Source organism: Larimichthys crocea, chromosome III, assembly GCF_000972845.2.
Source record: "Larimichthys crocea isolate SSNF chromosome III, L_crocea_2.0, whole genome shotgun sequence".
NCBI classification, from domain to species: Eukaryota; Metazoa; Chordata; class Actinopteri; family Sciaenidae; genus Larimichthys; species Larimichthys crocea.
The window spans coordinates 40,461,910-40,750,267 of record NC_040013.1 but is presented as its reverse complement, the minus strand read 5'-3'; the positions used below and the strand labels follow the sequence as shown (position 1 = coordinate 40,750,267).

The 288,358-nt window shown below is 39.6% G+C and overlaps 11 protein-coding genes across 23 annotated transcripts in view; 8 read left to right on the top strand and 3 right to left on the bottom strand.

Moving 5' to 3' along the window:
* The first annotated feature begins 6,973 nt into the window (after positions 1-6,973).
* Positions 6,974-18,292, top strand: styxl1 (serine/threonine/tyrosine interacting-like 1). 3 transcript variants are annotated; one of them, XR_003461671.1, is made up of 11 exons: positions 6,974-7,135; positions 7,256-7,357; positions 9,459-9,537; positions 9,655-9,716; positions 10,536-10,635; positions 11,185-11,318; positions 11,465-11,610; positions 11,708-11,811; positions 12,286-12,398; positions 16,973-17,149; positions 18,245-18,292. XR_003461671.1 is itself a non-coding variant. In XM_027274924.1 (10 exons), the coding sequence occupies exons 1-10, from the start codon at positions 7,121-7,123 to the stop codon at positions 12,927-12,929; spliced, it is 987 nt and encodes a 328-aa protein (XP_027130725.1). In that variant the 5' UTR covers positions 6,982-7,120; the 3' UTR covers positions 12,930-13,085. The 3 variants fall into 3 exon arrangements, 2 of the variants coding, with proteins under 2 accessions (XP_027130725.1, XP_027130729.1); XM_027274924.1 differs by lacking the exons at positions 16,973-17,149; positions 18,245-18,292 and adding an exon at positions 12,798-13,085 and having other exon boundaries at positions 6,982-7,135; XM_027274928.1 differs by lacking the exons at positions 6,974-7,135; positions 7,256-7,357; positions 16,973-17,149; positions 18,245-18,292 and adding an exon at positions 12,798-13,084 and having other exon boundaries at positions 9,262-9,537.
* Positions 18,293-21,980: 3,688 nt separating this feature from the next.
* Positions 21,981-34,824, top strand: LOC104919168 (tubulin-specific chaperone cofactor E-like protein). 5 transcript variants are annotated; one of them, XM_019274810.2, is made up of 9 exons: positions 22,009-22,056; positions 23,164-23,233; positions 26,065-26,210; positions 26,507-26,646; positions 27,408-27,589; positions 28,270-28,526; positions 28,614-28,740; positions 28,852-28,968; positions 33,378-34,824. In XM_019274810.2, exons 3-9 carry the CDS (start codon positions 26,075-26,077, stop codon positions 33,721-33,723), a joined length of 1,305 nt encoding a protein of 434 aa, XP_019130355.1. In that variant the 5' UTR covers positions 22,009-22,056; positions 23,164-23,233; positions 26,065-26,074; the 3' UTR covers positions 33,724-34,824. The 5 variants fall into 5 exon arrangements, with proteins under 5 accessions (XP_019130352.1, XP_019130355.1, XP_027133681.1 ...); XM_027277880.1 differs by having other exon boundaries at positions 22,038-22,056; positions 26,052-26,210; XM_027277879.1 differs by lacking the exon at positions 22,009-22,056 and adding an exon at positions 22,618-22,635 and having other exon boundaries at positions 26,052-26,210.
* A 9,665-nt stretch (positions 34,825-44,489) lies between these two features.
* On the top strand, positions 44,490-65,345 carry tecta (tectorin alpha). The gene is made up of 23 exons (XM_010731141.3): positions 44,490-44,553; positions 44,671-44,810; positions 44,917-45,204; positions 46,210-46,347; positions 46,462-46,627; positions 46,807-47,219; positions 47,528-48,098; positions 48,194-48,804; positions 48,882-49,415; positions 49,648-50,169; positions 50,783-51,437; positions 51,802-52,001; positions 52,790-53,170; positions 55,550-55,836; positions 56,624-56,904; positions 57,802-57,912; positions 58,157-58,359; positions 58,955-59,118; positions 59,229-59,477; positions 60,145-60,307; positions 60,388-60,472; positions 60,707-60,826; positions 63,005-65,345. The coding sequence occupies exons 1-23, from the start codon at positions 44,490-44,492 to the stop codon at positions 63,103-63,105; spliced, it is 6,447 nt and encodes a 2,148-aa protein (XP_010729443.3). The 3' UTR covers positions 63,106-65,345.
* Positions 65,346-71,809: 6,464 nt separating this feature from the next.
* LOC104919169 (ubiquitin carboxyl-terminal hydrolase 2) lies at positions 71,810-81,916 on the top strand. The gene is made up of 12 exons (XM_010731100.3): positions 71,810-72,196; positions 77,228-77,275; positions 77,365-77,488; positions 78,418-78,529; positions 78,629-78,739; positions 78,873-78,937; positions 79,039-79,142; positions 79,370-79,450; positions 79,550-79,628; positions 80,304-80,411; positions 80,546-80,666; positions 80,965-81,916. The coding sequence occupies exons 1-12, from the start codon at positions 71,999-72,001 to the stop codon at positions 81,068-81,070; spliced, it is 1,257 nt and encodes a 418-aa protein (XP_010729402.2). The 5' UTR covers positions 71,810-71,998; the 3' UTR covers positions 81,071-81,916.
* Positions 81,917-88,580: 6,664 nt separating this feature from the next.
* On the bottom strand, positions 88,581-94,143 carry LOC104919170 (A-agglutinin anchorage subunit-like). Of its 3 annotated transcripts, none has more exons than XM_019274796.2 (4): positions 93,944-94,143; positions 91,715-91,839; positions 89,796-90,113; positions 88,581-89,298 (listed from the first exon to the last, which is right to left on the bottom strand). In XM_019274796.2, exons 1-4 carry the CDS (start codon positions 93,976-93,978, stop codon positions 89,255-89,257), a joined length of 522 nt encoding a protein of 173 aa, XP_019130341.2. In that variant the 5' UTR covers positions 93,979-94,143; the 3' UTR covers positions 88,581-89,254. The 3 variants fall into 3 exon arrangements, with proteins under 3 accessions (XP_019130341.2, XP_027133868.1, XP_019130340.2); XM_027278067.1 differs by lacking the exon at positions 93,944-94,143 and adding an exon at positions 92,242-92,274 and having other exon boundaries at positions 91,715-91,843; XM_019274795.2 differs by having other exon boundaries at positions 88,582-89,298; positions 91,715-91,842.
* A 5,952-nt stretch (positions 94,144-100,095) lies between these two features.
* Positions 100,096-127,958, top strand: tlcd3a (TLC domain containing 3A). Its single transcript, XM_010731103.3, has 5 exons — positions 100,096-100,505; positions 108,175-108,261; positions 111,697-111,916; positions 118,304-118,399; positions 119,984-127,958. The coding sequence occupies exons 1-5, from the start codon at positions 100,384-100,386 to the stop codon at positions 120,287-120,289; spliced, it is 831 nt and encodes a 276-aa protein (XP_010729405.1). The 5' UTR covers positions 100,096-100,383; the 3' UTR covers positions 120,290-127,958.
* Positions 127,959-131,219: 3,261 nt separating this feature from the next.
* Positions 131,220-142,092, top strand: LOC104919173 (smoothelin-like protein 2). Its single transcript, XM_010731104.3, has 14 exons — positions 131,220-131,362; positions 131,502-132,391; positions 136,012-136,081; positions 136,156-136,305; positions 136,440-136,598; positions 136,833-137,006; positions 138,105-138,251; positions 138,413-138,544; positions 138,703-138,765; positions 138,932-138,989; positions 139,119-139,244; positions 139,330-139,453; positions 140,013-140,164; positions 141,417-142,092. The coding sequence occupies exons 2-14, from the start codon at positions 131,864-131,866 to the stop codon at positions 141,541-141,543; spliced, it is 2,010 nt and encodes a 669-aa protein (XP_010729406.3). The 5' UTR covers positions 131,220-131,362; positions 131,502-131,863; the 3' UTR covers positions 141,544-142,092.
* A 1,402-nt stretch (positions 142,093-143,494) lies between these two features.
* Positions 143,495-153,109, top strand: LOC104919174 (adapter molecule crk). Its single transcript, XM_010731105.3, has 3 exons — positions 143,495-144,078; positions 146,238-146,839; positions 148,508-153,109. Exons 1-3 carry the CDS (start codon positions 143,859-143,861, stop codon positions 148,640-148,642), a joined length of 957 nt encoding a protein of 318 aa, XP_010729407.1. The 5' UTR covers positions 143,495-143,858; the 3' UTR covers positions 148,643-153,109.
* A 1,428-nt stretch (positions 153,110-154,537) lies between these two features.
* On the top strand, positions 154,538-170,162 carry LOC104919175 (14-3-3 protein epsilon). 2 transcript variants are annotated; one of them, XM_010731108.3, is made up of 7 exons: positions 154,538-154,893; positions 160,750-160,949; positions 162,661-162,767; positions 163,973-164,179; positions 165,003-165,139; positions 165,860-165,914; positions 169,002-170,162. In XM_010731108.3, exons 1-6 carry the CDS (start codon positions 154,830-154,832, stop codon positions 165,865-165,867), a joined length of 723 nt encoding a protein of 240 aa, XP_010729410.1. In that variant the 5' UTR covers positions 154,538-154,829; the 3' UTR covers positions 165,868-165,914; positions 169,002-170,162. The 2 variants fall into 2 exon arrangements, with proteins under 2 accessions (XP_010729410.1, XP_010729409.1); XM_010731107.3 differs by lacking the exon at positions 165,860-165,914 and having other exon boundaries at positions 154,549-154,893.
* Positions 170,163-174,057: 3,895 nt separating this feature from the next.
* On the bottom strand, positions 174,058-277,987 carry gria4b (glutamate receptor, ionotropic, AMPA 4b). 4 transcript variants are annotated; one of them, XM_019274803.2, is made up of 16 exons: positions 277,401-277,984; positions 272,357-272,515; positions 227,456-227,695; positions 217,490-217,674; positions 213,687-213,740; positions 212,490-212,648; positions 208,458-208,625; positions 208,086-208,190; positions 206,159-206,269; positions 197,491-197,697; positions 193,719-194,092; positions 184,594-184,792; positions 183,728-183,975; positions 179,877-179,991; positions 177,650-177,787; positions 174,058-174,697 (listed from the first exon to the last, which is right to left on the bottom strand). In XM_019274803.2, the coding sequence occupies exons 1-16, from the start codon at positions 277,489-277,491 to the stop codon at positions 174,533-174,535; spliced, it is 2,718 nt and encodes a 905-aa protein (XP_019130348.1). In that variant the 5' UTR covers positions 277,492-277,984; the 3' UTR covers positions 174,058-174,532. The 4 variants fall into 4 exon arrangements, 3 of the variants coding, with proteins under 3 accessions (XP_019130348.1, XP_019130346.1, XP_019130347.1); XM_019274801.2 differs by lacking the exon at positions 179,877-179,991 and adding an exon at positions 180,646-180,760 and having other exon boundaries at positions 277,401-277,982; XR_002042899.2 differs by lacking the exon at positions 179,877-179,991 and adding an exon at positions 180,646-180,760 and having other exon boundaries at positions 174,620-174,697; positions 177,368-177,787; positions 277,401-277,987.
* A 6,846-nt stretch (positions 277,988-284,833) lies between these two features.
* The window catches only part of LOC113744349 (basic proline-rich protein-like), a 26,097-nt gene continuing 22,572 nt past the window's right edge, over positions 284,834-288,358 (bottom strand). Inside the window, exon 5 of the mRNA XM_027273557.1 lies at positions 284,834-285,231. Within this exon, the coding sequence (XP_027129358.1) occupies positions 285,198-285,231 (34 nt within the window). The 3' untranslated portion in view covers positions 284,834-285,197. The remainder of the gene's footprint in view (positions 285,232-288,358) is intronic.

The window sequence follows — 288,358 nt, the reverse complement described above, 5'->3', positions numbered from 1 at the left end:
CCGCTCTTCTTCCGCTTTATCCGTTTTTCTCGGGTCGCGGGGGCGGGGCAGGCCAGCAGCTTTAGCAGGGAGGCCCCAGACTTCCCTCTTCCCCAGCCACTTCTGCCCAGCTCTCCCAGCGGGTACCCCAAGGCTGTGTTCCCTCGCCCGCCGAGAGACATAGTCCCTCCCGCGTTGTCTCTGGCGTCTTCCCCCGGGCGCCGCCTCCCGGAGGGACGTGCCCGAAACCTCTCACCAGGCGAGACGTCAGGAGGGCATCCTCACAGATGCCCGAGCCACCTAAGCTGGCTTCCTCTCAATGCGGAGGAGCAGCGGTTCTACTATGAGCACTCCTCGCCGGATGGCCGATCTTCTCACCTTCTCTAAGGGAGAGCCCAGCCACCCTGCGAAGGAAGCTCATTCGGCCGCCTGTCTTCGCGGATCTCCTTCTTTCGCGTCACTACCCAAACGCTCGTGGATCATGGGTTGTTTGAAGCTGCGGGGATTATGATATTTCAGAGGACAGTGACCGTCATTGATGGTCTTGTCGACACTGTTATAGTCACTCTGGCGTTTTGCTGAGGTGTGAACCAGATTGTAGGTTTCTCTTATCCTATTCCACATTGCCTTGAAGAAGTTGCCATCGCCCTTATGAGCCCCTATATCCAGTGATGGCAAAATGCAGCGAATAAGCTGCAAACAGGCTGCCTTCTGTTTGAGCAGTGTGAAAACGGAGTGATGTTTTCCGACCATAACACTTGCCACCGTCTGTAGCAAATCCCCACCATATGTTTGATGTCCAGGCCACAATCACTCCAACGAAAGAAACGATTCGCCCAATCTGATAATATGCCTTGCGCATCAGCCGCTGAGAAGATCAACAAGCCCCAGGGTAATTACCTGACAAAGCTGTTGTGGCTTTCTGTGATCGGTACTTCACACATACGCAGAGGAGTTTGTTTACTGATTGTGCTATCAGTTATTTTCGTCCAGATAGAGGGAATATGGAGCCCTACCAACCCATCTTCCTTTAATCCTCTACTGAAATGTGCGGTGCCAGAAACAGATTGATGACAGTGTACACTTTGTCCTGGCATCTTGAACGCTCTATCTCCTCTTGGAGCAGAGCGTCGCTTCGCACCCGTGGGGATGGGGCGGTGCGACCATAGACATATGTGCGACACCCCCCTTTTACAAATAAGACGATTTCATCCCCCCCACTTTTTCTGAGATTTCAACCATTTACCCACGTCCTCGCGCGTCCCCCAGCATACTCAACGGAGCGCACGCAGTTCTCCAAGGCTACATGAAAACCCATTGTCCCGTTAGATCAATCCAGCCAACACAGCCATTTGACCAAACCCAACCAGGTCCGCAGGCGGCCGGAAAAAAATCTTAAAAAAATTAACAATTTTTTCAAGAGCTCTATCTGCATTTCTTATTACGAAGAAAAGCGAGCAGGCAAAGGTGTGACCCTTTGATGATGATGTGAGCTTTGTAACAGTCATCTGACCAGAGTGTAAGTTAATGAGGAATTTTGTCGGTTAAAAACTACAACAAACTATGTCTTGCTTTTGTTGTGACATTTAAGTCAATATATTAACCAAGCCGGGTGGCAAACAAACATTAGTACGACAGCTCAATCACCGTTTAAAATGCTCGACATTTCCCAACAAAGTGAGGTCGAAGTTTTGGTTTGTTGCTAATATTTGCAGACCATCTACTTCTAAGTTTGATGAATCAGCCAATTGTCTCTCTACCAATAAGAGAAAGGACGAGAGACAGCAGACCACATCGCTCATTTTTCAAGTAAAGTTGTTCAACGTTAAAGTAAGTGGAGTTAGTGACGTGAGAGGAGGGAGAACTCAAACTAACTTTATTTATGTGTGACAACAATCTGCTATATTAACATAGCTAATCATGCCCATATATCGTTTGGAAAGCTAAGGACTTTGTTGTGATATCGTTTTGATGCCGACCCATTTCAAGATAAAATCACAAACAGGCATAATCAACGCCACAACCGAGCAATCACACATTATAAAGGTTAAATCAAACTCACCATTTTAATAAAGCCACCCACAGAAACCGCTTGTCGTTTACTCTGTTTGTTTTACTGTAGTCCGACAAAACCGTTTGCTTTTTTAACCTTGTGGTTGTGTGCTTGGATTCTAATGACAGAAAATTGAAGACCTCGATCCTGCTTCCCAAACTACCATCACCAGTGCTATAGCCGTAAAGTAAGCAAGTAGCGCAATAGTTAAATGCTTCACTTCCACTTTTTGTTGCCCGGCTGGCAACAGGCCTTCAGCTGTTCAGCCATAAACTTTCCCAAAGTTGAGTTGAGTGTCGTCAAGCCAAGCATTTTAATTATTTCTAGTTTTATTCACATATATATGGTTTAATTCCCGATAATCAATGCAGATCACTTCCGCCTCAGGTGCCACCCCTGAACACCCCCACTTTTTATTAAAGCCGCCCTGTGACCCCCTGTGCCCAGAGGATTTGTTTACTGATGTATCAGTAGTTTCGTCCAGAATAGAGGGAATATGGAGGACTCACTCAAACATCTTCCTTAATCCTCTCTGAAATGTGGGTGCCCCAGAGCCAGATGTAGCTGTACACTTTGTCCTGTGCCCTCTTGAACGCTCCCATCTCCTCTTGGCAGCTGAGTATATTGGAGCAGGTCCTGACGGCCATTGATGGACGTGTGGCCAGGCCAGCGTAGGTTGCAGTCCTAAATTCACGGACGTTTTTCTGCCGTCGTCTTGACTGCTGCCTGCTCCTCCACCAGATCCTACCACCGGTACAGCAAAAGATTTCACCCTTGGTACACAGCTGGCGACTTGTGTTTTTTTTTTTTTTTTTTTTTTTGTTGGCGCCATGTTCTTTTACATCATTAAGTTGGGCTCTATTTCTTGTGCCCCTTACAATATTTGCAACGGGCTTTAGGTCATCTCCTGGGCAGTGTGATCCACGCGTTTTTAGGTCAGGCGTCTCGTTTCCCATTCCTTCCTGTAGGCATTTTTTCGATTTTCCCCAACTTCGGCCCATGATGCTAAGAGCTTCAATATTCAGCGCCGCTCCTACTTTTTGTTTGCTTGTTTGTTTTTTAGCACCACTGACTTGTGTGACTTCTTTGTTGTCGCCATGCAACTGACTTCACGTCGGTCACCTTAAATTCAAGCTGCTATCATTGAATACAACTCATGTCATTTATTTATTGATGATTGATAGATGATTGATTTCACATTATTTTAAAAGCCGCCTAATGACACGGGACGCAACGGCAGCCGGACGGTCTTTGCCCGGCGTCCAACTCAATCCGCGACGCGCGATCAGCCGCGGGAACGGCAGCGGAGCGAGCCGGCCGCTACTCACGCGAGGAATCCTTGGACATACCCGAGTGAATCCCGCGCTAAAACAATGTATTAAACAAAATATTTTTATCTTTTACAACAACAAACAGCCTGACTTTGCTTCTCCGACGTGGAGGAGCTTATAAAAAGCATCTGTTGTGTCATTAAATGATTGTGTGTGTTGTTTCCACTTCAACAAATTAGATCTGCTTTGTGACCTCTTTGCTCGATCTTTGATCACCCTGGCTGCCACCGTCATGACGTCGTCACGTTGATGCTGAAGTGCCTAAAAAGCTACATGAACTGAGTAGTCTTGTGTTTTATTTTGAAAGGGGGCGCGAAAGTTTATACGTTGATTCAAGCCCGGTTTTTCCTGTCTGGTGCCGCCCCGCCTTCTGTTGAACTTTACGAGCCCGGGTTTTTTAGCCGCCGGCCTCGCGGTATAAAATAAAAATAGGAATGAAACGGAGGAAAGCCTCGCGCCGTGGCGCGGTGAGACGCTTCTGGACCGCGCCTGGTGAGTGCTATCATTGACTAGACCAAGTGCTTCCCACACCTCTGGGTCGCGACCTCCATAATGGTCGCCAAAGATCCACGGGGGGTCGCCGAAGCCCTCCTGATTTTGCAGCGGGTTTCCTTTTTTAATAACCATAATAAATAATGACAAGCATTTCATTATAATATGTGAAATGAAAAAAGCAACAACATTGAAGCTACAACATTAAACATTTATTCTGTTTAAAGTGCCTAACTAGCTAAGGGGAAAGATGGCTACGCGCAGGTTGGAGAGACTGCGGAGGAATGTGTCAAAAAAAGAAAAGAGAGGCCTACCAAGAAAGTTTTATAGAGTTTGGGTTCGTAGAAGAAGCAATGGATAAAACGTTCGAGCTGAATTGTATGCTTTTTGCCGTGACAAACTGGCGAACGAAAGTTTGAAGCCCTGCAAGCTAAAACGACACCAGACCACCAACACATCCAGAGACGGTGGGTAAAGTATTTTTCTTATTGGTCTGTGTATTTAAAGCAGGCAATGTAATAAAATCAAAAGAAAAATTGTACACACTGATGTTCAATTTATGCTTGAATCTTGCGGGTGTTGGTGGGCGAACAAATAATGATCATAATAATAAACTTTTAATCTAACTTTATTCTGAATCCAATCTGTAAGACGACGGAGACAAATTAGGAGAAATAGGGCCACATTTAAATAAAAAATTAATACAAACTTAATATTTCATACCGTTTGACTACATTACACAACCAATTTATGTTCTGGTTTTGTAGAGAAGAATAACACAGCATGCCACGGGAAAGTAGGAGCATCTTCATGGATGCCCGACCAGGAGGAGTAAAGGAAGGCCGTCCTGCTCCGAAGGCCACCGGGAAGGACAGGATGTCTACTCTCCACCCCGAAACACCTCTGAGAAAAATGTCAACCAGGGGGTGAAAGAAGCCAGCACTGATGGAAAGGAGTCATCAAAAAAAGAAGACGGAATTTGAGGATTTTTGACTTTACCCAGAGGGATGATGAAAGGCTTCCTCCTCACGACAGTGGCAGAGGTGGCAGATCATGTGGAAATGCTATTATTAGTAATGAGCTGATTTATGTAACTTTTTCAAGGGGTTTCAAGGAATGATTTACATGTGAGGGTAACAATATGCACATTAACAGAAATGCATATAGTGGCAGTGTAAATGGGGATGACATATAACATATATCAGTGGCCCTGCTGAACAGATTGGTTTCCGAAAAACGTGACAGAAAGTCCTAACTGTCTATCAATGGGGGGTATTGATCTAAACACACTCAGTTCATCCAAATGACAAAGAAAACATTCTCAAGTGTAATATCTGGTGGCAGATTTTTGGGATTACTCTGTCCATGTTTTGGAATATCTGTTTGACATTTTGTGCATTTACACCAGCAAATAGAAGTGAATGAAATTACATTTTGTGGCTCACAGCAAATGGTGCTAAAGAAAATATAAAGCAAAATTTCTTCCATAAGCACTGGCCGCATAGAATGGTATTTCACCAAACACACAGTGGGCTGTTTCTTTGGTAGTTTATTTTGTTTTTATTTTTTTGACAGATAATTATCCTTTCCTACAAGAACTGATTTCTTTTTGTTGTTTATTTTGTTTTTTTAATAAATGTTGCTGCTATTTCTTTTAATGGTGTGAGCTCTACAAGCCAAACTCCATTCGCCTCCACTAGGGTGGAAGACAGTAGTGTCAAAAGGCAGTATATGTAGACCTAGATGAATAAATAGAAACTATCTGCATGGATAAAAAACCAATAAAGCATAGTTGTATTGTTTTAGTTTGGACAAAGCCAAGCCAATGTTTCCAGCTAAACTATTTTAATTTAAATAAAATGATGATCTGACGTTCCTCTTGTTCTTTTTCATCTGTAGACAGTAGAGGCCTTTCAAGGAGGTGCAGGTAAACTAGTAGAGGGAAGGCCGCAATGACGGAGGAAACCGAAACGGAAAAAGAAAGAGGAGGCGCAGAGATCCTGAGACCATAAGGACAGGAGAGTGAGTGACTAATTTAGGCTTAGTTTTAGGTTATGTAAAGACATAAAAGGGATTAATTGGTATAACATAGAAAGAATTAGAGCTTTGGCAACATGTATTGATGTTCCTTACAACTGTAGTTAAACAAAATCTGTGTCGTATCTTTTTAGATAAATTTGAGGCCAATACGAGCAGTCAAATCACCTTGGTGACGGAGGCTGTGGTCTGTTTTTGTGGCTACCGCAAGCGTAACTTACCGTGAGTGTCACGCACACATTCTCAAAACACACACACACGATCATTCACAGACATCACAATATTGTGAGGAAGTACCAAGTTCTTTTTGTGTCTTGCAGGTTGCCATCAAACACGTACCGAGACAATGTGTTGCACACATGTGGTGAGTGCAGCAACACCAACTGTTGTGGAATCTGTAATTTTGGTTATCTATGAATCTACGAAGCCTTTCATTATTATTTTATTTTTTTTCCAGGACAATAACGGAAAGGAGATTTCAGCGGAAGTCGCTATTATGTTAAAACTCGCAGAAGAAGAACTGGAGTGCGCACAATCCGCACCTGTGTTCCCTTCTGGACTGGTATGATGGGCGAGGAGCTGATCCTGGTGTGGGAGGACCAGTACCCTCCATGACCTTTCGACTACTCCATGGAAAGGAGGCTCCCTTAGACGAGGAAGAGGCCAAGGTTAAGCTGCTGGAGGTCCCCTGTGTTTAAGTATTTACATACAGGGGGAATGTAACGACCTGTAAACCAAAGTAATTGCTGGGAATTGTGAACACTCATTCCTCTCTTTGTGTTTCTGTCTCAGATCATAGTGAAGCAGTTAGTTGATGCAGCTAAAGAACTTGAGGATAAGTGCATCTTTCATCGGGACATCAAGGTGGAAAATATCTTGATTGAGACAGGCTTAAGCCCCCCCGTCTCCGGCTCATTGACTTTGGACTTGGCTGTTTTTTCATGTTTCATGCTCATGTTACCACACTTTCTACGGTAAAATCTCTGGCTTCTACCCCTGTTCCTCACTAACTCCTGTGACCTTAACATTTAAACAAAGCTTTTCCTCATCCTGACGTCTTATTGTATATTGTAGGTACCCCTAATCACATTCCTCCAGAGTGGTTCAGTCGTAACACCTACCACGCTGGCCCCACAACAGTATGGCAGGTTGGAGTGGTTCTGTATGCTCCACAAAACAACACATTTTATGACCCAAAAATTCCTCAGGAACCAGCAGAAAATCAGCCATGAGCTGTCCGAAGGTAAGAAAGACAAACTCACATGTAGATCTGTCAGCAGACACACATCTGCTCATTTTAGTGCACATGCTGATGGATACTTTAGCCATCTGCCTCACCTTTCTCATCCCTATTTCTCTCTAGAGTGCCAGGATTTTCTCAAAGGATGTCTTGCCGAAGTCCCCGAAGAACGTCCCACCCTGCAGGAGCTCCAGCTGCACGCATGGCTCAGTTGGTTCTAATTTGGTAACTATAAATCCCCCCCTCTCCCCAACCTGTGTTTGCGTGGGTTTTCTCTGGGTGCTCCAGTTTCCCCCATAGTCCAAAAAAATACAGGCTATTTGGTAACTCTAATTTAGCTAATTGGTGATTCTAATTTGGCTAATTGGTGTACGGTTTTATTGAACTAACAACCTTAGCTTAATAACTCCTACCATAAAGGGTGATGATGAAACAGTGTCACACTGTGGCTCGGACATCCGCTTACTGTCTAAATCGCTCCTCTCTCCAACCCGTGTTTGCGTGGGTTTTGCTCTGGAGAATACAGGTTTATAGTCTACCAACCCACCAACCTGGATGTTCCAGTCTCCCCCAGAGTCCAAAAAAAAAAAAAAAAAAAGCAGGGTTGATTGGTGACTCCCCCCCGGCTAATAGATAGATTAGTGACATTATGTGCCATTGTGCTAAATAAAAACTCAATAAAATTTAAGCCCAATACTTCATCTTTGCTTCATGACCACAGTTCTTCAAACTCTTTCTTAAATGGTTGTTATATGAAGGTTTTAAATCCAGCTCCAGTCTTTAGTCTCAGTTACAACTAAATACTAATAAGTATTGTGACAGTTTTCAACAATAACATTGCAGTATTTTGCCATATCCAGCTGTAAATGACAATTGTACACATTATATTTAAGTTAGAGTTAAGAGCAAATAAGTCAAATTCTAAATTAAATACATTATATATTACTCATATTCAGACATTTGTATATATGCAAGCACACATACAAACAAGTAACCAAACCCAGCTCAAAATTGTCTGCTCTATAGTATGCACTGTTGCCAACTTAGCAACTTTGTCGCTATATTCAGCAAGTTTTCAGACCTTTCTAGCAACTCTTTTTTCAAAAAAGAAAAGACGTGAAAGCATGTATCGTCTTCTCAGCAAGCAGCAGATGCTGCTGTCGGCCCATTCCCCGTCCAAAGCAGAACCCGTGCAGGAGCAGCAGCTGCAGTCAGAGCGGGAGATCTTTGCTCCTCTTGCAGATGAATTGCATATGTGTTCTTGCAGGCCATGGACCATTGCCTTTCTATGTATTATTGTTATTTTGGGTCCTAAAGCACCTATGCAGACTGTAAAGGTGTGGTTATTTCAATAAATCAAAAAAAGAACAACAACATCAAATGAGTTGTTATGTGTGTGGGCAAAGCCATGTTACTTCTGAGTTTGACCACAAACACTATCCTAATTAATCTGGAGAGTTGTGACTCTGAAAGGTTGAGAATCACTGATTGAAAAGACTAAAAGGCAGCGAGTGTTCAAAATCAACTATAAAACTGACTGGTAATCAATCAAATGATAGACATGACGTGATCGCCAAGCTGCACTTTGTTTTAGCTTAAGGAGTGAGATTGTTTTTTTGCCTTATAGAATATAAGTTCACTGTCAAAGTTCACTGTCAAAGTGAAAACAGATTTTACTTGCTTTAATAATTCCACCTGTTTATACTGGATATTAAGAGATCACTTCTTAACAATCTTGTAATGAGAGTATCTTTCAAAGTTATAATCTTTGGACGATTTGTATATTTATTTTTGTAATCAGCAGATGAAACTGTGGAAATACCTGTTGTTTTGTTGTCAGCCTGCTGTCGTCGTGGAAAATAGACAACACGTGGGGTTTAAATAAGATGAAGCATCACTTGTGTGAACAGCCTTGTCAGCCTTGACTCTCCATCAGCTGCTGATTAAACATGCTGACTCAGCTGAACAATGAATAAAAACAATTGTGAAGTTCAACATAATTCAGACTTTTTATGTTTATCTCTATATTGAGATAAACATAAATATTTATGGTCAAGAAATGTAACACTGTAACTTTAAGGGCATACATGAGCACAAACCACCAATGAGGGAAAACCCAGTGTTGCTTAGCAACAGAAGCCATGTAAACAACAACTGTGGTCTTCAAAAACTACTTAGCTGTTCATTTGTAGATGTTTGTTTTTTCCCTACAGGTCAAGCATAATTATAATGTTACTCTACTCTTGATAATTTCTTTTGATTAATTGTTTTCTTTTGTGTTTTTTGTGTTTTTCTTCCTGCGATGGCTGAAATCCTAATGTGTGAGCCATTTGAACTCTACAATCTGCTCAACCAGTGCGGCTGTGTTTCAAGGCTGGCAGAGATCAACTACCTCTGTTTGATTGGTAAGTTATAGGATTTAGTTCAGCTAGTTAAAACAAGTTAATGCTTGGCTGCTCTGCTTTAATTCAAAGTAACTTTAGCTGTAATTTACTTGTGTAACGTGTGTCTCTTTTTCCTAGATGCTCGTGAAACCGAAGATTACAGAATAAGTCACATCATAACAGCTAAAAGTGCCAAGACGGTATATTATCCTCAGTTTTGCAATTTATGAACCCAAAATAAACCTTTTGCTGTGTTTTATTTGCATAGATTTGTATAGAATCTGAATCCATATTTTGCCAGGTCAGGCCAAAAGACAACAAGCAACTTTAGAAATGCTTGTTTCATAAATGGAGTTTGGATCGATGAGGGTTATATATTAACTTAGTTTAGTAATATATAATATAATAGTTTCACACGTTTGTATTACAATTGAAGGATCTGAGTACTTCCACTGCTGCTAAAGGCTGCTGGTATCTCACTTCTTATTTTAAGAAATGATGTCCCATCTTCATGCAGAGGATATTAGGTACTTTGCCCTTGACTTGTAAATTATCTGTAAATGTAATCAAATTTGGGGGCCCTTTATTGATTATAGCTGAAAGACAATGGACTCAGCTGCAACTAGAGTAATGTAAGTACCAATTTAAACTAAGAACAACGGGAGCTACAATTAATACTAGTTTGTCTTGGTTAAGTGCAAAGAACAGGGTGTGTTACACTACTAATCAAATAACATCATATTGTAAATGAGATATGAGATAACTAATGGAAACCTTCAGGAAACTTTTCAGACAGACATTATTATTACGATTATTACTAGGCTATCATCTCAGAGTCATTTTCATTATTTCCACGTAGAACTAGTTTAATACAGAGCTGAATTCAGGTTTAATGCAACACTACAGCTGTTCAGTCTTTTTGTTGGTGTCGCCTCATTGTGCATCATTAAATGTTAGACATTGAGGGTTAATTTTCCTGTAAGAGTAAAGAGTTAGGATTATTGTTTTTTTTTCTCTAGGATTCAGAGGGCACTTTTCTCCTGCCAGAGGCTGTGGAGGTGGACAGTATGCAGCATGTGATGGTTTATGACAGCAACACAAGATGTTTACAGGAACAAGGTAGTTGGTTAAAGCACATTAGACGACCATTAGACAATTAGATAACATTTCTTTATTTTTATGTCTGTAAAATGGAAGAAATTTGTCATAGTCAATCAATGATCAAACTACGATCAGGACAACTGTGTAGGATTTATTGGCCTCTCTTTATGTTGTTGCTGATTGCAACCCAGTCGCCTCACAATCTTCCTTCCTAGTGTGAAGGAGCAACATAGACGACACAAAACTCATAAAAATTTTAAAAAACAGCCCTGTGTAGAGTCGGTGTTTAGTTTGTCCAATCTAAAGGGGCATGGCGGACTCCGTGGAAGAGGACTCATAGATATAAAAGGCAGTGATTATACTGCAACGAAAACATATTCTGTGAATATAGCCCTCTAAATTGTACAAACTGGTCAAATAATTAACCAGTCCACGAAACAATATAACTGGACAACAATGCAATATGTCACTATGGTCTTTTTTCCACAATTCCTCTGCACAACTCCTGTGTGTTTCAGCTGCAGATACCTGCAAACTGTTATCTGATGTTTCTGAATGTGATTGCAGGCAGAGCAGTTCAGTGTGCGCAGGCCCTCGCCAAAGTTAGCCTTTACCCAGTCCACATAGTGAGAGGAGGCTTTGAGAGGTTCTCAGCTCTGTACCCTTCTTTAAGAACTGAGAAAATCATCTACACCATCACGGTAAGACAAACACATCTGACCTAGGGCCTCATACACTCATAATTAAGTCTGTCCTGGGAGCCCAGTTAGTAAAATAGCCTAAAACGTCAATGAATTCAAATTCTAGGATTATAAATATAATGTAATGTATTTTTTGATTATCTCAGGAGCTGGAAAACCTGAAGACTTATCCAGTGGAGGTCATAGCAGGACTGCTGTATATGGGCAACCAGAAACAAGGCACAGACTACTGTATCCTCAAAACCCTGAAAATCAGTGCTGTCATCAGAATCTCAGAGAGTGACGCTTTGGAGTAAGGCAGGATTTATCATTAGAAAATATCTTTTGAGAAAAGTCTGAATGTCGTGTGGAATATTTATTTGTTCTGAATTTATTTTGAATTCTTTCAGATGTAGATCCGTAAAGGGGAACCAGACCATCCTTAGCATTCCTGTGGCTGACTCAGTGATGTCTGATTTATATTCAAGTTTTGAAAGGATTTGTAGTTTTATTGGTGAGTCAATTGTGCCCATGTTTTACTTAATGAGCAACTCCACTACAGTTTAGATGAAAATATCCTACTTTTTACTTCATTACATTTATTTGACAGCTCCAGGTAACAGTTACCTTTCAGATTTGTTGTTCCACCAAAGAAACATTTCTCCTATAAACTTTGCAGGTCGATTAACTTTTAGGCAAGAAAAGAAGCTAAAATTAGCCAAAATTTTGTCCAAAGAAAATTTTTTCTCCCAATAATCATCAAATTTATCTGGTGACCTTTTGTAACCAAATGTAACATTGTTATATTATATCTTATAGTGTGCCGCCACAATTTGAACATAAAACTGACAGGTCAGAGGTCTTTTTAGGGTTTCATGACCAAAGGTTTTGATAATAGATTTCTTTTATATACAGTATAGATAATATTGTATAGTCCGTCCTTTAGAGGTTTTGTTCATTTCAATAGCCGTCTATCTTCTGTTTGCAGGTTCACACATCAACATGGGCTCTCGAGTCATGATAGTTTCGAGGCAGGGCAGAAGCCGTTGCAGTGCCGTAACCATTGCCTTCCTCATGCACCACCTTAAATACACCCTGGAGGTAAGTGGGGTTTGTTCGGTTTGGTGTCAGTGGGTGCAGAATTGAATTGAAACTCTAAGATGAAATGTTTCCTTCTTGAGTCCCAGACTTTATTTTATTTACAATATGAATGGAAAGTTAATAATGACAATTTGTGGGGAATTGTGAGAATTGTTTCTTGACAAACAAAGGACAAGAGGATGTCCAGCACTTCTTTGCACCATGTTTGGCTTTAGTCTTTACAGAAAAATGGTTCAATTTCATTTTTAGATTTCTGTTCAACAAATAACATGCTAATGATGCTACAACATGCTAATCAGTAAGTTTACTAAATATGAAGTGTAAAAGTGTCAGTAACAGTATCAATACAGTATCGATTTTCTCACAACATCACATACACATTAACTGCACTTTTTTCAGGAGGCCTGGAAGTACATGCTCAAATGTAAACCCACCATGAGGCCAAACACGGGCTTTGTACAGCAGCTGTCTGACTGGGAGCTTCACATTGTGGGGGAAAAAAAGACAGATATCTCTGAACTTCATTTTTAACAAAGGAACCAACAGCTATGACAATGGTGCGGCCAACTCATAATTATTTCATGCAATGAAGACAGCAGGTTTTAGTTATATTGTCTGTACAAAGCAGTGGTACCATCCAAAAATAAAAATAATAAAAACAAAATGAGTAAATTTCATGTTCGGTTAGTGATGATTTTATTTTTTGTCAGCGATTAATGTATAAAAACATTGTTACATCTAGAGTCATTCACTTCTTTGAATTTTTTTGTGTATGGACATACTGTACATACTGTACTGTAGTTACTAAACATAAGGGTGCAAAAAAGAAAGATAAAGTAAGTGAACAGTGACACCTAGTGTTTTTGTTTTTTTAAACCTGTGTTGTTGTGCAACTTTGTATGTGGGATGTAGGTTTTCTTGTTTTGTAGTGATGAACAAGTTATTGTTGAATAAATGTCATTAGCTGTTTAGTTGATACATGGCTCTGCCAGAGGTGCTAACAAAGTTTACAGAGTTTAAAAAGTTACATGACATGAGCTCTAAAAATACAGGCCACATGCCAAGTGGGGACATATTGTGCCCTTAAATTTACCTAGAAGGGGACAGAGTGTCTTATTTGTAGAGAACCAACCAAACAACCCATGTCACTGAAATGACTACGTTTGTGTTATAGATCTTACAATGTCAGGACCTTAGGTTGGCGTTATACGGCCAAATCCTACTAATGAGATGTGGTGTTGCCTGACAGGCATGACTCAGGGCAGCATGGTTTCATGATCAGCAAGCGATTTTTAAAGGTCCTGATGCTGATTGGCTGAAAGGAGAAACTAAACTCTTAAAAATCACCATCGGGAGAGCTGATTAGACCAATCAGTTGCAAATTATCACGTTTGCGTCCAGGGAGGACGACGCAACCTCACCATCCATAACAGTGATCAATCCAGACGCTTTATACAGTAGTAGCAACTTAAAAGTTCCCGTTCAAGCTGAAAGCCAGCTGAATGGCAGCCGTCTTCCAGCTGACTTCCAGGCAACTGCCTGCCGAGACCCCCCTCCTTCTCCTGGGCGTGTCTATTTTTTACTGTAACTCCACCCATTCATGTGATTACAGGGTATGACCAGGAGATGGCGCTTCTTTCACAGAACTTTTTACAGTTGTTCTACCTGGAGATGACGTAGCTTACACACCTCATTAGCATTCTCGTTGCTCAACCCTGTGTTTGCGCTTACAGTAATGAGCTTTTTGGTCTCCCAGTGTCACAGATCACAGAGCGGAAAATGCAGCTGGTTTGACTACTGCATACTATACAGTAGCCGTATGATTTGAGCGTGTTCATGAATTGAAATTAAATTTAAGGTGTTTATATCCAACATGTCAGCAAATCAACAACATCTAGGCTTTCTGTCTTTACTAGTGGTGGGCCGTTATCGGCGTTAACGTGCTGCGTTAACGTGAGACTCTTATCGGGTGATAAAAAAAATATCACCGTTAATCTATTCTCAAAGCTGTTCCAGCCTCTCAGGTCGCTTTTTTACTTTTTGACTTTTTTCTCTTTTGTTCGTTTTTGTTTTGTTCACTGTAACTCCATGGAGTCCTGATCTCTCTAGCAATTTAGAGAGTTTTGTGCTTTTGTCGTGTTTTTCTCGTGGTTTTTCTTGGTGTTGTTTTTCAAATGCCGCTTCCACCTGGACAGCTGCCTTTGTTTACTCCGGGGAACAGCTGATCGTGCTAATGCCGGCCGGCATTGGCGCAATCAGCTGTTCGATTGGCTCGATTAATCTATGGCCACCACTAGTCTTTACATAATTACAGGAGCGTCTCTTCTCTTGTGCTCGCGCACTCTCTCTCGCTTATCTGCATGTAAACAACAAACTAACCCTTAAAAAAGTTACAAAAAACGGTTTGGACGTCACGGGGCTGCCAGACCTGTGTGTCAGACCTGCCGATACAAGCGAGAGGTTTTTTTTTTTAATTAACAGTTTATTTGGAGGGGAGGGCTTGTTGTTGTTGTGCGCGACATAGAGCAGGTATTTACTGTAGTGCACGTTTTAGGCCAGGTAAACCATACAAACACCTCATTAGCATTCTCATTGTTTGCACTTGATGGGCTTTTTGGTCTCCCAGTGTCACAAATCACAGAGCGGAAAATGCAGCTGGCTTGAGCTGGCTTATACTGCAGACTTTATTAAAACCAAAAATACTTGACTTATTTCATACTTGATTCGCCCGTAATTCTTTCCATTTACGCTTTACGCCATTTAGCCTATGGTCACTGTTTAAATCAACAACATCTAGGCTATGTTACGGACGTTACGAGCGGAGTTTATTTTAATAACAAGTTTATGTTGGCATGTTGTTGTTGTGCGTGACATAGAGTTGCAGATACGAGCGGCTGCAGCGCTGCCTCAGTGTTATCTTATCGCAACTTTTTTTTTTCCATCAGCTGATCCGCTTAGCTATCTGTTCAGATGTGTCTTTAGACAGTCTACGGTGAGAGCGGAACATCACTGCTCCTCCCCGTGGACAAATGAGGCATTGCAGCTGGTTTTCACACAGACTGCTTAGGGGCGTTTCCAGTCGGGGCCTCACTGACTACGTCATCGCGGGGGATTACATTACGGTCACGGACCAGAGAAGGACCGAAACAAGGACCAGTGAAGGACCAGTCACGGCCCCGTCACGGAAACACGGGAACTTTTAAGTTGCTACATCTGTATGGCCTTCAAAATAAAAGCACCGAATTGTAATACTTATGTAATTTGGGTAAAACTGCATAACAGTTGATTTAACTCGGTTTTAATAAAAAACAAGGGATAAAATAAAATAGCAAATACACATCTACATAGACATCTACACATACAGTCCTATATACTTATAAACATACACATAACATATACAATACAATTATAAGATTTATAAGAGCAACTTTTAAAAAAAGATACCAATTTTGCAAGTCTGAGCTTTTCTGGCTCTGTCTGCCTTAACAATTACCCACTAGTGACTTATTTTACAAGCTTTTAGTTATGCAAGAAAACTGTATTAAATCTGCCAATTCAGTGCATATATTAACTTGGTACACTTTATGCATCAGGTCAGCCAAATCTGCAAAAATGCAGGCAAGTATATAATTCAACATGTATGAAAGGTAGAGTTTACAGTATGAATGAAGGCTGCATTTTACTGTGGTTAAAATGGAGCAACTTGGAGCAACTAAATACAGTTAACCTAACTAAAACAATATAATATAATCCATGAAATTACTAACAAATACTTATGTTTAGAAAACTATCATCACTACTATATATCATATATCATCATGTCAACTATTATCAGGACATTTTGAAAAAATGGCAGACTTGGCCCAAACTGAAGACACTAAACCAGGGGTCTTCAACCAGGGGTCCGCAGAGGTACTGCAGGGCCAATTTTTGTTATAATAATTGACAATTTTCACCAAAATAATTTGTGAGAATTAAAAAAATATATAACAAAAATGATAATGAGTAAACTGCAAGCATTAATATGCAATAAAAAGCTACTTTTGACAAAAACTATTATATATTATTTAGAAATTATTCCATTATGCACAAATGTTTTATCAATCATAAACACATATAGGCTAATAACCCAGTATAGAAGTTAATAAGGTGAAATAAAAGGTGTAAATATGAGTAATTATAAAAGTTATTATAAGCCAGGCTTAAAATGTGACACATCTCTAGGGTCTCTGTTCTGTTTGTCTCTCGTCCAAGGGGTCCTTGGGCTGAGAAAGGTTGAAGACCCCTGCACTAAACTATTTCAGTCACTGGGGCTTTTATTTTGAAGGGTCTAGCAGGAAGCCGGAAAAAAAGAATAATGTCCCTTATATACACTGTAGATATGCAGGAGGAATATCAGTGGTATAATATAGATTAAGTTAATCTGAGACTCTCCTCTCAGTTCTCAGAGGGTTTCCAATCTTGGATGTGGAGAGGCTTGACCTTCCTCCTTCCTTTCTTGTTCTTTGGTCATGTGAGTAGCTTCCCTCTTAATAGCGTTTACTAAAATAGGAACTTTTTTTTTTTTACTCCAGAGTTACTGTTTTAGACCACCTTTTGACTGACCAATATGACGAGGTTCATGTTGTCAACTGACCAGAAGCTACTGACCATCACATGGGTGTTGATGGTAGATGATGACATCTACAGTTGCACAGTGGAGAATCCTGTGGGCAATATGACGAGCCTGCCAATCAGACTGATTGTCTACAGTAAGTGATGCTGTCTTAGTTATTTGTTGCAGGGTCAGCAAGAGTTAAACGCATTATGCCAGAGTGACAGGAGCTAAGAAGATAAGAGATAAATCTGTTATGTACAAAAGCTAAAAACCTCAAACCTACATAAAGACAAAACCCTGTCAATGATTTAGCCTTAGTTGTCAACTGCCAAATGCAACTTGAAAGGCAAAAATTGGAGTTGACGACATCTATAAGCAGTTTGCTTCACAAGATACATTTTTTAAAAGCCAGTAAAATCATTGTTAGACAATTGCTGGTGGGTTCTGCAATTGCATTTTCACCAATGTCTTCCACCTCTTTTGCCCTCCACATACTGTTTATCTGCATGCAACCAAAGCCCACTGAAGCATGATTGGTCAATACTACTCCGACTACAAACGGGTAACAGAACACCTCAGATACCAAAATCTAACATGTTGCTGCTAAGCAGGAATAATGTTTACCACATTCACAATCTTAATTTAGCGTGTTAGCATGGTAACATTAGCACAAAGAACATCTGAGGCTGGTGTTAATCTTATATATTTTACAGATATTTGGTCATAAACTTTCAATCTGATTACATCTACAACATCAAATTCCTTGGCAATCCACCCTGTAGTTCATTACAACTGTCAACCTCAAGGTGACGCTAAAGAAGAAGTCAGGGGACCAGCAAAATTATTACATCATTGTCTGGGGACCATGAATGTTCAAAATTTTGTACCAATCCAGAAAAAAAAGATGTTGAGATATTGTACATGATAAATGAAGAGTTATAGTCTTGGTGGAGTCTCTGATTGTACATGATAAATGAAGAGTTATAGTCTTGGTGGAGTCTCTGCACGCGATGGCTATCTGTACTAAATTTCACCCAAATTACCCAAATTTGCTGAGATAATTCAGTCTGCACTTTAAAGGTTGTCCACCCACTTGCAGCCAAGCTTCAAGCATGTCTAAGACTAGCGTTATTTTTACTTTAGCTTTCCAAATTCTGTAAATATGTATTTTACAATAATATACTTATATGTTCCTGTGTTGTTCTGTTCTCTGTCGTGTTTTAATTGTAGTTTTGCATATTCTTTTCAGGAAGAAGTTCCCTCTATAATCATCCTTTCCCCAGAGGCATCTTCCTCCTCATCACCTTGTAACAATTGTGCCTGCTGACGCCTTCCAAAAAGTACGAATTTTAAATGTTTTAAACCACAATTGATTGCAATGAGTGGAAGTACAAATATAAATATATATAAACAAGTTGCATTAATACTTGATTTTGTCTTTGTTAGGCCAAAACACCAGCAGAAAGCCTCTCTCCAGGTTTTATGATCACTCTCATCGCTCACCAATGAATCACACTGGTATGGTTTTATACAGAATTAATATCACTGCAATAGTTTAAGCAGTTAAACAGTAAATTGAATTCCAAGAAACTTTATTTATTTGTTTGTTGCCACAGATGACGTGCTTCCAAAGTGACAGACCATAACGAAGTACATGAGTAACTTCACTTTATGTCCTCCAAAGGGTATCTATGTCATTACCACTATTATTTTATTATTTTTCTGGGAAACTCAAAGTATCAAGACTGAAAAGATAAAGCAATACTACTGCCCCTTGGGCTGCTTTAGTTTTAGGAATAGTGATGGGAATTCGGCTTTTTGGAGAGCCGGTTCTTTTGGCTCTGCATACTATAAGGAGCCGGCTCTTTCGGCTTTATTAATCGGTTTTATTAATTAATTATTATTATTATTTTATTATTATTGCTGTTATTATTATTTTATATTTTAAATGTTATATTTATTTTTTTTGGCATTGTAAAGCACTTTGGTCAGTGCATGCGGTGTAAAAATGTGCTTTATAAATAAAACGTACTAACTATTTAATTAATTTATCACCCAAAATAATGCAATAATGTAATAAATAATGTCTCTCGTCTCCCTCCTGTCGTGTTTGTCCTCCGTGACTGACTGTGTGTGTGTGTGTGTGTGTGTGTGTGTGTGTGTGTGTGTGTGTGTGTGTGTGTGTGTGTGTGTCTGTCACCCCTGTCGTGGAGCTGGCTCTGGTCGTTCATTTCAAAGAGCCGGCTCTTAAAACCGGATCGTTCGCGACCGACACATCACTATTAGCGAACACTCTGCACAATGAGTTTAAGTTACTTCACAGAGCTATGGAAAAACTCCAATTTAATGTATATATAAGAGAGTCCTAGGGGCCATTTCCACAATATAAATTTTATTTTACAAAATGAACATTTTACTTTATAATAATAATTGATGGCAGAGAATGACTTTGTCCTAAAGCTATCCTGTTTTATAGGATCCCTCCATTGATGACTCATCCAGCAACAGTATTGGATCTCCCTCTGAATTCGACAACCCACCGTGCTACACCAGTTCCCCCAACTATAGTGGCTCTCTTACCAACTCTAATGGGTCCCCTGTCCACTCCTGCCACAGGTATACCTGAAAGCCCTCAAAACCATTTAAGGTTAATGAATCCCAGCAAGTGGGAGGTCAGACCTTCCTTCTGAATACTGCTCCTGACTCTGCAAGTTCCTGCACATCTTCCTGGAGTGTGGGAATGATCTCAAATCCATTTTGGGGTGGTTTTGCAGTAATGTCATTACAACCTGTTGATCCATTTTTAAACTGTATCTTAAATCTTAAAGTTGCTTTTAGGGTTAGAGGCATAGCCTGCAGAGACATATGAAGGCAGTGTGATGTTCTCAAGTCTGGGTTTGGGTTTACCACTAAACACCATTGTTTTTGGTTATTGGAACTACAAAATCCACAGTTTGAGAAATAGCACAGAGTCTGCATGAAGCTGAGACGCGGTCAGTAAAGCTGCAATGAACTGCAGTGTGATGAAGACATTTCTTTTCTTCACCAAACAAGATGGGGTTTGTTGTTTGTTAATGTTAAATGTTAAAAACATTAAAAAGGTTGTGAAAAAAAAATCACTGAGAAATGCTTTCTGTTACAGTGTTATGTGTGACGGTTCTGTAGTGTTAAATGAAATCCAGTTACTTTGTAATGTTCTGTTATTTTAGTTCTTCTTCTTGATGATTTCAATGAGAAGCCATGTTGGTGGAGGGGCCATGGTATTTAAATTTTATACAAACTTTAATAAAATGTGAAAATCTCAAAACTCAGAAGCAAGTTTCTTGTATTTCTTCTCTACATCTTCAGTCTTTGCTTCCTTTTAAGCTGTGCCTCTTGGCTCATATTCAGATATTTTCCCGCTTTTCTTTATTTTTCAAAAGCTTAAGCCCTAAGTGGGCCTGTTCTGGGCCTAAGTTACAAAAACCTGAAGGTATGGCACCTGAGTACAAGCGTGTACAGCCAACATACAGAATGGGAAGTGGGGTTAGTCAGTAGCAGCAGAATGGTCTTTGTGACCAAATCAGAGCTACCTTCATCATTATTCCTGTTGCAACTCCTGTCTCTTTATTCAGCTCATTCCAAAACAAAATAGGAAATCTCACAAAGCAAAGTGAGAAAAGTACCTCACAAATAAAGTCCACTGCAGTGTTGTAAGGCTGTCTACTGTATATTGGATTCATTTCATGTAATAGGCTAGTCAATACATTAATAAATAAAACATAAATGAACAGTTGATGTCACACTGAGTGCCTTTAATCTTTGCTTGACATCCTCGGCCAATTCTTCTGGCAACAGTGGAATCGGGTAGGAAAGCCTTGGAAACTTTAAGTGCTCCCATGACTTCTCCGACTTCCCTTAAACTATTGTCTGTAACATTTTTTAACTATTATAGTGAACATTACAACTGCATGGTGTGCAGTTAAGTCAGTTACTATTAATTTAAAATTACTTTATCACAGGTCCATATCAGAAATCAGAAAAAAAAATATAGAAAGACATTTTGACTTGTCACAGTACAAATGTCTCTACGTACAAGGTAATCTTTGTACTCTGTATAAGAGGAGGATAAACTGAACACATGCCATTACTGCTATCTGGTGGCAGCATGTGGTAGTCCCTTAACCCAGCCATTGAAGCTATTGTCAAATATTCCTGTTGCATATAATTAAAACAGAAACCTGAACAAATTCATTAAAATGGTTGGGTACAAATACAACAGATTCTGTTTTTGGTCAAACGATGAAAACAATGAAAGGCAATCAACATTTTTAAATGGGTGATTGTTTTGTTTGTCATTGTAACTCTTTAATTAACCTTCATACTTCAGTCAAATTTGACATTTTTATTCATGCAACATTTAGGGGGGCAACTGTAGTTGGCAGATGGACTAAAAGACAGTTCCCGAAGAACACACACATACAAGATACATCATCACAAACATATTCAGAAAAGTACATTATCGAGAAGATACTTTGACACTCGACAAAACAGCAGTACAGTACAGCATTTCCATTTCCATTTCTAAAACATTTATATTTTATTATATATCGACAACTGCAGTTACCTTTTAAATGTATTTCTTTATTTGGAGATTAAGATTATTTACAGTAAAGTTTAGTAAGTGATTTTTGAGTGACTGCACTGAACACCAAATGCAAATAAGCTTTACTTTGGGATTATTATCATATTATAATATTAATATTATTATTATTAGTAGTAGTAGTAGTAGGTCTTTATAGTATTTGATGTACTGTACATCTTCAACTTCAGAAAGTACATTTTAAACCAGAGCCTTTCTCATTTTTACGTTAGTGAATGAGTACATTTTATTTATTTTAATTGTATTTATTGTATTTATCGCATAAATCCGTGTTTGAAAAATGTACAGTAAAAAAAAAATGACGGAAAAAAACAAGACATTTAAACAACGTCACTTCCGGGAAAGGAGGCGTGTCTTAAACTGACAACTAACCGAAGAACAACAAAAACAAACACAGCACCGAGGGGGTTCCGGGGACGGTGAGTGCAATCCGTCTCTAAATACACGGCATCAGTCACAAAATGCAGTATGAGTAGTTACATGAGGTGTCTGGTCCGGAGGCGGTCACGACCCGCCACTTTAAATCTCATCACCTTTCCCGATAAAAGGTAAAGGTGGCAACGGAGGTGCACAACCTTCAAAACATGGTGCACACTTCTTTCGAGGTGTCGTAAACTTGTGTGCAATAAATGTCCCCTCGGGTTACTGTGCAAATGTCTGTGGCTTTTACGTGTTTATTACCTACAGTCGTTACTGCACGACCGACATAAAGCAACCGGGCCTCGGTTGCAAAGCAGTCCCCCAAAACGTGTTGTGGTCTGCAGGCTTCACGTTAATGTTTCGCCGGACCCTGTTTAAAAAACCTGGAAGTTCAATGTTATTTCACTTATTTACAAGTGAGTATAAGAGCTACAGCAACACATTTGACCTCATATGAATCGTTATGGGTTGCTATTTAATTCGGCATAAATATATCAATTAATACTGTTTGGTACTTTGTGTAAAACTGTAAATCTTTAAGGCATTGTTGCCACCAAACTACACCGAGGAGGGCGATGGTGAGTAGTTTTGTTTTTTTTTAAACTCAAACTTAGAAAACTTTTATCATGAAAATGACTCGCTGCTTGTTTTATGTTGCTGAATAGAAGAAAAAGTCATTTTCTATGAAAAATAAGCAGGAAATGTGACATTTCACGGACAGTAAAATGCATGGGTTTCTCTTTTATAATTAAGAATATCACCTCAGTGTGACATCTGTTCATCAGGCCTTTTTTTTTTTGAAAGGTTAGTTTGTTATCAGTATCATTGTGCCCCAGCTACTATATTGTCAGTGCTTTTCTAGGCCCTGCCAGTAACCCAGCTGTCACTCTACCTTCCTTTTGTCAGCCTTATAATGCAGGTTTCTCCCCCTTTCATAAGGCGTAAAGGCTGTCTTCCTGTGCCGTTTCTCCTCCATTCATGTGCCATAACGACATTTTAACGACATTTGCATGCATGTAAATGAGTTTTCTCTGGTTTCCAAACGAATTTCAGCTCCTTTCTTTTAGATGCTCCTCTTCTCGTTACATCAAAGTTTTCTCTTTCAGCATGAGAGGAGGCATGTGATCCGATGTGTCGTTGAAAACAGCCTTTCCTTTGGTCTCCGCTACATCAGAGGTATAAATCAAGAGATCTGTGAAACAAGAAACTGTCTATGACAGAAACATCAGACAGAATCCGGACGTCATTTTGCAAACGCGCAACCTCTGGTGGGCTGAGTTTAAGATGATCAGACCCAGTTTGACTGAAACTGATAGGGCTGATCAGGGTTGAAGTTGGACTGAGAGTCCTGGGCACCAGGGTGCTGTGTGTGGACACACAAGGTCGAGGTTGTATGTTCTTATTTGGAAGATATCGTCACAAAATCATACTTTAAAATCATTTTTGTGTACTTATCGGCCAATCCAACATGCATTTCTTCCACTGTTATTTCTACAGCAGTAAGTTTTGGAAACGGTTGCCAGGCTGGCAACCGGCCATCAGTCGTTAGTTGCCAAAGTTGACAGGGTGGTTTCTCTGTTTAAATTATTTACAACAGGAGTGATAATAACCCTGTGTTTTTTATGCCACATACTTTAATGAAATAGTAACATACAGAAACTATACTCTGCTTTTCTCTGTTTCGTTGTGCAAGACATGCAACTAGGGCGACAACTGTCTATTTGATATCAATTAATCGGTTATAGAATGTCCAAAAATATAGAAAAATGTCAATTCTAACTTCCTAGAGTCCAACGTGATGTCTTTAAATTATTTCATTTATCAAATTAATGCTACAGAGCTATAAATATTCATGTTACAGTGATATAAAATAGAGAAAAGCAGCTAATCCACGCACACTGGAAAAGCTCATTTTTGGGTTGATTAACAATTTTTCTGTTCGATCACTAATCGGTTAGTCAGTTAATTGTTTCATACTTCTCAAAATGACTTGCAGTAACAACAGGTGGTTCAGCGTCACTAAGAAGTGCATTGGTGTCGACAGTGCACCTGCTCTTGTCAATGCTGCTTTGCCTCTCACGTTTCTGATTCTGTGTCTTGGAAGTTATTTTACGATGATGATGGTGTTATTTTTAGGCTTTTTCTTATGCGAGTTGTATGCAGAGAACTACCAAACACAGAAGGAAAAAATGTCTGCAAACCGGTGCAACGTGAAGTACAATGTATGATACAAACATATGCGTGCTATTTGCATTTGAACTGTTTCGTCTGCTCAGATCTTTTTACTCTTAATCTGTATTATGCTGCATTTCTTTGTGCCGTTTTTACATCGATTTCAAAAGTCTAACTTGCAGCATGCTCCAAATTAGCCTCAGCCAGACATCCTGCATATATTTCCCCCTTTCCTGTGTTTGATAATGTTTAACAAGCTTTCTCTGTTAAATACACAAAGAAAAAGCAAATATAGCATGTTACTCCTGCTAAACTATTTGTACTACTTAATTCTTGTATTCTTTATTTGTCCATTTAAAAGGGAAAGTGTAGGGTAATAAACATTTAGCTTAGCCTTATGCAACTTTAACTAAACAGCAGTTAAACAAATAATGCTGCTATTTTTAGGCTTTTGCTACTAGTAGTGCTACTACTACTTATAATTTGTATTAACATATGTAGATCAGTGTTAACTTATTTAGACTTGTTCAGGCAGCACAGTCAAATTGACTATAGTGCCTCTATTACTATAGTCCACATGGTCTGTTACTATAGATATTACTATGGATGTTTCTGAAGACACATGAGCAGATGAACATGTTTTCAAGGTGCATGAAGAATATCTAATAAGAATAAGTGCTGAAGTCACTTTTCTCAGGAACACGAGCAGAACACGCTATCAGAGAGGAGGTGGTGTTAACTTTGAGCAAAAGGGCGTGTGTGTGTGTTTGTGTATACGTGTGTCTGTGTGTGATCCTTTGCGTCACAGAAGACTGACAGACAGAGATAGTCTGAACACGTCCTTAGGACTGGTCCTGAGGGAGAAAACACAGAATATGCTAACAAATAAAAGACATATCTTTTTTTAACAGCATTTTCTGTTTTTCTGGATGTCTCACTGATATGAGCTAGTAAAGAAATATACTTTTACGTCAACACTGTCACATTGTTATATCAAAAAAAAAAAAGGTAGTTCTTGTTGTCAACACTTCATCTGAAAAAAACAAAACCAACAATCAGTCGCTCCTACTACTAACAAGTAGTGTGTGTAGCTAAAGTTTATTGGAGCTCTATTGAGCTCCAATAAAGAGACCATGTGCCTATACGTCAGCTTAATGATAAAAAATGTGACATAAAAGAATGAAAACATTTTTGTAGTTTGTACTTTAGCTGATACTTTAAAGAATTTTAAGTTTAAATGTCTACCCTGTATTCCTGGTATACAAAATAGGCGTGGTCTAGCTTCATTTGTTAAAGGTGATTGCTGCTCATGGCAAACAAAGGCCGAAAACTGGTTGCCTGTTTCTCAAAATGGTTGCCAATGGCAACCTGGCAACTGTTACTGCCATTACTATAATAATAATTGTTATTATAGTAATGGGAGTAACAGTAAATGGCTGCCAATGGCAACCTGGTAACTGTTACTGCCATTACTATACTGTATGAACGCACGTGCCCTAGTTGATTTTGATCCCACATGTCGTTTCTGGTGCCTTAAATACTCACTGGAGCACTAAATCTGCAGCTAAAAATAGCATTTCCTGTTTCTGTGTACTAAAAAACTATAACATCCAGCTGTTACGGAGCCTTAAAAGTGAAACTACACATTTTTTAAAGACATCTTTATTAAGAACATACAGTTTCAGAGCCCCACAGACAGTCTAGGAATTTAAACAGTGAAACACTGAACTGACCCAGGGCCTGTTGTAACCGTTGACTCCACAGTTGGTAAATCGGTAAAATTGTTTTCATACTCTGTTTCTTTGTCTTTCTTTATTTCTTGGCTACCTGCTCAGGGCTGGAACCATGGAGTCATTGTCTTCTGATGAAGAGGAGGTGCGCACCTTCGTCAAAGTCATGAGTGAGAAATACAACCCAGAAAATTTCCCCTACGGCCAAGGTGTAGTGGTTCTGTGCAGCCCCCCAGGATCCCCCAACAAAGGTGAGAGTTCACCTCGACATCCATACATGTTCGTGTCAAAAATAGAGCTGCAGTGATTAGTTGTCACCTATTAAATAAATTGCCAACTATTATTGTTCCTTTCTTTGTCCCTCTATGATATTAAACTGAATATTTTTGGGTTGTTTGAGGACGAGTTTGAGGACGTCAGCTCGGGCCTTGAGAAACGACATTGAAAAATGAAAATAATCGTTAGTTGCAGCCTTAGTCAAAATTACTGAAGATGATCCATAAAAGCGAAGTTAATCCATACTTGACAAACTTTTGTTTGTTCGCAGATCGCCTGTTCTTGCCCAGCATACTGGTCCTCAATCACTGTGGAATCAGTAAAGCCGGTGACAGGACTGACATCGCAGCTTTTTGTGCGCACGTGGTGGAGCTGGACCTGTCACACAATCAACTTAACGACTGGGTCGAGGTGGGTGTCCTTCAAAGACTTCTGACAGCACTCACAGGGCGGAGGTTTACTCACAGTAATATCTCTCAAAAGCAATGAGGAGGAGGGAGGTTTGCAGTGAAGATGTCTTTGATGGGTGTTGACAACAAAGAGAGCTGAGCTTTGCTGTGGCTTTCCTGCAGATAGTAGAGGAAGAAGTAATAGTGCTATGTTTTGTTTTTATGCCCTATACATTAATGCAATAGTTCAACAGAGAAACTGTAGTCTGGTTTTCTCTGTTTCTGCTACAATGGTATCAAAATAGAGAAAAGCAGCAAATCCACACACCATAAAAGATCAGCTTTGGCAGATAGACCGATTATTGTTCACATCTGTTTCACAATTTACATTGTTGATGTAAAAGTAGCAATACTACAGTGTACAAATACCCTGTTACTAGTACAAAAATTTTGCCTCATTTCAGAATTATGTATATTACACAATATTGTTGCTTTAATGTGTTCATCACTTTTATGTTGAAGCTGGTAAAAGTGGAGCTTATCTAACTTCTGGGTAGATCAATATTTAATCATATATAATTCATCATTATTTTATAATATATATAATAATTTTCAATGCAGTGGAATAAAAAGTACAACACAACACAACATGCATCCATAAATGTGTGTTTCAAAGTTACGTACACTATATATACGTAATGTTCTCTTTTTTTGTGTGTGTGTGTGTGTGTGGTTTTTTTTTTTTGTTTGTTTGTTTTTTTATAAATGCTTGTGGGTTGCCAGATCTGCACCATTGTTTCCAATGTCCCCCACCTGGACTTCCTCAATCTGAGCATGAACCCTCTGAGTGGCGTAGAGCTGGAGCCCAGCATGGCTGACGTTTTCTCCAGGGTCCGACAAGTGGTCCTCATTAACACACACGTCAGCTGGAACACCGTGCACACACTCACAAAACATGCACCAGAGTAAGTCGATAAAAATCAGTCATACATAGTAATATGCATTAGCTGGAAGCAACATGTACGTAGTACATCTTGACAATAACAAAATCACTGGAAAAAAACAAAATCTTTGACACTTGAAGCCCCTTTTGTGGCTCACAAAAAGCCTGGAAAGTACATCGACTCAACTGATGGGTAACTTGCAGGATAAAAGTTCATGTTTCTTACTGTCAACATATCCAAAGAACAGATCAAAAACAACATTATTATCTCAGAAATCTTACCCCTGTGCAATTGTTGTCAAAAAAAAAAACTATTAAAAAGACATTCAGTTTGGCTCACCTGGTAGAGCATGCACCCTCCTCCGTCTCTCCCTACCTTCCTGTCACTCTTCAGCTATCTCTATCAAAATAAAGGTTAAAAAAAAAGCTCAAAATATAATCTTAAAAAAAAGACATTGAGACAGTAATCTCAGTAGAAAAATATACACACACTGCATAGGCATTTCATATTGATTACTGCTTTTAGGCAATCTATGCAGAGCATTGCATATCAAACATGTTGTTGCTCCCTAAAGGATTCAAGCTCAAAGAGCTAGGATAAGAAGTAACTTCATCAGATGCAGATTTTCTGTGAATATTTAGCTGTGCCTACTTTTCTACATTCTTTTTCTACATTTCCAAAATGTCCCCCTCATCATCCAGGCTGGAGGAGCTCTTCTTGTGCCTAAATGGCTATGACACTGTGTCAGAATCCCAGACGTCCTGTCCATCACTACGCCTGCTGCAGATTACAGAGAACCACCTCCGGGAATGGGCAGAAGTGAGGAAGTTTGGGATGATGTACCCGAGCCTGAGCACTCTAGTGCTGGCCAATAATAACCTGGACTCTGTGGGTGACACTCAGGAAACACTGCAGTGCCTCTTCCCCAACCTGCGTAGCATCAACCTCAACAACTCAGGTGTGAGATGGATGATGAAGGCTCATTTTCAGCCCGGTGTTTAGTGCATCACTGTGGTGCTAAAACTCTTTAATGTGTGTTATTCAGGGCTTAGTAAGTGGGAGGACATTGAAAGGCTGAGTTTCTTCCCCAAGCTGGAGGAAGTCAAAGTGAAGGGGATTCCTTTATTGGAGCCTTACACCGCCCACGAGAGACATAGTCTCCTTTTAGCACAGTGAGTCAGAACTTATACCTGCATACACATCAAATCCTTATTGTCCTTTAGATGCACAGTAGCATGTTTATTTATTTACTGTCTGATCTTTATACGTACTCCTGCCTACAGGTTGCCATCTGTAGTGGTGTTAAATGGCGGTGCGGTATTTAATGGAGAGAGAGAGGATGCTGAGAGGTTTTTCATCAGGTACTACCAGGACTGTCCTGAACAGGAGCTTCCTCAGAGGTATGTAGACATAAGACACAGTACATTTAGTGATGGATGATCTGTTTTTTCACAAGTTTTACACTTGGATCTGACTTTTTTTTTAGTTTGGACTAGTACTGAAAATAGTTAAAGAAAAACACTTCTCTATTACACTCATTGATTCCTGAAAGTAAATTTTGCTCCACAGTGTTTCCAGTTTCATCATCATTTAGTTACAAATGTTTTGACAAGTTTTACAGTATTAAAGTAAAATTGAAATTATATAAGGTGTTCATAAAAAGTCTTGAAAGTGTGGAATATTTGCTAGGAATATATACTTAAATTTTAATCCTAGAAAAAACGCTTGCTTTTCAACATTTCAACATTTCAACATGGTCTTTCATCCACACAATCACTTATATGAAACAAAAAATCATTTTAAATGAAACAATCCTGCTATCATATTTGCTGGAGTCTTCATACATCTCATACCAGACGTGGCGTGGACCTAGATTGACTGACATGGCCACTGAAATGAAAAGGGAGAATGTTTGCTGTCCTCAGTCGTAGTCAAATCAAAATCAAATCAAATCAATTTTATTTGTAAAGTCACAAAATACATTTGCCTCAGAGGGCTTTACAATCTGTACAGGGAGTGACACCCTCTGTCCTTAGACCCTCGGTTCGAGTGAGGAAAAACTTGCCCACAAAAAACCAGGGAAAAAATGTGGAAGAAACCTCAGGATGAGCCACAGAGGAGGGATCCCTCTCCCAGGACGGACAGACGTGCAATGAATGTCACGTGTACGGGACAAATCAACACAAACATATTGTACAAAATTTATTGTCATAAAATAACACACATTCTACTTGTGCTCTTAACTTTTTGTTTGACCTTTTAGGCAGGAATAAGCACAAAATACCATCTTTAAAGAAAATCTACTTTCATATCAATTAGTAGAGACCTGAACATTAGAACTTCATGAAGACAGGATTTATTGCAGGACTGTTGTATTATATTTTGGCTATCATTATCAGACTAGACACACACATTGTGACCTAGTAACATGGTAACAGTAAGACATCTTTGGCATTTAATATTTAAGGATAAAATGTAATAATTCTGATAATTAAGATAAATTTAACGTGTATTGCACCTTTAAAACAATACAATGCATGTATACAATGTTTTCAAAGAATATACATATAGTATATATAGTATATCTATACAAACAGACACTTAAAATTAAAATGTGGCCAAATATTAAAATACAATAAAACAGGAAAGAATAGAATATACAATGAAAAAAAACTTTAGATTAATGTACGATTTAAATAAAAATATACAGACACGGATACAGTATAGAGATATAGATACAGAGATACAGACGTTTTAAAGACAATATTAGAAGGGTGACTCTTAAAGTCTAATTATTAACAATTTATCTTGGATGTTTTCAGCAGAAATAAAATAGATGATATATATTAATTGAATCTGTGACATGGAGCCAGGTATTTAACACAATGTGATATTAGCAGACTTTAGTTGTTTTCACTACAGGTGCCTGCAGATGTTTCACGTATACTTGTATATGTGAACACCTGTAAAGTTGTAACAAATCACAATATGCTGCTCTTTGTACTTAACATACTGGCTAACAGTGGTCAAATAATTGCTGACTGCATTCCACTTAACCTTAGCAGAATGTTGGAGAGGGATTTGTGAAGGAAGGTGTAGTCCCTGACTGGGGGAAACTAACCTTTGGGAGACAATGCCACCAGTCTCTCCCTGCTCAATGAGTCCTTTGTGCCCGGAATTCTCTGATTGGAAAAGTGATACACAAGGTAGCAGGTCGATTTTTTTTTTTTTTTTTTTTTTTATGTAGACACCTACTTTGTCAACCTCAACCCTTAAGTTGAGAGATTGATTTGTTTTTCTGATGTCACTGGAGTTGGAAGATCACTCCTGTCCTACCGGTTACAGCAAAGATCCAAGACAATTTGGTAATTATGCTGTGCATATTTTTAACAACGCCACATGTTTATCATACCTCACCACAGCCAATCAAAGATCTTCAAACATTTTTACCATTCTCTGGGTTCCCATTTCTTTCCTTCCTGTTTTTAAACCTGGTGTTCGTGGTCTTGGTTTGGAGCCAGGTTCTCAGTGTAGGTCCGAGGTTAGGGATCACCATCGCTGCATGTGGGGTTATGGGGGTAACGGACACGCTCAGTAAGCAGTGCTATTACCACTATCCCCTTTCCTCTCGGAATGGGGCTGTGGCCTTGCTACCCCGAGACATCAGAGCACTGCAGGGTGGGTCACAGCCTCTCCGATGAACACGTCTGACACGGCCTTGCCTGCTTAAATCAGATTGATAGAGACTGATATACCTCAATAATCTCCCAAAAAAGAGATATACAGAGAATTGTAAGTAATCTGGAAAAGGGTTTAGGGGTTGTGGGACTAGGAAACAGAAATATAAAGAGAGAAATGTGTTGGCTGGACAGGAAGGATTAGTTGCAAGGAAAGAGCAAAAGAGAGGACTTTTTTGAAAAAGAAATCTGAGAGTCAGAGTATCCAGTAGAATAAGTAGAGAGGGGCTGAAAGGGGATTGGACCTGGAACAGTGGATATTAAGGGCCAGTTTGGGAGGGAAAGTAGGAAATCAACATTTTAACATTTTAAGCAGATCATCTTTCAACTAGAAGAAATGAGAAAATGGGACCAAAACGCCGCTGTTTGATTGGTTTGGTCTAATTGGGCCTGTATTAGCTCCAAAGACTGTTATTCCCTCCTGCTACTTTACTGTCCATTATCGAAGAATGCTGGAAAACACAAGTGGAATGCTGACTTGTTATCACCTGCAGCATTATTTGCCCCATTATACCATGCTTACCACCTGCCTTAAATGAAGCCTTTTAGCTAAATGGCTTCTTTTAGAATGGCACTTTGTGCACTGTGGCCTTAGAGGAGAATTCCCAGGGTGGACCACAAGTTTTGGCCAGAAACCCCAGGCCAGGGGATTGGCTTTGTGGGGAGTTTTGGGGAGGGAAGGGAAATTGCTTTGATTGGCCCAGCTGTTACAGTAGCTTTGAAAGCACAGGCCTTTTCTCCTGGATTTTATTTAATCGTTCCTGGGTCCTTATCTCGAACACACATTCCCCTGAGAGGGCTGAGAGCTTTCTCACGGCAAGCGGGAGGCAGAGAACCCAGTGTTTCTCTGCCCCTTGAACGCACACTAGCTACGTTTCCATTTACCTGTTTTTATGATTTTTAATTTGCTTGTAAAATAACCTGAGGGGAAACGTAAGCTAGAAATTTCAAGGAAAACTTTTTGGCTGAGGTGGAAAAGTTGGCATATTGAAAAAAAATTAAAATAAAATGCAATAGACAGATGAAAATAAATGTTTATATCAGTCTTATATCAGTTTTTATCCGAAAAAATAAACAGTGTGGGGTTGAGTGGGCCCAGACGAGGGTCCTTGTTGCATCTCAGCCTGCTCTGTATTACCATAGAAGCTGATAAAAAAACACCATGTGGATCATGGACAAATTTATTTATCTAAAACACACACTGCCTTCAGTAAAATCCTGGTGCTAGCTCAGTCTTCATTTTGACATTTCCTTTTAAGAATATTCACACAAAGTTAGTTGTTAGTTGAAACACGTCACAATTTATTTTACCCCAATTTCAGAACACAACATATTAATATTGTTTGAATTCCTCTTTCACTTCAAACTTCTATTTAAAGTTAGTCTGTGTTTTAAGTACAAGCTTAAAGTTGGGAATTCACACTCTTCTCTCCAGTAAAAATATATCAACCTCCTAATGAGGGTTTTTTAAACAGGAACACCAACTGAATTATTTTTTATGCACTGTACTTTTTCTTCTAAACAAAACTAGCCTTATATGCCCCTCCGTAACTGTGACAAGATCAGCAAAGAAAGCAGATCACTGATTACGGTTAGTTATCAGTGATCTGCTTTCTTTGCTGGCCCCAGTTCGTGCCTCTTACACATTGCTGCTGATAGTGTTAGCAAGCCTGAAAGACAATGTTGTACTTCAAGATTTATCCCTCTTCAGTGGCAGTAATCACAGCTCATGGGCCCAGTTAAATGAAACATACTGTATTATATTCTGAGGTTAACAAATGTACATTTTTGGTATGGTCAAAGCTCTACCAGACTCTCCGTCTTTCCAGCATAGAAATGGCGAGCATCAGTAGCTTTTCATGGCTGGTTAGCTCTGACTAGCAGCTTACAAGCTCTCAATGTCCATGCTACACTGAGTGGTGGTCGGTCAGATTCTAAATATGTTATGAAGGCGACAATTTGAGGAGGTAGATTCCCTTTAACATCTTCACAGGAATTTTTCTTACCTGTCTTTACAACAACCAAAAAGCAAAACCCTTCAGTGATTTGACATGAGATCTGCATTCTCCCAGGTATCACGCCCTTGTATCCAAGTATGGTCAACTGGCTCCACTGGCAGAGGTCGACCTGAGCCCCCGCAGCACCATGGTGGACGTTCGCTGGGGCGAGAGGGTGGAGGCCGTCAGCCTCCGTCTGGAGCAGACGGTGGGTGACCTAAGGAAACAGCTTAAGGCTCTGCTGCAGCTGCCTACCAATGGGATCCGGCTTTTCTACATTAACCGGGAGATGTGTTCAGTCGTGGGGCCTGAGGAGCTGAAGTGCGGGAGCCGAGCCCTCCATTCCTATAGCATTCGAGATGGGGATGAGATTCTAGTTGTGCCCAAAGTCAAAAGCCGCTGCAGCTCCTCCGATCTTTGAGTCAGGAGGCTCTCTGCTTTTGAATAAATGGGACAGGAATTTCAGAAAATGAACACTGACTGGATACTAAGCTTTGACTTGAGCCTTATTTAGAGGTTTTTTTTGTTGTTTTTAAAGTGATATTTCAGCCATGAATGTAAAGATGTTTGCTGTCAACCATATTGAACAAACATATACAATAGTATATTTGCACATAGGAGTTCCACATTCACAGAGATCGTGCTTAAGCTAAAACTGCAGTTTACATCTCATTTATAAAAACAAAAAGTATGCAAATCCAGACATGGTATAATTGTCCTCTAAATAGAAAAACAGTTGCCATACCTACCAACTGAATGCACAACTTGCACATTAATTTAAAAAAAAGATTTTATAATTGGAGAATTTGTCTGATTAGATCTGAGATTTTTGTAAAAAACAAACAAAAAAAAAACTTCCCCCCTGCTTGTCTGACATGCCAGTGACACTTATATTTGTATTTATTTAAATAGTAAAACATGTTGACATTAGGTGACAAAATCATAAATGATACACAAGTTCACATGGAAATTAGTTTTTTAAGATACCAGCTGCTGTGCATATGATCCGTAACTTCACTGTTCTTTGCATTTGGCACAATAATCAGCAGCTCTCCTGTTTTTTCTCTGCTGTAATCTGTGAACAGTGCAACTTTTTTTTATGCCGGGGAGTATACGAAGCCAAATGATTGCAGCCAACCTGACTGAAGTCCTCATGTAATGTTTCAGTTCCTTTGTGTTGCTAGGGTTTACAATTCACTACTATGAGGGAAAAACAATGTTTTTAACACGTTCATGGTCATGACAGAGTCAAAGAGGCTTTGTTCTGTCTAACCTGAATTTAAGCAGAGTAGATTTGCTGACGAGAATGTCCTTTTCCTGGAACATGAGTGTCTGTGTGTGTGTGCATAAGTAACACAACTCTGTCCCTGCTTTCTTCCTGTCACTCAGATCATGCTCGTTCCACATGACTCCTGATAGAAGTGAAATATCCTGGGATAACCCCCTGAGCTGAAATCACAAATGCACTGTGTTTGGGATAACATAGAGCACATGGCTGCCGCTCAGTTAGGACGCCCTGGCAGAAAGACGAGACACGTCTGAGGTGAGCCTGGGTCTAGGACAGAGAAAAGAAGGAGTGTTGATGCTCAAGTTACTGCTGGTCTTCTGGCTGTCCAGACCATGAATGGAGCAGCTCTCTCCCCTGCTGCAAAGGCAGCTGAGAAACGCTGAGGCCCGTCTGTATGGTAACCATACACCAGCCGCTGTGTCATGGACACTTCCGCTGCATTTAGGTTGGAGTGGGTTCACGCAATAGGTTCTTGCCCTCGCCCGTTACCTCAATCTCCCCCTTTACATCCGTCTGACAAACCTGACACTTCTAGTGTCTGCTGTTTCACAGGATGTGGGGTTGTGAACCTCTCCACTGGCTCATATCGATGATTGTTTTCAAAATCAAAGAATAGATAGGACAATACATTTTTACTGCAGGCATTTGAAGAACCTTGAGGGGCATAGGTACCAGATTTTTCCTTTGTGTGTTCCACATTTAACAGGACGCTCACTGTGAAGAGCATGTTATACTGAAGTTTCCAGGGAAGTATGTTGTTTGTGGGACAAACAACAGCGGAAAAAGATGGAGGATGAGTCGATGCCCAACAGAGAGATGAAGGACTTACACATTGTGAAAATATCCTGTGGTCCACCTTTTCATCTCTAACTGCAGACTCATGCCTGAACATCTTCGTTTGTCCAACAAGACAAAGTGATAAAAGTGGTACTTTTTCTTCTTCTGCTGCTGCTGTGTTTGTTGTAGCTATCCTTGATCATTTGGTGATACTGTACATCTAATTGACCAACAGTGAGCAGCAACCCTTAAAAGTACCTGCCTTTAGGATCAGCTAAAAAGCAGAGTCAAGGACGTTTCCCATTAACTGACCTGCATGTTTTTTATGGGAGGAAACCAGAGCTTTAGAGGAACCCAATATAGCCAACTTGGAAACTCAACTTACAAATAACTGTGCCAGTCAGTGGATTGCCTATAACCAGTGGAACTTGTCAATAGTTAACCTCTCAGAAAAAGAATCACAAACCAGGTGGGTTGCTAAACCTGTTATCTGTGAGCAGATTGGTGTGATCACCAGACCCTGAATTTTCTGTATGTGTGTTGCATGTATGGATTAAACTGACCCCAAGTGCATTTGTTGATGAAAATAATTTAGTGATTTGCTAAAGTCACAGAGGTGAAATGTTTTTCTTGGAACACATTCGTATCAAGTAAAGTTTATCCTTGTGTTACTGAAAAAGTGTGACAATGCGTTGAGGTGTTGTCGTGTTGCGGCAGCCTTTGTGCTTTCTGGATCGCTCCTCTGACACAAACTTTCGTTGTGTAGTAGATAACTGGAGATCTTTTCTGGATTTTTTTTTTTTTAATCTGTAACTCACTTACATTGTATTACATTATGATTGAGTTTTGGCATGGGAAGTTGTGGGATGATCGTGAAGCGTTGTTGTTTCTGGTGTGGATCGTATTAAGTTAGTGGTTTGCATGTTCTGATATGTTTGATTTAAAATGTGTATGAGCTGTGTCATTTCAGGGAAACAATGTTGTGTATGGGCATTTGTAATTTTTGACACTTTTATCTGTGCTACCCCCACCCTCACCTTTATCCTTCAGTCATACCAAATACAGATATTATTTACAGATTTAAAAATATAAAAGATAGTTGCTAATCTGTGACACAGTTTGCCCTGTGCTGTTTAGTGTATGGTGTTTAATTTATATCACGTTTGCTTAAATGTATCTTGATACTTTCAATGGTAAATTTTTCTTTTTTGAGATCATAATGCAATTTCTCCACCTGTACTGTATAATAGTGCTTTCACTTCACTTAAAGAAATAAATTCTAATTATGTAAGATTATTTGTGTGTATATTATATTTTAATATATAAAATTAAACCTGTTAAAAAGTTTAGGCAGACAACTTGAGTCAACAACACTATGTACTATAGCTGGCTTCTTGAAAGAAATGACTGTTTGCGGCATGTTCTCTGCCGCTGCTGGAGTTGCTGACGATATTCTGTGACTTTGTTCAGTTTGTCTCAAAGGTACACTTCAAGAGAAAAGCCAGAGTTTTCCTCTCTGTGTTCTTTAACTGTTTATGCTTCACTTAGCTGCTGCACTTTGCTGATGTGTATCAGTGTTTTTAGTTGGTGCTTGTGTGATGAAACCGTCAGTATGGCTACAAGCAACAATTTTTGTAATTTTTGTAACTCTAAAAGTGGGCAAGATTTGACCCTCCCTCTCAAGTGCTCTTTTTTCATTCTTCACACATCTACTTCTGTCACTAATATATAATATATAAAGTATATCATAACCAGTGGTATAAACCAGTGCGTAACCATCAATTCCCTCAAGGAAAGATTGTGTGTTGTTGTTGCCTTCAATTTCAGAATGGTTATAAATACACTTTCTTTCTTACGTTACAATGTTTTCATGCTGTTGAATTATGTGGTGGTGAAATATACATTCTCATAAATAATAAAATCTCAGGAGTGTTAGGCTAAGTGCTACCATTGTTGGTGCACACTGCTTGAAAGATGTCAAACTAAAAAAAAAGAAAAACAACAACTTTGAATTTTACTTTTTACAGGTACTGTATGTTTTTGGACCACAGTAAAATTTTGACCAGATGACAGATCAGACTCACTATAAAGACGTTTTGATTAATTATCTGGGGATGACCAGTGTTCACGGCTAGTAGTTGTCAAGGCTTGGTATCTTGCTGTGGATCAAAGTGTGAGCCAGACTAATGAACCAACTAACATCTTTATTCATAATTGTTACCTGAGAACAGACTGTAATGTTTCTAAAACTTTGTGAACATTATCTCTTCTAAACAGAAAGAATACAGACATAGTTCAATAATAAAAAACATTGTCTAAAATAATTGGCTTGCTTAGATTTGAACTACTGTAGAGCATTTAAAACTCCTGACTGAAAGACGAGACAAGTTATAGAGTAGGGAATCACTCATGTTACTGGCAGCAGTATGTACACGTGCTCAGTACCCATAGCTCTGTTTCACGAGCTGAATACTTGGCCATGGAGAAGATGTGATTCTGCAGATCTTCTCTCTTTCTGGCAGCCGTGTTTTAGTCGAGCTGCAAAGAGTCCATTCCATACGTGTCAGGCGGTGTTGTGTTTCTGGGGCATTCCCTCTATTTTCCCCCTCCTCCTCTTCCAACAGCATGGCTCTAATCCTGTGTGGGATATCTATGCCACCCACCCCTCAACACACCGTCACCAGCAGGACCCCCTTCTCAGGCAAGGAGGCAGTAGTCCATTCAGTCACAAAGGTGTTCTTCACATTTTATAGGATTGTATCAAGAAGCAGCCTCTGAACATAGATGTTGATACACAGTTCAGAATTACAGTATAAGCTGCCATACATTGGTGACTTCCCTGTTCTGGAAGACTGAAAATCCTCTTTAAGTTTAGTCTGTGGTTCAGTAGTTTTTAATGATCCAAATTTTATCTCAATATTTGTCAGTGACAAAATGAATGAATCTCTTTGCTTGCTTCCTCCTAACTTTCTTCGGTGAGCCCCTGATTCCCTAGCATCTAGTGCTACCACTGGACTACACTAGACAACTTTTGGATTTTTGTGAAATGTTTTTACAGCTATCAAATTGGCTGATGTGAAATTTGGTAAATATATCCACAATGCCAAAAAGATCAATCCTCATGACTCAAATTATCTACTAGCATTTCATTAGGATTCTCATCTGACATTCATGATCCCTAAATGATGAACCCCAATGACCTGACAATTGAAAGCAAAAAGATATGGTCTGCGCACCAGATAATGCTCCCATGAACATTTATTGGTATACCACCGTGTGATGTTTTGGGCAAAGGCCCTGCCTTCCTTGCTGATTCTCTTTGTGCTTTAATGTGTACATTAGTTCAGCACCCAATATTTAGCAGATTTCCATGTGCATGCTTTTGTAAACCCTGACTTTTTGCATCATAAGGTTTTATCTTCAGTGAAATGTCATATGTCCCAGACAATGGATTTTAAATTCCCTGACCTTTCAGGTAGTGCCTCCAGCAGGTTGGCATTACTGGTTGAGAAAGACTGACAGAATGACAACTATGAAATGGATTGCCATGAAATAAAGTTCTCCACAGAAAGAATGGTGGCAATGATGGCTTTTAGTTTTATTTTGGCTTGTAGCGTTTCAAATTGAAATTTTTAGATATACTGAAGTATATCTTAAATTTCTGGACCATTGAGGCCTAAGAGAGCCTTCCTGTTTCTGTGTAGACCCAATCTAATTTCACAAACGTCATCAAAACATGGCCTTAACCTGTGGTCATTGTCGTTAGAGCTAGTGCAAGGTCAGACTAAGGTCGGGAGATGGATGTGGTTGGATTATATCGATCACACCTTGCACCTTGTTGTGTAAACAGGACCTGGCAGTGCAGTAGGTATTCTGATCTGCCTCTGATCTGCCCCATTGCATTATGAAGTGGGGTTGGGGGCAGAAGGGCTGAACAGGGTCTATTGTGTGGTGAGGTGAAGGAGTCATTGGGGTAAGAAGGTTTGGGTTACTGGAAGGAGGTTCACCATTGTGAATGGAAAGGAAGGAGAGGAGGGCAGGGCAGAGCCAACCGCTGGGCATAAGGGTTGAATTAGAGTGGCCCACTCCACGGATTAGGTGACCGCTGAACAGAGCTCAGCGGGTATCCAGTCCAGGACCTTCTTTGTGAAGGTCAAGCTTGATGGATTCTCCAGAACTTGTGATGCTGGATACTTTGACCCTGTTCCCACACAATACCCTCCTGCTGCATAAAAAACCTTTGATGCAATTTGTGATTCTTGCAAACAATTTTAAAGGTAATGTAAGAAGAAGACATGTATTGCTGGTTGTCGATCAACAACAAAGCTCGATAATTCCTGGCTTCAAAAATGAAGACAGAGCTGCACCACTCACTGGCATGTCAAATCACATTGATACTCTCAGCCACTCCCATTTCTACCAGATTCTACCATAGTGCTGTTAAAAATCAATAACTCTCCCGTTGTCTCCTCTCAGTTGTCTTTTCCATAGGGATGTCCTTGGAATAACCCTAGAAGTTCTGTTCTTGTATAATGCAGCATCATTCACATCCCTCTGCATCTTCATTGACTGTAGGTGATGTTGAACTCTATTGCTAATGCTCTCATCTTTGTTTTCGTCAGTCTTTTAGCATCAAAGGTCTTTTTACAAGCTGTTAGCATTGTCCTTTCCGACAACCAGTCCAATGCTATTGATGAGAGTGGTGAGACGTAACCAGAGTTTGCAGGCTGTTAATCCAAGACAATCAGCTGAAAGACACAACATGTTAATGCAGAGTCAGATAACAATTCTCTGTGGGTTTGTCTTGACGAGAAAACTTCTTTTATGTTACACATAATCATTTTATGCAACATACAAATATTAATTGATGCAGCCTTAAGTTGACCACCCAAGTATAAAAATAGAAGTGTTTCCTAACATATTTTCTGCCCTTAATGAGTTGAATGTGCGAGAAATCAGGTTTATCAGCCCATTTCGATCTTTCCCGCTTCTCCATCTTCGACATTTCCCAAAACACATACCCTAGATTAGGAAGCTCTCCTGGCCCAGTAGGTCATCTGTAACTGTTGATTTTTTTGTCTGTCTTTGTGCAACACTCTCTTTCACAGGTTGGTTAAGAGTATGTGTCCATTTACACAACAAGACGTGGGAGGTATAAAAGAAGGCTCCACAGAGACCCTCTGTAATGCTTAATGGGAGCCCGGGGCTTGCCCTCAGTCCTGGAGTCTTTCACACATCTTGCTCCCTACCTCTCCAATTACTTCCACTGTCCTCCAGCAACAAAGACCCAAATGACTGCCCTCTCCTTCCCAGACCCTATCAGTGTGGATCCACGTGAGATTTCCCTTCGCTATCTCTCCAGCATCTATGGAAATGAAGTGTCTTGTATAACCTTGTAAATGAGGCTGTTCCTAATTAAAAAAAAAGGGGGTACACAGAGTATCCAAAGTGGCTCATGTTAATTCTGTAACTCTACCTATCACAGAGCCTGAAAAGCAAGGTTTCAGACTGTGTGTGTGTTTCTGCTTTTTGTCCATAAATGCCCTAGAGTGAGACTGTACTACTTTGGTGAGTTTGTGTGCTCAGGTGAGCTTTTACTGTACTGAGTGAACCCTGGTAGGGTCTTTACTACAATTGAGGCCTAATCTAAAGGCTGTCTAAATTCAACTTATTTTACACTTGCTAGGGACTTAAATAGAAATAATTTAATAAGGGCGAAAAATGTCTATTTTCATAGTAATTATCATTAAATATTTTTTTAATATATCGTCTGATGCTGAGTGAAACATTAATAATGCCTCAATACTGAAACAAAAAGATAAAGGCCTCAGTGTTTCCTGCAAATTTTCCACCAAAGACATATTTTATCAACATTTGGCACTTTGCAGGTGTCAATGACAGATCCTGCCCAAAAGGCTTGACACTCATCATGCATGAGAGCAGCTCTTTGTACAAAACATTCCTCTTCTCCTGCATTTAAACACGTCTGGAAGCAGTAATTCTCTTTGGCTTTTCCACTTCCCTCCATCATTTACAGATCTCTGACCTCCCCTCTCCCCTTCTTACATATTGCTCTGTTTCCACTCCCTCTATTCCTCAGATTCCTATGCTGTCCCTCCTCTCAACTTCCCTCTCCTCTCCACCTACCCCCTTCCCCAAACACTGATCTCAGATTAAGTTGAACACTATCCCAGGTAAAGTTTGCACCTGCTTCTTTAGCAAAGCTCCTATCACGGCTTCAACAGGTGCTTTTCAATCTCTGTTATTCTCCTCTAAGGACGTCACCATTTAAACACAAACCTTTGGATTGTTGTTGCTTCTGCTGGTAATCCTGTGGAGCTGGAATTGGAGTTGCTCTTCCATCTGGACAACCAACTCCTCTACATATCCTCTTCTTTTTTTATAACTTCAGCAACTAACACCTCCACTGACTAATTTTACTCCCACCATCACCACCACCACTCTCTGGATGGTCCTCTGCTGGATGAGACGCTGCTGTGTGGAGGTTGCCAGGTTAGACTGTTGAGGTGCTAGATGTCCATCATCTGAAGGCAGGTAAGTGCACCATTTCGTAGTTTCTTTATTTATGGTCTCTGTATCAAAACTAAACTGACTCTCCTCATCCGTCATTTTTTGATTCAGCAAACATATACGCCTATGTCAGATATTTGGGGTGTCTGTTCAGGAGGCATGTTTTCATGTTATATAGGCTGCTGTTGGGTATCACTATTGTTCCATGGTCTAATACAGATGCTGATATTCCTGCTGTGTTCCCAACCTTTTTTTTGTTTCTGATCCCTCTTATATGTAGGTTATACTTAAAGTAGGGATATGAGTTAATAGCAGTTCAAAGAAATAAAAAATAATAACAACAAATGTTTTGTAACAAAAATGCTTGTTTCTTTCCCTTTTAATCATCTTGTGACCCCTCAGATTTATCTTCTGACCAAACCCCAAGTTGGGAACCACTGGTCAACTTTTGGCAGCAGGTACATTTCTACTAATGTTAATATTAAAAACTTACCTTAAATTACTATAAAATAAACAGTTTAAACATATGTCTTATTAACATTTTGATTGACATTATTTCACCACCGCATGATTTTGAATACACAAGTTAACATTCGTCTGACTTAACTAATTTTCAAGCCTCAAATGCAAAAATTAAATTAATGAAATAAGCAATTCTTAGAAAGTTATTTAACTTTTGATAAAGCATGTGGCTTACTTGATACAGTGAGATTTATCTGTCTTTGAGTGTGACCCCAGAGATAAACATGTCAAAGTGTCTTGTTCATCTTTTTAGACCTAGAGGCTTTATCTTAATCGTTCTGCTAAAAGGCATGCACTTAATGCCAGTCAGATAAAAAGGTTGAGCTACAAGAGTCAAAAGATCAATTGTAGTAATCTTTCTGTTGACAATGAACGATGAAAGGCTGATGACATTAGAGCAGATCTCTCTCAGCAGTACTCACTAACCTTGGCACACCTGAACACAATTTAATATCCATCTGAACAGACTTTACACATTCAAGAGATTTGAGTCAGGTATCAAACATACCTCCATATCAACAGATACACATCACATCACTATTGTCTTCAGTGAAGGTTTAGCCTGTGGGTAATTACACATACATTTCTAAATCAGAGTTCACAAGTTAGTTTAGTTATTCCATTGGTTCATTGGTTCATTCAACTACACAAGAAAAAAAATCAACAATCTCAACTTAAAGTTGAAACTCCAATTGCTTTTTTACAGCTTTCCATGGCGCCAACAAAACTGTAAGAAAGAACACATCCTCAATATAATGTGTGGGGATAACAAAAAAATAATAATTAAATTTTATATATATATTTTATTGTATAAGTGTGGCATACATACTGTATAAGAGGCCAAAACTACACATCAACTGCCCAATAAAAACACAAAGCTTAACTTGACCTTTATTGAAACCAGTTTAACCAGCAATAAATATCAGATTTTGACCCTAAAGCTAAAGTTAATCTTGCATAAGTGATTTAAAACACTAAAGAGAGACATTAGTGCTTCCTGTAAACTACCCATGGGCTTGCTGAGATAATGCTGGCTGATGGGTAGCTAACAGACCAGCTAGCCAGAACAACATTTCAAGTAGTACCTGATAAAGCATGGAAGACAAAGTTGTTTAAGATATGTCACTGACTGTTGCATAGTTAATTTCTCTTTCTTAAAAATGCATGGTGGGATGCTGGCAGGACAAATTGAACAGTTTTACAAGTCCAAAATAAAACAATAAAAGACAGGACTGCAGATTATAAATGGTAGAATGTCTCACAAGTACTATGGTAACCAGAGGAGATCAGTTTTAACTTCTTGTTCCGTTAAAGTTTAAATTCTCTGAATGTACAAACAATACCTTTTGAAGTCTCATTCTATTTCATTAAACAATTAAGATTAAATGCTACAGTATATGGTCATTGTAAAATCTGCCAACTTGGCCGTACACTCGACTTTGCCAATGGGAAGTACGCCAAGCCAGGCACTGAACAGCCCCAAAGGGCCACTGCAAGGACCTTGGCAATTCAAACCTACTCACTTAAAGCCATTAGTGCCCCAGTGTTTATGCTCCTCTCCCTTTAGCCAACAAGGCATGGATTGCTCCCAAACAGAAGTGGTAATGAGGTCCTAAGCAGGCTCACGGCTTCAGACACAGAGACGCTGGAGCATAGTTTGGTCAGCTGCAGGGAACCAAGGCACAGAGAGGCCCGTAGTCCACTGTTGCCGACTCACATGGGACTGTAAGGCAAATGTGATCCTGACACATTGTTCTGGCATGCATAATAGGGCCTTTTCAGAGTTCCTCAGGGGAGACCTGGGAGCCTGATCTTAAAGAAGTAACGTGACGTTGGTTTGATGGTTCTCCCTTCTCTCTACTTTTGTCTAACAGCCTTGTTTATGAGAAGTTGTCCTATGACTCATGTCTACCTGCATTTCCATTAGCTTTAAGGAAAATGGAAGACGGATAGTGTAACAGTTAGTCAGACAGAGTTCCTCAGTACGTAAGGAAGTGGTAACATAAGGAGCAAATAAATCACGCTGCCGATATGATCTTGTATCTCATTCTCTTTCTCTATTTCTCAGAATGGTCAGGCCAGGCTGTCCAGTCATTCTGCTCCACCTGTTCAGCATCTTTGTACAGATGGAAGGTATGACACATATGATGGAACATGTTAAAGCCATTCTCCACATCAATTCAATTCTTTCATTTTTTAAGGTTGATAAAAGTCAATTTAATGAGCTATTATGCATTATTCTCCTTTTAGCTAGTACTCGGGATATCCTGTATCCGTTTGGACCCGGCCATAGGGATCTAGAGACCCCGAAGATGGATGATGGGAGTTCACCTGAAATAACTATGCTTATTCACTTCATTTACTTCAATGTCCCCTACCGTTCCATCTATGTAAGACTTCATCAAAACTATCAATTTTTTACCATCCTAAAATAATTTATTAGAATGTGATGAGTATATTATGATGCTGATACAACCCTGTCTGTTCTGTTCACAGGTCAACAACAATGGTGTGGTCTCCTTCAACGTGCAGGTTAGCCAGTTCACACCAGAGGCTTTTCCCCTGAGTGACAGCAGATCATTCATTGCTCCACTTTGGGCAGATGTGCACAACGGCATCCGTGGAGATGTGTACTACCGAGAGTCCACTGAACCAGAAATACTGGAAAGGGCAACACAGGATGTTCGGAAATACTTCAGAAACAGGCCCACGTTCACAGCCACCTGGGTCTTTATTGCAACATGGCACCAAGTCACTTTCTATGGAGGAAGCCAGACAACACCGGTAAAGTCCAAACCCACATAAAATATCTTGTTTGCACATAATGAGACTGGAGAGCAGCATCACACACACACACACACACGTATTTACTATCTTACCCAGCATCAGTTGAGATGAGTGATGCCATTTTAATCTCTGCATCCAGTACAGAGGTAAACTGGAAACAGGAAAACTGCTAGCCTATATGTTGATTTTTATTATATTATAACACAGCCCCAAACTACAACAGTAGAAAAAAAATGCTAAGTGTGGTCAGTAAGCATGCATGGACAAATATCCATTTTTATGTGACGCTGGGCACAGGTACTGGGTCGACTGATACACTGTAAAGTAACCAAGCAATTTCATTCACCACCATGAGGTACATGAACTCGATACAACATGTAAATAAAATTGATTTCATGTAATCTGAAACTGTATTTGTTTTTTTTGCTGGATGTTACTCAGTTTTTTCCCTAAGCCAGGCTAAAATATCCCAGACCTGCCTCTCTACTGACCCAATAGTTACTTGCTTGCCTAAAAATTTAGATGCATTTTTGAATGTTTTTAGTTAGATACTAATATTGTTTTCGTAACATTTCATTTACTATATTTCAGTGTGAAGCATGTACACCTAAAAATATTTGTTACTAAAATGCTGTGGAGCGGTTATATCTTTGCTAGCATAAAAACTATATTAAACCTTATTTTGATCTATGTAGACACCTAGTTTGTTGTTGTTATTTTTTATCTGCAAAACCATGCGAAGTAAGGGACACAAAAGATATTAAACTGACACCACTTTGATTTGATGGCAATATTTCCAAAACATGGAAAGATTTCTGCTCAGTGACCGGATCTATTGAATATAATTTAGTCAGACATTTGAAAATGGAAATGAAAATTGCACTTTATATTTGGGACATTTGTTGAATGTATTGAATGGTATTCCTTGTTATTTAATTTTCTGTGTATGTTTTTCTCTTTAAAAAAAAAAAAACTATTTTAATCCTCTTGTCTGATTAAAAGGTGAACACATTCCAAACTGTACTAATCTCAGATGGCGCGTCATCCTACTGTATGTTCAACTATGGAGAAATCACATGGAGCACAGGAACAGCCAGTGGTGGAGATCCATTAACAGGACTGGGTGGGACAACAGCTCAGGTATTCTCACAATGTCCCCAAGATCATCTTATAACATATGACAATCCTTTTCTGTTATGGAAATGATAAGATAAACATTTCACCACACATCCCTCACACCTTTCCCCTTTTCAGTCAGGTTTTAATGGTGGAGACCTTGGTCACTTCTTCAACCTGCCTGGTTCACGGTCAAATGATGTAGTGAACATCGAACAGACTACCAATGTAAATATTCCTGGCCGCTGGTTCTTCCGCATAGACACTGAACTGATAGATCCTGCCAATGGCTGCAGCTATAATGGCAAGTTGAAATGTCAAACACTGATACTTATGTCCATGCAGGGTTCTCATTTGTAAGTAGCTACAGCATTTGAAGTTCAGCAAATGCTAAGAGGAGTCAATGACATTTTAGATTCAAATCAGCTGCTTGCATAACTGTGCTTCTAAATACCTCCTCTGTCTTTCCTACATTGCCTTCAGGGCGTTATTACAGACCAGGCGAAATCTTCTGGCTATCTGACCAGTGTTCACAGCGATGCCGTTGCCTTGATGTTGATAATGAGGTGCATTGCCAAGAGGCTCCGTGTGGGCAGCTGGAAACCTGTGAACAGCAGGAAGGAGCCTTTTACTGCCAGCCGACCCGCACCAGTACTTGCGTGGTATTTGGCGACCCACATTACCACACCTTCGATGGCTTCCTTTATCACTTTCAGGGAACATGCTCTTACCTGCTGGCTCGGCCTTGCTGGGAGGTGGCGGGATTGCCTTTCTTCAGTGTGGAGGCTAAAAATGAGAACCGTGGCGTCCCTTCTGTTTCTTGGCTTAGAGATGTCACAGTGGAGGTGTATGGTCACCGAGTCATGTTACCCAAAGGAAGTCTTGGAGTAGCCCAGGTGAGAATCTGTGGACCCCTTTATATCTGGAATTACCACAATATTTGCCTTGTGTGCTTCTTGGCACATGGTTGTAGTTGCATTTACACTATGGATAGTGGGCTATAAAGTAAACAGATTGCTTTTTACCTCTTGGATACATTGACATGTTTGACAGTCAAGCTGACAATCCATATAATTAACATTTTAATGGTTTTGTCATTATTAAGAGATAGGAAGATAGTAACATTCGAAACTGGCATATATTAACAATAGATGTTTTCTACTATTCTACCATTTTCTGATTTGGCCTCTGTTCCTCTCTCTAGGTGGATGGCTTAACGAAGACTTTACCAGTCAAACTCGAGCTTGGTGCTATCAAGGTATATCAGTCTGGAGTTGCCGTTGCTTTAGAAACAGACTTTGGACTCTTGGTAACCTATGACGGCCAACACTATGCATCCATCTCCCTACCCAGCTCCTACTTTAACAACACTTGTGGCCTTTGTGGTAACTATAATGATGACCCTGCTGATGATCCTGTGCTTCCTGACGGCTCTCTAGCAGAAAGCGTAGTGGAGTTAGGGGGAAGCTGGCGAGCCGAGGACACAGACTGGAGGTGTACAGATGGCTGCGCCCACAACTGCAGCGTGTGTGATCCACTTACAGAAGCCTTTTACTTTCGTTCAGACTACTGTGGGCTCATTAACAAAACAGATGGACCTTTTAGGGACTGCAGAGCTGTAGTGGACCCTACAGCCTTTGTCTACAGCTGTGTATATGACATGTGCAGCAACAGGGATAATATCACCACACTCTGCCAGGCCATCCAGGCCTATGCTCTGGCCTGTCAGGCCCTTGGTGTCACGATACGACCCTGGAGATCTCGCACCTTCTGCTGTAAGATTCAGTTTGATTCAGTTTACACAGATTCTTTATTTTATATTAATTTACTTGTCATCTGACATCATTTCTTCTTTCCTACTGGCTCTCAGCTTTGACATGTCCTCAGTTCAGCCATTACCAAGTGTGCACAAGTGCCTGCCCAGCCTCCTGTTCGGACCTCACCTCCGCCCTGTACTGTGCTCATCCTTGCACTGAAGGCTGCCAGTGTAACCCAGGCTATGTTCTCAGTGGCAGCCGCTGTGTACACCGTGAAGACTGTGGATGTGAGCATAATGGCCTCTATTACCCTCTAAATAACACTTTCTGGGCAGGCCCCAGCGGCGAAGAACGTGAATGTACCCTCCGCTGCAACTGTGGGCTTGAAGGGGAAGTCTCCTGTGTCAATGCATCCTGTAAGGAGGGTGAGGTGTGTTTGGCAGAGGTGGGCTTGCTGGGTTGCTACCCTCGGAGGGAGGGTGTATGCTCAGTCACCCAGAACTCAGTGACATCTTCCTTTGATGGCACTTTCCTGATGTTCCCGGATGACAACTCCTACTACCTGCTGAAACTGTGTGGTCCAGTGCCAGCTAATGGCTCAATGGTAGAGGTGAAAATGGGCAGGAAGCTGGTGAACAAAGGCCCCTCCTGGAAAAGACCTGTTATAGTTATAGTGGCTAACGTGGAAGTTCAGATGGGAGGGTTAGATTTTAATACAGTAAAGGTTTGTATTTTCTTTACTGAGCAAAAACATGTTTTTATTATCTATTTGCAGCTGCTTGACACATTTTTGTGTTCCAGGTGAATGGTGAGTCAGTGGTGCTCCCATATGTCCATCCGATGGAGACGGTGATGATCTACAAAGCACCGGGCAATGCTACAGTAGTGGAGGCGCGTAGTCTGATGCGCGTCCAATACACACGCCAGGGATTCCTCAACATCTCTCTCTCCACCATGTACTACAACGTTACTTGTGGTCTATGTGGCGTATTCAATAGCAATTCCACTGACGACCTTCGCCTTCCAAATGGACGCCTTGCTGAGTCTACTGAACAGTTCACAGAGAGCTGGCGGTCCATTGCTGATGACCTCACCTGTAATGGTGATTGTGATGACCTGTATCGAATGTGCACAGACTTGCGTCTCTACCAGAGTCCTTGGATGTGTGGCAACATCAATGACCCGGGGAATAGTTCATTTCTGGCATGTCATGCAGTGGTCAACCCTTCACCATTCTTCAGGAACTGCTTGTATAACATGTGTGTAAGGGACGGGAATCGTTCTGCCCTGTGTTCTTCACTTCAGGCTTATGCCACCGCCTGTCAGGATGCTCAAGTAGGCCTCACTTCCTGGAGAAGTGCCACCAACTGCCGTGAGTAGATATGTCATGTCCTAAGTATTCTTCTTATATAATATGGATTTGGCCATTGTCTTTCTCTTACCTTGTTCTTCTCTCTCAGCTCTCCCCTGTCCAGAGAACAGTCATTTTGATGAGTGCACCAGTGCCTGCCCTGTGACCTGTACTAACTTGGATGAACCTGAAGAGCCATGCCCTCTGCCATGCCAGGAGGGGTGTCAGTGTGAAGACGGCTATGCGCTGCGCGATGGCCTGTGTGTGCCACGCAGTGATTGTGGTTGCATGTACCACGGGCGCCAACTGGCCACTAATCAGACTTTCTGGACCGACTGGGAGTGCCAGGAACGCTGTTACTGCAATGGCTCAGACAACAGTGTATACTGTCAGCTTGCACCTTGTCACTCTGAGGAGTTCTGCCAGGAAATTGATGGCCTGTATTCGTGCCAGCCGCGAACTGAGGCCCTGTGTGTTGTTGCTGGTTATGGACATTTTCTGCCATTTGGTGGCATACCATTTGAGCTGCAGAGCTCCTGTACTCTTAGGATGGTCACTACCAACTGTGAGAGAAATAACAGGGACTCCCCAACCATCGGTGGAACTTTTCCTCAATTTAAATTCGCAGCACGTAATGAGGAAAGGGACACAGGCCAGGCAATTTGGGTGAGGGGCTTTGTACTGGAGGTCTACGAGTATGAGATCGAAGTGTCTCGAAGCTTCAAAAACACTGTCACGGTGAGTGTCATGGCTTGTAATTTAACTAATTACACCTTAACACCACTTTTATGTATGACCCATGAAGGTCAAAGTTGTTGTATTTGTGAGGACATGTTATTTCTAATCAAGCCGATAGAATAACCAGGCAGAGGGTGAATTCCTTTTGATTGGCTTAAAGTGGATCTAATTTCAATAGGCATCTATTATCAGGCTGGATTTGGCTCAGACAAAACCCTGACCCTGAGCGACATTTGGACCAGGTTCACAAACGGACTAAAAGATCTGAGGAGGAATAGAAATGACACACATAACCCAACACCCCCACCCCGACACACACACATGCACACACACACATTTTTCCTCATTCCCTCTGTCGTGCTTTCTCTTATACAATTAGATTATATGAGAAACACATAGAAGCTCTTTCAGTGAGTCTTAATGATACCTATTCATCACCTGGGTTTCCCCACATACTTTGAAAACATGCAGGTCAGTTAGATTAGAAACTATGACTCAGTGCTAAAAATCCTTCTGTAAAAATGTGTGTGTGTCAGCTTGTGGTGATCCCCTAATAATTAAAGTTTAACCTGTATAAACTAGAACCAGTTTTATCAAATCTCTCTTTACTCAGGTGAATAAGGAGCGATTGTACCTTCCTCTGAAGCTGAGCTCAGGAAAGGTCAACATCTTCACGTGGGGTATGCAGCTCATTCTGGAAACAGATTTTGGCTTAAAGGTGGCCTTTGACTGGAACACGCTCCTCCTGTTAACTTTGCCCCGTGACCTCTACAATACCTCCTGCGGCCTCTGTCAAGGCATGCCCTTAACCCCACCCACCCTGACCACGACCGACTGGGGCATGGCCTGGGCAGAGAGGGACACCTTCTGCCAGGTGGGATGCGGAGACTCTTGCCCACGCTGTGGCCTGGGAGAGAAAAGCGTGATGAATGACGCCGCTCTCATGGTGGCTGATGCCAACACGAACAACGACAATGGAGCAAATGAAGTCAGCGCAGGCATACAACGTTTCCACATTGGAGATGGACTATACGTGTTTGTGGAGCCTGAGGCTGTGAGGCTGTGTGGGCTAATTGTGGATCGAGGAGGTGTATTTGCACGTTGTCACAGTAAGGTGGCGCCAGCTTTCTTTTATCAAAGCTGCCTGCAGGACACCTGTTTGGACCAGGGAGCTCAGGATACAATCTGTAACTGGCTACAGATATATGCCAGCACCTGTCTGACCCAAGGCGTGCCTGTTACCGGCTGGAGGAGTGAAACACCATGTGGTGAGTTCAAGTCTGGACTCACCTTAATTTTACCAATGCACCTAATCATGCACTCAAAGTAGTTCCAGTGGAAACTGGCAGTGGATGATTATAGACACTCACAAGGCCATTATTTCTCTTGAAATGGTTAAATGTATGGGTTAGAGGTGTTGGTAGGGGTATTCTTGAGCCAGGTTTCATCCTTTAACATGTTGAACTGCTCCTTTAAACAGCTTTCATACAGTGACATAAGCTCTAAAAGTGGACATGCGACTCTCCAACGTGTCCACAAGTATTTACCCTTGTTTATACCGAAATGTCCTATGTGAACAATGTAGTCAGCAGAATCATTTGCTAATATCTTTGCCAACCTGCCTGCTCCCAGTCCAGAGCTGTCCACCTAACAGCCATTACTCCAGTTGCGTGTCGGTCTGCCCACCCCAGTGCGCCCCAGCCCGTGGCCAGAGGGACTGCAGCCAGGACTGTGTGGAGGGCTGCCAGTGTGACCAGGGTTACGTGCTTAATGGCAAGAACTGCATCCTGCCTCAGAACTGTGGCTGCTACACTGATGGCAAGTACTATGAGGTCAGTCTCACATCCAGAACTCCATGGACTAAACCCAAAGACGTGTGCAGCCAGAATTGGCTTTTTATTCAAGGCCTCATTGGCCACTGTTTTTAAACATTAAATAAGGCAGGTATTACAGACCTGCAATGACGGTTTTGCCTAAATTTATTTCAGTTTAATTGGTTCACATCTTGTCTGAAATTGTAATGCTGGAAGTATTGTTAAATTAATTATTAACAAACCTGTCTGGCTCATTTAATGTCATACAATACTATAGAAATGATATGGAGCAGTGACATATTTAAAGATGGACAATATGACTCTACTTCCTCTTACTGTACAAACATAAAGGCAAAATATCTAAGATACGGCTACTGCCATCTTATGCTGGTGATGTAATTTTGAGCAAGAGTCTGTGCAGTAGTGATCAGCATTGGAGCCAGTGTAGCACATATCGGGCATCTCAATATATGGAGCAGAATTATCTGATTGACTTATTAGCGATCAGGGCTTAACTGTCAGTCATTATATGAAGCCCCTTGTTATAACCAAACATGAAAAATAATGCTTTAGCCTAGCCCTTGACTCATCTGCTAACATGGAGTGGGCAGGCTTTATGACCAATACTGCAGCCGACCACCAGGGAACAATCAAGATGTTTAGGCTTCACTTCCAACTAACAATTACCGTACGTTTGTTATACATCAGTCTAAAATGTATTAAAATACTTTTTTGACAATCAGCTAATTAATTATTTAACTAATTGTTTCAGCTCTGATTATAACAGAACCTTTTTTTAATTTCAGCCCAAGCAGCTGTTTTGGAACAGTGATTGTACCAAACGCTGTCAGTGCATCGGACGAAACCTGATCCAGTGTGACCCAAGACGCTGTAAGGCAGAGGAAGAGTGCACCCTACGGTACAACGTGCGTGGCTGCTTTGCGCGGCGCTCCCAGCACTGTGTGGCATCTGGAGGTGGGGTCTTCAGGACCTTTGATGGGGCATCGCTGCGACTCCCGGCCTCCTGCTCATTCGTCTTGTCCACAAATTGTCGCAAGCTGCCTGACCTCTCCTTCCAGCTCATCGCTAACTTTGATAAATGGAGCACACCCAACCTCACCACCATCTCTCATGTCTACCTTTACATCAATGAGGAGAATATACTTATATCTGGCAGCACTGTCAAGGTGAGAGAAGCATTGGGTCATTGTTGGTTTGTCATTATACTAGCTGTTTACTGTACCACCACAAAGAATTATCACCCAAATTTATAGAGCCTTTTAATGTCTTTCAGCTCATTGTTTCGGTTTTATAGCTCACAAGTTTACTCACTTCTTTCAGAGTAAATATTGAATTTACACCCCTTAGGTGGACAGCAACAAGACCCCACATTAACACTAATGATGTTCTGTGTTTATTGGATGCGTAAACAGGAAATAGTTTGCAAACATAACCATTTCAACTGTCCAGGCCATGCTGTGTCACATGTATCACAGATGACAATTATGGGACAATCGTAAATGCTAAAACTTAGTTTAAGAATGCCAAAAGTAAATAAGAGTCACAAGTTAAGTAAACTGACTCAAAAATGTCAATTACAACGCAATATGTAGCTAAAATTTGCAAATTAGCCATCATAAGGTGCTGGTCATACGAGACCAAATTAACTGCAAAACATCTGCTTTCTAAACTGTGTACCGTAGAGTCAAGCAAGTTTTATTTTCTATGAATACTACTTTGCAAGAGGACGTTTGTGTTATTTCTTCTTTCAAATGATACGTGATCTTACTTTAACAAAACTCTATTGGGAGACGTTTTGCTTCTATTATCAAATTACTTTCTTCAGGCTATGTGCCGTCTGTCGCCAAAGACGCCTTTATCGAACCTGTCCTCGAGAAGCTAAACAAACAGATCCGATTCAAATCTCCTTTTTCTTTCCAAAATACTTGAAAGAGTTCTCGCAGTCCAATTTACCAATTACCACAAATTACCTGGTAGAGTTGCTCGATTTCAGGCTTTAGGCCATATCATTTCACTGAAAGTGCACTCACAGAGGTAGCTAATGACCCTTAACTCCATGAGTCTTAATCCCGCGTAATCTAAGTGAGACATTTTTCTGAAATGCCTATGTTCTAAACTGTGTTGGTATTAAAGGCTCAGGTCGTATTCACCAGAAGCCAGTGATTACAGAGAGTAAATACAGCACCATATTTTGTTTCTTTTCTCTTATATGCTGCCCCTTAGTTATATCCTTTGTGAATATGTAACCAGTTTATGCAGATGACCTACAACCTACAAACCTACATGCATGAGCTCAAACATCTCAGTCTGAGAAAAACTGAATATCAGTGTAAGTATATGTCTTTGTACCACGTTTCTCCTTGGTACAGTAAGTACAAAAGCTTCCAGATATCCATGGTTAGCGTTCATCTTTGATTCCCGCTTACTTTCAATTAAGGACATCCCCAAACTGAAGTTCTTCCATCTCTATCACTTTGCCAACGTTTTAAATAAGCATTTATATAAAAGACCACAATAATGTAATGTTTTCACTTTCAATTCAAAACAAAACTGAACAGATCAATATTAAACATAGGTCAATATTAGATTTCACTTAAATTTACCCAAAGAGATATCAAAAATTCCCTCTGTAAATGCATTTGACTCTAATATGTCAATAAAATAATTAAAAATGTGTTTTTGTTGACAATGTATTGAACCTGTCTTTATTTAATGTTCATATTTCTGCTATCGATAGTTTTGCTAATTTGCATATTTAAATATAAAAGCACAACTCAGCTGGGAAACTTCTTATATCTATTAGTTAATAAGTTGATTCTATTCACCTGTAATGTCTCCCCTAAACCTTCATAATCTATTTATTTGCTTGATACTCAATGACTTTAACTGGGTTCATGAGAATGTGTTATAAACATGATTTTGACCTGATGTTTCAGAAGTCAGCTACAGAAAAAAAAATTGTCTGTAAACATTTTAAAAAACACAATGGATTTTCATATGCTCTGTTTCTGTGATTGGTGTTAGCAGTACTAAACAGCATCCCTCCCAAATCCCAAATCTATTAATTATTTATTATAAGTGAGACCTATCCACGAGTATAACTGACCTCAAAAATAAGTCACCTTCATCATGTTCTTCAGTTTGTGTCAAAGTGATGGGTAATTCTATTAAATAGGCTGCTTAATCAGCAATTTAATTAGGGCACTATGCCAGAGCCATGTGGTTATCTGAAAATAATTCACACATACAGGCAATCAGTACTGAGAAAACTCTGAAACCATGGCATAAATGAACTCACTTACATCACAAAGTATTTAATGGTGTTTTGTCATGTCACTTACTTAATTCTAGTTGTTTCTAAATCTTGCACTCTTTAGGGATTTATTGACAATTAAATGGTAACATTCAATATTTAATATCATCACGTTAAGAAGACTTGAAATCCCAAAAGTTTAATTGGAAACAAAGAGACATTTTTGTCAGTGCAAGTACCTGTGCACCCTGTCTTAGATATGTAAACATTTACATCTTCTTTGTCTTCACAGGTCAATGGTACACCAGTATCAGTACCGTTTCTTACTGGACTGATGACACGTCTGTCCACATCTGAAGGTTTCCTTGTAATCGACACACCCCAGGACATAACGGTCCGATACAACCGTTTTAACACCCTTAGCATCACAATGGGCCAACGGCTTCAGAACAAGGTGTGTGGTCTCTGTGGGAATTTTAACGGAGATCCCAGTGACGACTACATTACATCTAGGGGCAAGCCAGCTGTCAGTGCCCTGGAGCTGGCCCAGAGCTGGAAGACCAACGGTATGCAGAACAGGTGAGTGGTTCACTATTTAGTGTTCAGGTATATAAATGTACAATTACTTTTTGGAGAACATGTTCAAAATATAATATTAAAGCTTCTCTAATCAGCATTATCTTTAGATTAACAACTTCATGTATTGTAGAAAAGGATTGGTCATTGCGACAAACCCAGAGATTCATCACCAAACTTCTTGTTTTAACCTCTTTTAGCTTATTGTCATGGCACTTCATAAACCTCATGATCAGCACCAGCTGCTTTCTGCAAAAAAAGAAAGAAAGTGCAACATCTAGCAACTAAAGAGCCAGATATTAATTTCATTCAGGATTTGGCAAAAACCAAAACAGAGAACATAACTCCAAATGAATGTTGACATTGTTTGGGCTAACAGGCTGGGACGCTTGCCTGCAGGAATTTGCTGATAATGTATGACTATCTGGACTGGATGAAATACAAGGACACTGGGGGCTTGAGATACCACATGAACCGGGTTTATCATGTTGTGCGTGGGGCTCAGAAGAGGCTTCTTTATCTATGTCATTTTGCGGTCATCAGTTTAATGGCTGGCTGCTCTCTGTGGTGCTCTCTCTTGTACGTTTTTTGTTCTTTATAACTTTCATTAATTCACCCGTCACAGGCCCATCTGCTAAGTATATCTCATTATCACTGCCTTTGGGTGTCTTTATATCAGTGCAGTACTTGCAGATAGCACTAAAAACTGCCACAAGCAAAATAAAATACTAATGAATAACAAAACAAAACAATAACTTTGACAGTTGGATGTTGGTCCTTCTCCCTCTAGTTGCGATGAGACCCAGTACGTGGCTTTGGCCCAGTCCTGTGACAACACCGCAGTGGTGGCACTTCAAGGTGAAGATGCCTGTCAGAAGCTCACCCAGCTGAAAGGTTTCTTCCAGCCATGCCACGGCCTGCTGGATCCCCGGCCCTTCTACCAGTCCTGCTACCTGGACGGCTGCTATAATCACCGCAAGGCTCAGGTCTGTGGCTCGCTGGCAGCTTATGCAGAGGCCTGCCGCTCCCTGGGTACCCTCACCACCAAGTGGATCACCCAAGAGAACTGCTGTAAGGGCACCACGAGGCACCAGCCTCTCAGACACGTTATGTCGTCAATGAGGCCCAGAGAATTTCCACTATAATGGCAATGTAAACAAATAAAGAAAAATGGAGATATTAATGCAGCTATCAATATTTTATTAACAATGGTCTCACATAGCCAAAGCACTGTGTCAGCACAGGAGAGAGGTCTGGCTCCAGGCTTATACCCACAGAGTAAATCCGGTGACCACTCATATGTGAAAGGATTGCTCAAAAACCCACAAAGAGTCATCACCTTGGCTCTACAAGAATCTGTAGTGTCTTTCAGCTCATTGTTTTGGTTCTCTTTGGTTCTTCTTTCCTATTGGCTCTAAAGCTCTCCCGCTGTAAGCTACCAGAACCAAAAAACAGAAATTAGAGATTAGCTCATTTACATAATGGAGCAGCTGTTACTGGAAAGAGACATATTTTTGCCAGGAGTTGGTGGAGACCAAAACAGAGTAAAAAAAAAGCTAAGAATATTTGACTTAATGGACAGAAATATAAATGATCACTAACGTTATGTGTATGGCCTATATCAACTTTATAGGGTAATAATGTCAGTGCTTGTTTCCTCTATTTCAAAGTGGCAAAATAATGTCATCACAGGTTTAGTGTAATAATAAAGGCAATATTCTTAATTAGTGGGATGGATTATTCATTTAATTTGATGATTTAACCCAGAATTCACAGCTTATTTGCCTAAAGTGAGAGGACACAGGTAAATCGAAGACAGAGGAAGCTGTCCTTGACTGAAATTTCACCCAGTGCTTTTCAACAGCCATGATTTGGCTGGTTAGTCAGCCTACATACATACACATATACATGTTTAATTAAGCTAATGTTGTGTGTGACAGCTAACATTGTGTGAGGACCTGTCTTTAGCAGAATGGATCTTCGACCCCTGTGCAGGAGAGATCTGCACAAACTTCACCTGTGAACTGGAGAACGGAGGTGACCTCTGTGGCTGTCCAGAGTTACCCACCACCACTGGAGGTGAGCGCTTCAGTTTTGATCCAGTCCCAGTATGTTGTAAATGATACTACGATATTAACAAACAACTGAGACTTTACTACCCATTCTGTTGTTACAACTGAGGTGATATTCTCTAACTTCAGATGAGTTCAGTAGACTTTACAATTGATGTTGTTTGAAGGAAAAAAAGTGTTTACAGCATCACACTTTGCATGAATAATAATATTGGTGAGCAGTACTTCATGTGTGTGTGTCTGTTTGTCAGGTGATGATGACATTATCCAGGCGGAGGTGACCTGTAAGCACGCTCAGATGGAGGTTTCCATCTCCAAGTGTAAACTCTTCCAGCTGGGCTTTGAACGGGAAGACGTCAGGGTCAACGATGCACACTGTCCGGGCATCGAGGGAGAGGACTTCATCTCCTTCCACATCAACAACACTAAGGGACACTGCGGCTCCATTGTACAGGTCAGTTTACATTAATTTCAGTTAATATTTGCTTCATTAGTTTATCACTTTGTTTTCTAGATGGGCAGTCTCTAAAACTTTTACCACCTTCAATTACAGCATGCCAAAGTTTACTTCATCCAACCACAATTATTGTAAAGACCTTGTTTAACATCAGTCTGCAGCAGCCTCAAACATGTACTGGGTCATCATTAAGTAGGAGTAGAATTTCCAACATTTTGAGAAATAAGCCTTTCTTTCTGAGAGTGAGATGAGAAGATCAGTCAGAAGAGGGAAGCAGAGGGAAGCTTCTAGCCTGAAAAAGAGTGCCTGCAAACACCTCTTACCTTAGGCTGTATCTCGTTTCTATAATGCATGATCAAAAAGCAGTATTTCTTGGAAAACGGCAGCTAATAATGATCTCCTCATCTTACTCTCTGAAAGAAAGAGAATAAGCTTATTTCCAAAAATGTTGGGTTGTTCATTTAACTATTAACAATGAAATATCAAATATAATTACAAAGCCGAACTGCTGTATTAACATGTTTTCGAGCATCTTTGTGTCTCTATTTCCTGATGGTGAATCTTCTAAGACATCCCTTTATCTCTCTGACAGTCGAACGGCACACACATCATGTATAAGAACACTGTGTGGATAGAGAGTGTGAACAACACCGGGAACGTCATCACCAGAGACAAGACCATTAATGTGGAGTTTTCCTGCGCCTACGAACTGGACCTGAAGATCTCACTGGAGACTGTTCTCAAGCCCATGCTCAGGTCAGATAGAAAACATGACACAATGATTTACAATGTGATGATTATGTTGACTTCAAATAAAGCTAAATGCTACGGCTATACACAGTAACTCTGTTTCTTCCATCCTACAGTGTCATAAATCTCACCTTACCGACCCAGGAGGGAAACTTCATCACCAAGATGGCTCTATACAAGAACTCCTCGTACCGCAATCCTTACAGGGAGGGGGAGGTGGTGCTCAGCACACGAGACATCCTCTTCGTGGGAGTCTTTGTGGAAGGGGCAGATGAAAACCAGCTCATCCTCATAGTAAACATGTGCTGGGCAACCCCTAGCCGCCACAGCAGCGACCGACTCCGCTATATCATCATAGAGAGAGGGTAGGCTGAAGGAACATCACACACGCATGCACGATTATAAGAGCCCCAATGTGGGAATTGTTGAGTCTCTGTAAATGTTATGACGAGCACGGTCTAGACCTGCTCTATATGGAACTGTCATGAGATAACATTTGTTATGATTTGGCACTATGTGAATAAAACTGAATTTAATTGCACTTACTTACTTACTTACTTACTTACTTACTTACTTCAAATCGGGAGTGATTTCGGACACAGTTATTTACTCCATGGCAACATAATACTTCCTGTTTGCTTCACCAAAAGCATTATGGGATTGTAGTGTAAACCCCCCAAAAAAGATTAATCCCAAATGAAAATAATAAGAAGAAAACAAAACAAAAATATTCTTTAATTTTACACTAAGAGCTAAAAGTGTCCCATCAACTCTTCTATCCAGTCATATCTAACTATGTAAAACTTACATAAATGCTAAGTAGTATATGACGTGTAGGTAAAATGTGTAAAAAAAAAAAGCCCTGAGTTCAAGGGATAAAACGAAAACACAAATTTTGTTTGTTCCAATTAGGTGAAAACAATATATGCAAGAAACTGTATGACCCAATAAAAAACAATAATCTTTCCTTCTTTGGATAACATCAGCACTTCCAAAAAACAGTCTATTCCTCTAATGTCTGGCTCTCTCTAGGTGTCCAAACATTAAGGACAACACCATCGGCATGGCAGAGAACGGTGTGTCACTAACCTGTCGCTTCCATGTCACCGTCTTCAAGTTCATCGGGGATTACGATGAAGTCCACCTCCACTGTGACGTGTCTCTGTGCGACTCTGAAACGAACGCCTGCAAAGTGGTAAGAAAAATCTCCACCTTGAATAAAACTGGCGATAAAACAATGGCTGCTGTATTAATGTGTGTGTACTGTCCATCCAGAACTGTCCTCACAAGAGAAGAATGTACTCGGAGGAGAGTGATCATAAAGAGCACATATTGAGTGTTGGACCCATTAGAAGAAGAGGTAAGGGAGGTCTTAGTACCCGTTCAGCTGTCCTACTGCTTTTTTTTACTTTTAATATTTCTAAATTACACATATGTAAAAACACAATTTCCTCTGAGTTGATTAATCGTTTTAAGGACACAAACAATGCTGTCTGAATTCACTTTTCCAGAGCTTTCCTCAGCCATTCAGTTAAATTCCAAAGTTTTTGCAGGATTTTGTGATGTGATTTTCTCACCTGTGACGACTCCTTAGAAGCAGACTGGTGCGAGGACAACAACGGAGGCTGTGAGCAGATCTGTAGCAGTAAGACAACTGGACCGGTCTGCAGCTGTGTGACTGGGATGCTGCAACGAGATGGGAAAAGCTGTCGGAGTAAGGACCAGACACATACAGTTCATGCAAACAAAACACACACGCAGATTTTGAGTTAAGTTATTTATTTGTTTTTTGATTCCACAGAGAAGATTTAAATAATTCTGACCAAAGTCACCACAGAAACATGTCATACCTGTTTACAGTGGCCCCAGTTAGGCCACTTAGGCTACGTTTATTCCCATTGCAATTTTCGACAACTAAAAAGCTTAAAAACAGACACATCTGGTGCACATAGTGGAGCATTTAGCAGCTAAAGAGACAGTTTTTTTTTAAAATATTGGACTTATATTCACCAGGTGGCCATAAACACAACTCCAAATGAGTGATAATGTTGCTCTGTAACTGCTGGATGTATAAATGAGCAACCAAACTAAAAGATGATGATAAATCAATGCTGCTAAAAAATATTCATGAACTGACCTGTGACTACAGCTTGACAGTAATAGCAGCATTTAAAGTTGAAGGCATTAAACACACATGCAAAACGTACATATCTTTTTCATCTAAAATGCAAGAAGAATAGATCTCTTTAGCTTTTGTTTATGTTGGTGGTTTGGCACATTTTTGCCGTAATATTTCATTCTTCATTCATGTCTCATTATATTCATGCTGCTCTGTAGCATCTGTGAGCATCCCTGTGTCCTTTCTAATCAGTCCTGCTTGTCTCAGCCTCCCTATGAAACATGGATATTTAAAAGGAGCAGACTTTACCTGATGTTTGTTGATTAATTAAGTAACACTAGCTGGATAGTTGATGCAGAAAAGACGCATTAACAACCTTCTACCTGCGTCACTGCACACTGCCTGGAAAGCTAACCTAACACTACTTAGAGATAGAGATATGATAAATAAATCAGACAAATAGCTTTCATGGTTTATCTCATTCACCATTGCCATTGTACTGGCTGTTTCCCACCTGCGGTACTGTTCAGTTTTGGTTCAGTTGCATCAGGGAGAGTTAATTTACAGTGAAACTGTATAATCAGGCAGAGTTTAAGGCACATGTACATGGAACAGACTGACCACACTATCCACTGCTGGTTTACAATGATTGAATGAGAAAATGCTAAATAACGGCTGTAGTCACTCTGTTTGCACATGCTGTCGCCCATATGTGCACCCACATATTTAAAAAGACAAATTCCAGTGAGTGACCTCTTCTGGAAGCCAAGCGGCATTACCTGCCGGCACATGTAGTCTATGTTATTGTGTCGAAATAGGAAAACCACACAAATAAATGCAGTAGTAGAATGTAACTAAGTACATTTAGTACTTGTGCTCTCCTTGAGCATTTAATAGAACTACTTCTACTCCATCTCAGAGGCAAATCTTGTACTTTTTACTCCACTCCATTTGTCTGACAGCTTTAGTTACTTTTCAGTTTACATATAGCCTATTTTCAGTATAGCCTATGTATATTCTCAATATGGTGATTTGTATTTTTTCCTTCTTGGATTGAGAAAATTCTACTACTTCTTTAAGTAAATAAGCACACTTAAATGAAACCTTGGATCAGCATTGCAAAGCTGAAAGCGTGCCTGTTAATGAACAAACATATGATGATCTTATAGACATTGATGCATGACTGTAGATTAAACCAGCCGTCAGTATATAAAGTAGTTAAAGTGAGCTCAGCCTTAAACATCTACAGAAGTAAAATGCAGCACACACATTTATGCAGCAGTAATACATCATATATAATAGTAAAACACTGACAGGAACATTTTTCTGCACAACGAGTACTTTTACGTTGGATGCTTTAAATATATTTTGCTGATAATACTTACTTTTACTCACTCACCTAAGCAGGTTTTTTTTTTTAATGCAGGACTTTTACTTGTAGTTGAGTATTTTATTTTTTTACAGTGTAGTATTAGTGCTTTTATATAAATAAAAACCTATTAACATATTATAAGTGCATGTCTTTGGACTGTGGGAGGAAGCTGGAGTACCCGGAGAGAAAAGCTGACACAGGGAGAACGTATATTTTGAAAAACAAAAACCATGAAAAACATATCAATACAATAAAAATAAATGTAATAGATAAAGACACATTAACGTATATCTATAAATAATAAACAAAAGAAACAGTAAATATACAATTATCAGATTTTGTAACAGTATAAAAAGTGCCACAGAGAATCTTATATAATTAATGTTTTCTTCTTTTCCCAGCTGTGAGCTCGAGCTGTAACCTGACTCCTGCGGTTTCTCTGCTGAGCGTCAGCGCTGTGATCTCCGTGTTCCTGGCTCGTATTCATACTCTCCTCTCCTAACACCCTGTGAGCAAACAGGAAGGCAACAAATGAGAATAAATGAATAAATAAATAAATAAAACACAGAAAAGACTTGAAGATGCACAAAGTATCAGCGTTGATTAGCCAGTAGATCAGCTGTGTACCAGTCAGAATACACTGTACATTCACAAATCATTGACTCCCAGATATTACTGATGCAAATGAAGTTCTGTAACTAAACGAGAAAAGTACGTCAGCTTTCTAGACATGTGGACAGACGATCCTTCCGAAACTCTAAAGTTTCACCCCCTCCACTTCTCATTGTGTCAATCTTCACCTCCATCTCCTCCATTATTCACATACATCAGGACACATCATTGTGTGTTATCATTCACCTAAAGCCACTATTTGAAGTTTTGCAATGTGATTATAACATCTTTTAGATTATCCGCCTACTTTTTGTTTGTAGAAAAAATGAATGCATTAGTCTGCCACAGTGTTTTTTTTCTGATACTACCACCAGATGGCATTGAAGTCCGAAATGTTCTAATCGTGCACATATTTGGTTCAAGGTATATTTAATGTCAAAGAAGAAGAGGAAGAAAGATCTGGGATGTGAACAGAGGATACTGGTGTTCAACACTTTAATGCCCAACCAAATCCAACTTCCTGACCTCCACACCTTTACTTTACCACTGAATGTAAATCACTAATGCACAGCTGCAAAATGAACATGACAAAGAGTATAATATCTAAATACGTGTCTGACGTGTGGCCACAGGTTTTTGGATTTACACCTGATATTAATAAATGTTCTCATTATCTTCAGTCTGCCAGCATTGTGATCTAAATTTGCAAAAATTATGACGGAAATGGCGGACTTGTTAACAAATATCTGTGTCCTGGTCTGTCCAGTTCCACAATTCAGTCCACAAGAGGCCTTAAGTGGGCTTTCTGCCTGAACATATCCTGCTTAAATTATCACTGTCAATACCAGTTCACCATAAGTTAGAAGCTTGCTAATGCTAAATTGGGTTATTCCTGTTGATCGTGTGACCCTTGTCTTATAAGCCCTGTACCAGGTTCAGACTACACCAGATATCAGCCCAGTAATAGCCCAACCCGACAGTTCAGCCCATCAGGCACCAAGGTCATGAAAGGTTGTTGGGGACCAATGTGTAGTCTGACAGGCCTCTTGGTCACAGCAACAATTTCTGACTCTATAATCACCTAATGTAACATACTAAACATCTTAACATACAATGGTACACGCTGTATGGACTCTACTAACCATTTGTCCTTTGCCACATCTTAAAAAACATCCAGATTGCATTGACACCTGGCTGAGATCCAATCACAACACAAGCCAGATATCCTCCAGATGTGTGTCTGGCTGATCTGATAGGATTCAGATTATAAGGCTGTTACGTTTTCTTTGCAGTACCATATATTTCCTTATCCAGATAAGATAACCAGACATTAATACCAGGTGTATGTGGGCTCTGAGAGTCGATTTAAAAATCTGTGAATATAAATTCTCCTGACTGTCTGTTGGACAGTAGATCTACTGGCTAACTTTAACCAAAGCAGAGCTGATCTATAAAACTTCCCATTTGACCTCCAAGACAACTACTATATCACAGTGTTTATCATTGTAACCCAAATCAGCTTGCGGCAGCAAGAAGGGCGGTGGATCATGTAAGAAGAAAACTAAATATGTATTTCATAATGTAAACAGCGGGAGTGTACGTTGTAAATGTTTGGCCTATATTTGTCTTGGATGTTAAAGTGGAGTTTATGAATGAAGTGAGTATTTATGTGTGAGGAGAGCACCTTGTGAAATGAATACTCGTATATTTTCAACTCAAATTTTTTGGTCATAGATTTAGTGCCCAGGCTATAAGATATACAATCAGTTGTGCCATTAAAATATTTCATTTCTCTCATTTCTATCTTAATCAGTTATAGTGTTGTAACACTTTTGCCATAAATATTGACTGATTATTGATTCTCAACAGTTTGCCTTGTAGGATGGACATGTGAGGGCATACTGTAATACTGTTAATAGAGTAAAGTTCTCCAAGTATGGTCCCTGTCGATGTTTTCTATTTGGCACCTTATAAATGTCAGTATATGTCACCACGCATCTTCTGTTCAGTGTTCTTTACTGAAGCCACCTGAAATTCTCAGTTTTGGATTAGCTTTACAGTAAGTAGCAGGTTTTCATAGGTAGACATGTTTTGCTACCTTCTATGTACAAATGTACAGTCCTTGTCAGTTTGGTGGTATATCTCATGACTTATTTTTAATAATCAATTTCTTTTTTGATGTTTAAAAAAAAAAGAAAAAAAAAAGTGACCAAAAGATTTTTGTTTTATTCTTTGAGAGCAGCACCACCACAACCTTTAATAAATGAAGAAGTTCTCAAAGTCAGTGTGAGTCAAGTTTATTTGATGCAAAGCATGAAGCTGCGCTTATTCGGGCAGAAAAAAAAACGTATAAAATTATAAAATTTACAGTTTATTTATTTCACTCGGAAATAAACTTCACTTTTGTCCTGTTGCAGTGTTAATGTAAAATTTTGACGCTACAATACAGCTGTCTCCTGGCAACATAGTTTTAATTAAATAATCTGTCTGACTCACTTCCACCTTGCAATGGTGTTCAGTTGAGTTGCAAAATCACTCTACGCAAATACTTTCCATAATGAAACCTGCACTGACTGCATGCCATGGCTTTGAGGCAACACACTACCGTCATCCCTCAGTCGGTGACATTTGATAGTAGATGTGGAATTAAAGAGAAGTTGAGAGTAGGTTGGGCTGCACTGATCAAACAAGTTTGACGGAATAATTATTTATAATTACTATGTCATGTCTGCATTGTTATTTAATAACAATCATAGTTCAACAATCATAGAATTAAATAACCTGACTGCACATTTGTAAGCATACATACTTCATAAAAAAGGGCAAACATAATATTATGCAACAATTTTGTAATTACAAATTAGAAAACTATGAGATTCCATAATTAAAACTCAAACCAAAGAGTTCAAGTAAAGCTGAATCACAAATGTATAGATTAGCTAGAGGTCAAATTACTACCTACATTGTGCTGCATTCAATGTCAATACAGTTAGTTAACATAAGGTTAGCAGTATGTTAATCGTAAAAACACTAAATTCCAAAAAAAAAAAAAAAATCACAAAACAGATGCGACAGATGTGACAAAATGGTGGATGTTATGGTCAACAGAACAATAAATCGGGGGGCCTCCGGTGTAGCTAGAAAACAGATATAGTCTTTCTCTGCAGTCTGATTAGCAACTAAATACAGTATGTGAGAATGATGAGAAAGACATATTTCTGCTAAACTCTATGAACTTGTATCTGCAACATGAACCCAGATAACAGTTTAAAAAGGTGAAACAGCAAAATTGTTGAAAGATGATAACTGATGGGCTCAGACATTGTTTAAGGGCCAATGCCACTGCTTTCCTCTCCACACAGACTGCAACCAAATCCTACCCAAACATGGCAGGTCAGTACTACTCAGCATGCAGATATGCAGATATCTTTTTTTAATAGAGATTATATGTTGAGTTATTTTCCAGATCTTCACAACGTGCTTTAATTTGGCTTGTGTGACTGAGCTGTACAGAGGGCTGGAGCAGATCTTATTACAGGCCAAGTTAACAAATACACCCACTTTCACTTACACAAGACTTTCACTCAGATTTCACTGGATGCAGACTTCATTTCACAGCCCTATAACAAGAAGGTTTCCATCAAGTCCACAAGGAGATAAAGACGAGAGGAGAGACAGAGTTATTTGTACAGAATGAAATAAAATTCAAGGATAAAAAATACAAATGTATTTAATCAAATACTAAGAAAACATGAATACAATTAGAAAATTACTACATATAACAAGTGAATGAATAACAATGAATTTGAACAACACTTGGAGGGCTGTCAAAGGTTTGTACTGACAACATTGTTTAAACACAGCACCTGCACTGTATAATATAATCTAAGTTAAACACAAGTCACAAGTAAGGTGAATGCATTGCAAAAGGTGCAGCTGCAGCCACGCACTTCAACAATGTTCTCATCCGAGCAATTAGCTAAACTGTTATAGGCCATCTACGCACATGATAATCGGTCCAAAAGCTGTTATTACATTTGTAGCCAAACAGAAATGCTATTATGTCATGCAGTTTGACACAGATCATGAATGCTCCTCTCTTTTTTTTCACTTTAACAAAGACTAGTGCACTTTCTTACATAATAAAGTGTCTGCGGAGGACAAGCTGACCTCGTAAATCTTCTTACTCATAAGTTTACATAGTATGAATGAATGTAGTGAAAGGTGAGCAATGCATTTAAAAATAAAAGAGTAAATGTTTTAAATATCTGTGGCTGGGATATGTTTGACAGTCTCGACTATTTAAACCCATCCAGGCACCATACGTCACATGCAGACCACTTATTATTTACATTCCTTTTAAATGTGATCTCTTGGTATGGAAAACGCTACTCAAGCGTTACACCGCTTTGTGGTGAACGTTGAGCGTGTTGTGTATCTATGGTTATATAAGGTTGTAGGTGTGTGTGTATTTATGGGTGTGTGTGTCAGACTCTCTTTTATATACATATCTTAAATATTTGTTTCGAGTTGGTTAATGACATCAAAACAAAGACATTGTTGTTTACCTGTACTGACAGCTCTATAGTTACACTTTTGTCTATTCTATTTTGCAAGTAAGTATTGTTAAAAAAGAGTGATGAAAGAGGACAACCCAGTATTTACCCCTCTCCAAAATACTCAGATGATATTCTTTCAATATAAATTTGCACTGCAGGACATCTTAGATCTAAATACTAAACATTTCTTTACATGATCTACCGAAACATGTAAAAAAAAATGCAACAATTATATTATAAGAGTTCATAGAAATGATTTAGCTGTTCTGCTCAATTCATAGTTCTCAAGCTTTTTTTTTATTATTATTGTTAATCCAGCTAATAAAGTGAGTCACTGCTCAAACATGAGTACTGCTCAAGGTATTCCCTACTTGACGTGCATGCATGTAGGATGTACGGCACACCTGAGGGCGGAGGAGTAATGTGCAAGACTATATTTGCATATGTGAATGAAGGGATTGGCATTGTTACAGTGGAATGTGTTTGAAGTTTTAATTAATTTAAATGCACGGTAATTTTCTCTTGCTGAAAACAGTAGCAACCTAAAAAAAAAAAATCTGGTAGATAATTATTTTTTATTGTATCGCTGTACTCTGTCTTGTTATATAACAGGGCATTCAGAGGTGATTATTAACAGTACTTTCTCATTGTGTGGGACACATGGCTCTTATCTTTATCAAGTTTTATCCTCCCCCCCCATAATTAAACAAGTCCATAAATTTAGGGATATGTTAGTTTTGCCACATTTTATTGATATTATGGTTAATGATTCAGTAGAGTTTATTTTTGGAGTACAGTGTTAAGACAAAAGGCCATTGGGGTCATTTACAGGTCTTTATCCTCAGTAGGGACTAGCAGTGTATACTGCAGTATCGTTTTATTTTACTCTATCACTATAGAACACTGAGTTGGAAATGTTTAAATCAACACACAGTGGTGTTTAATATTTTATGTGAAAACTTGAAAATCTCTGCCTAATTCCTAACATTTTTAAGGATCCAGTGGGGCTTCAAGATGGTCAATATTATGATAGATCAGGAATGTTAATGGAGTGTCCAAACTGAACCCGTTTCAGCTGTGGGGATGATGAATATTCAAAGTGAATTTAATTGAAATCCAGCCAGTCATCTTTAGCAGTTGGTCTGTTCACCGTGGTCCACATTGAAATATCTGAACAACTGTTAGATAGTTAGCCATGACATCTCATAGCACAACATTCGTGATCCCCAGATTATGAAACCTAATGACTTTGGTGATGTATTGACCCCCTCTAGCATTACCATGAGGTTGACATTTGTGGTTTTGATTGAAACATCTCAACAACTGGATGGACTGCTGTAATGCATTATAATAACTTTGGTGATCCCTCGACTTACCGTACTGTGTCAAAACTTGAATTTGTCTAACTGACACCATTCCCATCAGCCTTAGCTGTTCTTTGTGCTTAGAGGTAATTTCCTAAATAATGGCATGCTAATATGGTAAGTTATGATGATTGTGGGTCGTGTCTAGTAACCCTATATTTGCGTAACTCTTGTGAGATTTGTAAGTGTTGTTTCTAATTCAAATAGTCTTGTTTTGCTGAGTTTAATGTGCATCTGCGGCTATACGAGGAGAAAACCAAGACTAAATTTGTTTAGTCAAACAAATTCCTCTTTTTTTTGAAAAAACATGTAAATTTGATAAAGCATTTAGGAAGTCAGTCCAAATAAGGCATTTAGGACTTTGATCTGAAAGGGTTTGTGTCTCACACCAAACCAAAAGTTGATGTTGACTTTTTATTTTTAGTTCATTTATTACTTTCAGGATTTATTTTCTGTTCTTAGTAGCAGGTTAGGTTCAGACAACAAACTACTTGGCTTGGTTGAGGAAAAGATCATGGTTTGTGTTTAAATAATAAGTTAACGTTGAGTTTTGGTTTCCTATGTACAGAGAAATCTCACGAGAGTTTTGCATATCTACGGTTACCATCTAGACAAGTGGGCTGACAAGACTGAACCTTCTCCTGCATGTTAATACTGTCATTCTGAGCATGCCGACATTATCATTTAGTTACCCACAGACGTTGGAATCAACTGGAATGAACTCCTGACTGATCGTGCTAAGCTGTTAATAATAGCTTGTTTGGTTCAATCAATTAAACATCAAGCAGCTCCCCACCTCAACGCAATCCCCTTAAGTGATGCCCGTAAGCAAGGTGTTCCAGATGTGATAAACCTGGAATGTGATCTTATTAAAAGTCAAACCTGCTGTGAGAATCAGTCATGCTGAAGTCACCTGGCCACATTCTTCTTCTGTCCATGTGGGTGGTTACTTATGTGTTCCTGTTGGGTTTGAGGTGCTTCCTTGCACACGCACTACATTGTTTCCATGGAGTGGAAAGCAGGTGTGATTACGTTATGTCTCAATCATCAGTTACTTGTCAAATTGACATCAAATCTGATTTTGATAATCTCCAGAGGATATTATTGGTTACCAAATGGCCTTCAGGTAAGAGACATATTGGTGCTGTCCTACCCCAAATAAAGCATGATTCATCAGCTGAGAATGGTGCGTTACGTAGGGTGCAAGCAATGGCCTCTGTAATTTTAATGTCCTCTCCTGTTATAGCTCAAAGATTAAGGTGAATGTAAAAGGTTGGAGAACCTGTAAAGGTTTACAAGGCAGCTATCAAGTTTCTTATCAGACTCAGAGTCATTTCTGTGTCAAGTCAGAACCACAGTCCAAAGATCAAAGTCAAGGTCAGCGAGTCTCTCTGCATGCTACGAGCTGAGGCTTTGGAATGTGCAGTAAATCTGATGACAGCTTTTATTTTCTGCCAACACATCATACTTTTTCTGCCTCTTTTTGTTGAACCACCCACATATTAGGAATAGTCGATAAATCTCTCTACATGTCTTTTGCTATAATCGCACAAACTGCAAAGTCTTACTGTGTCTTAATGCCTCAGTGAAATGTGAATATTGTCGAGTGGCATTTAAAAAAACACATTAATGATTAGTCCCCCAGCATTTATATGCTGACCGAAGAGGTGAGTAAACTCAAGCTCTACACTTGCGCGATTGACACTAAACTATAGATACATATATACATATATACATCTCTTTCCATTATAATCATATAAAAAATATTCACTATAGTTAGGGCAGTTATCAGTGTTGGGGAAGCTACTTTGAAGGCACAGCTTTGCAAGCTACCAATTACTTCACACTGGAAGCGTTTATTACTATCGAAATCTAGTTTGGTGAACATACTGAGAAAAAAAAACTCAATTGAGTTTATTTGAAAAAAGTGCCCACAGGTCACACATAAAATCAGTACCCCACTCTTCATGGTGTCACGTACGAGCATAGCTCACAAGTAAAAACGTAGTGTCTGTCTACAGTTTTACAGTGTTATGTATTTGCTTACATATATCCATGGTGATTCATCCTCAGGAGATTCATCATTCATTTCATGATGACGGCACTGAGCAACACCCTCTTGCGCATGAACTAGACAAAGGTCAAATGTGTTATAGTGGCTGCCTGGGCATGCCTTCATGGGAGGCAGGATGAGAGGAAAAGTGTTTGAAATATTAAAATAAAATGAAAATAAAAAACATTATTTTTCTTGTAGGGGCCAGAATTGGTTGTTGTTGAGTAGAAAATGACAAAACAAAAGCAGTTATATACAATACACACACACATATATAGATAGATAGATAGATAGATAGATAGATAGATAGATAGATAGATAGATAGATAGATAGATAGATAGATAGATAGATAGATAGATAGATAGATACTTGATATATAAGCCTATATTTCCATGATCATGAATACAACATTTAATCGATACATAAAATCATAATAGCTATAGTATCAACGGTAGATTAAACTACACAGCAGTATATAAAGTGATTCACCTTTACCTCATCTGAATATTTCTACTTTTAGTTAATGCACCAAGAGCAAAAGATGTGTCAGGTTTATATTTCCTACAGCTCCTGAACGCAGCGTCAGTTCTCAGGGGTGGGAGGGGGCGTTTACTGCACGCAGTAAAAACTCCGACACACGCAACCTCTGTGTACACTTCAACACGGGAAGATTTGCGTGCAGGTGCGGGACAGGAGAGACTCGCAGGCTTTAAGACCTAACAGGACTCGACTGATCTTCACCTGATCTCTGGCTCTCAGTAAGGATCCTCTCGGTGGGATTTCACAGCAGTGTCCAGCTGCATTGGATGACGCTTCCATCCTGGTGTCGGACAACATTCAACAGCACTGCCATGCCTTCTCTGCGACACTCATACACGGTGACGGTACCGGAGGAACCGACCGTTTTCCCCTTAGACAAACCGGACCTGCGGCGGAAGAGTCCGTCGTTGTCTCGGTCCAAGCTGGTGTCCACATTCATGGGTCTGATCATCAACCAGGCCAAGGTGAGTCCACCGAGCACTGCACCTCTGCACCTGTCTCAGCTTTAATAAACACCCTGATACTCCTTCTTTGTGGTAACTTTAGTGGTAGAAGTACACAGATATTCCTTCTTTGTGGTAACTTTAGTGGTAGAAGTACACAGATATTTGAAGTAAAAGTAGTGCAAAATATTAACATCAAAATAAAAACTTGTTTAAAAAGTAAATGTACTCATTATATATTACAATAATATATAATACATTAGAATTATTGATGTGTTCATGTGTAAGATGGTAAAGGTGGGAGTAATTTTAATTATTTTATATGTTGTATCAGTGATATGGATCTGCAAAGTAGCAAGTAAAGCTATTGTGATGGAGTAGAAATGTACAAAATACCACAATATACCTCAAACTATTACAATAATATATAATACATTAGAATTATTGATGTGTTCATGTGTAAGATGGTAAAGGTGGGAGTAATTTTAATTATTTTATATGTTGTATCAGTGATATGGATCTGCAAAGTAGCAAGTAAAGCTATTGTGATGGAGTAGAAATGTACAAAATACCACAATATACCTCAAACTTGTACTAAAGTACAGTACTTTAGTGAATGTACTAAGACTCCACCTCTGGCACTCAGACTTTTTAAAGTTCACATGTGTCTGCATGTATTAAACTGCATTTGTAGGAGTGCAAAAGCCTTCAAGTTAAATTATTTATCTTTGGTTTGGACAGGAGATACATTAACATTATTACATAACAGCGCAGGAGGTTTGGATATTTTACTTTGGCAAAGCTTCTTAAATTTGTTTTAAAAGTGGTTGCAAAAATATATTTACCTCAAGTTTATTATAAACCTGAACTGGCGACCTGTCCAGTGTGTACCCTGCCTTTTTGCCAAGTGTCAGCTGGGACTGGCTCCAGGCCCCTGTGAAACTGTTAAGGATAAGCAGTTACAGAAAATAGATGGATGGATATTATAAACCTGGCTGAAGGTTGTGCATGCTTGTATCCTCATGTTATTGTTATGTTAAGTTTGCTCAGGTGTTCATGCAAGTTTGGTTTTAGGCCTGTAAGATCAAATATGCAAACAATATGTCTGAGTATTTCTATGCAACACAGTTGAGCTACAAATAATTATTCAGATCCATAAAAAAATATCATGGAAATACATAAGCAGGGAAAAAATAGAGAGCATGAAATACGGTACGGTCACTTTAAGGTCGTTACTGTTCCAATAAAAACTTGTTGATGTCAAGAAAGACGCTGTAAAATCACAGCAACATATTATTCAGCTGTGCCACCGTGTGGAAAACCACTGAGAGCTTTGTGGAGGTCCAGATCTGACCTTTAGGCCCTTATCAGCCCTTAAGTGGAGGACTGGACTGTAAGCACACACACACACACACACACACAAACAGGCAGGTCACCACACGGCCGCCTGCATTAATTAAAGTGACAATTGGAGTGTGACGTTGGTTGCATAACAGGAAGGAACGCTGCTGATAAGGAATGTGTTCAGACTGTCACCTTATCATCTGCACAGTACATTTTGTTAGCACGCAGAGCTGCCCACAGCCTGCACATATCTGTGTCCATGTGGGTTTGATGTGTTTATGGCAGCGTGGATGAGTAAGCTGGCTGCACTTCAATTCTGTGTCCTACTGTAGGGGGATGTTAGTCTCTCTCAGTGGTATGCATGCCTGTGCCCAAACTGTATTTCATTTTAATGTAGTCTGTAGTAGAAGCACTGCAAACAAGAAGCAGCTGTAGCAAAGATGGTCAGTTGGAACGCCACTTTGGCGTGAACTAAAATATCTATATCCATATCTCCAAGTATTGGATGGATTGCCATAAAATTTGGTAAAGACATTTGTAGTGCTCAAAGGATTAATCCTTCTGACTCTGGTGATCCTCTGACTTTTCATCTAACATCATAAAAATCAGGATTTCAGCTGAAGGCAACCCATTATTTTCTTAGTTAATCAGTTAATTGTGATCCAAAGATATTCAGTTTACCATCACATAGACAGACGAAAAGCAGCAGCCTCTCATTTAAAGTCTGTGTTAAGGTATTTCTTTCAAAATACGTTAAATATGTTGGAAAAATAGTTGCTGAAAACACGTGAAAATGCTTTAAACGATATATTACTGAAATGTGGAGGTTAAAACAGTTTTTACCAGTTTATGGGCGGTCCTAAACGGTGGCTCGATGACACACTGAGGCCACCCTGAGCATACCCCTGCACCCCTACCAGAGAGCTAGAGATTCGTTCATCTTGCTCTGAGTGTTTCAAAGTTAGTCATGTCGATTTTCTGAACTCATCTGACACGTTTCAGTCGCTTCAAAATTGCTGCTTGACTTGATTTTTTTCACACGTAATTTCATAAACTTGTCGATATTTTTAATCATTCAAATTTGGCTGGATGGTTAATAACACTTTCTTTTGACACCTCTCTTCTGGGGTCTTAAGCTCAGAAAAGAAAATGTCTATGCCTTATAAACTGTGTACACATTGGCAATTGAATGTCTTTTCCACTTGGTGCCATTTCAGAAAGCACCATTATTTCTACTTGGCTGTGACATTTTGGGACCTATTCCAGCCCTGTTATAATGTAGCACGGATTCATGTTTACAGTTTCAAAGGGAGTGGCGTAGCTGGCACCATGTGCATGCAGGACTGTTGTCACGTGGCCTTGACCAGAAATGCCTAGCTGTGTTTAGGACATTAAGTTCTCCAGCTCTCTCCTGTCCTCTGAAGTCATGCCAAACCAGTTGAGAGCCTTCTTGCTTGACTACTCGAACGCATCACTTCCTCCTTTTTTTGGATGGGCTTTTTAAAATCACGAGCTGAGCATGCCGAGCCCCGCTGGTCAGTATTCACAGCAGTGCAGCAGATTGAGACTCGCACCATATGGTCACCTTCAAATGCTGCAGAGAAGAAGAGAAACACAAAGGGAAGAAATAAACGAGGTTTCAGCCAAGAGGGCTGTTGGTATCTCATATTCTCACGGTCCTATTTTCAGAGTTGGAACAACATGACGACCATCATGAGGCTCTAACGTCTTGATTAAAAACATCAGCACATACTAACCTGTTCATATTTACTTAAGATAACTTATGTGAAGTGTAAGCAAACTCTTATCAACATGCACTCTCTCTGCTTAGCTCTGTACTCCACAACCTTCTTATATCTCTGACACTAATAAAATAACAAAAAAATACAGGTAGCTGACGTTGCTGCTCAGGTGACAGTTTGTGTGCGTCCACATTTGCGTCTGTGTCATCATGTGTGCTTCCGTCAGTGTGTTGCTGCCCTGATGGTGTTATTTCCACATGCAGCTCCTCAGTCGTCAGCAAAGGCGTTGATGCATAACGGTGCTGACTCGCACCGAGTCATCACGTTACACTGTTACCATGTTCCCTCATTACGGATGAGCCACAGGTCAATATGTCACCAGTTAATACTCAGATCCTTGCATCGTTTACCATAATTATTCAACTCAAGTCTTCGAGGGTGACCTTGTTTGACCAGGGAAATTTAGATGGACTTTGTCTGCAGTGAAATGTTCCCACAACAGGTGACTGGACTAAGATCACATCTAGGGGATATTTATTGTTTTAAAGAAAAGCAAACATTGGTAACAGGAGCATTAAAAACTGTGCAAAAAGCAGATTTTATTCATCTTTTGAATTATAAATTAGTTCCAGTGGGTCTCTGCTCAAGTTCTGCAGGGGCCTAAAACTCATATCTGACCTTGTAAGACCCAATCCAAACCCAGCTGCTACTACTTACAACCAAAACCCAACTATATTTTTGCTTTATGTATATATTTTTGGACAGTCATATGAAGAGAGATGCTATTTTCTTCTTGGGGGTGAAAAAAAAAAAGAAGAAAAGTACAGGTCAAGCTTGAAGCTTTTACACAACAAAACAGCCCAAACTTGCCCTGAAATCCGACTTTTCATTTTCTGTTTTACCCTTTTGTTGTGCCATTTCTACAAAGAAATAGAACTCCTTGTTGCGACTAGAGGGAACCAAAATAATGCTGAACATTGCAATCCTGTGCAACTGATTTGACTGGCCTAATTTATTAACTTGATAAATTCAGCTATTTTAAATATATGAGCTCTAATAATAAGCTACTGGTCCATGATAAAGGAGTCCGAGAAGCAATAATTACTGCAGGTTAAAAGATGTTTGCATCTGTCATCCCATACAGACTTGATTCAAAAGCCGGGTGCTTGAGATCATTCTGGAATTTCTCAGTCATACAACAGCAGTGTCGAACACACTCAGCAGATGTGCAGTGGCTTTCAGATTCCTGCGTCTGTCTGACCTACAGAAGATTAACACCCCACTACTGGTGGCACCAGATATGTCAAAAACTAAAACTAGTTGATCCTCGAGTCAGTCAGCGATGTGAAACTCTTCACACAAACAATCCAACACCACGTCATGTTCCGCAGATTCTCAGTAGAGCTTTTCTCTTCGCTCTGAATCACATGCTCGTGTGATGTCACCGTGGTGTGAATGGTGGCTGGTGGGCTCATCAGTGCAGGGAGAGGTCAGGGCACACTGTGGTATTTCATCAAAGCATGTGGAACAGTAGCTGATATCCACGGCACAGTACCGCCATGCTGCCAGCAATGTGACCATCAGCTGGTATGTGTTGAATAAATGCCGCACAGCCCTTCGAGGGTTAGTCACACTTGAGGAATGTCACAGGGTTGCTGTTACACAATATGTCTGTTGAGATGTACAGCAGGCTGCACAGATGAGGACAAACAATGATAAAAGTGTTTCTTTAGAAGCTTCTAATATTATATTTATGGTTTTAATTTGGCCCCATTAATGACCCAATGATTCATTCTCGTTTGAGGCCTCATGACCATGTTTGCAATATTGTTTTTTGCAGGATTTGTGAGTATTTTTCTCAACGAAATGGTCAAAAATGGCTTGGTAACTGTGTTTGTAGCATGCTCACGTACTGTAATGTTCCCTTCACATACAAACTAAAATCTTCTCCTTCTGTTTGAATTAGAACAAGAGTACTCAAGGCCTGGTGGGACTGAGGAACCTGGGCAACACAGTAAGTTTTTCTATTAAACAACACTACACATCATGTTGACCAACTGAGGCTTGGTTTTTAATACATTTTTTGTAATTTGTGATTTTCAGTGTTTCATGAACTCAATCCTGCAATGTCTGAGCAACACTCCCGAGCTGAGAGATTACTGCCTGAGAAACGTCCACCGCACAGACCTCAACAACAACTGTAGGACTAATGCTGCTCTCATGGAAGGTAGGACAAGACTCCGAACATAATGAGGAACATTGTAGACCTGAGTCACTTCATGGCTCAACAGTAAATCAGTTTGGTCTTGGGATATAATTCTTGGTTGCTGTGTGAGAGGTCCCCAAGTTCAGGTCCACCAATTTGTTATGATAGGGTGCAATGAAGGAGGGAGATGCAGACCAAAGTTGACCTAAATCCGTCTAACCACAATCAGCAGCCAACAGATCGCATAATACTACAGTCGAGTACAAAACGAACAAGACTTTTACTTTTAGTTCACTCCTGCAGCCTTTTCACTATGTCACTATGTATTGTACATGTATAAGCACGTATAAAAAGCTATTTAACCTTGTTTTTTTCAGTTTCCGATTTAGTTTTTTGAGAACTAATTTAAGGGACAAAATATATTTTTAAGCCAAGATCCACTTAGTAGCTGTTTCAGAGCCTCTTCATTAGTGCATGGATCTAGCTCAGGTGTCATCACGTGGGCCACTTTGAGTACACGACATAACGTCACCACCGCACGGTGACACCTGAGCCAGTTCTATTCGCTGATGCAATTGACAGTAAGTGAGCATCGCGGTGAGATCATTTTGTCATACATACCGATGACGAGGCTAAGAATGACTGTTCTGTACACAGCAAGCTTGAAAATAAAATGTATTTTCATACAAACATACAGTGAGTTCAGGCTGGTTTGCACACCAGCTTCATTTCCAGACATTTCTTCAGTCAAGGTCAAAACTCTGCATTAGCTCAGGCAAGCCAGCAACTGTCAAAATGTTTGTATCGGTGGAAATACTACCGTAAGAGGATCCGCTCTATATATTTATACTGTATATAATACTGTTTGTGAAGTATAGTGTTTCTCACAAATTGCAGGTATGTTTTTTTCATCATTATAGTCTAATTTTCTGTCATTGCTACTGTCTCAGAATTTGCAAAGCTGACTCAGAGTCTGTGGACGTCAGCGAGCAACGAGGCCATCAGTCCCTCTGACTTCAGGAGCCAGATCCAGAGATACGCTCCCAAATTCGTGGGCTGCAAGTGAGTCCTCCCTCTTCCTGCGTGTAAGCAGTTCCATTCATTACGAACAAGTAAAGTTGATTTCGGAAACTGATGAGTTCTCATTATGTCACCCTGCAGTCAACAGGACGCCCAGGAGTTTCTGCGCTTCTTATTAGACGGTCTCCATAATGAAGTGAACAGAGTGACAGTCCGTCCTAAGGTGTCCGTCGAGGACTTTGACCACCTCTCGTAAGTCACCCCCCCCAATCTCTAGATAAGTCACTTATAACCTGCTCTGTCTCTTGACACCTTGCATTGTTAAGAAAAACTGACCTTAGTAAAATGGCTTCTGCTGAGCTCTGCTATATGGTTTCATTCACAGAGATGATGAAAAAGGCAAACGGATGTGGAATATGTACTTGGAGAGAGAGGACAGCAAAGTAGTGGGTAAGAGTTTTGACCTTAATGAGCTGCGCACCGACTTTAAACCATCCCTGAATTAAAACACATATTAAATATAATTCTCCATCTTCTGTTTCTGCCTAAAGATCTGTTTGTTGGACAGCTGAAAAGCTCAGTGACGTGCACCGCCTGTGGCTTTCGCTCCACCGTGTTCGATCCATTCTGGGACCTATCGATACCTGTCGCACAGGTCAGAACACACACATATACAGCTTGGGAAGGTTTAGCCATCCATATTTTGTAAAATACTGTAAGATAAGTCATTAGTGGTCTGTAATTGTCATATTCTGAATAAAACCAGCTTTGTCATGCTGTATAGCATACATATAATATCTAATCCACCTCTAAGCTACAATATCTAATCATATTTTGACCAGTTTTCATGTGACTGTTATGATATGCTTCATTTCTCTACAGAAGAGCTCAGGTGAAGTGACTCTCAAAGACTGCTTGAGACTGTTCACAAAAGAGGATGTGTTGGATGGAGAAGAGAGACCGGTAAGACGCACCACCCTGCACATTCTTTTATGAAGATGATGAGATTTGGATTACATAGCTGCAGTATCTCACTTCACGTCTTCTCTCTCCCTCACTCAGACATGCAACAGATGCAAAGCCAGGAGGAAATGCACCAAAAGATTCAGCATCCAGAAGTTCCCTCAGATCCTCGTGCTTCGTATCCTTTCCTCACATCTACACTGTTTGTTTCACGCGTCCAGCATTTGCATGATCCATCTAACATATTAGCATGAATAAATAGGTGTTTTTAGTGTCTGCTTAGCTACTTAGTGTCTCATTCAGTGAAGAGGCTGTGAGTGCATCATCTTCATTTTAAATGAATATTACTCAAAGTGTATATGCTCTAGATAAGTCATAATAATATTTTACTTATCAGCAACTAATTGTGACTATGGATAATATGAAATTTAAAAACTCACGATTATCTTGCAGTTCCTCTCAGCTCTACAGACTACTTTTTTAGCATCTTTGAGCTCATTGTTTTGTTTTTCAGGCACCCTAATCTCTACTTATATTAACCTATGATTCCAGGAGCCAGCAGCTGTTTTCAGCAAAAAATCTGTTATTTATAAACCCCCTGTATATTATCTGCCCACCACCAAACAGTAGACTGACACAGCTAGTTTTTAGCTTATGAAAGGAACTTATAGGATATTATTTACTTTCAGGGTTCAGAGTCTTGTTGCTCAGTTTACCTGTAGGCAGCGTTTTAATGTGTGATTTTTTAAATCTAACTACTCTGCACAATACGCTTCATGTTATCTCTAACTTAAAGTGCTAAGTAATGTTTTTTTTAACCAGTGTTGGCTCCTTGACTCAGTGTCCCTCTCAGACCTGAAGCGTTTCTCAGACTCTAACATCCGAACCAGCAAACTCTCCACTTATGTCAACTTCCCCCTCAAAGAGCTGGACCTGCGGGAGTTCGCCTCAGAGAGCAGCGGTAAGCATTAACCATAGAAGACACGCTGTCACCGGAGGAGAGCGGAAGAGGACAGTTCATGCACTTTCCAAGGTCGGCTGGATTTGATGAGTACTGCACTAGTGTTGACTGACAGTGTTTGTGTGTCTCTGCAGAGCGTCCTGTGTATAACCTGTATGCAGTGTCCAACCACTCTGGAAACGCTTTGGGAGGCCATTACACAGCCTACTGTAGGAACCCGGCACTGGGGGAATGGTACAGCTACAACGACTCCAGGTATCATCATATTACCTCACATATCATGTTATCAGGTTGGCAGAAAGCTGTGCCGGCTGAGTATACTGTATGCACCTGCTGTCAAATGAAAATGACTGACTGTATAAAGGTGTGTCAGCTTGTTTACAAATGAAATGGGTGGATTGCACGTATGCATGCAAGTGCCTGTGGTTGGGAGTGACTGTTGTGTATTGTAATTTCTGTCCCCATATTTAATTAAAGAAATTGTTAAATCCCACAACAATCCTCTGTGGTATTCAGTGTAATAAGTACAGTGTTTGCTGTGTGTCCTGTGCAGGGTGAGCCCAGTGTCCTCCAGTCAAGTTCGCAGCAGTAACGCCTACGTCCTCTTCTACGAACTGGCCCCCTCCCCACAAAGCAAATATCAGACATGTCGGCTTTAGACACTGCAGAGGGGTGATAAGCTGGGCTAAACTCGGCCTGAAAAATGAAGTCAGACACTGCCTGCTGAGAGAGAGAGAGAGAGAGAGAGAGAGCTCCACCTGGTGGAGTGAGTACTCCTATTACAGACTGTGAATGTGGAGCTCCGAGACATTGCTGGGAAAGAAACACCCCCTGACCTTCCTCTGAAATGTGTTTTTTTTTTTTGAGAGGAGAAGAAGGGCGTGAAAGCACATTTACACTTCAGGATTTCAAGCGGAGCTCAGAAGTTGGGTGGAACTGAAGTAACACGGAGAAAACACGACTTCTGTTGTCAAAAAAGGTGTAGAAATTCAGCTCAAGGCACAGCTGTGAATCCAACTCAAAATGCCTTCTTCAGAGATAAAAAAAACAACAAAAACATTTAACAGCTGTGCTCGGACCTGAATCTACACCTCCTTGAGTGGATTTTTCTTTTGCACTTTGAACATGGACACATTATTATTATGTGAGGACATAACTGAGACTTGAAACATGCCTCGCACACTGATTGCAAGTTCTAATTTATTCTATTTAACATAATGTCAGTAACTGAATGTGCATACTGTATATATCATTTAACAAAGCCTCATGGTTTCCTCTTAGAGCAGTGGAAGTCCACTGGAGAATGTTTTATGTCAAAGCACATTTTATTTTTGTACAGTATTTATGGACAGCACAGTGAATGTAACTGCACTGTGGAAAAGCCAGACATACCAAAGCAGCTGTGTAAAATGCATCAACAATACTTCTTCCAGCAATAATGTTGCTGACTTTGCATCTCAAGACAGTTCAGAGTCTATAAATGATTAAAATTCAATGTTAACTTACGCTGCCTCCTGTTTATTTTTTTTTATTTCTACCCTTTTTTTATCCAGCCGTCTGGAGTAGTTCATGAGTAAGCAGTAATAAACAATGACAGGTTGTGTCTACATAAGGAAAAAGATATACTGCTAAACCAGTTAAAGCAGTAATAAACAGATTAATTTGAAATGTGTCCTGAACACAAATGACATTGTATTTTTTGTAATTAGTTGTGTAACCCATTGGATTACAAAAAAACATCTAATCTCAATACTTTTGGATTGCTTCCAAATCAAACCTTGAAAGAAAACTGCATTTCATCCTAAAAAAAAAAGCTACAGCAAAATTGAGATTTTATTTCTTTGAGCATCAAAACATGTTAAATGCAAATAAAACTATATCACATCGATTATCAGTTTTTCTGTGTTGAACATCGTTGTTCTAGGTAGCATGGTTGCCATGTTGACGCATTAAAAATCCTAGATTATAGTTGTTTATTTCTGTGTTATGATCCATCACTGGTAATAACTGCTTTTGGCCACTGGGGGTCAGCAAAACAAATCAAAAACACATTTGACATATCACCTTATAAAGTTGCAAACATGTTAGCAAATAGTTGCCTATTTAGTAGTAGTAGACACAAGCAACAATGCCTTTCGGCCTCATGAAGGGCTTTCTGTTCTGTCTCTATTTGGCTCTGTTTTTTTGTATCTTAACTAACAAAATAACTGGTTCTTTGATTGCTAAATGCTCCATTTATGTTTACCAGCTAATTTTACTAACTTTGTCTGAATGGTTAGCTCCTAAAACTGATGAGCAGTTGGCTAATGCCAGTGTGTGAATGGGTGAATGAGATATGGAGAAAATGTAAAACATTATACTAAATAAAAATTCAGGAATTATTGATACTATAGTAAAAACTCATAAACCTCAAACATGCCATAACTGGTTAGTGGTCTTATTAATTAGTATTGGTTATAGCTAGTTCATCTTTATTACATAACAAGCAGAGGTCTGTGAGTGTGCATTGCCTGCTGTGAATTTCCAGGCTAAATGAGCAGATTATGGTCAGATGGATTTATGTCAGAAACACCTTTGACCCAGATAAAACAAGGCCATCTAACAGAGGTGCTTGTTTCAAACTGCACCCATAAGAGGGAGCTGTGTACAGTACTCATGTGGTTTGTTTGCGTAGACCCGTTTGTCTGAGTGTGGACCAGTGCTGATATTTGCGAAATACATATATAATCAAACCATGTCTAACCCGGAACTAAAGGTTTACTGTGGACACCACTCCCATCTTTGCCGTCTCTTCCCTCTGAGTAAACTCGTATCCTGGAGCTTGTTAATGCCCGAGGGAAAAAAATGTGTTTGTGTGTGTGTGATTAGGTTTCTGGGGTTTAGACAGATGATCTGTTTGTGTGGAGGCCAATTTGTGAGGAGAAAAAGATAAAGGTGCACGGCCGAGTGCTGTTGTAGCTGTAACACTAACTGTGTCTCACCCACAACACAGGGTTAGTCATACACACCGTCAGTGAGATCAATGCCTTGTTAGCCTGGCATACAAGGGTGTGTATAGGCCTGGTATTTATACATTTTTAATGAATCTGACATGATCCATTTGATTAATATTGACTTCAAAATTATTTGAGACTTCTGTATGTCATAACAATATCATATATCTGAGACCAGACTCCTTCGACAAAACCTAATTTCACTTCACAGAACATGGGAACAGCAGTAAACCCATGTCCCAAGTCCCATGTGGTGTGACGCTAGACTGGCAGCTTTTTAGGGAACATAGGTCGATATAAACGCTTCAGTTTCCAATCAGAAAGGACTGTTGACAACAAGATAAAACAGTGAAAACACATTCAGTGTACACCTAAACTGATATTGATTCTTTTTTAGTTGGCTAAAATCGGTTTTGTTGCTGCAACAGCAGTGCATTGCTTAGCTTCCTTGTTGGTCCTCCTGTCTGCTTATTCAACCATGGTCTAATGAAGGAAATACACTAAGCATGGATAAGTACCTCATTTGGGACAGAGGGTGCACATTTGTCATTACGTTACTAAATTCTGTAGGTGAAAGTAAAAATCAGTTGAAATAAGATCTAGCAAAAGACAGAAAGAAAAGAGAATAATAGATACTCATCTTCATGAGAGACTAATATATAATTAAAAACAAAAGACCATATGGTATAATATGAAATTATATGAAATTATAACAATATAATTTTCATCTGTGTACTTGCAGATTGACACAGACAGGCCTCCCCATCCCCCAGCATGCACTTAGTCCTTCTGGCTCTTGCACACCATATGGGCTGATCATACAGCTCAGGGTATTAACAGTTGTTTGCCTGCATGGGAGCAGTAATGACAGTTGACACTTCCATAGCTAATGACCATTCTATTACACCATGAAGGTCTCATGTGGGCTAAAGTCCACTTTACCGGGTTGACGGAAAGATATGAACGAACCTTTCTTGTGGTATTGTAGAAAAGCTCAGACTTCACAAATTTGTGTACGCAACTGCCTACGTTGTAAACCCTGATCTCACAAGTTCCATTTGAAGGCAACAAGTGTTAACAGCTATTATTGCCCCCAATGTTAAATTAGCATTGCCAGCCACTGTTGACATAGAGGCAGAGTTTCCTACAAGCGAAGCAGTGGGTGCATGCATCAGAAAATCAACAAACTCAGGGCTACCACTAGATTTAGCAATTTAGTAATCCACGTTTGCACTAATGACACAAGGATGAAGCAAAGAAAGGACATTGGAGCTTGCTAGAAAGATCAGTCAGCACTGTGTCTTTTACCTGTGAGGGGTAATAATGAGGCTTACATCACTGAATGACTGGCTGGTTTGTTACTTAGAAATATCAGGTATTTACTTTTGTTGACTTTCTTTCTGGGGTTGCCACGACCTACTGAAAGATCACCCTGCTGGAATAGGGTTACATTATCTAGGTGTTTAATCAAGTTTCATCCCGTTTGACATTAGGGACTTACAAAGTCCCAGGGAAATCAACACAGCACAGACTATCAGACTGATAGCCTTGTCTACAACATTGAGACTGTCTCCCTTCCTCGCCATAATATTCACAAGTTTACATAGAAAAGATGTGGTTTATCTGTGGCAGTAGCGAGTAGCAGGGTCATTACGATGGATGTAATAGAGTTTATCCAAGTCATTTTCTTTCTTTCTTTTTTTAAGTCATAGAGAATTATCCATTCATAACCATCTAATTGAAACATAACTACATGTTCTGATAGGCTGCTGATAACTCTTAGATGCATAAATGCTTTTCTTCCATCAAATGAAGCTTCCACACCCGACTGTGCACTGGCTACTAAACAAGATGGGGTTGCGGTCCTAACTGATAATACTTGTTGATAATACCCGTTCATCTTTATCAGCTAATTAGTTTTCCTAAGTGCTGGCATTCTACCTCACCAGAAATGGTTACAGCCTCACTCTGTACTGTACAAAAACAACTTTATTCACATTTGAATCACACATGGAGGAAAATGTTTCTTGTCCGTCCTTGCCAGCAGTTCTGCCTCGCCTCTCTGTGATTTTCGTCTCAGTACCAAAGGTCATTTACAGAGATTCCTGATGGAAAGATAACTCATCTCTTATCTGGTGTGGAGACTTTAAGGTGCCTCTGATGGCTTAGGGGCTTGCCTTGTTATACCTATCTTATCTCATAATATCTTATCCCATCCTGTGCCCTACACTCTATTTAGGCCTCCTGTCGGTTTCTGTATTCTTCCAATGGGTTGGTCTCAAAACAGATTTTAGAACTTTAACTTGCTATCGTACCTCTCTCTTCAAAAAGATGGGATTCATCCCAGCAAGTTGGGTAGCTAAATGCTGTCAGCTAATATTCAATTTTATTTCTCATAGAGAACCCTTCTTTTCCTCTCCTGTCTTATCTCAGGCTACCGTATCTTGCATCTTTCAAGATATAGAGTACTTCTGTTTTACTACCGTCTTGGCTATTGTAATTCACTGTTCACCAGCCTTCCGCAGCTCTTCTGTGTCCCTGCTTCAGTTGGTCCAAAATGCGGCTGCTAGACTTTAACTAATTTGTGAATAAATAGAATTATTTTAATTGCCTGTAAATGTGTCCACACGCTGGAACCACTTTATATTTCTGAATCATTGTGTTTCCTTGCCACAGTGAAAGTCTTCTGGCTGTCCTGACAGGTAGACTCAAAACGAAAGGGGAACGAGCTGTAAAAAACTCATTTATTCTGTAACTGTATTGTGTTCTTTCGTGGTTTTTATTGTGTTTGACTTTGTGTAGTTTTTATAGTTTTATGTTGCAGTTTCCTTGTTCCTTGTGAAGCTGTGTGTGTGTGTGTCATCATGGCAACATGAAGTGTCCAGGCGACATCGACTTATAACAGGAACTGTCTGTCTGTTAGTCTGTCCGTAGACTAGATTTTGTCAACATAATGGCTTCACAACCATAAAGGATGCAGTCCAGGCGTGTAGTCCAAAATTTAATTAACTTTTGCTAGATAAATAATTACAAAGTTAAAAGAGTTCATGTCATAGCATAGCAATGACTACTGAGTAAATATGGGTCAGAACATCATTGTGTTAACTGGCATCACGGCTGGTGTGATCCCAGTGCTAAATGGTTTGTAGTTTCTTTTTATTTCCTGTTTTTAACTCTCTATTTCTCTGCAGAGTTTGTATTGTACAGCACCTTGTAATTGTTTTTTTGAAAGGCACTGTATAAGTACTTACATACTTACAAGGCTGTAGAATAAAAGTGTAGAATAAACTTTCTGAAAACCACTTAATTTACTTAAGTTTGTTTCCACAAACACAGCATCACAGCGTCAAAGCTGTATTGCTATCGCTCCCTCTCTTCCTCCATAGTTTGTCCTCCTTGTCTTTTCTCTCAGACTTTTTTCTGTGTTGGACAATCAGCCATCCTGGGACCTATCCTTCTCTCCCCAAGGCCTCAGGAAAAGTACCCAGCTTTGGCATAGTTGGTCTGTGTAATGACAGCAATGGCATCTATCAGGTGATACACACTGACCCAAAAAGACTTTTACATTGTGAAAGAAGTGGCTGTAAAACAATGGCAAATTTTTTTTTGGAGTGTCACACACTCTGCAAAGTGATTCTGAAAGAAGACTACTAATTTTACATATGTCATCTTTTATATTTTCTCTCTGTTAGTTTGTTTTGAAACAAACTAAGGATAGAGGATAGAGGATGTTATATGCTGTATGGATTGTAAAGCCCCTCGGGGGAAATTTGTGATATTGGGATACATAAAAAAAAAAATGTAAATAACCTCTACCAGTGATTGTACCCGGAGCACATAGTGCAAGACCAGATGTATGTGGTGCAGTGGGAATGACAGGCACTCCATTCACCTGATTAAACGTCAGTGTAGCATTAACATGTTATAAAATCTGTTATTTTATGGGAGTATAGTTATATTTTACCTAGCCCTTCCCTTTGTAAATGTCATAAACTATTACACCCCACTCCATTAATTATTAATTATTACATGTTAGCCTTACCAATTCATTCCCGATCCCATAGTTAAGCCTTTGTACATTGAATATTAACTCAGCATTATATATTGAAGGTGCTAGCTAGGAATTTATTTACACTGTATAATTGTAACAGAGGTTGCAGTGGTAACCGAGACACACAATTTGGTTCATTTCTATGTCATAGCTTCTTGTGTCTTATTAGTTTTCAGTCTGACAAAACTGATGTTGACTCGCAAAGACAATAAACAAGTTCACTTCAGTAACATGTTAGTTACCATTGTGACTTGTCACAGCAGGAAAAACATAGGTGGGGTTAATAACAGTAACTTTGGCTCACTTACAGGACTTCTCCTATAAGTGCAATGCAGCTGTATTTAGTACGCCTGTGAGTTTCCTGCTGTGACATGTCTGCTGTGAAACTAGTCTGTTGACAATCATTTGATCAACACCTCAGTGCAGCAAACAAAAAGATTAAGTCAATCCATTTAACATGAACACTACCTCCCTCATACCTTACTATGAACTCATAGTGGTTAGATGGAGGCTGTTATAGTGTTACAACCCTTTAATATTTTATAGTTAGCCAGCGTACATAGTTATTAAAAGGAACTAACAATATCAAGTTACACTTATGTGCAAAATTATGTCACTCTATGTTATGATTTGATCGCATACTATATTATTGGTCATTACATCATGACTGAGCAAAGCTCAAGTAAAAGCTAGTAAGTAAGGTCCAGTGTGATTTAGTGGCATCTAGCAGTCTGATTGCAGATTGTAACCCTTCGAAAAGGCCTTATCTACAGCCAGTGTTTGGTTTGTCTGTTGGGGGCTACCGTAGAGGACCTGCTCCCTCTGTAGATATAGAAATTTCATTCTGAGGTAACAAACAATTCTTATTTCAGGTGATTATACACTAATGAAAACTTACTTGAGAATATTATATTCCATTTCTGCAATTCAAACCTATTTCTACTACTACTTCCAATGTTATAAATGAACTTTTGCGTTCTTTTTTTTTTTTTTTAAGAGATTTTTTGGGCCTTTATTTGATAGAGACATCTGAAGAATGACACCTGGACCTTCCCTGGAACAACTTGAGCTATTGGTTAATTATAAATATATGATGTCACAGAGGTCAATAAAAAGAAGAGGAAGGAAAAAGGTAAGTATTACAACAGTTATTTATTACAAGCCGTTTTCTCTCAGCAAATACAGAAATTAGATTCAAAACCCCAGTTACAGATGAGATTATAATGCCATCGAAAATAAAAATTTACTCAAAACATGAGGTCTGATGACAGTTCTGACATACTCTCTCTCTCTCTCTCTCTCTCTCACACACACACACACACACACACACACACACACACACACAGACAGCCATTGTAAAAAAAAGAGCTTATTAGAAAATCTGAAACATATTAAAATCTAAAAGTGCCAAAGTTATCAGATTTGAAGGGCATTGTCAATTACTTTTAAAAACCAAACACTATTACATTTCTAACTAAAAGTACTTTGTTTATTTCATCTGTTAATGAAGTAAATTACTATAAAATACAGTTTTTGTATCACAACAAAAAGTTATTTTGATCAACTAAAGATTATATCCTGACCTGCAGCCAGACAATCAGTCAAATTTACTTTCATGTCTTCCTCTTGGCCCATGAGATAATCATCATATTATATTATATTCTGAGCATTTTGGGCCTTTCAGACAGTCCAGTAAAAAATAGTCAAATGTCCAGGATTTCATTTGTTTGACTGTAGGATGGAGAACATTTCTGCTTACAATCATAGCCAATCATACCCTTGTTTGGCTATAACTGGTCTCAGATCCTCGCAGTGTACTTCAGTGCACCAAAGATACCACCACCTGAAAAAAGATAGATTCTTCTTAAACAGGAGTTTGAAGCAGTTACAGTTTTCACTAATCATTTCTTTGACAGAATTGTATTGCTCAAAGCTAGAGCCCTTCTACCCCGGTCTACTATTTTTAAGTTTTAGTAGCGAGTATCCATGCTATGCTGCTTTTTTTTAGGACAAACTTGTCCGTCAAACACCACAAATAATGACATAAGGAAGTCCAAATTTCACTTTTGACTTATGGTCTCAAAATTATTATTTTTTATTTTAGAACATTTTGACTCATAATTCATAAGCTTTTCTTTATTTCATTTTTTTCTAGGTTTCCCCTGCAGGATAACAAACTTGCACTCCCACCACTTCTGCTACAACCTCAGTTACGGTACATCTCTTGATAGGATGACATCAAATCTCCAGTGTATCCATGTTAATGGATAACAGGATGATATGTTATTGAGGAAGCAGAAATTAGGTGTGACGTAAAGGGTGTGCTTGTATTGTACTCACCAACAGCAGCCACCCCAGCAATAGAGCCGATGGTAATACCAGCTATAGCGCCACTTGAAAGGCCTGATGAACTATCCCCCACAGATTCAGTGGTAACAGTTGAAGAGGTTGGGTTGTTGGTGACTGTGCCAGTGGCGGCTGTATCACCTGAGGATGAGACTGTGGTTCCTGTAGATGAAGTTGTGGTTCCTGCAGCTGTGGTTGGTTTATTTGAGGTTCCTGCAGGTGTGGTTGGTTTATTTGAGGTTACTGCAGGTGTGGTTGGTCCACTTGTTATTGTGATGGGAGGTTCTACCGTAGTTGCTCCACACAGGAGTACTGCGTCAGTAAAAGCAAAAAGACAGAAAACGATTGAAGTATTGAATCATTAAAATATTCTCTCTATAGTATGATAACACATTAAAAATCAGACTAAATTAGTTCACCATAATCAACAGGATTTATGCAGCACCTTGGTGTTCAAGATTGTGGTCTTTAATATGTGTGTAACAGCTACATGTTTTCTATTAATAATAGGGGCAATCGGACTCAATAGTTCCATTACAAAATATGACCAACCCTTTTGACAAACACTATCAACATTTATTTATGACTCCATCTAAGATATGACCTCTGTCAATCAATGTCCACCTTCTGTCATAAACCATTAGCAATTGCTACAACAGTCCAGACCATTACCTCCCTATCTTTCCTTTGAAATAAAACGCAAAGCTGTAAATTTATTTTCACAATAACCAAAAGTAAGCTAGCTTACTGTGATCGTACAGACCATTTTCATGACATTCCTCCAATAATTTCTTACATTCCTCTCCTGCAAATCATCTGCCAACACCCCTGTCACATGAAATTAATAATCATTATTCAGTTTCAATTCAATTCAGTTTTATTTATATAGCGCCATATCATAACAAAAGTTATCTGATGACACTTTTCATACAGAGCAGGTCTAGACCGTACTCGTAATATTATTTACAGAGAGACCAACAATTCCACCATGAGCAAGCACTTGGTGACGATGGTGAGGAAAAACTTCCTTTTAACAGGCAGAAACTTCGAGCAGACCCAAGCTCACCCCGACCGGTTGAGTTAAAGATAGAGAGGGACAGATAGATAGGGCGTTGGAGATAGAGAGACGATGATTATGCCATTAAATGAGAGGTTACCTAATGGTTAAGCTTAGTAAAATACAACATCTTTTGTACTACTTAGGCCAATAAAACATCACTGGAAAGCGTTCAACTTTTAATAAACTGCTACAATTTCAGACTTTTCCTTTGTCATACTGAACTAATTAAAATGAAGTTGATGAAGGTCAAGGTACAGGTGTTCAATTTTTCCTAAATGTAAATTCCATTTCCTCCTCACAGTTTATTGCACAGCATTATATTCACTTGATGATTCATCATGCTTGGAATTTTACGACATTTGAGGGCAACATGACTGGTAACAACTAAAGAAGGCGGATGTGCAAACCCCTCAGCTAATATTTTGAAACTTGACTATTGACCATTGATTGAACCATTGATTCCACAGGTACCTATGTGAAACAAATAAATAAATAAAACCTTCTAATAAGACACCATTTATAAAGAGTTATTTGATGTATTTAATGCTTTATAAATATATCATAAGTTGAATGTCTTTGACCTGTTGGACCATCTGGACCAAATCAGTTTAACTTAATAACGCTTAGAAATGCAGCTGTAATGATTAAATTTCTTTTATGACGTATTAACCCACATTATTATGAAATTAGAATGCAGCTGGATTTGTTAATGAATTCATGTATGGCTTCTAAATGATAGAAAGCATTAGTTAGTTGCAGCTTATAAACTCTTTGTATAAGAAAACCTTATTAGAACCTTATTAGAAAATACCAAAAATACATTAAAAAATGTGAAATAAAACTTTTTTTTTACCTGTGCCAAGAAGGCAAAGAGTCAGTTCAGGAAGATTCATTTTGAGCATTGTCCCAGGGTGAAGTGTCACAAAAACAGGGAATAAATCAGTATGTTGAAAGATGCTCTTTGGTGTGTGAGCTGTGCTGCGGGAAACAGAAGAGCACACATACAGAGAGAGTTAATTTCTTTCTTTCTTTCTTTTTTTTTCTGGGCCCAAATCTGTCATTAACAAGAAACGTACAGTACATCAGAGTGAGTAGGACTGAATTAACATAAAATAGATGCTAATCTGTAAAAAAGAAATCAAAATTTTGTCCATATCAGTTTTTGTTTTATGATTCCATTTTAGTGCCAGATCACAGTTCATGACATCAAAAAAAAAAAAAAAAGACACACACATTGATTTCTCAATGTACACGATTAATCAAAATGATATTTGTATTTGTAAAAATGTTTACCTTTGCTGAGTTTAAATTCATTCTTGTGTAAAATCCCAGATTTTTTCTGACAGAGAAAACATCATGAGGAAAGCTGAGTTACTTACCTGGGAGGCTCTCAGTGATGACTTTCTTTTTCCGTAATACCCGCCAGTATCCTCAGACACCTGCTTTTATGTCCCTTTTATCTCATGACCCTATTATCTATAGCCCTCCCATCTTTATGGGTGTGCGTTGGTGCTGTAATACATTTGTATTATTTATTGTACCTTACAGGAAATTGGTTTGTAGCCAGGATGGAATTTTTTGTTCCTTGGCATGGTGAAGACATAAATAGTTTAAGGAAAGTTATATAAGGTTGTTTATCTAATAATTTGTTCTTGACATCAAATCCCAAGGAAGGGTATGGTTAGGGTTGTCATTGAAGGGTTTGATATCAAGAACGTTTGGATGACTGGATGAACAATGTAACTTGAGTTCACTGTCCTAGGAAAAAACAATCGATATAGTGTATATGGAGGGGTTAAATAGTTCATTCAGTATCACGGTAACAATGAAATACTATCAATGATTAACAACTCATGGAAGCAGGGAGGAAATACAGTATTATATCTCATACCTCTTGTTGTCCTCTGAGCCCAAACTGACCCGCAAAAATGATTGATGACTAATTCTAGATTTTGTCTCACTGCTGCCTGTGTTCACAGTGGAAGAGCAGAGCTAAAGAGCCCGGCGCTGTTTGTCACTGGTTACTTTACAGAAATATAGTTGCTTTGACAATTCACTAAATCCACAGCGTACTGTATTACACTACATCAGATTACCATATTGTTTTGTGACGGAAACATTGCATCCAGATCAGTCTGAAACAAGAGCTTCTTTTTTTTGCTCAGGGTTTACTTTTTCAAAGGTTTACTATTCATTATCTGACAGTTTGGCCTCATTTAAAAATAACATCTGACACTGTAACATTATATACAGTATATATAGTGTATGAAACTAAAGTGAAGCATGAGAGGTCCCAGTTTTGTAAAGCTTGCCACAGGGCTATATTTGGTTTATATGGCTCATTCATTGCACATCCAGTAAACACTGGTCCGATGGAGTGCATGTCATTTCCCAAACAGGTGGAGATTGGAATGTAGGTAGACAAAGCAGAAGTAGCAGCCTGATGGGATAGCTAATGAATTTTTGTATGTATGTAAAAGATTTGGCTACTTCCATTCTTCAACTTCACTGATACATCTTTATCAGGAAGATACATAGTTTTTAAAAACTCTTTGTGTCATGGTGGCAGCCAATCCTCAGGATGTCAGATATTTAGGAGACTGGCCTCACAAGAAAAATGACAGTATTGGTCACTTGCCAAAAGACGGTCCGACTTTATGTTAGCCTGACAGCTATGCGTTGTGGCCATAAAAATTATGATTGTGTTGTCTCAGAAACAAAAGCAGAAGTGGCATGGTATCATATAAATCCTGTTTTTGATTGTGACGAGGGAGAACACTGTTCCCCTCCTGTTTCCTATCGACAGTCCACATTGGTTACATTTATCAATAACCACAGTCTTTCTCTCACCTTAGCCAAATCATTTTCATGCCTTAATCAATCTGAAACTTTAACCAAAAATAGATTGCATCTCTATCTCTTTTATTGTTTAGTTTGAAGTACTCAGATCTCCCCTCCACCCTCCACCAAGTTTACTTGTAGAAAGAAAACAAATGGCATTAACTCTTTTACATTTTTAACAGACTTGTCACAATATATCACATACTGTGCATACAAGGCCTTAGTTAATATAGACACTTACGGAGTGAATTGCTCTCTTCGTGCAGCTGTCTGCATTGGTTTCCTCGAATCCTTTAGCTTGTCCTTGAGTCAGCAGCAATAGCTATACTTGCCGGCTAGGGCAGCTGGAGCAGTAAAGATTGATCCCACAGGTGACACAAAACAAGGTTACTGTCTGGATCTGCTTGGTACACTATGCAGTAGATTGGGGCTGAAAGCACACAGTCACCATAGCACAGCAGCATGTCATTTACATGGAAACAGTCATAGCTGCCAATCTTTTCCCAGTAACCAAACTCTAACAAAAACAACCCCCTGCAACCCAGACAGCATTTACCACATCGATAGGCAGACACAGATGAAATAATCAGAAGTACTTTAGAATAGGTCAGTAGTATTTGGCAGGGAAAGTAATGTGATACATTAAAAAACACTCAAAATAATCTAACATGTCTATAATCTAAAAATAAAAATACAAGAAAATTAAACAAATATAATATAGCTTTAGTTACAGGTCCAAGGAAGAACAACAAAGTTGTTACGTGACCATCAGTTGGAAAAACACTACATGATGATAAGATATTGGTTGAATGATCCTCATGGTTGGATTGATTTGTAATCAGTGAGTAGGTCAGAGCCAAAGTAATAAGTGCTTTATTGACTATTACTATAATCTTTAAGTCGTTTTTGTATTGCAATCAGAGCCACTAAAGTTTTTTAAATTTAAGTTCACTGTGTGTTTGACTTGTGATGAAGCCTTGTGATTGTTTTATTCCAGGAAATAATCCAGCAAAAGAATATTACAGTCACCTATCTGTTGTCTAACCTAGTTATTCGGTTCAAGCTTTACAAGCTTGTTTGTTGGAATGATATAACTCGGTCACGAAGGGATGTGAGTCATCTGGGTGTGAGAATATAAATAAAAAACGTTTCTAATGTTTCCAAGCAACAAAATGCAAATGCCAAGTCACAGACCTTGTGGGACCCCTGACAAAACTTTAGTTTCAATAGATTTACCAACAAATACACATTGGTGCCATGCCAATTTTTCAACAGCCCATTAGTCTGGAACCCCAATAGTCCCCAATTTTTTTACCATTTGACTAGAAGCAATTTTTCTCAAACTACTCCGAAAGCCTGTTGTTCTAAAAATACACTTTTATAACCAACTTACATACGTGACATACTTAACTGACCTAACTAATGTACCTTTAAACTAAACCATGATCTTTATCTAAATACAAACAAGCCTACTCTTAAAAGTGTTGATGGTGTCTCCATCGAAACCAAAATGGAAGCTTGTTCTACAGGAGAGGAGCTTGATAGCTGAAAGTTCTGGCTCCCAATCTACTTTTGGAAACTATAGGAACCACAAGGAATCCTGCATTTTGGGAGTGCAGTGTTCTAGTGGGGTAGTAAGGTACTGAGTTCTTTAAGAAATGATGGTTCCTGACCATGAAAAGCTTTGTAGGTAAGCAGTCGTATTTTAAATTATATTTTTTGGTTTTTAACAGGTAGGCAATGCAAAGAAGCCAAAATGGGAGAAATATAATCTCTGACCCTGGTTCCTGTCAGAACACATGCAGCAGCATTCTGAATTAGCTGCAAAGTCCTAAGAGACTTATTGGAGCAGCCTGATAGGAGGATAAAGAGTTACAATAATTCAGCTAATAGTTAACAAATGCGTGGACTAGTTTTTCTTGAAGAAGGGGTGTGTTTTCAGTTCATACAGTTAACACGTTGCCTTTCATGCTTCAAGTCACTTTGTCTGAGACCACAACTCAGCCAGGTGCTTTGGGTGCCTAAACATAACCATTAAATGTTTATTGTGCTTTTGCTATGAGTGGATTATTGGAAAACAAATTTTAAAACATGTCCTAATTATGTTGATTAAAACAATGTAACTGGGGCAAAATGCAAAATGCATTTACCAGAAATCAAACATTTCTGGTAAATACAGTATGGTGGTTGATGGGTTATTGAATATTTGACATTTGTGCTTAGCTTTATCTTATTTCATGACAATAAATGACAAAAATACTTTCTAGTGATTCATCCTGGAAGTAAAAATAGTAATATGGCAACAAGACTTTGCCTAATTGTGTTATACTTGACATTCAACCCTCCTGGGACAAGATGAACTAAATATGTACTAATACCAACAGGTAGAGGACAGTACAGTTTTTTTAAGGAGCAGTAAAATTAGGGAGTGTTTGATTACACTCTGATATTGCACTGGATTTATCAATGGTTGTGGCATGACATCAGGTCACTTTGGTGTACCTTATCATCTTTACTGGTTTTATACTTATGCTAGACTACATAATCCACTAGGTATAGTGTCTGCATGTATATGAGCCAGTTTGGTAAAATGGTTTGTTTACCAGTTTTATTGAATAATGTGCTAAGACTAAAACTCATGATTTTATAAATACATGTGACATGAAGAAATCAGAGTCTATAGTGTAGACTTGGTCTGAATGAATGGGAACATTGATTTTATAGTTGTACTTTGATGTTAGTTTCACCACTCAATAAAAACGTTTACAATTTACTGTAACAGGGTGTGTGCAAAAGATATGATGTTAAATATGATGTGAGGACAATCTGAACCCACATAAAACTGTGCAGCATCCCTATGTGAATCCATGTTTCTTTTCTCTTTAAACTGTTCTTGAATTATGTTTGCCTTTAGGTTTTTCTAATTCAGCAACCAGAGATCTGGCAGATACATGGCTGCTTACGACTGCACTACACATTACAGAAAGGATTGTGTTCCTTATAGAATAGAGAGAAAGCTTTCATTGTCATTGTACAACAACAGCCATACTGTAAGCACAACGAAATTACAGGGGGCTTCAACGAGGTGCTGGTCCTAGTATAGGTAATAGCATAGTGTAGCATCGATATAGACAAGATAAAAACCCCAATATAAATACAAATGCAATGCTAAGAATATAGATGCTATACAAAAATACATGGGGTATTCATAAAAAGTGAATGCTGCATCTTGCTTGTATTTGCATAGCAAATAAGCAGGGTATTACATGACAGGGGTTGTTAAACATTATTACAGTTATTGCACATGAGGTTATTGCTCGTGACACACAGGTAAGATTACTGCACAGGAAGTTATGAAGGTAAAAATACTGCACAAGAGATTTTGCATGTTGGGATGCTAGTGCATGTGTGCATTCAGGATGGTTATGGCTTTCGGAAAGAAACTGTTCCTGAGTCTGTTTGCCTAGTGCACCTGTAGCGTCTGCCAGAGGGCAACAGGTCAAACAGGTGGTGGGCGGGTTGGGTGCTGAGGCAGCGAGATGTGTAAGTGTCTTTGAGGGAGGGGAGGGGGAAGCCCACGATCTTCTGCACTGTCTTAACCACCCTCTGGAGCTTCTTATTATTCCAATCACAGTGGAGTGGCAGCTAAAGTGTTCACTGCAAGAACACTTACATCTTTGATGAACTAAGGTCATACCTTTACACTTTTAATCAGCCGTGGGTTTTGAGAATATCAGAGAAACAAACCTGAATCTACAGCAATGTGGTTGTAAGTTTCATTTTGTCTACATTTACAGAGAACATGAAACTTAACTGTCACAGAGGTCACCAGTGTAATAAGGACACAAGTTTAAGTAGGAAATGTAGTAAACTGATGTGGATGCTGACGTGTGTAAGCCATTGATGCAATAGTGCCGATACTGTAGTTACTGTTATCAGTGATTCCTTGACTTCAAAGTAAACGCTTGAAACGTAGGCTGCTCTGATATGAATCTTTAGACTGCCTGAATCCTAGTAATAAAGATATATGTGTGTGTGCCTGTGTGAGAATTATTTTATGACATTATAGACCATAGAGAACGACAATTATATACCAGTTGATTCAGTAATAAATAATCGTCCTTGAAAATTTTGAATCTATTTATAGATTTTAATTAGTCAACTTACTCACTTACTCACGCAATTCTGCTGGCAAGTAGTATTTCAAGTTAGTAAAGTATCAAAGTACCAAAGTATCAGTTGGTTTCTGGAGTTTTAGGAAAAAACAATTACACATTTTCACATTCAAAAGCCTCCCATTGGATGCCCCTATGGTAGATAAAACACAGTACCTGGTACGGTGGCCCAGTGTGCATGTGTGGTGCCATATGTATTAAAAAAACATTTTTGGCCACTTATGCATTTCAATTACATAGAACATTTCCATCCATGGTTTTAATATAAATTAACTATAAAACTTAATGTGAAGCAAGTAATAAGATTTATGTAATAGCAGTAATAAACTCAAAATGACTGTATTTGTTTTCACTGTTTGGTTTGGGCAAACAAATTGGCTTTATTAATATTGAATGCATAAACCTGATTACTACTACACTACTGTGGAGTGGAAGCACGTTGGGTTTTATTAGTACTATTACATAAATGGTATTACTTGCTTCACATTAAGTTTATTAGTTGATTTATATTAAAACCATGTAATTCAAATGGATGGAAATTTTCTATGTAATTGAAATGCATAAGTCCTGCATTTTGGCCCATATTCTTTTTTGAGTGTAGGCTGCCCTACATGCTAGAAAAGGGGGCTGTTTCACCATAAATTCATCACAAAACATCTGTGTAACATATAACTATAATGTCGTAAATTATGATATATGGGGTATGAGATGAGTGATGATGTAAAATAAAATAAAAATAACCTAATATACTGTAGCATATAGTATTGTATGATACAGGAATAGAACATGAAATATAGTGCAGTATGGTATGGATATAGTTTAATATATTAAATTATAAAGTACAATATACATATAAAAGATACTAAATATAGGATTAATATATAACAGAACTTTTTAATATCTTTATTTGTCAGTATAACCGACATAATTATGACAATACACACAATGCAGTCACGCATGCCATCATACAAACATCATACAAAAATGTGAAATTATCCACACCACTTTTTCATTTCATAAAATATCTTATTTCTACAAACAAACGAACAAACAGTAAACTTCATTTCTTTGTGCTCAGTGACCTGATTCAGAGTTTAAAGTCTAATGTACATGGTAGTAGTATGTATATTAGTGTAACCCAGATGTTCTGTCACCTCTAAATATGAAAGCTTACTTGGATCATGCTGAATCTTGATGCCAGACACTCTTTAACACATGGCGATCAGACACTACCCAACAAGACCAGTGAGGCCGGGTCAACTGACATTAAAGGGAGCGTTTACCAGACAGCTGATAGCACCACCTGATGGCTGATAGTCTCATTTTAGCACGGATGAACTACAGATACAGAGGTGTTCAGTTTACTTGAGTTTATTTTGCATTTCAGTGACTGTAAAAAAAAAAAAGAGAGAAAAAAAAATCAAACAAACAATGTTGAACTTAACTTTAAAATACTTGGTTACCTGCTTCATCTATCTATCTATCTATCTATCTATCTATCTATCTATCTATCTATCTATCTATCTATCTATCTATCTATCTATCTATCTATCTATCAGATTATTATTACTTAAGCACTGATGTAAAAACAGGATTTTACTGTCTTATTTGACTATGACAGAGCTAATTACTTTCAGTATGGATTATTTAGTTAGTAATATATATAGTTTAAAAAAAACAAAAAACAGAAAATACTGATAAACACCTATCAGAGCTTGTCTGGTGCAACCAACTGTCCAAAACCTGAAAATGATTAAAAATAAATGAAAATTATTAAAATAATTGTCAAATTATGTGGCAATTCATTTTCTGTCAATTTACGTATTTATCAAAGGATATACTGTATACTCTTGGATTGTTAAATTCATAAGAAAGCACAACATTTTAGATGTACTGGAAGAAGAAAGTAGCATGAAAATAAAAGACTAAAGTAGAATACAAATGACCTCAATATTTGACTAAATGCATGTTTCACTCTTCTGCTATAAAGAATCAAAAATGTTTTTATTTTTTAAATTTATATTAACTGACTTTTAATGCAGTTCAAAGGTAGAAGTAGGTCAACCAGAAAATAAAATTACAGTTACATAAGCAACACAAATGATTGTTAGCAGAGTAAAGTTTGGCCTTCAAAATAAAAGTCGCATCTTCTTGTGCCCCCCACCGGAAGTGCCGCTTTCATTCCGGCCGGGTCAAGACTTTTATTTTGACAGTCGCCACGGAAGCTTCCGCTCGTTTCCTTTGACTTTAGCTCGACAGTGGTGCTGCTGCTGAGCGTCAGCAGTGTGTGTGTGTGTGTGTGTGTGTGTAAGAGAGAGAGAGAGAGAGAGAGAGAGAGAGAGAGAGAGAGAGAGTGGTGGTGGATGGTGGACTGTTCCCGGTGAAAAACACCGACCCCCGGCCTCACGGAAAATGCCTCACCGCCGCGTGTAGACGGCCGAAGCTCGCGGAGGGGGAGAGAGTCAGGTCTCCAGGCAGCGGAAAATAGAGGAAAATAAAAGGCAGGATGTTGCAAGTTTTAGCTTGTGGCGCCGTAGTTTTCCCCGGTCTCTTCTTCGCCTTCAGGAGGATCCTGCCGTGTGTGTTCAAACACTGGAGCGATGCCGACGTGGTGCTGGTCAGCGAGAGGTAAACCGGCTAAAAATCATCACTTCACACAGCACAGCCTGATGAAACTACACCTAGCATTTAGCACCCCCCCCTCTTTTTTATTATAGCATTTGACCTTGCTTAGTGTGGCTTGAAGCTAGTAACAACTGTGGCTCGTTCAGTTAGCTTAACGTGCCTCTCTGTTTTGTGTATATACCGCATTACCGGGATGTTTACGTGGATTAAATTGTGTTTTTATTATTTTGAAACGCCGCTACAAAATGGACACACTTCAAACCGGTCTTTACAGTGATGATTTGCAGATATCCCAGCCAAACTATGGGTCCCTGCAGCAATATAGAAACGCTATAACGTTTGTAATGCCCTGAAACACACAGTGCACACTGTGCTTTCATAGACATGTTGGATGTTTAGTTGTATCTGTGCGTATGTGTGTGAAAGTGATACGTCTGGGAAGCATATCATGTATCCACCAGCGCTCCAAAGTTGTGCTAGCATGCATGTTTTCATTGTCACATCTCAGTATCTCATTGAAGACCCTGCATCCACACAGGATCCAAAACCTTGAGCTCAAACCATCACGTCTGCAGCCTCTTCTGTAACTTAACATCTCACCTTGCATTGAGTTGCAAAGTAACAATTCATACAGTTTGATGCATGTGTGCATGTGTGTGTGGTGTGTGACTTGCTCACATGTGCACAGTTCAGTTCAATGCTCATTTGTACGCTGTCACTCTTGCTAATCCTCCCCTGAGCTCTGGTCAGGGCCCGACTGCTGAGTTAGCTATGCACTGGAAAACACTGAACTCTACTCTTGGATAACGCTTCCCACTAATTTACTAATGCTCATCTAACGGGAAAATGTTGTTCTTACAAGCGACCGTGCCTTGGGGAGGGGGGGGGGGGGGGATGTCACACTGTTTGTTCACCACCCAAAGCGGCCTTCTAGATTCTACTGTATCTCCTCTGTCACGCAGATCACAAGCTTGGACCGTGATAGTAGTCTTTGGATTTTAGTGGAACAGTTACAGCACATTCACCACAAGTCCAAAGTCTCAGTGTATTTGTCAAAAGTAGTAAGTCATTGTGCGAGTTCAGCTCATTTCAGCACATGTGACGACACATGGCAGTTTATCTATGAGATATAATGCCCATGTGTTGTTTTTTTAATAGTAAATTACATTAATGTAGTTAGTGATGTAGCAACCATTTACACGACTGTGATATCACTTAGCCCAGAAGTGAACACATGCCTTATTTGTTTGTGAGTTAAAGGGATGCTGATGTGGTGCAGCGCTTGCATATAACGCTGATGGACTTGTAAGAGACATAATAATGAATAATATTAGTCTATACAGACCATCCGGAATCATCAAAAGACTTGGATACAGTGTTGGAGACGAGGCTCCGTTCATTCTCATGAAAGCTCCTCAGTAGCACATGAAGCCAAAAAAAATCTTCCGCTTATGCTTCCACATTGTGCGACCCGTAAAGCGAGTGCACTAGAGGTTGAGCTGGCCGATCTGCTAATATATGCATGAAACGAACGGAGGTCTTGACACAAATTGAGCCAATCCTGGGGAGTCACATGATGCCATTACTGTCATTGCACAGTTTGGCCACTATGTCAAATTGGCTTTAAAGCGTGGCTCACTTCCTGCGGGCCTTGACTAAAATAGGTCATGCTCTAAAAATCAGGTATGCTACAAATCCCACAAATGCAACATAATAGCGTCACTCATCAAACCCTCGCATGCATGATAAGTGCCCACATCTTTCAACAAATTTGACCACCCCGAACAGCGTCCGACTGATTTCAGACGTTAGCATTCTTTCTTCTTGCACGGGTTGTGTTTTTTCATCCATTCATGCAAATTTTTCACTAAAAGTCGCATCCACACGTTATGTAGGCGTATATAAAATAAATATTCTACATGTGTGGAATGCTTCTTTTAAATGAAGTCACTCAGAGGGAGGGGCTGCATCTGCTTTTTACAGTGTCAGTGTTTAGGTAAAGGGATACCGGTTCAACAGGATACATGTAACACCTTACTTTGTCATCCTATACCTCCTAGATGTTGTCTTTCCATTAAACTCTGAGCCTTTTCTCATCTACGTAGCACTTTTTTCACACCTTTTTAAACACTGCGTTCACATCGTCTTGGATTTCTCCTAATGAAACGGCAAATAACGGCTCCTGTTGTTTCTTTTTGCAGTTTATCATCAACTAAGGTTGACCTGGCATGCAGCGTCATGCTGGTCTGCGTCAGTGCTGTAACTTTTTAATGTAGTAAAGTGGAGATTACTTCATCAGCATTACAAACAACATTTAAGAAGTTGTTGAATAAGAAGCGAGGATAATCCCAAGCATCGATAAAGATAATCCACACACAAATAGTTGCTGAGAGGCAGCGGAGAAAGCCAAAGAAACTATTAACAAGATGAAATTATGCTATTCTTACATATAAAATGAAAATTTAAGCGTGAGAGCGTTTACTACCAGATAAAATAAAGAAAACAGCAAATTCTCATGCTTGCAACGAGGTAACATTTGTCATTTGTGCTTGAAAAATGCTGTTAATCGAGTCTAAAAATAGTTGCTTATTCATTTTTGGTTTCATCTCAAATCATCTACTGGCCGTTTAAGACATCTCAGACCTAATCATTCGTCTAAGCTGTGCTTTTTTTCCCCACAACTAGACAGCCTTCCGTGTCAGCACGGTCAGCCACACAGGGAGAACTTCCTTATATGTGTCCAGTCAGTGTCTGGAAAAGAGAGAAGTGGGTAATAAGAGTCAGCAACGATAACCATCATGACTGAACTCACAAAAAGATAAGTAATCATACCGGTCACATAGCTTGCTTGACAGGTGATCTCAAATAAGCGTTGATGCTGAAACACAGCAAAAAAGCAAAATATAAAACAGGTGCAATCTTAACCCACTTAAAGAAAAACGCTTGACTTCACAGGAAATTATAATACTCATCGCCCGGCACACGCTAAGCTTAAGAGTCTTGTGGCTACAGTTACCATATGCCTTTTTAAGTTTCATACAGCAGCAGTGCTCTCAATGTTAAGCACTTACAGATGGTTAACAGTGCTTCTTACCTTTGTGATCGTGCTGCCTGTGCTGCAGTTTACCCATACACAGAGGGTGTCAAATAACCACCATCAAAAGCACCTGACGTTAACATAAATATCACTTCAAGATTACAGTAAATTGGATGTTTGCTCTTCAGTGTGACTCAATAAATATATGTGATGTGTACTAAATATTATACCCCTATATGAAAGGGATGGATCAAGTATTTGCTACACCTGACGTTACTGACGATGATCTAAAATTAGTTGTTTTTCTCAGATGTAATATGTATCATAGGGGTATTGAATTATATTATATAGCAGTGCTTTAAGTTACACAAATAAATTGCCTGACTTAAACAATTGATGTAGACTTTTCCTTTTTATATTGAAGTTTGTTTGTCTCGAGACAACCACTGACAAGAGGCCACAGTTTACCCGCCTATATGGTTCCAACTAAAGATCGGTTATTCTATTTATTTTGCTTAAAATGACAATTTATGGTGAAATTAAACAAATGTAGAAAGGGAATGAATGAAACCAGTTTGCATTGAAACAGTGAAGCGATTAGCCAAAGTATTAAGATGATTTTCTGTCCGTTGCCTGATTGATTAATTGTTTATTTACGACTACTAAAGCGGTTAAGGAACAGTGCAGTTAGCGATGTAGCTGCATCCATTTGTGCGATTGAGGGGTTGTGATAGCGAGAGAGAGAGAGAGCTCCTTCTTGCCATGAAATGCACTTTACCCCGCTTGCTTTTTTTGCCTCTGCTGTCACTTTTTCTTTTGCTCTGCTGCAGCGCCAATGGTACCACAGATTACGTAGCCCATTTACTGGAGGAGCAAGAAGAAGAAGAAGAAGAAGAAAAAATCACCTCTCCTGACTGTCAGACACTGTATGTGTGACATAACATGAAAGAGCAAGTGGTCCGTATATAACGAAACAGTCCGTAGGAAGACGTGATTGCGGTGAAAGGGAAGCTGGGGTTGCTTACTGGCCTGACACAGCAGGAAAAGAAAAGACAACATTGCTGGACAAGGCAGGGAGGCATTCTTCCCTTTTCCCTCTCTGCACGCTCCTCACCCCGTCAACCTCAACCTTTCATCAGCAGAGAGAGAGAGGGTTATTGCTGGACACACAATGAATGGGTTGTGTAAAAATCTGGGTCTTGTGATAAAGTATGCAACCATACAGCCTGAGAACGCAGCCAGGCGTGGGGGGTAAAGTGCGTGTCTGTGTGTGTGTGTGTGTTTGGGGGGGGGGCAGGAGTAGGGAAGAGAGAGAGGCCAGTTAGTCTTTTCCAGCTCAGGCCGGTCGTTTTGTAGTTGCTGGTCATGTGGTCTTCGTTGCCTTGCCGATGCTGGAGTCATGGCCGCATTCCCATGGAGATTGGTGTGAGGTAGCAGCAGGTTCAAGCAGGAAACCACACAAATACACTCTTTGTTTCTCAATCTTACCATTTGCAACACACTAAAACTCGTTAAAAAAGAGAAAGAAAGCAGTCTTTATTGGCCTTGTAAAACTAGTCATTATTTACAGCAGGACTAAAAGTCTTAAGCTTTTCTTGCACCAGGGGGAATACACAGGTCGTGTCAAGTCCTACTAACTGAGACCTGAGTCGAGCTCGGTCCAAATGATATTCACTCTAATCAGATTTGGTCAAGGTCCAGTTGGCTAAGGTTTTAGGCTTTGTAACAATATGTCCAGCACCCTAGTGGATCCATGAATATCCTATATCAGGGCCGATCATGTGCAACGCCATTGTCATCGTATGGGAAAAGTTGTGTTTTTTGAGGCAGACAAGAAGTGGGTACTGTGAAGCAATTTCTGCTCTTATTGACGTTAGATCTTCATTAATTGATGGGGCATCATGCTGTTGTGATTGGTTGGATCTGTTTGGGTCAACTCTAGCATCAGGTCTAACTTTCCTTGGATCTTTTTTGATTTGATTTGATCGATTTTGCTTGTGGATCAAGTATCGTTCAGACCAAAGTTTTAGATCCCTGAGCCCCTTGTGACAAAACGACTGGACTGACGAACAATATACCGACAATTTTGCCATTTTCAGGTACCAACAGTGGTGGAGAAATGTAAAAGTTGTCCTTACAATGGTCTAAGAAGAAAGACTATATGGCCAGTAAACCGTAAAGGGTTTATCCCTTTGGGAGTGTGAATGTGCTCAATGAATTTCATCTGTTTTGTTATGAGATATTGTGTGTGCACTGTGGAGTCCCTAAAATACAAAAGGTTCATCCTATCATAAACTGATACGAACTGCCTGATGATGACTGTGGAGCAGTGGAGCCTAAACTTTTCCCTTTTGAGGGTCAGAACTCAAACTTAATGGTGGGATATGGGCCAAAAGCAAACACCAGTTGAATTGAAATGAAATATATTGTATTGTTAAGATGCAAAATGGTCCTCGGATCCCAAGTTCCCGTAATTCACTGACTTCCTGTGTAGGGTAATTCTTCCGCCATGCTTGGATGATGAAAAATAGTTAATAATTAGGGAGTCCTACATATTGTAAGAGTGTGTGTTAACCACACACAAACTTGTAGTTTTTTGTATATCTTATCAACAACTTGGACGAACAGACCAACTGACTGACATCGCCTTGTTTACAGGGCAGAATCTTAGTAAATAAATACTGTAAATTATATTATTTCTGACCTTTTGACTCAATCTAGACCTTTAAACCCAGTGATTCCTTCTGTAATCCCTTTTTTATTTAGAAAAGTATAGCTCCAGTAGTCCTATAGGGGTATTTATGCAAATGCAGTTTATTTCTGGTGGTAAAATGAATTGGTAGTCCTCAGCTCAAATCTGTTTACTGCTGTCCTAGTACAGTATTAATCCTAAACAAGGCCTGCAAAGCAAAGGAAATGTATGAATTCAATTTGCATTAGATGCTATGTCACAAGGTAACTTTTGTTTGTCCCCATTCATCGCTGTAGGTGGTGACATAAACCAGAACCACAAGGTGCTGGGAAACGTTGAAACATTTAAATGCAGTGGTGTGTTAAAGGGGTGACTGTCTCTAATGGCTGCAGTGAGTGTCGGGGAATGAATTACATGTTTTCTGATTTCAAAGCAGCTTACTGTCAGCGCTGCCAAGTTGGAGAACAGCCAGCGAGAGAGCTTGTCTGAGCAAAAGCAGCCATTCATAGTTTGAACAAATTGGTGATATAATCCAACGTCCTGTTTAAAATGGCCACAAAATTAACTCTGTTGGAGCGTTAGGGGTGGATGCATCTGCAACTCGCTGACTGTAAACTGAGCATTCAGCAAGTTTCTTTCACTATAGTAAGGTTAGAAGATTATGACGTTTGAGTACACTCTTAAGATGCAAGGCCTGTGAATGTTATGTATGCAGTGTGCCACCTCACACAGTGACACTTCAAATAGAGATGTACCAAGTTCTCCTATGTCACGGGTCTGTTTATAGACGAGGAAAGTCAAGGCCAAGCACTGCTAATCCCATGATGGTACACTGAACTTGTAGGCCTGACTGCTGTAGTAGTTCACCTGAAGGGGCACTTGATCTAGATTTTATTTTATTTTTTTTGCCCATGGACACATAGGTCACATAGATAGGATAGTAAATCGAATAGACCAATGTGGCAGGTTTTACAAATAATCTTTAATTTAATATCCTATATGAGTTATTAGTTCATGTGGCTAACCACTTTTTCTTTGTACATTTAGCTGAATTGTTGTATCCCAGTCCCCAGAGTTACTCTACCACCAACTGTCCAACCGCAACACTGAAAATCTTTTGATGGACTGGAGATCAGAGATAAAAGATAGAAAATTGAATTTAAATTGAACGAGCATGTTATATACTTTATAGATCAAAGCTTTATCCAATTGAGGAATACCCAAACTCATGGAAAGACAAAAAGCTAAGGATATAACCTGCTCTCTGTTTTCACTGAGGTTGAAAGGGAAGGCTTGGGTTAAAGTGGGGGAACCCTAAGACACTGTGTAACCCTATAGGCCTTGGGTTAGGGTTAAAGTCTTACATCTGTTTCCTGCTTTATTTTATTTAAATTTCAATTCAATGTTTCATGGCTTTTTAGACTGTTTGTTTGAACAAAAGTCTTCAAATAAATAAAAACTATATTTATCTTGTATAACTCCACTTGTATTCATTTGATCTTGGCACATTTAACCATATATTTTAGACAGACCGAACCGATTATATTGCTCTAACCCAAATGAAAACCAATGCTGCCTATAAAAGCATAAATAAATATGCTATAAATATATAATAAATATATGCACACTGTGCTTGAAAAGTTATGTTTAATATCATAAAATTTCTTCATGTGGGGAGCATCAGTGTCTGTACAAATCTCATCGCAATTCATTCACTGGTTGTCAGGATGGATTGCATTTGTTCAATATGTTGAGATCTTTCAGTCTAGACCAAAGTGGTGAATCGACTGACGTTGCTATGGCTAGAAACATCAGACATGAATATCCTAATTTTACAGTCACTGCTGTGACTGCTCAGTATGTGATTCATGAATATTCGTGAATGTCTTGGCTCAGTCCTTTTACATGACCTTTCTCTCTCAATGTTTTTGTGTCCTCCGCAGACTGGTGTCTTCTATCCATGCCATCATGGCAACCACGGCCGGAGTCATCGTCGTGTCATCATGCCGGGGCAACATCATTAACGACAGGTTAGGCTCTATGCTATCAATTATTTAAAGCTCATTCATGAAACAGTGGTTACTAGTAATAACGCAAACACCACCTCTGATTTCCCACTCATTTACCCGCAGCACTAGATGGTTAGAAACAAGAACTGGGATGGGACTTTTCTGTCGTGTAAGATCAACGACCCACACTGGAAACGCTAAATGATGCTTTTTGCTGACGTGGGGAAGTTATAGAAAGGTTCAACTTTATGCAAATGTCCTTTTTACATATAATAACAAGAGCCTAGCAGCAACCAAATCAAGTTTGTTTTCGTGACTTGGAACAGGAAGAAAATGTTTTCCACTGCAGTCTAAAAATACAAAATGGGAGAAAAGTGGTCAGTCTCTTCCCATTTCTCTAATATACAGTGGCTTTAACAAGCTACCCGGACTATGCATGAGTGCACATCACCCTGAACGTAAAACATGACAGACAAGAAACAGTCAGCATCTTTGCATCTGTAGTAATGAATGCAGCGTTAGCATTGTGCTGCATCTTCCTGTCCAGTGTTGCATGTTTCTTTGAATCTCTTTTTAGTTTCTTTGCTATCTGCTGCTGGGTTTTTCCTTTCAGAAAATCACTTTTTGTTTTCTGCTCGCCCACACTACATAGACTTATTACATATGCTACTGCACTTCCTGATTAATTTGAATTAAAAAGATGATGTTAGGACAAAAGGTTACGCGGTTTTCAGCTAGCAAGTGGTTCCTAAATGCTTAAGCAACTGTTATGTTTTCTATAAAAATAAGTTTTTTTTCACCCATTTTCTTTTCAGGGGCGTTCTACCTTTACATGCTAGTGTTAGCATAGCATTAGCCTCCCTTATGCATTTAGCAAAGTGTGACGCTAAGCTAATGCTAACACCGTTAGTCCTACTGAGTCAGCAGCCATACGCGGGCAGGCCCACTTTCAGGCCGCTAATCTCAACCGCCCCTCCCCGTTCACCCATAGGGCTTAATTCCTCCACAACGCTGCTCAGTTCTGCTGTGCTGTGACGTGCCGCAATGCCTGGAGCTTATCAGACACATGCTCCAGAGTCAGACCCGTGAATACTCTTAATACTCCTTCACAATCTGTCACTTCATTTAGCCTTCATTGGCTCAGTTGCGGTAACGTTAACGATGGTTTGCAGTGGAAAAAATTCCCAATACTGAGGAAATGGTATTAGCTCCATCCTGACGCTTTAGCATATTCAAATTTATACCTGCACTATATTTATATATCCTGTTCATATGTACATACTCTGCACATAACTACTCTGCACTTCTTGGTTAGATGCTAAATTGCATTTCGTTGTCTAAGTTACTTTGTTCAATGACAACAAAGATAATCATCACTGAACAGCTAACCTGACCAGTACTGTCACAAAAAGTTGGTATTATCCTCTTAAAGGAAAATTCTGGTTTATCCAAACTTGGGACTAGATGTGACCATCATTTCATGTCAGTTATAATAAACAGAGAAGTCAGATGGGACAAGAAACATGAGCACAACGATTTTAAACATTTTAGACAGTGTGACCTGGTTCAAATCTGAAACTTGGCTATAGGCCATATTTAGGAGTTTTCAAACTGTGATAGAGAACATACGGTCTCTTCAGGATGTTTCTGTCAGCTGACATATGCCGTAGGCTAATAGTGATATAATTATGATCAGCTAATATTGGCCCTGTGAGTCACCGGTAATTGAAATGAAGTGGTTAAAATAATACGGCAAAACAAAAAAAGTCAGTTTGTTTAAAAACCTGTCTGACTGCTTGAGTTTCTTCCCCTGCTGGCTATGTCTTCATATTTCCAGATATTAGTAACGGACTCTGGTGAGAACATTATCATTTAACAAATAGAAATGATGCCAACTTTGTAATAAACTGGAATTATCTCTCAAAACTGCTCAACACGTTAATGTTTAACGGTATTTCTTGATGGCACAAAACAAAATTGCTCATGCTGGGTCCTAAAAAATACAATAATACAAAACTACAGTATAAAATCAAGAGGTAGTGTTATATGTATGCATATGTGTATGAGAAAAATTAGACTCCATGTGAGTATAAAGAGCCAGTTAATCAGTATTTTGCTTTGCCCTTAATAAAGCAATTATTCCAGTGTTTCCACTGCAAACCACTCCACAGGAAACACAGTGTACACCATTAGATCAACTCATGTAGTCTTAGTCTGAGCTGTCTGTTGTGCCTTACTGCTCCTAATCTCCATTCACTGACCTTAAGAGCTAAAGAATCCAGCCAGAGGTCAAAGGTCAGTAGTTCAGCTCTGCCCTGCAGCTTTACTCCATTCTGTCCACATAATTACCCATCTCTGTAATCAGTGCTCATTAGAGTGCTGCAGCCATCCAAGTTGTTTATTATGCTGTACTTACATAAGCCTGCCTTAAAGCCTTTGCATATGTTCAGAGAGGCATATAGGTTAAATGAGTGTCTATGCGTGTTTGCCTCCACTGACACTAAAGGGCATTCAGTTTATCATCTACTGGTGCTGAATACTGTGATAATACTTAATTATTAACCGTGAGAGGACCCATTTGTGCCATTTTACCTTCATAAAATAATGAGCCATTGTCCATTTGTTTTCACATGATTCTTGAGGACAACATGTTTTGTCTTCATGCAGACAAAATATTTCCTGTTTGTCATCAAAGCCTGATTAAAATTATTGCCAGATGTAGCCTTTGCCCCAGAAGACCAAGTCCACTTATGAAGTGAGGTTGCTTTCATAATAGTTGATCCCTTATTTTTTTCCTTCCACCTCCAAACTCCAGCAGGTTATTTCGTGACCCTCAAACAGACTGTTTGTGTTGAAAAGACGCTCATGTATGATTTCATTGTTCAGTTTTTTGAGGCTAATGCTATGCTAATGTTAACGTGCCACCAGGTGCACAGCTCGGATGAAACATAAATCTGCCGTGGCGTCAAGATTACAAAAAACTTTGACTGCTGCTCTGCATGTGATTTCACATGTGATTTAACATGTGATTTTGAGCGTTTAGCACAGTGTTGATGTGTGACTGACTACCATAGCCTCTGTAGTCCTTTAAGGTTTCTGCAGTGGGAGGGGTCAGCAACGAGGATTTTATAATGAAGTTTTATCTCAGGTTTTTCTCTTATATTTGAAGTGGTAGCACAAATGTGCGGTCTTACTTATGCTATCAAAGTTATCCTTGTCTTTGACGTTGTTTCCCAACGGCAGGCGTCACCACTTCTCTATACTATCTTTCAGAATCCATCGCTGTGTTTCCTTTTTTTTTCTTGTTCCTAAAAGACACAGTTTGTCATGTGGACTTGGTTTGATGCAGCAGATCTCCCCACTAATGCAAACATGACAAAACTATTGTCACATGAAAAAGAGACCGAGGAAAACAATCTATAATATTTACATGTGTTTTGTTTGTTTCTTCCTCAGGCACTGGCTGGCCACCTACTTTGTCATCTGGTATGGTGTGCCCTACATGACATACGACATCTTCGCCATGTATCTCAGTCACTACTATCGCTTCCGCATCAAAGGGCACGAGGAGTACAAGCAGCATTCGCTGAGGACCGTAAACTCCTTCGTGCGCAGAGAGTTCCTGCTGGTGTTGCATCACATCGCCCTGCTCACTATCCTGCTGCCTGTCACACTGGTGAGGATGAGGAAAGGAGGGAGGAGGTGGTGAGAAAAACGAGGGAGGGATTGTAGGCAGCATCGATGAGGTCCTGTTGTCAGTATTCAACGGCAATAATTAAAAATCTGAACGTAGTAGTGATGGATAGCTTGCTGCATTGGCTGCTGGTAGGATTCACTGTCCTGCAGTGCTGGTGCTAAAACGATTAGCATCACAGATCTCGATCTTCATCTGCACTGTGGGATTACTGGCTGTTTACTACAACTGTCATGGATATCGTCGGGTTATATTCAATGTGCGTCAGTGACACCAGTTGTTTTAGGTTATTTATTTGTTTATTTATTTATGGTTTATTTGATAGGGACAGATACGGTATACATAGACAAACTGAAAACAGATACCCGATGCAAGTGTCATAGCCTTTGTAGCGGATGCTAATTTGCAACTCCCGTCCCTTTTTAAGGGCTTTTATGAAAATAGGAGATTAAGACAGTAAAATAAAAAGACGGTAGGCTGAATACAAAAAGATACAATAAAGCCTGCATGTAAAAATATTGCTTTTAGACAAGAGAACAGGTTAGTTGCTGAATTAAACAGTGTTTGGTAGTTCTGTTTAAAAATGGTGAAGTTTGCAGAAAATCTAAAGTGATCTGATAGCGAGTTCCAGGAAAAGCTGTCTGAGCAAAACATGAAACTTGAAGCTGCTCTGGTGGAGCTGCTGCCGCTCCATATTTGAGTTAGATTTTGCTGTCTTTTATTAAGCTGCACAAAAGAGTAGATACTAGCCAGCTTTGTCAAAAGAAAGTCAAACATTTGACTTATCTACAGACTTTCAAAGCAGAGATGGTTAATCGATATATCAACAGAAAACTGATCTGTAAAAAATATTGCTAATAATCTAGCAATTGTTAGCAACTTCAAGCAAAAATAAGAAAAATTCACTTGTTCCGGCTTGTCGATTGTGAACTTGTGCAGTTTTTGTTTGTTTGTTTACAATGGGAATAAACTGAATATTTTGGGGTTTTGGACTGAAAAACAAACCAAACAAAAGCATTTTTGGTGTCAACTTTGGAAAATTGTGAAGGCCATATTCCCGTTTCCTGATATTTTACCAAATGAGAAGTCAATCACACTACAAAATCAGCCCTATCAAATTAAGGTGTGTCTCTGTTTACGTTATACATCACATTACTCCTGACCAGTTTTCAAAGCAAACCTTAGTGGTTTTAATGAATTGAATGGGTTTTTTTTTCAGCAGCCATTGGTGTCTCTTCATTTCAGCTTGGTACAGAACTCAACTCAAAAGTTGAAACTCACTTCTGATAAGTCATGTTTTATTTTAGCACTGTCCACTGCCAGTAATGCGTCATCAGTGTGTACTGTAATGTGGTGCACTGTTTTCAAATCAATCCTTGCTTTAAGCTGCATTATCTCCTAATGATCACTTAAGTGGCAACAAACAAATAGTTTTGATGCTCACTGTTATGGATCACATCAAATGATTCTCATGTCTCCGCAAGTCAGATTTCAATGTCTGCTGATTATAAATGGACGTAGAAGCTTCCTGGAATGTTGGAGATGATAAGTACATCAGTATGCAAACATGCTAATCCACCTGGTCCTTTAAACATCTATTATCTCACTGCATTATCTATACAGAATTGCTACACACAAGTACATGGTTTGAAGCTGCTTGCAGCTTATATATTGTACTAATTTGAGGTCTTCAGTACATGTAAGAACTCAGAGTCTTTAACTCTGACACTCAAACTGAACTGACTGTATTGAATCACCATTATCACTACTCACTGTGTTTTTTCTCTCCTTTATTTTAATCGAGTTTCTCTCACTTGAGGCTGAAAGCATCATTATCAGGTCAGCTGGCATTCACAGTGCTTTACTTCCTGTTTGGAAGCTTGAAAGGCCACAAAAGCCACAGAAACATGATCATGATGGCTGTTACAAATAAGCAGCTGCTGAGCTATTAAGCCTTTAACCAGTGGTACAGGCTGAATAATGAACTGAATGAAAACAGTTTGAAGCAAGCAGCAGACTGAACTTAATACTGAAGAAGAATCAATGCTAATGTTGAAGCTAGTTTTCTGTTGTATTCCTGTCCTATCCACAACTCCCTTTCTGTTGCTGTTAAAGCCGACTGGGAACCCAAATTGTTCCCAAACAACAGATTTAAAACGTTCATAAGGTTCTTCCAGCCGTGGCATTTTATTTGTGCTGAACCTGCGCTTAGTTCGTCAATCTACATACCATGTAGACTGTGTGTAGCTGTGCGCACCCAGTACCGCGATGGTTCGGCACAAATATATCCCTAGTCAGTAGTTAGTAGAAGCTTTCATTTCTACCAGGATGTAACATAAGAAGACAGAATTTAAACCACCAAGTGAGACTACAACTATCCAAATGAAATGATGTTGTGGTTCCAGAGGGTAGGGTAAAGGCATTTCTATATACTTCAAACAAAGTGCTCGTCAGTTCGTCAAACAGTATTTGTAGCCCTCCAGAAGTCAGGGCACTGCTTCTGTTTTTCTAACTTTCTGAAACCTACAATGCAGCATTCACAATAACTTCTCACAGTAATTTAAGCCAGGTTTACAAAGATGTGAAAGAAGGTTTGATTTTTTTTCTCTCAAGCTTTCTTTTTTTAAATTTCTTTTCAATTTTTCACACATTTGCATCTACAACCTTCTGGATACATACACCGCATACACCGTTATCCTTGTTTGAACTGTTAATCTCACTCCTCTCTAGGAAAGCAGACTTTTCACCTTAATGCCTTAATGTTTTCTGTTATAACAACGAGATTATGCTGATGATCCAGTATGCAATTTCTGCCTAAATCTCATTACTTAAAAACTGAATTGTTGGTCAAACTTTAACCACAGTGTTCTCAGATTTATACAGAGCAGAATACTTGGTCCAAGTATTAAAGCTTCAAAGGGAGTAAATGGCAGGAAAAGAAAGAGAATAGCAAGCCAATTCTTTCTTTGAAACAAATGGCAGCGAATAATTATTAATGGTTTTCTTTTATGTCCTTGAATTGTAAGAGTTGCAGATGAACAGGAAGAGAAATTGAAAAGGTGCGGGTTGTTTTCTGCTGAGATACAAGTGTGTGAGGAAAAATGGAAGATCTCAATGTACATGAAACAAAAGTATTGAAAAAATGGTTTGATTGGATGAATATACAGTCAGATGTTAAGTGAGGGCAAAGAAAGGAAGCAGGCAACTAAAGAGGAGTGGACTCCTAATGACTTGTAGCAAAGGCCTATTGAACTGTTCAACTTGAGTTCACTGGTAACATAGTTTAGCAGCAAAGTAATTTCCTTCAAAAGTCTGCAAGGAGCTCTATAATAGTACATGTTCTGATTAATGAGATTTACCTGGAGCCTTCTATTTTCCCTACAAAATGTATTTCATCACACGCTTAAACTGGGTTATTCAGAGGCTTGCTCCAGACTGTATTCTACCTGCTGACAGAGTATTTATATCCCATAGAGTTGACAGAAACACGTAACATAGCCACTCTCCTCTCCGAGTAGTATCCCAGGTTAGCAGGCCAGGTGCAGTGGAAACCCGGCCCTTTGTTTGCAGTGGCAGTCAGTGGCAATATGAGATCACATTACCCTACATTATTCAGCTCCAGCTGCAGTCATTCTCTTTTTTTCTAAACTCACCACCCCTTCCTGTGTTCCTCCTCTTCTCTTCAACACTCATCAGCTTTATGCCACTCTGGCTTGCCTTGGTAATACATGAGCTGGTAGAGTTATCCGAAAAGCCATTAAAGGACACTGACATGGAGGAAGAGGAAAAGACTGAACCTTTTAGATGTAGATGATGTCAATAAATTGATTACTTCTAACAATAGGCTTTTTTTCATTTAAAGATCCAGGTATTGTGCATGCTCACTCAATATCATTAATGGTATTAAGTTGCACTCATTGAAGTCAGGAATTTACTCCTGTACTTTTCCTGCCATGACTAGTCAGAAGGTCTGTTGTGGAAAAGCCAGTTGTATCAGTATACTGTAGTAGTATTAGCAAGTTGGATGATAATGTGGTAAGTTGGCAAATAAGCCTGAAGTTGACAATGACGAACCAACCCGAAATTATGGTCATGCGCATATTTACATCAGTAATTGACCCAGATCTTGACCTTATTAAACAGAACATTGTTTAATGTGAGGACTAGAAAAGAAATAGAGCAATGCTTTTCAAATCGGTCCTCTTTATTGGCTCATACTAAGTTTCCAAATCAGTATCGGGAGGGGAAAAAGTTGAATAGCTGCACTGGTCACAAGGTTTGGGCGTGATCAAACAAATACAGTTGCGGCCAAAACATGCATTATTCACAAGATCTTTGTGGTTTAGAGATGAGGGTTAGTAGCTGTCTTTGACAGTTCAGGCACCAGATCTGGATGCCTTCCTGAGGCCTCCTGGTGGAGGTATTCCTCAAACAAGTTGTAGAGCAGGGGGTGCATGGGGGATATGACTGGAGAGAAGCACTATTGTAATGAGTTTGCTGGCACCACAACCTAGTCATTACATTGCAGCCCTATATTTAGACAGGTTTTTTAATAATGGTGTAAGGTGTTGCCTCAACTTCTAGTCCAGATTTCTGGGTTTGACAGCGTGTAGTGCTACATTGAATAGATTTTATGTTCATGTCAACCTTTTAGCTCATGGCTAACCATGATACTCGTGTTGTAAATGGTTCTGATTTGCACACAGAGTTAGGGATAAGGTTGTAGGAAATTCAAATAAATCGGTGGACAGATGGTAAGCAGGCAACCGCTAATACACCTATTGTACTGCAGGCAAATTAGGAGGATTGACTGGTGCGTCAGAATAGTGTGTTGTGGCTCACAGCTCAGGCCAGTTTTAGCACAGCACAAAGTATAAAGAATGTAGAGACTTTTATATCAGACCTACATTACAATTGAGACCAAGTGGCCCTTTTTCAGAAGTCTTATTCGGCATCCACAAGATGGATTCAAGTCAGCCGTTTCTTAGCAGTGTATGTAGGCGATTGCCCATGTCAGGTGGGGGGTGGGATGAGGTAGCCAGGTAGATTGTTAGGCATGGTGTAAAGTTCCCTACTGTGGTCGCAGTCATTCTCTTCATGGGCAGATGGCAAAGCCACGTCTGGAGCCACTAATGGTTTATTCATAATAAGCACACAGCAAGCTAAGCTACCAGACAGTGCTTGTCTTTTGTCTGGAGTCTCTTTATCCATCTAGACTGACTCACCTATCCTAGGGTGGCCTCTCTTAACTGCACAGCACTGTGCCACTGGTCAATATTTGAAAGCTTCATTCATTACTTATGTACAGGACATCTCTTCCTCCTCTGCCACAGCTACACTCTTTGTTGCCATCTTGAAAGCGCGGTGGAATAAGACATCTGTCTTTGTGGTTGTGGCATTGTACAAAAAAAAGTAGAGATTATCCCCTTGCCAATATCAGATAAAGGATTTGACTCCACAGCCTAGAAGTGTCAGTGTTGAGTTTAATCCAGCTAAATCTAATTTAGGATTGAACACATGCTCAGTACTTTTGTGCATGTGTAGGAGGGTACAGTACAAAGATGTACGTCCATCCTTGCTAAAGAGACTACCAAACCTTGGTAACCTTAAAGTATTTATTGGAAAGCATTTGGATTAGAGTTTCTTGCATGGATCTTGATTGAGATTGGTGTTGATACTCCAAAACCTGCACTTCTAGACCACAAACATGATAGCAACATAGGTCCCTCCCATATTTAAGACGCCACACAACAAAGGCCAAGCAATGCAGCCTTCCTTTGCCTTTGTTTGCAGGACTTTTGTTTATTGGAGTTAACCCCTAACCTTCATCAGCATGTGTCACAAGAAGAAGCCATTTTGATGATGATGATTTGATGAAATGTTTGCTATAACTTTTGTTTCAGTGACATCTCATCTATTACACAAAACACAGGATACAATCTTGAATGTTATGTAAAGGCTAATAAAGGGAATCTTCTATTCACACCATGCAGATTTTAAGTACATCTCAAATTGGTGTCACCAGAGGACCAGCGACCACGTGAAGCACGTAGCAACCTTAAGTTTTAGTGTCACCTGCTTGTTTTTACACCCTGAAATATAGGATGTTATATAGAATTGTTTGTAAGATAGGTTTACACGACATATTTGCTAACAGCACCTTCAGTTTTAATGTATCCAAATCAACAGTTAGAAACAAGTGTGCTGGAAAACCTGATATTTTCTCATGTGTTTCAAAGCCTCTCTAAGCAGATTTCCAGTGAGACTGTCCCAGAAATTGTCCTTGAATGTCAGCTGTTTTTTTTGTTTTTTTTCCATGCTCATGTTTGTTTGCTCACTCCGTGTGCGCTTTGTTTGTCTGTTCCACAGTTCTTCAGAAGGGACCAGGGGGATTTCTTCATCGGCTGCTTGTTTCTAACAGAGCTCAGCACACCCTTTGTCTCCCTGGGGAAGATACTTATTCAGGTGAGACAGCATGTACACATGTTAGGGCTGTCAGTTTTTCCAAAAATCAAGCTTAAACCTGTCTAACATCACATTCTCCCAGCAATCAAATGTTGACTTACCAATGGGCTATATATCTTTGCATATAAATGTTGCTATCTTATCAGTCAGGACAGCTGGCCATGGTTGTCCATAGTCATGCGTTGGGGTTTATCCTAATCTGGATCCACAGGGCTTTAAAAAGAATGATATCTGAAGAGTAGCATAGAGAGTTGTGAGTGTCTTTTTAGATTTAACAGTGTTTGTTCTAACAACATCTGCAAAAAAAAAAAACGTGGTCATGTCCAGAGTTTGGGTAGCATTAGAGACTCAGGCAAACTCATTATCTTAGGTATCGTTACATTTGCCAAACTTGTTTTTAGTCCTCAACCTAAAAACCTTTCTCTTGTAATGTTAAAGGTCATCAGTTGGAGGCTAGAAATGAAAAGCTGTTTTTGTTTCAAAAGTGGCAAATTCGGAAGAATTTTAAGTGTTAAACTGCCACTGTTACTGCACGTCCTCAGTTTTGTACATCTATTTTGGAAAGACAAAAAGGTTGTCAGTGATACTGTTGTCTGTAATTAATGCAAATCTTAGAAAAATATGGCCCTTAAAACCACATTTCACACACATGTGCGTGTATAAAATATGACTTTAAGCCTTCCAGCATCAGCGCCGTGACTCCCTGCCTGTACAACAGAAAGTCATTCATCCTTTTTCTTTTGCTGCTCAGGTGATGTGCAGTGCTTGCATCATCAAAAACCCGAGTATCTCGATTTCAGTATCTCTACTGTACCATCAATAATTGAGGTGCATGCCTCACCAAAAAAAAAAGAAAAGAAAAAGCAACAACAAAAAAACCCATCAGTCAGTCAGCTAAGAAGCTATGGCACTGTTTTCTCCTTAACTCATCCACAGCCGTCACCGCCTTCATTAGTTCCACCCGTGCGGTGGGAATTACCCACGACTATACACCCTGACAAGCACATGTGCTGTAGGCAGAGGCTGTGTGTTTGAGAAAAGCCATAATCTAAGAATAGAAGAGTCTTACGTGTATCCCAGTGTAATCAGTGGACCGTGGAATTTCAGGTCTTTGCTGTCATCTGGTGTCAGCAGAGGAAAACGGCAACGCTCTGCTGGTCCCTGTCTTTAAAAAAACGCTGCCCTCCTTTGGCCTGGATCAGCACTAACAGAAACTCTGCCAGCCATTTTTTTTCCCCGTCAGTTCCTATTGATTGCCACAGTCTTAGGCATCACAGTTAAGAAGCAAACATAGAATAACATGGGATTTAAAAAAAAAAAAAATGTAATAATACAATAAATACAAAATGGGAAAAACAAAAGAATTTGGCAGAACATTTTATTTATTTATTTATCATAAGGTACAGGTCTCATCTGTATTTTGACATTTGACACTAACATACTACACTGCACAAAGGTACATGATATACGATAAGAGTTAACATGAGGAAACAGGACTGTACACGTGGAAAATATGTGTTTTATCTCACCGCGTCTTACTTTTAAAACTTTCTATCCCTTCCTCGTTTTTGTCTCCTTCACCAGCTCAGCCTCCAGGATTGCTGGGTGCACAAGGCCAATGGCGGTATGGTACTACTCACCTTCTTTATGTGCCGCATCGCCTTGTTCCCCTACATGTACTGGGTGTATGGCAGCCACTACAACATCCCGCTCTACAGCGTGCCCTTCCACCTGCCGTTGTCCGCCAACCTGGGAAGTTGTTGCATCCTAGCGCCGCAGGTCTACTGGTTTGTCCTGCTTTGCCGGAAGGGCTACCGTCTGTACCGGCGTAGCCGTATGGCGAACTCGTCTTCTGCGGCTCCTGTCATTGACAATAGGAAGGATGATTGATATCCGGTTCACGATTGCCCGCTCAAGCCGCACACTCAGCTACTAACGCAACTACTTCTGCAAAGGCACTAGTCTGACTTAACACATTTCAAACCCCACCATTGTACTGTAGTACACCAGGACTGCCTGCTCTTGTCCCACAACTCCGGGCATTTTCCGCACACTTTAACTCCTCTATTACAAATCTGCTGCCTAAGTGGACCTCTCTACCAATCCAATTCTACTACTGAAGTTTGATGATTTGGGTTTATCTATTTTTTTTTTTTGGATTTGGCTCTTGCCTGGATCTTGTTGAAGTGCTACACTACATCTGTTAACATTTATAACACTGAAGAAAGATGTTTGCTTCCCTGCGAGTATACATGGGAGTAAAAGCACCGGAAACTGAAGAAGAGCCTCCGTTGAGAGACATTATCTTATCTCTTACTCCTACTGTGTTTACAGCCTCTGCTGATTTGGAAGGTCTGTTACAGTGTGCGTGTGAGACTTGCTGTTATGACAGGTTGTATTTATTTTTATGGTTTTGCTGTAATGTGTTGGATAGTTGCGTTCCCTCTTCCATCCATTCACTAATCACACTGACGAGAAGGATTAGGAATAGTGGTGGGTGGGATGCAAATCCAGGCAGTATTAGCAGGAATAACTGTGAGGGACACGTCACCTCATCCACATTTGAGAGCTAAAAACAGCTACATTTGCTAAAACCCTTATTAATGTGATAGCTTCTGACTTTTCACCTCTGTTCATTTTGTTCGCATGCCACACCATGGCCTCAGTTCGCCAGCATCAATCCCTGTCTTTCCTCTCTCTGTAACATCCGACACACTTTCAACAGCCCTGGCTCATTTGTTTCCCCGAAACCAGAAGCTCTGTACCCGTAGTGTGTCCCCAAGAATCAACGCTGCATTCATGTTCTTGGGAAACTTCAGTTTTAACAAAGTTGAACGTTTTCAGGAATTCAGTTTGGCAGAGTTTGGGAACAGTGGCAACAACAAGGAATTACCTCCGTTGTGGGAACCATTCTTTGTCATTTTCTGTGAAGCGCATGGCATAAACCAGCTCCATGCTGGGTTTTTTTTTCTTGCATGTTAGCTTGATACTGTAAAGTTAAGTTATGTCCTCGAATATATCACCTTAAGAAAATACAGACCAGATGGATCTCAGTATCTAAATATTACAAAGCCATGAAAGGACAAGATAGGGCCCTCTGTTAAAAATAGCCTGTATTTGAACTAGCGTACCCTCAAGTGCGAGGACAGCCGGAATTGTAAATGTCTGCTGTGTCTGTATTATTTGCATAAGTTAGGATTTTACAGAGCAGAGGGTATGTTAGGGTTTCTTGCTACTGACGGATTCATCTTTTGAATCGCTGGAGCATCGCTGCTGCTAAGGAAACACTGCGATGCTGACAGTCGCGGACAAATCAGTCTTTGAGGGTCACTTGTGGTCAAAAGTCAAAGGCTTTTGGAGATTTGTTCTTTCCTGTAAAAAAGTACCTCTGCTCTGCTCGTCAGACCACAGAGGGCCTGAATGGGGACGCTTAATGTAGGATGAACTCAGGGCCAAGGTTAGAGCAATAAGGTGAGCAGTGGCTCGCCAGGGTGGATTGAAATTTCTGAGCAACTACCACAAAACATCGAGGACATCCTGATACAGATCCAGTTTAGTTTCCCTGAGGCTCAGAGATTTATGTGCACTTGTGTATTAACTGTTGCATTGAGCACTTCACACAGGGTTGTATATACTTCCAGTTTTTAGAGATTTGCATCACATTTTAGTTTAATCTCAAAGACAAAACATTTTAGAACTATATTTAGACATCACAATCAGACCTGAGAGGACTTTTTTTTATATCATGCAGAGCAATTATTTGTTTTGTTGAAATTATAAAGACATTTATCTAAAAGGCATTTATGAGAGAAAATCATTTAATATTCCTGGTCATTCAAGCTTTATAGTGAACTAACCGATTAAAATACACGTTAATGGCCTTTTTTTATGTCCTGCAAATTCAATCTATGCAAAAAGAGGCTGCTGCGGTGCATGTATACAACACTAACGTCAAGTCATATCGAACTGATCCACGCCTCAATGTACTTCTCTTGTTTGTTTTTTTTGTTTGTTTTTTTGGGGACCATTCATTTGTTTCTACTGTGCATTTCTACTGGGACTCCACACTACAAATAACAGTCTCGTGTTACATTTCAGTTGAGTTGGAAGTTGAAAAGTCTTTGTCTGTCTTTCAAGTTTACCTCACTGATGTTTTGATTAATTCAAGTTTATGTAATGCTGGGGAAAAAAAACAAACAAAAAAAACACGACTGTATATTGATCATTATTAACAACTTTGTAGCATCATGCCGAAAAGTTTACAACTTAGCTCAGTTGACAAATTGGACAAAGTTTTCCCGTTTGAAACTGACTTGACAGGGCTGTCACTTTTTTCAAAAAAGGTTTGAACGCAACTAATACGAAAAATCGTTGGAATAAATTTGAATGAAACTCACTCACTAATGTTGTTGTAAAATTTGACATAGCTAGCAAGCTAACGAGCTTTGTTTTTTAATGGCAGCAATTAGCCTTTCCCTTATCCGCATTTTGTTTGGGTTCAAATCCAAAATGTTTCCACACATTACGCTCTCGGAAGGTTTTGTGTCATGATGGCTCGTTTCTTTTTTTTTTTTTTTTTGCGTTAAAGCGAGGCTTCGTAACTTTTGCCGAACAGCAGCCACTGTGAATCTTTCAAAGCGAAAGATGTTAAAATATTAGCTAACAGTAGCCACCATAAGCTAACGGTCATACCAGACCAAGTGAGGCTGTAGGTGGAAATCCCGAGTCTGTCCCCTGAGTTAAGGTGAGGGTGTTTTATTGCTTATGAATTCGACTTGTTTTCTTTCATAAGTTACATAGGCTCGCTTTAACAAAGCAAAAGCAGTGTTTGAAATTTCGAATAAATCATGACAGCCTCGTGACTTGAGGGCTCTTTTTTAAATCTCAATTTTTCTACCCTGAAAGAAGTCAAAAGTTTCAACTTTCATGCATCAAGACAGCTAAAAAAGACCAGTTGTCGCATTATGGGTTCTGTAGTGCTCCTGTGTGGTGGTCCTGCAGTCAGTTTCTGCACGCCACTATGGCAGACGCATCAGTCTCCACGTCTGGTTGGAACGGCAGTGCAGGGAAAAGGTGATGAGTCTTGTTGTTGGTAGACTGACTGTTTGCTGACGAGCAGCGCAAGGATGAGGCAGTAAGGAGAGCCGAGCTGCTGAATGATGGGCTTGTTTGTCTGGTTTGGCTGCGGCCCCAATAGAGTGCAGGCCTCTTTTGTCCATTGCTGACCAGGCCACTCTTACTGGAAATATCCCAGGCTCTTTGTCCTGGTTTCAGCTGAACTCTCCCACTCTTGTTTCGTTATTGTTCTGTTCACCCACAGCATCTTCTTACATCCACTGTTGGTGGTAGTTACCTTTGACATTAAACAAAAACAAAATGCTGTGTTCATCAGTTTTATTCTTACACTTTAGTCCCTAACAAAGTTGGACTGTAGTCATAACTAGCAGTTTAGTCACCCATTTTTATTTTTGTGGTCAAAATCTGCATGTCATTCCTTCCCAAATTGTGCGTCACCTCCTTCTTATCACCTCCCTTCCAGCCTCCAATCCTCCCGTCATTCCTGCTCTGGTCTTTCATTTTTACTCCTCTCAGTCTCTTGGCTGATTTGCTCTGCAGTGATAGAAAGTTGCTGAGAGCGTTCGCAGAGCAGAGCGTGCCCTCCCTCCTCTCTGCTGCCATCTGTCGTCAGGATTATCTGCTTGTCCACTCAGCAGTTTGCAGGCAGGGCCAGTTGGGATCAGTAGATCCGGGCGGCCGGCCGGCTGGCCGGCCATTTCTTATAGAAACCGTGCATGTAGTCTGCCGCCTTTAGACACACATATCTGTTTTCAGCCACCGTGTTCTCACCCTCCACTAAGTACGACATATGGTGTGGTTTTAATGCTTTGGGATTGGTTTCATCTAATGTTCTTTAATGACTTTATTATTGGTTGATGGACACAACATTTATACCATCATGACACAAAACATTTTGAGGTGTAGTAATAGTACATCAACAGACAGAGAATGCCCCCTCTTGAGGTTTTGCTAGAGTCAGGTTTTAGATGTTCAGAAAGTCACTTTAAACTTCCCTTGGGCCGCGATTTTGACCCATTTCATAGTTGCAGAAACTGTCAAATCTGACAGATAGTTGTGGAAATATCTGTTGCATTTGACAGTGTTAGATGAACTAGACTTAGCTTTGAATTATTGTATTAATATAGAAAATATGACATTCCACAATAGATCATGATCATTAAAAGTCTTTTTTTCCTTCATTGTGTCCCTCTGGTAACTAAGAAAGGAAATTTCTATATTTGTAAGACTGTGACGATGTCCAAAATTCAAATGTAATTTCTGTACATGAAAAATAACACCCATATCAACTGATGACTTATCAATACCTGATGATTTTTAATAAAAATAAAAAAAACCAATACCTGATGAATTATTCTGACCTGAAGTTAGCCTGCTACACTGACCTGACCGCAGTGTTTAGTTCTTGAAAGTTTCATAGCCAAGGGAAGACAAGCCACCTTATTACCATTGCTAGCAGGCTGGATGACTGCCTCATGCAGTCATGTTGCACATAAACAGCATTTGATCCAAAACCTGAGAAAGAAAGAATTACGAAAGGTTTAAGGCATGCAGAGTACACATATCTTAACAGGTATTCTTTGTCACATGATAGATTCTTATTGTAGAAAGTCTTAAGTACATCCTCTTTGCTCAGGGTTTGAAGTTTGATGAAGTTAACATATGTGTGTGTATAGAGGTTTATTGTAAGATAATGAAACAGACAGATTCTGAAGATGATCTTGAATGGTTTCTTTTCTATATGATGTTTGTTTGTTTTTTCCTTAGAGTTTTCTTCTATTTATGCTTTCCAACATGGCTTGTGGTAATTTAATTTCTAAGGGTTGGTAAACCAAAGACTGAGTTGAGCACTTGAGTTTATCACAGTAATTGTATGAAGAGAGATCCATTTGATTTTCAGTATTTTAGACACGCTGTGACCCACCTCTCATTTAAAAACATAACTACCCTCCAACTGTATCCTCTTTCCTTGGGTTTCCAGAAAGTGACCAACTTGTTGGGTCTGTGATGAATGAAATACAGTTACCAGCTGTTAAGTTGACTCTTTACTAAGATTTAAGTTTGGGGCAGTGACATTTTACTACTTTGGTTTGCACACTGGTTGTGAAACTACATCCTGATGTACCTCTTTCTTTACCCATAACACATTAACATTTGAAAAGATGTGATTTGTTTTCCCTGTACTTGTATGTAATGGTCAAATTTAATTGTCTGATTCCTGTTGAATGGGAACATGGACACTAAAATGAATACGAGTACGGCTCTGCCACATCGTGCTAACACTGGTTAGCATAGGCCTCTGCCTATTGGTAACACTGTTTGCTGGTTCACTGTTCATGCAAATGCTACATCTTGCATTGTCGAGTCATATCAACCCCCAAGCTAACAAAAACGTTTCAGCACAGGTCTTTAGGATGCTAACACTTAATTTATGTCAAGTGGTTGTTCCAAACCAACACTATATGTTTCACTATTAAGTTATGGATGCTAACATTTCAGCAGAATGGTCTCTATTAAGTGAGAGTGCTCTCCATGCTAACACTTGGTGCAGACATGGGTCCATGTGGCTTTAAGGCATAATGAGCTACAAGCTAACAATTTATGTTGACACATTATGTTAAGTTATGGTAAGCCCCATGCTAATACTTTAGCCTACACTATATTCAGGCCACCACTGATGATTGATATGTTAGCGTTCATTCAGTTCAGCTCCCATAATGTTTTGACATCCCTCCTGTGTCTAAGACGGATGGGAGCTGTTGTTGGAGGCTAACACCGTGTCAGACATGCACATTAAAGAAACTAGGAACCAAGGAGGAAATTATGAATGTGGCAGGACTTTGGCTCTTTTTGGTTTGGGGTTGTAGCCCTGTAAGACTCCTGTAAGTTAGTGCAAAACACTACTGTGTCCAAACTTTGGTGTCTATGTTCCCATCATGTTAATCTTATGTATATTTAGGTAATACACCTTTTTTGAAGTTTCTGTGGATTGTTAAGATGTGAATGGGAATGATAACTTGCACGTGGGATCTCTTCTGCCGCCATGATCTTTTTTGTATGATTTGCTGCTTTGTCACATTGATTTATGGTTGGTCTCTCTTTCCTGGGGAGTGCAGGATTTGGCTGGGGTGGGGGGGGGTTGGGTTTGGTGGTGGGCTTTTTAATGAAGGCTGAATAAAGGTTTTAAAGCTAGAACAGGATTTAAAGTTTGTGGTCTAATGCCATGTTCATGTCATATTGGATGTAAATAAAACTTGATGGAGAGTGACATCATTTCATGCTGATCCTGGAATCCCAGGATTAGTACTAATTACAAGTTGTTGTTTGTCGTCACCCAATTGGTGTCAGCAGCCGAACATACACACATCATTAGTAAAAGAAAAAGTTGTAATGACACCAGTCAGTTCTACATCTAAAGCATTGTCTGAACGTGTAGCCACAATACTCTGTTTTTGGTTTCTTCTGATACAATGTGAATGCGGCATTAGGCTGATGAATTGCACGGGATAACTTTGGAAACATTTTTGAATGAGGTGCGAATAATGTGTTGCTGGGACTGATTTTGATCTGTGGACAGTGAACCAAATTTGGTCTCCAGTGCCTTGTGAAAAATCTATTTGTGATACCCACAAAACTCAGTATGAAAGAGCTAAGTTTGGCAGGCAGTGTTTACAGGTTGTGGCTGTATTTATTGTGTTTACCATCATCATCATCCTCATCATCCTCATCATCCTCATCCTCCTCATCCTCATACAAAATTACTGTCTTAGCAAGCATCAAGAAAAGTCTCATTGTTCATTTTAAAATCACATCATTCATATTTTAAGCGGTTGAAGCTATTTGGAGAAAAAGAAATTGCTATGCATCTACTGCTAGAATGAAAATAAAAGTTTGATTCTGTTGAGATTAAGCCTTTATATTAATATTTTGTAGTATTTCATATTTTGTAGCATTTAATCTATATTTTGAAATCACCAAACCACTCCCATAATGTTTTTTTTTTTCTATATGGATATACATTCTCATTTGAGGTTGAAACCCTTTAAAGAATAGACATATTGTAGTCTTGAATTTGTTTGCTGTGTTTCTGTTTTACAAATATCATCTGTCAGTTTGGAGGATGTGTACGTTTTGGAGATTTTGGATTTTAATCTTGACCTGCTGTCCATATCACTCACTGTTCCACCATGGGTGTGTAACTGACTTAAATGCAGCACCTTCACAACCTTTAACACTTCCTGCCCCACATTATTTTTGATAGCATTCTAATTTTTCATACATATATATATATCTCTATCAGATTTGATGCATCTGTCCTTTTTTGTAGCGTGACCTTTTTTGAGGAAAATTTCCTATCTGAAGAGACTGGACTGTTTTACGAAATAGCTTGAAAGTATTGATTATAAGAGGAGTTATGTACTGTAGCTGCAACTTGTGAATTCAGAGCACCCCTTTAAAATTCAATAAATTTGATTTGATAGACTGTTTTGAACAAGTCTCTGTTTTGTTTTCCTTGTCTTTTTATATGTCTGCATGTCATCTACATCCATAAAGAAAAACGTTTTAGGCCCTGAAAACTCATGTAACATTAAATATTAATCTTTCACTTTCATTTAGCGTAACATTGTGTTCATGTTGGCTGATTTTCTTGTTTTGAAACTACAGAGAATTATCATCCCAATCTGTAGCTCCCCTCATGATTACTGAGGTTAGTAAATTTTAGCCCATTGTTTAGCTGCCTGGTCCTGAATTTTACGGTTTTAGTTCAATTGTCGCCATGTTCATTGTTGGCTTTTTCACTATGTTCACTAACTGGTGAACATAGTGAAGCGTTTAAAAGAACCAGATATTTCCCCCAGGAGTTGGTAGAGACCAAAAACAGAGCTGAAAGAGATTAAATATTTGACATACAATCATCAGATGGATGCAAACATGACTCCAAACAAATGATAACGTTACTCTGAAACAGCTATTTGAAAAGATATCAATTTAACCAGTTAAAAGTGTCCGTTAAAATCAGTTATTGGAGGTTTATGGGAATAATTTAAGGAGAGTTAGATGAGTACATATCACTCATGTCTGTGTGCTAAATATAAGGCTACTGCCAGCAGCCAGTTAGCTTAAAATAAAGACTAAACTGAAATCTAATCACACAGTAATGATAAGACAGGAAACAGCAATATAAACCATATAAATGCAAGTGAAATGACTCTAAACATGAAACAATAAATAGCAGTAACCTGTAATGGAAGCAAAACAGCAATAACAAAATAACATCTAATCTATGTTCAATGGAGAGAACAACAAACTACAGATTTGTCTAGCTCATCCACATGCTGTTTTTCTGTTGGCTAATGGTTGAGAATGTTTCTAGTTAGCCAGTTATGCAAGAGGTCGCCACCCCTAATTTTTAACCCCGCTTGTAATGCCCCGATTGGCCAATTGTTTCTTCATTTAGCCATAAAAAGGGGAATAATCTATTTCTTCATTCAAACCAAGAGCTATGTCCCAAATCACTCCCTATCCGTGCACTATATTCACCGTTTGCCATTTTATTTGATTGTCTGAATTCACACATTATTGACTGTGAAAAGGTTAGTGAACGAACGAGGGAGTGGATTGGAACGCAGCCATTACGCTAAAGCACTGACTCATAGGTCCCTGCCTCGAATGGATTGCATTCTCTTCACCAGAAAAAATCACAGCAAAATGCTCTCGTCATCATCTGTGTCTGCTTTAAATAAAGATGCCTCCAAGATGCTTTGCAATTCCTTTTTTTTTTTTATTCAGTTTGTACAGTGTCTGTGCCTACTTGTGGTGTCTTTAGATTTAGTGATCTGTCGGTCGCGAACGATCCGGTTCTAAGAGCCGGCTCTTTGAATTGAACGACGGGAGCCGGCTCCTCGTTGGGAGTCGATTTAGAGAGCCTCACTGTCTCCTCCCCCTGACACTCTCCCTCATGCCATGCCTGTTCTTACACATCTTGACTAATCACGTTCGGCTTTCAATTAAAAAACTGGAGGAAAAAAAAACTAGCGGGAAAAAAACTTTCTCCACTTTTTTTTGTGTGAAAGCTGCACGTAATTGGTGAAAAGATGTATAGCAGCATCCAAGGCAGGGGTGACAGACACACACACACACACACACAGCGGTTGTGGAGGACAAACACGACAGGAGGGAGACGAGAGACATTATTTATTACATTATTGCATTATTTTGGGTGATAAATTAATTAAATAGTTAGTACGTTTTATTTATATAGCACATTTTTACACCGCATGCACTGACCAAAGTGCTTTACAATGTCAAAAATAAAATAAAATATAATAACATTTAAAAATATAAAATAATAATAATAATTAATTAATAAAACCAATTAATAAAATGTGAGGAGCCGTTTGGGAGCCGAAAGAGCCGGCTCCTTATAGTATGCAGAGCCAAAAGAACCGGCTCTCCAAAAAGAGCCGAAATTCCCATCACTATTTAGATTATCTTTCAGCTGTAATGTGAAGTCACGGCCACCCAGAGGCACTACAGTTTCAAGCTGACATCTGAGACCGAGCTGCTCAGCTACTGCAGTGAAGATGGTCTATTGAAGAGATATGTGGGTGGTGGTGTGGTCAAGGTCATTTGTTTATCTGACAAAATGACTTATAAAGCTTAAATCTGTATCAACAAACTAGGATTTTTAAATAACTTTCAAAGCACCATATTTCTTTAAATGGGTACTTTATTTAAATAATTATCATAGCTTTCTTATTTGAAGTCATATACAATGCAGCAATGTCTATGCAAGCTAGTTTACAGGCTGGGTTTAGATTCTGAGCATTAATGTCAGTGGGAATACTCACCGATGTCTTTTTCATCTGCCTCTATAATAAGATGATCAATCAAAATACAATGTAATATTCAATTTAAAGGTGGCGGACAAAGAATTTAAGGTATTATAGTGTGAGGTGGTCTTCAGTTAGCACTATATGGTCTTTTTGTCATTTTTTTGTTATATATCTACTGTTACTGCTCACTGTGATTGCCAACATGACAAGCAGCAACAAAGACGAAGTGATTCAGTGTGAGAAAGTACCTATTTTCAGGTATTTTCAGGCATGAAACGTACAATGGCAAAGAGAACTCGGAAACCATGAACTTCGGAAACCATGAAAGTGGACAAAACACAAGAAAATGAAGACCATATTTGCCACTTGTGACAATACATACACAAAAAAAGACAGTAAAAAGGATTTAGTGTGGTTAAATTAGCTGTCTAGAGGAGCTATAGCTATTAGCCTTTCCCGATTTACTATGTATGTATTTCTCAGGTATCTTTAAATGTGAGATGTCAAAGTGGTGAAGATCTTTTCTTATTTTGACATTTAAAAAAAAAGAAAGATTATCTAAGACATAAGGTTTCTTTAGATTTTTAGGTGGTATGTATTTAATTATATGGTTTTGTGTCAAAAAAATTAATTGCAGTACCTAAAATCACAGTCTTGATTGTTCTTTAATGTAGAGACTGGACTACAAAGTATTATCTTTCAGAATGAAATTGGCCTTCACTTTGACTGTGCAGGCATAGAACATCTTGAAACTGACCCCTAGGAAACTGCAGGCACGCTGTCTCGCAACACAGTTTTACCGGCAGCAAAGAGAGACAAAGACATTTAAATATTCTTGACCACGCCTCCCCATTTGAACTTCTCCCGCCCCCTTTATGTACCAAAATACAGAGGCGAACCTGTTGCTCCCAAGCTCAGGAGACACAGATAGCTCAGACAGCACACTGGTCTGGGGCAGCAGGGGCTGATATCTAGTAAACATAGTAGATGCACTACCCAAGAGGAAGACTGAATAAAATCATCTGTCACTTAAACTGGATCCCTTTGAAAGGTTAGTTTGCTCATTCCTCAGGTCCTGCATGCACTGAGAACCTGATCTGCCCGTGCAGTGCGTAATCTCTTTTCCCAAGATAACATTGTGCATGTGTTTTCCATAGCTTATAAATAACAACTGCTCTTACTTTGACCAGATGAGAGGTGGAGAGTAAGAGAATACGCACATTGAGAGAAGTCCTCCATGGAGCTTGATGGGACTTTAACAAGTTGCTGCCAAGGAAGGAACCCTCCTTCAACCCCAGTCATCCTTAAAACCCTTTTTCATCTTCAGCGTTGCTGGAAAAGTGGCATGGAACACAGCAGATATCTTTGAAGATTTTCAGAAGGAACAATTAGTAGTGACATTGTTTGGTCAAGAGCTTTTAAGAAACGTGAACGAACTGAAAAAGACAAGGTAGGACTAGACAGAAGGTTTGGTTTCTGAGCTCCATACTGGCCACCCCATAACTCATTTGACTTGAATCTCCAGGGTGGTGAGGGTCAAAGAAGAAAAGCCATGGATGTAGCCACAGAGAGTGTTCAGGAGGTGAAGGCAAGCGAGGCTCTGGTTCAGTTTAAGGCCACATTGCAAGCTGCTGTCAGGGAGGTGCACGTGGACGTAAGTGCTTTCAAGCAACGCATAGAGCAGAGGATTGAGGAGCTCTGCATTTCCAATGGACCCCTGGCCAGCGCGGTGGCTAGGCTGCAGGAGGAGAACCTGCAGCTCAGGGCAAAGCTGGAAGCCCTTAGCTGTCTGGTGGAGGGTCTCGCAGGGGTAAAGATTGAGAAGAGCCTTGTAGAAGTAAAGGTGAAAAACGTGGAGAGTAGTGTAGAGAATGGACATGTACAGATTCAGTCCAAGACCCAGGAAGACCAGAGAGATTTGTTTGACTCTGGCATATCAGAGAGCAGCCAGTCAAGTCAGTCCACTTTCACATACACTGAAACATCAGGGTCAAGCGGAGGATCAAGCCAGTCTGCTGCTGCTCTCATCAACACCCGAGCTCCTCCTCCATGGAGAGCAAAGAGACATGCTGAAATTAACGTGAGTATTCGTTCTGCTTTTCTACAGATAATACAGTTCACATAATAAAGAATATTGCGACAAAATAGAGTTAGCATCATAAACAACATCATTGGATATGTTTGTCTTGGAGTAGAATTCATGTATAGATGGGTAAACAAGAGGTGTAGTATGCTGAAAAAGCTGTGTTCCAATTAAAACAAGCCTGGTCACCAAAAATGATGAACCTGCTTTTAGCTCTGAAGGACTTCCTCTATTTTCCATCTACCAACTTGTCACTTGGATTGGGTGATGCTCTTATTTACCTGCGAGAACATAAAAGTGTAAATAATGGAAAGATAATCATGCAGGACTTGTTTGAATGTGCCCTTGTATGTATTTGATTAACCAGTGCAATGAATGACCTGACAACCCTGCAATTTCTTGCAGAAGCCCTCTGCATTGGCATCCACTCATTGCAGTGACCTTATAAGAAGATACTGTTGTGTTTTTTCGCACCGTGAAGTCTGTCTGTCTGAAAACAACCTCATGTTATAGTAGCCTACCATGCCAAGGAACCTGAGCACCTCAGTCCTTGTGTTTGGAGGAGGGAACTTTGGTATGAACACTGAAGGCCCACCTGACTCTGTCCAACCTCTTTTCCTTTGTTAGTTTAGCTTAGGTTTCATTCACAAAGTTGTGTCTATGTCAGGTGTTCAAACCATGTGAATGCACTGCAAGATCGTTTCAAATGTCACTGCATCAATCAACAAGAAACCACCCCGTCAGAACACTGTGGTATGTTCAAAATATCAGCCATGCTTATGAACTGAGCTGTTCTGATCCACAAAAACCTCCATGTGAGGACATGGATAGGAGATAGGATTTGACTCAGTGTCAAGGGACCCAACTAGAATTTGAGGGATCTGCAGTATGTTTGTCCAGTATATATTTAACCTCTGACTCCAGCTTCACACATTTCTCTGGAGAGCACTGATCTATAGGCTCAGTATCACCTGCCATTTGTATTATTAGATATTATGATGCATTATTAACCTTGAATATCCAAATTATAACCATTTCAATTACAGCGATTGTATCTTTACCCTAGCCCCAGTGACTTCAAGAACAACCCCAACACCATGTATACATGCTCACACACTTACACCCTTCCCTACCCCCCATCTCGGCCCTCTTCTGCTCATGATCCCCTTTTATAACAGCAGGTCCTGCAAAGGGCACATGTATTTTTGGGGTCTGTGATTTGGGACTGAGCTGTGGCTCTTTGGGGCCTCTAGCTGACAAACACGAACAGTATACAACACCTCATGCTTCTAACAGTGCCTACGGTACACATATTGAGTTGCATTTTTATGATGTAACTCACAAGACAGATATATATAAATAAATCTTGCTTCCCAGCCAGTCCAAGTTTCAAATCTCCTAATGGAAAGTTGAATTGCATCTACGTCCCTGTCAATAATACCCCCAGCCCACACCCTGAGAGAGACAACCAGCTGTCCTGTCGAAACGTACACCGTGCCAACATTCCTCTCCACTGAAATCACCTGGTCCTTTCCCACCCGTCAGCCCCCCACTCTGACGTACCACAGTTTGAGTCCACCCCCAAATACTAAGATAGCCCACCATTTTCAAAGTTGACATCATCTTCCGTCAGTATTTTTAAAATCTGTTGAATTCATATATTTCTTTGACAGTAGCTAGCAATGGTAAGCATAGTTTGGGCAGATAGGGAAGGGATGGTGCTGTGTCCAGCCATATTTGTAACTTTCGGAATGAAAGGGTGATTATTGCATCTTGTCTCAAGTTGCTCCCAGGCTCCCAATGTCAAGTGCCTTACGATGTGCGGTAATGACGAGTAGATGCTAGCTCCAGAGAATCAGTTAACAACTGTTTAACCATGTAATGTTTTGGTGAATCTGTTTACTCCAGCAAAATTAGTATTTACTTGCTACCTGAAAAATCAAAGTCAGAAATACACTCTTCTTTTAGTTCTGTTTTGGTCTTCACCAATTCCTGAGAAACATCTCACTCCTTAGCTGCTAATCTTTGCATATGCATGCAGAATCTGCAGGTTGAGGCACCAATATTTTGGCACTGGAAGAGTTCTGTTTGTAGTCCAAGAACTATTGACCAGTCATGTTTGAAAGAGCTTTGGTTTCAGCAGTCCATGTGGACAGCAAAATAGATGGAACACATTGGCTGAAATGCAATCTCGTCACATATCAGCTATCGTCTGGTGACGTTTTTTAAAGTTGTCTTTATTCATATGCAGATATCTGTTTACAGAGATTAACCGTAATATGCCTTTCTTGTCATTCTTACGTATCTAGTTGCAGAGGAAGTCTTGGCCCAGATATTTGTTATGTGTTTTTTCACACTTTAAAAGTGCTCCACTGACAGGTATTTTACATGTCTCAAAGATGGGTCATTACGTTATCTGGTGAGGCTATTAGTGCATATCTACTTGTTAGCAATGAAGTGAATATATATTCAAATCTGACAAATAAAAACTGAAGCTAAATATCATAATATATTATTTCATTGTGGCTTGTAACAATCAGAATCACTCCTCAGTCATAATAAAAACCATTTGGCCAGACATGCCTATGTTTGTGTGTTTGTCATCTCTAACCAAAGTATGTTTGCATGTTTCTAAGACAGAGCCAAAAGTGATATAGAGTTAAACCCAGCCAGGAGTTGAAGGCATTAAGAGGGCCAGACAGAGTCAGACTGTGATATCCTACAGGAGCCCACAGATCACTGTGGTGCTAATCTCCCTCCTGATGACGAGTTGACGGACTGGCTGAAATGGCTTTATGGTTGCTGCCAGACCACTGCATGTCTCTGGAAAGCAAAAGGCTAGGGGGTGGGACAGGGGGCAAAGACAGGCCAAGCTTCAGGCTGATATACTTAGGTGCTGTCTGAACTGCTTAGTCTAACTCCCTGATTTCCAAAGAATCCATTTGGGGCTATATTGGGACGTAAGAAGAGTGGAGCGGAAACTCTTGCAAAGGGGCTGATTGCAAAATCTAAAATAGCTACTCAGTGGGAACATGGGTTTGTTGGCCACAGCTGTCATTAAAGGAGATGTTTTCAACTGTTAACAGCTGAAGATCACACATTTAGAGGAGTGAGCACACACACATACACACAGATGATAAAAGTCTAAACTTAATTTTAGTTCCACAGCATTCAGGAATCTAAATAACCAACAGCAACCATCTTTGTGAGCAAATTAATGTTGAACCCAATGAGTGATGTTGCTAAGACAGATGCACAAATAGACACAGACACAGTTAGCTGCGTGTCTTACATAACTAATTTACTTTTATGAGGAGCAAAGGAAATAGGACTCCTTACACAATTATTCTTTCAGATTTGTCAGGGTTTATGATTCTTGTTGTAATAACAACTTTTTATTGTAAAAACACTCAACAAACATTTATAACAAAAAAAAATCCACTTTCACACAAGACTTTTCTCACAATAGAGTCAAGCAAGATAGCTCAGATCAGACCCACCGTCTTATCACATCAGTCCTCCATTAACTTTATGTGTTCCTTTGAGGCTATAAATGACCCTACCAGTTTATAGATGTCATAGTTTTGATTCGTGAAATTCTTTTCTTCTCTGAACAGGGCACTGATTCAAAAGGAGAGAAAAGCTTTGCCCATGTTGCCACTACCGCACAAGAGAATGGGAATCAAGGTAGGCAGATAATCTGAGAAGTTCTACAAAGGTAAGTTGACAAGTTGACCTCACCTTTGGTTATGTCTCCTCAGAATGCTCATTGGTGGACTCGAATGCAACCCAAACTACTGAAGTTGTTCTCCAGTCCCACCAGTCTGTCACTGCCACCATGAAAACAAGCTCAGAGTCTTCAGCCTTAACTAGCTCTCTTCAGTCAACCGTGGACTTCCCCAACAAGCCTGGTCAGTTGGTTCATGTTTTACAAGTTCAGACTACTAAAAGTAATGATTGTTGAGCAGTGATACATAGAAATCTACAGTTATCACTGTTACTGATTATTTTAAAAATATGACTGATTGAACAAATGTTCTTTCAGACCAGGAAATATCAGGTCTTCTGAGCAGACCCCATCAACCCCTCACTGCAGTGACAAAAGCCAGCTCTGAAGCTCCAGCTGTTCCTCCATCTCCTGTGTCATTACCCAAAACAACAAAAGAATCTTCAGTAAAATCAGTAGAGCCTCCTGCTAAATGTGGTGAGTGTAAAATCTATTTCTGCTGTATTTCTGCTTTGTCACTATAAACCAACTCATAACTTAAAATCTCAACTGCTCCTTAATTGTGCTGTTTCTGTTTCCCACCTGATTTCTCACATGAGAAACCTACAAGGAAATGTAGACAATCACAAGGCTCAAACTTTTGAGAATAAAGCTTTTCTTTTTCAAATTGCATTTTGACTTAATTTTTTATTCAGAGTTTCCCTTTTTCAGATGCTGATGAACCACAGCCCCATCTTCCTGTCACTGCCATGACAACTAAACCCAGTCAAGAGGGTCTGATTGCCACCAAACCTGCCCAGTCTCCTGCATCGGTGACTAACGCAACTGGTCATTTTACAGGGGAAGCCACAACAGGGGAAGTAGGGGAATATTCTTTTATAAGAGGTCAGTTTGTGGGTCTTTTACTTCATGTTACTGCATACAAAGACAGAGATGCATTTATAGGATTTGATCCTGACAGTCCTATGAAAGCATTCAGTAACTTTGTTGGACCTATTGTATTAACAATGATTGAGTATTATTGAGTATATAACATAAATACTCTGCACAACTGTTATTATCTGCACCATAGAAACCACACCGAATACCTTAGTAACCACCTAGCAATACCCTATGAGCCAACCAATTAGTACACCCTTTAACTACTCAGAATGCCATAGTAATACCTCTAGCAACCACCTAACAGTAACCTGACATTAATCGAGCAATTATCAAGCAACAAACACCATAACAACCAGTATCAACCGCTAGTCAACACGGTCCAAGTACTGTATGTCAACAGATATCAGATATAGCAGTCGATCAACAACAACCAGTATTTATTGAAAAAATGTTTCAACATGTTGTTTAAATGTAACTGGTGTAAAAAGAAAATTAAGAAATAAAGACAAGAAGGTCAGTTTGAAAGGCCATACAAAATGTGAGACAAATGAAAAGAAATTACTGACATTCCTCTCTCTGGATTTCAATATACGTCATATGAAAATATATGAAGCTTTAATATGCCAACATTTTAATTTAAGTACAGAATTCCATCCACAAACAGTTGCTAAATATGCACGGTCGTAAACAGTCTTAAATTAAGACATTTTCTGCCGATGACATTAAATCATTAACTAACATGCTGCCCTCTAGTGGCCATGTTCTGATTGCTTCTGGACCTCAGTGACTAAAAGAATGCTATTACAAAAGCAGCAATGGACATACAGACAATACTATTGGGTGATTTGAATGTGTGAACTCAATGGTTTCCTCCTTAGAAAAACAATATTTCATATAACATAATTTCATAAGTAAAACAGCAGTACACAGTGGAAATATTATCTACACTATTTTACATTTTTAACTACAAATTTTCTGCAGCAACCACCAGTAAACTCCCTTGAGAAGATTTATAATTCTATATGATTAATATGTTTACTTTCGCCCCATTTATTCCTGGTTCTACCCCATTATTGTTCTATTCCCTTTTCGTACATGCAGGTACATCATCTGTAGCAAAGGAGCTAAGGTCCCAGGTATCCCAGGAGCAGTCAGGCTCTGTATCTCAGTCTCTTGTCCATCATCCTCTCACCGCTTCAATACCAGAATCCCCAACAATGAAACGTGGCGAATATCCATTTAGACGTGGTGAGTAAGATGCTACAATATTGATTTGAAGTGGTATTATTTTGTCTGATTGATGTGCTGAAATACCTTAAAATATACAAAGACATTGTTAAACTAAGTATGAATGGTTAAAGACTTTTTTAGAAATTGAGTGTCATGTGCTTCATTTCTTTCTTCATTAGATACCGTGAATATCTCTGCCATGACCACAACCAACACAGAGTCTTCATTATCTGCTTTGATAGCTCAGTCTCCAAGTCTTTCAGCATCACAGGATGCTGCAGTAAAACCTGGGGAATATCCCTTTAAAAGAGGTGAGTTCAACCAAGAATTCGGCTATAACAGTCATGTGTGTTTCCTGATTCTCCACTCCACTTCACTTACTGTTACATATTTTTAAAGACTTTTTTATGTACTCATTTTTAATTTTCTGTTTCCCAACATTCTGCACTTTTATCTTCACTCAATTCAGTGCCAGTTCTCAAGACACCCAGTCCTAGTCTAAAGAGAAGCGTGAGCTTTCCTCAACCTGCGGGTAAATTATAATAAACCCTTTATTAGCGCTGTTATAACTGTTCACGAAGACATTTAAATTAAACTTTCCAAATCTGCGAATATATATACAAAGCATTTCTCTTGGTTTGTTCTTGTGTCTTTATAATATATCTTATGTCATGTCTCTTCTTTTTGTGGTTCTGCAGAAAAACTGCTTCCCTCCAAGTCGGTCATAAAATCTGGTTTCTCGCCTAATTTGGACAAGTAAGTCATGACTGTAACTGTAACACTAACTTATTGTTCACTATTGTTAGATTGATGCTGCCATTTAGAGTCTATTGGCAGCTTCAGTCCAAATGCATTTTGATTGGTTGTTCACTGTTTTCTCCTAAGGAAAGTGAACAAGACAGTGGGCATTGAGTTTAAGCAGGATGTGATGAAATCACAAACACTTCCACGGCCCAGTGGTGCTCAGGCCAAAAGGGCTCTCTTTGAGAGGATGAACACAGAGCCCACAAAGTAAGCATGTTTAAAAATATTTCTCATTTTGTCCTGATCCATATATTCAGTCCCAGATGATCAATGACATATTTCTCTTGAACAGGCCAAAGGACTCAAAGGATTCCAAGCCTAAACTGAAGCGCTCTCAGAGTTTCGGAATGTCCAGTGCCAGTGGTATAAAACAGATCCTCTTAGAGTGGTGCCGCTCAAAAACCATTGGCTATCAGGTATGACAGTGAGATATCTGTCATGAAAATATCTTATTATACTGTATGCATATTTACCAAATAACACTTTCTGTATCACTTTTTCTGAAAGAAGTTTTAAGAAGTATTGTCTTAATGTCTTGTATTGGCTGGTTTAAAGTTCATCTTGATCCTCTCACATGATTAGCATCAGCACCTGTAGTTGTTCAAACTTAATTTTTTTGTGAGCACTGGCTTAAACATTTAGGTTCAAAGTTCATTCTTGAATTTGAAAACAGCTGTCCTGGAGCTTTTTATTATATCACCTGAACCTCATCAGCAGATAGACTAATGCCCAGTTGTCATTGTCAGGATAAATGGAAACATGACCACTAGACAAACATAAAAGTCTAAAACACATCAAATATAGAGTAGCTATTGGATGCCAACCTTGTGCAGTTTTCTATATAATTTCCCTTGCAACAGTTTTCATGGAGTGACGAGCTACACTGAGTAGCAATAGCAGTAAATCAATATTGGAGAGGACAAATTCTGCAAAATGCATGAAAGATTTAACGTGTTGCCATTATCATCATCTCAGAACATAGATCTCCAGAACTTCTCGTCCAGCTGGAGTGATGGAATGGCTTTCTGTGCTCTGGTCCACTCTTTCTTCCCACTGGAGTTTGATTACAACACGTTGAACCCTGCAAACCGCAAACAAAACCTCCAGTTGGCCTTCACCACCGCAGAGTAAGCTGGCTAGAATGGACTGAGTGAGGTTGTGAGTGAGTGAGTGTTAACCCTAACCCTTATACCAAAGTACATTTGTGCTCAAATTAAATGTATTCTAACCAAGGTGGCACTGTTAAAAGGTACCACAATTTAGTTGACTGTTGGGCTCTCAGCAAGTATGGTAAATGTAAATGGACTGTACTTACATAGCGCCTTTTTAGTCTTCTGACCACTCAAAGCGCTTTTTTACACTACATATCTCATTCACCCATTCACACACATTCATACACCGATGGTGCAGCCTTCGGGAGCAATTTGGGGTTCAGTATCTTGCCCAAGGAAATGCAGACTTGAGGATCCGATCATCTGATTGGTGGATGACCCGCTCTACCTCCGAGCCATAGCTGCCCCTAAGTATGTTGAGGGAAAATGTTGAACAGAAATGTGGCAAATTCAGCATCAAATCAGACAGATACAAAATTTTGTCTGTGGATTAAATAAGAAGATTACCATCAAAATTTAAAAATTAAAGCCAAACTATGTACTACTTTAGCTGAATGGTGGCCACTAGAATAATTTTAAATACTAAGTAGGGAAAGGAAAAGGCCAATGAGGAGAGCAAGGGGAACTGACATTTGATTGGGGACATTGCCATTATTTATGGAACAATTACCTCAAAGATACCATGGCTCAACTGAACATCTGGCTCAAAGAAATTGACAAGTAATTGCTTGGGAGGTTTAAGGTGTGGTGCTCCACATGGCATCATACCCAGACTTCAATGGCCACTCCTGCTGTATGACTTTCCCATGACACAAGTGGAGGCATGGAGATTTGGAAACATTCTGCAGGTGAAGGCTAAGTTAGTGTTTACTGCCCTACTCAAGTGATGGGGTGAAATGCTTGTGGCCCTGCAATACCTGCTGAAGATACTGAAAGGTGCCCAACAATGCAAATGCTTTGACCACTTTTCAACCAAGGAATACCACAAAGAGAGAGGAACTTGTAACATTATGTCTTGTAGTTTCTGCAGTTCAGTTTCTGCTTGTAGTAAAGCATCCCTGATGTTTACTTCCTATACAGTGTGTGTCCTAACCACTAGGCCAGCCCCACTGGTAAAATCTAACAGCAGCACAAGTAGAGAAGCCAACCAAGGATGTGCTTTGGATGAGTGTCTTTCTGATGGTCTTCTTTCACTGGAAATAGATGAATCCCTTACGCTACTTTAAATTGGATTAATCTTTACTCTTGTAATACTATTATGTTTCAGGGAGCAGGCTGATTGTCTCCGTCTGATCGAGGTGGACGACATGATAGATATGGGGGACAAGCCAGACCCCATGTGTGTGTTTACATACGTCCAGTCCCTCTACAACCACCTGAAGAAGTTTGAATAACTCTGTATCAGAGTAGATTACAAAGCCTAGATGCTATTAACCACAGTGTGCCATGAACACTTTGAATGAGCGGACTAACATGTAGCACTAAATCAGTGTCTGACAGGCAAACTAAGGAAACCACTGTTGTTAGAATCACATAAACAAATATTTTTCTCATAAATATATTTCTCAGTTTTATACTGTATGTGTGTATTCACCAGATTTCCTTGTGAATTTATAGTCGACTGACACTGATTCTTAAAATGCAGTTTCTTATGACATGTATTGTGATGTGTGTGGCTCTAATGTTGCTGTATTTAAAAAGTGGAGGTTGTTTTTCAATAACAATAATGTAATCAAAAATTGGAAGATTACCTTACAGTTAAAAAAAAAAGAAGAAAAATTGCGATAGCTGCTGTTGATTAATAAGTGTTTGGGAACATGAGCATTGTTACAAAAGAAAAAGGAGTTCTGAACAAGTGTAGAGATGCTCCAGTAACAATAAACTGGTGTCTTGCTTCAGTTGGGTATTGTAATGTGGCAAAATAAAGCAATTTTCTAATACTTTTTTCATTTTAAGTGTGAATGTTTTGCAACATACATCACTGTAGTAAATTTTAGAGCAAAGATAAATTAAGTCAGGACGAGGAGTGTAAGTGTGCTACAAGATGTAATCAGCCAAATCCAGGTCAGTCAGTCAGACAGATAGTAGATGGCATGACACTAACACAGATTGCTATGCTATTGCAAAGCTATGCTATGCTATTTGCTATGCAAATGCACTATTTTTTTCACTATTAAACACTATAAATCTGAATGTCATTTAGTCTAAGGACAGGAAAAAACATACTTCGGTCATGTGAGGAGATCTGGGCAAACTCCATATGATGAGGAAGACTGCGAGATGTGGTTGAAAGTTCAGAAAACAAAACAAGCATTGCAAAGCGGTCATTTTGGGCTCTGGGTAATTCTTAAGGCATTTCTCACTTAGCCCTACTTTTAATACTTTAAAACAAACTTTTCAGAAATGAAATTTCATGCTCAACAGCTGTAAAGTTACTTCCCAAACATCTGGAAACTTCTCCCTCCGTTTGAGTGATGACAAGGTGTTTATACAATGATGTGATTTTAAATATAAGACAAGAGTGGATGGTGTGGAAATCTAGGCCATTTAATGTTCTTCAAGTATTCAAGCTTCAACATTACTGACATAGGAGAACCATCACATCATTGGAAATCTTGGATGGATGGATCTTTTTAAGTCGATTTATGGTTTCTCTGGTAAATAGCTCTTTGAAAGATGCAGGTTTTCCTACAACCAGTGCCAAAAACAGGTTCATGGGATTGGAATCTACATTGCCATCTACTGGCAAAATAAATGTAGTGCAAAAGGCCAATGACCTAAAGTACAATTTTTTAATAATTTCTTCATCTTTACTATTTCAAGACCTCCCTCTCATCATGTGTGCTTAGATGATGCAATAACTCAGGCTAAAGGAGAGAGAAGGTGGAGGTGGGAGCATTTAAATTTTGTTTAAAAAAACCTATGCTATCACTCAGCTTTCATAGTAATTGTTTACAGCAGTTGTGAATTTTTACTTTAAACTTAGGCTGACAAGTCTCACATGGCACCTTGTTCAACTTCATGTTTGTTTTGACTGTAAAACAAACAAACATTGTCTTCCTGCTAAAAAAAAAATACATGCTTATGAGAAAAGCTGATTACAGAAATCTGCAGAAAAGCTTGATTACGGTGCGTTTACGGGTTCAAAGTAGTCAGAACATAAAAAAAAATAAGAGCAATTAAAGTGGGTGCTTTGAGCCACCACATTGTTTCTAAGTCATTCCTTGGGATTTAAATATTTTTCTGCTCGCAAACTAAAGGATAAAAGGTATGCTCAATAAAGTGTGATCTTAAAAAAAAAGTAAAAGAGTGGTTTAATGGTATCTACAGTGTTTTTTAAGGGGCGTGAATGCAGCGTTTCCCATTGACCAGGCATCCCTTCCGGTAGATGAGGTCAACTTTTCCCTAGATCCGCCATTTCAGTCCCGGAGTTTCTTGTTGCACATTAGTTTTGATTTATTTATTTTTTGTCATTTTTAACGCGTAAGCTGTTGACTCTGGGGTTCCTGTGGGACAACAGAAGTCCCGTTGACTTAAACACCTTGACATTACTCGTGGAAGTTACTTAAATTTGCGGTATTATACCGTTTTTGGGGGGTTTTCTTTTTTCTTCGGGGGGCAGCGTTAGTCAACCAAAGTTTTTGTATGAGTTGCAGATAGGGAGAGGCGAAGGGGAAAGGCCTCAAGCCTCGGACAGGATTTCACAACCATGGCCGGTAATTTTGATGCCGAAGACCGTGCTAGCTGGTACTGGGGGAGGCTAAGCCGTCAGGAAGCGGTGTCTCTCTTACAGGGACAGAGGCATGGCGTTTTCCTGGTGAGGGACTCCATCACCAGCCCCGGTGACTACGTGCTGTCCGTCTCAGAGAACTCCAAAGTGTCCCATTATATAATCAACAGCATCAGTAACAACCGGCAATCTGGCTCAGGTAAATGTTGTATTATATGTCACCTTACTGTGCCTGCTACTCGTGTTCACGCTGCGGGACGTGTTTTCATTTTAAATCTGCTTTGCTGTGATTTTTGTTTTAGTCCCACTCTTTGGGTTTAAGCCTCGCCAGACTCCCGTTATAAAAACGGCTAATTTAACTCAAACTCCTTAAATTTGAACACATACCAGCCCTCTGTTATATAAGAGTGAATATCCCCCGTGTTTCCGGAAGCTACTCTTAAAATCGGCATGAATATAATATAATAATATTCACTCTTTTTGTGTAAAAATGTAACTTTTAGTGCGTGGTTTACACTGCTAGCTACCGCCCCTATTTTGGACCGTGTAGCTAGCTGGTTAGCTCCTGTTAGCAGCACCTTTTTTTAAAAAAACTGAAATTATGTATCAATTTCTTTATCGGAGCTAATCCTCATATATTAGATACGTCAGTTGGGTTTGAGAATTAAAAAAACAAAACATAAGAAAGTAGACACAAATGTAGAAATTGAGTGTTTTTTTTTGGATGATGAAGTTAAAGTGTGCTACTTTTCAAATGGAGTTTGGTGTTCAGCTAGCTAGCTCTGATCTTTATGTATTCACCACCACCACCGTAATCTTTCCCCACTGAGGGTTGAGGCGGTGTTTTGTCCTTGTGTAGGCAGCAGGACGGTAGTGAGGTGGGCAGGGCTCCGGCTCCGGCTCCCGCTGCTGCTGCTGCTGCTGCTGCTGCTGCAGGAGGGATTGAATGGGACTGGGCAGGCTGGGCTGTCACAACTGGAGGATGACTGGTCAGATTGGCGTTTCAGGAATGTCTGTGATCCTGCCCTGTTGCTCATACATAGCCCTGCTTCCAGGTCTGCCGCTCTGCTTGTAGAGCTCTTTGTCCTTTCTGGGCTTCCTTTGGCATTGGGTCATTTTTTTTTATTTCTGTCTCCCTAATAGTAAATCATCAATGGTTGGACCATCATGGAAACTATATTATTCCAGTCTGTCAGAGAGAGTATAGAAATGATAAATAGGGATGTAACGATACACTCAACTCACGACTCGATTCGAGTCACGATTTTTTTCTTCACAATACGATTTTTTAAAATCAAAACGAGCTACAGACAAATTATGACCAAATAAAATTATCTTTTTATTTGTAGGAAAAAAATCTTTCTTCACAGAAACTCCCAAACAGTTTGTGTTCTTATAAAGTGCAACTTACATCTTAAACAACAAAATACATGACAAATATCTCCTTTCTTTAGAAACAGTCTCACAGTAAACTGCTGTTAACTGGGGTGATGTGCAGTTTTCGCTCACGAGGTGGCGGCTGATATGCTGCTCAACGTTGCTTGTGTTGCCGCTATATGTCAGCAGTCTCTTGCACTATTTCCATGCTGTTTTGGTTTTGTCTGTCCGGTTCTCACGGTTGTATTTGTGTATATAGGAATTTCAAAATGCAGCCACACAGGTGATTTCAAACTGCTCGGTACATCCTCTATTTCAAAGCTATTTTCTACCGTCTCCATGTCTTCCCTCGCTCTGTGCTCCGAACCTACGTAGTGACGAGAGTCACGTGACTTGACGCCTGAATGAATGAATGAATGAATGAATGAATCACCAACCAGTGACTTTTTTTTAAGATAACGTAACCTATTTCTAATTTTAAAAAAAGACGAAAAAGAACATACCCTACTTCTCTCGCATTCGCCAAGAATCGCGATTAATTTTTTCTGTCAACTGCTGCGAGTCGTCACGCATTTGTAACGATTTTTAATCGTGTCACGATGCATCGTTACATCCCTAATGATAAATAGTAACAAAATATCCAGTGTTTACAGTGAATGCTGTGGGCCCAGTTGTGTTATGCATGTATTATTTGTAACCGGACATTCTGGTTATTGTGTTTATAAATAGTTTCTCATTTGAATTACTATATCATGATGCAAAATCAGCTACATTTGGGTTTGTATACTAGAGCCTCATCTCCTCGATGTGATAACACAGCACTATACCGAACTGTTAATCTTCTCGCTGCATGAGTACAAAGTTAAAGCTGCCTGTAATTGTGGTCCTTGTTAATCCTTGCCCATGGATGTTAGTATTTATTTGTTGAGTAGTGTGTTTCTGCTCTGTTTTAACTAACGCGTTTCACGTTTCTTCTGCCAGGTTTGGCTCCTCCTCGGTTTCGAATCGGCGATCAGGAGTTCGAGGCGCTGCCGGCCCTACTAGAGTTTTATAAGATCCACTACTTGGACACCACCACCCTCATAGAGCCCATAAGCAAGGCAAAGCACACAGGATTCGTCAGCTCCTCTGCTGGCGTCCCGCAGCAGCCAGAGGAGGCGGAGTTCGTACGGGCGCTATTTGACTTCCCTGGCAACGATGAGGAGGACCTCCCCTTCCGCAAGGGCGACATCCTGCGCGTGCTGGAGAAGCCGGAGGAGCAGTGGTGGAATGCTGCTAACCAGGAGGGCCGAGCCGGAATGATCCCCGTGCCCTACGTGGAGAAGTACCGGCCTGCCTCGCCCACTGCTGCCGGCCTGGGTCCCTCTGTTGTGGGGGCTGGACAGGGGGGGCTTGTTGGAGGGGTAGTAGGCAACACAGACGGAACGGGGGTCCCTCTGGCCAACCCTCTGGGAGATCCAGGCCAGTACGCTCAGCCTGTAGTCAACGCCCAGCTGCCTAATCTACAGAACGGGCCCGTCTATGCCCGAGCCATTCAGAAGAGGGTGCCCAACGCCTATGACAAGACGGCACTGGCTCTGGAGGTAGCAATCCCACCCACCATTTATTTTCTCCAGGACTGTCCTCCTATTCACTGTTAACCTCTTTTGCCTCTCTTGTTTTGTTTTTGCTTTTTTTTTTTTTTTTTTTAAGGTCTCAGCTGAGGCAGTGTAGATTGTCCTCATTGTTAATGGCTTACTCATGCATGTGAGCATGCACACAAAGTATCTTTACAAATGCAAGCTGACAGTGCACATGAAGACACACAGAGTGGAGATGGCGCTATTAGAAAAAGACAGACACAGATCCTTTACATCGGCCTCTCTTTATGTACACATTCTGGCTCAGTGGATTAATGTCTGACATTGTCCCACTGGAGGCCAGTGAAACAAGGCACAGATAAACAGTGTTCAGATAAATAAAACACAGACAATGTTGGAAGGTAATAAAGACATGCTGTTTAGAAGAAGCTGATAGTTAATCAGTCTAGCCTGCAAACTCACAGCTCAGAGACTGCGATTTATATCTTCTGAAGGAAGGAGCCCAAAGGCAGCTCGTCATTAGCCGTCGTATTCGAATAATTAAGTTTTAAAATGGTGAACTTCACATGCTAACTAGTTTGTGACGTGGTTGTCAGGTTTTCTCTTCACGCCTCCTTCTCACAACGTGTTTCCATCAGTGCTACGTACAGCGGTGCTGTAGATATCGTTGGCCAAAGCTGAAACACCTCAAATGAATGTAGTTAATCTACACAGCCTACCTCTGTGCAGCTTTTTAGCACAAACCAGCTCTGAAATCCCTCAGCTGTCGGTTTATTCCAGTCGTCTTTTTCAGAAACACAGATGCCACCGTTCTGTTTGAAATAACACGAGTGTAAGATGGTGTATATGTGTTCCTCTGTGTGAGATAGACCAGACCAGATGACACTGCAGTGTTTACAAACCTCTGCTGCTGTTAAAATAATAGGTCACGATGTATTTGTAGTAAAGTATAGACTGTGTGTAGGAAACTCTGCTCTCACTGTAGATAAGGACTAGCAATTATTCTGTAATTTTCATGTGGCCGTGTTATTTTTGAAATTAAATTCTATTTAAAGTGTGACGAACAGTTCAGAACATGGAATTACAACATCCCGTGCGTTTCATCAAACTCACCCGTTTTCAGTTTCAAACATTAAAAACACCAAAAAACAACAACTTTGCAATCAAACCACTATCAACCATCAGACAGGCCGCCGATACGAAGGCGAATAAAAGCCTGTTGTCTGAGCTAAAGCTGCCGCAGCCTCCTAAACGTCTGAATTAAATTATCTCCAATTTTATCTGCAATTCCAATCGGGCTGCCTGATATCGGCGGCTTTTACTCCCAGCCAGCCGACGAGAGCTTTGTAGGCGTGATTAAAAATGTGGATATCAGAGCTGTGCATAGCAAGTGATTGTTAGAAAATGGGTGCAGACACGGTGACACTGCAGCACAGATTGTTATGAGTCAGTTTCCAACTTTTAAGTCGACATGTATCTTTGATTATAATTAAAAATGATGCTGTCAAGAGTGATGTGTCAATCAAAACTGAGCCCCTCACAACAAGAATTGACACTCTTCCTGTCTATCAGTCAAATTAGGATGTCTGTCTCTGCAAAGACAGAGGAAATGTGTTTGTTTATTGCATTTATCCATCTTTATTTTCTGTATATTTTTTTGTCATCTGACAGGTGGGTGACATGGTAAAAGTGACCAAGATCAACGTGAACGGCCAATGGGAGGGCGAGTGCAAGGGCAAGCGAGGCCACTTTCCTTTCACCCACGTTCGACTGTTGGAACAACACCACCCCGATGACGAGAGCTGAGAAACACACGCACTCCCATCACCTCGACAGTGTCCAGCACATCCCTTCTCCTTCGGTCATTTTGTCATGCTCGGAAAGAAAAAAAGATTTATTCAAGCACACAGCTTATGAACCTATGAGCTAAACCGGTCAGACACTCCTGACTCCGCCAATGCAAGACGTGTTGGGTGATCTTACCTAATGTCCTTTTGATGAGTTTACACTAAGGTCAGACTGATATCGGTCTGCCTATATTAGCTTATTTTAAAGCCATTATTTCACACCGCCGCTGTCGGCTTCCTCCTTGACTACAGCCTCTTTAAAAACATGCAATTAAATATTTCTTGTATTCAGATAAATAGCAGCATTTATTGATTTAATATTTATTAATGCTACATTTTAAAGGAATGCAGAATCACAGGTGAAGACATATTAGCATCCAGTACAGATAGAAATGTGTTTTAGCTTCGCTCAGCTCCACAACTGAAAACAGTTAGCCTGAGTCAAGAGAAGAGAATATGGCAACAACTCCAAAGCATCTTTATTTAGTTCTTATAATGTTTATTGGACAGGTGTAGTTATGAGACACTGTTTTAGGGCGCCTTCACACCTGACCTGCTTCGTTCAAACAAAGTCTGGTTCGTTTGCTTCAGTTAATTTTGGCTGAAAGCGAAAGAGACGGCTTGAGAAGTTTGATTTCAGTGCATTTCTACGACAGCTCTGGCGCACTTGTTGGTGGTTTGAATGCAAAGCGGAACCAACCACAGGATTATTAGATGTGAATTCAAAGCGCAACAACTTTTTAAATCCATCTGCTGACTGGAAACTTAAGATGGTCTCCTCAGCGGTCTGCATGAATAATATAATTAATCTGGTAACCATGCCGACGTGAGTATGGCACCTTCAAAATGAGTTAAATCAGAGGTGCGTTGTGCTCGGGACGACACTGTAAATATGGTCCTGTAATGTTACAGCACGAGACACCTCCACCTTTTTGTCTTGCTTCTACCTGTTCAGCATTATTTAATGTTTAGAACCATTTATTTCTCTTTGTGCCACCAAATATGTTCAATCTAAGAGCCCAATGACAGAAATTTGATTTCCCTTCTGTCCATGTCGCGTTGACGATGTAGTGTGACACCAAAACTGTCCAATCAATGACTTACCTTAAGGTCGACAGCTTTCTGCTCATTTACAATAAGGCATTGTGAGCAGGAAATGAACCAGCACCAAAAGGCAATAATGTTGAATTCTTTCTCTTCGGTCCAGACCGAATGAACCAAACTGCAGGTGTGAAAGCGTCCTTCAGCACAGTTAGATGCCGGAGCTATTTCTTGATGAGCAACCAGTGGTGACAGTGCAGTGTCTGCATTCAATACCAGTGACTAACCCCAAAAGACTTAAATCAGGAAAAAGGAATAAAAGTCTGTGGGAAACTTTCAGTGGAAAAGAGAAGTTCAATTTAAATATTAGCAAAATGTCTGTCTCCAAAATGGACAGCATTAAACACCAGTAACCGATATCAGTCGAGCCCTAGTTTACACACCTCCAGCCCAGTATTGAAGTCTGCGTCACACATACAGAGTCGACCTACTCTTTGCCTTCCTGTGGTGTCTGTGTATCCCCACCCACTACATCTCATTCACACACAGAAGGGGAAAGAAAAAAAAAATCGATCGCGCACAGGAGACGAAACACTCAGCTTCTCTCACGGAATCATGAATCAGTGAGTTTTTGTAGTGCTAGACTGTGAACGTCGGAGTGAAATGAGCAAAGACTTCCTGATAACTCCGTCTTGCGGAGAAGGACGGTCCTCCTCGCCAAGACGACTTCACCTACTTATTCCCACACTACAAACCAAGTCCTCTTTTTTTTTTTTTGTACTAAAAGTGGAAAATATTATGATAGAATTGACTATATATATACACACCTTACATGCTAAATACTGTAAACATTTTCTCCTTCCTTTATATTTTCTTTTACTTTTTGTTACAAGGGACTATACACCTATTATTATTTTATGTTCCTCTTTTGAAACACTATTCAGCGCCAACATGGATGACTTCAAGCAGCAGCGTGAAAGGAACTAAATAAGCACCCTTCAGGGAGGAAGAAGAAGATCCTCTAATGTGGAGAAAAGCTTTTGTCTTCCAGCAGGATGTTTCTGTTGTCATTCAGAGATGCTTTTCACCCTAAAACACTAATGCCATTTTTATGTATAACCGGTAAGACATTTTGTCACTGTATGACATGCTGTCATGGTCATTTTCTGTAGGTTTGTTTCTCATCCGCCTTTCCCACATGCTATTATTACACACTAAGCTTTTGTAAGCGCACATAGGCCCACAGAGCATTGTGCCAATATGAAAATAAACCATAAAATAGTCTATTACTGTAAGAATTTTGCTCTCCTTAGCTAAATGTCATTTTCTGTTTGAGAATGCACATTTAGATCTTCTCCTCAGAAACAGGCAGATCACCAGCTTGGGATGTCCTCATTAACACTATCCTGACTGTTACTCTTGGTAACGTAGTGTAAACTAATTTAAAAAAAAAAAATCCTTCTGTTGTCGTCTAATCACTCAATAGCGATTTTAAGATTGGGTTTATCAACTTTCCTATGATGCCTGAATGCCCCTGCTAAACTACAGTAGGAATATGGTGAGTTCCTGCACATTGTAGTCATGTCTGGTATTGGTAAAGATGAGGAGTGTTAGTAGGAACTTGCTGGCCTGAAGCCTAAGCCTTGATATTTTAAAATGAACAGCATGCTGCCAAATGGTTTCATAGTACTCTAATACATTTTGTCTTTCCAAATCAAGTTTAACCATGTCCTGAGCTCAGATGTATCAAGAATATATGCACAAAAATCACTCATATGTCACTTCCCACAGTATTTATAATATTTATAATACAGACTGTATGGTGAGAAGCTGCACAGCGTGCACATACAGCAAAAGAGCATAGGCAAAGAGTGTGACGTGGTAAAGCAGAAATGGAAAAACAACCCTAAACACCTTCTGTATCTATATTATAGCTGCAATCAAAGGCACATATATTCATTTGAATTTGTTGTCAGTGTGCTGTAAGTTGCCCCAGCTGTTATGTTTTGGTGAAATGATGCTATTCTGCTGTTCTTTTCAATGCAATGTCTTAAGACTGGTGAAGGAATTCGAGGCGTCGACGTGCAAATGGTTGCATCTGTGTCCAGTTAGAGCTCACTGTGGGAGTAGAACCTGCACACAATGAGATTTATCAAACATGTAAAAGAATGTAGGGTGGTGCATATTTCTGCATTTGTATGAACATTGAAAATTTGTCTTTAATCAACACAGATTTTTTTTATTATACATCTGGCCAGATATCCTCAAATGTAGTCTGAGTTTACAATGTGTTTATAAATTGTGAAATTTTCCCTCCATTTTTGTTTTAGAGACTCAAATTTAAGGAAATTATTTTTTGTATGCCACATTAATGCCATATTTTTATTACCGTGATATGTTTATTAAAAAAATATTTTGAACCACACCTGTGGGTCATATACAGGCCTGTATATGTTAATAAACACATGCAATAGTTCTAAGTCCCCATATTTTATGTTTCTTTGTTAAGGTGAAATATTTAAGATCAGCAAAAATATTGAAATTAGGCACATTCAGCGGTTAATATGCTTACAAAAAGTCAGCTATGTGTACCTACATTATTCAGCGAATGTATAGAGCCTACATAGGTGAACAATTAACAGACCAGTAGTTATGAAATACGCTGCTTCAAATGTGATTCTTGGGATAGTCTAAAAGATGATGTAGATGTATCCCAAACCACAGCATCTAACAAATTATATAATTTGTAATGACAAACTAAATCTTAACTGAAAATGCAAAATGTGATGTCAGTCATACTTTTTTTTTTTTTCACCAGAATTTTACATCAAAAAGATGTTTCATTAGTGGTTGTTGCTTCTGCCACATTTCACGGCTGGTCAGTCTATTCTGTATTCTGTAGTGGTATTTAATTTTTTTTAACCCTATATTTCTATTTGTTATATTGCCTTTATGCAAAGTGTTACATTCAGATGCATGGGTATCTGAGCTCCCACTACTACTTTGAGACAAAATATTTCCATTTCATAGTCATTACTATTAGTTGGTTGCAGACCAATGAATACTGAAAATACTGAAAAGTTTTTTTAGAAGATACCACTGATGATCCTACAATGTGTACCTTATCTCCTCTACAGCTCAAGAAAAAAGCACATTAAGTCTCTTTATGCCATATAATCTTTAACTGTTCTTTTAATTTTCGCCTTGATCATATATTTTTGCTTTTGTGCCATTTCACCCTGACTTTGAAGAAGACCAGAACAAGCAGAAATAGGTTTTGTTTCAAAGTGTTATGAAAATATATTATTTGAAGTTAAAATTTACCCTTTTTATTTTCTGTAGCATGTAATGTGTTAATATACCTAGTCAATAAAAAAATGTACCAGATTGTCATTTCTGTCTCCACAGGGTGAAAGTTATTCCACATAATTCAATTCAGTGTTTGTTGAATTGGTTTGGTTTGCAATGTGCTGATGCAGCCTTTCACTCTACTCCCCACATGTAAGTGATCCCAGATTTTTCAAGTCAAGATTCTCAGTCTGAATCCATTGAAATACACACAATGATTTATGGTCTGATGATTTAGTAAATCATTTCAACATTTTACTTAAAGACAAAACTGAAGAGAGTATAGGAATAGTGATTTATTAAATCAAGGCATGGAGCTGGATCTTTAGTGTGAATTACTCTGCATTCACATTATTGTGTGCTGTACATCACTATAAACACTGACTGCACTGCATTGCACCATAGTGATTAGAAGTTAGGCTGTATTTGTTCGAAAATAATATAGAAAAACTAAGCAAGATAGGCTTACTTTTGAGGATTGTAATCTGCTGTACATTTTCATTAGATTTACTTCAATGTAAATACTGAAGAGTAGTTTAAAGTATAGATATAAGAAAGTATAAAATTCCCATGTCTCACCCTCTCCTTCCAAGCATGTCCGAAAAACTCTGGCTGTGAAATTCACATTAAAAGTAAAAGTCCATATCTAGGTCAGTGTTTGATTTGTCTGCTCAGGGCTACTGTAGAAACATGGTGGACTCCATAGAAGAGGACCCGCTCTTACTGTAGATATAAAGACAATGAAAACACAGTGATTCTTATTTTCAGGTTATTATACACAAACAAAAACAGTTATGAGGGTAGATGCCAATAGATAGTACACACTGGACCTTTAAATGTAATAATAATAAAAAAATAAAAATAAACTACCATAATAAATACTTTGGCTTCAACTAAACTAAAAGGAAGAAAACAGGGACAGAGGGTACATTTTAACGTGATTTTGCTTATTTCTGTAGCATTTAGGTAGGAGAGTGTTAAAACATTAAAATAAATGCATATTTGTTGTTTATATGCATGTCTAATTAACCCTCATCTGTCACAATGGACATTTTTTTGTCTATTTGGCCAAATTTTTCCTCTTTATCTGGCCATCAGTTTGGCTGTGTTAGTCTCTCTCTTGACAAATTTGGATTGGAATTCAAACTTTAATTGTTCTAATAGATCAATAGAACACTGAAAAACAAATTTAAAGTCATTAAGGACAAAAATATGCCCACTCCCCCCCAAAAAAACTGCTATAGGTTTCAAATGAATATATATATTTTTTCTGCATAAATCAACTTCAGCCCTGCCCAACACTGCATAACTTTGAGGATTTTAACCCTTTAAATGCCGGCTTGATTACTTGATGTCACTGTTGTTATTTATGAGGGGGAAAAAACAAACAAATTGGCATTTAAAGGGTTTTAATAAGAAACAGGTGGTGTTAAACGCCTTGATAAATCACTAAACTTTTGTATCTGTCTGTGTTTGGATTGAGTTTATTTGGGGGTAATCTCAGAGAAGAAAGGCTTATTTCTGGACTTGGCACGAGGGTGTAGGCGTGAGATGAAGACCGTTGCGTGGGTTTCCCGGATGGAGTAGCGACGCCATCTTTACGCCAGTGCTACCGGTGAGTCTTCGGTTCAGTGGAGCGACAGTGCTGTTGCGGATCCACCACCAGGAATCGCCGAGCCGCCGATAATCCTCCCTTTCTTTTTTTTTTTTGCACCGGGACGCCACGAACAGTCCCTACACCCCCTCCTCCGAGCACCATGGCAGATCGAGAGAACCTAGTATACCAGGCGAAACTCGCCGAGCAAGCGGAGAGATATGACGGTAAGGCTCCGAATAAAGTCAGGGCCATTGCGGACTGCCTGGCCCCTCTTCCCCCCCTCAGTCTCCCTGCGCAGGGGGCTTGGGAGACGCAGGTAGAGCAGTTCACATGGATTTGTTGGGTGAGACACAAAATGGCGGAGCTTTCTTTGGCAAAATGAGTCAGTGAACGTTTGACTTAATTGTTTTTGACACATTTTTTTTTTGCTCCATGAAGAAGCGTGTCCTGGTTAAGGTTTAGCTCATGTTAGGCGTTGAGCTAAGCTACCCCCACCTCCTCCTCTCCCCGCCCCTCACTAGCTCTCTCTAAATGGCTAACTTAGCTTAGCCTTTCTTCAGCCCCCCTCGACACGCGTCACGCCAAACTCCATTCAAAAACACATCGGGTCCCTGCACGTCCACACCCCGTGAAAACATTTCGGGGTTTTTTTTTAAACAGACTCAACAAACAGCAGCAGCAGTCGCCGCCTCGGTGGAAAATATATCCGAATAGTGCTACAGTTAATGCTAACGCACCGCCCCCACCAAGTGTTATGGTTAGAGAAACCCATTCCACCCTGGAGAACCAGGTTAATGGAAAACTTTAAATGTGTCGTCTTATTATTGTGTTTGAATTTGAGAGTGACATTGCTTTTTTTTACGTTTAGAATAATACAAATTGTTCTGTACCTGGTGCTTTTTTTGTTTGTTTTTTTAGACGTGAACATTACAAGTTACACACTGTAAAATGTGAAGAGGCTCGCCTTGTGTTTGAAATAACTAGGGTGACATTCCGTCTGCTGCTGCTGCTGCTTCAACGAGGCCAGCCAGCGTCGCTGTGCGCCTGCGTGGTGGCCTGTGTACATCGATTGATGGATGTGGCACCCAGTGATGTGCGAGGAGGAGGCGGGGAGGAGAGTATTTCTTCTGTGTGATTGGTGGCTCAGCAACAATCTCAGACAGAAGTTCAGCTTGAGCTAACTTTTCTTTGCACTCAATTGAGTGGAAGCCCTCTTACCAAAGCAAGGGTTATTGAGCTGATTAGTGAATGTACAGCATACCTCTGCAGTCAGTGCAAAAATATGCCACAAAGAGCGACTTGTCAGTGCGTTTTAGCGTGCTGTATTTCTTTATTATAACATAGCACGGTGCACCATAAACATAAATAACATTTACTTTAAATAACAGATGCATGTTGCATTAACTGCTCAAACACTGGCCGACTCGACTTTTGCGACAGAAGAGCCAGTTTTACAGAAAGAGGGTGAAGCGTGCACAGCTGCTCACAACAGTAGATCCTCTATTGACTAAGGCAACACCACAAAGACACTGACCACACATTGCTTTGCATCAGTTTATGCCCATAACACACATTTAGATGTGTATGTAAGTGGACTTCTGGCAGAGTACCGGGGGTGCAATATCTTCAGTAGAAAAACACACTGCAGGCGTGGTAATAACAAGAAGCCAACGACAGTCTGGAGCCAAAGTTTAATATCCGAGCGACCTCTCTCACTGTCTTTCAGCTGAAGTCGTTTTCAACTTCAGCTCGCTCAGTAACAACATTGTATGATATGAGATGTGATTGTCTTCGTGAGACACGAAGACAATCACAGAGATTTTTTATTGTGAAAATGAAGATTAAAAACTTGACATAAATCATTAGAGCCTGAGGTTTTAAGGTTTCTGGCAGCCTTTTTCTGAAAGTGTGATGAGCAATTGTTTCAATTTTTTTTTTATTCCTCTGTTTACTGCAATGATAATGGTTCATGAGCTACCACCTGTGTAGTGTAGGTAGGTGGCCTGTTGGCACCTACTATGAAAAAAAGTAACTTTTATTCTGTCTGATATCTATCTGCAGCCCCGCCCCATTTATACTGATGTAATAAAGGCAGTGACAGTTTAAAAAAGTAGTATGAATAGTCGACACAGTGTGTTAACCTGCCTATCCTACACGTAGAGCTGTCACAGCTCCACTTTTCTGGCCATGTATAAGGAAATCATCAGACCACCCTGTCAAGTGTCACTGGGGTCTTATTGTGCTATAGAGTTATACAACCCTCACCCCTAGTGTCCACTGGACATTGCTGCATTGGATTTTTGGCAGCGCTGCGGCTGCTGGTGTCAATTTCAACCATTCTTTCAGTGTCAACTAGGTGTGTGTCGGCCATTGCCCTTTTCTTTTTACTTGCTTCTGATCCATTTTTAGTGTGTGTGTATAAAGAACATTATTTACAATTGACATTTTCTAACATTTTATGGGTTATTGATCATATAAAAAAAACAGAAAAAAAAGAAATTGCCCTTTTTGTGGTATTTCTTTTACATGCATGTGCATTTAGTCTTTAAAATGACACAGACACTCTGGGCAGCCATGAAATGATTGTGTCACAGTTGCGACTCAGTTAATATGCGACATTGTCACGTTGAAGAAAGCTGCTTTTTATAGCATAGACTACACAAAAAGCAGCTTTGAAGCTCGACTGTAATGTCTTTTTGTAGCAGCTTGAGAAGTTGGTGTCCAAATGTGAGTAGTAGAGTTTCAAAGTAGGGGGAGCTATATTTGGTGCGCTTGGTGTTGGAAGTAAAATGAGCATAGACAATGTTACATGACTCACAGCATCTCTACAGCTTGAATCAGTATGAAACTCGCTCAATTAAATCATCAATACAGAACTATGTGCTGGTTCTGGTAAACTTTGGCGCAAACACTGTATTTAAAGGCTCAACCATAGTGTACGCCATGTTGAACCACCACAGTAATCGAGAACGGACAAATTCAGCACTGACTCTAGAAGGACTTTCACGTTTCTCGTACGTTTCACAGCCACCGTAGTTTCTCCTTCACACTATCAAGGATGGGGTAAAATGACGGGGTTGCACCCAGTAACTACACCACTAGACGGCACTAAATCCTCCACACTTGGATCTTTAAAAAAAAAAAATCTGTTCTTTACGCTGCTAATAGTGGGTGGCAGCTAAAGATAATGGTGTTGAAGAGTGTGAGAAAACTAAAAATACAATCTGCAGCTTGACTTTTAAAATCTGGGTCTACTTTGGATACATTCAGCAACCACTGGGTTTATTTTGTTCTCAACTGTGATGACTAAGCATTTTGAATCGACTGTCACTCTGACCCGCTGGGGCTCATGGGTATTGTAGTATATAGAGCTTTCTGCCTTGCAAAAAATGTGAAAGCAGTAACCTATATAAATATTTTTCTTCATTTCCAAGAGTCCAGTGCTTTTATGGTCAGTAACACTAACGAGAAAAATAGAAATATGAGCACAGAATTGGGGGGTGGGCACTCTGCCCTTCCCTCTCTGCAACTCTTATTGAATCCCAGTTTGTTTCACTTGGTGGCTGTATATCTGTAATTCTGTGAAAATGTTTAAAATGCACAGAGGGGTCATTCAGTTTATTTGAGTGAAGGCCAGGCTGGAGGGTAAAGTGATCAAAGCAGCATAGTGCTCCTCCTGGCTTGCAACCATCATGTATCAGGTTTCGCCAGCATGCTGCATCGAGCCCTGCCATTGGCTTCTGCAGATAACACCCTGTCTGTGAAGTTAAAACCCAAATGATTGACACGCTACTCTTTACCTTCAGGCTAGCATGTTTTAGCACGGGAGTTGTGACTAGTGTGCAGCGTTTCAGGTTTATCTTGACAATGGCAGAGCCAGTTTCATTTATTTAGGTGTAAGTCCCCCTTGAACTGCTCCTTGTTATTTGATAAGAGCCCCCACATTGTTTCTAATCCCCAGGGAAATGGCTTGTTGTGCTGACTAGTGGCTTCTTCAAAGCCGAGCGTCAAATTGCTTATATTGCCACTTCATCCCTGGATTCAAAATTCATTTTTCACACCACACCCAACCGATTCACCTTGAAGATGTGAAATGTTGAAGTACAAGAAAGACGGCCCATTCGATCCAGCTCAGCCTTTTGGTTCATTATCCTGGCGTAGTTCCCACAATAGGTGTCCGTAGGTTGTGAATCTCTGCATTAGGGGAGTTTATACTTGGGCATTGTCCCAGACACTCCATTAATAATAAGGATGACAGAAACCTTTCAAGGCTCTGCACTCTGGTTTAAACTCTGTTAATGGAAGGAAGATGTGCTTATTTTCTTTTTAAGAAAATCCATGTATTTACCACTCTCCTCCAAAATGTTTGAGGACACAGTTTCAAATATTACCCCAAAAAGCATATTCACATTCATCTCTAGTGTTACTGAGCCGTGCAGATAGTTTTGATTTCATTAGCTGGGTTTGAGATTTCTGTCTTTGAGATATCTGCTTCTACCTCAGTACAATGACGATGAATAAAATTTTCTTTGTGGAGTTAAAAGCACCAAAGAATTAAATATTTCCCGTTAGCCTGGTTAATCCACAGAATACACCGTCAGCACTTTGATTAGGGACAGTTATTTCAGTAGAAATGTGCTCCAATGGGACCAGTTCACATAATGAGAACACTGTTAAAAGCTGGAAGTCAGCACTTAAACATAATCGTCTTTGTTTTATTTGAAATCAAATAAGCTGCAGTAATGCACTTGTGCATACAGTATTGACCTGTGATTAATCAAACACACCATACATCAGCAGATTGTGATAATTCGATAATCTACATTATGATAATGTGACGACAGACCTACAGGTGGTGAACACGTTTGCAGTCTAATACAGTGATGCAAAATTTTCATTGTGGTACTTTGAAAGCTTCCCTCACAGAACTTACAGGCATCAGTATGACATGGCATTTTAATATGACACAGAGAATACAATTTGTGACAACTGCAAGTCAAGCTGACTTTAATATTTGATTGTTTCAGATATCCAATAAGAGTATCTTTTGGCCAATGACCTAGAAAATGTTTTAATAAGCATCCCTTAAGAGTGTTTTAGTGAACAAACAAAATTTAAGTCTACATTCAGTATTACTTGCCAAAAAACCTTGTGTGTGCTTGAGGTCTAACAAATATGTTAAATGTTTCTCCTTTCTCATTTACAAAGCTGATGTTTCAAATATTTCAAATTCAGCATCATTTACATCCATATTCATATAGTGAGGCCACACCCATGCTGCTTTTTCCTCTAAGCAGTGACGAAGACATGCAGTGGTCTGAAGATGCCTTTTTTTGGGGGGAGTTAGTGGTAGGAGGATATATTGTCACCCATCCCTAGAGGTCAAAAAATCGATAGGGTACTTCTTAAATTTAGTTTTTTAAAGAAATGTGTCCAACAGCTGAAAAAAAAACTTGCCCATAGTCTCTGAGTGAGATCACAGGTCCAATTAGCACCTATTTTTAAGATTAGTAGAACTAGATGGTGTTGGCTGGACAACTCGGTAGATCATGATTGAAGTTATCCATCAAGAAGTGGGACAAGCCAATGTATCTTAACAGATCCAGTGGAGGTATAAGGCCAGTCCACCCATCCAGGGTCTGCTCTTTGCTCGGGGATTTAAAGGTAGTTTAGGTCAGGGGTAAAGAATGGTGTCACCTGTCAGGGGGCTCAGTAAAATTTATGGTGGCACAGCTTGATACATACTACAGGGTCTGATTGTAGGTCAAAATGTCACTTAACACTAGTACTGGTCTGCCATTGGAATGCTCACCCAACGTTTGACACGTTTCATCATCTGTATCGATAAATTAGTTTAAAAATAAACTCTGTACTCTTTGACAGATGTCTTCACAGGTCTAATAGTTTTGAAGAAAAACCTACCTTATGTACATCTGCCCAAAAAAAGAAGAAGCTAAAAATGGCCAATAACAGACATTTCAATGTATTCATTAGGCTCTGATTGAAATTGTGCACAGTATGAGGTAGTTTTTGTGCTCAGGTCTCATGTCTTATGTCATTTGTTTCCCTGTGTCTTTTAGAAATGGTGGAGTCGATGAAGAAGGTGGCCAGTATGGACGTGGAGCTGACGGTGGAGGAGAGGAATCTGCTCTCAGTAGCGTATAAGAACGTGATCGGAGCCAGAAGAGCTTCCTGGAGGATAATCAGCAGTCTCGAACAGAAAGAAGAAAATAAAGGCGGAGAAGACAAACTAAAGATGATCCGAGAATACAGGAAAACGGTCAGACACTATTATAAACCCACATATTTATAGACAAGATGAAATCTTTATACGTCTCTCAAATGAAGGTTTCTGGTATTTTTTTTATTTTTTTTTGTACGTTTTGTCTTTTTTACTGAATAAACTACTTTAGAGCCAAACTTTGACCCAAACAAATGAACATTATCTGCAAGCATTGTCTCTTGAGATGTACATGTTCCTTTTGTGAAAGGCTGTTGAGAACCTGAAAGCTTTAAATGGCAGCAGTCCATTTTCTGCCCGTTTTTCACTTGCCAGACAGAAGTATTGGCAAAACAAGATCACAGAGCTGCAATCCCTCTGTGTTGCTGTCTGCGACAGATTCCAACAACACATTAACAGTCTTGTGTGAATCTTGCTGCAGCATACTGACTTTGGACTCCAGTTTGGTGGAAGCTGAATAAAAGTCAGCACATTTTTCTCCACAGAGCAAATATAAGCATATAGTCCTGAATCGGACTCATAAGAAAATTAATCAAACCCACTGAAGTAGAACTGATTTGAAGTAGCTACCTTTGCTGTTTCATGGAGGTACGTGTAGTTGGCGCAGTCTCAGGGAGTAGGATTTACATATCCAATTGGAAAGATGCCAGAGATGCTTTACCCTTCTTGGCAGGACTTTTTAAGCTCTCCTCCACTGACCTCTCTACTTTGAAAGGAAATGGTGTAATTTCATAGTCCAACAATACTTGTCTGAGTGAATAATAATAATAGAGGTAGGAAGCAACCATGAATCAACTTTAAATCATTTTCTTTCCTGCTGCAGAGAACCTCCCAGTCACTGGCGGCCCCACTGAGTGCAATGCAGCACAGAAACCCTCTAGTCATGTAGTTAGCATTGACAAATGCATAAATTTGTGTTGGGCAATACACCAAAACTCTGCACATTAGCATCATTGCTGGGAATTTCTGCGTGCACTTGGTTGGTTATCTATTTTGTAAGATTCACCAGAATAAATCACGAGGGTTAATAATATTGGATGGCTCTGCCTATGCCATCGCTGTGCGTCTGCCTCTATATGTTGTATTTCTTCAGGTTACCAATTAACACTACTGGCCACCAACGTCAACCCGGGTAAATGCCACATCCAAAGAAAGAGATGTTTTATTTGCAATGAGATGTCGTCATATACCGATGGCAGATGCTGACCTTTGAACCTTTGTCATCTTTTCTGTGACACATGCTTCCATGGGCACTTAGGTTGTCACATTATCAGAAGATTAAACTTTGTGACAAAAACATAAAAAAGCAATATAACAAAATTGAGAGAAACAAACAAACATTATTACAGTTCAATCATCTGGTCCTCTACAGTTGAGGAAAATCATTAATTATATTGATTTTCTTCCCTGTTGAAAATCTGACTGAAGATCTGCTTTTGTTTTATAGCTTCGGTACTTTGTATGATAGTACCGTAAAGTTTTGAACACATGGTATTGAAAAAGTATCGACAGCCCCAAAACTTTTAACTGTTGCCAGTTTGGTGTTAGACAGATTTTGTTCTTAAATTTTTTTTCTTAAAATTAGTTACTGCCATCACACCTGACATTTGTTTACATTATTCAGATGTCAGATCTGTGTGTATTTGACTGAATCTGAGCTGAGTGGAATTTTCTTGTGATTATGTGTGACCCCACAGGTAGTTAATGGCCGTGTTTGTGTTTGTGTGTGTTGTTTTTTTTTGGTCTGCAGGTTGAGAAAGAGCTGAAATCAATCTGCAACGACATTCTGGATGTACTGGACAAGCACCTCATCTTAGCTGCAAACACGGGAGAATCTAAGGTTTTCTACTACAAAATGTATGTATCTAATAAACGTCTTATATTTCTATTACAAGTTCATTTTAACAGTTTCCTTCATTAAAGGCAGGTACACGTACATTTAGATCTGACTGGGCATCAGTCAAAGTTGTAATGGAATTGTTCTCCCGTTTTATTTCCCACCAGCTTTAACATTAACAAAGTCCACTGGTCCTCAACGTAGGCAGGCATGAACATGATTTTCTAAATTACTCACAGGGTATACAATAGACTGGGTTTCTCCCTTGTTTAATCAGAATGCAAATTGCTGCACACCTCTGTTCCTCCTGGCAGTAAATTATTCTAAGTGTGTTTATCTTATATTTCCTGTTAGATTTTACAGTGCAGTAGATCCAAAGTTGATCCCTAACCAATTAAATCATCTTGTTTGCTGAGCAACCAGGCTGTGGAACATAAAAAGCATAGTTGCTAGGTGAAGATTTTCTGTTATCACAATAGTGGTTGGACTGTTATGTCTTGCATGTACAGGAATATTTTACTCAAGGTCAAAAATGTCTTGTTAGTTTTTAATCACAGTTTTGCACTCTGGTTTTAGTAGTGCAGGTTTGTAGTAGAAATTCTTAATATTCTATCTTATGTTGAGTAACTTTGCTGAACACTACTCTTTGCTCTTCCCTGCCTGTCAGAGCTTAGGTGCATTTAGAGGCTCATTGTCCTCCCGGAAAATGATTCTCTACCACGTAGCTTCAAGCCACAAAAGATGTTATGCCTGTGCGAGCAGTACCACTCTTGAATAAATAAATAGATGGTTCAACTCAAGACACCAGCTTTGAAATAGATGAAACATCACCACACAAGAAAAGTTTCCTGCACTGTTTTCAATGTGGCTGTCTGCTAAGCAAAGCTCCTCTAATCTCACAAAGTTCAAACATTGAATTCAGTTTTAAACAAGACAAAACACGAATTCTAGGAACTGCTGTACTCTGCCCTCAGGGCTGTTGTAGTCTTTTGATTGCACTAATACTAACCACATTAGGGACCTTTATTTACTTGGCTTAATACTATCTAGGCTGTAGATGCTGAACTCTCTTATGGTTAGGGTTATGAGGGTCATTACCAAATACTGCCAGAAAGAAATATTTAGTTTTCAGTCCCACTGGTTTGTTAATGTATTGTCAAATGTGGATTTCCCAATTAGTGCTATGGATTCTATTATAATATGTATTTCTGTTTCCTCTGTTTAGGAAGGGAGATTACCACAGGTACCTGGCAGAGTTTGCCACAGGCAATGACAGGAAGGAGGCGGCAGAGAACAGTTTGGTCGCGTACAAAGCTGCTAACGACATCGCCATGATCGAACTCCCTCCAACGCACCCCATTCGTCTGGGATTGGCCCTTAACTTTTCAGTTTTCTATTATGAAATCCTCAACTCGCCAGACCGTGCTTGCAAGTAGGTTTGATTCATTTCTGTTGTCCGGTACTTCCAGCGTTATGGGATTTTTCTTTAATTTGTTTTTATTTTATTGAAACAGTTGGATTGACTGTGTGTTCTAGTAATTTTGGAAAAGGACATTAAAGTACATAAAATATTAGGAAATAATAAAAATAAATAAATCCAGGCACTCGCTGTACTATGTGTGATTAAAAACATCTTTTTTGTATCGTGTCATCAGAATGAAAACACTTTTTTGCTCTTAGTGCCAGAATCATGATTTCTTATTGAACACGGAGACGTTTTTTTTCAGCATCTGGTGGAGATTGAGCTTGAGCTAAATGGAGGACGAATATTGGATTTATGTTTGGGGGTTTTTCTGCCACCTACAGTCCGAAAACCATAATTGCATCTTTCAGGGCGTTTTATGAAAAAGTCCTGCTCAGCTATTGCAGTTGGTTTTTTTGGGTTGTGTTTTTTTTGCAATTGCCATTTTTGTCCAGTTTGTTAAATTGAATACATATGTTTAAAACTGAAGAAGGAACTTTTCCTTTTTAGATGTGGCTCAAGTCCCACATGAAAAGAAACAGTGTGTTCCAGCTGTTGGCGACGGATGATCCAGGATGTTGGCTTAATGATTCAGGATCCTGGCAACTTGAAAACAGCTCTCAAAGGGAACATATTTTTAATTTCCACCCCAGCATATAACCTCACTGCTTCTGCAGTGTTGTGAACAGAATCAGTCACTGGAGAAAATAAAGTAACAATAAACTACAGAAACTATCTTGATCTGTTTTCCACCTGTTAACTATGTGTTGTCTTGTATCCTCTCTGCTGACAGTTTGGCGAAGAAAGCGTTTGACAATGCCATTGCAGAACTGGACACGCTGAGCGAGGAAAGCTATAAGGACTCAACACTTATCATGCAGTTGCTACGTGACAACTTGACACTATGGACCTCAGATGTGCAGGGAGATGGTGAGTGAGCTGTTCTCTCTTTTCAGGGCATTAGTTATAGTTCTTTGAATTAGAAAGCATCTACTAATATTATGTCTGATTTCAACTATTTAATTTCTGGGTGAGAGGGGACTATCAACATCATGACTTGCCATTTAATTTCAAAGCTGAACTGTAGGGCTGCCCCAACTAAAGATGGTCTTGGTCAAGTAGTCGTTGCCCCTCTCATCCCGCTGAGTCTTCTTCATCCCCATAGTCAGAGTAAATGTAAATCACCTCGTATTCCCAGTTCCCAAACTGACCTTGGTCAGTCTTAGAGGCTGGGAGCCTTCTGAGCCCGGTTTTGTAGCCCATTCCCACCACTCGAGTTCCGGTGCATATTTCCGGTATCGCTACCTGGCAGCATCCTTTGCCCCATGCCTGAAAACCACCTCCTCCCGGCAGTGTAAACAAACATCACCACTGTACTTTGAGCTCCCGGTCCACCACCAGGACCAATAATTTGCTAAGGTCAGCTAGTTAAGTTAGCAGTGGTGCGCTGGTTAAGTGTTAGAAGAGAAAGGGCCAGTCTTGCAGTCTCGTTCTTTTCTGTGGATATCCGATAATATCAAAAAGTTGCGTGAAGAACTACCTAACTTTTTCCTCTAACCTTTCCCCTGAGCACAGTGGTTTCTCTCCATCTGTCCTCGGTACTCATACACATCTCTAATGATCTCTCATCTATCCCTCGTTCTTCTGTAGAGTCTTAAGGACAGCCCTCTTCCTTCACTCTTCCTCCATTATAGAAGTGTATTTTGTAAGTCATTCTTCCAGTCTTTGGCTTTACACCTCGAGCTGTCACTCCCGTCTCAGCACCTTCACTAACCTCTTCACGTTACAAAGTCCAGCCCTGTTGGATGATTTCGGGGCTGAGAGGAAATGACGACCTCTCCTGCACACTTTGCCCACAGCTCTGCAGTATTACGGAGCTGCAGTTATTAGTATATCTGATCTCTTGTTTTTCACCTGTTCTTCACTTTGTTCTGCATGCGTGGAACTCGAGTGCTGTGTGTTTTAGTGTCTTCAGAGTGTCTGCAAGTCAGTAAAAGTCTATATTATGCTAGGTTGTGTTTACATCTCACAGGGGACAACAGGTCGTAAAACACTGTAATAGAGGGCTGAAGTCTTGATGTCACTTCCTGACTAGCTTCTGCTCCACTAGTCTGTCTTTATTTTGTGAATGAGTATCTACTACAGTGCCTGCTATAAACCTTCGCATTCTAATGATTTAGACGAATTTGGTCACATAAAACTTTTCATACTGTAATCAAACTGGCCTTTCTAAAGTGCGTCAAATTAAAGTGATCGATCCAAAAATCTTCAGTCTGAGTTCTCTGTTTAAAAATCTATTTCATAGTTTGTCTGACGCGAATATGAGGCTACAATTGATTTGTCTAAAACAGACTGCTGAAAGCTCATCATTTATTCATCATTCATTGAAACCTCATCATCACTGAACGTACTTGTGAGCACCTGACTGTTGTTTTCAGGACAAAAAGTAACTTTTAACTGCAGATTAAGCAGATGTAGCTCTTTGTGTAGAGGGTGTTTTCTCTTTGAAATGACAGCCCTGCTACACTTCACCTTCGTTTATTTAACTGCTCCTTGTTGACGGTGGCTTTTGGGAAATTTGTTAAAGGCTGCTAACAGAAGAAATATTTTATAGTGATTTTGCATCATTTATGCATCATCATTGTCTAGATGTTTTTGGTGTGTGTTTCTTTTTTGTGGGTATTTTATACCTTTTTATGAGATGATGATGACATGAAATAAATATCCATGGGGACATTCTGGTTCATGGTCACCACCTTAACCTGAAGGCCACTAGAACAGCCCACTTCAGTTTGATTTTTAATGTTTGTCCTGGAATAAAACCTGAAAGTTCAGATTTCATTTCTCTATTAAAATAATTTATCTTTTTAAAAAATAAAATAAAGATTTGAAGAGCGATTACAAGCTTAAATATAGACTGAAAGCACTTGCAGACACCCTGCTCCTTCACCATGCACGTTGGCACCACTGAACACAGCCTGCCGGGGCATCGCAGCAGAGTTTTGAAACCTGCGAACGCAGATTATTGAAGTGTGATATAACGGACAAACTGCAGTAACAGCATGTGAGGCTGCTGCTCTATCTCCTGTGGCTTTCTCACATCCCAGTTAGCTGTGGTGCTAATGAGCACTGTTACAGTTTCTATTTTAATCATGATGGATTCTCAAGCCTTTGTTATTTGTGCCTCTTAATTCTTCATTACACGGATGGCTGTGCTGTCTCTATGGTAACCTTTCTAAGCAACCAGTTGTACAGGTTCACACAGCATTTTACCCCCTTAGTAAATCTGACCGTGGCTTGTTTCGAAGGTGCTGTGGATTAACTCTCGCTCACTGCAAGTCACCATCAGTGCTAAACACAGTGGTGTACCTGTTGATGTCGGGTTTTTTGTAGCATGATTGACTGATTTGTGATATTTCTGAGCAGATTACAGTCATTCCTAAAAGAAAGATGATTGCGTGTTCACCAGCTCTTTAAAAATGAGCACAAGTCATCAGATTAATCTCATCTTTATAACCCTGTCAAAGATGTTACTGGTAGATTAATCAAACTACATTTGACCAGTGTGTTTGTTGTATGACATTTCAGAGTCAGTTTCATGGGAACTTTAACTAACTAAGCCGCAGATAACTGGTTGTCACGTCAGATGTCTCTTGTCAAAAGATTTGAATGATTAGTCAGATATAATGAACAGTCCAAACCAATGACTGTATAAATAAAAATGGGCGTAGTCTCTGTGACGTCACCCAAAGGTTTTTAAAGAGCCATTGTGAGTCTCAGTGTGGTGGCTCTGGTCATCTACTAGCATCTCCACAGGTCCTGACTTTGCTGACTCCAGGCTAACACCAAAACCCCACCGTGCCCGTCTGCGGCACGTTGCGTGAGCGTTGCGTATTCAAACCCCACTGGGAGCGTTTCAGAAGCAAGCATTTAGCCCAGCAGTTTGCATGGACTATTTTATTTTGAAAATCCACCAGACTTTGCTTTTTCTGTGTCTGGCTTCCAAGGGTTGAGGCGGACCACGACGGAGCTGGTGGGGTTTGATACATTGACTAGAACTCGCAATGACGCAACACTCCCAACACCCCAGCAGTGTTGGGAGTGTTGTTCGCCCAGGGCGCAAATGTTGCCAGAACCGGCGCTGCTGGTGGGGTTTGGGCGTAATGGGCAAAGCGTGGAGTTGAGGCAGGCCGAATGAAGTCTGATTGCTACCTGTGAAGACACCCACCTGTCCATCAAAGTGGGGACTGACTGGAGATTGACTAATTTTTGCAGTCCACCTCTAGTGGCCGTTAAAAGAACTGCATGGCACAATTTCTCAGCCACTGAGGTTGCTGCTTGGTCCAAACTGAAAAAAATAAAATAATTACGCTGCACTATGGGAAATGTAGTGTTTTTGGAGTTTGACTGACATGTCTCATTATAGCTCAGTCTCTGCTTTTAAATCAGACTCTCCACCAACTTCACAGAAGTGCAAAATTAAACTATTGCTGTAAATTTTGATCTAAATCAAATAATCTGTGGGCCTCTCTGGTTTTTAAGCTTCTAAACTTGCAATCCTGTAAATTAGCAAATGATTTAGTAAATAAAATAATAGTAATAAAATGTAATTGCATCTTGCAAAGAAACACACTCATACTCATGATTTTGGGATCACTATCCTCGTCAACCTTGTGCACGCTCGCAGCCAGCAGTGCTGATCCACCCAAACAGCCACATGTAGCTGTCTTTCTTATTGAGTGTGCAGAGATTGAGATGATGAGATTGTTCCATGTTTCTGTCTTTATCTCAGGTGAAGAACAGAACAAAGAAGCACTGCAAGATGCGGAGGAAGAGACCCAGTGAGACTGAACAACGCAAGACAAGCCCTCCTCGTCCTCCTCCTCCTCTTCCTCCCTTATTTCTCTCCTCCCAGCACTGGCTCCTGTCCCAATCCACAGTTTTCAGCTGGGTTTATACTGCAGCCCACACTCTTTCTCTACCTTCTCCTCCATTTCTGCCCATCTGTCTCACCTTTTCTCCTCGTATGCACGTCATCTCCCAACCCTCTCAGGGCCCGCCTCGGCTCTTCATTTCCACTCCCCAGGGGTTTTACTTTATTTTCGATGACTCATTTTGCAAGCCCGTACCCTTAAAGGTTCATGTCCTCTTTTACTGTTTTTATTTTGCTTTACTGTATCGTCTGTTGCCAAGTACGCTTGCCTGTATTTGTAACACACATATGCAAGAGTTTATTTAAAGACAATACTTTGCTGTTCAACTTTTTCCTTGTGTATGTGTGTTCATGAACATTAATATTGTCCATACTTCTGTCAGAAACGGTTCAGTTTGCAATTTGAGGAAACCTAGCAGCGATGGAAGGTTTAAAAGGGATGCGTCAAAGCTTTTAGGAAGAACTAAGTGCCCTCTTTACTTTGTGGTTACCAAACCTGCTCATTCACCACATCAGTAGTTTTTTTTCTTTTTTTTATGACAAACTGCAGAATGTCCCCCTTGTCCGAGCATCACTCTGACCTCTATTCTTGTCCACTCTCGGACCAAGTATTGTGCTGCGAGGCTGTAGCGCTTTTGCTAATGGCAGATAGTTAGGTAATGGCTTTCTTAGCAGACAAACCGTGCGTATGTGTGTGCGTGGGAGGGGAATGCTCAACACTCTTGATTGTAACGTAATGCAGTTTTGCATTAGCACTATATTTAAAAAAAAAAAAAATCAAAAAAAAAAAAGGTTTGGGAAATAGAGGCCTGCTGTATCTTTACTCCCCTGACTCTTTCAGGTTTTCCTCGTCTCATCTGTCTCTTTCCTCTCATTTCCTCTCTTCCTTCTGTTCAGTATGTGTAACGTGAATCTGATTTGTACTACTGGATGTTCTCACCGGAGCCACAAGTACCATCTGTATTCTTACTGAAACACAGCATGGAATTAACATTAAACTTCAAATTCAAAAATGTTCAATTCAAATGTGTAAGATGCCTTTTTTCCCCCCCTTTGTTTTTGATCTGACTTTGAACCACTAGAGGGCAGTGCTGGTCAAAAGAAAGATTTCTGCTTGTGGATTTGAATGCAGTGATTCTGCATTAGTAAGAATGAGACGCATAAATCAATAAAGCGCAGTGCTCACAAAGTATCGGTTGATTGTTTTGACTAGTTAGACAGGAGCTGAAGTTTTAACTTTAACTTCTTAAAAAAAATGTATTGTTAGTTGTACAGACCAACGTGCATGTGACATTCAGAAGTGCAAAGGATTGACAATGACAATGTTCATAAAGGAATTTGGACAGTTGATCATGTTCAGGCACCGACTTTCAAAGCAGAGTGGCACAGACAGTTTTATTAACTTACCAGCTGAAATATATTTTCCTTTTTTGTTTGCTCTCTGCAGGCATCACTCTGAACTGGATTAGGAGACCATGGGAAGCATTAACACTTTATTATGAAATGTGTAACAGCAGAATTTTATTCTTTTCACACACTGGACCTGCTGGCTCTTTGTTTTGGTTGTATGTGCCCCCTGTGGTTTGACCTTAATCATGAAGGTGGAATATGAGTAGGGCTTTGCTATTGTATCATGGTTATTAAAGACCACATGGTGACACACTGCAGTATGAAACATCTGTCAAGGTTAAAGCAAACCAAATGTAGTGGAGGGAAAGTACAGAATTCATACATCACAGCCATTTGTCAAACCTCCGTTTTAGTTTTAAGCATCACACACGTATAGGGTGAACTCTGTGTAATGTTCTGATGACACAATGGATTATTGGATATTAAAGTTCCAATTTTGTTCATCTTAATTAGTGGAGCTTTTAAGCACAGGTTCACATTTTTAAACAATAATCAAATGGACATATGTACAGTACACTCAAACACTCTTTGGTTCGTCTAATCGTTCATCCTGGAGAGATGGCTGGCTCAATTCGTGGCAGCGGCAGCTAACAGTGGCATTTCCGGAGGTGCCACTAACCTGTCGAGGCAGCTGCCGGTGTCTGGGGCTGTTTACGTGAGTTCTGCATTAATTTGTGTGTGTCGGTGTCTGGCACTGTTACCGCAACTGCTGCTGTTATGGGTATTTGTTTTTATTTTATAAGGCAGTCGTCAGTGTTGTGTTACACTCGCTGGCAACCATTCAAATATTTATCCTTTAAATTAACAATGTGTTTCATACTTTATTTAGTTGCCTGCCTCACACACACACAGCGGCAGGTCAGTGGCAGCTGCGCCACACAGTAGCAGTGGTGGAGAGATTATTTAAGAAAACCTCGAAAATTAATGCAGAACTCATGTAATACCAACTAGCTACTACCAGCGGGTCTAATACAACTCTGACGACTGTTTTATAAAATTAAAAACAGATGCTCAGACACCGCTAGGGCAGTGGCAGCTGCCTCAGACACTGGCAGCTGCTGCAGCAGGTCAGTGGCACCTGCCTCAGACTGCCACCGGAAGTGCCACTACTAGCTGCCTGCCAAACAGATCCTAACATGATTCTTGTGTAAGAGATTAAAAGTGGCTCCAGCAGTCCCAGTGAGTTAAATCACAACTAAAAGTTTCTAGCTTTCAAAGTTGTTTTATTGGTATTGTTTTAAGAAATGAACATGTTCTTTCCAGCAAGAGGATATAATATTCTCTCTCTACTGAATGAAAATTTGAAATCATCATCACTAAAACTCACCCTTGATCAATTGGGAGATTTTGTGGCTGCAGACTTGACCACTTGTTTATCATTAAGCAAAACTTAAACTAGAAATTATTTAACTGACTTTTGACTCATTTTTGTCACATGACATACAGCATGACAAACATGTATGTACTTACAAACATTTGAATGGTTTTATTCACTAAAATAACAACAACAAACAAGAAGTGAACACATCGTACCTCAGACTTGTCCTGTTCCACTGTCTCTCACTAAGTTCCTCAGTGATGATGTCCTTAAAGAATCTTGGGAAATGCATGTTCAGTGTGCCATTATCCTGTAATTACCACTCGTGGCTACAGTGGTCAGTGTTCTGCTGATTTCCATAGTCTTAGTCTTCCATAGGTGTAACAACGAGACTAAAAGTCATCCAGCTAATAAACTGATTTGATTACAAAATAGATTGAGGCTCCATCCTTTGCAAACTTGTATATAAAGAAGAGCATGCTTAATACATTTCCGTGTGTGTTGTGTGTATATCTACAATAATACATCACATAAGCACAATTTAACCTGAAATAAAATGTAATTTAAAGCTACATTTTTTGGAAACCTGTGCCTCAAGATCATATCATTAAGAAAAACATTTTGTGACATGCACTAATTGTGGCACAGTATGAGGCTTTAACCTTTGGAGATTTAGAGCCATTAGGATTCATCCTCTGAAGACTATGCATACAAAGTTTCATGACGATCTAGCACTAGTCGACATATTTTGCTAGCAGGACATAAACACAATAATCAACCATGAGTTTACATTAAAATAACGACACGGCACATTGCAATTTGCAAATTTGTTTTTACTTAAAAAAGATCAAAATAAAGATGTACAATTGAACTAATAATAGACGCCATATTACACTTCTGCTCTAAAGACGGATGGCATGACCTGAAATATTTCAGCTGGTTTCTCCTCTGCTAACTTCCCCTCCGTCCAGCCACAGCATGTGAAAGGGGACGGACCAGATGAGAACCCCGAAATGAACAAAAACATTTAGAACCAACAGCATCGTTGGCTGGTGTTAATGAAGATGTGGCGTCTTGTATCCTATTGCAGATTGTCCCTCTTGTTTGTCCAAAAAAAGAGATGAGGACACTTCAGCCAGTGAAACCAGAACAAATACATTTTCTGCTACAGTGTGTCCAGCCTCCCTGCAGGATCCACAGTGTTTCAATAAGGAAGGGCTCATCATTGTTCAACATACAAACAGTGGCTTCATCAGCTCGGGTTTCGACGTCTTACTGGAAATAGCATAGACACTTCAAATAACATATAGTGAGAAAAATGGCTTTTTTTTTTTTGTTGTTTTGTTTTTTTTCAATTTTGCATCCTCGTTTGGACTCTCCACACACATAATGGTCTAAAAGATCTAAAGTACTTGACTGTCGACATTTAAAACCAAGAGACAGACGGTTTCTTTTTAATTTCTCAGTACAAAAAATAGATCAAAGAATGAAAAAAATAGTTATATTCTGACTGCAGAAACTTGATTTATAAAGCTCTATTCATGAGCGACTGTCTGGGTCTACATCTGCACAGTGAGGGTTGTGGTTTAAGGATTGGGGGTGGAGCTACTTAACATTCATTGTTGAATATATTCATGAGTTTGTATGCAACAGGTATCAGAATATTTGGGCAGTTGATACCCATTCACATTTAGAGTTTAGTTTGAATGTTTCCTATATAATAATACAGTTAAGTATTCAACACGTAACAAATTTTAACACTGCCTTCCGCACGTCTCCTCCTTCAAGTGGCATCATCTTTTTCATTATTGCGATGAATAAAATCTTTAAAGATGATTTACAAAAAAAGAAGTCTGTCCACTACAGTATCTGCTATGTACATCTGTTTAAAAAGCAAGCATGTTACACAGTCGTCCCTATGTACAGCTAAATTCTTCATTTTGTTTTTCACGGAATATACATATTTACTTATTTTCACAGTTTTCTATGTTTGCTCATATATTCAATATCAATAGATTTTCGTTATTATAAATACAAATGTTTTTTTGTCATATCTCCATGGCACTGAGCTACAACTTCTCCCAGTGTCACTTGTTGATATCTAGTGAGATTGTTGTCTCTTCAACACTGCTCATGTCTGTGTAGCAAACGCTGCTCAGTTTGGAAACAATCTTGATTGTGGTTCAGTTTTTTTTTTTTTTTTGCCAATTCACAGCAATCCATAAACGCACAGTTTTCAGTTTCAAGTTTACAGTTTTCTGGTCTTCATCTTTATCATATATCATGATATAATTCATTTCTCTTCCCCTCGGTTCCTCTTCCATCACTGAAGTTGTAAAGTTGAATGGCTCCAGTCGATTCCCGTGACCCTTTGATTCAAACGTGATGCTTCCGTGCGACCACACAGTTGAAAAATCGAGATTGTTCTGCCTCTGGTTTTCACAGATTTCTGAAAGAAATCAATGAGCCACAACAAGTCCTAACCTCTAACAGTGGGATTTGTTATTTGCGCCTCTGTCAGTCCATGTCTCGCCCACTGGAGGTGACCTGTTCGGTGTGTGAGTCCTGTTTCTTTGTGATTAGTTTCTGGTTATTTTGTGGACGATGTGATTATTCTTTTTTTCTTGTTATTGGAATAAGGCACTTGAGAGGTTTTTGGTTTTCACGGGAGCTCAGAGGAGACCAGGGCGAGGCCGGAGCTCTGGCGGAGGGGAGGCCCAGTGTGGACGGCCTTGGGACAGTCGGGCGTCAGCACCCGTCCGTTCTCCCCAACGCTCCCTGTGATGGACAGACGGGCCTTGTTCCTCATGGCTTCTGTAAATGTTAGCTGAGGAGAAAAATAAAGAAATAGGTTTGTATACAGGACAGGTAAATATAAGAACATTATATGGTTGCAGATTGGAGTTTTAGGATGTGCCAAATGTGTATAGAAATTATCCTCAATCAAGATACCTTACAAAGCCTCCTATGAAGCAGAACCTTTTGAAAGAGACAGAGCTATACTTTTAAAAAGGGTCCCAACAACCTCTGATGAGAAAACTAATGTTACCTGCAAATATATGAAGCTCAGAACATCATTTCTATCAGTTATGATCAAAGAAATTTGAAAGATCTCGGAGAATGTTACTAAAAAGAAGTAAGACATGGGAAGAAACCCGAGAAGTCAGACAATCATATTCAATCAGATATCACTCAGGAAAGCAACCTAAATTATCATGATATGATAACAGTGTTGCAACACACTGAAAGTACTACTGGACTGAAGACAGTCAGATTCTGAACATCACAGTGCTGCTTTCACTTACTGATGTACACGCTGAAGACTGACCAAACTACAGTCAGATTACAAATCTTTGGTTTTAGCGATGTTGCCACGTTCAGCAGATTTCAATGTTACAATAGGCGATACAATCTATGGCCAGATCTAAAATTAAAGCAAACCCTGTTTTTTTTTTTGTTAAATCCAGATAAATATGATGTGGAGACTTCATTTGTTCTGGGCTATGCTGAGGCCCAGTGTAAAACACAAGACAGTGCTTTAGCTACTAATACAAAAGAAAAAATGTAATCTGGCTTCATGTATTATGTAGTCACAATGGTTAGTCTAGCTAAATTTATATTTAAGTATTGATGTATTTGTATTTTGACCAGCATGTCATTGTAGCTTTGTAAGCTAAAGCCGGGCAGACACTATATGGATTGCGCCCAATTGGTCAGCTGCCAGAATCTGTTCTGAATTTTATTTATCTTGTTTTAATATTATTACACATTAACAGTGCTGTGATACAAAACTGAACTTTGCTGCCGAACAGACACCACATCGTCTGCATCGTCGAGCTGCTTATCTGCGGCTCTATATGTCTCCTTTTACTCTCCATTGATAGAATTACATTCTTTTCCCATCTTGTTTGACTAAACTTTAGCAGAAATATCAATGGATCATGAAGTGAACCAGGAGTTCAGTGAGAGCTCCATGTCATGGTCGGTCAATTGATCTGTTTGAGTATAAAAGTTACACGTTCCAGAGGTGCAGAAAGGCTAATTGAAACTTGTAGTGGGAGTAAACAGTGTCTGCCTTTCGTAGCTTGATTCGAACTAAAAACTCCAATCTGCTTCAACATTACCTGTAAGAACAACAGGTAGAAGAGTCTCACAATACAGTACAGCTGTACAGTTAAATATATGTGTAGCAGAAAACACCTTTCATAGCCATTCAGTACATTATCAAGCCAGCCCCATACTACATGAAAATCCATTAGCGACAGAATTATTACACAGTGAGTGATAGTTGCAGGCAGTGGGACAGGGAAGCTGACTAAGCAACAGTCAAGCTAATGAAGAGTTTGTGCTGAAGTGCTGATGGGGGACACATAACCACGTTGGACAGATATACACCGAGCGTGAACAGATATCTGAAAGTCTAATGGTCAAGGACCTGGGGGAAATATCCAGAGAAAACAGCAAACATCAATAAAATCAGCTGAGCTCGAGGGACACTACACTTACGTTGACTGTAGACTTACAACATATAGTGTTTAAACATGGCTTCATTACATAGGGCTTCCTGTGTGCTCAGGGCTAGTTTCTCATTAGATTTGTCCTGTGGCTGTGCATTGATGGTCAATTCTAACTGACAGGCTTGAGACAGGAATATCCCTGAGCTACAGCATGTACTATTGAGGCTTAAGTGTGTGTATGTGTGTGTTTACGCCCTCACAAAGCTACAAAAAAACTTTTGATGGTTCGCTATGAGAAAACAAATCACTGGAGCTTCAGAGACTAGACATTAAATGAACGAATGTACTTAAGTTTGATGAAGACGTGTGTGTACAAGTAAGACATTGGTCCTCATTTAACATGCCTTTCCTACCTGTTAAAATGCTATAAAAACTCAGCTACAGGTCTGAAAAGTAACTCAAATGCATTAAAATTCAGTTATTTCTTCTAATAAATTTTGAATGTATTCTAAGACTGTTTTTATGATTTCTATGCCAGTAAAACAACCTAATTTTACTTAATTTGTGTAAACATGCATATTTATTCTCACATTTTATCCTTATGGATTAAAAAACTTTCTAATCATATCAGGTGATCAATCATGACATTTATCATACATTCTCAACACAATTGAATTCCTATCAATACAGGACATGAATATTATCCTCTCACCAAGTTCAAAGTGAGTCATTTTGTATGATATTGCGTATCATTTTAATTGTGATTTTGGAAGGAAAACAGGTCACACGTTATGCTCGCTTGATAAATGAGGGCCAACGTCTGCAGCCACACAAGCTGCGAAGCAGTAGAGACGACGTCATGTCTGAGGATGACTCATCGTTTCCTGTCACATTGAGAAAAAAGCTCGAACGCAGACCAGGACGTCACATGACCACATAGTGAGCGGATAAGACATAGAAGTGGGAAGCATTTTGCCACTGGTCACGACAGTCACTCAGCATGGCGAAGCTAGCACAGGGATATGATAGGTTTCACTTACAGTCTCTGTGCAGGGAGCTAGTGAGGGGAAGCAAAGGCTTGGGCAGACCTTCTACGAAAACCCCAACTACATCTTATCAGCCTCCCCATCGCTGCTGTACCCAGTGAAACCCTCGCTAAACTCGGCTAAGTTGGGGATGCTGGGGCTTGGCCTTGGACTCTGGCTTTGGTTGTGGCTAGGTTCAGGGCTATGTCGGGGGCTGCCTGTCTGGCAGGGGTAGCAGTGGTGGTGGGGATGGTGGTAATGGGGGGGTTGGGACTGGGGTTGCGACTGGGCCTCCACCTTCATTCTCTTGGCCTCATTGCGTGACTTGTAGCAGAATTCAATGAGGGCCACCAGCATGGCTAGGCCCAGGCCCCCGACGAGGATGTAGAAGACCCCCGCCACGTTGCTCAGACTGAGGGCCTGGGACGACTTGTCCTGTAGCCGGCGTGGAAAGGAACAAAAACACAGAAGTCAGGGCTAGTTTTAGTTGAGGCGGCAGTAAAACATAAAAAAAAACAAAAAGAAAACACTCAACATTTATACACAAATAACACAATATGGAAAAATCTCACATCATAAACACACAAGCACACACAACAGATCACACAGTCACATAACACTTATCATTTATCACTACTCTACCCCTATCCTCACAGTCTACCTCAGCACAGCTGAATGTAGAAATCAGCATTGAAGGGTCAGTCAACCAAATTACAAAAATATATTTTCTCTCTTGCCCAGTGCTTCTAGACACACAGATCATTTTGGTTTTATTTGTTCACATTGTGCAATACATGCACCTCCATTCCAATACAACGGAGGTAACTGAAATTCAAACATGGTACTTGCTATGATAAAAACTTCATCAGCAAGTTTTCTTTCCTAAAAACAATGTTCCTCCTACTTTGGATAATCTGCATAGTGCACTGCTGACAGTTTAAAAGTAAAATATACCTAAGTGGATCCGAAAATCCTTGGCTGACGTGTAAAAGTTGGTGTATTAATAAAACTAAAATGCAACAAAGTGTAATGGAAAAATGATGACATACAGTGGTCATCATGTTCCTGCACCACCTTCTATTGCAGTGATTTAATGTAATTTAACTGGAGAATGAGCGCCACCAGCTGTTTATCTTAACTTCAAATAATTACGTAAGGTAGAAGAGAGACACATGCATTCATTCTCTTTTTTTTCTTTTTGGTAGACTTTCTTGAAATTTGTTTAAAATTTATGCTACATTTAGATAGAAATCCATCTCGTGTCCGGCTGATGGCATGTCAGAATTAATATATGAATGGTGAATCGCAATCCTAAAGTATAAATGTTAAAGTATATGGCAGCAGAGGCATGTATGAGCTTACATCATCCATCTGTGCCTGCATTATGGTTTGATTTGATTGAATTAGTGCTAACACAGTCCCAACTTCTTTTTTCAATTTCATGGTTATGCTTTGTGTGTGCCTGTTTTTTCCTAAAACTTAATTCAAAAATAGCCCTTATAGATTGTCACATTGTCAACTGTGTCAGATTTTTGCCACAGTGTCTCACAGTGCGTTTCAGATTGTTGACTGAAGATTTCACTTCAAACTCACACATTGAAAAGAGGCCTTAAACCACTTTCTACCGTAGAGACAGTGTGACAGCATGTTCTGTGGATTGTTCCTGAAAAGAGATGCTGCTGCTGATATTTAGAAATGCGATTAAAATGATCTGCATGGCTACATATAATCAGAGGTAAATGAGAAAAATCTGTTTTTGTTATCTGGATGAACTAGCCCTTCAATTTCCTTAAATATTTCAACAGGCTGCCCTGTCTCTTGGCTCTGACATCCACCTTTTTACCCCCTTTTATTCAAATGTGTGCAGCTGATCTCCCTGAGCTCTGACTCTTGCTCCTTCCTGCCATTTATCTCCCTCTGATAAATCACCTATGTCCTTAAGGGGCGTTCAACTTATTACCTTGACACAAAAAGACTGCCTGTCATGCATAGTCTCATTTGCAGGTAATAGTGTGTGTGTGTGTGTGTGTGTGTGTGCCCTGCACTTAAGGATCTGATTAAGAGGACATGACTGATGTAGAAGTTACATGCTGCTTTATTTAAAATGCGTCAGCTCTCTCCATGCTCCAGTGAATCAACACCATGGATGAGTGTGCTACTACAGCTGAGGCTTACAGTTGAACTGACATCTAGTGTGACATACTGTAACTTCTAAACATGCCCTGGGACCATCTCAGGTGACAACCAGTGTGAGTGTGATCCTTCATCTGCAGTTGCAACACATAGCTTAGCTGCTGTAAAACTGCTAAAGCTGCACCATGCCTTGTTTCTGTCATGCTGTATCCCTCAGGCTACGCCTTAAGTCTCTACCTGCATGTCTGTCACTCGCTGTTTCTCAGAGTATTATGTGTGTGTGTCATATCAGCCAGCCTGCTGTAATAACAGAACAGTACTGCCAGCGTTATAAAAGTGTGCATAGAGACAAAAGAGTGGAGGGGAGGCTCCCGGGCTGGTGGAGACTGACCTTACTTCCCGAGTCCTTGGGTCCACACTCCCCTTTATCGTACCACCATTTGTTTTTCAGTTTGTCTAAGACTCCTGCTTCACTCAGTTTCAATACGGCAAGGTTTACAGGCGTTCTTCAAATCACGGGGGACGGGGAAGGGTGGGGTGGGGAAAATAACATAAATAACATCATAGGACATGTTATTTTATGTTATTCAATCAGAAGAAGCCCAACAAGAGCAGCTCAGTACTCTTCACAAAGTGACGAAGCCGGGAAGGGGCCCCACTTGTGCTACATGTCTCTTTGCTCATTGGTCAAGATAGTTGTTTGCAGGGTCGGGTTTACTGGGAGATATTAAAAGGGAAGGGGCAGAGCTAACAGACATATATGTGGGGCCCCGGCTGCATCGCTTTTCTGGAACGGGCACATACTGCCGGGACCTTTCTTACAACAAGCACAGAGGTAGTACTGTCAACCCAAAACTATTGGCTCAGAAACTGTACTCTATGCTTAGTAGTATGCTCAAACACCCAATATGGGGATAGTGTTGTATTCTAAGACTAATGCAACGGAGAACTTTAAACTTTAGGATTTGGTTTAATCCTTACAATCGATTGCTACATAAGCAGTACAACGAATATTTTTGCTTCAACAGTACTCGCTCTCCTCTTTAGATTTCCCAATTTAACTGTGATGATCGACCCGGCAGATGCTCCTGTTACCAACAAAACACATTTCTCTTTTACCCGCATCAAGGTCACATGGGCATAGCGACATAGCGGCTAACCTTCTCGCCACCGCCTCCGCTGCCACACTCTCCTTTGTCGTACCACCACTTGTTTTTCAATTTGTCCAACAGGCCTTGCTCATTGAGTTTTAACACTGCCAGGTTAACAGCACTTCTTGAAAACGATAAAACATATTTAGGTGAGAGGGGGGTGAGTATGCTGTCCAATTTGGGAGGGAAGGAAGAGAGAGGGGGGGAGAGGGGAAGGGAGGAGTAGCAGTAAGAGAGGGACAAGGGTGGAAAAGTGCATTAATGCTCTAACTGGTTACATCCCAGGAACCAAACACACACTGAGCACAAATCTCTCTCCTTTAATGTATGGTATTAAGTACAATAATATGACTCAATATTAATGTTATATAATTAATGTCAGCCTCATACACAGGGCCAATTCTTTTATTAAAATCTAATGCCATCCATGCCCAAAGTGAAGAAAATTATGCAAAACTATTCATTTTATATGTATATAGCCATCATGTGCATATTTAAAACCATTTTACTAGATTTTATTTTATTTTTTAAATGGTTGCTGGTGTGGAGAAATTGCTGAAGTCAAAGGTCAATGGTGAGGTCAGGAAGGAAGAAAGTGTTCAGGAGCCTCTGATGTCTTATGCTGTATTATTTATTGACACTTGGCCAAGGAGAACTAGAGACACTCTCAAAGTACACCTGAAGTGCTTGAGTCGGTCTCGCATTCTGACGAACTCGTGATGGTGGATATACTTTAAACCCAAAGATCACACCCCAAATACTATACGCCCCAGAATTAGCCAAAGAGAATGTCTTTACTCTTGGAGGTGTTATTGTCAACATATTCTAGTCTGGGGACACAGATGTCCGCTTACGCAGATTGGAACGGCAACAACAAGCTATCTATTATGACTAGGAAGGCAGCAACAGGTCTCTTCGACCCTGGCCACCACAGTGAGATATGGTGGCACCTAGTCATAAGACAAACAGTTAATACTGCCGTGGATCACAAGGCTCACACGTGGCCTCGTGTAACCCTAAAAGAGAAAATTCCATAACAGTTGCTAGCTACAGCTGATGAAATCTGCTCATTGTCAGCTAGAAATTAAGACAGCGTTTTCACTGACAGTATAAAGAATGGACAGTGCATAAGAGGCGTCACCCATAGGTTTCCGAAGCTAAAAATATGTGGCGCTGGCCGCCAATATGTTGGCTGTACTGTGTCTTCAGCCTCCCGGCTAATCTATAAATTGACAAAGACGTGGATCATCTGCGAACCTGAGATAATACAATATTTAATTGAGTAATTATTTTTTGTTTTGTTTTGCATTAAAATCCTCCAATTTAAAAACATTAAATATCAGAACTAAACGTTGGCAATCTGCACCGTCAGTCCCGAACTATCACCGTCAGCCGGTGCTTTGAGAAACAGACACCTCTAAATAAGTTGGAATGGTTTTACACATGTACATAATGTGTGTATGTATGTCAGCCAATTCAGAGCTCACAGGATTTATGAGCATTAAGCTTCTCTGGAAAATCATGATTGACTTGTATAAAATGTCTATGAAAAGCTGTTTTAATAGGCTGTTTTAATTTCATGGATTCTTTTGAAGAACACTGTAGTGCTGTCTGACAGTGTAGCGATGGAGAGATTTGTCTCGGCGTGCATTTTGATCCTTTTAATTCATTTGCATCATTATGAAAAATAAAGACAGTCAGAAATGGAGATGGATCGAAAACACAAAGCAACACAGCTAATATTTCAGTTTTAGCTGATGATGATGATGATGATGATGATGATGTTGTTGTTTGAGGAGCCATGTGAAATAACAGCCTTGGCCAACAGTATTGCCTGCTCTCGATGCTGTTGCTGGTGTGTTTCCTCGCTGATATCCGGACAAGTGACTGACAGAAGAAGATAATCCCCAAAATAACAAGATGGAAGCCTGGAGGAGGGGACTACCGTGATCTGTCAGGGACTCTTCCTGGTCAAAGCAGTGGCTGAAAACTGGCACCAGCCTGGCTGCAAAACAAATGCAGTAGCTGCTCTGCTGTACTTCAGGCTTCACAGGCAGAGGAATTTACAGAAAACAATGAACGGGCTTTGATTTATATCCTGTGAGGAGTTGGCTGTTCTGAAACAAATTACCATGTTGGTAGCTGTTCACAAAGAAACAATAATGTTTGGTTATTGTTTTCAATGCCCTCTCTAATTACCTATGATGAATGATAATGCTCCAATATTATCTATTTATATCACAGCGGATGTGCTTACAGCTCTTCCTGGTGTTTTCTAGCAGGTGTGCAACAATGTTCTCACACCTCCAGGAATAAATTAAAGCGCAAGCAATCATGGAGCTGTTCTCCACTGGTTTGTAGACATGTGCACACATACATACACACACACCTGTGAAGTTTTGCCTTTAGTATATTTGTCCATTCCCTTCAGTGAGACCTTGCCGACGGGCTTTGATCAATGAGTGTGTGGATTGAAAGTGCAACTCCCGACAGTAATGACACTGTATTCTCTGGCAGGTCTGTAAATTCCACTATGTGCGGGAGGCAGTGACAGAGTCTGGCAGAGTTACCCAGGACTGAGCATTCAAATGGCTCCCAAAACACTATTTCAGTCACTTAGTTGAAAAGAAAGAACCAGTGAAGACCGTGAAGGAAAAGCTGAAGTAGCATTAGCGAAATATCTCTACTAATTACTTCTGTATATAAATATACTGATTATCTCAAATGGCATTTCCTAAATTGGACATTTTCAGATGAGTTTTTTTTTTCTACAGCCTGGAGCATGCCATTCCAACATCTCTGCCCAAACAGCAAGCACAAGCACAAAGATTTTACCTGGCGTGGAGAGCTGTAAAGAAAAAAAAGGAAATAACCACCCCTGCATCATCACAATGACCACCCCACATGCATGCAACAAACACAGATGTCAAAAAAGCCACTACTTCTGCCCTAAAACAAAACACATAAAACGCCCCCACCCACCCACACCAAGCAGTGGAGACAGATAGTGATACAAAAGAAAGGCGGCACACCAGGGAAGGTGGAATACCATAACAACACGTAGAACATATTGTTACACTATTCCACCCACCTTAACTGTGAACCCTTGGGTGTAGCTACTCCGTAGCCTTTGGAGTCCAGGTTGCCTCCCACTTTCATTGTGTCGCATGGCTTGCGCTGCTCTGTGTATTCGTTCATGGTAGACTCCAACAGGAAGGCGTATTTCCCTTTGGACTTGCGGACCCGCGCCACGCCCTCAGCCGTGGTCTTGGTGAAGACTGTGGGCTCGGCCGACTTCATGTATCCCCACATCTTCTCGTAGACGGCGATTTTTGACCGCTGTGGGGTTTTGAGGGGGTTGGAGTTCAAAGGTAGGATGTGGTGTAAGAGATGAGAAAGATGGAGAAAACATATCCACATACAACACCACATAGGGAAAACAAGGACTTTTATCATATTCTTACTAAATACACTCCAAGGAAAATTAATAATTTTATGAGCTACCTGTAAAACCATTCATGTATAATGTGTAAACAGTATACAGCTTTTAAATGTTGCCGCTCTGTTGTCTGTAATAATTTCTTATTTCATGTTTCATTTATTAGTTGGTTTGAATTTCCTGTGTGAAGTTTTATCTTATCTTTTGACATCCACCCCAATTACCTTCTCAAGACTTGCATGTGGCACAAACTTCCGTCATTTGAATAACATTGCCTCTGAACGTCATGCAAGGCAGTGATTCTGTTTCCTCCTAAATGTATTTTACAAATTAGGGACTACATATTTGTAGGACGCAGGGAAGACCTTGGAGGCCTGCTAAGGTCCCTGATGGTTCTGAAAATGTCTAGAAGAGTGTGTGATCAACCTTTCCCTCTGGTGTGGAAAAGATGTAAGTGCTTCTTTGGTTCCCCTACCTGCCCGGGATGTAGACCATTAACCCGAGTAACACCAACTCACCCTGAAGAATTCTTTGGTCGAGCCAGAGTCCAAAGTGCCATAGGCAATGTCCGTTTGCTTGGCCAGATCCTCTGCACTCTCAATGGGGGAAACCATCCTCTCCACAGTGAGGAAGGCAGCCAAATTAGCCGTGTAGGACGAGATTATGATGAGGGTGAAGAACCACCACACTCCTCCTACGATTCGACCCGATAATGATCTTGGAGAGTAAAAAGGAAAGATGTGGAAGAGTGTGCGGGGACAGTTTGGAAGGATTATAAGGCAGAGGGGAATGCAGAGGATGGACAAGATAAAAATAAGAGGAACGAAAGGAGGGAATTGGCAGAAAGTAAAGCCAGGAACATGATTATTGGGGTGGTGTTGGAGGTAAAATAAAGGTAAGGAGAAGAGGAGAAGAGGGACCAGTGGGGTAAGATAGAAAGACATAGAAAACAGTCAGTCAGTGCTGGAAAATACAGTCAGAGAGGAGACAATTAAGGGAATGAAATATGACTGTAAAGCATGGAGAGACTAACCACCAATGTGGATACCAAAAATGCTGATGTACCACCACAAGGTGGAGCTCTGACAACACTCAAACCAGCCAGAGATGTATTTACCCCTCATTAGTGCAGATTGCCTGCAAAATAAAATAAAAAATCCCACATGCTTGCGTTGCTCCGATAAAGTAAAGGTTGACTACTTTCTATACCCTTCTTCCCCACCTCCACCTCTTTTTGTTTATTGGTGGGAGGAAAAAGCTGCAGGACCCCCGGCCTGGCACAGCGACCGGCACTGTTCTTTTCTTGTTTGTTCGCTTAGGGGAGACAGATAGCCCGCTGCTCAGGAGTAGCAGAAGGTCGTGAGGAGAATCTTAAACCATAAATGCTGCATTGAGGAGAACAAACAAGATCTCCCCTCGGTGCAAATCAAACAGCAGAGGATACAAAACCCTCAGGCCTCCTTGTCAGATGGAGAGAGAGAGAGAGAGAGACAGAGAGGGAGAGATGGGGATATGAGAAGAGAGACATCTGCAACAGTCAGTGTTTTCTTGGCTGGTATTTCCACTGTGTCTTATTACAATCTGGCTACATTCCATTGTCACCAGTATACACAGGGTATTTTGTTCTCAGCGTCCTGTAATCTCCATGCATGTGTACCATGCATGTGGTAGCATCCTTTTTTCTCAAGTAGATTCCACATGCAGTGGACGACACAGCCCAATGCTATGACCCAATGTGGCAACATCTGAAGGGACCTCCTGAAGAAGAAACATTAAGGGTACTTTATTTGAACAAATAAGTGGGTTCTGCCAAAGAAGCGTCACTCTAACCACAGAGTTGGCAAGGAAACCTCGGTTTTCTTGGTCTGTACCGATGAAAGTGCTTGTAGTGGCTAAGGCGACTTCCAGTAAAGAGAAGTGCTGCAGTAGAGCATGTCTCCTTCCACGCACGCAGGAGGCTTTGCCCATGAAATAGACTTACTTGACGTATTAGCTCTGGATTTGAATACAAATGACCCCCAACACACACACACACACACTTCATTTTCCTTCTCCTTGAGACGATTGAGCATTTCTGCAGCTTTTGAGCGCAGAGAATTGAACTATAAAATAATGACAGAAGGGGCGGAGGGTGTGCATTATAAGATGTATGGATGAGTTTTATCTCTCTTCTCTTTGTTGCTCTATTTCTACTCTATTTCCTTTTCCCACCTGACGAAATCCCTTCACTCTTTCCATCAGACGGTCTCTATCTTTCTATGCCAGCGGCAGTGGATTGTGGGAGTGTAATAATGGGACCAGAAGAGGAGTGTCTCTTTGCCATCCATCCACCCTTCTGTGCTGTGTGTTTGCTGGCTGATACCACTGACTTTGATCCACAGTGACACACTGCTGTGTCTTGATGGGCTTGCAGTAAACAGAGGGAATGGGGTGGGGCTTAGCGCTCGGAGTCTGGGTAATTTTCAGGCCACGTCAGTGATTCCAGCGTTTTTATTTTTCTGCGCACGATGCTAATGAATTCTACATCATAAATATTACAATAATAATGATTAGACTCACTCATTAGACTTTTATGATAAATGTAATTAATGTGTGAGCATAATTTATTAGAGATAGTCGTTTAGCAGAGAGTGTTTTTAAAGTTCAGGGTCTGAGGTTAGTTATACATGATAGTTTGTTTATTGTAAAAAGCAGCCTGCATCTTTTCAGTCTGTAGGAAATTATTTGTGACAGAATTAAATAAATTTCCATTTCATCATATAAAAGTTAACCTAAATATGTCATGTTAGGTATTTTCCTTTGAAGGATACATTTATTTTTGTTAAATTTTATGACACGTGATGGAAAAATAGTCCCCTGTAAAGTCTGGGGTAAAATAGTCAGCAGTTTTATTTGGTTGATAATACATCTTTCCTCGAAACCAATACTGCTTTTACGCCTTGCTGTCTTGTGCACTGATGAATATGAAGCAGCATATGTGCATCCAGCTGCCTTTGGGCAACCAAACTGTCAGAAAACGGAAAACTTGTCCATCAGAAAAACTCAAAAAGATTATGGGATTATGTTTTAAGTACAGGAGATTTTCAGTCAGTGTTGTGTTTTTAGCTCTGAGGATTATGATCACTATTGAATCATTTGCATTTTTAGTAATACACGTGTTTATCCAAATGTGGTCATTACAAGTGTTTTTGTACAATATGAAGCTCAGCACAAAAGTCAAAGACTGTTTCACTACAGTTGGGTCTTGTGAACGTTGAGGAGAACCCACGAGTAGCAGAAACAAGACAACCAGATGGGAAAGTATTAGAAGAAATAAAGTGGTAACAAAACAGAAATTGGCTCCAGTGTTGGGGGAATGGGATTCTCCGTAGCAGTCCAGGAAGCCTCAGGGTATAAAAGATGAATAAATGTCAATATATATATATATATATATATATTAATGATTATTATTATTATTATTATTATTATTATTATTATTATGCCATTATGCAGCAATTAGTCAGCACTTTTCCCCTACTGGTTAACTCGCTTAAATGAAATGAATTTAAATAGTAGAGATCTAAAGAGGCTGGCATGGTCTACATGTTGGCATGGTGGCAATTCAGCACTCATCTTAATCATTTATGTAAATAATCTCCAAGTGAACTGAACAAAAGAGAGAACTGGGGGGCATTTAGCTCAGTTGGTAGAGCAGCCGCTCCATGTGCAAAGGCTCAGTCCTTGCTGCAGAAGCCCAGGGTTCAAATCCAACCTGTGGCTCTTTCCTACATGTCATTCCCTGTCTCTCTCTCCCTGCATTCCTGTCACTCTAGAACATTTACTTTTACATGATTATTGATTATGATTATCAAAATATCCCTTAGAACTTTACTTACAGCTTCAAAATACACCAAACAGTACTGATGAATAATCCATTTGAGGCATGTGGAGCCATAAAAATGGTGGCTTGGGTGTAAATATTTCACACAGGTCCATAGCTTGAAAGAACTTATATGTTATATGCTCCGCCTTGTGTAGCATGTAGAATAAAATGTACATGCAGAATGCAAACAATCTGTCATAATGTTATGTGAGGCAGCACAATGAGCTCATTTCCTTTGATATGCGAGAAAAAAACTGAAATAAAACGCTGCTGTCAGAGATGATCGGGTGCAGAGTTGTGTAGATTTTCCCACAGGATTTAAGGAATATTTGTGGGACAGAAATGGGAGCAGAAGAAAACACAACAACTTAAAGTGGAGTGATGAAGTGAAAAGATGTAGAGAGAGAGAAAGAGAGAGAGCTCTGACCTTGAGCAGAGCCTAAATAAATGAGGAGGTGCTAGTCTGCTCCCGGGGTGATACCTGGGGCGAGACTACACTATTTGACTTATTCATAGCAGACATACTGTCACTCCAGATCCCTCTCTATGCTTCTACTTCTCTAAAACTTCCCGTAGAGTTTTCACAATAAAAGCCTGGTTTGAAAACGGTGGGGGATCGAGCCCTTTGAGCTCCTGGAAAAGCTTTTGATAAATATAAGAAGTGTTAAGTTTCATTGATAGCAGCTGATCAGAAACACAGGGCTTTTTGCTTAAATGTGATCAAATAAAACAAGAAATGAACAATGAAGGCTGTGTCTAGTAACAGTTTGTTTCAAATAAAGGCCTCTGTAGTTGAAATAAAGACCACTATTTAAGAATTTACATACTTAAACTCTTCATGATCCTTTCTGATGTCTATCTGCCAGCTCGAATGGCAGCACTGGCTGCTGACTAGGCCTACAGGGTGGTGATATACCATCAAAGACAATCCAGGCTGTTTCAGCTCGGCTGTTCTGCAGAACCCAACGTGCACATTATCTCCCAAAGAGATCAAATCTGTAGAGTTTTCACAAACGTCTGCAGCGTCTCTCCATTAGGGATTGGTTGTTTTACATTCTGCTCAGTTTTTTATCTCTTAAAGGTATTCGGGTTATTTGAAGTGGGCTTGTATGAGGTACTTATTCATATTCAGTGTTAACCTACAGTAGATGGCGATTGGCGTGCCCTCAGTTTGGAGAAGCAGACAGGAGGATCAGCATAGAAGCTAAGGTATGTATCGTTGTGGACAACAAAGCATATTTTAGCCACGTGAAAAAGGCAAACCTAAGATCAATATCAGTCTACTAATATGTTAAAACACCAAAGACCAGCAGGTCCCGTGATCTGCAAGGTAAAATTACAGCTTTTGACAATGGAGTCTGATGGATACAAATGATTAAGTTTCCCATCTGAAGTAGCTGTCTGATGGCAAGGTAAAGCAACAAAAATGTTTTAACCCTTAACGGCAGCCACCGTCATATCGTCACAAATAGTTGAATCAAGGCCATCAGAATTGCAGTGGCAACTGGAGATGTTTGTGTTCGATGAAAGCTACCTATTGCCACAATATCAAAGCAGGGAACACTAAATTGGCTGTTGACTACTACCGCACATACAGATGCCATTAGAGCCTCCAGCAATTCTCATAATTTGAAGAAATAATGCAACAAATCAACCAAGTGTAACGAAGGACAAGCACTGCTGACATAAGCAGTAAGCGATGCAGCAGAACGGCAGTGTGTCAGCTGGATAACAAAGCTAATTGGCAGTGAATTAATAGAATAATGGGAATCTCGCAGATAGACCACTTGAAAGTCATTTCTCCTTTTTAAAACACAGCTTTTGTTGGCCTAAATTCACAAGTCAAATTCAAAGTTACGCTTCATCCATAGCCATCAGGAAATTTGCCATCAGTATGCACGCACTCTGAGCTAATCAGGACTAATCAAGCCAATCGCTGCATCCTCATTAGAGATGTGGCAACTGTGACACAGCAGAAGAGACAAAGATAATTCATCTAATGCCATAAGACGGAAGTGACTGACAACACCTGGAACAGCCATGTCCAATTACACCTTCATGGACAGGCAGACGGCTGCCTTGATATTTGTATTGATGTTTTCAGGCTTGTGATACCGAGATGTGACATCCTGCAGTCTCTGGAGAAAATACCAGAATAGCTTAAGTTCTAGTCATCTCGTATTTGTAGTCAGTTAAAAAGACTATCATGTCACCATTTCATTTAAGCTCCCCTCTTCTCCTGTTTCCACGGAGACATTACCATTGGAGACCAGGATATTAATCACTGAATTAATTATTATGGGCTGCCTTAAGGGAGCTGAAAGGGGTATTAACCCTTATTAAGAGAGAAGAGAGGAAGACGTTTAGGAACAGGATTTGTTAACTTACTCATATTTGGTCATTTTTCTTAGGTTTTCCAAATATTTTATATATTCCCTTCCGGCTTTTCTAACGATCGATAACAAGTGTTTTATTTTGAAAATTGATCTTTTGGTGGGTGAACGTGTAGCCTCCCCAAAGTGTGTTGCACACAGACTGAGTTTCCACCATCCAGCCAGCTTGCAGCTGTAACATATGACCAAGCTCCTCGGCCCTCGCCCCAAAATCGTCCCTTTCACCTCTGGCCTTGTCACTTCCTCCTTGCCGTCTAATCTCTCCTGTGTGGAGGGATTTGCATGTTGCCCTGTCAGGCTAAACTGGAAGTGGAAGCGCTCCTGAGCTCTGGGGCTCTGTGCTGATGGATTGGGAGAGGCCCATGGGATTAGCAGTGACAGGTGGAATGCAGTGGGGACCACAGCTAGAGACAGAGAGGGTTGAAATGTAGACTTTCCATTCTGATGCCGACATTGTTGTGCGGTTCTTAAGTCCTTATCTGCAGTACACAGGCAGAGATGTGGCGGGCTCGGGTGGGTATGGTGGTGGGTGGTGGGGTGGTCTGCACACATGTGAACAAAGCAAGTGTACTCCTTAAATGAGTGGCCTTATTCACTGTCACAGACCCAATATAGTATCCTCTATAGGTTGCTTACGTGAGGCCAGGCTATATTTTCGAAGGCGCTCTAATGTACCTCGGGATCCTCCATCTTGTGTGTTTCTCTGTTCTCCTCTGGTGTGGGGGAGGCTGAAAGATACAGGCTGATTTGGTTCTCCTTTCATCTCCTAAAATCTTATCAACTCTATTACAGTACAAGATCCATAAGGGCTTAAAGCAGATAAAAGAAGTATTATATGAAACACTTAAAATAACTATAGGAGCCATTTTAGCAGTATCTTAAAAATAACCCAAACAATCCATCCACTGGAACATTAGGCTTGACAAAGCCATTTAAACAACTAAGAAAGGCTTTACAGGAGATGAGAAACCATTAAGAATTACAGGCTTTACCAGTCTATAGGTTTGACCATAACAGTAGATGTCAGCACAGTGAATGTCAGTGTGTGATGACGGACACAAAGCCTGATCTTTGATTGAAGAACAAAGACGACCAGCCCTTAAAGGCTGGAGAGTAACATAGCCAGACAGTCAACTGTACAAGCCCCAATTTCTCCACCCTTCCACCAAAGTACGCGGTAACCACCAGTCTGCTGGCCTGAAGTCCAAGGGAGTTTGAGTCTCGTAGTTTGGCTAAAGGGAAGAGAAGTCACAGACTCGGTGGAAGACAACACCTTGACAGTGCGTTCTCAGTGAATCACACTATGCAGCAGACAGCGGTCGCTAATGTAACTGGAGCTCAAATACACAGACACGAGGTGCACGAGTGCGAAGCAACAACTGCCGAAGCTCACAGACACAGAGACATCCTAATTCCCTTACAAGCAGACAACATAGTGTATTGCAAGTCAGACAGTAAAGAACAATATGGAGAAGAGAAAGAAAGAGAGAGACAAGAAATCAATACTAGCAGAGACACGCACTGTCTCTTTCTCTCTCTCTCTCTCACCACATACACACAACGAGTGTGATGCAACGGTGCACGTACCAGTATACACACAGCATGAGCAGCAGACAACACATGAGACAATAGCTTACAACACAACACACTGAGAGATACCTAACACTAACTTACTTAAATGATGCAAACAGGCTAAATATGGTAAGATGATGCATATTGTTTTTTGTTTTTTTCAGTGGCACATGAAAACCTCATATTTCCAAAAAAATCAGTATGCTTTCTTTACAAGAGTGAGATTAAAGGTGTCATATCAATCCCATGTCAGTGATTGAAAGGTGGAGTGTGGGACTTACATATAAATGAACCTGTTTACGTTCGGTCTCTTGCAAAACAAGTTCACAAAATGCTTATTGAGCCTCATCACTACAATGTAACCTCAGTATTTTGCAGTATATCTGAGTTTTTAAAGCTGGTGTTTAATTAAGGAACTAGCCTGTCTAAAGTTAAAATAACTATACAGATCATGTATAAACACTTGATCTTGTTTTCGGCCACACTTCATGACCCTACAAATGCTGCTGTGAGACTTTGTACAAACATTGATGGTTCCCAGAGGATGTACCAATGATTCTGGTAATCCTCTTGACTTTTCCTCTACAAACATGTTGAATTTTGTTGAGATTTGGGGATAAATATCTCAACAAGTATTAAATGGATGAACACATTTGGTACAGACATTAATATCCAGCTCATGATAAATCAGATCTTTACTTGTCCAAGTCTTAGATTTTGACCACAGTTTTATTGGGTTAAAACTGTAAACCCACAAATTGTAGTTTTCTACATTTTTGTTACAAGATACAAGTTAGTGAGCTCTAAAGGAGTTGGTAGGCGTTTATCTGAACTTTGTACAAAGCCACGTATTGTATTGTCCATGCTTTATGCTAAACTAAGCGAATAGTGTAGGGACTGCAGACACACGCAGACATAAGATCTCAATCTTTCCATCTCACTCTCAGAAAGAAAGCAAACAAATGTGAATTATTCCTTCCACTAAAAAGCCTTTTTGTTTTCATCTTCATTTCATCAGTCTAATTAGCCAACAGAATAATATAATCCAGTCATGTTCAGTCAACACTTAAGTTAGTTTGACTGTTATTAAATAGAGGTTTTCACATCATTAAAATAACTAATATTGCACAAACTAAATAAAATATTATAGTCATCCCAGAAAAAGTAAACTATTGAGTTGTTACAATGGAAATGTATCATATATGAGTCAGATTGTTGTTGAGCACCAACAGCAATCCACCTTTGAGCTAAGTCACAACGGGCAAGAATTTGTAAGTATTCCAAGTATTTCCATGTTCATGATGGAGGCTGCAGCTTAAATGTGAACGTCAGTTGTGACTCAAGCTAAAGACACATTACACATCAGTTAGAAGTGGCAAAATATTTAAAAAACACATTTATAATAACTATGTGTTGCAGATGATCTGAATTTGTAACCTAGTGACTGATACCGATCTTTTTTTAAATTTTATTTTGTTGTTTTTTTTCTTCTTTTTCACTGTCACAAGCTACTGCTTGTCAAAGTAAGGTGTCAAGACTTGTTCAGTTTTATTTTGTGTCAATCAAACATGTCTGAAATAATGATGAAGGTCTTAAATGCAGCTGAGGGACTTAGGCACTCGTTCAGACCAGCACAGACACAATCAGATTAGACGTGTTGGCACATAGTGATTATAATTGGTCTAAAAGTCATGTAATGTGTCCCCAGCCTGAGGACAGAAAAAGCTAATTATGTAGACTTTGCAGTAAACATCCATTAACTGCTGGACTATATTATGACATTAAATTATTTGACAGTTAAATAAAACTGTCTTACCTGGGGGAGATGTCACAGCCCTGCTGCATGAAGGCGCCCAGGGAGAACCAGAGGGAGTTGAAGATACCAAACTCATTGGGGGGCTGGTCGCTTGGCGGACCGTCGGTGCCCTCTTCGGGCTCCTCGGTGTGCCATTCGTACGGGCTGAAGCGGCTGACCAGGAAGAGCACCACGCTCACGCCGATATAGGCGAACACGATGCACATCCAGATCTCGTAGGCCAACGGGTCCAGGAAGGAGAACACCCCTGGTTTCGATTTTTGGGGCTTCTTGATCATGATGGAAATGCCCAGCGACATGAAGGGCTTGGAGAAATCGATCACCTCCTCCCGGACCAACGTGATAGTCAAAGGGGCCACAGCGATTTCCGCTTTCTGTGGGTGATTTGGATAAAAAGGAATTTGATTAGTCATCCGAAAGAGCCTCTCTGAGAGAAATTCTAAATCCAAAAATGATGACAGATAAACAAATGCAAATGATGGATCATCCCTCTGAGCAGGGCCATGCATCAATCAAACATCGCTTAGTCACAGATATGACACGCTGAGGGCCAATAGCCAGTCAGCCATCAGTACAGCAAAATAACAATTACCCCTTTTTCTTTTCTCCTCAGCTTGCGTTATTTTATCTGAATTTCTTGCACGACTGAATAAATCTCAAAGTGATCAAGTTTAGGCGGTGGCTGAATACGTCTCGGGGTGATCAAGTTAAGACAGAGCGAGAAAGAAAAGAAATTGAAAAAGAAATTTGAAGGCCCCCTCCAAAGCTGAGAGGCTTAGCTGAAACTCTGGGAGAATCAGCAAGGAGGATAAAATAATGTGTCAGAGAAATATGCTTACAGCACAGTAAGGCAGAAGTGGGATAGAGCCACCTCTGAGGTCTGCAGCTGTGGAAAAGTGCATACTGGCTTTCTGAAAATCCACCAACCAGATTACAGTTAGTGACTTAGCAACATTTGTGACCTTGTCTGCCTGACTTGGGAGCAAAAGGGCTTAATATCAACGAGAATTTAAAGATTCATTGCGGCCATCTGACACTTAAGGAGGACGAAAAAGAGAAAACAGGGACGAGCGAAAGAAAATGAAAAGCGATTTTAAATTCTTTCATCCTCAGCAAAATGCAATAAGATGACAGCCTCGGGGCATTTAGTGTACCCTAAAATACATGGCAGGTTAAAAGAAGGCCGGGCTTTTGAGGCACAACTGGTAAGAAATGAACAGTCTCTGAGCAAAGTCTTCGGTGGGAGTGTGCTGACAGCTTCCATGTCCTCAGACGTTCCCTTGAACGCTGTAAAAAAAAAAAAAAAGAAAGCTGCCAGCTTCCCCCATACCCCCAGACACATTTTTTAGTGCAATCTGGTGATACACACTCCTGGTCCTAACTGGAATGTTTATCCAAAACTTTTAACCAGAGGTAACCTTTACGTTTTAATGTGGAATATTTTAGATTTATTTTGCTTTTAACATATTCAAAGTTAGCATTGCATCATAGCTGTGACCAGAAAAGAACGAAAAAAAAACAATTTCTAATGCAGTAAATGGATTTTATAACTGGATTTATTTTTGTCACATTTAAATTTACCTTGATGTCAAACATTCACATAAATGTAACGCTGGTTATCCTGGTAAAAAATGTCATATATCCACATTTGAAGTTAAAAAGAGTTTGAAAGACAGATAAATGGAAGGATTTTTGGAATATTTTTGGTCTGAGGTTGTGATGACAGCTGTACTTGTTCTTCCTGTTAGGGGATTTATATTTAAGTAATATTACCCGTCATGTCTTCCATTCAAAGCAACGCTTTAGGGACACGATGTGTTTCCGCTCACAGTGCTTGTTAAAGAGATAATAGCAAATAGCAGAGAACACAGCTGCACTTTTTATTCCCGTGCTTTTGACCAACCTGGTAAGTCGTTGCATTAAAAGTGCAGTGTACTGCTTGATCAGTCCTGACACATCCCGAACTGTGGCTCTCCCCGCTCTCGCTGCAGTCGACTTCACAGTGAGTCACTGCAGCGCCAAAGAGGCGGCAGGCGAGAAAAATGCCACTTTGTGAAAATGCCACTTTGTGAAAATGCCACTTTGTGAAAATGCGACTTCGCTCATCACAGAAAAGGATGAGAAACACTGTGTGTGTTTTTAAAAAATTTTTTTTATCTCAAACAAATTGCATTTATTGCTGATGTAAACATTAATGTGTCATTACCTGCATGTCTTTTGAGAAAAGCAAAGTGAAAACTGGATGAAAGGTTCAATAATTGTTGTTCAGTGGTGATAGGGAAAAAAAAAACATTTTTGTATTGTTTAATTAAACCTTTAATTGAACCTTAAGTTACCCAAAATCCAATATGTATTCAGTGTAACTCATAAAATATTTACATTGATCGGTTTTATTACAAAAACACAAATCTTTTAGAGCATCATCTCGTGCCTCACTTTGTTTTCTTTTCAGACCTTGAAATCCCAACATCATCCCATACCACAGGCTTGCATCCACTTCAATCCCACCGCAAGGTCAGCAGCACAAAGACACCCTCACCCTCGAATCAAATCGTCACCTCCGAGATTCTTTAACAAGCTCCACGCCTCCGCTTTTCCTCTTTAACCTCTCCAAAAGCTCAGCTCTAATGCCCCGCTAATTCCCCTCTTCCTCCTGGCATTAATACCACCGGAGACAGCTAGCCTGTTTACGACTTCATTTCAGATGAGTTCAATTATCTACACTGCAAACAACACACAGGAGCTGTGCTTCAGGTGCGCTTTAGGTGGACCCTGCAGATCAAGAAACACTGCTTGTGCAGAGACTTACTGTCCAGTTAAACCTTCTGTAAAAGCTATATTCTGCACATTGCAACTTATTATATAATGTTTTTAACAAACTGTAAATGATTAAAGAGTGGACCAGGGCCATTTTTACCTTCAACTGCAGAGAGTATGTGAGGCTTTATATCATCTTTTTTTAATAAGATGATAAGATCCCTAATCTGCTTCCATATTCATTTGTCGTTGATACAAACTGAACACTTCCTCCATTTTTATCTGTCGTTTTGTCTCATCACACTCACTTAGTTACTCTGAGCGTCTGTTCTGTGCCAGAAATATTGTTTTCATTTGTTTATTTATTGTTTTTAGTTGCTTTTATTTCAGTTAAACTGTCAAAATCCCTCAAATTATACCGCACAGATGTTTCACAATAAAAGCCTTCGAGCAGGTTAAACTGCATTATTACTCTTATTCCTGAAACATCTGTGGCTAGTTTTGACTTAACACTCATTAAAAAAGCATGACTGGATATGACTGGAATTACTGCTATGAAAATGTACATTAAGCTTAATCTATATCTATAGCTATATCTATCTATTTTTAACAAGGCCAGATGTATAAAGTCCACATTTTAATGACTTTATTGTGATTATCAGGATAAGAAATGATGAACAAATTGTTCTGTTTAATATATCTTGCTTTTATGGACTCTCTGCTTACAGTTTGAATGAATTAAATTGACTTTGATGGCTAATTTCTGGACATTTTCAACTCCAAGAGAGCTGAAAACCAAGCTGCTGTACAAATTTATTACTAACAGATTAAAAGAAGACAGTATTCTCTCTAATTATCATCATGAATCTCACTGACAGCGTAGAATTAAAGTTTGAATGAGATGAGTCAGCGTGGATGAAAAGCTCATTTGTGTCCAAAATAGTGCTTCAGGGAGCTGGAAGAGGAAGCACGTCCTGTCATCCAGAGAGTGAAAACAAAACAAAAAAGTTCTTACCCCGTACACCAGCTCCCCAACCATGCCATTCCAGATCTTCGTCTCTGGGTCCCTGGCGCCGTACTTTCCGTCGGGAACGATGGAGATTTTGTACTTGATGCCAATGTGTTTAGCGATCTCTGAGGCGAGGTCCACGCAGTAGCCCTCGTACTGGTCGTTGCCCTCGTACATCTCCCAGTTCTTCTTAAGCATCACATAGGGACCCTCCTACACAAGGGACCATAACCAGTGAACCAAACCGTCAGACAGACAGACACACAGACATGAGGGCTCGCACAATGGTTCATTGACACACCAACAGACAACAGAATGAAGAACAGGAACTTCAGCTCTGCATTGATCCCAACCAGGGTTCAGGTTAAAGCTACCCTGTGAACTTTTCCACAACTTGGAGGCAATGTTTTGATGAGCGGGCCCCCGTTTTGTTTGTATCTCATGCACAAACATGCAGGTGAAGCAATATGAATTCTTGCTGATGGTTTCATGCTATTTCACTGATCAACATTTGGTGGCAGAGACACCTTTTGAAACATAGAAATGCAACAGAAGAAGATCGTTAGATAGCAAACATAGATGTAAACAATGTAAAAAAAACAGAGACTTTGTTTGTTTTATAAGGCAGGACTCAAGCATACACATGAAATATTGATATTGTGTTATTACTACACCTATGATAATATTGTGTAAATAATCATTTTCTGTTCTTGCTTTGTGGTTTACACTCCAACAATACACCTTAACGCTGGTTGCCAGGGTTACAGTTGAGTGAAATTAATTTGCCAACAAAGAGACAAAACACAAAATAAAAGTTACTTGTTTTTTCAGGTTTTCTATAAATATTGCAATAATATCGTTATCACAAGTTCTTCTGGCCTTGATAATTGTGTAGTGAATCTGATATCCTGACAGCCCTAATACACATGAGAAACACGATTTAAACATTAATACAAACAATTTGTTCCACAGGGTAGCTTCAGTGTCAGTTCAGAAATGGATTTTCTTCAGTATTTAACAATAAAAGATGAAAACATTGGATTTTTCATAAAGAAATGAAAACATTAAAATTTTAAAGCTGTACCAGGCAAGATCTTATTGAAAAATCTTCATCTCCGACTGATATGATGCGGTTGGTTAGATAAATTAAAGGTGCAGTTACTAATTTGGAGTTCATTTTCCGCTCAAAACACACCCATGTGATCAGCATTCATGGGCTATGATGAGACTGTGGACTGTGTCATCATGTGACAACTTGTTGTTCCACAGTTGGGAACAAAACATGGTCCCATAATTACCAAATTCATCCGGAACTGAATTAATTTAAAATCATTTTTCTCATAGTTAACTCCTCTTCTTATGTTTTCACACTGACTTTATAACAAAGAACAAGATATTTTCTAACACAGTCGTTTATCTTTTATACTGATGATTGACTCGGAGGAATTTCATGTCCAAGTTAAAAAAAATTCAAAATTAAAAAATGCATAGTGCGGCTTTAAAAGTAACTGCTGAGAGATCATTTAGTGCACAACAGAAAGGGGATGCATATGTTATCATAATGACAGCCTCATGCTAAATATACACAGCACAGACTGGAGTTTAGGCAAAATCATCAAAGTGTTAATGTGGGTGCATGATACACAGAGACTCAAAGAGGACTCAAAGTATGACTAAGCAGAAATGGAGGCAGACATAAAGCTGAAGGGAAGTGAGGAATGAACTGCAGTCAGACTGAATGACTTAATACCTAAAACAAGCCTGACTCGATGTGAACACTTAAAGTAATCAGGGGTCGCTACATCAGTCTACACTGTGACCAGCGGTAGGTTATAGATCATTACATTCGCCGTTGCTAAGAAAGTGATCTAAATGTAAACCCCTGTATGGTTTCTGCGCTCATATTTCCAAACAAATTACTTTTGTCATGGAAGGCAGCCTATTGCATATTGAGAACGGGAGCAATTTATTTCTGAGATGTGTTTGCTTGACATTGCCCCGGGCCAAAGCAAGGTAACCAAAGACTCCTCAGTGGGGAGAGAATGCAAATGCTCAGCTGAGCCTGCGGCACAGCAAAATGTTGATGTACAATATAATGATGCTAGAATTTAGAAGTTTAATGTCAATATGAGACATTGCTAATCTAAAATATGCAGTACTGCTCTTGCAAATAAAATGTAAACTTAATAATTGTGGTATTTAAGACCGGCCCTTGCAGAATTCAAAGAACACAAAGTGAATTAAAATAATTTGATACGCTTATTACAAACCTTTTTGCCATTAACCATAAAGTATTCATCATTGTGCATACTATAGTTGATCATAATGAATATACGGTAACACAATCAAAATGCTTAAAAGTAGAGCCAGATTAATCTGCTGTGGGTGCCCTGGGGCAGCACTGAGCTATGTAACCAGTCACACAGCAGACCACACATGGCAGCTTTATTATAATTTGCTTACAGGTTCGGAAGCAAACAAACATCCTGTCCTGCAGTGTATGAGATAGTTTGTGGTAAATGGATTAAATGTAAATTTTATTTAAGCCTTTTGGATCCAAATCAAACCCTTTGTTTTTGATGCTATTTGTTGACGTTGATGCATTTACATTCTGTAATTACCTCACTAGTTTTAATTTTAGTGGTGGAGTCTGCCATACCCACACAGGATTAAAATATCCCACCTAACCACAAGAGATTTCACATAATTTACTGTTTCTAATTTCTTCTAATAGATATCAGGCTCATTGTTTACCTTTGTAAGTTATTTCCTACTACCTATTTTTCGCATTAAACGCACAAAACAACTTTTATTGTGAAGGAATCACAGGAAATGTTTGTCAAAATGTGTCACTGGTTAGCTCTGACAGTAATTGTGCAACCAAAATGCACCCGCAAAATGGTGGGTGGTTCATTTTGGCATTTTTTTAAAACTCAGAATCGGGTTTTAAATACCACAGCGTAATGGAACAAGGAGCGCTCACAGTGAGCTGTCAGATGAAGAGTTTGCAGGCGACCAGCTGCCAACTCCTCATCCAGGTAACAAACTCTTCTGTGTCCTGTTGTGTGCAAAACTACTCACAGCATGAAATCAGATAGCAGTGGCTCAAGGCATGATGCGAAAAAGGCAGATTATTGACTGACTTTTTTATTAAAACAGTTTGTTTGGGTGTAAACGGATACATCAGTCTGACAAAGTAGATGCTTAAGGAGTGTTTGCTGCCTTCAGACTTTTGGGACTTGTGCTATTAAATCTTGCTGCTAGCACAATAACCATGACTGTCACCAAATCAACCAGTGCTGAAATCTTAAGGATTACAACTTTAAAGCCTCTACGGTATGTGTGGGATTTGTTAGCACTCTGGTGCCCCCTGTTTTACAATCAAAATAGATACTGGCAGACAAATCCTCCATCCCATAGATCCCAAACAGGCACACTGAGAACAATAGTTGAAAAAAACAACAACAAAACAAGCCCACGTAGGCCTGAATACAAATTCTACACATGATGGCTTGTACACCACTCTAAGGAAACTTTACAACCACTGAAAAATGTGATTTATGATACCGCTTTTATGGTTCTCGGCCATTTTAATGATGAAGGCTTAATTTACAAGTTGATCTTTGCAGATGTTTTGGATGTACATCAGAGGAGAAACACTCTTTATCTATATGATTTATGAGAGCAGGGTGTGTGACAGCGCTTGGCAGCCAGAGGAGCCGAGGGAGCAGCACAGATAAGAGATATAGGATGCAGTCAGTGTTCCTGGCATGAGTAGAGAGAGGTACTTCAGAGGTCTTCACAGCAAAGGCCAACATGGCTGACAGGCTGGTCAATATTCCCAAACACACTGCTTCACTCACTGCGTAATGAGACTAATTAACATGCCATTAAAAGCACACACGCTACAGGGCCCACTTGCATATGTACGTACATTAGTATACACACACATGCACGCACGTCAGAGTAGTTTGGTTTTGTGGAAGATAAACAATCTGTTGCACATTCCGGTTGAATATGAGCAGGACAATGACGATCGATTTAGTACAATAACTTGGCCACAAAAACATCCGTTTATGAAGCAAACACACTGTAATGTTTCTCAGTAAGTGACTCATTTATGCGTCTCAGTCGTCAGTAGCCACTTGAGGAACTAATTACATTTTTATTTGATTTAATGCGGTTGGATGACATTGAAAAGGGGGCAGCACATTCGAAGCACAAACAAACAATATTAGCAAATGTCCGCTGTCCTTTTTTCACATGAAGTGCACTCGCATCACAGCCTTGACAAGAGTTTTGGATCACCTTGGTGCTTTAATGAATACCAATTGTTACAGCTGAGCCTCGACCTCATATACAATCTGTGCACCTGCAGTGGTCTGCTTACTACTTACACCAGAATATCATAAAACTGAAGCTTCGATTTTAAAATCAATTCTACGGTTGAAAACACCACTGATGTTTAAATCACTAAAAATTTAAATACTTTTTACAAAGTACTTTTACTTACTTTTTAAACACAATATAATATTTTTTCCTGTTCCTTGTTTTAAACTTCCATGTTTTACACCAGGCCTCATACAAAAACAATTCTTACCCTAAATTCCTATACCTACTATTTTTAGCAGGTTTATTCTGATTTGGATTGAACAAATACGTTTAACGGCAAAAATATTTTGTAAATTGTAAATTTCAGCTTGATGAATGCCAAATAAAAAGATTATTAGCAGAATTAATGCCCCTAAATTGAATTTCCATTGATAAAAATGTGACCTAAGAGTAAAAAAAACAACTTGGAGCATGTTGGATATTAGCATGATCTCTACATATTTACATAATAATTATAGTGCCAAAACACTCAAATTTACTCAATGCTGATAAAATCGAAACAAAGACCTGTTGGCAAGTACTGGCGGTATAACGGATGGACGGTGTATCCGTGACTTCACCCATAGCTTTCTGAAGAGCCTTAATAAAATTTGAACAGGTGAGTTATATACAAACTCAGTACAGTACATATAGCTGTCATGAACAGTGAAATTAGCTCTAGAGACCAAAACTGTTTTTTGTACCTGGCTGTAAAAATGTTTATTTCTTCTATGAAGTTGGACATTTTAACATGGGGGGCTTATGGAGATTGACTCGTTCTGTAGCCAGCCTCAAGTGGCTGCTTGAGGAACTGCAGTTTTGGCACTTGTGCGTTGACTTCATGTCACAGCCATGGAGGTTTCCGCTTGTAATTATGTTCTTATGTTTTCCCTCCTCTGTGGACTTTTTGTAAAATATTTTTATTTGTGCTTAAAGTAAGAAACTGTGATTGTGGCAAATTCTCTTAAATCATTTCTACGGGCCCCTTAAGAGCAAATTTATTTATTTATGACAGGCTCTTGCATGAGGCCCAATGTGTCCCTAAAACAGCTGTAGCTGCATCGTCAGGAGGGACTTTAAAACAGTCTCGACGTGTCGTCCTCCTTCAAAATTCCTTGAACAAGCATTAAACAGAAACATAATTAAAGCAGCACCCTCTCTGTACTTTTTGCCCTCTGCTAGATTGATAGCGCGCCAGGTTTAAAGTGCAAAGAAGGAGTTTAGATCCAAGACACACTTCATCAAAAGCTTTCAGCCTCATTCTGCCAGTAAGATGACAATCAAACTTTGTCCTTGTCTGGGAACTTCACTGTTAATGCACCAACCTTCAGGCGGCTATGTCCTGAGACATCATAGAGGTCTATTGATGTCAAAGTTAAAGTCAAAGAAAAATAATTGTACGCTATAAATGAAATCCACCAGACATAGCAGATCATGACATGGGTGTAGATGTGCAGAAGTAAAATTAAACAGACCTAAAGAAAGAGATTTAGCGTTCTGAAACACTTTCTTATCTTATCCAGTAGCAGCTGTAAGCCATGCAATGTTTTCAAAGAGCTAGCAAGCAGCAGTAGCTACTATCTGACTACTAGCCCCCCTTCAGACACATCCCATTGAAAATCTGTTCTGCTTTTAACCTTAATTATAACCTAATTATCAGATTAGGTTTTTATTTGTGAGAAAGTAAGCACAAAAAAGAAATATCAAACATAAAGCCTCGGATAAGGTCGTGTCTGGTATGGGTAGAGTTTGGGTCTCTTGGCCTGAACACTTGTGTGTCGTCACATCAAAACAAGGAGGACAACAACAAACTGAATATCTGGCAGAATTGAGGATACAACACATAACCGAGTAGTAAAGGCAACACAAACACACTGTCCTGGTCCTGGCTGAGCCCTGGCTGTGGCCTGGATTCTCTGTCTGAACGCATCACACAAACACACAAAAGTGAAGGAAAATCAAGAACAATATCATTCCTAATTCTTTTGATTTTGTTCTCTGGTGTAAAAGCCTCACAGGGTTCTTTAAAGTCCAAGTTAAGAGAAGCCCCGCGGTATGTTTCGTTAACTTTCAGCAGTGGAAAGGAGCTGATATTTACTTTATTCTACTGTCGCATGACAAAATCTCCTTTTCTTTTCTTTGTTGTTTATTTGTGTCTTGTATTTGTGAAAGTGATTGTTTAGGACCCCCTCATGTAAACGAGATGATACATCTCAAGGAGGTTTATCCCGGGATAATACATTTCTTGAATTGATACCGTTTTCAATGCTGTGCAGGCACCACCAACTTTCTTGTTATGTTGAACTGCTCCTTTATCAATGCTCCTTAAAAGACACAGAGCAGCCTCAATGTAATATAACACTTCATTAAGTTTATGCTACACAAACATCACCCTTACAAACATTAAAAGTGGGAGTGAAAGGCAGCCGTCACAATGTAACTATAATATCATGCTGCATAAAAGCATTATGGATATGAACTGGGATGATTATGAGAGCATTAGTCTTTCTAAGCTGTTTTAAAGCTTACAGGGAGCCCTCTGAGTGTGTAATATACTCTACGGTAGAGCAGGTAGTCGGACAAAGTGACAGATTTACAGCAAGCAGGAATTCAGTTAGACATAATGTATATTCACATTGTGGTAACGCCTCACTTTATAGTTCTCGGCTCCATAAATCTTTGCAAAAAATTACAAATTCAAACCAGGATGGGTTTCAAGCTGTGACTGGCCACACAAACACAACGGGCATGACAATGTATGAGTCTAACACACACAAACAGGTGTAGCTGGAGCCTGTTTATGCTAGTAAACAGACACTGTGCTGTCAAGAGCTGGGGACCCATTTTTAGTCTCAATGGGTGTCCATCCACAAGCACCGTCCTTAAAAGAGACAGTGTCTTTTTCCCTCCATTTTCATTTCATTTTCCTCTCGAGTGGCTCCATTTCTTGTTCAGTTTTCTGAACAGGGTGTCCATTAACATAGGTGCCGTGTCTCTCCTCTCGCCCAGAGTCTTTAGGGCTTCATTTTGGCTCGTGTTGTTGTGTCCATCACTCTGCCATTAAGGGCTTTCAAATCCTGCTTGCGTCCAACTGTGGGCTCAGTTTCTTAAAATGGGGTTCCTCATCAGGGGCTGAAAAGAGGGAGGATTGTGCTGAGCTGTGACTCTCCATTCCCACCTCCTTCCCTTACTCCTCCACTCAGCTGCTACATGTAACGCTCAATATTTGGCTGCTTTTACTCTAGTCAGCCATGTCAGAGTCACTGCTTACAGCCAGAGATTTACATGCCATGCAAAGGCCATTCATTTCAATCATGTGAAAAAAAAAATGCTTTGATTGATTTTGTAGCTGTATGGAAGTCTTTTATGAACTCTTTTATCTGTGCAATAAGAACCAAAAACCTGAGTAACGGCAGCTGGTTAAGGAGCTGTTTGACTGCTTTTTGAGGTGTTTATTGGTGCAATAAAAGAACATCTAAGTGACGGTAGTTGATTCTGGAGTTGTATGATGGTTTATTGCTAGAGTAATAAAAAGAAAGGCCCTTTTGTCAAGAGTATCTTCACTGATAATGCACGTGTGATCCCTGAACAGTCATAATACACACTATAAGGGTGGGTAAAGTGCTGAAATCTGAGCATCTTGCAAACTTCATCAGTTCACACTCGGATACTTTTACTGTAAATCTGAGGATATGATGAATGTTCAAGGAGTTATGTGTCATGAAGTGTTGATTTTTTTAGCTATATAAGTGGACTTTGAGTGGAGATTAATTATTCAGACCACAAATCTTATTAGCATTCCTGTATTTTGGTCTATTGAGGCTACTAATGGTGGATAATGATCACCTCTGCTGTTTTAATGATGGGTTTCTGCCAGTGAGAATGTTGAGTCTATATTGGCAAAGAAGCCCTTAATCTATGCTCTAAAGGCTGGCAACAAAACTTTACGACAGATGATGTTTTACAGCTAAACTCTAACTCTCTAGTGTCGGTTCTGCGCAAACAGTATGCCTACTTTATGTCTGCAGTAATGATAAAACAAGGAGAATACAAGGTTCATCAGTGTTAAAGTGCAAAGACTGAGAGTATTAATACTTGTACAAGCGAAAGGTGGTGAAGGATAATCAGATTGTTCTGAATGCAGGTTTTGGTGGTGCAGGTAGGATGTATCATGTGTAACTTCAGGCTCCTGACTCTGCATATCCCTCAAGTGTTATATGCTCTGCAACAGCACTAAATAAGAAAGTCTCCTGGCATTACAAATTGCTGTGTGTGTGTTGGCGAGAGCATGCCGGTCTCTTACCATGATGGTAGTAACTACAACAGTGCGGTTCTCCATGCCAGAAGTGTCATTTGGAAGCAGAGGAGAGTCCTGGATCAGCACCAGTTTGTCTGCGTCGTTCCAGTATCCGATCTGCAGGGAAAACAAAATATGAGATTGCGTATGTGTTCATGTGTATGTGCTAATATCCTGCATAGCGACACATGCACAACTTGCTCTGCTATCTTGGCGGAGTGCTTCTGTTGACACAATCCCTGATGTCGAAACAGAGCAGAGGAGCTCTAACTGCCAAAACAACATGAAGGAAAGACTTGGTGGACCCGGGTATCCCCGACTAAATGAGAAGCTTAAGTTGTTGGAAGTAAGGCTGCTGAGAAATAGCTTTCAAACACTATCAGAAAAAAAATCTACTTTTTTTGTATTTTCCTTTTTTTTCCAAATGCATTTCAACTCAGCTGCAACATCTGCAGAACATCTGTCACATATATATCAATGTTCAGCACTTTGGTGACTTTATATTACTCCATCTGCCAAAGTTTTGCTAAAGACTTTTAGAAAAATTGAAGTAAAAAAAGTAAAGATACGATAAGGCAGACTTTAATGATGCCACACTGGGGAAATTCACTAGTCACAGCAGCTCATATACTGAAGGTAGATAAGAAATTACTCATAAATAAGAAATATATAGAAAAAAAAGCCATGCTGGAGAAAGTCATAAAGTCATGCTCGTGTTAAAGAGTCTGACAACTGCTGGATTGAAAGACCTGTGGTAACGCTTCTTCTTACTGTATATGGTGGGAGTAGCAGTCTGTTGCTAAAAGAGCTGTTTAACCATAAAACCCATTCAAGACTATATGAAACTACTATTTTCCAAAAAAGTTCAGACTACAATAACATATTTTATCCTATTTAAAAATGAATTCACACTGTTTTATTAATTTAGTCAATAAAATAGTGAATCATTGAAGCATTGGAGCCCTTATGCAAGACTCAGTATCTATGTTGTGTTACTTCTTTTTGTCAAAAGCTATCTCATGTTCAGCTGACATTACTGCCTTCTTCCAGAAGACTTCAGGGTCAAACTGACCAGCTGGAACTGACCTGACAGACATGATATGTTGTGGTCACAATATTATCAAACTCTGTGTGAGGAGGACGAACATGACACTGCTCGGCCGATATGTGATTTTTAATAAAAAGTCGATATCTGCAAATATTCTGTCAAACTGATGCATTGATCTCATAATAGACAAGAGCTTTGACAGCAACCATAAGCAGCTATAAGTCAGCGAGAGTGGAGACGCTGAGCGAGCCAGCTGGCTGCTGGTTGGCCGCTGCTGGTGGCAAGCCAATGGGAACGAAGAACTGTGATTGGCTGATAACACCCTGTGTGCTGGGGCATCAGGATGATTAAGGAACATGGAAAATATAGGAGAGAGACCGTGACACACACACACAGACACACACACAGGTACGCACACACACACACACACACACTCCGTGTCCTGACAGGACCCTCGCTGTGCTGCAGGAAGACAGGCCAAAGCAGGTTTTGATTGATGGGAACTCCTCTCTGCATTCCCCCTCTTTCTCCTCCTCTCCTCTACCTTGATTGCTCTCTATTTCATTTCATCCTCTCGCCATCACGCTCACAAGTGCCCTCTCTCTCTCTCTTTTTCCCATTTTCCCTGAATTTTCTCAACAGACATCCATCCTCTCACACCAGAAGCAGAAGCGATGAAGCTTTTTTTTTACAACCTACTTGATGATAATAGAGAACGCCACACTATAAAATGTGTCCCAGCCCCCAGACACTTAAAATGACAGCAGTGTGCACATATCTCTATCAATAAATATTGTGCATGCGAAAATATACAGCATTACTGACTTGACTTGGACAAATATTCATCTGTGACACAAATGAAAGCAGTGTGGTGTGATGTTTTACCCGTCTGGGTCCATTATTCTTCAGTTCAAACACGTCCATTGTGTAGTTGACCCTGCGGCCATAGTGGTCAAACTGGACATTACCTGTTAATCCCTGCAACTGGACCTGCACACAGACGAGAACATACAAATAGATACACACAGTGATATAACTGTAGCAAATAGTATTCGTTTACCTCACAGAAAGGTTGCAGGAAAAACTTGAACATATCAAGGCTCATTTTGGTCAACTTTCTACCAAAACCAGCTTTTTTCAGTGAAGGTGTAGAAGGCAAACAAGACAGAATATTTCAAGTTTTTCCTGAACTCGTACTGAAACTTGACTTCTAAACAGAGGTATGACCTCCTCCATCTGCTCCTCTTTCTCTCCCACCTGTTTGAGAGTTCGTTCCATGTCGATGCCCTGGTTCCACGGGGCGGCAGGATTGGCGAGACAGTCGCCAGCGTTCCCCCGTCTTGAAATGTCCACCTTTTGCCTGCGCAGGTTCCTGAAGGCCTCGGCCATCACCATCACCCCGTCGTATGTCAGCGCTGAGGTATACTGGGAGACAAAAGGAGGCGATCAGAGAGACAGAGGTTACTGTACGAGGGCACAGTTGGGGTTGTGTGCAGCATTTCTTTCTTTAGAAAAATAACATGTCACATAAAAACACTGCAGCAGGCATTATGGTTCAACTCTGGCCTTTTTAGCTCTATTAAAAGGAAATAAAAAGCCAGGACAGATCACAATGTGATTTGTAAATTACAGTCTTTGTAACCTGCCGTTCTGTCTGTTTTGGGTATATACAGTGCTGGAGGACACACACTGGAAAAATGTATGAGGCCAATTAAATGCTGATTTAGCTGGACAGGCAGAATGTTCTGCAATATTTGCTGGTCAAATCTCCTTAAAAACAATCTGTGGGCTGCCTTTGAGAGGACGCTGAGTTTCTGCAGGGCCAAGCAGTATGTTGTAACAGTCTGGCTGTTGCAGAGAAGCAGCAGTTTCAATTTGCTCATTATTTTCTGGAAATGGAAAAGAGGAGTGGTAGAAAAGGGAAGAGCATATTCCCCACAGTGAAAGCCTCCCAATTCCCCCCTAATCTAACTTTGACCTGAAGACTCCATGTTGGCTCTTATTATTTGCGTCTAATGAAGTCAATCTCCCCATCATGAACCATACTTTTCCCTAAAACTCACCTCTCGCACGGCAGAAAACTAATTGAGTGAATGCCGAAATGGCAGCAAGATGGAGAGTGAGTCGGGGAAAAAGAAAGGGAAAAGGCGAGCGTTTTGTCCAGCCGGGTAGCAGTCTGGCATTAATTATCCTGGCTAGCAGGAGTTCATTAACTTCGCCTCCGGCTGGGGGTGACTCCTATTCATTAGCTGACTGCTCACTCTGACATTATGGCTCTCTATAGAGACTGCTGCACTCTATCCCTGTGTTACTCTTTGACAAGCTGCCCAAAGGAACACACAAACAATAGAGGTGCATCTTCACTGCTCAAAACTACCAGGGACATGGTCACGGGTTTAGTTCTTTCCATGGAGCTTCATATACATACTGTATGTGTGGAAATCTAGCAAAAGTATAAATGTCGTCAGTAAGATAGAAAGCAGCAACCTCATTTGTTATCCCTGATTGGTCTATTGTCTCCCCAACTAGGAAAACCAGGTTGATTAGCACGTCTGACCAGAACGGGCGATGATTCAGAGGCTTGATAAATCTACATGTTGTTTTTGGAAGTTGGACACCTTCTCCTGGAGGTGTAACCACTGTAATAAAGCTGATCCCAAATCATGGAATACATGCAGCAAATTTAATGGTAGTCAGACGTGGTTGGGCTGAAATATTCATGCCCCCAAAACAGTGCTGAGCTCGCGTGGGACAATGCCACGGTGCCTGGTATCCGCTCACTCTTCCACTCCACTTTGGTTGTAGTACAGTTCCTGTGTTTACTCGTAGTTTTACTTAAGGACAAGTTAGAGTTGATTGTTCAATTCTGTCTCTAATTGAGTGTTTCTCAATTTCCACAACACAGCTGCTGAGTATTATGATATAATAAAGCAAAATATACACATTAATTTTCTGTTTAGGGAACTGCTTGCACCGGGTGAAAGTTAATCTCAGCCACAACAAGCAGGGATTGACTGTGAGTCAGTAAATAAAAGCATAATAACATAATTTTTTGCCTTGTGTGAAGCGATGTAGGGATTAACCAGACAGGAAGAGAGTGTTTTTAAGTTGGGATCTAACTAACTGTGTTCATCTCTCTGACTACTGACATCAAACATGTTACTGCTCATATTTGTGATCAAAACTTTCCAGTGAGCCAACATGCACCACAGCAGCAACCTGACTCTGTTGGACCTGAATGGAACGAAAACCTTAATTAGTATCACTGGTAACAAACAACTGTGCTTACTCTTTTATTTCATGTCATAATGACTGCTGTGAAAAAGCATTAATGATGGTTAGTTAATATTATTATTACGTTGCATTAACAAGTCCAAATGTCCTTGGCCTCTGTCTCTGATTGGCTAGTACTCGTTGCCTTTGTTGGAATATTGGGGTGAGCCAATCAGAGACAGAGTAGGGTATGTGTCTGTAGACAAGATGAGCCAAAACTGCACATTTTAGAGTGTCCTTTTATTATATCTTAAGTCTACAGGCACACCTGTGTCAGCATCTTGACGTGCCACATCTGTCAGGTGGACGGATTATCTTGGCAAAGGAGAAGCACTTACTAACTTCTGTGTGCTTAGAGGAAGTCTTAGATCTTTTACTTCAGCTTATGAAAAATGGAACCAAAAACCAAAACTGTCATGTTTATAGTATTTTGTGGAGTGTACGTACAGGAATCCCTCATTAGTTCACTACCTGCAGATTCCTGGAACTTTTAAACACAAGGCATTACATTTGTCTTCGCAAAGTGAGTAAACATGCCAGAACACGGCCCAACTCACCGGTGGTGTTAATATATTAGAAGAAAGAAGGGCTGACTGTGACTCAGGCTGTGGACAAACTTAATGGGGAGCAGAGTAATTTAGTCTGAGTGGATTTCCAGGAGAGAGAGCAATTTATCAAGAAATGGAGTGGGGATAAACACACACACACACGCACGCACGCACACACACACACACATAACACAAACACACACATAATATCATGTGATATCGCCCCGTGGTGTAAACTTTTAATTTAAACCACCCCAATCCATCAGACACACATACTACACACACGCAAACACACTCTGCTTGACTTGCACCGTTTCCACTCCACTGAATCTGTTTTTTTTTTTTACATAGAAATCTTTGTTGGATACAGATTTGCTGGGGGGAAAGAAGGTTTGCTGACTACCATGGCGTGATGCCTTCTTGCCCCAGTGCCATTTGCAATCTGTGTGTGCCTGAAAAGAACGTAAAGTGGGTCAGTCTGTCACATCACTGCATATGACAGCGGTGGACGAGGCTGAGCAGATTGCTGCTGCCTGTTCCTCGTGTGCACATGTTCATGAATGTGTTTTATCATAGGCTGATGATATTAGTTTTTGCATCAAGCCAGTTTTTTATCTTTGTGTGCTGCTGCTGCTGCTGCTGCTGCTGTTGTTGTTTCGTGCAGCAATATGCTGCTATATATTCATACACTTTTCATCTTCTCTGGCACTTTCCTTACTCGCGTTATCTCTCTTTGCTGTATCCGCTGTTTCTGCTGTTGCAACCCCTGGAGGAATCCTGAAAGAACTGTGTTTTTGCATATGTTTTAGCACACGTGCTATTTACATGACTGCCCGCTATTCTTCTTTAATTTTAGATACACAAACGAATCACAAAAATCATTTAAAAATGTTTTATCCTATATGTTCTGGATTTGATTTTGTGATATAGCTTGCATAACAACAACATCTCTGAGTTCACCACCATGGAGTTTTCAGAAATGTCCCCGCTCACAGCTGCAAAGGTTCTGGAAAATAACTACATTCACTGAAGTACTCTACTTAAATCCACTTTTGAGAACCCCTATTGTGAGTATTTCCAATTTCTTCTAAAACTACTTCGACTTCTTTCACTTCACTACATTTACTTGACTTAATGGTTACTTTTCAGACTCAGATTTGACATAATAAACTCATAAAATACAGTACATTGCTAAAGATTAACCATTGTTTTAAACTGGCTCCACCTACAGCTGCAACTGTAAAATGCTTCTTACATATTAACAATCTAATAATGTCATATGTAATAATATACCATTGTACTACAGATAGAGTATTTACCAGACATTTACTTGTAGTGAAGTATTTTTATACTGTTGTAATGGTACTTCTCCTTAAATAAATAAACTGAGCTACAGTCCCAAATCACAATAAGATGTATGTTGTGTCGTGTTGCTGATCTGATTTCATCTGATTGTGACATAACATACCTTAGGTGGAGCGTCCGATCCTGGGTACTCCCTCTGATCCAGCTTGTTCCAGCGCTGCATCAGTTTGATGACCATGGGGTTGCTGAAGTCGACCAGCTGGAAGCCTGTAACGTTGGCTCCACCATGCATGAAGCGCTCCAGGTTGATGTCCTTAAAACCCTTGAGGAGCAGCAAGAGGAAAGAGTGGTCATGAGTCCAGATGATTTGATTTAATTACATTATTAGCCGATGCTAACTCTGAACTAACAATAAACTATAATACATTTGATTTAATAATTCTATAATTAATCAGATGAAAATGTCTCTAAATGTGTTTAAATGTTCTTTGGCACGGATCCCGAGTCATCATACTAGATATCGTGTTGCTTGAAGGCTGTCAGAGGAGGCTGAACATTACAGCCATCTGTGTCAGACCTTAATGGTTTCCATGGTTATGAATTCAAATCCCTGATCCTGTAACCCATGCATTTTTCTAAACAGTTTTAAAGGATAGGTGCCCACACTACCTACATGCCTAAGTGTACACCGGCCTTGAAGAAATCCCTTTGTAATGTGATTCCAATAGAGGGATGAAATCCACAGTCCTCATTTTGAGTAGAAATGGACTAAAGTGGTGCTTTTTTTTAAATATGTGCCATGCATCAAAGGATAAATGCACTGTGTTATAAACAGTGACATATAAAGATAGTCTTGCATATTTATCTTATCCAAAAATGAGCCTGTATTATTTCCATATTGTCACTTAATTTCTGCTACTTGACTTCAGGGAGTAACGATCACTATGAAATCAAGATTAGCTACGGAAGAGAAATAAATACTGGCCCACAAACGACTGAGACAGCTATATAATTAAGCATTTTGAGTCAAGTTTTTGTTTACATGCATTTTAACCCCAAACACACATACAAGGGCTCATAGACATGCAATGTGGAGAGAGATGGTGGAGCGCCCTGCGAGCAGTTGGGGGGTTCGGTGCCTTGCTCAAGGGCACCTCGGCAGTACCCAGGAGGTCTCCAGCTACCAGTCCACTTTCCATATTTTGGTCCATGCTGGACTTGAACGGGCCACCCTCCGGTTCCCAAGCCAAGTCTCTATGGACTGAGCTACTACCGCCCCCAAATTAGCATTAGGCAATGAGAGAGATGGTGTGAAGAACATGTAAAATAAGAAAAACCATCAGCAGTGATTCTCCCTCACCAGGTTGGCCATGATGTAATGGTAGCCTTTGACATGTTTCCCGACACTGACAATCTGAGGAGGAGGAGCAGAACTCAGCGTTAATCTGACTGGATTACAGCATAGCACACGTTAATTACAGTAAATGATGCATGTGACAGGCGAGTGTGTGTCCTGACACAGTGGGACCGTCAGCTTTAATCTATAAAAGATCGGACGTCTAAACAAATGAACGGGCAGTCATGTCAGTACGTAACGGAGGAAGTAAACACTTCACGCTTTCAAAGACATGACAATGCTTCTCGACACCCTTACACAACACACACATACATAGGACCACAGTTCTGCATCCTTGTGACAAAAAGTGAGTTTGAAAGCTGACATCTGCTGGAAAAATCCCACTGGACGTGCAGTTAATAAGCGTGTGAATTAAGCTGAAAAGAAAAAAAAACGTTTTAAATTGATATCAGTTCATCTTCATTGCTGTCAAACTCTGAGCATGTACTTGTTCTTAGTTTGCTCTACTGCCACTTTTGGCCTTAAAAAAAAAAGATTTCTTTTTTATCTCAGTGGGACTTTTCCTGGTTAAATAAAGGTTAAATAAAAGGCAATATGTGTGTGGTTTACTCACATTATACTACATGGTTTATTGACATCCTCAAAATCCAACCAATGAAGCTCTTTTTAGACATGAAATACATTAAATGAAATACCGCTGGCATCTGTTAAAGTGATGTCATTCATGCATAGACGTCTGTTACATACAGTAAATGTTCATACTGGTTTCTCTCAGACATGACGGGACCATTAAGAGAAAAAGCCACATCGCTCATGTCATATTTGACATCTGGTGTGAGAGGAAGCGAAGTCAGAGCTCGGGAGAATAGTGCCGAGTTGGAAAAATAATGATATGTAGGAAGATGAGACTTTTCTGTTCCCGCACAGACTGCAACACTGATTTTGGCACCAAAGACTTAACTAATGACCATCGCTTGCACTCACTTCTCACGGTGAATCACCTACTTCTCATCAAGCTCGCCATTTATCAGATAGAAAAAGCCCCACACTGCACAAGTATAGAGTGATGAGAAGCTCCAGTTTGCTCACACGCTGTGTTTCGCTGGATATTTATAATATATCTGTGAGGAGGGAGTGCTGGTATGATTATTATTGGTTGTGTTTTTCATTATCATTTAAAGTTATAACTGGCTCTGTCACAGTATGTCATGCTTTATCAAGCTGGTATTTTGCACATAAGAGATTACATTTATTACATCGGCAGAACAGAAAATGCATTTAACGCTGTGCTGCTGCAGCCTTTACATTAGTGTGATGACATTTAATAGCTCGTGCCATGTTGTTACAGCTCCAGCCATCCTGACTTTAAAAATAAAAGACATGAAACCAACATGAAATATTTCCATAGCAAGGTGCACATCTTAAAGGAGGCTTCATAGCACCTTTTAGTGACATTTAGTTATCTTAAACACCTCTTGGATTTTAATGAAGCTTCATTCCTTTGTTCACTGAACAGCTATGGTACAGTTTGTACAACTTGCAAATTAGCTGCAATGAGACGAATGAAACAGGTTTGCATTCAGAGATTTCATGCTCTGTCATTTAAAGTAGCATCTGGTTGCTTATACGCCTTGATATGTACAGACCGTGCTGTTAATACGCAGCTAATAAGGCCCAATTATGTATTCAAATCCTTGTCCTGGATCAGGACAATTTGGCAATACGTAAATACAAACAGGATGACAGTTGGCATGAATGCAGGATAAAATGTTTATGTCTTTGGCAGTGACCACATCGTGGGTAACAAAACTGTGCATCATCCCACACACTTTAAATGCGAGTTCATCACATCCTCTTATCTCTAAGATATTGTGTACACTGCCATCACGCAAAGATGAAGCAGGATTTCTGCTGCTCTGTGGGGCAAAGAGAGTCTCTGACACACACACACACACACATCTGCAAAATAAATTGTTAGAAGTATGACAGATGTCAGAGCGGAGATTTCCTGAATAATTGAACAATTACAGAGACACCAGTTGCCCCAGGGAAAGATGGAAGGATGAAGAGAAGGAAGAGTAGGAGGAGGAAGGAAGAAACACATCATATTCTGAGTGTGCTTATGCCAAATAACACCACCGGAGATCAGTACAGGCTGTTTTCATGCTCAAAACTTTCTAATTAACACAAATATATATATATATATATATATAAAAACAAGAAAACAGAGTAAAACAAACATTGAGTAAGTGTGTAAAGTCTACACTTCTGTTCTTTGTAGATATTTAATTTCTGGAACACTGTCACTGCATTTCACAGAACGGGAAATAAACATAGCAATTAAGGTGATTTTACTGATCTTATGGTCAGCTAATATAAAGAGTTTTGGATTTTGGTTCAGAAACATGTCTCATTAATTTCCTCTTTCTTATACACAGAGTACAAATATTCTCTTCATCACAACTTATCAAATAGTTTCCTCTGCACTGTTTCATTTTCTTGGAAACTATTTAAAAACACTGTTAAAGCATAATTCTGATTTATTACAACTCAAGTTCAATTTCATAGTTTTGTTCATTGTTTCTGCCATTTAAGACAACATGATGCTCATTAAGTCAGTTGTAGAGATATTACTAGACACAGGCAAAAAAAAAAAAAAAAACAGGAGCAGCCATCAGAAGTCTACTGTAAGTAGGGCAGTTTAGCCCGATTATATAAATTACAGCAAGTAGGTTAAAGTTGAACCAGGAGGTTTGACACTAAACCGCACTGATGTATTAAGAGAGCTGGATGTGGCATGAGAGGTCAGACTTGATGCCCATTTGTCCCAGTGCTGAACAAAAAAAGTCCCCTGTGGCCCAAAACTCATTTTCCACATGGACCACAATTCACACAAAAAAGGAAGGAGGTAATTCACTTTGCATTTCACATCATCGAATAACAATATTTATAAGACACTAATGAACATGTGAATGGAAGCAAACCAGGAAGAGAGAAGAGCATTGTGGAGTCCAGTATCCAGTTCTCGTAATACATCAGTGCGAAACTGTAATGGACAGTTTGGATAATGATTTTACTGCTTGCCTTTGTTTTCCCATCCCAAAAACTTTGGCTGACCCGTCTGATTGTCTGACTGCTCGTGTTCCCTGACCCCCAATCATACTGATGGCCAGAGGCAATAAAAAAAAAAACAAATTGTAGTAATCCGTCGTGGACATTTACAATTTTTACTGCATTTCTAAACTGCCTGAACCATATGGATCCGTCAATTTAACAACTTTTACTAGTACTAGCGACTTTAGACGGCAGCCACAAGCAGCTAGTAGTTGATTTGCTAAGTCAGCACAATAAGAAACCAGTGAAGCTAAAAATCCAGCAGATCAACCACCATAAAAGTTGGGGTGCAACTTTCATGTTGTAGCTCTGTTCACACTACAGGTGAAGTTCCTCCTCTTTGCAACACTAAATCCTCTTTATCTGTGACTTAGTTAATATGTTAGATCTTCTTTCTTCTCCTCAGTGTAGTTGTACAGTATAGTATATATATAGCTGGACTTGTCTACAGGTATGTGCTGCAAATTGGTTTGATCGCTCAGGGTACTAGCCTAGACAATGTGATTAAAGTCTGTTCAAGCCACCGCTGTCTCAAAACAAATAACTCATTTAACGCCACTTATGAAACTTCAAAAAGTTAAAATAAACAACCTTACATGAATAGCACCTAATATACTTTAAAAAGCTAGTGCTCAACTTTTGCAATGGCTGATTGCTCTTTTGAACAGAAAATGCTGTCATGGTGGCATCACCTGTTCCAGCATGTTCTGCAGTCTCTCCGCCTCGAGGTCGATCACAAACTTCTTCTCCTGTCTCCGTTCCAGATCCTCTAGCAGTCGTCTGTAACTGGCGTCATTGAAGTTCTCCACGCAGATGGCGCTGACCTGCCAGTTGTTTTGTCCTGCCTTCTCCATGATGGCCTGCAGGATGGCATATCCTGATGCAGTCGGGCACAAGATGACAGGACACATTTATTTATTGGATCATAATGCATATTAATGTTTTAACATCAAATCAATGTGAAGGACAGTTTCAATGACGATATTTTCAGGCGATATCCCTTAATTATGTTTATATTGGCCAACGTTCAGTGCCAATGTTGGAAGAAGTGTGTCCTTTAACAAGGTGACAACGGTTGTCTTTCATAAAGGAGAACTTGTGTGTCCTGCTACAGACCTCTAAGACATAACCACGATAATTCCTCAACCATAACCATACTGTAGTGATCATATGCAGATATTGTAGAAAGAAATATTGGCAGTGAAGGTTAAAAACACTAAACATAGTTCAGGAGTTTCCCAGATTTTCCTTCATTAGGGTTGGATTAACTGAGATCACACAAGAATCCATTTTTCCAGGCTTCAAGCTATGTGTCCAAATCACAGTGGTTTGGACAATCAGCATCCTGTGAGGAACAGATAGTTGCAGACATCCAACTAGTCTCCAAGGATGACTTTGCAGAAGTTTCTGCGTAAAGAAACATCTGGTGTATCAGGTTAGAGTTGAATAAGACGATCCATTTAGTCCTGTTGTTGTTTGTTAATATGCAAAATGTATTTAAAAAAAAGAAGGTCACATGTTTTAAAGTTTTGTGGAGAGTTTGGCATCAAGCTAACAAACAAGTTTCTTGTGTGGATTCTTCTGCAGTTCCAGTTGAATTAAGGCACCCTGGAGTTTTGTTTTGTTTTTTCTTTCACAAGTGTGTTTTCATTCAGTATTTATCAGAAAAACAGTGTGACTTCTTGTATTTTCTTCATCTTCTTTTCTTTCTTCTTGACAGTGAGCATTCTTCTTATTCACTACCTTTTGTTGGCACATTTGTACGTTTTTTGACTCGCTATGGCTGCAATATGTAAAATCAGTAGAACAGCAGTATCTCTTGTTCTCTGCATGACTGTGCACTTACACATGCGTCCTAATTCTGGCGTACGTTTGTAAGATACAAACAAAATGTGTACACACTCATCAAAACATTAGGAGTACTTTTCAGAATGTTAAATTTTATTAAAATGAATATTTTTAATTTAATTATCTTCTAAAAAACTACTGTACTTAAGACTTGCATATATCCCACGTGTCTCTGTGTGTTTTTGATGCAGATTAAAATTTTCTCCACCTTTTCTATTGTCACATTCAACATGAGTGCTCCCTAAATGCTTTTTAGTTTAGTCAGTGTAACAGCTCCTGAATGTGTTTGCTTCTTGGCTGAAATATGGTGCATTTATCAATGTGTATTCCAAAAAACACATTGCTCACATGCTCATAATTGCTGGTTTAAAACACAATCTGGCTTTAGCTGACACAACATCTTTGGCAAAACAAACTATTTTCCATCTAAAAGACACCAAGCTGGAGCAAACTCCTATAAAGCTTTTATCTTTTTCCAACCGGATCCTGGCTTTTGGTCCAGTCTGGGAAACAGACTTGTCTCCATGAGTGGGATGTAACACTAGACTCTTGAGAGGGGAGGGACCCTCACTGTCAGGTTTGTGTATAAAGAAGATGAGTGTCAGAGAGGAAACTAGGGAGCTGTGAGGGCGGCTGTTCTCCAGCAGGAACAGATGTCCCCCTTAAACGGCCCCTCCTGGTGGCCATCACAATCTGGCAACCCATCTCCCTTTGCTCCCAATTAGTGGATTAACCTGTGCTCTGGCAACCCGGCTTCCTATCCACCTCCTCTATCTCCTCCCCAGCCTCTTGCTCCCCATTAGAGCAATGTCTGTGCCAGGAGGGACTGCTGGTTGAGGCGACTCAACCAGACAAATGGACAAAAAAAAACACACACACACACACACACACATTACACATACTCACACATGGATGTGTCATCAAGACATCATCCCCAGTTACCCCTAAAGGGAGAGCTGGTTCATGACATTTTGGCTACAACTCCAGAATTGTTGGGAAGCCAAATGGGACGCAATAATTGTTCACTTTGTCGGTTATAACAGAAGACAAATGGGGTTGCATGTTATGCTTTTACCATTAAAGAAGCTGGTATCAGTGCAGGACCTTTGGGACAGACACATTCTTTTCACATTCATTTTATTTTATGCCTTTATTGGAAATCTGAGCTGTGGAAGGAAATGAGAGGAGAGTGAGATGAGGAACAACATGCAACAAAGGTCACCCTGGGCCCAAAACATGGACACATGTTACACATTATAACACTATATTTGTGGTTTGACACATGGTTGAAGGTGGAAGTACAATGTAAAAAAGTCGGTAATATTGCATGGAATCTAACTTTTAAACCTACACAATAAGATTGATTGTTTCAGTGCATGATTTGATTTCTTTACTACTTTTGCCAAGAAACATAACTCATGTATAACCTTTTACATGTAAGAAAGATATATTGGCATCACAATGCCATTGAAATAAAGTATCTAAACGGCTTCAAGTTTTCAGTGAGATTTTGTCCAGTCTGAAGACTGTGTGGTATTGTTATTGTTGTGTTTTTTCCTCCTGCAAGTAACCAAAATCACACGAACTGTTCCGTTTATTCTCATCTGCTAATTAAAAAAACAAATGCCTTTGCTCTGTGTGATTAATTCTATTTTAATTCATGTTTAAATAATGTTTAGTCTGTGTATTTGGCTCCATGGGAAATCTCCGATTAGCTTGTGACAATGCTAATGAAGCTGTCAGTCACATGACCTTCACCTTGCAGGTCATAGTGCTTCCTCAACACTGACAATTCTGACACGCTGACGTTTAGCAGGTTTAATGTTTACCATATTTATCACCATAGTGTGTCAGCATGCTAACATTGGCTAATTAGCACTAAACAAAGCACAGCAAAGGTTGATGGGAATGTCGATGTTTTGACCTGGTGATGGCAGGAGGTGGAAAAGCACTGAACCGACCATACATCCAGTAGTTACTGACAATCCTAGCGCCAATCAATCACGTCTCTTAAAGATTACCCACCTCATCCATTTTGTGCACAATTTAAACAGGCAGTAGATTTGAGCAGTAGTTGAGTAGTAATTTGAGTAGTTGAGCAGTAATTGATCAATATGAGCCCATGTTCACACTGTGTGTTTGTACTGCAAGGAGGAAAACCCAAAGCAGAATACGACTAAGGCTGCTTGTGAGACATTCAAAGTCTCCAGTTCCCCTGCTGTGAACTGATTTTATTTCCTTACTGTAACATTTACTTTGTGGCACTTTCTACCTGCCCAGGGACTGCAGTGAGATAGTAGCTGGTAACTAAATCTGATAGAAAGCGTCTCCTCTTACTGCATGAAATGAAGGTTTTTGTACACGGTCCATAACAAATAAACATAATACAAAGACAGACTCTGAGCAGACCACGGACTAACGACTAACAGGCTAAATACGACTCCCTGTGGTAGCTTCAGTTACTTTGCTGCTATTGACTGTATTGACTGAAGCTGTTTCAGCTACAAATGAGCAGCTGTTTCGGCTCACTGTTAGTGCGCTCTGGTGTGAAACCATAGTTTATGTCATTACACCGGTGTGCTCATATTGGTTTGGTATAGAATCAATCTTTTTACGGGCAAAGGGGTCTGGCAGCATAGTGTGAATTATAACCTACATTTTAATATTAAGTGGTGGAAATGCCCTTTATGATTTGAACTATCCACAGTGTTTAGCCCCGTCCCCTGTAGCATCTGTTGCTTTGTCAGTCAAGCCTGTTATGCTATGGCACATATGTATACAGTAATATTGGCGATAATATTTACCACTTTTAGTTGAAAACACTCACTATAAGTGATTTGTTTAAAAAGAGAACCTTGTAAAACTCTTAAAAATACACATCCATCCATACATTATCTGTAACCACTTCATGGTCATGGTAGGGCTGGAGCCTATCCCAGCTGACTTTGGACGAGAGGTGGGGTATCCCTGATCACATTCACACCTGGATGCTGCCCGGTACAACCACAGAGTGATCTGCTGGACAATCATGGTTTGTTACACAGAGCCATCTGAGACATCATCGTTCGGAAACTGCACTTGGGAAGCAATTGGATGAACCATCTGTCTATCACGAGCAAACTTCTACCTACGAAACTTACTGTATACTGAAGCCAGTAGGAAGAAGAGAAAAAAGAAAAAAATCTTTCACTGAATAAATACTCTGCAGTTCCAACAGCATCTACGCTGTTGGAACTGACTGAGCTGCTGATGTTGTTATTCTCACACACACCTAGCGTTAAACCACACCCGTAGCCTATAGCGTAGTAGCTCCTCATTGAACACCAATTAGTGTGAACCACTGTGTTCAGACACAAACAGCTTGAAGCCTGACAAGATGGAGTTCAACTGCCTTCCAAGGTTACAGGAACACCTCAGTGGTGGTAATGAGGGAGTGGCAAACGTTGCTTTTTCACTTTTCCCACTCGGGGTAACTCTTGCTGGTCTAGTAAAGACCTCCCGGGCACAAGCACGCATTTTAGGCTACCATTGCCTCATAACATTTATTATCAAAAGACTATCAGATCCGGAATCAAAATTCACACTGTTACCACCACCCAAACCAGCAGATACAAATCAGCAGCATGAGCGAGTTGCTTGTACTGTATGTAACAATATGATATCCCATCATGTCCTGTTGTGCAGCATGGTGTACACAGCACATGAACAGGGAAGCGCAGTGGCGGCAGTCAAGGCAAGTAAAGCGTGCAAAGGGCCAGCTGATTACCAGCTGATAAATGTGAGGCCCTGGGGCTGTATGTGGAGCAGCAGCCAGCCGCAATCAGCATCAGCGTCAAAGACACAGCCACGGGCTAATGTGCGGACTGATGTTAGAGCGTGTCGTGCTGATTGGAGCGGAGCTGGACACTAGATGGAAGCAGCTGCAGCATGTGGAGAGAAGAGTCTGGGTTTATGTGTATGATTTCTGCCTCTCCTCTATATTTGCCTCCCTATTGTCTCGCCTTTACTGTCCAACGTGATGCAAGCTGTCAATGTTTGTGTACCGAGCCTCCGTCCTTTTCTCCTTCCTCATTGAGTCAGTCATCTTTTTTTTCACTTCCTGCTCTCCAAAAAGTACATAGAGTGGCTTATGCTTTTAAAAAGAGCCATTCATCATGGCCTGTACATACTGCTGCCGCCAGTCCACCTGCAGGAGAAAGATTTTCTTGTTTCCTGCTTTCTCCTCTTCTTCCCCTTTTCTCCCTTATTTTCTCTCTGGCTCTTCACTTCATTTTATCACTCCTCATCATATTTTTTCCTCTCTCTTTCCTCTGCTCTCTCCTCCTTTCTCTCTGTTTGACCTTTTTCCTCTCCTCCTTTCCTTTCCTCATCTCCTCTTCAATAGTTTCCTCTTATTTCATTTTCCCTCACCTCATTTCTTGCCTCCTCCCCTTCTTTCCTTTCTTGTCATATCCTCTTATTTCCTTTTCTCTCCTCTCCATTTCACCTCCGTTCCTTTCTTTCCTTTTCTCTATGTTTATGTCTATGTCTCCTCTCCTCTCCTCTCCTCTCCTCTTTCTTCCCTCTTTTCCTTTGCTTTCCTACGTGTTTCCTGTACTCTCACTGCATCTCCTCTCCTCTTCTCTACAAACATTTTCTGGATTAAATCTGGGTTTCATCTTATGTCATTTCAACTCTCCGATCTTCACCTCTTTCTTTCTCCTTTCCCCTTTGTATTTGCTGTTACCTTGTATTATCTTTTTTCTGTGTTCTGTGTGACTTTGTGTATGTGATTACAGGAATTCCAGGAAAGCTAATAGGAACAGCACTCACTATAACCGCACACATGCTCACGTACACACGCACTGACACATTGCTACAGTATCTAGCCTCTTGTATCTCTGGTGCTTTGATGCAGGGAATCAGACTGGCGCTCATTGACTGAGCTCAGCCATGCGTGGGCTGATTCTACATTATAGTCAATACTGGATGAATGCCTGGCCCTGTGTGTGAAAAAAAAATCCTCAGGCCAAAATGCTGCATCCTACACCCAAAAGCCTTCTGAAAAGCACTTGCATGCGCATGCAGAACATTAACACATACATATACAGTCGAGCCATGCTGACATGCACTCACACATTCATATCCTCTAACAAAGACAGACCTCACAACATATTTTGAGGTTTTAAAATATGTAAGCGTTCCTCTTCAGCAATACAGTATGCACACAGCTACTTTATGAGCAGAGTGTGCAGTACAAGAACTCCAGAACTACAGAAATACAAAAATATAATAATAATCTGAAGGATGGAGCCTGAGCTCATGCAGTAATAGTGATTTCCATTTAGCTTTTCCAGCTCATTGCAGAAAGAACGGCTCATGATTTTTAGGATTGTGAAAAATGCTTGTGCAGAAATTTGCTTTCATGCAATGCTAGGCAGCAAAAAAAGATTTCAAATGATCAGCTAAAACTGTTGGGCAAAATAAACGAGTAAGGGACACGAAAAAGGAAGGAAATGCAGAAATAAGACATTTATAAAGAGGAAAGACAAATTATGGAGAAGAAGGAGTTACGAAACAACTGAAAAACTACTTGAATACATTAAAAGAAATACCACATGAAGAACTATTGGAAAAAACTCCACGTCATCAGCACATTTCTTTCAACCATAGCTAGCAAAAGTACCCATGGTGAGGTAGTCATATTTTTTATATCTGCTGTGTGGTATCCAGTATATATCACATCCTTGACAGCCAGCGTTTCCCACTGTTAGGATGACAGCAACTTCAACACAATGGCAGAGCCCAAACATCAGTGATCAGTCAGCTGAAATAAGTTGCCGCTGACTGACTTCAGCACCATGGGCAGACTATCAGTAGAGCTGTCACTTAAAAAAAAAAAATCAAGCTTGAGCAAATTCAGCGAACACGCAATCGTTCTAATTAATCCGAATGCAACCCACAGAGTCTATTCGAACATACTGCTGTGGTCTCCCTGTTTTCATAACTTTGAGTTAAAGGTTTAATGAATCTATTAAACTATAATAATAAAAAAAACAACCTTGGAGCATTGATCCCACCAGGAATGTCCTCTGCATGACTTCATAGCCCACCAGAGCATTTTGCCTGCCCAATTTGATTGACTTGCTCAGATTTTGTTGATTTAGTTGACTTGATTTTTGTGCTTCTACCATGGGTAAGTTACCCCTACTTCTGCTTTTGAAGACTGGGAGTCAGCACGGGTGTTTTATTTTGAAAATGACTGGATGCTCTATGCTGGTCATGTGTCTGACTTCCTGTCTGGCTCTGCACAGCTTGATGCTGCTTTTATCAAAAATGGACTGTGCATATTTTAAGTGGAGAGCCGGAGAGATTTTTTTAAGTTTTTCTGTAGGAAAAGCTTGTTTAATGTAAAGCTTGAAAACTGTTTTAAAAAAAAGTTAAGGAAACAAAAAACATTTATAGATTTGACAAATACAGTACTATGCAATAACCGTTAGCAACATAGTTTACTGATAGGGAAACAGGGCATGCATTAGGTCAGAGAGACATTTTAGGACCACAGTCTGCTGGAGTACAAGTGAAAGTTTACACAGTGAGACTTTTAAATTTGAACATATGAAATGTTCTTTTTCCTCACATTTAAAGCTACAGCCGAGCTCTCATCGACACGAACACAGTGCAGACTGCAGACTAAAGGGCAACATGTGCTGACACCACTTTTGAAGAGTTTGAGCAGAGTTTTAGACATCCATCAGTCATCTGTCTGGAACAGATGTGCTTGTATTTCTACAAATGTGTCACTCCACATCAGCTTTGACAGGCCTGAATGTGTCACATGTCAATACGCCACAGAAGTCTCGGTTCTTTTTTTTTTTAATGTTACAATTTTCTTCCTATTTTCTAAATGTTGTGGACTTTGCTACAAAATAAATGTCTAGAATGATCGATCAAGGGCGCCACTTTCAGGGTCACATCAGGATATTTGGAAATATAAATTCTCACACTAAGCGGAAGACCAGTGCTCATTTCTTCTCATTGTTTGAACTTGACATTATGTGTCCAGCATTTAAAATAATCATCGCAGTCTCTTTTTGGTGTTTTATACCAAACAATAACATCATCTGTCCTCCTGTCACAGACTAATGCTGGTCTTGAATCAGTTGTGATGCCAAATTGAGGCTTCAAGCAACCTAAAAGTCAGGCTGTGTGTGCTTAGCCCGCCTATAGGGCAGCACAGTCCTACAGCAAGGAACAATTGTTGATCAGATACAAGCTGGTCTTGTTGAGAGGAGGCTTTTTACCCAGTCGAGCGTGTACGACCTGAGATAAGAGAAAGGGAGACTCCTGATACCATGCTCACTCTGTAGCCCCCATACAACCAATCTGCTCATTCACTGCAGTGCCCACAGCAGCACAGAGAAAGAATAAAAACCCATGACTACCTTCTGGAAAATGTATGAAAGCGAGATGTGGAGATGTGATCCAAGCAGTAGCCCATGTCCATTCTGTCTTGTAATGGAAATGTGACACGGGTGGTGGAGTAAGTACAAACCTATTGACTGTGTGTGTGTGTGTGTGTGTGTGTGTGTGTGTGTGTGTGTGTGTGTGTGTGTGTGTGTGTGTGTGTGTGTGTGTGTGTGGTAAGAGTGAGGCAATTGGGTGGGTGATATAAAAAATGAAAAGGGAAAGAAAAAAAAATGCAAAGAGAAAGAAACACACATGGATGAGAAAGAAATACAAGGTCCTCATCCTCAGGTGGGGAACCAAGCCAGAGGCAGATACAGAGGGAGGTCCAACACTATCCACAACACTTTTAACAGCAGCTGCAGTGCAATATTGATTGTTTAGTGGCCTCAAGACATGTTGTGGACAAAAAAACAGTCATTATTTTAGAGGCACGTGCATTCACACGTCTGTGCTCGCCGTGTAACGGGCACGAGAAAGAGCACCATAGAAATACCACATACCCGCCTGCCGACAGATTTCAACAATAATTGCAAGTGATTTGAAATTTTTAAAGGTTAACCTTTGTATTTGAGAGCGTTTGAAATCAAAATTTGAAATTAAATTCATTACAAGAGAAAAGAAAGATTATGGGCATAATCCAACACGTCCTCATAGCTGTCCTCATAGGCATGATTAAGTTAAAGCAACTAAAGGATCATGGTCATGGTTAAAAGAAACCAATGCTAAGTGTTGGTGGAAGATAGGCTACAAGGATAAAATGCAATTTGCATGCCTACACATGAATCACCCTGACCTCCTGCCTATATGAGATTTGTGGCAGTATAATAACATTGTGCTGCCTTATACACTTTGCTTCTGACAGACATTTACTGTATATAGTACCTTTTAATTATGGGAAATAATTCTGCCAGTTCAACAAAGTGTATATCTTTAAAGATATAATAAGTTTCATTACTTATTAAAACATGCAAACTTTACATTATCCCACGTTTCCAACAATGTTCAAACCCAGAGAAATCCATAATTGCATTCAAGGTAACCATGTGCCTGTGTGTGCATGTCATTGCTGTCATATGCCCTTTACCCTGTCCTCTAGTTTTAATGACTTCCGGGATACATTAGAGAGTGAGGAAGGAAGTCAGTGAACACACCTAAACGTAGCGTGAGTAAAACTTTACCCCATTAGCATAATTTCTTGAGACTTTTCATTGGCAATGGTGGTTGTTTAACCATGACATGCATGTCAGCATCACCACATTACGTTTTAATTACAGATAACAGCTAGGGAGGGATCAGTAAGTACAAACACTCAAGTACTTTTACATAAGCTTTCAAAAGGAAAGGCCAACTTCATCACTCACCTCGGTCGGTGTCATACAGGAAGACAAACTTGTTCCAGTCGTAGTGGTCGAGGAGGGACAGCAGAGCCCCCCGGATGGACGGCCGAAGCTGCAGAGTGAACTGGCTCTCACCCTCGGTGGGGAAACTGGGTGTGATGAGGGAGATGTGCAGGGCACTGCAGAAGGATGTCAACGTGTGGACCGAACGCTTGTCGTACAGGCCGAAGATGGCGAAGACACCACGGGAGTACTGGGAACAGACTGGTGAAGAGAACAATGAAAAATCCATTAATAAATAAGCAGATATAGCTAGTAAAGATGGGAGAGGAGAGAAGAAATAAAATTAATTTTAGACAATTTGGTTGTGAAACTTAAAAAAAAAGGGGGGGGGGGGATTTACATACATTGAAAGTAGCTAAATGAAACCAAAAAATAACTTTTGAGAGGGCCAGGAGGACAACCTGGACCCATCAGGACTCATAGCACCTTTAATTTCTTTATACAATCAGTTTTTTCATCATAACCTTCCTGTCAGCATACTGTACTTAAGTCATTTCATTGTCCTAAATTTGCTCAACATCTTCCATCACAGGTCCAACCTCTTACTTATATAAATGAATCTAAATAATCTGTCACAAATTAAATTTAAAGGACCAGTGTGTAGGATCTAGTGGCATCTAGCGTTGTAGTTGGTGATTGCAACCCCATCGTCTTACCCGATGACTACGGTGAAACAACAAGCAACACTGACACAACACTGTCAGGCTGTGAATCAGTTTACTCATCTTATATTAAGCATGTTTCTCCCATGATAATTTCATCGTGTAGATGCAAAACAACAACACACACAATAAGGACACATCTCCAGAGAAACACATCTTTTAAACGATACAAATCTTGGCACAGTGCCAAGAAATTAGTGCCAGCACACATGAAGAGATGCCTCTAGTTTTCTTCGGATAGACAGAAGAAGAACTGGGTAGTTTTATGAGCAGTGTTAGCTGTTATATTTGACAAATGCACCTGAACAGACGATGAAGACAAAACAGCGCTCACTGTTTTGAATGACAATTGATGGCCGGGAAATGCGGTGCAAAAATCAACCCAGCATTGAATGCCTGGCACCACGACTGGAGACAAAATAACAAACCATTATCCCACTGATTACCACTTTAAATCCTTTCAAGAGAACCGCTGAATGCGGTAAACAGAGATCAAAACCAAACGCATCCGTTTCCTCTGATGCTTTCATCTCAAAAGCTGTTCTCGTCCCTCATTTAAACAGCAACAACAGTACCCACATTTCCGAGCAGCGCACTGAATCATCCCCCTCGTTGTTGTGTAGATATATTCCAGAGGACGTATTCTCTATTAACTAAACACATCACAATCATGCTGCGCTGCTTCATGACATCAAAACAGCACAAAGTGAACCTGCATCTACTGTGTTTTATTGGTCGGACTTTGAATTAAATGGAAACTTTGCATTTACATCGTCTACTACACGCATACGCAGTGTGTGCTGCTTAAGGAGATCTCCTCATTATAGAACGGTTTGGCTGTCTACAAGATCCGTACTATAATTGCCCCCTTTTTTTTTTTTTTACACACACAACAAGAGAAAGGGTAGATAATGAGCATCCTCTGCCAGTTTCCGGGTGCGAGGAGAATCAGAGCGAGCGGCAAACTGAAGGAAGAGCTCAAGATGTTTCAAGGAAAATGGAGGAGGGGGGTGCAAACAAGAATGCTACCTTACTGACAAACCCATTGTTTCCATCCAGAGTGCAGTATTTTACTGTAGAGACAGAGAGAGAGAGAGAGAGAGAGAGAGGGGCCTCCTCCTCAGTGAGACAAACAAGACAACAATCAAAGAGACAGAGCGAGGAGAGCCACACTGCTACTGTTGTCGACACAATTAAGGTACACGGAGGTGCCAGGAACTACAGTATAAGGAAAAACACGACAGACAACACTGTGCTGTTGTGGGCTTTGTCGTAATAAAGCTTACTTGTCCTTGTGTCATGACTCATTTAAAGTTAGTCTCTGCGTTGACTGGGGAGATCGTCATTGATCCAAAGAATTGCACTTGGCGCTAAAAAAAAACTGTGAGTTATCTCAAACTCCAACTCAGATCTGAAACTGACAAGTCATCGTTTTGTTGCAGCGTGCTTTGCTTATTATAACTTCAGTTGAATGTTTGACCTTCACTGTGCAGGAGGAGATTTTCTCAGCTCAGACTAAATCTGAGTTTAAGACGTGCACGCACAAAGATAACTTCACGGCAGGTTTGAAAGCCAGTCATGATCCAATATGCACATACACTGAGAACAGGTGAAGCAGGAGAACTCCTGAAGCCAGCGAATGAATTTCAAAAAAATCCGCAGCAGGGACACCTAGTCCTGAACAAAACTATGGAGCTTAAAGGTCAATGATGGACTGAATTTTGTACTAATATCAAATAATATAGCCACAGCATTTACCTTAGGGATGCTGACATGTTTTTAAGGTCTTCACTGTGCTACAGTTGAGTAGCCAAACCTGCAAACTGACTGTATCAATGCACTCGTGGATGTTTGTTTGGTGATTTAACTAGCTGCAGTGTCCATAAGGAGCCATCAAAACAGCTTTAGTCAACATTTTTATATGAAAACTGGATTGTTAGTGAAAAAGCAAGACAGAATGATATCCCGACTCTGTAGTACCCTCAGCTCCACGCAGCATTTTAGCATCTTTTAGTCTATTATTTTGGCTTTTCAGCCTCCACCAATACTGTTTTAAGTCACTTCCACTGCTTTTAACATTTTTTGCTCTCAGCAGGTGAAAAAATGCATTACACACAACCTGGCTAGCACCAAATGGCTAACAGATACAGTTGGCAAGCTGGAAAGGAGCTAAAATAGCTTGATCTTTTCTTCTGGGATTGGTGTAGACCAAAACAGAGCTCAGAAGAGAGACAGTGGCCAAATGAATGATAATGTTCCTCTGTAACTGCTGATTATGTAAATAAGCAACTGTTTGCTAACAAGTTTGCCACTGACAGTATGACAGTGTTGTGCTCACAGCTCAGTTATTGCAGGTTTAAAGAAAAATTATGGGTTGTTGTTGTTCAAAGGCGGCTGTCTCTGTCAGACAATGATAGTGCTGTTTTATGCAAATACAAATGTTTGGGGACTGTTTTTTTCAACCCAAAGAGAGCACAAGTAATTCACTGAGAGGATCTGTACATTGGAGCAGAAATAAAATGGTTATTATTATTATGCTGTTATTTGCACATATGGACACACTGCTCCCTGAAGACCACAGTGACTAACATGTAGTGTAAGGGTGTTTGTGTGTATGTGTGTGGGTCTATATTGAGTGATGACAGCTCGCAGGAGTTGCGTCCACTCAACCAAGAAAGGAGTCCAGAGGTTGGAAAACCCACAAAGCTCACTGATGTCCCCTCAAGGGATATGATGACAACACACACACACACACACTTCTCTGCATCCTTATACGTCAGTCCACACCCTCTGTCTTGATGCTACATTTCCAGTATGCAGAAATACTTTGAATAACAACATATCAATCTGAATGTAAGGAAATCTGCTGGTCTGAGATCAGAACCTTGTTCAAACTTTCTCTCCCCCTGCTGTGTTTGTCTCCAATAAGTGCATGTTTCACTACTGATTCATTAATCCACTTATTTTGAACTAGAAGTGATAATACACCAAATCAATGCTAACACTACCGTAACCAATAATCAGCTATTTCAGCTAACATGTTTTTCTAATCATGTTATATGTTGATTGAATTGGTGGTATATATGCGCCTGTTGCCACTCTTGCAGATAAATACGACCATTAATCCAATAGAAACAGGACTGATTATCATAACAATGAGAGAAATCCATCTCAAGTGCACTCATATTTACATTCATATCACAATTTCTGCAACATGATGGAGGACAAGCTGACAGTAATGCTTCATACACATAGAAGTAAATGTGAGTCAGGCAAACATTCAACAACACAATTTTGCCATACTTCCTTACGTGTTATAGATGTATTTCTATGGAAGTTAATATGTTATGATGTAGAATCTTTGCCTTAAACACTTTAACACATATGAATGTTCTGTGTTTTATTCAACAGGAAGTGTAGCAACTGTTTTGCTTTACAAACTATGTATGTATGTATGTGCTACCCTGTGATGAACTGACAACTTGTCCAGGGCGTACCCCGCCTCTCGCCCAAAGTCAGCTGGGATAGGCTCCAGCCCCACCGTGACCCTGATGAAGATAAGCGGTTACAGATAATGGATGGATGAGTTTTCTACTATAAGAAGCATCAAAATATACTTCAAGTAAAAGTATTTCAGAATGGCCAATCAGATAATACAGATTATTAATACATAATATTGTATTATGATTATTGATGCAGTTATATCACTTGCAGCTGGTAAAGGTGGAGCTTATTTTCTTTACTTTATATACAGTCTGTAGCAGAGAATGTAAATACTAAAAGTACCTCATACTTCCATACTTAAGTACAGAACTTGAGCAAATTGATTTCCACTGCTGTTAAACTAAATATTATCATGTCACAAAAAAGTTTTGGAAAGCACGAAACAGCCAACAGCTTGGCTTCCCTTCAGACATGACACCTGTGATGCTGGAATATCCCAAAAGTTATTCACTATGTGCTCAGTCCAGCTCTTGGCGTAACAAATGATCCCTTCAAGGTCACATCTAAACACAGCTACAGTAGATGCCAAATGGCCGATGATAAGTCTGAGTGCGCCTCAGCAATGAAGAAGGAATCCATCAAAAACATAAACAAAAAGTGAACAGCTCAGCCAATGCCTGCACTCCACAGAGTTTGTTCAGTATTCTTCCCTGATTCAAATGCGAGGAACACTTCTTGATTTCCATTCAATTAGTCTATGAAGACTTTTCTGCATGCATCAAATAATAAAGTGTTTTTAAAGAATGTTTTTTTATGTGTTTAGAGGACCTATAAATCGTTGTTATTTTGTATTGCACATTTACCTGACAGCTTTTGTCATTGTCTCAGCTTATAATGATGACTGAAATGAAGATGTGGACTTGTTTATTTGAGTAACAATGGCAAGTTCATTGCCTCACATCATTTTCAATCCACTTGTTTTTTTCACATGTAAATGTTGACCTGCTGTGGAAATATCTGCATGGTGTAGCACAAAGGTATGCTCTCCAGTTTATCTCCAACCATAAATAAACACTAAAATCAATAACAATGCTCACAAGGGTATTAAAATATTTATAAACAGTTCTATTTTTGCATACTTTACACTGGTTTCATGTTTCACTAGAGCACCCCAAAGGAATCCTATCTGGTTTTCTGATGAGTCAACAATACGTTTTATACATAATAATGTGTTTTATAAATAAATTTTAAAAAATAAACACTAATTCCAAGAAAAAATATTTTTATGTGCCATAATTTAGTTTCATATTTTACCTCTTTATATTTCCTGTTTTCTCAGTACTACAGCTAATTTAATCATTCTTCTTTTTTATTGTTTATTGTTTGTTTTTGCTTATCAGGTAATAGGAATGTATGTTTCATTCTCAGTAGTGGTGACGGTGTTAATGTTGAGAAGTAAGAGACAGTATTGATGCTACATTAGTCCTAGAGCTACATTACACGTACACGTACAAAACATCACTTAAAAAACACAAACATTTTTTTTGGAAGGCTGATACAAATTCTGCTGAAACATTTAGGTGCAGAGGTCAGTTGTGGATCAACTCTGGCCCACAAATACCCTTAGTTAAACATAAGAGTGAGGGCTTATAAGAGTAATATTGACATTGGATACAGACTTTACAACATTAATTTAAGTCATACATGAAGTACAAGTACAAGTGAAAAACGTTTTTTTGCCCTGCAATCAACAATACATACCACACTGAAACTCCTTTGAAGTGCAGGAGGGTTTGTGCTCAATAAAAATGAGAGCAGGCGAGTCATTTGGGTCATATGAAACTCTTTACATGGAGTTTTAGTCTCTCTTATATATGAAACAAGTCAACTGAAAACAGAAAGAGTTATAGAGTTAAATAAATGCAATTGACATTATCTCATGGGAAAAATAATGTTTTAAATGTTTATTTATTTAGGATTATTATATTATTATTATATTATTATAGGGGTATTTATTGGCAGGAATAGAATAATTGAATAGAATAATTGTTGAACAATTAATTTTAACAGATATTCATTAGTATGTTTTTATTAGTGTATAATAACCTGAAAATAAGAGGTGTTTGCTTTTGTTGTCCTAAATTAGGCCCTTTATATCTACAGTGAGAGCCGGTCCTCTTCCATGGAGTCCGCCAAGTTGAACCACCATTTTTGTACAGTAGCCCAGAACGGACAAATCAAATATTGAACTAGATATGGATGTTTGCTTTTAATGTGAATTTAACAACCAGAGTTTTTCCTATATGCTTGGAAGAAGAGGATGACATGTGGGAGAGTATTTATTTGGTTATAACGTCACCGCTAGGTGCCACTAAATCCTACGAACAGGACCTTTAGTTATCGTAGCTTCTAGAACAATTTTTATGCACCTAAAAAAAAAAAAAAAGTAACTTTTACTTTGTCTGAATTGTGACACTTCCCACGTGTGTGTGTTGCGACACACAGCTTCACAGAAAATCCAGATGAGGATTTCTCCGGTGCAAAGAGACAGCAGAGGCCAATAGCAGCAATCCATCAGAGTCAAGCTGTATCAAAAAGAGTTTGCTCTGTATGACCTAGTAGTGATGTGACAGCAGTAGTACTGACAGCAAGTGGGCGGCCACTGGTGATAGGCCGGCCTCCTGGACTGGTCCATTTAGTCCCACACCAGCAGTGACCCTGAAACAGCATCCGCTGGCCTCACACTCCACTGCACAAACAGGTCAGAGCACACACACACTCACTGCAGCTTACTGATCAATGGGCCAGACATGCTGCGTGTGACACACTAACAGAGCAACGCAACAGAAGCTCTCCTACTATTTTACATAACACTCGTCTGGAATTAACTCACATCATCTCTTCTAGCAAAGTACATAAATAAATAAACGTCATGTGAGTGAATTTGGCTCAAGTGCATTTTCTGTCTGAATCATCTACAAGTTAACAAACCCTCAAGATGAGCTAAGCTATGCTTGGCTACGCTATGGTATAATATGTTTTCTCAATCTGCTTCATCTGATGAGCAGGACTTTGGGCAGCTAAACTGCTTTGTCATCAGTGCTCTGTGTAAATCAGTGGACGGCTGGATATAGTCTAGTGCCAGTGACACACTTTCCCCTCAGTCCCCCAGGTGTCATGTCCCACCCACAGCACAGGGCAGTTTGATGATGACTGCCCCCGACCTCTGCCCTGTCAATATATCGATCTCAGCCGCACAGAACAAACTTCCATTATTTCCCACTTGTTTTAGAGCAAAAACATCTCATGCTCACTGCCACTGAGTTATTCTACTGGATTTTGAGTTATGGCAAATTCTTTGCATCTCGAATCATTTTCCAAACCTGTTAAATCAATTAGATTTGAGTGGAAAAGGGACTGATGAATAACAATATATTCAGCCTGAATTATTTATGGCTTCCTGGGTTTCTCCTCAAGATCCCTCAACCTTTCAAACATCATATGCAAAATTGTTTGTTACATGACTAAAAGAATACCTATTTTATTTATTTTGCAATAATAAGATCTGCAAGATAAAATCTGCAATGACTTAACACAGAATAGACAGTGTTTTGACTTGCTAGTGCTATGGTTTGCTTTGGATAGAAACATGTTAAAACACAACTGTCAATATATGTGCTGGATGTTAAATTTCTTGTCCACAAAGAAACAAATCAGCAATTTATTCAGTATAAAGGATGCTAATTAAGTCCTGATGAGCTGCTTGTTAAAAAAAGATAAAGTTCCTGTGTCAAACTGAAGACTTCAAGCTATTTTCTACCAACATGAGATTGAGCTGAAAGCAGAGCAATGGTGTTAATCTATATTTGATATTTGAATGGTGTTACTGTACTGAAGATTTTAAAAATGTTAGTGTCCATATCATATTAGTAACATTGATGTTGATGTTGATGTTGATGTTGACAGGCCGATGGGGGCGTGTTAATCTTACGTGCAACAGTGAGACCCCTCAGGCCTTTTTTTTTTGCTTGCTTCTGGAGCGGGCATGTCTCACTATACAGAAATATATACAAACACAAAGTAAAGCTGCACAGTCCACTATTGTCATTTTAAGGGGAGACATGAATAGGGTAAAAGATTTATCACCATAAAACTTCCTCAGCTAATTATTTACATTAAGACAATTTGTTCTGCATACATTTCCATAAAATAAATCTGAACACTGGATGAAGCCAGTTTCATTTCATTGACATGTTAGAGTCAAAGGTCTCCTTTCATCGCTCCATTCAGCAAAAAACAAAAGACACAAGGACACAAGGAATAAAATATTACATAAAAATTATTAATTATTACTTTAACAATAGAGTCAAAATGTCATCCTAACAAAATAGTATAAAAATCTCAACATTTGTGTATGAAAAAACTGTTTGTGTGTTAATAGAAAATGTTTAGAAAAGTTTTGATCTTCATCTGCATCAAAATACACACAAGTACAGTAGTTAACAAGAAAATACAAAAAGATGATCAAAAATGTGCAATGCAAAAATGTATCTTGTTTCTTGGCCCTTTGCTTAACTTTCCACCAAATATTCTATTAACAGCAAACAAACAAGCAAACAAACAAACCACTGGGACAGAAAACAGAACCTCATTTGCAGAAATAAAAGAAAATGGAACAGCTTTCATCAACTGGCTATTAACTGATTCAGTATCTGTGTTACATTTGTAGATAACAGAGACATGCTGCAACTCTCTATGATACACATAGCCTCTGTGTTTGTGCCTTCTGCTACCATTCAGTGCAACCTAACAGCATACTCTGTCTGTGTGTATGAACAAGATGTTTGTGACATGTGCTTGTGTGCATTCAAGTGCATGCTGCATGCATGTATGGATTTGCGCCCATGACTTTTCCTTTGGTGTCAGACACACAGACACAAAGAGAGAGAGAGAAAGAGAGACAGAGAGAGAGAGAGAGAGAGAGAGAGAGAGAGAGAGAGAGAGAGACTCCCACTGGACATCATCGCAGCACATTCTCGCATAATGCATGAGTGCCACTGACAGACCATGTCTCACTAAACACACATGTACACATGAACACACACATACACTGTGCTTCGCCATATTCTGTCTGCTTGACTTTGTCTCCCACCATGCCCTGGGTTAAAGAGTGGTGGTGCAGGCCAGCGGAGAGAGGGAAGATGAAGCTTTGCTCTGCACATCATTTACACTTTTCCTCCTCCTCCTCCTCCTCCTCCTCCTGTCCTCCCCTCTCCATTTTCCTCCACCCTGTTATACAATCAGGCAGAGGTTGAATGCTAAAATAATTAGAGGTAGACTTGTGTTTAGGAGGAAACTAAACCCAGATTGTCACAACTATGAGCCATAAAACCAACAGAACTTGAACTGATGAAATACATTTGAATCTTATTACTCAGGCAAAACAACTTTTATCTGTTTGGTCCAGTCAAGACCAAAGAAGGACAAACCTCCTATACTCGAAACTCAAATCTAAAGACAAAAAAAAGAAAAAGCAAGAAAACAAACAAACAAACAGCGAAACATATTTATGTACTGTGTGTTTGTGTGGAATCTATTCAGAAAGCCTCATTACAACCCTGCCGTAAATAAACGTAATTAAACAAACTGCATCATATCCATCATATCAGAAGCTGTCCGCCCAAGATATTGGCAAAATGTTAGCATATACAATCACACAATCAGAAACTGAACTGGAGCTGCACAATCTCACTAAGTGCATTTTGTAGCCAGTGGACTTCCTTAGCAGTTGCCCCTGTGGGAGAAAAAACGCATATGATAGATGGGTAAAATACAGCTATGATCAGCAGCCAACAGAGCTGCTGCTCACCCACAGCCCTCTATATAGCAGCTATACTTTCATGGAAAGAGGGGAGTTGAACACAAACAACCTAAAAAACAAAACAAAACAACAACAACAAATTTAACAGCTAATAATGTATCAGAGATCCTTAGAGGCATCGTCAACAGGCACAAAATGCTCCAAACTGTGAATATTTTAAGTGCAACCACCAAGGGATGAGTGAACTAAACTCCTCGTAAATCCTTTACCACTTAGCATCCATAAAACATGAGCTCAAGAGAGGCAGAGAGAGAGAGAGAGAGAGAGAGAGAGAGAGAGAGAGAGAGAGAGAGAGAGAGAGAGTTATTGGGAGATAATGGACGACAGCCAATCAAACTGGCCAGGCTTCTTGCTAAGACTGTAAAATACCTCCCTCATGAAGTGCAGGATGAAATGGACAATCGAACATCACCACTAAAGGATAAGGTAGCCATAAGCCTTTTTCAGAAATCACAGCAAAAGCAACTACAGCAAACACAACATCTGGAAAAAATAGTAATATACCAACACAGCTAAACAGCCCAGGAGTAAGTTTACAACATAAAATATAAAAAACACAAAGCGGCGCAACTGGTGCACTGGATGCCACCAACTGGCTCCTGGCGGCCTCAGCACTGCAGTGGATTCTCCTTCAGCATATTAATGTATATATCATGCTGTTGTAGATGTGAAAGAAAATCAATAACAATATCAGCACCATTTCTTTTATGTTGTTCCTTCTATAGCTGCATATTTTACTTGACTACTAAACAGCACATAAAAACCATGAGGTCAGTCACACTGTCGCTTATTTAATGAAGTATAACCGACAGTTTGGATGATAATTTTAATGTACAATACATAGTAGTTTTCTTGTAAAGACCATATAAAAATGCTCTAAGCAACATTGTTGCCACACTTGAAGAAACCAAAGAACCTTTAAAGCTGCAAGAACTGATCTTTTTGACCACTTGGGGGCAGCAAAAACATCTCATCATCAACGTGTTATTTGCTAAATTGATATTGTCAATTTTTTTGTCAAATTTATACACCCAGCAGTTACAGAAAAACTAATTTATTCAATCAGTGAATCATGTTTTTGGCCAACTAGCGAATTTCAGTCCACTATTCACTCTCTTTTAGCTCAGTTTTTGGTCTCTACCAACACCTAAAGGAAATATCTGGTGTTTAGCTGCTAAATGTTCACCAGCTAGTTGTTAGTAGTCTGCTCTTTGGTGTTTTGCTGTTTGGTTAGTATACAGTGACATTTAAAGAGCTTTTTAGCTGTAAATGACACAATGAGAGCAGTGAGAGTGAACAAAACAGTTGTTGTTGTTGAAGGAGTTGGGGGGATGTTAAGAGTGGGGAAATTTCTGTCATCAAATTAACAGTCAGTCAGTCAACAGATTTATTCATTTGTTTATTTTTTAAGAGTTTGATAGACAGATGGCTGTCAAATATTGACAAAGTGTGAAAAACAGGCTATTATGTACTGTGTCATGAGCTGGCGTCCCACAGAGTCTTCACACGAATTAATATCTCAGCTTAGAAACATTCATATTAAATAGCTTCTCAACTGTCTGCTAAAGCATCAAATATCTGTTTCACATGAACTGACTTTATTGTATCAAGATGTGCATTACTTTAACATTAAAAGTTTTTTTTTATATAGAAATTTTCAGTATATTTTTCAAGCAGAAAAATACTTTTTGTAGTTTAGGCCAACATTCCTGACAGTTTTAAATATTTTACTCACCATGTTAATTGCTAATGAAGGGTTGAGATAGGATCATTTAGAAAAGGTCATTTATTTTTGGAAATATTGTCATTTCAAGGTTCATCCATCATTAAAGGCCATAGTTTAGCAGTGCAATGAATCTTTCCTACCACTGTCCTCCTGAGGGAATTTCTGTTTAGTCTTTATTTATGTTTTTCATTAGGTCTTCTTTCCCTTTCTCCCTCCAACAGTATAGAGCTCATGGTGTAGAATAAAACAGGAGGAGAAGTGTGCCTTATTTACAGCCTCACCTGGAGATGGTCTTCCTACCTCCTTCTTTTTTCTTCACAAGCCTTTATGAATATAGACCCAATGTTCCCATGATTTGAAATGTGGTACTTTATCAACCAAAATGGGTCCAACCCCCACATGAAGGTGGAAGGCACACAATCAAATGCATACATTCACACCCAGCAAGACACAGATAAGTACCCACACATGTCAGTGAGAAAACCAATAAGCTGCAGTATGGCACCCCTGACGATCACCAATGCTGCTGCTGCTGCTTCATATCTGTACGGCCTGATTTACAACACCTGCTGGACATTTCTCGGCTCCACGAGTGACTTGGCCAAAATAGTCACGATTCTTTCAATGCAGACATCACTAGTGTCAAACAACAGCTGCTGTACAGTCTACTGCACCTAAATATGAGGGAAAATCCATTCATCTATCAGAATTATATCAGCTATTGATTATGACTATGATTATAGGCAAATACAGAGACTTTTATAATGAGCATGCTGCATTTTCTTATTTAAATGAACTAACTCCAAACAGTTATTTATTTGGTTTTTACTGTTTATAATTTATTTATTTATTTATTTTAAAGTTGTAGAGGTTTAAAATCATGTTGTTTTGCTATGTTTTCATGTAAAATATAGTTGTAACAGTGGATGTTTAAAATAATACCTGGCTTTGCACACAGCATTATGTCTAATGGTTAACTTTGTCCACGGTGCACATTTAAAAAAATGTAAAAACGTAACAGCATCATTTTCTAATAGAACAGAACTCAGCACAGTCAGTCAGGTGCTGGTAGGCCACAAGAACATTTAGAATGAGGACAATTCTACATTGCATGAAATATCTGCAGCTACAGAAATAACCAGGATGAAAGTGTGTCTTTATGGCACATCTATAGTCTAGAGGTTTTCAAACTTAGAGGAGAAAAGCGTGAGCCGCAATTTGTGCTCATCTGCCACAACACAGTCGAATCTGAACACAGACATGTTGGACTTATTTTTAGATACAGCGTGACTTAGATTTCCTGAGGATACCATTATCTCCATGACTATTGCTCACAAAAACATTCATACATCTATTTAGAATAATAGCAAATATGCTTATTTTATTCTAGAATTGCCTCACGTTTTTTTAATTTCTTCAGTATCCAAGTAATCTGGAAATAAGTCTGCACATTTGTGGGTACAAACAAACACAAATTTGGCTTATTTTTAATGGTAGCTATTGTAAATAAATAAGCAAAAAAAAAACACTAACCCAATGTAGCAGCTGTGGAAAACTCTAAAGCAAGTAAGCAAGTAAGCATGCAGATGAAGCATTTGCCAGCACACTTCAGTCACTAGCATGCATGTAGATTTGTAGTCTTGTAATTTCTTCCCTCCGATAGCCCTCATTCATACATTCTTCAAGGAAAATTGAAATTACAAAAGTAGCTAAAAAGAACACCGAGGCAACATCTGTAAAACTGAACATGTACACATGTGCTCAGCAGTACTGTAGGAAAAATACAATGCTTTACTGTAACACTTGTAGGCAGCATTATGTCACATAAACACCTGCAGAAACTGTCTTGAAATGTCATCATACATGCTGACAATGAGAATAATGAGGAAAAGTAGCTGAGGGAACAAGGAGGACACAGCCAGACATGACAACTGACACCAGCTGGTGTGGGTGTGTGTTTGTGTGTGTGAACATTTGAGTGTGTTAATGTATAAGCAGGTGTATTGGTGCAGTATGATTATGTGCCTGTGATTTTTTTTTTTTACTTGCTTGATTTAATTATGCTCCTATGATGTGGTAATTTTCAAGAAGACATGGTACTTTACCTCTAAGGTGTGTTGGGGAGTGTCATATATAATGTGAAATAATGGCATATTAAAGGCTTTTTTGTGTTATCATTGTATCCAGTGTGGGAGGATGGGGCTCTGTTAGCATGTAAGCCAAAGGTTTATGACTCACTGGATGGTCAGAAAGCACAGCCTGGGCCTGGGGAAAGAGCTGCACCACGAGGCCTCCACCTGCTCAGCTCAGTCAGGTGGCTGCGGGTCTGCTGTCAGCCCCGGGGCCCAGCTTAGAGCTGTACCACGAGGCCCTGACTAGCTATCCACAGAGGAATATTATCACTAATAGGATCTGTTTTAGGTCATAGAGGTGCACACGTGAGTAGACGCAGTTGTACACGCACACACTGAGACGTCATGGGAGAGGGCATTCAGAGAGAGGAGGCACACTGGTTGAGGAAACACGCTGCTTCACTGATTTTTGAGACAGCGTATCCGCCCGCCCGCACTCACACACACACACACACACAAAGATAGACAGACAAGCACACACACCAATGTGCATGCATATACACACTAACAAGAGCCGGGAGATTCTTGGTCTGAGGACAACAGTTCTTTTTCGTCTGAAGCTGTCAGATTTGCTCATCCTCAAAGATGCATGAAACTGTGAGCACACACACACTTATATATACAGAGTCTTCCTCAAACTCCGGGAGACTAAGATTTAGGCAAACAGACAGATGAATATTCATGATATGCAGTGTGTGTGTACGTGGGGTGACGGGAGGTAAATCAAAGCTATGAGTCAGGAAAAGGAGGGACAAGAGGATGAAGAGGTTCAGGGCAAAGAGAGGACAGAACATGGAGTGAGGGCAGTGCAGACAGTGATAGCTCAGTAGCCACAACACAGCAGAACCGAGACGCACTTGTTATCTCACTCTGTCGCTGCAGTTCCCAAACTCTCCTCCCTACATGATTCAACCCTTCTCACTCTGTATTTCAATTACACTACACTTTCTCCTTCCATGTTCTTATGAGCATCTTCATCAGGTCAGAATTTCCCCTTAATCAACACGTTTCTCCATGAAAAGGTATCTGGAAAACTAACGTCCATGAAAATCACAGAACATAATCATGCTCTGCTGATGATAAATCATTGTGCTTTCACTGATCTCATGACCATTTTTTCTAGTGCTATACAACTTACATTTACAGCCCCACTACTAGTAAATTAAGAGTACCCTTTTCTACCAAATTAGCTCTGGTTCTTGAACCGGTTCAGTTCAGGATTCAACAACAGTCAACAATAAATAATCTTCTTTTTAGGAATAATCCTGAATCCTGTCCATAGACGTCTGTTTATGTGGTAATATTTGGAGAGCCTAATATTTTCAAAGGGTTGTACGTAGTGTAGAAAGTTTAAGAAACACTGCTCTGCAAAATTTTCTTCCCCTCTGCAAGTATGTTGTTATTTGGCAGGCAATGTTAAATATTAACTTTAAACCAGTGCTAATTAATACCTTTACATTAGTAATTACAAAATATGTAATGTGTCAGGTGTCAAACCCACAGAGAATGCTCACTAACTCTGTCACCTTTTAAGCTCATGTTTTGATTTTCTGGCTTTCCGTCATCAAACCGTGTTTCCAGCAGCAACTGGCAGAAAGACTTTGGACACAATGAATACATGCCTAGTTGGTTTATCAGAGACATAACTCCAAATGGATGATGAAATGGATGAGAAAACAGTTGCCTATTTACACATCCTGCAGACACAGACGAGGCAACTATTTGCTCATCCAGTGACTTTCTAAAGTGATGATATATGAGATGTTGTGGTTTCAGCTTGTTGCAAGGCAAAAAAAAGTTAAAATCCATTCATAAAGCGTCAAAAAACATACTGTAAATAGCACTGCAGCTTCGAAGAAGTCACAATATTAGACGCAGAATTCAATATAAAATCATTACAAACTACAATCATGACCAATTAAAAATAAAAAGCTTTTCAAAGGTCAGATTTAGTTGTATAGGGCTATATTAGATTGCAGGTGTGCTCAATAAACTGACAGCTGACACTGGAATTATTAAAACAATGTCAGACATTAAAAAATGAAAGTGTTTTACCCACATTCATAGGAATGTGGTCCAGACCCACCACTGTTGTCACACAGCTGACATGTTCTGTCCTGCCGCTACCTTGCACTAACCGCTGTAGAGATATTTGTCCTATTTTTAGAAAGCGCTGAAAGCAGCTCAGACAAGCAGAAAATATCAAAAAGCACGCAATATATTCATAGAGTTACCCAGCAAAGGCACGGGAGAGGGAGGAGGAGAAGAAGGAGGATTGGAGACAGTTTTTTTAACTTAAAGAAAGCGTCAACTTGGATTGCCCGGGAACGCCAGGAGGAGCTTCCATCGCTGTGCTTCCTTTTATCAAAACGAGCAGAAAATGCTGCAACAGCTTTATGTAAATTCTGTGTAATTTAGTCATGTATATAAATCTGCGGAGGGTGCTTATGGATTTACATTACAGCTAATAAGAAGCTATACAATAAGATGAGAAAGCCAACAGATTCCATCAACAAGGTCATCATCTCGGTCAGAGAGACACACACAGCTGCTAGCTGAGTGTTGAATGTATGCTTGTATGTACACTTTGCAATTCTATCTTTTTCCATTTGCTGTTTTTGTATCGACTTATGTCAAACAAACTGTGAAAACTAGCATTAAATGCTCTCTCAAGGAAAATGGGTCCATCCACAAACTTAAAGTCAACGAAACTAAATAACAAAATAACAGAAGAAATATCTGTTTATGTTACGAATCTCTGTACAACAACAGTGTTACAGAAACACCACATCATTTAACACAGACATAAATGTATTAAGTAATAAGATGCTTTCACCCTTGGGTGGTGAACATAGAAGGTCATGGGATGGGATGAAAAAGAAATCAACCTATATATAATATATTATATATATATTATATAGATAGATAGATAGATCGATAGATAGATAGATAGATAGATAGATAGATAGATAGATAGATAGATAGATAGATAGATAGATAGATAGATAGATAGATAGATAGATAGAACATTACACACGTCTAATGTTACTTCTTGTCACTTCTTGTCAGATATATAGACTACATTATGGTATAGAACTGAGTATATAATGCATGCATGTATGTTTAGAGAATATGGACTGAGAGGAGAAGGCACAATTACAAATTTAGCTCCACCGACAGCACCATGGATTTATCAATACGCAGCACAGTCTGCTGATACCTCAGAGTCGTGGTCGTGGCCATAGATTCTAACTTGTACAAACCTCAGTCAGATAGAGGATCAATGAGTTGGGCAGACTAGACTAACTGTATTTAACTAAATGACCCTTCTGCCCCAGCACTCTCTCTGCTACTAGGGGATGGAGAGGGTGGAGGGGGCAGGTTTACCAGGGGGATTTGCATTCCCACTGGTTGTAATACTAATGGTGACATGCTGCTGTTGAGCAGATGATGTTCCATGTTCACTATCTTAGTTTAATTAAAATTAAGACTTGACAATTGTACCAGATGAAAAGTCATTTATTTGCTTTATTGGACAGTGATAGGAAATTCAGGAGAAAGATAGAAGGGGTGACATGCAGCAAAGGTCCCAGAACCTGGATCACTCTGGTAAAGGGCATCCACTTTACCAGGTGATCTAACTGAGCATTAAGATATTGCTTTTTTGCTATTGTTTTCTTATTTATGCTAACGCTAAGCTCATAATTGTGGCTGCGTCATTTCACAGATGGAAGACATTTTGAATGAAACATCAACAATCAGCTTCAATTAAAGGTTTGACCCTTTGAGATGAACAAACCTGAGGAGGTTAAAGGAGAAGACTGAGACAACAAACTATATGAGGGAGCAAGTAACAACCAGAATGAATGACAAACAGAGAGAGAGAGAGAGAGAGAGGAAAGGAAGTGGTGATTGAGTGACAGTGCTTGAAAAGCATGCCTCCATTAAACAGCGCCACAACTTGCAACCAGATGGGAGGGTTAATGAGAAGAGAGTCATGCCTGAACACGACGCCACGGTGTTGAGCTGCACCAACAGGGAGCACTGAAAGACCCAACAGGGAGTGTGTGTGTGTGCGTGTGTGTGTGCGTGTGTGTGGGGGGTTTACAGTATGTGGTATGTGTGATGAAGGATTGAAGGTTGATGCTGAAAACTGCGTCACTGGCAAACACCATCTGGGTGCTCAGAGGAGTGTGGACACCCAATCTCTTTCACACACATAAGCACACACAAGAACACTGTTACTGTGTCTTAAAGAGTAATTGTTGAAAGAGAGAAGACTTCCCCCATTTTCCGAGCCCTTCCGGGGGTTAAAACTGGTAACTGTCAAGCAGCAAGTGCTCTCACGCGCAGCTCCGTCTCACCTACCGTTCTACCGTTATTGTTGTAAAATATACAGTGAATGTAAAGCCAGACAGTATGCATTATTAAAACACAAACCATGAATAATCCAGACCCCGTGTTGCATTTACACGCCTGACGACACAACATGGATTGTTTTCGCAGACCAAATTGCTGCACAATCAAAAGGTAAGCTCTCAGCTTGGCCAGTGTTGTGATATCATTACCTTATTATTTTTTCTAAGTGTTAATAAAAAAAAAAAACGCTCTACACACACTGTCAGTTTACTGACACTGCACAAACAGTCTCTTAAAATATTTTTTTTAAATGTAGACTTCATCATTTCCCCTTATTTATTTACATGGCAGTTTCTATAGTGAGGCTAAACTTTTACCTAACTCATCCCTTCAAATTATATTAAGGCTTAAAGTTATGCATAATTAACAGCCGGGTCGTTTTGATTGACAGGTGGCTTGTTTGAGCACCCAGGCGTCATTTAGCCTGCCTCAGGTCCACAGTCTGATGTTAGTCTGCAGCTGAAGCTTAGCTGCAGACTAACATCAGGGACATGTTGTTCATTATATTTGACAAATCTGCACTATGGACAGTCATGCTGCATTTCCTGTTTGCACTGTAATAAATGTACAGAAAACAACCTTTGACAGTGAAGAAGAGTCTAAATTTGAAGACTGGGAAGCACGATTTTAAAGGTACATGGTGTCCATGCTGGACAAGGTCACCATTAAAAGTTGTTTCAGGACAAATTTCCAGTAAGTGTCCTATTATTGTCCTATTGGCCAACTTTGCCATTTGGGAATATAAAAAAAAACACAGAAACTAAATCGACCATAATCACTGTGCCATTATGTGTTGGCTCCAGTGCTCCATATTTACCGTTAAATAACTATGCTGAATCATAATAGAAGAGAAGCATCCTTTCTTTTGACAACATTATTAGTGGGTTTTAACTGGCCTAGGTTCAAATATTTTGAAAATGTATTATCAGGATATTTTTGAGGTTGGAGAAATCACATCGATCTGCTGCAAAAGGCAATACACAGTAGTACTGCAGAGGGCGAGCAGTGCCAAGGATCTTGGCATGTCCACCATATTACATTGAGATAAAGTTGATGGCTGTCAGGATAACTTTACTACTTCGAACTGGACAATCTTACACTTTACTTTGTACGTGTGGAAGGGGCACTTGCTTAGCTGTCACCTTCTATCCTTGCAGGAATATTCGGCTCAGCTCCAAACAAGAAACTGTAACTACCTCCAAACTCCATCTGTTATCCCCTGTGTTTGCTGTTCTTTGTCTTTCTCTTATTCTGCAACTTTCTCTCCTCCCCGATGACTGTGAATGTGTCTGTTCCCAGCAGCCCATTCCTTTCTTTACTCTGTATTTGTTCTGCTACTAATGTAGTTTCTTTCTCGCTGTGGAAAAGAGACGACTCGGTGGTGGGTAACTCTAGTTCTTTGGTCTGTCTCATCCTTCTGCTACTGTTAAACTTCAGTGAAGCTCAGTACAGTGAAGTGGTTCAGCCTGTGTGTTTAATTGCTTTCCACTTCCAAGAAGCCTCCCTGCTGGCCCAGACAAAGAACTTCATACATCAGATGACTGGGGTGAAACTTCCAAAGTGCATCTGTGGTATTTCCTTTGGGACGAGATCTTGCACTTCACTTTCAAAAAATCATGTGATACCCATCGAGAGCTTCATGACCCTGAACAGATGTCCAGTTAGGTAACCAATTAATGACTGTCCAATAATGACTGTCAGAATATAGAATCATGACCAATAGATAGCTGTTATGTCAAGGTGGTGAAAATTCAGACATTAATTCACACAGACAAGAAAAGAAAACAGCAAAGTAGATAAAAATGAGTCCCAGCTGTCATAAAAAATGGATACAGGACTACTGTTATTAGCGAGCTAGAAGCTACTGTACTTTAGGTTTGTTGTTATCAACTGGTATTGCTAACAATAGCTAATCGGGCTGACTTGTTGTACTGTAATGCTGTCAACTTGGGTTTGATGTCATTGCCAGCTCTGACTTCTGAGGTAAATGGAATGCAGCAGGCTAGCACTTTCTAGTTAAATTACTACAGACGTGGGACTAAAGTCATTGTTTTGCAAGCCATAACTAAGTCTAGAGTCTTGGCTATGCCATCCCGAGTCAAGTCCAAAGAGAAGACAAGACAGTTTTGAGTCAGTATGCCCTCTTCACAAAACTTAATATGAATTTTTATTATTATTTTTTTAACATAATTTTATCAAGTGTACCTTGATATATTATCCCTGTGACACAATTACAATCATTTTGCAATTTTTGAGGCAAATGTTTTGTCTGATGTAGAGTCTTTTTTATTTTTATTTTATCCAATTCATTCATGTCTCCATTCAACACTTCTGGTCAACTCATCTAAACACAAAGCAAAGTCAAAAGTGTGTGACTGTCCTGACTCCAACATGGATGCAATCAAGCATCTCCCACCAACCTCTGTTGGTCAGAACAGAGCACCACATTATCCAAATTAGTCACAATGTGAAAGCACAGTTTGGTGTTAGATGGCCAATCATCAAAAACAATGGGTGCTGTAAATATGGTTCATGGTACCTCATTTAACCATCCAAGAAGTTACTTTTCTCCACAATGTGAAATGTCTTTGTATGTTTATCTCACTCCCGTACCAGACCAGTGGCATTCTCTATCATGTTTGTCACCCTTCATGCACCAAGCTACTCAAGTAGATCTATCTTTATTGGTATATGCTGTGGAAGACAGCTGGACCTCTTCATTTCTGTATAAATCTCCATCTGAGCCAGACAGCGGCGACTCTGACCTCATTACGGCTGGTAACAAGTATTATCAACACCATTTGGGCTCAGGATTTATCTTCTCATTGCCCTGCTACTGCCTTGCTCCTTTTGCTGCACAGCCTAACAGAAGAAACTCACATAGCATTGAAACTGGGGGCCTGAAAAACTAGACTAGGAAGACTAGGTTAAATGAAGGAAAGTAATTTCATGTAAAAAAAAAAAAAAAAAAAAAAAAAAAGCAAGCACCATATCTCAAGGAATGGCAATGTTGTTGGTCGATCAGGACCACTATGCAAGAAAACCCCCAAAAAACATGTTCAGACATTTATGGTTCCAATAGGCTTAATCCTGATGACGCTGATGATTCTCTGACTTGTAATCACTGATGTGGAAAATAACATTCCCATCAGCCTCAGATGTACTAAGATGGTGAACATTGTAAACTTTACACCTGCTAAACATCAGCATGTTAGTATGCTGACGTCTGTGGCTTATGTTGCCTTTAAATGGAACTCAAGCTTGTGGTCACAACATGGCAAGTCAAAGTCGTGTGCACAATATGCCTGGTGTTCAAGTGGTAAGTCGTGAAAACACCACTGTTAGGCAACAGCAACATAAATGGCAAAAGGGTGTTAGTGTCTAGACCACACAGAGGATAATAATTTAAAAAAAAGCTAGTGAGTGAGTAACGTAATGCTGTGAATGCATACTGTAAAGATGAGGGTGTTGGGAATTTTCCACATTTTCCTCAGACATACTGCAAAAACACCTTTACTAAAAATTACAATATATAAACTTGTCATCCACTGAAAAATGAATTTTGCCTCCGTTATTTCTGAAAACGTCAGCAAACATGTCACAACTTGTAAACTCTGAGCTTTCAGGGAATTTATGCTTACAAGGTCATGAACACCACAAGAGAGAGACGTTCATGTAGACTCTTCTCCTGAGCACGGTAAATATGACCCCATTTGAAAGCAAAGCAACTATGGGTCCACTAGTTTTCATTTAATGCCATTTTCTTATCGTGTCAAAACCATGAGGTATATAAAACAATATTTGAATTTGTAACATTTTAGAAAAAAATCTGTAATCCAGAGCCATTTATGCTTTATATTGCCCAGTAACCAGTTCCCTCAGATACCAGATAAAACACAGACTGCTGGAAGAAATACATACAGTATGTTTATTTTACACATTGCCCTGATGTATAGGCTTATATATGACTTATATATGATAAAGGAAAGACTCCTTGTTGCAACAATCTGAGCTAACCTACAGTATTTAGTGTTCATGACACCAATATATCTGCAGCCCTGCTATTAACCTTGAGGTTGCTACACTGTATTATTGTGTCTCTTTGATTTAGCTGGCTATAATTTCTGCTTTTTCCTTTCTGGAGTTCCACACAGCGGTTTCAGATTCGAGTCAAAAGAGGTAAAATTTTCCATACGCTCTTGTAATCTTGTAGTTAGACGTTAATTACGGCTGAACAAGAACTCTTTGCACTTATAGCTCTGTTCACGATGTCTGCTTTCATCAGCTGATGCATTTTAAACTAATTAACCTTTATGAATTGAATTCATATAAAAATGAAGGGACAGTTTCAAAGTAAAAGTGACATTTTTAAAACATGAAAAGCATTTATTTCAGAGTTTATTTTGATCCCTCTGTGTCCTTAATTTAACATTTGAGTCAAGACATAACATTAAACAGTCTTGACTTGATGTTCTCTTCTTGACTTCTTAGTTAACATTATCAGCTGCATTTGGAGTTTACAAAAGGCTCCTCAAATCCACATCAAAGCTTTTGGTAGTTTGGTTAAAACCGCACAGCTTCTCTTCACAGCAGAGCTGCAGTTCAAGAATAACAATTAACACACAAGAGATGATAATCGGTCGCTCTCAAGGGCAACACAGTGGTTGTTTTTGAGTTTTTAATGTATCTTATGTCTGAAAAATGAATCCAAAATGAAACAATGCTGTAGGACAGGAGATGAAAAACACAGTGATGAAACAGATGACAGGTGACTTGGCATATAGCATCATATGTCTTTGTAAAAAACCCCGATGGAGAGGGAAGTGTTAGTTTGGGTCTGTTGCGGCAGAAATGTTTGGACAGCATTTCTTCATCTCGAGCACAAAATGACTGCAGCTCAGGTGCAAAATTAATAGCTCCCCTATCGAGGTGTCATGCACCTGGAAACTGTCACAGAAACAAAGAGTCAGTTGTGAGAGACTGCAGATGAAATCACTGTCATTGTGGATATTAATAATTAAAAAACTGCTGCTGTTTATTTATTTTGTTATGCTCTGCTGTTCACTTACTTGCAGTGCAGTTTGACAGGTTTAACTGAGTGCTTACAGTTGGTGGGTTAAACAACAAACAAGATTTATCAATGCAGAATTTTATGGAAATAGATCAATTCAAAGTGCCTGCATCGGGTCCTACATACTGGTTAAGGATGGCCCAGAACTGATGGGTTTTTATTAGGTGGATAGTTACTATGAGCAATGTAAATACATTTTGCAAATCATGAACATTTTCTTTTTGCTTAGCGCAGTTGATTCTGTGTGCTGTTTTTCTTTGCCCTGCAGAGATCATTAAAGTTTCCTCATTTTTCTTAAAGTCTCAGAATAAACACAAACTGCAAGACAAGGACACCTGACTGGATTCAGTCCAATACTGAGCTAGTTTTGTGCAGTAACAACACAACTCTATTCCCCTATTGCTACCAATCCACGTCAATGAGAAGCCTTGCATGTGTGTACGCAGTGTGTGTGTGTGTGTGTGTGTGTGTGTGTTTACATTTTGTATTAGACTGGTGTCAAAGCACATCAGAAAATCTCTCCTCCCTCTCTCCTCTATCCCATGAGCACACTTTCTTCTTCCCCTCTCGCTCTCTCCTCCTTGTCCCTGTTTTTGTGCCTATTATCTTTCAGCCACCCAAACAGACACTGACTTCTATCTAAAACATCTAACAAGGATGCACAAAATCAGGGTTTACCTCATTTACACCATTTTCACCATTTATGAATTATGATAATTGTGGAGTAACTCCGGAAGAACAATACCAATTTTTGCCAACACTGACTAAAAACACAGTATCTGTAGAGATGTTACTGCTGGCCTGTCCACATCTGTGGATCAGACTGAAATATCTCAACACTCAATGAGCGGATTAATATTCAATTTTGCACAAACAAAAAACAAACATGATTCCCTTGGTGACTTTTTCCTCTCGTGTCACTGCGAGCTTGACTGTTTTTTAGGTTTAAGTGAAACGCCTCAATTTATACTCAATGGATTATCACGAGATTTGATACAGGTGTTCATGTGCGCCTCAAGATGAACTGTAATAACTTAATTGCTTAAATTTGTCATTCTCAGCTGTCCACTGTTTTTTGAGGACATAAATGGGGGATAACTTGGCTAAAGAGAAAATTTGGTCTTGTTGATGACTTGTGATAGCATTTTACATTTGGAAAACATTTGGGCTCCAAACAAGATCTGGACAGAAATCACGAGCCTCCTGCAGCTTTCTAAAAGTTTTTAAAGAGAGCATTTCCTGGGCAATCACTTTAGCTATTGTGTAGTGAAACGTATAGCAAAGCTGACCAATGCCGAGCCAACTTGCCTGGTCTAATTTAAATTGTGCTGAAGTGGAAGAAAATATTAGAAAAAGACGTTAATTCTTTTCTCCAAGCTTTGCAAAAGTTAAAATGACAAGGCACACATTGTGCAGTTGTCCGTGACTACAGCCATATGATAAAAAAAGAGACTCCAGTTACGGCTAATTGCTCTGCAGCAGCTACCATGCAGAGAACTATCTGTATTTATTTTCAGTCAGACTCAGACTCAATGTTAGAGATTATTACTATTTTTGTAATTTCTTAAATTAATGTCTAATTTAATGTCTTAAAAATATATAAAAGTAAGTAAATATAACAAAATTCCCTTTAAAGGTCCAGTGTGTAAGATTTGGGGACTTTATTTGCAGAATAAGGCAGACATGGAATATAATGTTCATAACTATGTTTTCATGCATCACCTGAAAATAAGAATCTTTTTGTTTTTATTACTTAAAAAATATCCTTTTATATCCACAGTGGGAGCAGCACCACTGTTACTACAGTAGCCCAGAACAGACAAACTAAAAAACAGACAAACAGAGCCCTTAAAGTGTTGTTTCTCCTTTACACTAGGAAGGTGAGGGTGGTGCAATGCAGTGATTAGACCACTGGATGCAACTAAATTCTACACACTGGACCTTTAAGTACACTTGAGGTACACAGAGAGGTTGTTGATCAGATGCACAGATTTCAAAACAAGTATTTTAAGCAGAAAAAACAAAGGGCAAATCAGCTATTATCTCATCTTTTTTTTGCGTTTTTTGTTAGACAGGGGTCTTGCATAATGCAGGTTTAAGACACTTTGGATGTTCTTCACAAGGAGGAGCATCATCTGGCCTGTCTGCCTCATTAACCCACCCTCAGCTCCCCATGGAGACAGGAAATAACACTGGGAGGAGGCCTGGATCCATGGAGTGGTATGAATGATGGGTATGTGTGTGTGGGTGTGTATGCGTGTGTGTGTGTGTGTGTGTGTGTGTGAGAGAGAGTGTGTTTAGGGGACAGATAGAAAAATGGGGCAAAGGAGCTCAGGGCAAACTGAAAAGCGACATTGTGCAGAAGGAGAAAGCAATCAAACAATTACTGCAGGTGGTGATGTTAGGTTATTATGTGGTCTGACTGAGGCATTATACAACAGCAACTTTTCATTACAAAACATTTTGAAAAGCTTAGTAATGTGTGGGTTTGTTTCAATGATGTTCTTGCCCAAAAGAAGTCCTGATCACTGCTCATCATCCAATCAACCATTGCAGCATAAAAAAACGGTTCAACCTCCCAAGCTCTACCCGATCGTTCAGTCTCCATTGCAGCAACAACGCTATCTTGGTCTTTCCATGTCTCAGGATCCCTGTTAGTCTTTCACCAGCCACTTTACACTCTGTCTCATCATTGCCTCTGTTTTTGGATTCTTGTCATCATCAGCCATGCACCATTTTTGGATTTCCCTCACTACCAGACCTCCACCTGCCCCCACACCACCCCCTCTGGCTTTGTCAATAAACTGTTTAAACTGTCTCTGGACGTGTTTGTATTTTGGGTGTGCTTATTCATTCAAAATAACAGCAACCCTGCCTCCCAGAAATCATGTTGTAATAATATGTGTAATTTTGTTTGTAAATTACATTCTACAGACAAATGTAAATACGTAACTATGTATTTATATTCACAGGCCCTTTAAAAAAGAGAAAAATCAGTGAATGGAGTTGTAGGAATAGGTGGTTGGGGCTGATGGTAGCTGTACAGCGTACAGGACCTTGACAGTAGAGACTGTGAGTTTAGGCAGTAACAATCAGGTGAAATACATTGTCAGTTGTCAAATTTTACTTATATGGTCAGTATAAAAAAATCCCCATATCTTCATTAACAACAGAGAAAACCTAATAGATATCTATTAAGGCACAGATAAAGGCACAGGTTAAATGTCATCAATTGCATTTTAGAAATTTCTATTTCAAGTTTTCACGTCGCACCATCCTCTAAATATTTGAAGGCTGATGTCTCAAATTAGTTGATGTGAAGGTTGTCTGGATTTTAAACTAATATATCTTAATAATGTTTCACCAAAACCGTCTTGAGGTGTGAAAAGGCCAACCCACGTTGGAAGTTTGTATTTTTCATATTAAATACCTGCACTGACCCCTGACAGTGGTTTTACACGTCCTTCTTGAAATTTTTAAATCTCAGTGTTGCATAACAAAATGATTTCTCACCTATTTTCCTCCTGACAACTGACAACAAAGTCTGAATTTTCCAAACAACTGCTCCTGGCAAATTCACAGAGCAACAATACAGTAGAGACCAGATATTCCCACATGTTTTTTTCAGCCTTGGATGTTGATGGTTTGCTTCTGCTCATAAAATGACGCTCTCTCTCTTTCTATCTGCAACAATTTGCATTTTCATTCCCGATAATATGACAGAGTCAAACATGTTCTTCGCTTCTCTATCCTTCCTTTATTCCCCTCCCATTTCACATCCATCGCCTTCTTTGTTTCTCATACAGAATTAAACATCTCATCGGTCCCATTCATGCAGCATAGGGGGGAAATTTTTCTCTCAGAGCCATTAATGTGCATCATCATGCAGTCTGTTCCCACAGGATCAGGCAAGTCAGCGGATTTACTCTGAAAGGAGATGAGGGGGTTTAAGATCCCCAGTCAGGATTCAAGGACAATTCATTATCACTGCCAGGGTGCGGCAGGGCGCAAAGGGGGGGTTGGGTGTACTGGTGGGCTGTAGGACCGCGGTTCAATAATATGCGTTTTGATTCTCTGACTGAACTGAAGCGAGGACCGGGGAAATGTCAAGGGCATCGCATAAACAAGCCGCTTCTCTGCTCGCTCTCCAAATCCACTGCAAGCTGTCTCAGAAAATACGCGCTTACGTCAGCTGTATGAATGTGCATCGATGTGTATAAAGAGGGAAGAGTGCAAAAAAAGGGTTTGCTAAAAATGTATTGTAGTAGTGGTAGTGTTTTTCTAATCTTTACAGTTGTCTTTAACCAGTGCTGCTGTATCTAATGCTTAAAATAACGTAATTTAATGTTTTTTACTTTTGTATGTGGCTGCTTCACTGTATGCACATGACAGCCACTGGGAATTAAATCTTAGTTCTCTCCCTCCAACAATGTAAAAAAAATAAATTATAATATAGGAATAGAACATAAAATAAAATATACTCTCCTAAGCAGGTGTAGTAATGTTAATATGTATAAAGTGTGATATAGACAGATAAGAATATGATTTTAACAACTTGCAAACAGATACTGTTATGTAGTAATACACATGTATAAACAGGTAGTGAACCAGTAAGCAATATAACGGTGACAGACATCAGTGTCAGTAAGGTGCAAGTAAATGCGGGGAGTAACAAGTACAAATACTTTTTTACTTTGTTTGTATTTTATATATTGGACAACATTTGACTTTTATTCAAATCAAATGTACTTTCTTCTCCTCATATTTTTTAAAACATGCTTGTGACTTTAGTTTTGACGTGACTGATGTATTTATTTTATTTTTAATTTATTTTATTTCAACAAATTTCTCATTTTAGGGGGCCTCAAAGGTGAGAAGAAACTGCGGTGCAAACTGTGGCTGAAAAAAAGATCAAAATTTCTTGGAAAATGTCAAATCCATTGGACAGTCTCAGCTTATGAACATGCAACGCACTGGTTCGTTTCGTTATGATATGAAAATCACTGTGCACATCAGTAGGATCTACAAACCTAACCTTGTCTCCTGTCTATCTTACCATTTGATTAGGAGAAGAAGTCCAGGAGGTGTGACGAAGGATGAAAAAGAACAAGATTGTAGCAGAGTTGGGGGTTCACACCCTGTGTGCCACTTGGCTACTAAAACTGGTGGTTTAGGGTTATTTCAATTATTATTTTATTATTTTTAATTATTATTATTAAAATAGATTATTTACAAGTTAACACACCCTGTCTCATGATTAAACCAAAACCACAATCTCTCTTCAGTCCATGGGGGACAATTCTAGATGCTTCCCATTAAAGACCTACAAAGCTTTCATAAATCTGAACTCCTTGGCTCACCAAAAGCACTTCCATTGGATGTTTTCACTCCTTATCAGGCTCAGTGGGCTGTAATGCTCCCATAGTTTGACACACCAGAACGAGAGGAAGTAGATGCTAACTTGGACAAATCAAAAATGAGATTAATGGCGTGTCCAAAATGTTTTTTTACATTCATTTTCACAAGAGAAAAGGAGAGGACTGCGTGGTTTCTCATTTCTTGGCAAATATATGGTGGGTTCTTCCCCATCTGTGATGAGGAGCAGCACACCCAAAGATTTTCAGTGGAAAGCATCCAGGACTTTCTCCCACGCAGCAGCAGCCTAAACATAGCTATCAAAACTCATCTAATCGTGCTTTACTAAAATTGAGAATCACAAATCACTCTGCTGATTCAGTCTAAAGATTCATGGAAATGCATCTGTAGTGTTTTCTCTGTGAGGATGAGGAGCAGTGCTTCAGTAAATGAACACAGCATTGTTTAAATATACATCTGTTTGTACAGTTACCCCAGTTGCTAGTCCGAGTTGTCATCTTCAGTTGAGTACAAAACTAGCCTGCACAAGCACTGTGCACAAGGTTAATAGCTCAGCTGCTTATTGTTCATGACAGAATAATCAGATTATGATTGTTTTTGTGGGTTTCGGGGGACTCCAACGGCCCATTATTCTAAAACCCCAATAGTCCGAAAAATGTCCCATTGGACCAAAAAGCCATTTGTCAGACAGCCCGTTATCCTGAAAACAAAAATCCACCCCTCCAAAGGCCTATTTCTCTGAAAATACACAGTCGCCGGAGTTCTTTGCTTTTAATATCACATCTAATGATGATAATGGATTTGGACGACAAATTTAGGTGACCTTCATTGTTATGGGAACAACAACAAACACTTGGTTAACACTGTGAGGCAGTTTGGTTAGGTTTAGACACCAAACCTACACGGTTAGGTGTAAGAAAGGATCCAAATTTGGGTTAAAATAAATGATATTACTATATTTTTGGATTTCCGAGGAATGGCTGTTTGTTTTCAGCAAAACAAGCTCTCACATAAATGGCCTTTCAGTGATTCTGTGTAGTCAGTTCACTTTTGTTGAAAACGGGTGTTTTTGTACATGTACTGAACACCTCTAATGTTTTAGTTACCAGGATACCAGCATCATTTTAGATTTTTAGGATTCTATATAAAGAAACAAAACAGGAGCTTCTGTTTCCTTCCCATACTTTGACAAACCTAAGCTCAATCACAGCATCAAAGCCATCGTTTGAGAGATTTTGTATGGAGTTATTAAGCTACCATTCACGGCAGTAGAAAATGCCCAACTTCTCCTACTCGGCTCACCCGCTCCCTCCAATCTGTTCGCCGACCAATGAGGAGGTGTATCTGCTGTGATAAAAGTGCAATAATTCGCCAATCATGTTGCAATCAGGGGCTCTTCTCTGGTAGACTGCTGGAGTGAGTTGAAAACGCTGAGACCATCCAACAACAGCTTTGCCAAGCTCACACACACACACACACACACACACACACACACACACACACACAGTGGTGCACAGGGGGTGAATAGCTCTCAGATAACTGATAACCAGCAATGATCCGCTCTAATAATAGTCTCATCATGGAGCAGTAGTAGCATAGGGTGAAAGGTCAATGTGTGTGTGTGTGTGTGTGTGTGGTAATTGCTGAGGTGGGACCCTGTGTTTATAAACAACTTACAGAAGTTATGTCATGAATTTTCTGTTGTTAAAGGTGAAAGTTACTCTTATTTTCACTAAATATACAGCACTGTACTGCATAGTGAAAATTTGGTCTGCATCATTACAACTGACTACACGGCTAGGCCATGTATAAAGCATGAAGCAGTACAATGCTAATGAATGCAAACGTTATTAACATGCTTTATACAAAACTACTCATTGCATGATAAGACACCTCAGTTTTAGTGTACATTTGAAGCTCTGTTACCAACCTGTGTAACTGTAAAAAAAATAAAAAACAGCTTCTTGGTGTCACTCAATAAAGTGATAAAATATTCATTTCTACGCAATGTCACTCTAATTGCTCTTCTTACTTTTATTATTACTTTGTTTTTCTTAATATTATTCATTATATTTGCTTTCCCCATTTATCTGTACTTATTTCTGGCATGTGCTGATGCAACAAACAAGAGTTTCTCCTCTAGAGATCAATAAAGGCTCATCTCATCTCATTACCTCTGCAAACCTCCCAAAGAGGTCACATATGAAAGAAAATGATATAAATTAATAAAACACAGGGCACTGAACATAGCGCGTTCACCAAAAAACACTCACTGACACATAAAAAACTGATGTACTGTAACTGTTAATTAGTGAAACACTAACATTAGGGGTGTAGCCAATATCTCCAGTAATATCTTTGTGATGCAAAACTGAAATAAACAGATTTTACAAAAAGTCGGATCTACTGTTAAATATACTATATTAATCAGCTATAATCTGAAAATAGGAACAGGAAAAGAGATCATAGTTTCCCTATATAGTAACTGTTCAAATGCTGGCTAACAGCAGTGTCACTGCTGAAGATAGTATCTATGACTGAAATGTGCTACAGCTGACTGTGGAGGTGCAAACACCGCTGTGGAATTATTAACACTGGGAACGAGCATAATGACTGCAGCTGTTTATCAAATCTAAGAAAGACTTTTTAATACAGGAAATAAACATTTAAACCTACACAGGAACCAGAAACATCACAGTGGGACTTCCGGTTATGTATCAAAGTCTAACTCTCTCTCTCTCTTTTTTTTTTCTATGACTCATGTATGCATCTAAATATAACAGTCTAATTATGAGCCTGTTTTCAGTGATTAGATTGGCCCACATGATGTTTCCCATCCTGATGAGACCCATACCAGTCATACTCTGGCATCTATAAAATATTTTCTGTGTTAAAATGATGAAAAAACACATTTAGCTCCCCTCCATCTTCTTTTTCTCAAGGAGGAGGGGTTAAAGGTCAGCAGGTCATCATAGCTGAGGGCCAGAGAAAGTCATGACACGATTCATTCCCTCCTGCGGCCATTCAGTGGGTGTTTGGCCATTTGACCTCTAACTAATGAACATGGTGGCTAATGAACAAAGTCCTCGAAGGGTTTCTCAATCAAAGCACCTCAATTCACACTGGACATCTCATGGCCATTAAACCAGAACTTCTAATTGTTTGGAGCCACCTACTCATTTAGCGAACGGATATGTTCTTCATTTGTCTTCATGGTGTCCAGAGCAGCAGAGAGGGTCATTGTCTGGGTGTGTTTTTCTATCCAACCTGATTGTGTAATTGGGAAAGTAATTTAGGCTCATAATGCTGACTTACCTCATTAACATAGTGAAAAACTGCATTATACTGTGCTGAGTCATCATAGACCCACAATTCATTATTGACAGAAAGTAAAAGCAGTGGATGGAACAAATAGGAAAAGTTTTATGCTGATGAAATTCGGGTCAGTTTCAGAATATTTTTTAGTGATGATGGTCACAACACTGAAACTGCTGCTGTACTGCAGTAAATTATATATTCTGTAGGATTATTATCCTACTGTATCTTCACAAAGATCCTCCATGTAAGTCATTCAAGAACTGCAACAATCACCAACACTTACTTATTCTGTCTCTTGTAGTCTTTTTCCAGAGTAGCAGCACTAACAAAAAGCCATGGGACTCCCAGCAGGTAAAAGCATTTTGCATGGCAGTTACCTTGGAGACTTTGTGTCTCCAAAGCAACTGCCATACTGTAATAATATATATTTACAATGTTGAATTTCTTAATTTCTTCTTTCTTTGATTTTGTTTTTGTTTTTTTGTTATCTTTCCTTGTTTTTTAATGGAACAAAGTGAAAATGTACTGTAAAAAAATGTAATTTATGGAAAATCTTTACATTTTTAAATTTTTACGGTAGTTTACTTTTTTTATTGTATATATTCTTTCTGCTTTCTTAAATTACAGTGTATACAAATGAGAACACTTATCTGTAATTAAACATGTGGGTCATGTTTCGCTGCAAAACCAACTGATGATTTCAGGTTTTGAGATTTATTTGAATTATGATTACTTTCATTTTTGTTAGGCAGCCTCTACTGCCAGCCATTTGACCACTGACCAGTGACAGCTGCTCATCCAGCACATACGCCCATAAAGTTACTATCAGTTTTATTTACCACCCATTTCGTTGTGCTTATCTGGGGTCGGGTTGCAGTGACAGGAGATTTAGCATTTCAGTCATCCCTCTCCCCAGCAATGCATTCCAGCTCCTCCTGGGGAATCCCAAGGCATTCCCAAACCAGACTGGCTATATAGTCCCTCCAGCAAATTCTGGGTCTAGCCCGGGGCTTCCTACCAGTTGGACAAGCCCAGAACACCTGCAAAAGAAGGTGCCTAGGAGGCATCCTGATCAGATTCCCAAACCACCTCAACTGGCTCCTTTCAATGTGAAGAAGCAGCTAGTCTGAAATAGCCACCGTACGGAGGAAACTTATTCACCCAACATTTTTGTGTATTTTGGGTCACTGTGGGGAAAAGTCATCAAATTTTAAGTCAAAAGAATGACATGTCGGGTATTTTTACTGCTGCTTCAACACAATATCATTACTTAACCTGACTGACAGACAGTGGACAAACTAAAATATCTTCTGTGAGGTACAATTTTTTACCTCTTGTTTTGTTTTCATGATAAAACGCTGAAAAGTTTATCTGCAATAGGCTGAAATATAGTGTAACAGTAGCATTTTTAAGATTAGTAATCACACTCAGTGATCTTAGTTAGGAAACAACATCTATCTTAAGTCTGCTAACATTAGCCACCACACGCTACTGGTCATACCAGACCAGATAAGAGGGCAAAGACAAGGTTAAAATACTCAACATAATCATGAGGACTCGTGCATATTTCATCCTCCTTTTAATCCTTTTATTATGATGATTATATTTTGAACATGAGCCTCATCTCTTCGGTGCTTTCTACTTGATCTATAAACCAAAGAAATCTCTCACAGCTTGAAATCTGAGGAACGCAGTGCTGCGTCTGCTTCCTGTCATTTCAAAAAACGTGATAGTGTCTCATGCATGCGGTACGTATGAGTATGTGTGTGAGCTGTAACAGCATCCTCCATGTGTGTGTGAGAACAACTCCCCTGGCCAGAGTGTGTTCCTGTTAAAAACCCATCTGTGAATTCACACGACTTATTCACTGTGATCTGAGAGCAGACTTACTGCTATTTCCCTCCCACTCCCCTCTCCGTCTCCGTCAGTCTCTTAAAATATTCCGGGCATCTCTGTCTCGCAAAGCAATTCACTTCAATCCGTTAGGCTTTCATTAGTGTTAATGTTGCATGAACAATGTTGATATTAGCAGTGGACTGATAATGTTGTTTGAAGGTCGACATGGACTGAGCCACTTAATGTGCATATATATGTATATAGTCTGTATCTTTGATATTGCCTTTTCCATTTTTGTGCATGTTTAAACTTTATTTGAGTGTTTATTACAGTCCTACAAAAATTATGAAGAGAATAATGTACAACGAGCTGGTCTTTTATCACCCTAAATTATAGTGACCCACCTGCTGTACATGATTCTGATTTGTTACGTGGTAACTTACTCGAGCAATCAATATATTGTGCGAAATTATTGATTTTCTGATTTTATTGGTTTAAAAATAATTGCATTGTGTTCTTTATGGCTCTCCGGAGTCTATAAACAGAATTGCATCTGTAGCAGCGATCTGTTATTCTTTGCAGCCGTAATAACGGACAATAGAATTATGCAACTGACCAATACGTACAACTGTGAGCAATATTTTATTACCACATTTGTTCTTTATCGTTATTAGAATAAATGCTAATCATCCACACAAAATTTCTCATATAACAATGTAACAAACCCTACCAGACCTGAGATCAGAAATCTGGGTCACTTCATGTGAATTCCTCTCAGGACAGACTGTCTGAAAATCGTGGCTGTTATCACCTATATTTAAACTATACTGTGTTTCTCTCTTCAATGTGATGGCCCGCTTTTTAATCTGCCAACTATAAATACTTTGGTCTCCACTAAAATCATGTCGTATGACAACTCAATAATAGCCCGACCTGACAGACATAATGTGTTGGAAACTAAAACGGGTGTCTGCTGCAACAGCTGACAGTTTTATCCTGTGTAGGTTATTATAGTGGACGACAACTGACAGCACATCTGGCTATGATAACCAATCCTAGCTTGTCATCTTTCACTACCTGTTTGGGGACCAATGTGTAGTCTGTCATGACTTTAAGTTAAGTCATGGTAAGAATTAGCAGGCAATCATCAACAGGACTCAATAAATTAATGTGCTGCTGCATAAGAATTGAAAACACTGCTGTCTCTGTTCTGATACTTCTTAAATTGTACTTGGATATACAGTTGTGATTTTATGACTGCAAATTTCCTACACTGAACAAAATAAGTCAAAGAATACACCCCATATTCTAATTATTAATCACGTCCATATCTAACTATCTACTTGTTTACTTATGTCATTAAGTGTACCCAGTTCTGTTTTCTGTAGCTGCTCCATCATGATGCAAAGTGATCAAATCAAACAGGAGCTCAAAGATGATAAAGTCTGAACAGAAGTCTTGAAATGAAACACAAAGGAACTAGCATGACTTCCTGTCCTAGTTTGGAGAAAATCCGTCTGAACATCCTCATATCCAAAAATAGATTTCTAATTGAGAAAGAAGATGGTGATGGTGAGGCTGCTTCAAACCTCTGGTGGCTTCTAAATATTCAGTCATTCCCTTTAAATGGTGGAGTGCAGAACTAATCAAACTTATGTACTTTTCTCTGTTGCATTATCTACATTTCATCTGTTTTTCAATCAGCAGGCAGCAGAGAAATTCATACAACTTATTGCATATAAACGGGAGTGGTTAACATGCAAATATATGAGATGTGGTGCTGTTTCTGGTTTAGAACATTGTAAACCATTGTAGGCTTAGTGTAAACGGTCTTATGAAGCCATCTGTCCTAAATAATCAAACTAAGAAGATATTTATCTTCTGGTTGAGTTTATTTTCAATCTGACAATAGGACCAAATTAAATAACAGAGGGTTCCCACACCTTCTTAAATATCAACTCAAAGGAGTTTTCAAAGACTTTCCAGGCCTAATTCCCTCAAATTCAAGGACCCAGTACAGCATAGTTTGAAACGCGAATAAAGGTTAATTAGAACAGTGGCAATTTTAATAAGCATGTGTTATAAGCTCACAACAATCAAAAAGAGAGAGAGGTTTGAACCCTCACTGACACACTTTCTTAAGGAAGGTAGCCCAGGAAACAATGATGCAAGGAACCACACAGGCAGCAGAAGGCAGCCCATTAAATGTAAACTTTAAAAAAAATACATCAAAAGAACTTACATTTTTATTCTTGCACCAAATATATAAATTCAAGGACTTTCAATGACTAATGTCTATTTATATCTATTTTCACAAACTTTCAGGGCCGTGTTTTTTTCTCCCTCAAACTTACCAACCTTGAAGGATTTTTGGGAACCATGATAACAGTCTGGAAACCTTCAAATTACCCGAAGACTAATTTTTGAGAGTCCCTCCCTACAAGTTAAAAGCTTAGAAATAAAACACACACAATTCAGTTTAATGCAGCCTCATTTGGTCTGATGTGACCGGTATATTAGCTGATGAAATGCTGATGAAAAATACAATATTAGCAGCTGCTTATTCAAGTATCTTCAATGACATGTTTTAACTCAAACTAGATACTTGTGTGTGACTGATGATACTTAATCCATTTGCTAACTTTAAGACTTGTAGCACTGTCTCCACATATTTCAGTTGTTTTCCTACAATGCCATTTAAGCTTGATGCCATTGAAGCTTCATTGTTATAAAAATTGGTCTCTCGTTTCGATGTTGATTTTTTTAACAGTATCTAAAAGATCACATTAACATTAACAGTTAATTGTTTTCAGTGCAAGTTGTCTCGTCTGAGGACACGGACACACACACACACACACACACACCTCTGGGGGCCACTTATATAACCAGTGCACAGATCAGGAGGGGGAGGTGCAGGGAGGTGGAAGGGGAAAGAAGGGGAGGAGACCAAGATGAATGAGAGGAAATCAACAGAGAAATGACATTTTAAATATTCCACATTTAGCTGCACAGTTACGCTATCAGTTTTATTCTGTAAAACATTGTACTGTATGAATAAAAGCGTGTGTTTATTTTATTCAGTCAGGGACTTCTTTGGTTCATGTGATTAAAATGCAGAAAAAACAACAACCCTCAAGCTATGCGTAATCAGTGCAGTTTACCTTCGCTCGATTGTGTTTTCCATAAAAGCAGGCATTTTACATATCTAAGAGTAGCTCTGTATGTCCACCTTATGATCTTATTAGATTTGTTTTGTTGTAATAAGATTATATGCTTGAATCAGTTCATTCTGTATCTTTCTACTTCTAAACTGGACATTTGTATGCCGGGAACTTGGTGTACAATATAACACAACTACCCTAACAAAAAGAATGTTTTTTTTTTTTGTTGTTTTTTTTTGCAGACTAGGAGACTGTTATGTAAAAGGAAAGACTGCGCTGTTTCTCTGACTGCAAAGTCAACTCTTTTATTGGACGTCCTTGCATTTTGCCCGCCACACAAACAGCGATGCATTTCAGGGCACATTTCATCAAAATGTCTTGACTAATATTTTGCAATGTGTTACTAAAGTTGCAAGCACTTTGGGAAACTGTGATGAATGCTAATACATCTGAATGTAGAAAAGTCATCTTGCACTTTGTAAAGAAAATGATTCAGGCTTTGGTGTACATAAGCTGGTTAACTCACTTCTATTACCATGGCTACATTTTACCTTTCACCAGGCTAATGAATCCCTTTACCCCATCACCTCATCTTCTTTTTACCATCTACATCTCTTCACCCCTCCATCCTCCATCTTCGTCCCTGCTTCGCCACATTAATCTCTCATTAGCTGCCCCCTCCCCCTCTTTCTCTCCAGCCTTTCTTTCTCCTAAAACCAGCCATTACACATTGCCACATTGTATATTTTCGCCAGCGCATCAGAAGAAGCCTTTAGACAAATGGGGGCCACAGACAACCATTTAAGGACCACTACAGAGCAGAAGGCCCCCTCTTAAAAGGAGCCCATGGAGGGGGAGATAATAGACTTAAATAGAGCTAACATGATGCACAGCTGGATTATTTGTGTGCGTGCCCCGCAGAAACACGCACACGGTAAAGCGTAAAAAACAAATGGGAGAGCTCTTTCATACTCAAGGACACACAAGGAAGGCATGTGTTTACGTGTGAGCAGCAGAGAAAATATAGGGTCTCCTGTGCTGCATGAGTGCATATAGAAGCACAGTCTGCTCGCTATCTGGATCCGGAGTGAGTCAGAGCGCCGTGCTGAATATAAATGACTCAATGCAGATTAAGATGTCACTGTTTCAATGAAGGCGAAGGCAGGGGCAGTATGTAGGAGGTCAAATGAACCTCTTCCCACCCCCACACGCCTTTTAAAACCTTTGTCTGGCTGTGTGGTTAAAAGGTTACCATGAAACACACAACAAGGATCAGTTGAATGAATCAATTGCACGTGAGACACACACTGCTGAGGACTCAGAGGTGTACTGATTAGATTTTATTTTATTTTATACATGTCTGTCCAATGCCTGTTTATAATCAAGGTGTAGAGATATAATACTCACCTTCACCCAAACTGTATGTCTCGGTTACATGCAGCTCTCTATAATTATCTGTTAGAGGTAAAGTTTATTAAATATCCTATTTCCAACTCCCTAATCATTCTGCTACTTCCTATAGGAAAAAAAACTCTCATCTTTCCTCCTCTCTTCTTCCATTTAATCATCCTCTCATTGTTTTCTCCAAAGTGATACAAATTAAATTAAATTCATCACATTAGGTTACTTAGCATGCATCCAATACTGTATGTTCGGCTAACGAACTGTCCTCTTAAGTGGGTGAAGTTTCACTGCCATCTCGATCTGTCACCAACAAAGAAGTCTTCTCCTTCCAATTATTCCCTTCACATATTCTCTTTATTTTTATTCCACTTCAATGCTGAGAGAATTACAATGCAAAGTATTGTGAGGTGAAGTTCCCTCAGTGAGGTCTCAAGTGTATCAGCTGTGTTGTGCTGAAAATAGATGGGCTATCCCAAGTTCTTTGCTTTTAAATACCACGGCCACAGTGCTTCAATTTTCTGCTGTTTATAACTCACTGCTTGTACACAGGCACTTGTCAGAAACTCCTGGATGTTCCCGTTGACTTTCACTCTGAATTCCCAGAGGACATGTGATCACATCCAAGGGACAAATGGTTGAGAAGTAATTCAAGTTCAAGGACTCACTAACAGTCAATCTGACTGTCCTGGACTTCAGCGCATTACCAACAATGGCACCTTGACAGCAAGGCAGAGATCCATGAAATGATCATCATGCTGGCTCAGTGTTTCATAATAAAGCAGGCAGTCTGTTGTTCTGGCATTTTATTTCCGGCCTTTCCACACATGTGAGAGACTGGGATTTTCTATCTTAATACCAGTTTACAAAGAAAAATGCACAAAGAGTCTGAAATCTGCGTCCAGTGCACATGCATGCCTCATTCTGAACGCAATACAAAAACCAAATCCTTCTAATCCCAGTCTCAGTTAAATGTAATGTAAGTGATGCATCGTGCAGCATTTATAGGTGACATGAGGCAACATTAAATATTTCACTCCCCACAACTGATATTCCCTCCAGGCCAGTCAGTAACAACTGCACTGTTCTGACCTGATGTCCTCTTTCTAAATTCAGCAGTGGGACACAGTTTTTCACATCGTCACAACGTTTGATAATCGTGTCTGAAATGTGTGCAGAAAAATCAATTTAATGAAATGAAACCAAATGACTGGACAAAGACCAATTATAGTCCCTTCCTCACCAGAGCTACAAATTAAAACCTGAATTCAACTGTGTGTATCTCTTAAAGTCTGTGTAAAGTACGAATAAATAGGTGTTCTGAGTTTGTCAGATCCAAGAAAAAACGTGTTATTAACCACCCAGACAATTTTGAATGATTAAAAACATCAACAATGTCAATCAATATCAAGTTTTTGAAATGTTGTGTCAAAATCGGGTACAAATGAGCAGTATACCAGCTCCAAGGCTGTGGGGGCGTGTTCGCTGAATGTGCTGAAGCCACGCCCACTCATGGGAGCAGTCAAGCAACAATTTCGAAGCGACTTCAGATGAATTCAGAAAATTACATGCCTAACTTTAAAAAACACTCTGAGTGACATGAATTAATCTCTATCTCTCTGCTAGGGGTGCAGGGCTATATCGTTCAAAGTAATCTCACATGTTTACAACAACTGTTTTCCAACATATTTAATATATTTTGAAAGAAAATTTCAGAATTGAAATTTCATGCCTGTAGCACAAACCAAAGTCCGTTTGTTCTTACCTTAGACGTAAATCTTCAACGGATCACAAACATATGTACTTATTTATTTCCAACCTTAGCTGGGCAGCTGTAGTTTTTCATAAAATGACTCAAAGAGGAATAAGTCATGCATTTGTTGATGAACGTTGTGGTGCCTTAGTGAGAATTTGCTGATATTGGGTTAAAATAAACAGTGTGTGTTCTAATGAAGGCAATACGATCATGTATCAGGCTTTGGCTGCTGTTCGTGGGATTAGTTGGTTATAGGTTTTGGATTTGGATTTGTAGACAATAAGAAAAAATGCAGACTTTCATCATTTATATCCCTAACGTGACTGTGTCTAAAATTTCAAAACGACATTGGTGCTACTATCAATTCAGACATTTCTTTTAAAACATGGGTGAAAATACTGGAAAATCTCCCAAACATCTCCTCCACTGGAGAGGAAACATCAGATCTGTGTGGAGTTATGAGATTAACATTCCTCAAAGGAATACATGAAACAAACAAATGGTATCATATTTTCTTCATATTTTGACTGTCACTCTTTTTATTGCATCCTTTTGCACCCATCTTCTGCACCCATCTTCTTCTGCAATGTTTTAATGGCACCTGACTGGAAAATTAACGCCACTTAGCTGTTTATCTAATATTTACATAACGGATATGGACGGAAACACACATAAATCTGCATTTCCTGTTGCCAAATTTCTGGAAATCTGCTTAAATTTGCACTAGATTTGGATTGAAACTAGTGTTGCATTTGAACAATGCTATAATCACAAATAAGACAACTGTACACACGGCTGCTCTGAGTGTTAACAAACAGAAAACTGAGCAAAATACGACACTCTAAAACATTTAGGAGCAAAATGTAATATTTAAGCACCTAGTTATTGTCTTATAATCAAATAAATTAATGGAATATATCCTTTGTGAAAGACACCATTCTTAAAAGTGCATTTGTTGGGGCGGTGTTTAGCTCAGTTGGAGCAGCCGCCCCATGTGCGAAGGCTCAGTCCTTGCTGCGGAAGACCAGGGTTCGAATCCGACCTGTGGCTCTTTCCCGCATGGCATTCCCCATCTCTCTCTCCCATCAAAATAAATCTTGAAAAAGCCACAAAAAAAGTGCATTTGTTGGCAGAAACCCAATTTACCCCCACAGAGTTGAGCATCACAAATAAATTCTCAGCCGGTGGGAGACCCTGAATGCCACTGCTGCGAGAGAGACTAATAAATGTCTTGACCGGTGTCTCATTTGTTAATGGTAATTACACAGAGGTGTCACAATTAACTTGCTACTGATACATTATATTGCTATGTGAACCCCTAACAGTGGGACCTTTGTTGTGAGATAACCAACAAAATAAAATGTTAATAGTAGCTTTAAATCACAGTACGATGCCAGTTACACCAGTAACCCCACTGTGAATAATTTGGACAATATACAGTGAATCAAACACTGTCTGGGTCCACTGACAAAGGAAACATACAACATTTGTCCCCATCCTCCCACCAATTATCCCCATCAGCCTTTCTAACAGCAGCATGCCGAGCCGCTGAATGGCCTAATCTCTCTTCACAAATTAGCTCCTTCTCTCATCTCCCCTTCCCAAATGTAGATCATGCCCTTAAATGTCACATGGTAACGCTGCCTATTCATAACCACCACTATCTCAGGGCCATTGACAATGGAGCGTAACAGGGGCAGAGAAGGAAAAAAAAAGAGGATAAAGACACTGGGAATGCAAAACGGGGGGTGAAAACAAGCAAAGCGGTTCGATCTCAGATTCCCCGCTGGCCCTGAGCTATCAGAGCCATTGATTGGCTCATGTAATTCTGCTCTGATTTGGCTTGGCCAATCAATGCGCTGCAGACTCACTTCCTGTGACTGTGCAGCCATTAGACTAGAGGTGAAAATCCCATAGTTTTCTTCTGTTCCTGGAAATACACAGTTTACAACCACCCCTGCCTCCACTACAGAACAACTGCTGCTCTCCTCTTATTGCCTCACTCATTGAGAGCCGTTTTGTGTCTCATTTCAGTGTCTGTATTGACCGGGCGAACACAAAAATGCCTGTTTCAAGGATGGTGTAACCTCACAAGTGAAATCCAAGCAAATCCAAAAGGATTGTTGAAATAAAGATACTTTAGATTCTGGTCTGTATAACATACAAAAGACACTATTTTTATGGAAATTATAAAGAATATTTTAACTAGCTTATAAAAAATACTAGTAATATATAGGTTTCTTTTAAACAAACAAACATACTGTATATATGCCAACTGCTAGATATATATATGTGCCTGTATACAGTATATATCACCCTTAAATTGTTTTAATTGCTTATCTTATATTCTATTCTTGTGCTCATAACCTACTTGCATTTTCCTCCTGCATTATTCTTTCTGCTGCTGGCACAACTTCTTTGCCCGCAGAGACTAATACAGCTTCATCTATAATTTCATCTTAGAGGTCATTAACATTAATGGGCAAAACCAGCTTCAGATTCATATTAGTTATAAAACAACTTACAAAAGCAAATATACTGTGGCAAAAGAAAAGTTAAGACAAAGGCGGCGATGTGAGGCAAAGATACTGACATGAAACGGGCAGGTGAGTCAAATTTCGTACTCCTTAGAGTCATAACTCAGACAAATCTGAACACACAGACATGATACATATATTTTTAGATTCTGTGTGACTTACACTCTCCAAAGATATATTTGTCTGGTATCTGGTGTCGATCCAAACTTTCATAAATCCGCTTTGATATCAAAGAAAACACATGCTCCTTATAGCATGTTTTTAAGTAATCTAGTGATCCAGTGATGCACTGCAAACAGGAGTTTCTAATAGCTAATTCAGCTTACATTTAATTGTACTAATTTACCAAAATGTGAATTTCGAAGTGTGAGCAAATACCTTAAGACTTTGCGTTGTAAACATTTCTGAAATCTGAAGTCATCACACACACGCTCACACACGCTCACACACATACCCCCTCGATTACCAAACAAACATAACAGCACTTCATTCTCTGCTTAAATTAGCCATTGTATTTTCTAACACCAGATCACACCATAGATAGTAGAAGACATCAGGCTGCAGTGTTTTATGGTCTTTGTGGGAACCCCCACCCCCTGCACACACACACACACACACACACACACACAAACAAAGCAGGAAAGAAAGAGGACGTTTCCCCCGGGATCATCACTAAAAATAAATAAAAATAAATAAAAATCACTGCCTACTACTGTTGAGAGATCTAACCATGGCAGAGTGTGTGTTTGTGTGTTTACAGCTGCTGTCCCCTTCAGCGTGTGCAGCTTTGCTCAGATCAGATGTGAACCAGCAGACACAGCTGTACTGCCACATGATAACACACACATACACAGAGCTGTTTAAGTGGCAGCATGGAAACACAAAACCCAAATATGAGTCAATTAAAATGTTTCCATATTTTCATTTTATTATCTTATTTCTATTAATACTCCAACTCCTGACAACACTAACACTAATCCTAGTTTTACTAAAAGCAACAATGATATTCTTATTCATCATAACAGAGCCAAAGAATATGAAGTATCCAACTTTATAAAGAATAATTCCAGTTTATTGCACGTCGGGTCTTGGCCAAAAGTTAAAGTTATCTAAACCACTTTCAAAAGTAAAGATGAGTGAAGCTGAAATGTCTGTAATGGTTCCTCATTGCGCAGAAATATTGTGTGTGGACAACTCTGGTAAATACAGCAGGTCTAAGATGGTCCAGGAGGTCAGTCTCTAAGCTGTGATGGATGTTTACAACAGACAGTTTGACAAACCTGGCTGTTTGTTTAAAACTGTCTGACTATTTGTGTTTCTTGACCTGGCAGATTTTCTTTTATCAATGCTGTCGGGAAACAAATCACAGCAAGTAAAGAAATATTTCATCACTTTGAAATAAATTAAACTTTCGCTTCCTTTATGAAAATGAGATTAAAAAAAAGATGTATCTCAGGCTAGAGCTGCTACAATTAGTTGATAAATTAATGAGTTATTGGAAACTTTTTTTGATTTGTCAGAAAAAACTTTAAGAAGAATATATTATCTGTTTTGTTTTAGTCCTCTATGACTGTAAACTCAGTATCTTTGAGTGGTGAACAAAACAAAATATTTGAGGACATCACCTTGGGTTTGATCAACATCAACGATTAAGTGAAAAAATTTGATTAATAGATAAATAATAAAGATAAGTGTTAGTTGCATCCCTGTCTCAATGTAGGGTCTGCTCATCAAGTATGGAATCTGAATGTGATTAGCCTAGCTTAGCACAAAGGCTGGAAGCAAGTGGAAACAACCAGGCTGCCTCTGTAAGTTAAAAAAATTACCTGAAAACACCTCATTGATTTACATGTTGTATCTGGTCTGTTTAATTCATGTACAAACTTTTACTACAAAATAATGTTGAACTATTCCTTTAACTTGGTGAGTACAATGTTTTTGTTTTGAATTATGGTGAAATTAAGAACCCAGGTGTAATAAAACTGAATTATCCTTAAGACCAATATTGTCCATATATCTTGGTCTGGTTACCTCATATAGTTGTTTGCTTAAATCACCACCACTTTGCTGTACAGGAAGCCTGATTTGCCTGTTTTACCCCACAGTGCACAAACACAACATGAAGCCGTGTGATTGACTTACAGGCGTTGGTGACGGCGAAGCTGTTGGCCGTCTCGATGTTGTCCACATGAGGCACCAGGTTGAACGGGGCTTCCGAGGCGTTCGGGCTGGTGTTGTGCAGGAAGATTGCCAACCGAAAGGCAGTGTACTCCTGATCAGTGTTTCTGATGAACAGACCGCCTGCACAGAGAGGGGGGGAAACACAGGTCTGATGAGGAGCATGTTGAAAAAAGAAGCACCAGAGATTAATCCACATTCTTACGACAGACAGTTCGTTTGACCCTTCCTCACCATACACTACACAGAGGTGAGGATAAAACCACATGAATGTATATATCTTCTGAAAGGGAGGATAACAAAGTTCATGGAAATTTAACTATTCCACTTCTGCTAAGGGCCACCTGGAGCCTCCTCAAGGGTCCTGATAGGGTACAAGTGGACTAATATGGGTAGGTGCACCAAACCAAGGTGTAAAATAGTGTTTTCTGATCTGTCACCCCAATTAACATTGAATGTGAGGGGTTATAATCTGAAGTCCATGAGAGACACTATAATAAAAACTTTAAGTGAACTTTGAATTTGGAGTATCTTACTCACAAAAACAGTTTGAGTCTATAGCCATGCTAGTGGCTGCACATACACACAGTGGTACTTGCTGAATGCAAAGTACAGCTGAGGCTGTTTGGTCATTAATCAAAGTATTGAGCAAACTGAAAATTTGACCTGATGATGGTGCTAAAAAGTCAGGGCATCAACAAAGTTATTAGGATTCACCCTGTGGGGGGTGACATCAACATCTGTACCAAATGTCAAGGCAATCCAACAATTGTTGTCAAGACATTTCATTATGAATGAAAAATGTCAACCTGCTGGTGGCACAAAAGGAAAAGTCACCTGATCAAATTCAGTAGGATACATCCTCTGGGAATAATGACAATCCACTCTGTAAATGCCAAGATATTTCACTGGAAACTTTGACCTGCTGTTGGCACTTGAGGAAAAGTCATTTGGATGTTGTTTGGATCATATGATTTTGAGTCACAGGAAAACACTAAGGTATGGGTAAGGAAACGTCATGGTAAGAATTATAATAAGAAAAAGAACTACTTGATTAAGGTTGGGAAGGAGCTTGATCATGGTTATAGGAGGCAAACTACTGCAATTCCTCTTGTGACGACAATCTCAATATGGACTTAAAAGGTTCAAAGTGTATTCGACTTTAACAAACTGTTTTAGTAGCTGTGGTCAGAGAGGAACCTCTATCATATTAGAGGTGGACACAACTGACTGGACAATATATATGAGGTGCAATAAAAGGCCAATATTGTTCTGATAAATCACTTCACCAATATCCCATTGCAGACAATTTGATGTTAAGCACCACTAGGCTTTGTGACAATGTAGGATACAGTCTGATTAGCAGGTGAGGCATCTTTGTTTCATATTAATGCAAGCAGAAAAAGTGATATATTATTCACCAATGCTGTTGTTCTTTCAGCAGCTCCAGTGTCAAGAATCAGTTTGTCATAATAACACACAATAACACTTTGAACTCTTGGTTTCTTTTCTTTTCTTTTTTTTTATGTTACTACTTAGTTCATATATGAAGATTTTCACTACACTGTTCATGGCTGTGCAAATGTCAGTGGTGTTTTAGGTTAGAAGCACTTTGTTCACATTTGAAAATCTTACTTAAGGCTATATTTCTTGAGATTATAAATGTCATTTAAAGCAAAATGTCAGTGTGTTCTTTTTATGTCTGACCTCTTTAAAGGTAAACTTTAGAATATTTTACTCTATTTTACACTATGATGTCCACTCATGCAGAGCTTATTTTCATAGAATTTCCACTGTGATGGTTTCACATCCTGTTAACACACACTTGCTACCAAACGCTCACAGAAGGTGTTGATTCATGATTCACAAAAGAAAAAAGAGAGGTGTGAACATTTTGATTATTTGGCTACTGATCAGCAGGAATGCCCTTTACACGTTTCAAAATTAAGAACTTATATTCACTGCTAATTAAAAGAGGATAAAAATCAGCCTTTGACCTGAATCGAACTTATCCAGCTATGACTTTCCCGTCTCCTAGATGTTGCACAAAATGAGATTCAGTGCAACAGGACACACTGTAGGCGCCCTGTTTGTAGCTGGTATATGTGACAGCATCTGGATCACAGGCCTTTGAACTTACACATGGCAATATAGTGTAAAATATATGTCTCAGGTCGAGGGAAGCAATGATACTCTCAATCTGTCGCAAAGATGTGCAACACAAGGGTCACATGGAAACAGCAAATGGCATCTATTGGCTTCTTTTCAATAGACTTGTAACTAGGCTAATGTTACTAACTGTAAGAAGAGCAAGAGCCAGTCGAGACACTTTCCAGGACACTGCTGGTTCAACTACTTGGTCACGTCTCGTCCTCGTAGTGGTCCCTCAAGAGTCTTAGGGAGTGATGCTGCTGTCTGGGCTCTATTTATTTCCCCCTTTGCAGAGGAAGGAGGTTGTCTTTAGCTTTTTTCTTGACAAGCAGCTTGAAATAGCAGGAAGAGGTGAATATTTCAACATATTGGGCGGATTTATTTCTTGAGATTGTGCGCACACTGTAAAAAATTGTATTTACATCTCCATCCATTCTCAATATGAACCACCTCCAGACACGGTCTGGCCAATTCTAGGTGTATTTACACCTGCATTAATATGTGTTAATCCTTGGAAATATGTTATTTCTAAGCAAAGTCTAGACTTAATATACGTGTATATACACCCAAACCTGTGGTGAATTTTTAATTCATGAGCAATGTGATAGGAATTAAATTTAAATTTAAATTCAAAACATGATGTGATTTTCTATAAACTGTCAAATTAGAAACAATCATGGCTATTCCTGACTAAACCCTTATGTGTGCTAGCATATCACTGACTGTAAGGAAGGTCCCGTCACTTTTAAGTTAATTTGAAATTTATAGATCAAAGGTGAGTTCGTCTTTTATGAATCAAACATAAGCAAACATTAAGAAATTGTCTCAAAACTAAGTTCATTCAACATTTTTATCAATAAAGCCCATGTAATGTGGTCTTTGTGTCTAGGGATGTAACTGCTGTCAGTAAATCAAGCAACACCGGTGTTCTCCTCAGTTAACAATCTGTGAAGAGTCACAGCCTGAAGAGAGTTTACATCCACACACACACACACACACACACACACACACACACACACAGTCAGGCTCAGATGATCTTCTTCAGAAGTGACAAGAGCTTCAGGATGCTTAAAGGAAAACCTGTAAATCCTTACAGAACTCTGAAAGACCTTTTAGCGTTGCTCGGAATATCAATTTTCAAAAAGTCTGGTTCACTTTGAAGGTTGATGTGAATCAGTGTGCAAATAAAGACTCTCAGTAATTTATTCAGAGAGCATTTCTGCTTTTGTTTTTTTGATGTGATGGATTGACTTCCTGTCAAAGATCAAATGCACGCTTTGACAGCCACCATGACATTTTGAAAAAGAAAAAAAAAGACAGCGGAGCAAATGAATGAAAAAGTAATGAATGAAAAGTAGATCCATAGTTCTCAGAATCCACCTTCACGTGTATGACCGGTGTCAGATTGTATCTGTGCCTGTCGCACAGCGTGTTGGCCACATGACTGTATTTGTACACTTGTTTCTGTGCTGCATATGTACACAGCAAATTTCACTCTGCTAATAAGTGTTGATTTTTCAGGCAACAATTTGAAACTGCTGAGTGTTGATTGGAGGGATGTGTGCCGTCTGTGAGAACTGGTGAAGCTTCCTGGTGGCGGCTCAAAAAAATGTTAAATGAAGTCTGATGGGTGACTGGTGCATTATGAATTTTTACACTCCAGAGATCAACCACAGGGCTGAGATGGCAAATCTAACAACACAGGTATTACATCAACAAAATTTGCTATCACTGACAGCAAACGATAATGAGAAGTAGTTATGATTTGTTTTCAAATTTACCCACAACAGTAGTTTTGCCTAAATCAGCAGCACACATTTCTGAATGTTTCGCATCTTGGTACAGCAGCTCAGCAGATGCAGGTTTAAACCCCCCAGCTCAAGTGTCCTCAGTTCCAGGGTTGCTGTTCTGTAACAGACTCTGACCTCTGACCTCCCCGGAGGGACCGGGGATTTGAGTATCACATTGATATAAAAGGACAAGGAGAATCATTTGAACAGCTTGTCATTTGTCATCAGCCTGAATGGTTCTGATGTGCCTCAACTTCTCTACAAGCAGAGGTGCAGCGGAGGGTCAAACCACAAAAAGTCTGTTTGAGAGAATGTTTCCTGAAATCAAAAGATTAAAAAAACACAAAAAACAAAAAACAAAACAGTTAATCTGTGAAGGATTTTCACAGGGGGGAAAAAAACATGAATGACTGCTTTTCTGATGATTGATTTTTTTGGGCAGGGTTGTGATGATCAACAACTGGAGGTCACAGTTTGCCCTTCTTTTCATCCCCTGCCTTTAAATCAACCGAGTCAATCTGCCTGCCAGTGAAATGAAAACCATGAATCCATCATCTTTATTTCCTCCCACTGTTAACTTGTTTAATTGAATCACATGTTTAGACGAGGGGAAAAAAAAAACTGGAGGAATAAAAAAAAAAAAGGAGGAATCGGTGAAGCTTGTAAGGCCTGTGGGACCGGGGTCTGCGAGAGTGTTAACAGCAGTCAATGCACAGGCAGCCTGCATAGGGAATACACACACACACACACTTTGCTGCTCTGATCTGCTGCAGTGGCGGAGTGCACTGGGATACACACTCTAGCCTGCAGATACAAAGCGCATTAGGTGTGTGTGTGTGTGTGTTGAACATGCACAGCATCAACAGAGGCAAGAACCCAGCCTGGCATGTGATATTTTACAGGAGGGGGGGAAAAAAAGAGAAGATTGCGGAAGAAAATCCCCAATTTCCACTTTGAGTAGTGCTGAGGTGTTAAATGGCAGAGGCAGCACACAGGACGTCCACACATTCATTCACATGATTCATCTCCTGCTTTAGGATTAACATTAAACATGCTCACACACTTACCGATCTGAACGCTGCTCGGGAAAGCACCCATTGTCAGTCCCCAAAAGCCAGAGAATATCAACAGAAACCAGTCGCGAGAAGAAATCCTCATTTTGTTTCGGTTATAAACTGATGAGAGACATCGAGCAGGTTTAATTAACACCCCCGGGGCAAAAGCAACATCACAGAGGTTTTTTTTTTCTTTCTTAAAAAAAGCAAAGAGATAAAAAAAAAATCAAATGCCTGTTAAATATCCATGTCTGTTATGGCTTTTTTTTTTTTTCTTTCTTGGCTATCCCCCCGCAGAGCCGCTCGCTTGTACCGTCAAACTGCGTCCGTCCGTCCGGCGCTGGAGATTTTGCGCACAACACCACCAAGATGAGAGAGAGAGAGAGAGAGAGAGAGAGAGAGAGAGAGAGAGAGGTGATGGAGGGATGGGGGGAGGCTCAGCCAGCGGCGGCCAGTGCGTCTGGATGCGGCTCAACTCACATCACAGCAATAACACACATGCGCCTTTTTTTTTTTTTACCCGACCTGGGCAGACAGGAGGGGCGTCTGTTAGTCCGCTCAGCACCGAGCGGTGGAAAAAAAAAAGTCCCCGCAGCTTATTTAACACCAAAACTTCCAGAGCTGCGGAATCGAAAACACACAGTGAATCTTTTTTTTTTTTTTTTTTTTTTGGTAGAACACATTCTCACAGATACATATTCTTATCTCCAACCTAGAGTAAACCTCACTGTCCTCTTCATGCCCCCATTATTCTGCACAAAAAGTGCCATTTAAAATGCATTAAATCGCCCCAATTAATGGGATTATAAGGAACAAGCTCCAATCTATAGTGTTTGTTCCTCTGTGAGCTTCTGTGTTGCAGGATTAAAATGGCTTCACAATGAGTTATTCAGTCGTCAGTTAGTTCCTTGTGTCATTAAGTACATGTATAAAACCACTACCTCAATTAATAATAGTTTTATTGGTCAGTGTGATAAATGCTCAAACATAGGAATAAAAGATAAAAATGTATTGAGGACACACATCACATCATTGTTGTGGTACAGCTGCATCCTTTGTATTGAGAAATCTATCCTGCTGCATTTCAAACAAGAAAATGATTATAAATAGCACAAACAGTGATTCTGTACAGTGTCAAAGGTCATTAATGTGCCTCCACTTCATTAACGCTGAAGATGTTTTTAGCTGTTTTTCAACTACGAGACACTGGGTCCAAGAAAACCCATCTGTAGACTGTGTAAAACAAAAAAAAGTCTCCATAAAGTCACCCATAGGTTTCTGAAGGGCAGTTGTGAAGCTCTCATTGGTGCCATCTTGGCAGTTCCCGACTCCACCAGTTCTTGCCTAATCCAGAAACTGGCAAAGACATGGAGCGTGGGTGGAGCTGAGACAGGCTGAATGAAGCCTGGTTGCTGAAACCAGCTGCCAGTGATGCCACCCACCTGTCACTCAAAGCAGCCATGCTCTAAATTATGCATAACTTTAAGCCTTAATATAATTTGACAGATGAGCTTTATAGAACTGGGACATTAGCTATAGAGACCAAAACTATTTTTTGTACCAGGCTGTAAACATGTTGTAAAGGACATTTTCATATAAGGCCTTACGGAGATCGACTCACTTTTGGAGCTGTCCTCAAGTGGCCATTCATGGAACTACATTTTTTTTTGTTGCCTTGTTGGCTTCTTTTTGCAGCAATGAAGACCATCGCATCGTCTTAAAAGAAGACTCACGTGTACGTTGAAACAGTTTGGGTTACTGTGATCATTCCTCCTTCACTGGTTGTGAAGACATCGTGTAGCTTAGAATAAAGGGAAACAGCTAGCCTGGCTCCCAAAATGTTGCACTACTGCCACATAATTTCAGTCGGTAGCAGCATCACTTCAATTTGTCTCCAGAAATGTATTTAAAATAAAGTCATTTGGAAGTTTTGTCGGCATCCTCCAAGGAGAAATGAAAACCAGCGTTATGAGAAGCGTAGGCACATCTCCTTGAGGGGATGCAGCTAAAGTAGAAACCGTAGGAGATGGTGACGCTGCAGTCAGCTCAGGTTTTGCTGATTTTGATGTTTGTGGTTTCCTCAAGTAGACCTCCTTTAAAATGAGTAATTATATGTCAGAGAGAGACACTGTTGGAAGCAGCGCAGGAAGTAGATTTTACTGGGTACCATCACTAAACTATTTGAACATGCTGGAAAATCTGAAAAGTTCTGTGAGAAACAGGATCAGCACACACTCGTCTGCCTCGAGAAACCTTTTAAAATTCAGCCCGTCACTCTACAAAACAAGCTGCTAGCTCTAGTAATATTAATGGAAGCTTAAACACCAAATGCTGAATTCAATTAGCAGAAACCTTGCCGCAGAAACCATACTGATATTCATGAGATTTTGAAAGGGAATTCAGCTCTAATTGACCAAGGGCAGGACCTTCCAGCTTCTCTGCTCTCTGTCTGTTGAAACTCTAAAGCAGGTTACATTTCTGGACAATGCTCCTATTAAAAACCAATTTCCTAAAACGATATTTTCTGTAACATGCAAATAAGAGGAGGTTGAAAGTGGACCTTTTGCCTTTTGTTACACGTACTGCTCCCAAGGTCAGGAATGATTTTGCATGTTTTTCTGTATTCAATCATATTTTGTGGCTGCATAAATATCAATAAAGATTAATTTTATTCACATATTTTGAGAAAATGCTGCTGACATTTGGAGAAAGAAATTTTATTCCAGTGAATACGCTCATCAGTCTGTCAATACTTTATCATGAAGTAATTTTAATGTAATTCTCCAACTTATATTTCATGTAGACCAAAAAAAGGTTTTTGTTTTGCCATGAAGAAGAAAGTGGTCACTTAATCTGCACAGAATCTGCAAAAATCAGTACTCCTACATGCAGATGGTAGGCAGATCATTTCCTAAGTTCATCTTTTTGAAAATATTTACTCTGCAAAAAAGCACACAGTTGCTTCCAGTTTGAGGCTGTACAATAAAAAAGTACTTTTTAGAGATTTAGTCAGTTCATCTCCAGTGGATATCGAACGTCCTTGCACTTTTAACATTTACAGTTTTTATTTTCTTGAGGCTGCCTGAACACAAAACCCATTAAACCGGACATCTTTCAAGTTATGTTGATCTAGACGCTGTATGTTGTTGTTCATTGTTGCTTTTATATACAGTATATATACACAGATACAGATATAAATATATATAAATATACATCTATTTCTTCACCTACTTGTGTGTACATATGTCTGTTTATCTTTGAACAGCCTAATTGTCATTAGCTGTATGTCTATTTCTATATCCTGAAAATGGTTCAGCCTACACATTCATTAGTTCATTCATTGATTTAGTGTGTCCACATGTTTGGGTAAATAAAGTAGATTCTGATTCAGGTAATGACAAGAAAAGTAAATGTAAATCAAGTGGCTACTCTTTTCTGGTAATATACATTATCTATATGAAATATGAAAAAACTGTAAATCTCTGTTTCAACGTGTTCTGTTCTGTTTCAAGAGCTGCAATTATGTTTCTTTGTTAAAACAAATGCAAGGAGTTGTAGTGCCTGAACAACAACGCAACAGAACTGTACAGTGTACAAGAGCGTGGAGCTGACCGTGGTGCTGAATGTCTCTGACTGATTAAAAACAATAACAGTGGTGCAAGATTGGTTTTGTTTTTGATAGATAGATAGATAGATAGATACATGTCAGGATTTTCTTGTGCTCGCCTGCAACAAGAAATCTTTCAAGTGCAAATAAGACAAAAGCCAACAATGTTTTTAGGTTGTATGCTTTGGCCAATCTTTAGAGATATCAATGCTTACAAGAAAAAAAATGTATCATCACAACTGAGCAGGCTCTGAAACTGTTAAGTGGAAATGTTGCTGTCAGTGCAAATTTTCTAGGTGTGCATTGATGGATGATGGGTTACTTATTCCAAGTATGGGACACCCATTAAAAACATTTTAAAAAATATTAGACGCAGAGTCTTGCTTTGGATAATGGATGGCAGTAATGTAATATATAAGTAAAATCAGTGTTTCATGTGCACTTGAGTATCTATTTTTATCATAACCGAACCTTTCTATATCTTCACTTGTATTAAAGACAGCACTGTGTTAAGCTTGCCACCATCACAACTAGAAATCTGTGCTTTTAAATATACATCACTGCAATCTCCATCCAGCATTATATATCACACAGCTCCTGCTGCACCATCCAATTTATTGAAGTGCAGTTTTTGTCGAGCACGAGACGACATCATATAGATGAGACATCGGAGTGATGTATGTCAGCCGTTTGCATCATTCTTACTGGCTCTTTTATATTCAGTTCATTGTTTTATTCTTCCTCTCGTACCCTCAGAGTTTTCATGGAGAGGCGTGTTTAATCAAGGTGGCTGTATGAATTTGCACAGAGCTACTATTTTATATTTTGCAGAGGTTATGGCAGAACATGTGAGACTGTTGAGTTTTTCCTGAAGTATTATGTTTTGTTTTCATTACACAAAATAAACCCTAAAATTAATCCTGATACATGGGACACACTATGTTAATAGCTCATTATCATGTAACATGTAACATGGATACAGCTGATAACAGACTCGCAGAGCACGGTAAGAAAGCAGCCTGCTAAATCAAGAAGAGCTGAGGGACAAATTCCTCTTTGTGACCTCTTTAGAAGAGGCAAAAATTTAGAACAGATGGTAACTGGAGCAGATCAGTGACTATTTGGAAGAGATTCACAGACACCTTTGGAGTACTTCACTCAAGTATTTCTATTTTATGCCTCTTTTGCTACATTTTAGAGCCAGATGCTCACAGTAGTCCACTTTAGCTGTAGCATTAGCATCCTTCAGCAGGTTTATTGGTAGCATTAGTAGGCAGTGACTCTCCATCCTTAGTCGCAGCACGCGCTGTTCTTCTTTCTCCACTGCTTCATTCATTATCTGAAGTTCCAGCTGTTGAGGTTGTCCAGCTTGTTTTTATTTTTTCATAAAATATATATGTTTTTTAAAGTGACAAATCAAACATGAAACTCATCCTACTGGCTGCACAGTTTGGCATAGATATTTATAAACTCACCCAAGGTTGAGAAAGCAAAACCTAAAAAAAACAGCTAGTTTAGTGTTTGTGATGAATGCAAATACACAATTTTAAAACATGCATTATCGCCCTGATAAGCATCAGTGAGCTCTTGAAATGTTTCACAACTGAAACATTAAGATGTATCTTTTTAATCTGAAAACTGATGGAGGTGGTCGTGACAGGTCGTATGTGGACTTATGTGGACGTGATGTTTCAAACTTTTACAGTGTTACAAGGAATGTGTGAACTCATCAAGATTAAGATATTTGGCTTAGCAACCTGAAATGAAGAGTCAAAACTAGAAATAGAATGTTTGAAAAATTAGCAGCTGCATAAACTCAGTTCAGAGGGTAAGTTTCAGTTGACTGACTTTAGTTTCTTGCCTTTCTTGTTGCTTTTCCTTCCTGCCTTCCAACCTAATCAAGTCTGTCTCTCACTTAACGTCTTCCTACTTTTGGTACTGCAAGCTACTTGCATATATACTGAATGGATGTAAACCTTGTGGCAGCTTTGTGAGCTGAATTGATTTTCGGAGGAAAATCATTGCAACATTACACTCAGGTCAGTCACCTGAAACCACAGGAAGCCAAGAAACAGCCTCTTAGAATCACCCTGGCTTATTTATTATATAGTACACTGTATTGCCCCCTGTACATCTCATGCATGTACAATGAGTTTAACCTCCTACATTTCATTTCACAGCTCACTGTAGAATAAACAGTGAGTGACTGAGCAGAGGGTGAGATTTCAAACGTTTTTAGACATTACATATTTTAAAATCTGGACCATATTTGCAAACTGGGACCAGTGTTCATTTAATTTAAAGTTCATGTTTAAACAGTCAGGAAGCTGTTCATACACTGAGCATGCACAGAGAGTGACTGGATAATAGCTCTTAATGGCACAGTATGTTAAAACTAAACTTCAGAGGAGCTTCTCTAACACTGCTGCGGCTCTCCCTCACACTCTGCTCCCAGCGGACGAGGGTCTGAGTCTGACCGACTTTATGAATGAGGTGCGTGTGCGTATGTGTGTGTGTGTGATGGATCTCTGCCATAACTCTGGGGTTGAACAGATGGGAAGCCTGCAGGAGGTTTTTCCTGCTCACATCAGGGGTGACTGAGAGTGTTGTTCAACCGCTGTTAGGGAATCCCGCACACACACTGTTGTTCTTTATATGTGAGTGTGTGTTTGTAAAAATAAAAATAAATAAAATATAAAGATCAAGACTTCTACACCTTCTCTGAAGGCCGCATCTATGTGTTACAGGGATATTCATAGTGAATCATAACACCTTATAACACTGAACACACAATACTTTCTGATGCTCTACTGCATATCAACAGAAAGCATTATGTGTGTTTATGATTGTAGTCATAAGGCATTATGAATGCATTTTAATATACTATGAATGTCCCCATAACTCACTATGTGGTCTTCAAGCTTCAAGTTTCCAGCTCTTGATATCCAGTGTTTCTAAGCTGATATGAAAAGTATACAAAAGTACTTCTTGACAATGTCAAGTAAAAAGAAAAGAAAACAGATCAGACCAAAAAAAGTTGTGGGCGCTTACAAAAATCACTTCTCCACCAGCTCTCTTTTACACTGTAAAGTATCCTTTTAACAAAACTGTCTGCCACACCCAGGGGGGAGTCTGAATGGGACTTCAGACACTTATATACTCATATTACAGCACACAGATAATCTGTGCACCGTGTAACATCTGTGTGACAAGAGGCTATAATTAAAATGTTTCGAGAGGAGCTGTGATGAAACACTTCAAAAGTCACAATAAGTTAATTGAATTAGGCTGAAATGGACAGTTTGGACTTTCAGTTTGGAGGGAAAAAAAGAGGTTGGATTAATCTGTTTGTCATTAACAGTAGAGTTACATAATGTTTGAGATATTTGCCTAAATATGTACATTAACCAAGTAACATCTCCTTCAGATTACATATATTTATACTATACTATATATATATTTGACACCTGCAACATGTTCCAATAAAGTTGAACAATGGGCAACAAAACCTGTTTAGAACATTTCACAGGTAAACAGGTTCACTGGTATCAGGTCATAGTCATAGAAACGCTCCAGACTTATCTGAGCCTGACACCAATAAGCACATAATGTTTGTTTTTGTTTTATCCATAGTTTGATCCAGTTCCCAGGTCTACAGACTATGTGATGGTATTTTCTAGTCTAACCAACATTTCTACTGTACTAAACCATAAAACCAAAAAATTGTGACACAAAGACATTTTGTCTTTCTCTGGTTAGCTGTGATGATTTATTAGTAAAGGTTTTAGGCAGGTGCAGAGACAGACAACCATCACATTTGGAAACTTAGATTAACAAAATAACAGCTGGAGAGAGAGAGAGAGAGAGAGAGAGAGAGAAAAAAAGCAACAGACAGTACCTGTAGGAAATACATAAACGGCATCTTTAATGACAGAATATTCCAGCCGGGGGTCCAGCTCACACAAGCTCTGAATGAAGCTGCTTTACTAGTTATGGGATTTTAACAGGTGCTTAGTTTTTCAAGTCTGTGCACCAGGGTCCTTCCTGTGGCTGCCGGCTGGCAAACATCACTAACAGTGCTGCCAGGAGCGAGTGGCACCAGAGGAGCTGCTGTAGACTGTCACAGGTGGTCTCCCCCTGCTGGTTTGACGCTTGCCTCCCTCCTTTCTCATTTTTACTATTTCTGATTCCTCTTGACGAGGTCATTTGGTGATGAAATGGTGCATTTCTATCACGCTGTGGGAGTACAAAAGCAAACAGTTTGCTTAACTAATACATCTTGCATGACATGAACTCAGCCAGGTAATTCAAGTGCATAGGAGGTAAATAGAGCCGCTACAGCACTGATTTACCCAGAGAAGAAGAAGGTAGAAAAGACAGAAAAGACCGTGCATATCTTCTGAGTGACTGACTGACTGAAACCGCCCACGAAAGCTGTACAGTAGTAGTATCTCCAACAGCAGCCTTACACACCACCTGCATTTATCCAGATACAGTACATCTACCAAAGTCAGCTCTGAACAAGTGCAGGAGGAAAATCTACAAAAACCTTTCTAACAAATAAATTATTATTATTTCCTTTGAAAAACAGAGCCAAGTTCTTATTATATGATTATAATGCAATAAAATAACATGTATGATTCTGAAACACATATATATGGAAAAAACTCCTGTTACAAACATTTTAAACAGGTGACCCTAAAGGCAGCGATGCCTTCCCTTGAGTTGCTAGCATCACTAAAACTGACATACTGAACAGAGGTTAACAAAAATGTCAACTTCCAAAAAACTGCTATAAAAACTTTTTTCTGCATGAATTTATTAAACATTCAATCATTTTGAGAATTTTAGCCCTTTAAACTGCAGTTATTTATTTAAAAAAAAAAAACTCAAAATGATTGAATGTTTGGTAGTTTTGCGCACGGCCGAATTTGTTTAATAGATTTCTGCAGAAAAAAACAGAAAATATTAATTTTAAGTTAAGTTTTTATAGAAGTTTTTTGGAAGTGGGCATTTTTGTAATTAATTACCTAAGAGGGTAGCAATTTTTTCCACCGTGTTTTATTGAAAAATAAAAAATCCAAAATTTGTCAAGAGAGACGTTACAAAAACTAATGCCACATGCACTAACACAGCCAAAATGATGTCCAGATATATAGGAAAAATGTCCGTAGTGATGCCTGAGGGTTAACATGTTTTTTTTGTGCGTCAACTGCCGGCTGTCATGACTACGCACAAAGATATGAATAAATTGTTAACTTGTGGGGAAAACTGTGCTATAAAAAAGTACCTCCTTCACAGCCTCTTTGCACTGTGTGTCACCAGGTCAGATTTTGAAGCAACTCTGCTGGATGGCTATATGGTCAAATCAGGAGGAAGGAGCTGTTCGTCTAGAACAAGCAGGGAAAGCTTTTAGAGTTTTTTTGTGACACAGGATGGTGCAAAGAATAAATGAAAGGCTGATTAAAAAATGACTTCCAACCTGTTAATCCTCATCAGCCAAGTCAAAGACAGAGAAGCAGGTCAAGAGGAAAAATAATGTTAAATTCACAAAGTGCTACACAAACTATTCTCTGTAGCTGACTATGTACAACAGCAGTAGTGATTACTCAATGCATGAAATTCAATTTCCACTGGAGAAGTCTTCATTAAAAATGTATCCATTCTACTACTTTGAAACATTTTTGATTGCTTTGACCAAATTTACTGAAGATTTGTGTCTTGGGATGAAGAAAATAAAAAGCTATGCCTTTGATTGGTTATAAAAATATTTTCATTTTACAGGCATCTACTCATTGGGCTGATTATTGTCAGAGTTGAATAGCAGACTCCAGATAAAACATCAAAATACATCATTTGTCCATGCTCTCTAGAACACATTTAATGGTGGGATGATGTCATTTGTCTGTGTCTTCAAAAGCCGTTATAAATCACTGTTAAAAAAGAAATGTGTTTTATAATGTGACAACATTCTAGTTAAAGTTTGATTTGCTTTTGGCACAAGGAGGTTGACTGTTGTTGTTTAAAACATGAAACAAAAGTGTTGACCAGATGACCTCCTAACCACAGTGACTTCACCTGACTTCCTCCTTTGCTCCTGTCTTTGTCAGTTGAGTGTAAATTATTGCTTGGTATCTTTTCAAAATTACATTACCAATAACAGTACATTTAAAGTAATATTGATACAATAGAGTACTGTAAGTGAAACGTCTCCTATTTTTGGATCTGGGTAGGAAAGGATCAAATGCTATTGTTTGATTTGAGAAAAATTTAAATACTTCTTGGTACTGGGGATTATTTTGATCAATAGAAAGATACTGAGTACCAATACCCAACTCTAGCTTAAACGTATGTTGATTTGGAGCATGTGGTATAACGATTGGTACTGTTGTTCCTGGGAGGAGAACCTCCCTAAAAGCTTAAGTACTGACATTTGGCCCAGGAAAGCTCTGTCACCGGTCATTACTTTTGTGGCTATCAATCACAGTTAAACAGGTAACATCCAAGGGAAATGTGATGTGTTCAAATCAAAGTTTAGATGTGCATTTTTGAGTGACCAACATTGCTGCTATTGTTGATTGTGACGTCGCTGGTGCAAAGCTCCACAAATTGTAAGTTTGTGAGGAACATAGAGACAGCAGAAATGTGTTTTCCTGCATCCTGTGAGTCACAATTATTCCCTTATTATGTCATAACAGCATCTGGTTAATCAAGTACTCTGAAGCATCTCTTCCCTCACGGTTTATACCTGAATCCCATTTTCCGGTAACTCCTAAACAGTAGGCTCAAGTATGCAAAATGGTCTCCTATGATTGTGTTTCATTAATCTGGGTTCAATTCTCAACTCAGAAAGCATTTTATTCTGTTATGGAGATTGAATTTTCATCACAAATATGTCTTGCTATGAACCAAATGGCTTTAGCTGCCTCAACCTTCACCTAACCTGAATGTTTTCATGTGACACAACAGGCGAGAACACTGTGTACATGTTTGTCATATAATCCAGTTTATACAAAGCCACATTATCCAATTTGTAGTGAAGACACATATTTTCTGTCCCACAGTTCTTGTTCATATCATATCATTATTGTGCTGTTATGGCATAAAGGGAACAAAGAAGCAAAGGTGAAGAGGAGGACTGCTTTCTCTTCTTCTTCTATATGTAATAATAAATATGACCCAAGCACGCACAATCTGACACCATCGTAACCCCAGTTGAGTCACCCAGATTACAAAATGAGGTAGGGGCTTAATTTTAAACAGGAACACCATAACTGCATGCGGCCTCATTTAAATTGCCAATTGCCTGGCTTTGTATATAGTGCAGGACGCATGTGACTAGTCATGCAAGATATTAGTCATG

Bases quoted from the DNA above. Each gene is read 5' to 3' on its own strand.
- styxl1 (XM_027274924.1), top strand. The intron at 7,358-9,458 runs GTAACTATAAAT...CTAATGTGTGAG, and splicing joins GCTCAGTTGGTTCTAATTTG to CCATTTGAACTCTACAATCT. The intron at 11,319-11,464 runs GTAAGACAAACA...TGATTATCTCAG, and splicing joins AAATCATCTACACCATCACG to GAGCTGGAAAACCTGAAGAC.
- LOC104919168 (XM_027277878.1), top strand. The intron at 26,211-26,506 runs GTGAGAGTTCAC...GTTTGTTCGCAG, and splicing joins CCCAGGATCCCCCAACAAAG to ATCGCCTGTTCTTGCCCAGC. The intron at 27,590-28,269 runs GTAAGTCGATAA...CTCATCATCCAG, and splicing joins CTCACAAAACATGCACCAGA to GCTGGAGGAGCTCTTCTTGT.
- tecta (XM_010731141.3), top strand. From the start codon at position 44,490: ATGGTCAGGCCAGGCTGTCCAGTCATTCTGCTCCACCTGTTCAGCATC. The intron at 44,554-44,670 runs GTATGACACATA...TTCTCCTTTTAG, and splicing joins CATCTTTGTACAGATGGAAG to CTAGTACTCGGGATATCCTG. The intron at 48,805-48,881 runs GTTTGTATTTTC...TTTGTGTTCCAG, and splicing joins TAGATTTTAATACAGTAAAG to GTGAATGGTGAGTCAGTGGT.
- LOC104919169 (XM_010731100.3), top strand. From the start codon at position 71,999: ATGACGCTTCCATCCTGGTGTCGGACAACATTCAACAGCACTGCCATG. The intron at 78,740-78,872 runs GTAAGTCACCCC...TTTCATTCACAG, and splicing joins GAGGACTTTGACCACCTCTC to AGATGATGAAAAAGGCAAAC. The intron at 79,143-79,369 runs GTCAGAACACAC...ATTTCTCTACAG, and splicing joins TATCGATACCTGTCGCACAG to AAGAGCTCAGGTGAAGTGAC.
- LOC104919170 (XM_019274795.2), bottom strand. From the start codon at position 93,978: ATGCAGACAGCTGCACGAAGAGAGCAATTCACTCC. The intron at 90,114-91,714 runs GTAAAAAAAAAG...TTACTGACGCAG, and splicing joins TCTTTGCCTTCTTGGCACAG to TACTCCTGTGTGGAGCAACT. The intron at 89,299-89,795 runs GTGAGTACAATA...ATCTTTTTTCAG, and splicing joins TGCTGGGGTGGCTGCTGTTG to GTGGTGGTATCTTTGGTGCA.
- tlcd3a (XM_010731103.3), top strand. From the start codon at position 100,384: ATGTTGCAAGTTTTAGCTTGTGGCGCCGTAGTTTTCCCCGGTCTCTTC. The intron at 108,262-111,696 runs GTTAGGCTCTAT...TTTCTTCCTCAG, and splicing joins GGCAACATCATTAACGACAG to GCACTGGCTGGCCACCTACT. The intron at 118,400-119,983 runs GTGAGACAGCAT...CTCCTTCACCAG, and splicing joins TGGGGAAGATACTTATTCAG to CTCAGCCTCCAGGATTGCTG.
- LOC104919173 (XM_010731104.3), top strand. From the start codon at position 131,864: ATGGATGTAGCCACAGAGAGTGTTCAGGAGGTGAAGGCAAGCGAGGCT. The intron at 138,766-138,931 runs GTAAATTATAAT...GTGGTTCTGCAG, and splicing joins GAGCTTTCCTCAACCTGCGG to AAAAACTGCTTCCCTCCAAG. The intron at 139,245-139,329 runs GTAAGCATGTTT...TCTCTTGAACAG, and splicing joins ATGAACACAGAGCCCACAAA to GCCAAAGGACTCAAAGGATT.
- LOC104919174 (XM_010731105.3), top strand. From the start codon at position 143,859: ATGGCCGGTAATTTTGATGCCGAAGACCGTGCTAGCTGGTACTGGGGG. The intron at 144,079-146,237 runs GTAAATGTTGTA...TTCTTCTGCCAG, and splicing joins CAACCGGCAATCTGGCTCAG to GTTTGGCTCCTCCTCGGTTT. The intron at 146,840-148,507 runs GTAGCAATCCCA...GTCATCTGACAG, and splicing joins AGACGGCACTGGCTCTGGAG to GTGGGTGACATGGTAAAAGT.
- LOC104919175 (XM_010731107.3), top strand. From the start codon at position 154,830: ATGGCAGATCGAGAGAACCTAGTATACCAGGCGAAACTCGCCGAGCAA. The intron at 160,950-162,660 runs GTCAGACACTAT...TTTGGTCTGCAG, and splicing joins TCCGAGAATACAGGAAAACG to GTTGAGAAAGAGCTGAAATC. The intron at 162,768-163,972 runs GTATGTATCTAA...TCCTCTGTTTAG, and splicing joins AAGGTTTTCTACTACAAAAT to GAAGGGAGATTACCACAGGT.
- gria4b (XM_019274803.2), bottom strand. From the start codon at position 277,491: ATGAGGATTTCTTCTCGCGACTGGTTTCTGTTGATATTCTCTGGCTTT. The intron at 272,516-277,400 runs GTAAGTGTGTGA...CTCTCTGTGCAG, and splicing joins CCCGAGCAGCGTTCAGATCG to GCGGTCTGTTCATCAGAAAC. The intron at 179,992-183,727 runs GTGGGTGGAATA...CGTGATTTGAAG, and splicing joins CCCAAGGGTTCACAGTTAAG to AACGCCTGTAAACCTTGCCG.